Source organism: Scleropages formosus, chromosome 18 (assembly GCF_900964775.1).
Source record: "Scleropages formosus chromosome 18, fSclFor1.1, whole genome shotgun sequence".
NCBI classification, from domain to species: domain Eukaryota; kingdom Metazoa; phylum Chordata; class Actinopteri; order Osteoglossiformes; family Osteoglossidae; genus Scleropages; species Scleropages formosus.
In genome coordinates this window covers 19,105,777-19,381,043 of record NC_041823.1, presented here as the reverse complement: position 1 = coordinate 19,381,043, position 275,267 = coordinate 19,105,777, and the positions used below count along the sequence as shown (strand labels likewise).

The 275,267-nt window shown below is 45.5% G+C and overlaps 24 protein-coding genes and 2 non-coding genes across 56 annotated transcripts in view; 7 read left to right on the top strand and 19 right to left on the bottom strand.

The window, feature by feature from the left end:
* The window catches only part of LOC108925668 (tumor necrosis factor receptor superfamily member 5), a 5,584-nt gene extending 1,669 nt beyond the window's left edge, over positions 1 to 3,915 (bottom strand). The window contains exons 1-7 of one of the 6 annotated variants that reach the window (XM_018737828.2): positions 3,351 to 3,915; positions 2,911 to 3,024; positions 2,731 to 2,794; positions 2,050 to 2,160; positions 1,659 to 1,793; positions 1,061 to 1,130; positions 850 to 929 (exon numbers count right to left, since the gene is read on the bottom strand). In XM_018737828.2, the coding sequence (XP_018593344.2) occupies positions 850 to 929; positions 1,061 to 1,130; positions 1,659 to 1,793; positions 2,050 to 2,160; positions 2,731 to 2,794; positions 2,911 to 2,979 (529 nt within the window). In that variant the 5' untranslated portion in view covers positions 2,980 to 3,024; positions 3,351 to 3,915. The remainder of the gene's footprint in view (positions 1 to 849; positions 930 to 1,060; positions 1,131 to 1,658; positions 1,794 to 2,049; positions 2,161 to 2,730; positions 2,795 to 2,910; positions 3,025 to 3,350) is intronic. The other 5 variants (XM_018737853.2, XM_018737837.2, XM_018737820.2 and 2 more) reach the window with 5 other exon arrangements.
* A 1,468-nt stretch (positions 3,916 to 5,383) lies between these two features.
* On the bottom strand, positions 5,384 to 16,907 carry iffo1b (intermediate filament family orphan 1b). Its single transcript, XM_018735501.2, has 9 exons — positions 15,791 to 16,907; positions 13,543 to 13,603; positions 12,108 to 12,203; positions 10,654 to 10,794; positions 10,384 to 10,568; positions 8,788 to 8,905; positions 8,471 to 8,563; positions 7,663 to 7,793; positions 5,384 to 7,522 (listed from the first exon to the last, which is right to left on the bottom strand). Exons 1-9 carry the CDS (start codon positions 16,819 to 16,821, stop codon positions 7,426 to 7,428), a joined length of 1,953 nt encoding a protein of 650 aa, XP_018591017.2. The 5' UTR covers positions 16,822 to 16,907; the 3' UTR covers positions 5,384 to 7,425.
* Positions 16,908 to 18,251: 1,344 nt separating this feature from the next.
* opn9 (opsin 9) lies at positions 18,252 to 29,310 on the bottom strand. 3 transcript variants are annotated; one of them, XM_018737341.2, is made up of 9 exons: positions 27,945 to 29,310; positions 27,637 to 27,860; positions 26,595 to 26,745; positions 25,757 to 25,896; positions 20,939 to 21,077; positions 20,694 to 20,808; positions 19,311 to 19,391; positions 18,723 to 19,179; positions 18,252 to 18,524 (listed from the first exon to the last, which is right to left on the bottom strand). In XM_018737341.2, exons 2-9 carry the CDS (start codon positions 27,761 to 27,763, stop codon positions 18,274 to 18,276), a joined length of 1,461 nt encoding a protein of 486 aa, XP_018592857.2. In that variant the 5' UTR covers positions 27,764 to 27,860; positions 27,945 to 29,310; the 3' UTR covers positions 18,252 to 18,273. The 3 variants fall into 3 exon arrangements, with proteins under 3 accessions (XP_018592857.2, XP_018592867.2, XP_018592877.2); XM_018737351.2 differs by lacking the exon at positions 27,945 to 29,310 and having other exon boundaries at positions 27,637 to 27,937; XM_018737361.2 differs by lacking the exons at positions 25,757 to 25,896; positions 26,595 to 26,745.
* Positions 29,311 to 29,384: 74 nt separating this feature from the next.
* gapdh (glyceraldehyde-3-phosphate dehydrogenase) lies at positions 29,385 to 33,752 on the bottom strand. The gene is made up of 12 exons (XM_018737374.2): positions 33,700 to 33,752; positions 32,732 to 32,777; positions 31,328 to 31,427; positions 31,137 to 31,243; positions 30,970 to 31,060; positions 30,784 to 30,899; positions 30,595 to 30,676; positions 30,348 to 30,499; positions 30,081 to 30,159; positions 29,915 to 29,998; positions 29,732 to 29,829; positions 29,385 to 29,630 (listed from the first exon to the last, which is right to left on the bottom strand). The coding sequence occupies exons 2-12, from the start codon at positions 32,752 to 32,754 to the stop codon at positions 29,561 to 29,563; spliced, it is 1,002 nt and encodes a 333-aa protein (XP_018592890.2). The 5' UTR covers positions 32,755 to 32,777; positions 33,700 to 33,752; the 3' UTR covers positions 29,385 to 29,560.
* A 3,089-nt stretch (positions 33,753 to 36,841) lies between these two features.
* nppcl (natriuretic peptide C-like) lies at positions 36,842 to 38,852 on the bottom strand. Of its 2 annotated transcripts, none has more exons than XM_029260200.1 (3): positions 38,743 to 38,852; positions 38,216 to 38,353; positions 36,842 to 37,934 (listed from the first exon to the last, which is right to left on the bottom strand). In XM_029260200.1, exons 2-3 carry the CDS (start codon positions 38,309 to 38,311, stop codon positions 37,638 to 37,640), a joined length of 393 nt encoding a protein of 130 aa, XP_029116033.1. In that variant the 5' UTR covers positions 38,312 to 38,353; positions 38,743 to 38,852; the 3' UTR covers positions 36,842 to 37,637. The 2 variants fall into 2 exon arrangements, with proteins under 2 accessions (XP_029116033.1, XP_018592172.1); XM_018736656.2 differs by lacking the exon at positions 38,743 to 38,852 and adding an exon at positions 38,668 to 38,733.
* A 2,284-nt stretch (positions 38,853 to 41,136) lies between these two features.
* Positions 41,137 to 58,813, bottom strand: ncapd2 (non-SMC condensin I complex, subunit D2). The gene is made up of 32 exons (XM_018737577.1): positions 58,735 to 58,813; positions 58,078 to 58,197; positions 57,740 to 57,815; positions 56,389 to 56,447; positions 56,074 to 56,249; positions 55,245 to 55,390; positions 54,809 to 54,936; positions 54,603 to 54,726; positions 54,245 to 54,392; positions 52,344 to 52,541; positions 52,001 to 52,135; positions 51,624 to 51,711; positions 50,859 to 51,051; positions 50,530 to 50,648; positions 50,132 to 50,338; positions 49,828 to 50,002; positions 48,315 to 48,399; positions 48,070 to 48,206; positions 47,323 to 47,455; positions 47,111 to 47,189; positions 46,758 to 46,979; positions 46,427 to 46,572; positions 45,997 to 46,108; positions 45,766 to 45,889; positions 45,427 to 45,582; positions 43,956 to 44,133; positions 43,221 to 43,315; positions 42,921 to 43,001; positions 42,381 to 42,564; positions 41,906 to 42,074; positions 41,511 to 41,627; positions 41,137 to 41,418 (listed from the first exon to the last, which is right to left on the bottom strand). Exons 2-32 carry the CDS (start codon positions 58,190 to 58,192, stop codon positions 41,336 to 41,338), a joined length of 4,188 nt encoding a protein of 1,395 aa, XP_018593093.1. The 5' UTR covers positions 58,193 to 58,197; positions 58,735 to 58,813; the 3' UTR covers positions 41,137 to 41,335.
* On the bottom strand, positions 51,140 to 51,452 carry LOC114909135 (small nucleolar RNA U85). The gene has a single exon (XR_003797129.1). It is a non-coding gene; the product is annotated as a small nucleolar RNA U85 (small nucleolar RNA).
* Positions 55,511 to 55,812, bottom strand: LOC114909134 (small nucleolar RNA U85). Its single transcript, XR_003797128.1, has one exon. It is a non-coding gene; the product is annotated as a small nucleolar RNA U85 (small nucleolar RNA).
* Positions 58,814 to 59,814: 1,001 nt separating the features above from the next.
* On the bottom strand, positions 59,815 to 67,360 carry ing4 (inhibitor of growth family, member 4). The gene is made up of 8 exons (XM_018737589.1): positions 67,314 to 67,360; positions 66,784 to 66,855; positions 65,021 to 65,187; positions 64,507 to 64,621; positions 63,151 to 63,265; positions 62,851 to 62,995; positions 61,053 to 61,114; positions 59,815 to 59,890 (listed from the first exon to the last, which is right to left on the bottom strand). The coding sequence occupies exons 1-8, from the start codon at positions 67,348 to 67,350 to the stop codon at positions 59,851 to 59,853; spliced, it is 753 nt and encodes a 250-aa protein (XP_018593105.1). The 5' UTR covers positions 67,351 to 67,360; the 3' UTR covers positions 59,815 to 59,850.
* Positions 67,361 to 68,055: 695 nt separating this feature from the next.
* Positions 68,056 to 74,342, bottom strand: nop2 (NOP2 nucleolar protein homolog (yeast)). The gene is made up of 16 exons (XM_029260160.1): positions 74,186 to 74,342; positions 73,461 to 73,583; positions 73,218 to 73,260; positions 72,955 to 73,019; positions 72,568 to 72,827; positions 72,281 to 72,464; positions 71,869 to 72,068; positions 71,098 to 71,187; positions 70,732 to 70,819; positions 70,412 to 70,552; positions 70,125 to 70,264; positions 69,889 to 69,978; positions 69,649 to 69,771; positions 69,222 to 69,319; positions 68,945 to 69,087; positions 68,056 to 68,794 (listed from the first exon to the last, which is right to left on the bottom strand). Exons 2-16 carry the CDS (start codon positions 73,561 to 73,563, stop codon positions 68,388 to 68,390), a joined length of 2,175 nt encoding a protein of 724 aa, XP_029115993.1. The 5' UTR covers positions 73,564 to 73,583; positions 74,186 to 74,342; the 3' UTR covers positions 68,056 to 68,387.
* Positions 74,343 to 78,214: 3,872 nt separating this feature from the next.
* Positions 78,215 to 80,393, bottom strand: emg1 (EMG1 N1-specific pseudouridine methyltransferase). The gene is made up of 5 exons (XM_018736727.2): positions 80,210 to 80,393; positions 79,886 to 79,987; positions 79,623 to 79,764; positions 79,217 to 79,428; positions 78,215 to 79,117 (listed from the first exon to the last, which is right to left on the bottom strand). The coding sequence occupies exons 1-5, from the start codon at positions 80,357 to 80,359 to the stop codon at positions 79,004 to 79,006; spliced, it is 720 nt and encodes a 239-aa protein (XP_018592243.1). The 5' UTR covers positions 80,360 to 80,393; the 3' UTR covers positions 78,215 to 79,003.
* A 1,680-nt stretch (positions 80,394 to 82,073) lies between these two features.
* kel (Kell metallo-endopeptidase (Kell blood group)) lies at positions 82,074 to 91,256 on the bottom strand. Its single transcript, XM_018737911.2, has 18 exons — positions 90,775 to 91,256; positions 90,184 to 90,322; positions 89,501 to 89,752; positions 87,758 to 87,885; positions 87,477 to 87,626; positions 86,861 to 86,932; positions 86,518 to 86,712; positions 86,173 to 86,333; positions 85,921 to 86,038; positions 85,709 to 85,804; positions 85,522 to 85,614; positions 84,953 to 85,030; positions 84,709 to 84,812; positions 84,409 to 84,498; positions 83,987 to 84,054; positions 82,902 to 83,062; positions 82,678 to 82,767; positions 82,074 to 82,450 (listed from the first exon to the last, which is right to left on the bottom strand). Exons 1-18 carry the CDS (start codon positions 90,799 to 90,801, stop codon positions 82,304 to 82,306), a joined length of 2,169 nt encoding a protein of 722 aa, XP_018593427.2. The 5' UTR covers positions 90,802 to 91,256; the 3' UTR covers positions 82,074 to 82,303.
* An 840-nt stretch (positions 91,257 to 92,096) lies between these two features.
* zyx (zyxin) lies at positions 92,097 to 105,293 on the bottom strand. 6 transcript variants are annotated; one of them, XM_029260161.1, is made up of 10 exons: positions 104,970 to 105,200; positions 100,092 to 100,332; positions 98,832 to 99,097; positions 97,730 to 97,825; positions 96,999 to 97,544; positions 96,760 to 96,892; positions 95,372 to 95,541; positions 94,987 to 95,165; positions 93,748 to 93,868; positions 92,097 to 93,555 (listed from the first exon to the last, which is right to left on the bottom strand). In XM_029260161.1, the coding sequence occupies exons 1-10, from the start codon at positions 105,156 to 105,158 to the stop codon at positions 93,442 to 93,444; spliced, it is 2,055 nt and encodes a 684-aa protein (XP_029115994.1). In that variant the 5' UTR covers positions 105,159 to 105,200; the 3' UTR covers positions 92,097 to 93,441. The 6 variants fall into 6 exon arrangements, with proteins under 6 accessions (XP_029115994.1, XP_029115995.1, XP_029115999.1 ...); XM_029260162.1 differs by lacking the exon at positions 104,970 to 105,200 and adding an exon at positions 101,627 to 101,670; XM_029260166.1 differs by lacking the exon at positions 104,970 to 105,200 and adding an exon at positions 105,220 to 105,293 and having other exon boundaries at positions 92,098 to 93,555.
* A 4,178-nt stretch (positions 105,294 to 109,471) lies between these two features.
* fam131bb (family with sequence similarity 131 member Bb) lies at positions 109,472 to 123,304 on the top strand. 5 transcript variants are annotated; one of them, XM_029260179.1, is made up of 10 exons: positions 109,472 to 109,609; positions 114,734 to 114,771; positions 116,179 to 116,214; positions 116,855 to 116,948; positions 117,937 to 118,155; positions 118,345 to 118,485; positions 119,230 to 119,546; positions 119,676 to 119,933; positions 122,676 to 122,903; positions 123,013 to 123,304. In XM_029260179.1, exons 1-9 carry the CDS (start codon positions 109,582 to 109,584, stop codon positions 122,898 to 122,900), a joined length of 1,356 nt encoding a protein of 451 aa, XP_029116012.1. In that variant the 5' UTR covers positions 109,472 to 109,581; the 3' UTR covers positions 122,901 to 122,903; positions 123,013 to 123,304. The 5 variants fall into 5 exon arrangements, with proteins under 5 accessions (XP_029116012.1, XP_029116011.1, XP_029116013.1 ...); XM_029260178.1 differs by having other exon boundaries at positions 116,855 to 116,957; XM_029260180.1 differs by lacking the exon at positions 116,179 to 116,214 and having other exon boundaries at positions 116,855 to 116,957.
* Positions 123,305 to 126,871: 3,567 nt separating this feature from the next.
* Positions 126,872 to 148,021, bottom strand: clcn1b (chloride channel, voltage-sensitive 1b). Of its 2 annotated transcripts, XM_029260150.1 has the most exons (24): positions 147,775 to 147,852; positions 140,883 to 140,959; positions 139,188 to 139,407; positions 138,905 to 139,036; positions 137,899 to 138,027; positions 137,414 to 137,547; positions 136,967 to 137,044; positions 134,917 to 134,995; positions 134,516 to 134,641; positions 134,178 to 134,262; positions 133,828 to 133,929; positions 133,511 to 133,595; positions 133,124 to 133,279; positions 132,652 to 132,721; positions 132,335 to 132,445; positions 131,951 to 132,164; positions 131,706 to 131,839; positions 131,145 to 131,317; positions 130,860 to 130,941; positions 129,764 to 129,843; positions 128,680 to 128,724; positions 128,447 to 128,551; positions 128,089 to 128,175; positions 126,872 to 127,863 (listed from the first exon to the last, which is right to left on the bottom strand). In XM_029260150.1, the coding sequence occupies exons 2-24, from the start codon at positions 140,907 to 140,909 to the stop codon at positions 127,501 to 127,503; spliced, it is 2,817 nt and encodes a 938-aa protein (XP_029115983.1). In that variant the 5' UTR covers positions 140,910 to 140,959; positions 147,775 to 147,852; the 3' UTR covers positions 126,872 to 127,500. The 2 variants fall into 2 exon arrangements, with proteins under 2 accessions (XP_029115983.1, XP_018590978.2); XM_018735462.2 differs by lacking the exon at positions 140,883 to 140,959 and having other exon boundaries at positions 147,775 to 148,021.
* Positions 148,022 to 148,935: 914 nt separating this feature from the next.
* Positions 148,936 to 156,181, bottom strand: casp2 (caspase 2, apoptosis-related cysteine peptidase). Of its 2 annotated transcripts, none has more exons than XM_018735141.2 (10): positions 155,297 to 156,181; positions 154,642 to 154,797; positions 154,440 to 154,512; positions 154,221 to 154,312; positions 153,892 to 154,071; positions 152,103 to 152,231; positions 151,916 to 152,006; positions 150,958 to 151,146; positions 150,757 to 150,866; positions 148,936 to 150,658 (listed from the first exon to the last, which is right to left on the bottom strand). In XM_018735141.2, exons 1-10 carry the CDS (start codon positions 155,483 to 155,485, stop codon positions 150,524 to 150,526), a joined length of 1,344 nt encoding a protein of 447 aa, XP_018590657.2. In that variant the 5' UTR covers positions 155,486 to 156,181; the 3' UTR covers positions 148,936 to 150,523. The 2 variants fall into 2 exon arrangements, with proteins under 2 accessions (XP_018590657.2, XP_018590674.2); XM_018735158.2 differs by having other exon boundaries at positions 151,916 to 151,955.
* Positions 156,182 to 159,780: 3,599 nt separating this feature from the next.
* On the top strand, positions 159,781 to 165,212 carry rap1gapl (RAP1 GTPase activating protein-like). The gene is made up of 19 exons (XM_018736902.2): positions 159,781 to 159,851; positions 160,070 to 160,102; positions 160,251 to 160,341; positions 160,427 to 160,462; positions 160,577 to 160,624; positions 160,794 to 160,985; positions 161,081 to 161,178; positions 161,551 to 161,629; positions 161,908 to 161,961; positions 162,418 to 162,501; positions 162,645 to 162,745; positions 163,187 to 163,316; positions 163,409 to 163,579; positions 163,737 to 163,808; positions 164,006 to 164,092; positions 164,216 to 164,371; positions 164,488 to 164,586; positions 164,772 to 164,803; positions 165,057 to 165,212. The coding sequence occupies exons 1-19, from the start codon at positions 159,781 to 159,783 to the stop codon at positions 165,154 to 165,156; spliced, it is 1,734 nt and encodes a 577-aa protein (XP_018592418.2). The 3' UTR covers positions 165,157 to 165,212.
* A 3,845-nt stretch (positions 165,213 to 169,057) lies between these two features.
* LOC108924726 (glutathione S-transferase kappa 1-like) lies at positions 169,058 to 175,464 on the top strand. 3 transcript variants are annotated; one of them, XM_018736283.2, is made up of 9 exons: positions 169,058 to 169,149; positions 169,300 to 169,482; positions 169,693 to 169,764; positions 172,031 to 172,112; positions 172,240 to 172,368; positions 173,728 to 173,873; positions 173,962 to 174,078; positions 174,783 to 174,876; positions 175,376 to 175,464. In XM_018736283.2, the coding sequence occupies exons 3-9, from the start codon at positions 169,693 to 169,695 to the stop codon at positions 175,423 to 175,425; spliced, it is 690 nt and encodes a 229-aa protein (XP_018591799.1). In that variant the 5' UTR covers positions 169,058 to 169,149; positions 169,300 to 169,482; the 3' UTR covers positions 175,426 to 175,464. The 3 variants fall into 3 exon arrangements, with proteins under 3 accessions (XP_018591799.1, XP_018591791.1, XP_018591806.1); XM_018736275.2 differs by having other exon boundaries at positions 169,058 to 169,166; XM_018736290.2 differs by lacking the exon at positions 169,300 to 169,482 and having other exon boundaries at positions 169,058 to 169,166.
* A 76-nt stretch (positions 175,465 to 175,540) lies between these two features.
* Positions 175,541 to 182,541, top strand: styk1b (serine/threonine/tyrosine kinase 1b). Of its 2 annotated transcripts, XM_018735960.2 has the most exons (11): positions 175,541 to 176,146; positions 177,203 to 177,317; positions 178,280 to 178,341; positions 178,447 to 178,623; positions 178,757 to 179,011; positions 179,391 to 179,572; positions 179,696 to 179,776; positions 179,862 to 180,067; positions 180,185 to 180,225; positions 181,474 to 181,570; positions 181,695 to 182,541. In XM_018735960.2, exons 3-11 carry the CDS (start codon positions 178,287 to 178,289, stop codon positions 181,888 to 181,890), a joined length of 1,290 nt encoding a protein of 429 aa, XP_018591476.1. In that variant the 5' UTR covers positions 175,541 to 176,146; positions 177,203 to 177,317; positions 178,280 to 178,286; the 3' UTR covers positions 181,891 to 182,541. The 2 variants fall into 2 exon arrangements, with proteins under 2 accessions (XP_018591476.1, XP_018591467.1); XM_018735951.2 differs by lacking the exon at positions 177,203 to 177,317.
* A 341-nt stretch (positions 182,542 to 182,882) lies between these two features.
* On the bottom strand, positions 182,883 to 192,965 carry phc1 (polyhomeotic homolog 1). 3 transcript variants are annotated; one of them, XM_018735680.2, is made up of 15 exons: positions 192,888 to 192,959; positions 191,416 to 191,533; positions 190,993 to 191,103; positions 190,189 to 190,266; positions 189,763 to 189,903; positions 189,412 to 189,582; positions 189,048 to 189,129; positions 187,793 to 188,832; positions 187,541 to 187,676; positions 187,147 to 187,307; positions 186,941 to 187,028; positions 186,121 to 186,208; positions 185,582 to 185,750; positions 183,926 to 184,157; positions 182,883 to 183,682 (listed from the first exon to the last, which is right to left on the bottom strand). In XM_018735680.2, the coding sequence occupies exons 2-15, from the start codon at positions 191,530 to 191,532 to the stop codon at positions 183,531 to 183,533; spliced, it is 2,766 nt and encodes a 921-aa protein (XP_018591196.2). In that variant the 5' UTR covers position 191,533; positions 192,888 to 192,959; the 3' UTR covers positions 182,883 to 183,530. The 3 variants fall into 3 exon arrangements, with proteins under 3 accessions (XP_018591196.2, XP_018591203.2, XP_018591189.2); XM_018735687.2 differs by lacking the exon at positions 192,888 to 192,959 and adding an exon at positions 192,252 to 192,379; XM_018735673.2 differs by having other exon boundaries at positions 182,884 to 183,682; positions 192,840 to 192,965.
* Positions 192,966 to 195,721: 2,756 nt separating this feature from the next.
* Positions 195,722 to 198,911, bottom strand: m6pr (mannose-6-phosphate receptor (cation dependent)). The gene is made up of 7 exons (XM_018736174.1): positions 198,583 to 198,911; positions 198,154 to 198,344; positions 197,845 to 198,008; positions 196,601 to 196,710; positions 196,320 to 196,450; positions 196,049 to 196,175; positions 195,722 to 195,940 (listed from the first exon to the last, which is right to left on the bottom strand). Exons 2-7 carry the CDS (start codon positions 198,318 to 198,320, stop codon positions 195,815 to 195,817), a joined length of 825 nt encoding a protein of 274 aa, XP_018591690.1. The 5' UTR covers positions 198,321 to 198,344; positions 198,583 to 198,911; the 3' UTR covers positions 195,722 to 195,814.
* A 2,335-nt stretch (positions 198,912 to 201,246) lies between these two features.
* Positions 201,247 to 214,034, top strand: arhgef5 (Rho guanine nucleotide exchange factor (GEF) 5). Of its 3 annotated transcripts, XM_018735523.1 has the most exons (15): positions 201,247 to 201,731; positions 202,509 to 206,351; positions 206,855 to 206,900; positions 208,063 to 208,115; positions 208,614 to 208,960; positions 209,443 to 209,603; positions 209,841 to 209,993; positions 210,377 to 210,506; positions 210,618 to 210,692; positions 210,840 to 210,929; positions 211,112 to 211,254; positions 211,445 to 211,591; positions 211,808 to 211,878; positions 211,980 to 212,084; positions 212,279 to 214,034. In XM_018735523.1, the coding sequence occupies exons 2-15, from the start codon at positions 202,529 to 202,531 to the stop codon at positions 212,419 to 212,421; spliced, it is 5,487 nt and encodes a 1,828-aa protein (XP_018591039.1). In that variant the 5' UTR covers positions 201,247 to 201,731; positions 202,509 to 202,528; the 3' UTR covers positions 212,422 to 214,034. The 3 variants fall into 3 exon arrangements, with proteins under 3 accessions (XP_018591039.1, XP_018591057.1, XP_018591049.1); XM_018735541.1 differs by lacking the exons at positions 211,112 to 211,254; positions 211,980 to 212,084; positions 212,279 to 214,034; XM_018735533.1 differs by lacking the exons at positions 211,112 to 211,254; positions 211,980 to 212,084; positions 212,279 to 214,034 and having other exon boundaries at positions 211,445 to 211,870.
* Positions 214,035 to 214,479: 445 nt separating this feature from the next.
* LOC108924838 (gamma-aminobutyric acid receptor-associated protein-like 1) lies at positions 214,480 to 216,727 on the top strand. Its single transcript, XM_018736449.1, has 5 exons — positions 214,480 to 214,668; positions 215,403 to 215,492; positions 215,698 to 215,776; positions 216,033 to 216,151; positions 216,251 to 216,727. Exons 2-5 carry the CDS (start codon positions 215,403 to 215,405, stop codon positions 216,314 to 216,316), a joined length of 354 nt encoding a protein of 117 aa, XP_018591965.1. The 5' UTR covers positions 214,480 to 214,668; the 3' UTR covers positions 216,317 to 216,727.
* A 1,874-nt stretch (positions 216,728 to 218,601) lies between these two features.
* si:dkey-26c10.5 (C-type lectin domain family 2 member B) lies at positions 218,602 to 226,133 on the top strand. 2 transcript variants are annotated; one of them, XM_018736187.2, is made up of 7 exons: positions 218,602 to 218,732; positions 218,849 to 218,944; positions 223,495 to 223,593; positions 224,269 to 224,400; positions 224,829 to 224,983; positions 225,106 to 225,206; positions 225,483 to 226,133. In XM_018736187.2, exons 1-7 carry the CDS (start codon positions 218,636 to 218,638, stop codon positions 225,607 to 225,609), a joined length of 807 nt encoding a protein of 268 aa, XP_018591703.1. In that variant the 5' UTR covers positions 218,602 to 218,635; the 3' UTR covers positions 225,610 to 226,133. The 2 variants fall into 2 exon arrangements, with proteins under 2 accessions (XP_018591703.1, XP_018591710.1); XM_018736194.2 differs by lacking the exons at positions 218,602 to 218,732; positions 218,849 to 218,944 and adding an exon at positions 223,061 to 223,331.
* trpv6 (transient receptor potential cation channel, subfamily V, member 6) lies at positions 225,975 to 239,447 on the bottom strand. 2 transcript variants are annotated; one of them, XM_018735747.2, is made up of 17 exons: positions 239,356 to 239,447; positions 235,820 to 235,980; positions 235,485 to 235,582; positions 234,853 to 234,975; positions 234,395 to 234,535; positions 233,507 to 233,605; positions 231,931 to 232,106; positions 231,649 to 231,795; positions 231,446 to 231,525; positions 229,245 to 229,380; positions 229,033 to 229,119; positions 228,871 to 228,947; positions 228,246 to 228,411; positions 227,981 to 228,047; positions 227,314 to 227,582; positions 227,041 to 227,147; positions 225,975 to 226,767 (listed from the first exon to the last, which is right to left on the bottom strand). In XM_018735747.2, exons 2-17 carry the CDS (start codon positions 235,948 to 235,950, stop codon positions 226,470 to 226,472), a joined length of 2,202 nt encoding a protein of 733 aa, XP_018591263.1. In that variant the 5' UTR covers positions 235,951 to 235,980; positions 239,356 to 239,447; the 3' UTR covers positions 225,975 to 226,469. The 2 variants fall into 2 exon arrangements, with proteins under 2 accessions (XP_018591263.1, XP_018591254.1); XM_018735738.2 differs by lacking the exon at positions 239,356 to 239,447 and having other exon boundaries at positions 235,820 to 237,392.
* A 5,676-nt stretch (positions 239,448 to 245,123) lies between these two features.
* On the bottom strand, positions 245,124 to 273,362 carry ephb6 (eph receptor B6). 3 transcript variants are annotated; one of them, XM_029260147.1, is made up of 19 exons: positions 273,282 to 273,362; positions 265,823 to 265,887; positions 262,659 to 262,931; positions 262,065 to 262,234; positions 261,685 to 261,980; positions 255,256 to 255,411; positions 254,433 to 254,704; positions 254,161 to 254,242; positions 252,299 to 252,423; positions 251,844 to 252,006; positions 251,405 to 251,519; positions 251,247 to 251,302; positions 250,762 to 250,878; positions 250,014 to 250,261; positions 249,557 to 249,775; positions 249,283 to 249,432; positions 248,882 to 249,066; positions 248,616 to 248,771; positions 245,124 to 246,148 (listed from the first exon to the last, which is right to left on the bottom strand). In XM_029260147.1, the coding sequence occupies exons 1-19, from the start codon at positions 273,337 to 273,339 to the stop codon at positions 246,043 to 246,045; spliced, it is 3,012 nt and encodes a 1,003-aa protein (XP_029115980.1). In that variant the 5' UTR covers positions 273,340 to 273,362; the 3' UTR covers positions 245,124 to 246,042. The 3 variants fall into 3 exon arrangements, with proteins under 3 accessions (XP_029115980.1, XP_029115981.1, XP_029115982.1); XM_029260148.1 differs by lacking the exon at positions 262,659 to 262,931; XM_029260149.1 differs by lacking the exons at positions 261,685 to 261,980; positions 262,065 to 262,234; positions 262,659 to 262,931; positions 265,823 to 265,887; positions 273,282 to 273,362 and adding an exon at positions 259,843 to 260,579.
* Positions 273,363 to 275,267: the final 1,905 nt, after the last annotated feature.

The following is a 275,267-nucleotide window of genomic DNA, read 5'->3' as shown; positions in this document are numbered from 1 at the left end:
AAATACAATATCACCGAAATACATTATACAAGTAGCTACAGAATTATAGAGTACAATCTTTCAAACATGATATACCGCCAGTTTATGGAGCACATAGGAGAGAAGTGGGTCTGAAAGTGGTGTTTTCAGACCCACTTAAATGTGGAGAGGGATTCAGCAGTTCTGAGAGGAACTGTTCTGAATGATTATTTTTTTGATTGATTGATTGAGAGGGGGCGTGGTGGGGCAGCGACTTTGGCCGGGGCCTGCTCTGCGGTGGGTCTGGGGTTCGAGTCCCGCTTGGGGCACCTTGTGGAGGACTGGCATCCCGTCCTGGGTGTTTCCCCTCCCCATCCAGCCCTACGCCCTGTGTTGCCGGGTTAGGCTCCGGCTCGCTGCGACCCCACTTGGGACAAGCGGCTGTAGACATTGCGTGCGTTATCGATTATGATTATTATGATTATTTCTAAATGATTGCAAAAAACTAAATGGTTTGATCAACCTGTGCTGTGTCTTTAATGCTTTTCGCCCTTGAAAATACATGTCGTCGTCCCCCTTAATGAATTTTCGATTTTGTTTTTCCACATTGTTGTTTTCTACTTTGGTCTGTGATATTGTTATTGTGAACAAGCATCCAGTTTGTTTCCAGCATTTCCCTTATTGTCTCATGATTTTTTGTTTTTCGCTTTTATATGATTTCTGGCTTTTCTGTGTTCGTATAAGATTTGATGTTTGGGTTTATATAAATTTTTGTATTTTTACATTTGATTCACTCAGCTTTTTTTTTTTTTCTGTTTGACACCTCTGGACACAAGGAATACTTTACCCAAGTCAGAAATACACAGATAGGCGCAGAGAAACAAAGCTCACCTGTTCGGCTCCTTTGGACACAAATAGTGTTGTGCGTAGAGTTCCCTGCAGTCAGTACCGTGAGACCCAGAGACGTACAGCTGAACAGAAGAGACAAAAAAGCGATAAGATCTGTTATTAGGTGTCCAACATCCAATACCAGTGCGCACATACACATACAGCGCGCACCCCACACATACAGTAAAATATGATGGAAGAAGTGATGACTTACTTGGTGTGTTGCTTGCATCCTCCTGAAGACGCACTGAAGAAAGTACCAGCCTTACAGGGAACTTCTGTCACTTTCAAAACAAAAACAACAAAGAGCCTGAGAGTGAACTTCCTACGTGTATATCAATGCATGCAGGCTCGCCGTTTAGAAAAGAGACAGGGATAAACAGACATTGGCATAGATTCGGCTGGACACGGTGCCCTCAGCTAACTAAAGTGAAATATGACAGATGCATGAAATAAGCTAAATTGTGGGCAATCTTATTCGACTTACACTACGCATGCAATTCTGGGAAATAAGTCAAAACATAACTGAGAAAGAATGCAGACAATTTAAGATCCAAGTATTGCTTATGGTTTTGAGCATTGACAGCACAAGAAATGAGGTGGTATTAATACATCCAGTCGATGCATTAATAACACTTATGCAGGGGATCAGAGACATCCACAGGTAGCTGCGAGACCTTCGGGGTATAGAACAAACCATGGGCTATAATCATTTAATCAATCAGTTATTCAATGGATTAAAGTGCTTATTATTTCATCACTGACGTATTCTGAATATGTTCCACAGAGGTACACAGCACAAGTACACACACCTGCTCGCACCACGGGTTTACACAAGTTGCAGCTTTGCGTCTCATAGTCGTAGTCGCTGCATTCAAACCCTTCCTTGCATTTGCATCTTGTATTAGATGTGGCATTGCAGCTCCTGTAGGCTTCTAGGTGCATAACTAGAACAACCGCCACAACGGGGGGGGTGAAAGAAAAACATAAAATATTCAGTATCCTTTATTAGCTTTAACAAAATATTTTTTTTTTCCCCCCTGGTAAATTAAATTTTTTATCTGGAAAAAGAAAAATCAGAGGAAGAATGGCATTTCCAGCCGTTCAGGCACTGTGCGTACGGTGCTCCACACTGCCTCGAGTGGCCATTGGGAGAACGGCAGGTAGCACGCTGGCTGGCGGCAGACCTGCTACTCGCCCTACCTTCTCTGCAGTCCTGCGAGCAGCGGCGGCACGACCTTTCTTTGCTGTGGTGGGCCGAGAAGTAGCCGAGGGGGCAGGGAACGCACCGTCTGTCTTGAGTAACATACTCCCCTGCAAGAGCGCAACGCGTTTGAAAACGTAAAACCTCACGGGCCGAAAAAGGGGCACCTTTAGCTGAGGTGTTGTCTTACTTATAGTACCTATTTACCCATTTATACAGCTGGGGAATTTTTATTGGAGCAAATCAGGATTAGGAACCTGGGTACTACAACATGAGGTGGGATTCAAACCCGGCTCCTTCGTGCGACGGTCGCAGTCATTACATACGATATTAACCGACTTCATAAACCGGGCTGCGCGGCACAGCGCACGTAGAAAGCCAATTTTCTGGAGAAAGCGACAATAACAGGAAGTGAGCGGCATTCTGATCGAACGGCGTGCATAGCAATTAAGGATGTGGTTGTGAAGGAACCTAAGGTACCCTCATTCTCGTCATCGACAAGCGAGGCACCTTAAGTTTCCTGCACACGTTTCCACAGAACTTCACAGCGAGAGAGAAGAAAGAAAAAAAAAAAAAACCTCACAGGTAGAGCAGAAGTAAATGCCGCAAAGGAGAGCGTTCAAGCTGCAAAAGAGGAGGAGGACGGGACAAGTGGGAGACGAGGGCCAAGCGCTTGTCACCTGGAGGGCACAGCAAGTCCGCCCTGCGCCAGCGTCCCTGGTGAGAATTTCTGGAGTCTTGCTGCTTGGGAGAGGAGCACAGAGAGCCGTCGGGTCATAATCAAACAGCAGCGGCAGCAACGCTGCCGTGGAGGCGCTGGGCTCGAGGAAAAAAAGCGCAAGGCTCTCTCGCGCCCTTACCGTGGGAAGCGCGGTAATCGCATAACCCAGCACCGCGAGTGCGGCCACGCAGGGGAACATCGCTGCCATCCTGTAAGCAGTAAATCAGGCACCTTTCATCCAGTAAAAATCCTACTGCGGAAAAGTAATCAACATAAAAAGGAAGGGCAGCTTGTATTAAAAAAAATAAGCAGAGGTCAATCATGCCTAAAATCAGCACCATTAATGAGAATAGAGATTTTCACTTCTGTTTTTTTTTTTAAATAGACAAAGTTTACGAGAAGTTCATTTATGCCAAAAGAACGGCGATCGCTCCGTAGCCTGTCTGGGTGCGAAATGTTTTCCAGTAAAGACTGCACGAGGGGAAAAAAAATGCACACACACACACTCACTCACTCATTCACACATAGACAACCCTTTAAACGTGTGTGTGTGTGTGTGAGAGAGGAGAGGAGCCTTACCCTGGGCTCAAGTCCACGATGCTCTGTTGCTCTTGCTGCTACCCGTCCGACCGTTCCCCTCGTTGCTCGAGCGCTTCTCTTTTCGTCGGTGTCATCGTTTCCTAACCTGCCCTCTGTCTTCCTGTGTCGCTCTCCCACCCACACATAACCCAGCAAGAAGGCAGGTGTGCAGCCGACATAACCGCAACAGGCACGTAATCTCCGCACCGTGCGCTATTTACGGTCAGGAACTGGCTTTCTCGCTTATTCCATCACTTTATTTTTAAAAGATGGCAACAGACGCACGCCGTTTACTGCTACGGACTGCTCGGGCACGTAGGGATGGTCGCAAGGGGTCTAGGGCAGGGATTCAAGAACAAGGCCCGAAACGAAGGACGAACGATGGCACAGCACAGAACGCCGTAGGAGTGTAGGTGGGAAAAGCCTTAATAACTTACACTGGTAACGAATAGCGGTCACACGCTGCGCCACTCATTGTCGCTGCCGTTATACGAATACTACGATGTGGGAAACCGGCCCACAGCAGGTGCCGCGAATCCTCCTCGGCCCACGGTGCGAAAGGAGTTTGGCTCCCCCGGTCTAGCGGAATGGCGATGCGGAGCCGTACCGCAGCACGCTGCTCGATGGACCCTTCCTCAGCAGCTCATCCCTTGTCTTTTTTTTTTTTTTTTTTTTTTTTTTTTAAATCCAGTACTTTTTACTTTTCACAGCTGTTTACAATGACTGTTCAGCAGGGGAATGTATACTGGAGCAGTTTTAGGGTAGTACCTTACAGCAGGAGGTGGGACTCAAGCCGAGATTCTTGGGAGTGCAAGGAGGGAACTTACCGCTACGTGATCCGCCGCGCCTGCAGTCAGCAAGCGTTACGGGAAAAAGGACGGTCCTGAGCTTTAGTAAACGAGTAGAGTGAGGAAGCCTTGGATAAATAGTTGAAAACACACACGCACACACAAGCCGCCGGTCCCGAGCGGGGTCACGGGGGGCCGGAGCCTAACCCAGCAACACAGGGCACAAGGCTGTAGAGGGAGGGGACACACCCAGGACCGGGCGCCAGTCCATCAGAAGGCACCCCAAGCAGGACTTGAACCCCAGACCCACCAGAGAGCCGGCACAGCCCAAACTCACTGCACCCCCCAGTTAGTTGAAAACTGTTTTTTTTAAAAAAAAAAAAAAAAAAAAAAAAAAAAAAAAAAAAAAAAAAAATGTGTGAGCTGAGATGGCAGTTAAGGCGCTTGACATGTGACCAGAAGTTTCAATAGGAGCTTCCGAAGGGGCACAATTTCATAAGCAAGCAGGACAGCCTCCGCTGGTTATACGAAGTCTCATGCATGTCTGTGAACCGCGGTAATTTTGAACGGATGTCTATCCAGAAACGGTTTATTAATAACCGATTCACAGCACAACTAAAACCCAACTGAGAAGTGTCATCGCAGCGGAGGTAAGGGGAAGAACCTTAAGAAACACAATATACCAGTTCCAGCGTAAAACGTGCAGCGAGATATCGAAGATAAGGACGGTGGTGTCAATGAGTCATCTTTATAAGGGTGAAGCAGTGGCCTCACAGCACCAGACAGGAAACGTCACGAGCGCATTTTACCGGAAGGGCCACGTCAGACCTCCTCCTGTCCGCATCCCACTGTTGGCATCGCATTACGAATGGCCCGAATCCAAAAAAAGTGTGCATCTCTCAAATAAACCATGCAGCAGTCAGTATTATTCAGCTGTAACATTTATTCTTCTGCTTGCTTCCAGAAACTGAGCGCTGCTTACAAGCTACCAGAAACCGGCTCGTATATTCATACATATCCATGCAGTCTTATGCAAAATATACTTTGAGTTCCGCAATTGTGATTCATTAATTCCAGCCGTTTAAGTTTCTTTCAATTATAGTACTTGAAATGACTCATTCTAAAGGAAATACATTGAGTCAATAGATTAACACCAGACAGAAGTCTACTTCATCGGTTCATCTGATGAATGACTTGTGATGACCAAGGCCTTTGCCTCAGTTTCCTTGCGTGTTCAGCGTTTATAAACACCTTCTTCTGCCTGCAATTTCCAGAAGACATGAAATAACATAGCACATTTATCATTACATATATACATTCATATACATTTTTCTTTCCATTTCTGCTTATTTCTTTTACTTATTGCTCAAGCTATTACATGAAGACCTACGGAAACAGGAATCGATTTTTTTCCCCTCAAAAAATATCTTAAGGCTGGTTTTCTCCAACTTCTTCATGCACACACATACATTTTCTTTGGAATCCTGACTGGATCCGTGAGCCGCTCGCAATCCTTTATGCTGCAACTCCGATGTTGCAAAGTGAACTCAGATTTGGTTAGTGACTCTTAAGTTTGACTTTTCTGAAGTCTTTGCACTGAACGTGAGCAAGTAGTCTTATAGTACCTACATTGTAAAACCATAACTTGTATACACACTCAAAACAAACGTACTGACATGCATACATAAACACTTCAAAATTGTCTGCAACTTAACGAAGAAAAATCTGGTCACCCTTAGACTTTCTCAACATGTAACATTTTCCCTCTACGTTCTCCAACTCAGGCAATAACCCATTTTTTTTCCCAAAATTACATAAAAATTCATTGTGACCAAGTGAAATTGAATATACTTCTGTGTAATGATTTCTGAAGCAGTATTATACTAACACTTAGCTTTTGCCATTTTTCATTCCGTCCTGTGTTGACGCTTGGTAAAAAGCGCCGTGTATTGTTATGCAAATTAGTCACACATGCCTTCAGCCGTGTGAATTTACTGTGGCTCAGAAAGTGACATCACTGTGTCCAAACGGTGCACCGACAAACTCTGCAAGACAGCTGTAGATTTAACTATAGTCACGATTCAGCGAGTGGGTTTCTGCCATCGTCTCTACCTTCACTGTCCGTCTGTCCTTATTGCATTTATAAATATCCATACCCATCTGCTCTGCACTTCATTAATGCCTGACACTTCAGCACGTTTTACCCATACGGTAGGAAAAAGTTGTGGCAATGAAAGGAAAGCTGAAACGCTCCCTCTAATGTATTACGCACGAGAGCCCTGTACCAGTTTCAATGGCGAATTTATGTAGAACTGTAGCTACGCACTGATCTTTGTATCGGCGCAACCACAGATTGACATAAATATCAGCATATCTTGCACATGGTGTGCAATTGTTTAAACTATGCATGCAGAGTTTCGGTCCAAAGTGGTATATATTTGTAGTATTGACAGCATTGGCCCTTTGGCTCAGTAAAAAAAGCCAACCAGAAATATCACCCATTTCCAGTTAGAAACAAATGACTGCATCAACATCAAGAACGTATAAGGTGGATTGCTTTCCGGATTTCGCACACTTGGCGCCCTGTACATTTCCGATGGTTTTCTTTTTGCCAGCCAAGTCTGGAAAGCAAGAGCCGTACTGCGTAAGAATTTAGACTGATACCCATAAGTCGAAAGCTCCTGCTGATGTTTCAGTTGAAGTATAATGTATGTGCTATGGAAGTTGATCGAGATGATGTCAGCTAGGCCAGAAGATCGGGGGCACTTAGCGCATAGCCTAATATATCAGTTACGTTTCATTAACATTTTCGCTTGAAACTGCACGTTGCGGCGGGTTCACGACGCGTCATTATGAAACGGCGACTTAATCGGGAAGAGACGCTACTGGACAAATACGCTCGTATAAAAATAAAGTCATCGTTGGACATGTATTAACACTGTACAAGGTGCTACGGCACAACACGGCGCAGCAGCACCTGCACGAAAACAAACTAGCGTGGAGACGAGATAAGAGTCCAAATGCAGTAATGCACATCTCCACAAGAGGACGGTAAAGGAGTTGGGGAAATTCAGCGCTCCCTGCGCAAGCTCCTCCACACCAACGTGGATGCCACACTCCCCCTTAAGCGCATACAAATCTTTGACAAAAATATAGAACAAGGTCCTTTTCTACCAGACAATGACGATGACAGCGATGAAGGCAAACAGGGTGGTGTCAATGGTACAGGCTGCCAGGATGCACCAGGTTTCCACCAGAGTAGCGCCCAAGTGCACAGAGCAAATCTATTATCTTCCTGAATGTGCGGGTGGAGGCGCCTGGTTCTTTTCTTTGTCTGCGTCATCGCTCTCTTCACCCCCTGCAGGTACGAGGGGAGTGGATTTACTGGAGAGGGAGAGAGACAGACAGACAGAGAGAGAGAGAGAGAGAGAGAGGCAGTAGGTACCAACGGAACGACTCAAAGACAAAAAGGGCAAGATGTCAGAGAGTGAGAGAGGAGACGACGGAAGCGTGGGTTGGCAGACCTGTCCCCGGTCTGAGTGATGAGCCTGCGGCAGGTCTCCATCTGCACGTCGAGACCCCGCTTCATGGAGCACATCTCCATGTACTCGTGTAGGTGCCGGTTCATGTCCGACTTGGCTGTGGCCAGCTCGAGCTGCAGAGGAGACACGGAGACCTGCGCAGTCACACCACGTGACACCTGGTTCTTATAAAATGAGGTCAAGGGAGGCAGCGTACCAGCTCTGAACCTGGTTAACCGTCACTTTTCACACATCCAACCTGCCAGTCCCACGTTTGGAGATCACTGATTAAAAATTATGCCACAAACTACAATATTAACTGTAAATTGACTTAAGTCTTTTTTTTTTTTTTTTTAATCTAGAATGCCCTGGAGGGGTGGGCAACCACTGGCACCTGGACCCCCAGAGGTCCGTTCCCCCCCACCTTTACCCTTGACTTTCAGTTGGGAGGTTTTTTGCTCCTTTCCTCTGTAGCCAGTAGGCTCACTTACAGCTTTAATAACTACATGGATAATGTATTACTCTAGTGTACAGTGAACTGTCTTGTTTTTGTCTTATGCCTTTATTAGGCGCTCTATGTCACTGTGTGAGAAGAACACTAATTCAGTTGAATATTTTAAAACTACTTTAAACAGCGGTAAAAACAAACAAAAAAAAAGTCCCACTGAAATAAGGAATGAAGGGCTCGGGCGCTCGGAAGCCCATCGTACGCAAGATTTTGAGCACATTTAAAGTATTTCTCATTAAAAACTACGTAAATGTTAAATCGCATCTTAGACTGTAAACCGTCGCAGAACGCTGCAAGCGTTACCTCAATTTGATCGATGGTTTCCTGGTACTCCTTCTCTCGGGATTTGAAGAGACACTCCGTGTCCTTTATCACTTTCTCCAGGGATTCCTCCTGCTGGGAGATCAAAACAGCCTTGAGCAAGGACACGTTAGAGCGCATCTCCTTCGGGTACGTTATGAAATCAGGGACATGCCCGAGTCACAGTGCACGTGCACATACAGAGGACTGCAGTCCACACCCGGCCCCTCAAGGGCCCCGTAAACCCGGAGCCCCGATGTCATCACCGGTGCGCATTCGAACCCTTCCTCGTAGGACTTGGGGAGAAAAGCTGCAAGTACCTCCCCCTGTGTCTCCGCTCCCAGGCCACATCCAGGGAAATCTTCCCACAGCAACAGCGTCTCCTCCGTCTCCTCCCAGGCCAGGCTGTCGCAGTCATCGTCAAACTCGCAGTCCCTCCTTCCGCAGGCACGGCAGAGAAGCAACGCAACACATACAAGAGGGAGCGTGAAGGACCGAAGCAACATGGCGCAAAGGTTACGCCTCCTGTCCGCAACTCAGTTTGTCTCCGGTGAGAAATCGTTGTCTCCTCATGCCAGGCAGACACTGGCAGCCTACAGGAGTTCATTACACTAAAGGCCTGCGCATTAGTTATAGCTGTGGCCAAAAATATTGGCACCCTTGAACATTTTTGCAAAAGGAAGTTTAACTCGGAACTACGCAGCTGCACAAGCGAGTCGTACGCATTAGTTTGACAGTCGATAAGCAGTACATATGAGCTGTAAAATAGTAAGTCTGACTGTTTGTACTCTGATGAGTGACACTGCAGAGCAACGCGGGTTCAAGTTGAGGCCCGAATTGCAGGAGCATCGGTCACAAAAACTGCAGTTATTTAATACGTCAGGGGGAACCGTCTCAAAAACGACGACGGTGTAGACTAAATATGAACAACTATCGCCAAGAAGAACGAATGGTCGCGAGTGAAAGCTCACCTACAGGAGCAGAATGACACTCGACTGGATCGTTGCTAAATACGGCTCCGAAAAAGGCCACGAAATTGAATCAACACCTCTGTGACTAAATTCCAAGCTTCTCAAAGCTGGAAGTTATGGTTCGGCTGCCATTTGGAAAGCAATCGTATTCAAGTCACAGACGACCAAGAAACGCAAGACAATTTTACGAGACCGGGTGCACCCTACGGCGCAAACGCTATTCCCTCATGATGGTCCCATATTTCGGGATGGGAATGTCCCCCATACACATTGCTAAACCAATTCAACACCTCCATTGGCCTTCCTAGCCAGTAGAGCTAAACATCGATGAACCTTTACGGGAAGTTCAAGCGGAGAGCAAAAGTAGATTTCCACCACCATCCCTCAAAGAGAACTGGAGGCTTTTCTTAGAAAAATTATACACTCACTATACACCGTTTAGAACTTGTATAGTAAGCATTGCATGAAGCTGTAGAGCTGCTCTGGAGGCAAAGGATGGTTCTACTGCTTCGTAGGTCCATGACATTAATATATTGTTAGGCGTTTTATTTTGTCCACCCCATAAGTTGAAATTCAAGTATTTGGTCTCCACATCATAGAACTTTATTTTTTAATCCAGAACTCCTCTTTAAATCGGAAAACTAAAAAGAACTGACAAAATTGACACACCAGACCCAATGCGCAGCATTTGGTCAAAATAAGTGGAGTCAAGAGCTTCCTATGACGATTGAGTTTCCAGAAGTTGGCCCATTCTTCTTGTGCAAACTGCTCCAGTTCTTCCATCTATTATTTCCAGAACATTCTACAGGTTTACAATGGGATTTAGATCTGGACTCCTTGCTGCCTGTATTTAACTACAAGAAGTACAAGGGTATCAATATTTTCAGCCACGACTGTACACGGTTTCTGGCGGGGGGGGGGGGGGGGGGGGAGACGTTCACTCACAGCTGGTTTAACATTCGTTGCATTTCCTCATTGATGTGGTTGGCCGAGGAGCCGCAGAGCTCATCTTTGGTCCCTCCACCCTCACTTTCCGAGATGCTCGTTGGCTCATCTGGCTCACTGCCGTTCCCCGGCTGAGCAGTCTGCTTGCGAGGACGGCGACTGATGGTAGATGGAGGGGTGGCAACCTAGGAAATGTGACAGGAATTGGAAATGTGGAATGCAGCTGTAGCAGCATGGAGGACTGAGACACTAATGTGACAGAAAAGGTACCTGGAAGATCTTGATCATGTCCTCGCAGTTCCTCTGCTGGGCGACGTCACACAGGCGTGCCGTGATGTCGATGCGGCGGCAGATGTCCATGTCCACCTTCATGGCTTTTTCCTGGATTTTACTGTCAAGCTCGGATAAATTCTAACAGAAAGAGAAGAGGGCGGATTAATCCCAACCGACTCGAAATATCGCAGGCCGCGACACGACTCGCAATTTGTTTTCGACGTGACATCTGCTTTTAATATAGAGTTATAATGTACAGCATGGAAGTCGTCACCACGAGCTGCACGTTCAAAGGACGTTACAGACTAAATCCCACCGCAGAAGACACACGACTGTTGAGAAACCCTGCAGTGCTCATGGAGTCATTTAAACATGTTCATTTCATGTAATGTAAAACATAAGTTAAAAGGCTGCATGTGTGCCCGTTGGTACAGCACCCACAGGAAGTGTAGATAACTGCTGCTGCAGTGCCTAGGCTTGAACCCAGGGCCCACAGGCCTTCCAGCTGTTTCCCGCCCTCCTTAGACACCAGCCCTTAGCAACATGACTAATGTCACATCGGCAAGCCTACAATGAGTGCAACAAGGTAAAAACACAGCAAACTGATGCATGTTGATACAAGCTGCGTATAGACTCAAATCTCTATTTACTTTAACTTGACAAAGAAGCAGAGATGCTTTAAAAAAAAAAAAAAAAAAAAAAAAAAAAGAAAAAAAGCAGGATTTACTTATTGGATAAGTCAGGGAAACGGTAACAGTAAGTAAGCATACCTCATATTTGACCAGAAAATACTATGCTACCTGGGGGTTGCACGTGGTATAGCGGTTAGAGTCGATGCCTTGTCGATGCCCAGGTTCTAACCCTCAGTCCTATGTTTGGAAATTCTACCGCTGAAGTAGTTTGCTCAAGGGTTACAAGACTGTCAATCTCTATATTATATCCTACCCTTAGATAACTAAAAATAAATAAAAAAAAAAATCGAAATTCCTCAAGCTTAAATGGTAAAACAAGATAGTGAAAAGGGGAAGGAGAAATCACCTGCATGTAATAAGAAGAAAAAGTGAGTGTTTGAGCCCTAAGCCATGAGGATAAACTGGATCGTTTCCACATGTCGTGTTTAAAGAAACAGACAGGCAACAAGTTCAGACATTGTCAGGGCAATCCTCACTCTCGGGAAAGCGAGGGAAACATGGTACGTGAGGGGGGGGAAGGGAAACGAAAGAGAGCAACAGAGAGAAAGAGGATTAGGAGCATGTTCTCGAGGAGCGCACCGGACAGCGGGTTCTGGCCCGGCTCGCGGGGGGGGGGGGGATGAGGTTTAGTACAATGCCGTAAACATGGCGACTCGGGACTGGACGGGGGATTAGCCCCGCACCGCACCGGGTCTGCCGGGACTCCACGCTCGAAGGCGCCCGTGTGCAGGCGGACCTCGGGGAGGGGCTGCCACTCACATTGCTCATGAGGCCCTTGAAGAGCACCAGCTCAGCCTTCAGCTGCTGCACGCGCAGGGCCAGCTCGTCCTGACACGCCTCGCTCTCCTGGAGGTCCTGCAGCGGAGGAGGAAACAGAGCGGCGCCACGTCAACCTCGGGGCACGGCTACAGCCGCACCGCAACGCACAAAACACACACGCCGCAGAGCGAGCAGACAGGCAGCTCCCTGGCCAGCGGCGAGCTTCCGCCGCAGCCCTCGGCAAGACGGCTCGCGCATCTTGACAAGTTCAACAAAGAGCACAAAGCAAGGAATTTGAAAACAAATCATGAAACAAGGAAACCAAAGTACATTAACGTTACCGCTCTACAAAGTGACGCCACTGACCACTCGCACCCAACAAACAAAAACAGCTTCAAAGCTTTGCCTTACAATTCGGGATCCTGTTTGGTTATTTTTAAACTCCCTGCCAACTGACCTTGACTAAGCTTACGCTTTCAAATCTGTCTCATTACCGTAAAGCGTGACGATTTGGAGGCCCCGCGACACTTACGAGCAGCAAAACGTCTGGGCTGCACCTTCATCACCTAAAAACGCTCATCAATGGTCACTGCTTTCATTTCACTACTCAATACTAAACCTGGCCCAAACATTTCTGAAACAATATAGTTTCAGAGACGAAGCGCTATTCTCTTTCCCGAGATGCACGCCTCGGTGTTTTTACATACTTCAGTTAATGCAGTGTGATGTTTGGAACTCGAACTCGTTCCCAGCGGTGTCGTGGAGACAAGTCCTTACAGCGCCTCGCATAAATAACATGGTAAACGACACGCAAATTCGCTGGTTAATCCTGGGCTGGGACCGCAGTGTAGCAGTTGAGAAAATTCAAATGGGGGGGGGAACTAAGGCACTGGTGCTTGCAATAATTCTACGAGGGACAACGTTTTCTGTAGGTGTATGAACGCTGTATGCAGGCGATCGTGAAGAAACGGTAATTCACTTACAATACCAATGAGCGACGGCTGATCCTTCCACTGTGGGGTGGGATCAGGAGTGCAAACCTAATTCATGCTATTTAACAACATTTCTCAAAAAAAATTTTTATTTCTTGTCCTGCTTAGAAAAAACAGAAGGTCCAGATTTGTTTCTAAACAACACACAAAATCCAGGAAACGTGGACAGCAGCACAGCAACGTCCCAAGGGAAAGGACGCGCCCCACCGTGGGAGGTCTGAGCACGGAAGACGTGCCCTTCCCGCACCTCCCGGAGAAGCCTTGCGTTCGGGGCCCTTAGCGATCAATAACTGACTGCAGGGCTTCAGCCTAAACAGCACTTCCCCCACGCAGCTGTTCTGCCACACCGTCGCAAAGCTGCAGGCACAGCAAGCAAACAAACAAGGCCTCGAAACAAAAACACTGAGGTGTGGGAAACAGGAGACGGCAGCGGTGCGCTTTACCTCCTGCAGGTCTGTCACTTTCTCCTGGAGGTCCACTCGCATCGTGTACTCTTCTTCCCATCTAGGAACAAAAGAGTTATACTATAGTATAACATTGGAAATGGAATCAGTCTTGAGAGCTGATTTTAAACTACTGTGTCTAAAGTGTTGCGTTTTCTTTCATTTGTTATTCCATCCCTCGTTTTTCCATACTGCGCCGTCTGTAAGTTCGAGACACGGACACTGATCTACTCAGCGTCAGAAGATTTACCATATTCCAATCATAATTACACCTATCTTTCAAATTCTTAGCTGTTGCTTAAATTTTGCGATGAAGCGCTAAAAGCCAAAGAAAATCCTTAGAATAAAAAAGTCAAATGCAATCATTAAATTTACACTTATTTAGTGTAAATAAATTGTTCCCGTCTCCGAGAACAATACAAAAAGCGCGTTGCACCGACAGAAGGAATTTACACAGATTTCTTATTGGTTCATTATTATACCCTTAACACAAAATCCACATCCAGAATGTATTAATGGAAAATTTGTCAATATAGTTAGATTAGCAATAATTTAACAGCAGGTCTGTACTGCAGTTTGAGGGGCACAAATGACATGGAAAAAAATAAACTGCAGATTTTACTCTTTAACCAGATGACTGACACGGCACTCGGAAGGTGTGTACCGTGCAAGCGTTCGCAGACGCATCGTGTGCGAGCTATGTAGCGTGGGACACATCGCGCACACGAGTGAGGATGTTGTGCCACTGGTACAGCTGCTTCGCTCCCATGTGCCACTGCGAGCAGAATGTACTGCATTGCAGATGCTGAGAGAACGCAGACGCAAGGGCAGGGTGGGAAGAGGGGGGGGGGCTGCGCACATGGACTGAAAGAAGAGTGCAGGAAAGGACGCGAGGTTAACTTGAGCTGTACAGCCAACTTGCTCTTTCCTATCAGCTGATCATCTCCCCACACACACACACACACACACACACACACACACACACACACACACACACACACACACACTGGCTGAAGCCACTTGTCCCAAGCGGGGGTCGCAGCAAGCCGGAGCCTAACCCGGCAACACAGGGCATAAGGCTGGAGGGGGAGGCGGCACACCCAGGATGGGCAGCAGTACACACTCCTCCCTCATCTCAGTTAAAAGCAGTGATTTTTTTATTATTTAAAAAAAAAAAAAACTATGTTGCTAAGGCAAATTTTACACTAGTGCCTATAAAGTACAAGTGTCTTTCCTCTCAAACCCGATGCCGAGTGCTGCATGGGCTTATTGTTAACATGACAGCGCCGTGTGTGTGTATACAGTACACGGCCCATCAGTCTTCACTGCCGACACCGTCCCAGCACCGATGAGGAGCAGCAGTGCATTCACCTGCACGTAGACTCACGCCGCACAACATGTGACAAAAGCTGACGTGTCGCTCATCTGCGAAGGGCGCGTGACGCACAGCGCACCCTGCCACCGTGTCCTCCGACACAGAATGGTCTTTAGCGAGACACACACTTCCAGAAATGAGAGAGCGCACGAAGGTTCACTTGCTAAGGGGGGAGAAAACAGTCAGCGAGCTGCAGGAAACCCACCCCACACACACTTCGTGTTCTTGAGTGGCACCAGCGTTTCCACACCACGGCAGTACTGTGTTTACTCACCGAACAAACTCATCTCTCCCTTTTCACCATAACCAATAATAATAATAATAATAATAATAATAATAATAATAATAATAATAATAATAATGGAAGGACAAGTATTCTGGCACTGATTTACCGCATCAGTCACTGCCATGTAGCAGAATGAGAAAAAGAAAGCCATGGACAAGAAACCCCTCTCGAGTCCTGACAGTGACTGGCGAGTACTTGTAGCTGAGCTGCAGCAGGGACAGTACTGAACAGAAGCAGTACTTGCTGTGAGAGTGAGAGAGAGAGAGAGACTGCTGTGCTGCGCAAGGGGTGACTGACTTGGCTGTAGGTCACCCAGCAGTGTAAGTCACCTTGAAGAAAGGCACGAGCTGAGTACCAGCTCATAATAACCGCTCCAGGAGAAAAGCTTTGCTAAATTCATTCATTCATTCATTAACATCCATGTGGGCGGGGGGGGGGGGGGTTCGCATTCACCGCTCTACAGACCCCAGCTACAGGGATCACCGACAGCGGCACACGATTCACCGATCACTTCAGCTTCGATGAGGATGACCATCGTGATGCTGATGGTGCTGATGCTGATGATGCTGACCGTGTGCGGGCTCTACCTGCGCTTGTACTCGTCCCTCTCCCGCTTCACTTTGGCCAGCACGTTGTACAGAGCCCGGATCTCGGGCGTGATGGTGTCGATCTGCACGCCCACGCCGTCCGGGTGCACCCACGACACGCCCGGGCTCGTGATGCGCGTCTCCACGCCGGGCGCGAGCTTCCGGGTGTGGTTGTAGGACCAGATGGTACCGGGCAGGAAGCGGGGCGGCGGGTTGGCCGAGGGTCCGCCGGCGAACGCAGCCGGGCTGCCGCTGCTCTTCGCGTTCACGTTCGCGTTCGCAAGGCTGTCCGTGGGGGTCACGGGCCCCACCACGATGCTCGGGTTCGAGTTGGGGTCCGCCGCCGTGCACGCGCCCGCCGCGTTCTCCGCGCCGAAAAGGAGGGGCGGCATAAAGAGGCTCGCGGGCCTCTGCACCGCGTTGTTGGCGTTGTGGAACGGGAGCGAGCCGGGCCGGAGCGGGATGGGGATGATGGGCCCCACGAAGCCCGTCTGCACGCCCATCTCCTTGGTGGGCGGCTTCCGGGACTCGGCGGCGACCACCACGCGGTTGATCTCGAGCGCCTGCTGCAGCTGCTTCTCGAGGATCTTGTTGCGGCGCTCGAGCTCGTGCACCTTGGCGAGGAAGCAGCGGAAGCGCAGGTTCAGGGTCTTCAGCACGCTGATGTTGGAGCCCAGGTCGTTGCGCAGCGCCGTGGCGGCGGGGGGCGCCGCGGCGGGGGGCAGGTGCACTGAGTTGTTGATGTGGAAGTAGGCGACGCCGGCGCTGTGCGGAGCCGCTACGAAGTCGAGTCCCGGCACGCCGGTGGCGGCGCACAGGCCGGCGGGCTGCTCGCCCAGGAAGGCGGCCGGCTCGGGGGCGCCATAGGCCGGCTCGCCCAGCAGCGGCGGCCCAGTCGGAGACTGGAGGCCGGGCCCCTGACTCGGGTGCTGCTGCTGCGGCTGCTGCTGCTGCTGCTGAAGAAAAACGCTCGCCCCCAGCAAAGGATTCATGCTATTGTAGGAAAATCTAAAATGCTCCAAATCTGGCATGAAAACGGACTTGCAGGCGACGGACTATCAATCCGACTCTTCCGTCCTACACACAGTTTCGAGGTTTAAAATCGAGGTTATGCAACAACTGTGAAGCAGCTGCACTCCAATTAATGGCTATATAATAACGTTTAAGAACGAGCGAGATATCCGACGACCGAAATTTAAGAAGAAGTCGGCAGCGAGTTAGGCTTTAAGCGAAGAAACCCCGCCAACTGCGTAAGACTGCAACTGCAGGATCCGCAGAGATTGAATGAGCTCCCGGTAAATGGAGTCTGCCGTAGCCTGCGCCCGTCAGCTGGCAGCACCATACACAAACATGAGCTAATGCGGGATTTGCTGTGGCGCTACCGTAACTACACGAATATATACTTCCGAGAAAAGGGCGGGCTCATCGGTTTGCCCGTTGTGGCACGAATTTTTCTTTGTTCTCCACAGCCTTCAGTCTGTAATTACGGTAATACGCCATTTACGTCACAAAACATAAATAGAGACATGTCATGGAAGGAGACAACTTTTAATCGCCTAGCCGTTCTGTTTTTGTGTTCGCTACTGCACGTTGCATTGGTGTCGCAGCTTCTCTGTCATTTTTTAAAAAGCCGCGAACACCACCTGGAGTATATTATTTTTCAAACGAGATATTTAAAATGTTCTTTATTACCGGCTAAATTCCTCCCGCACAAGACATTATCACAACATAATTGTCTAAAAGCAACCACATTACACATGAAAATATGCAAGAATCCCTTGAGATTCGCCTTAAATTGAACTAATTAACATTTCAAAATATGAATTTCGACACTAATGTTAGGTGTAGATGTAAACCACTACATCAATGGAATACAATACATCTCATGAGGGAAAAGTAAAAGCAAAGAAAACTATAAAACACAATAAAATTGTATCGCAGTGAATACCAACATAGGCCATGTGTTAGAGCTTATAAATTCTCGTTTTCTGGGAGTACGGTGCCCTGTTTTAGCTCCGCAACGTCTCAATTCGAGTGACTGTAATGGTCAATGTTCCCTAATTAGTTGTTTTTTTTCCCATTTCGCCATTAATTCTATGCTCTGTTGTGCCTGTCAGTGTTTACTTACTGACATTTACCTTTCCCTGCTTAAAACAGGGTATTAATGACCACAGGGTTCTCCTCCTCATCTTCAGCTATGAGACTGATGCCGCTTTGAGCAGTAAGTCACCTCACCTACCGTTTCAGGAATAAATCAGCATTAACTCGTGCCGGGTTTTTAATTTACTTAAAAGTGCGTTTCATTCATCGGTGAATTCATTAATTGAATCAGGGCAAGGTACTTCCAGACGACGACTCTGCTATGGTAATACCGCTGTCATTGCTACATTTTTGTAAATTAAAGAGGAAGAAAAGAGAGTCCATGCAAAGGTCACATTGAACAGATAGATTTCTTGGGGTCGACTGGTCTCTTCTTCTACTCATCACAGTTGAGCAAACTGCTGGACTCCATCGCCGTCTTGCTCTTGATGCAGATTAACTTGGGTGTTGATGCTGGTGTTATTCAGTGAAGGCCACCCCGCAGACACACTGTCCTGCCAGAATCCTTCTGGTGCTTTTCCCTCCTCTGCGTCCTTCTCCATAGCGCTCACCTGTTCGACCACTGACGACACCGTTTTCGTGCTCCTCCCCCTCCAGCTGTGACAATAGGAGAGACTGATGCTGCCACGGTTGCCTGGAAGAAAGAAGGGGACGGTTTACATATGCTAGTGAGGCACACAGAGACCTTGAGGATAACAGGTCTGTAGCAGGACATTCCCCAGTCACAGCTGTCATGGTTTACTGGAGCACACTCACTGAGACAGGCCAGTGGACAGTCACCTGTTGAACGATCAAGCAACAGGAAGACCTCGTCCACACTTCCATTCCTTACCGTATAAACAGCTGTCATCCCTTCCTCTTCCTCTTCTTTTGCCCTCGTTTCTTCCTCCGCCACAGAACATGTAGTACACATCCTCCCGGAACTCCTTATTCATGACCTGGTATATGACTGGGTTGATCATACAGTGAGACTTGGCAAAAATGGCAGGTATTACTGTAACCTCAGGGGGTAAACCAGACACATAGTGATGACCATGGCTCCCTGATCCTGAACTGTGAGCAGTCTTGCTGCTATCTGCAGAGCTCCAGTTGAAGAAAGCAGGGAGGTTGAGGAAGTCTGTAATTCCTGTCGATGTTTCTGCCAGTGCTCCCAATCCTGCCTGAGCTTTGGCCTCCTGTATCCCTTCATCCACTCCATGCTCATCCCGCAAGACAAGCGCAGAGTAGAGAGACACAATGGCATATGGCGTCCAGGCTAAGAGGAAGGTAGAGCAAACGACAGCTGCAATCTAAGGGAGGACAGAGATGGAGAAGGACACAGGAGACATGCAGAGTGATGAGAAACCATGGGATGTGCTGTGCACTGAGTGTAATGCAGGACGTGCTTTTCAGGGATTGATATGGAGAGTGGATTTGGTACCTTTGTGAGTCGCAGATCTTTGTTGGACTGAGTGACAGCAGAGGATGGAATTGCTGCCAGAGAGCGACCAGAGCGATGCACCTGAGACCATGGCGACAATCAAGACACAGGGTCAGCGATTCAACATGATTTTCTCAGAGACCATTCATATCAACAGGCATTGACACAAGAATTACTTTAATCGTGCTGCTATGATATTTTAGTTAGAATTTATAAATGTATATTATAAAATGTAATTGTACACTACAATTTTAGTTGATGTATTTAAAAAGGCTTTCAAATTTTATTTTCTGAACATGTACACACACACATTGTCCGAAGCCACTTGACACACCCAGGACGGGATGCCAGTCCGTCGCAAGGCACCCCAAGCGGGACTCAAACCCCAGACCCACTGGAGAGCAGGACCTTGTCAAACCCGCCGTGCTGCTGTGCCCCTTTCTGACCATATAGTTTAAAACAATTTTTAAAGAAACTAATTTTTTTCCCTAATCTGAAATAATCTGGAAAAAAATTAAGTGTAACTACATTTTAGTGTACACTACAGTAGTTGCTGAGTAATACATTTTTGAAAATGTTCAGTTCTTTTTGAATCACCCTTTATATTGCAGGTGTGGTCCATCCCTTGGGGGTTTGCATTATAGTTATATTTGTAGAATTGTGTAATACAGTGAGACACACCTGAGGATGTTCAGATTAAAAATGTATAAATGCATGAATAGATGTATTGTACCACATTAAACACGTTCAGCCACAACTACATTGGACAAGTGGTTGTTGATAATGGATGGATGGATTATACATATTTAACTCCAATTAGCAACTTTCTAGTTTTGAAATGGGAATTACCGTACGAGTTCAGATTAATTTCAGTCCTACTTAAATTTGAGTTCTAATGCTGATGTAATTTGTATACTGTACAATAACTAAGGACGGGGCGGCACAGTGGTGCAGCAGGTAGTGTTTGTATGTTACGATGCCTGTGCTGGTTGGGTGTAAGAGACTGCACCATGTTCTCCCTTTGTTTGTGTGTGTTTCTTCTGGGTGATCTAGTGTCGTCCCACAGTCCGAAGACATGCTTTTCAGGTTGATTACTGATTCTAAATTGTCTGTAGTGTGTGTGATAGACCTGTGTCCAGAGGTAGGCTTATCCATGATGTGACCTGGCCAGCCTAGCACCCTGTGCTTCTGGAATAGACTCCAGAATGCCGAGACCCCAGCTTGGACAAGCAGATAATGACAGTGACAGTGACTGTGAGAAGTAAGAACTAGGTGACAGTGAGTATTTTTCTTACTTATACAACCTCTCTATGTAACCTTTGTCTCCTTCCTCGTTTTAATCTGCATAAATATCTCACTGTTGATTCCCCCAGCCTCTCTTACCGTCAGCAGGATGGCCACATACGAAGCTATAATAATGAGAGTGGGAAGTGCAAAGCACAGGGCCAGTATCAGGCTGATGTACAATCTGTCACTGACAGAGGACTTCAGTCCCCACCTTGGAAGGAAACAGGAGAAGGTTCGTGAGACATTGTGTAGTGCACTTACACGCTGAAACAGGGAGAAAGACACAGGGCAAGAAACAGAAAAACGGCCAGTCAGGAGGTACCAGTGAAAGAAGCCAGTACCAGTTTATCGTACAGCTGGTCCCAAAAGGCTCTGGTCCATAACTTCCAAATCCTAACACGGGAAGAGTCGCCCAGACTATGGTGTAGAGCCAAACCAAGCCAACAGCCATTGCCATGTGCCTTCTCTCTATCCACTGACCTGAAGGAGAGAAAAAAAATCCCTTATATAACATAGCAGGCAAAATACATTAATGAACAAGGGCAAGAGAGGTGGCTGATCACACAGGGACAGGTGAGGCCTGGCCAAGGAATTTTGCACAGTCACCAGGCGCTGCTGGTACGGACAAGCAGGACAGGAAGTGCTTTCATCTAAACGAGGGCTTGTGCCCCGACGTTTTACTTCCATTCCTAAAAAAAATACTTTTACATCGATTCATGTTCCGCAATCATCAGAATGTATGAATCATTGAAATCTGATCAGCCTAGGCTAGTATAATAATTATGAGGGTGAACTGCTCTCTTTTGATGCCAGGGATGTTGGCGTCACACCTTAATGCAGATACATTTTTGACCTGTGGACACATGACAGTACCTTTTGGAGTTGACCAGCAATGCAGTATGTGGAAAAAAAGATTATTAGAGGAATTTTATAAAATGAGGCAGATTATTCTGTTATTCTTGCACAGCTGAAGAGATATACCTTGCACGATCAAACTAGAGCAAGCAGACTATCAAGTGCTACTACATACCATCCAAATCCACCTACATTTACTCATTTGGCTGATGCTTTTCTGAAAGGAACTTACAATAATTTACCCATTTATAAATAACTGATGCATTGGAGTTGTGCTGCTGGCGAAGATTATTGAAAATACCATGGATTACCAGAAGAATAAATAAATCAGTGTTAGAAGAGATACAACCAAAATGTTCCTTAGAGGTGATGATGAGACTCAGACTCTCATTCATTGTCAGAAAAGACCAATGAGTTGAAAAGGACATCATGTTTGGTAAAGTCGAGGATCAACGATAAAGAGGTAGACCTTCGGTGCAATGGGTTGATACAACTGCCCCCGCAATGAATGCAAATGCTGGAAGGATCAGGCATCCGGTGCAAGATCAGGCAACATTTCGCTCTGTTACACATAGGGTCACCATGAGTCATAAACAACTTGATAGTAACTAACCCATTTATACAGCATGGTAATTTCATTTAGCATAAGTAACTCATTAAACAGTACTACAGGATTTGAACCAAGAACATGTGGAGCCAAATGCAGCACTTTTAACCACTATGCTACCAGTTACTTGTGAAGGACAAGGGGGAAAGAAGATGGATGGATGGATGGATGGATGGATGGATGGATGGATGGATGGATGGATGGATGGATGGATGGATGGATGGATGGATGGATGGATGGATGGATGGATGGATGGATGGATGGATGGATGGATGGATGGACGGACGGACGGACGGACGGACGGACGGACGGACGGACGGACGGACGGACGGACGGACGGACGGACGGACGGACGGACGGACGGACGGACGGACGGACGGACGGACGGACGGACCGTTACCACCTAGCCACAGACAACCCAAAAGGTATTTCTAATGTGTCCTGACATACAGACCCACAGGTATCACTGAGGCTTTGCACAGTGAATAAAACAGAGCCAAACCACCCAATCTAATAAGGTCACTTCACTGCCCGAGAGGAAAAGCAATCAAAAGGTTTGCAACGCACCGGGGGGTGCGAAGATTAACACACCTTATGAGGAAGGAAGAAGAAGAAACCTCAGGAGACACCTCCAAGTTAAAGCAGGTGGAGAGTCGTGGTAAATAAAAGGACCAGAGGATGTCAACAAAGCTGACACGAAGGAGTTCAGCCCTGACTGTGGATTTTTAAACGACTAATAAAAAGTGATGGATGGGAGATCATGAAAGCGCTGTTTAAACCGCACTTGCACCACACAGCCGAAATGCACGCGCTGAGCAGACGGTGAATAAGAGGAACTTTTTCAAGAAGCAGTGAAACGGCATCACAGTGGTGAGGGGAAGAGCTAAATGGTGCAATGTTCTTTCGACCTGCAACAGCTCCGTCTGCTGGCAGTTTCCAGTGACAGTGTTGAAAAATGCTCGGCGTATTAAAACGCTCATCCGTTTTTGTCGCACTCTAGTAAAATCGTGACCCCCAATGTACCAGACAAGTCTAATGCGCCCACCTAAGAGGGATACATATGGGATAGCTGGTAGTGTAGTGGTTAGTGTTACTGCCTCTGGATCCAAAGGTTGGAGGTGTGATTCTGCCCCGCCCCCCCCCATCCAGCTACAGTACCCTTCTACAACATATTTACAATGAATTGTTATAGTAAAATTATCCAGCTGTATAAACAAGTAAGGGGGTGTGGTTGACACAGTGAGCTTGGCCAGATCCTGCTTTCTGGTGGGTCTGGGGTTCTAGTCCCACTTGGGGTGCTTTGCAATGGACTGGTGTCCTGTCTTGGGGGGTGTGTCCCCTCCAGCCTTGTGCCCTGTGTTTCTGGGTTAGGCTCTGGTTTGCCGCAACCCCACTTGAGACAAGCGGTTTCAGTCAATGTGTGTGTGTATAAACAAGTAAATAACTTGCTTTGGAGAAAAGCATCAGCCGAGTGAGTAAATGTATGTGTGTAAATCTCTCCACTGAGACCTACTGTAAATTTTTTTCTTTGTTACCCAATAGCTGAGAAGGGCATTGTAGGGACGCAACAGGTAGCATTTGAATATGTGTGTGTGTGTGTGTGTGTGGGGTTACCTAGCGATGCACTGGCGTCCTATCCAGGGTGTGCCCTGGCAGTGTGTGTTCCCTGCCCCTTCGAGATGGGTTCTGGAGAACTGTGACCCCAATCTAGTCCAGCGATTAACGAAACGGAGTGAGGGAGAAAATCTGACAAGCTGTTACACTGCCAGCTTTTTCCTGTATCTCATTTAAACAGACACTGTTGATTATGGGGAAAAATACCGACACTAAATGTTAGGTATACCAGCATCTCAGAAAAAGGTCGCATCGCCCAGTGCTGGGAGGTGGATCACAGCACGCACTAAGGAGGGGGTCTTCACTGCTCCCATGACAGTGTGGGTGTTTCGTTTCAAAGGGGAGACAAAAGGAACTGGGTAATTAGCCATGACTACACTGAGAGAACGAATGGAAAAATCATATTTTCAATGTTCTGCTTCTCATTGATCCGGGGAACATGTAGCCCATCAATTAATACTTTAATACAAGACAAAAATAAACACGTCGAAACTTCAAAAAACGGTCATCCTTTGTGGAAAAAAAATTACCAGTTGTCAAATAGAATGAGATTTGCAGTCAGTTGAACACAGGGAATAATAATAATAATAATAATAATAATAATAATAAGTAATGCAAAGCTTGTCAAGTGTGACACACTGACAAAGTATCCCAAAATGTGTGGGCTATTGAGTAGGGTATTTTAGATTCCGAAACCAGTAAAATAGAAGCAGAGCCACCTTGGAGCAGCAGGACAAGAAAAGCAGCTTGAAGGCCTGAAAATATCAGTAGAAATCTGGCAAGAAAAAAAAGGCTCCTTAAATAGCAGGTAAAACTACGGTAAGAGGGCTGTGCATGCAAGTGATGCACGTGACCCACCTGCACTGTTGTGTGCGCCGATTCGAAAACTGCTTCGAAAAGCTTGAGTCCGTCCCCTCGATTTGTTCACAGTCAGATGGTGCTAAAAATATTGCTCCTCAAAAATACACTTTTTCGTACTTTTTAGCTGGAAGATCAAAGATCGCCGACGCCGTTGTCATGTCTGTGAACATCTGTCTTACTGTAGAAAACATGAATATCATTTAAGGTGGCACGCTGGCGAGTGCCGCCTCTTCACGGTGCCCCAGCTGTTTGGGCGTAGATCGTGCCTGTGTGGGATTCTGCTGGGTACTCTGGTTTCCTCCCACAGTCCAAGGACATGCAGTTCAGGTGGACTGGTGATGCTAAATTGCCCGAAGTGTGTGAATAGGTGAATGTGTGGCTGCTCTGTGAAAGACTGGTGTCCTGTCCCCCCTCCCCAGCCCTCAACCCAGTGATTCCAGGATAGGCTCCAGACCCCAGTGACCATGATCAGGACAGGCGGTAATTGAAAATGGATGGATGGATAATATTAATACTGGATGCCCCTTTCCCTTTGAACTTTTCAAACTGAGACAATAATGGCAAACAGTTAATAGATGAAATAAAAATCTCGCTGGTTCCCCGACTGTAATGTGCAGTTTACATATGGCCTGTTCGCCGCTTTCAGGTTACTGCGCAAAACATAAACGGCAGAGCTGTCACATTTGGTGTAACAGGTCTCATATTCTCATTTCATTTTTTGTGATAAACTTCACTTTGAGCTGAAACTGAACAAATGCCTGGCTGAAAACACACACACCTTTGACTGTGTCCATCTGAGTACAGATTTCTACACACACACACACAGCGGCTGAAGCCGCTTGTCCCAAGTGGGGTCAGGGCAAACCGGAGCCTAACCCAGCAGCGCAGGGCGCAAGGCTGGCGGGGGAGGGGACACACCCAGGACGGGACGCCAGTCCATCGAAAGGCACCCCAAGCGGGACTCGAACCCCAGACCCCCCCAGAGAGCAGGACCCGGCCAAACCCGCTGCACCACCATGCCCCCTACAGACTTCTAGTCTGTTGTAAATAAAAAGACAATATACATAAAATGCATTTGAGAAAGAAAAATCACAAACACATAGAAACGGAATTTAGATTCAGAAAGGGTGAATGTGTAGCAATTGTGAGTGGAAGATGATGCCTGGGCTGAGCTGTATTCCTCCCAACCCACGCGCACATAGACATGCACAGGAGGTCTCACCGTATCTCAAACTGCAAATCTTCAGACACCGATCGAGGGAGATGAGACTCGTGGTGATAAGGGAGCCGATCCCGAACACAAAGCCTTGCACCCCGTACCATATGCAGCCGGACTCCCCAAACTGCCAGGCGTGGGACACGCTGAGGGAGGGAAAACACCACGATTTTTGCTATAAAAACGCAGAATAAACACACTGCCCTCTAGCTCTACCAGGTGCCACCAGTCCAGGTGTGGAGCCCATGAAACAGTTTAAGAGAAAAGCTTCAGAAAGATCTTACTGCACTATAGGACAGTGCTGCCTCTAATTCATTAGGCACTCTGAGTGTAACACACACACAAACACACACTGTCCGAAGCCGCTTGTCCCATACGGGGTCGCGGTGAACCGGAGCCTAACCCGGCAACTCAGGGCGTAAGGCCGGAGGGGGAGGGGACACACCCAGGGCGGGATGCCAGTCCATCGCAAGGCACCCCAAGCTGGGCTTGAAACCCAGACCTGCCAGAGAGCAGGACCCGGTCAAACCTGCTGCGCCACCTCGCCCCCCCCGTGCGTAATAAATTATTGTAATTTGGCACAAGACTGATGCGCCATGACAATGAAGTCAAACTATCCGACGCGGTATGAATGGTAGGTGTGTAAAAACACAGCGAAACATACGCCGGCCTGGTAGGCGCAGGCATCGGCCGGGCAATTTACACCGAGTGTCTGTTAGGTACAGCTTTAGATGATCGGGTGCGGAAGGCTTCCTGCGCGCTCAGCGTTTTGCCACGGGCGCGCAGATTACACCGAGACACGGGTCCAGCTGGTGCTTTGGCACGACTTCCAGAGAACGTCCACCTGGAGTAAATGAGGAACGGAGCACCCAGCAGGCTGTATCCAAAGTCGCAGATCGCCAGGTTAACAGTCATCAGCTCGGGGGGCCTCATCTTGCTCCTCTTGCGGCTGAAGACCAGGAGAACGATCCCGTTGCCCGCCACCGACAGAGAACCTGCGGGCGACATAGGCGTCTGCTCTACGTGCAAAACACAAAGTCCACACGCAGCGCTTTCATGGGCACCGGGACTGACGGGGACGTCGAATGTCCCTCGGATCATATTGACGCTCCATGTGCCGGTTCATCTCGCTCTCCCAGTCGATATCCATGCGCATTCATCTCATTTCTCGTCCCCTTTTTCCACGTGACCCCTAACCGCGTCGTGCCAAGTTAAGATCTTGGCGGTCGAAGCAGATTCAATCAGAGCGAGAGCAAATAGTGGAATTTTGTTAAGATTACATGATAGAAATTAGGCGGCTTTATAAACATTCGCACGCTGAGAGCAGGTCGACGGGACGTTTTTACACGTTTTTGGCGTCGTGTGTTAGCGTGGGCATATTTCGCAGCTGCTTTGCATGACAGAGAACAGCAAACGTGTTCCAGTAGGTGTAACTACACGACATGCGCATGCAAAAAAAAAATCGGGCGGCAAAGCAGGTGTGCAAAAGCACAGCTGGAAAGAGAAGAGCGATTTGGCGAACCTGCAAATTCCCAAGATAATTTATCAAACCTGCAATATTCCAGACAATCGGATATAAGGCAAACCAAATACCACGGTATAACAGATGGCACGAGGGCACATGATTAAGGGAAAAATTTAAAAAAAAGCAAATATTGTTCTGGACCGAACATTCCAAGGTCTTGACCTTTTAAAAAAAAAAATATATATATATATATATTTTGTGGATTGCTCTTGGTGTACAGGGACAGTTGATCCAGAGGAACGTTGCATTTGGCAGCAATCATGTCAATACAAGAACTATTACTGATTTCATACGATGTTAAATCAGTTATACGTATGTTTTCGGAAGTTAATTAAAAATAAAAAATGCTGACTCGACTCACCGGAGATGATGAGGAAGACGGCCACGGCCACGTCGGCAGCGGGGGGGAGGTGGGACAGGAAGGCAGGAGGGATGGCGGACGGGGCCGCCGGAGAGCCCCCGTGCGAAACGTTCGCTCCTGCAGACATGGACTCGCGGAACGTGACGGCGGCCAACGGGATCTCGCTTCTCGTTCCCCGATCGCACTCCTCTCTAGGTTTTCTGCGCCGGCATCACGACAGCGGCCTAAGCCAAAGCACACTTGTGTCTTAATCCACGATTGAAAGGAATCCACCAAGGAAAGAAGAAGAGGGCAGGGATGCGACTTACCGTCCACACGTCCACACGACGCTCCTACTTCTATCTAGGAGCCAGTCCCTGCACAACTGCTCTCTTTCTGTCCCCCCGCTCGTTTTTTCGGTCTTTTTCCAAGAAGAGCGCATCAACTTTACTGCTGCCAATCTGACTGTGAAATGATCACCAAATGCATTAAGCTTCGAGTCTTTTTGACCTCTTCATCACTCCGCTTCTCCCCACCCCGCTCCTCCCTGCCCCCCATGCTGGTGTGTTACTAAAAGTGCCTGCTGGGATTTGTAACCGTCTGAACGCAGGTCTATTATGTCACATAAGCAAGAAACAAAGCAGATCGAGAGGCAACATGTGAAGTAACGGTAGACTCGAATGTCCGTAACAGTCAGAACTATGGTTTCCTGTGGATTATTTTCTTGTTGTCCAGCAAGATTATTTGCCCAGTCTCTTCTGCAGGGATTAATCTTTTATTCTGACTGCATATTTGGACTAATGCTGCTGCCATGCGGTGCACGTTAATGAAACATTCACTGACCAAAAGGACCAATAGTCAGAACACAAGAGAAGCTCAAGGGGTGTGTGCGCTGACACACCATAGTAGAAATTAGGTATTTATTCCTGCTTTTCAGATGTCAAATTTGATCACTAGTGTTTGCCAACACCCATGTTTACGTTCCTTCAGTCATGAAACCAATGGATCTCCTAATGCAAGGAATGTAGTCATGCTCAGTTGTCAAAAAACCTTCCGTGAATCTATTCTAACCTGAAACATATGAATTTGCATGTAACAATGTCATGTACATTAATCTGCAACCCAGCTATTCCGGAGCCCATCCCAGGTGATAGAAAGTGGATGTTTGGTAAGGTTCTGACCTACATTTGCACATTATCTTATTGTACTGAAAACACCTCCCTACATCAGTGTTAATATGTTCACTACCATCAAGACAGACACTGGATTATGCACCTAACCACTTTCCTGCTCAAAGTCAATAATGTCAATAGGTATTTAACACATTACAGAATATAATGGCTCACTTGTCAAATTGTGTTACTCATGCAGCTTTGCCCATGCAATGGGGGGGGGGGGGAACTGTAGGATTAATTCAGAGATGCCAGTTAAAAGAGCACTGAAGACAGTCAGATAAGTGACAAAAGCAGCCTGAGGCTTATGCTACACCACCAGCTTGGATTTAGTTGAATGTGATACTTGACAGCACACTTGTGAAGAGTGATTCTCACTTCCACTTCCCATTTAACCTCTGAGCCCTTGACGCAGCCCAGGAAACCTCAAGTCCAGTCAACTTATTGACAAGCTTTATACTTGAAAACTGCTGTTCAGACTAGTGCTGTAAGTCACATCTGCACAAGCAAGAAATGAGCAAAACTAAATTTGAACAGGACAAGGGCCCCCAGTAAGACCTACAACCACCCAAAGTCAAGGACAAACTGGAACTTAAATCTCACGAACAAGAACTTTATTCTTGAAGTTACAGCAAGTGAACATATTCATGGACTGCATTTCAAATTGGGCTCACACTGAAGAGCAGACACTTCTGTACAAAAATTGGTCTTCATTTTGATGGTTTTATAGGCCACTAGGTGAGTTGTCTAGTTGGAGGGGAAAGCTGTCAGCTTCACTCCTTTGATGCCATATGAGCCATGAGGTCAACAACACGGTTGCTGTAACCAAACTCGTTGTCATACCTACAAAGACAGGAATTGGTAAAAAAAGGGTAGTATCAGATTCATAACTGCTTTCAAAGTAACTCAGACATCACTGCAACCATTTTTTGTGAGAGCATTACCATGTGACCAGTTTGACAAAGTGGTCATTGAGTGCAATTCCAGCACTAGCATCAAAGATGGAGGAATGGCTGTCACCATTGAAGTCTGTAGACACCACCTGTAATGAAAAGTCCAGGTCAGACAAGTGCTGCTACTTTCAGCTATTCTTACTGTGTGCTCCTTGTCATTGTCATCTCACACACCTGGTCCTCTGTGTATCCCAGAATGCCCTTCAAGGGTCCCTCAGCTGCTGTTTTGACAACCTTCTTGATGTCATCATACTTAGCCTTGGAGAGAGAAGGAGGAGGATCTTTAGGACACCAAAATAGGAAGCTTGAAACAGGCATTGCTAACACGGTGAAAACTTACTGGCTTCTCCAGTCGGACTGTCAGGTCAACCACAGACACATTGGGGGTAGGGACACGGAAGGCCATACCTGTCAGCTTTCTGAGAGATATTTTACATGCATGAACACTGCATTTCAAGCACTTGTCATAATCATATTTCTTCCACAATATTTAATTCAAAAGCAACTCAAACACTACTTGCTAAGCCTTATGACAAAGGCAGCAGCTGCCTTGACTTCTAAGTCTCAGCATTACCAGCACTGCCTTTAGCACAGCAGTGGGACTGACCCGTTCAGCTCAGGAATAACCTTTCCCACAGCCTTAGCTGCCCCAGTTGAGGCAGGGATGATGTTCTGGCCGGCGCCACGGCCATCTCTCCACAGCTTGCCAGAGGGGCCATCTACAGTCTTCTGGGTGGCCGTGATGGCATGCACTGTGCTCTACATGACAATGGTACAGTAAGAACATAAGCTTAATTTCACCCCACATGTCAACTGCTAGTACTACAAAGAGCTCAGTTTGGTATGACCCTTACCATAAGTCCCTCAATTATGGTAAAGTTGTCATTAATGACCTTTGCCAATGGGGCCAGGCAGTTGGTTGTGCAGGAGGCATTGCTGTTAAGAAAAAGATGTTGCAACTTCATAAGATTAAAGGAAACACTCATGCTCAACTGACATTTAAAATACTGTTGAACACAGTTCAACTATGCATCTACACCCACCTGACCACCTTGAGGGATTTGTCATATTTGTCATGATTGACACCCATCACAAACATGGGGGCATCAGCACTAGGAGCTGAAATGATGACCCTCTTTGCACCTCCCTTAAGGTGGGTCTACAGGAGACAAATAGTCAGTACTTGTGTGGGCAGGCTTTCTCATTCAAACAACTGTAATGGCACTTACAGAGGCCTTCTCTGTGGTCGTGAAGACACCCGTGGACTCAACAACATATTCAGCACCCGCTTCACCCCACTTGATGTTAGCAGGGTCCCTCCTAAAATGGAAATAAAAAGGCTTAAGCATCACTTTGAGGCATCAGCAAAACTAACAAGAGCTGGAGATGAACTCACTCATGGAACACTGTGATAGTATGGCCAGCAACGTGAAGCTTGCCGCCTTCAGCCTTCACGTCACCATGGAAACGTCCGTGAGTGGAGTCATACTTAAACATGTAAACCTATGGGTGGGGGGGGTGATAGAAGCATTTAAACACTGACAAGTCATCAACACTAGTAAGACATATCAAACCATCAATGCTCACCATGTAGTCCAAGTCAATGAAGGGGTCATTAATAGCCACAATCTGGACCTTTCCAGAGTGGAAAGCAGCACGAGTGACAAGACGACCAATGCGGCCAAACCTGAAAACAAGTCATCACTGTTAAAAATGATGAATGACTGATTACTATGCATTATGACTTTGATATTTTATTCCAGAAGTTGTCCATACATTCCTGTTAGGAGCACTTTAAAGCTATACTGAAGTGCTTATGCACAGAATCACAACCCTTTCCAAACGGACACCGAAGCACAAATGCCCATTCCAAGGCCCAGCCACCAGGGGGCACAAGTTAGCACTGTAGGTGACACCTGATAGGGCTGAACTCTCAACATGAAGGTAAAACGTCCACTAAGAGAAACTTCCTTGTGGCAAGGTCTTTCAGCATACTGCAGATTGTCAGGATCAGCAGGTGAATTCCTGTTTCAAACATTTGCAGTCACGCATTTTAATGCAGCTCACCAATTTCAAGGGAAGCCAACACAAATTGTCAAAAGCATGTGAACAGCTAGACACAAACACCAGTAAATTCTACGAGAAGCACAGCAACGAGTGTAAAGTTCAGCTGCACCAGTCTGAAGCGATGCCGTCAGCAAAGCAGGCAAACTGTTTTTGAAAGTTACTGTTTAACAAAAGCCGCCATCCTGATACGTGAATGAGGGGTGGGGGCTGAACTTCAGACTAGACTAGATAAACTGCACTAGTACCACGATGGACAACTCAGCAGCTGAACAGTATGTGCATAACATGACTGTTGTCCCAAGCCAACAGGAATGCAAAGAACTGGAAACATAACACACCCAAAATTTCTTCATTAAGCAAGAGTGAAAATACAGGCCATTGTGCAGCTTTATTCATTTAGTCAAAGTTCAACAGCTAAAAAAAAATTAAAGCAAGCAGTGAAGGGGCACAAGAACACCTATTAGACACAGCTGCTGGTCTTATATAGACCCATATAGTTCAACAAATGAGTTGTAATACAGCAAAAGCTTAAGTTCTTCTGTGGCCTTTTTTTTTTTTTTTTTTTTTTTTAAAAGCTGCACCTTTGCCAGTGAGATTCTTTAGGGGTTGCCTACTGTAAATGCCAGCAGAAGGTCAACTTGAAAGGTTGTTTGTTAAAATTAGCAAGAGGAAAAGAAATGTGATCGCACTGGAGTGATGACAAGCAGTCTAATTAAAGACATGGAGAGAAGAACCCAGACGCACAAGTCAGCGCAGCAACCCTCCTGGTGGAACTGCTGGAGCACTCGAGCATTCGGCTCTTTTTTCGGAACTCACCTGTAACTTTTGGTAAGGTCGCGGCTAGCCAGTTGGAAACCCTTCATAAAGGGTAAGTCTCAAAGTTTATATTCGGCAACAGCAACACCGCGGTTACAAACTACTTACCCGTTAACTCCAACTTTCACCATTTTGCCTGATTTGGTCTAGTTCTCTGAAAAGAAAAGGGTAGGTTTTCTTAGTTAACTAGTCACCTCACAGCAGTTTATTTCTCACAAAGCAACATGCACACCTCGCCAGTGAAGAGATGCCAAGGACCCACTGTATCTGAGAAGAGGTTCTGTGTTACTTATGGAATTTGACACGGCATCTATTCCAGGCAGCAGCTCGCAGCAGAGTCACAGCGTTTGGTTTGCGAAGTTAAAAAAAAAATGAGTTTAGCCAAGAGCACAAATGGGAGCCAAATTGGGCCAATCAATGCTCCCGAAAGGGCACCGCGACTGAACCCTGCCAGAACTTACTCAGATCGCTCACGACTAACAGGGTAAAACGGGCAACTGCTCGGTTACAGAGCAGCAAATGCAAACTTTGAAAGCTGGCCAAAGCAGGGTCACGACGAAGTGATAGAGCACGCAAGCGCGGACACGCGCCTCAGCAGGCTACAGTACACGCGCCCGGCACGAGCAGGTGTGACACGACAACAGGGCGAAGAAGCTCGTCGCCTCCTCCTCCCTCCCGCGCCACTACACCGAGTTCTCACGACACATTTTCTGCCATTAAATTAAATACAGCCCATGTTTGACGGAGCAATACAGTTTGCCAGAATATTAAAGTGCAAAGCTTATACGTGAAAATGAGGAAGGAAAAAAAAAAAAAAAAAAAAAAAAAAAAAAAAAAAAAAAAAAGGAAAACCCGTTAAGTAAATTCTGCACCGTACAGTACTCAACACAAAAGTTTATGTAACTGCACCGACCAAGTTATGACACGGCAGGCATTATTGGTAAAACATGCAAATAATAAAAATAAAAATAAAAAAAAAAGCCTTAACAGGAAGGAAAAAAAAAATACAGGATTAAAAGTAGTTAAATGTCTGACGTCAACGAAGCTGCTCAGCAACTCCTATGCCACCGCTTTACCGTTCGCAAGGCGTCCGTGCTCCGATGGCGCGAGTCGGGACGAACGACGGCGCGCGTGTTATTTATGAGCGCGGCGGCTCTAGGCCACGCCCCCGCGCACAAGCAGACGCGTTGCCACGCCTCCCTCAGAATGTCAAGGTCGTAAAAGTCTCGACGGCGACGCTCGAGATGGACGTGCGCGGGATGTTTTGCCAGCATGGTTAGAAGTGTTAGCCAAATTACTGCAGAATGATTTTAGTTTTGACTGAACCGAAACGTAATTAATAATTCCACTTTATCAACTCTGAACACTGACCTTATTATTTGGTCCAGTATAACAAGTTTTTCCGCGAACGCCTTGTCTTTATAATTATAGTAATAAAAAAAGACAGCTTCAGAGCTTGAACACTTCTAATATATTTTAAGTGTTTTCCTTGTTTTAATATCAACTGAACACTGTACACGGGGCACATTGTAATTCAAAGTGGTTAAACAACATTTATGTTTATTCTCAGTGGATTTTTGAGTGTGTCTGCAGTGCTGAGCTCCCCAGAGGTGTTGTTGAATGGAGCTTTGATTTGTTCTCATTAGATCCCATCTTCTCCTGGGCATTATTTATTGTTATTATTTCACCTCTGAAGACAGTGTCCAGGCCAGCCTGATGGATTTCTGGTTCAACTCCAGCTAGGTGCCATGTAATACCCTTGCACAAGTCAGTTGTTGCAGTTCTGTTTACCTTTAAACAAGAGTTCTTCTCAACAGGTTGCCTTGCAGCAATTAATAAAGCCAAAAGTATAGACAGACCAGAAACATTTACCTGACACTTCTCCTCCAAAGCAACTTAGAATTATTTACTTATTTATACAGCTGAGTAATTTTTTACTTCCGCAATTTTAGGCTGAGTACCTTTCTCAAGAGTACTACAGCTGGGGGGTGAGATTCAAACCCGCAACCTTTGAGTCCAAAGGTAGTAACACCAACCACTACATTACCAACAGCTCGGTGTCATTTCTCTAGTGACAACAATACAGAGGAGTGTTAGAAGGCAGCAATCAGCAGAAGAAAAAACTTGTAATGGCAGTACAGTAGGAAAGAAACTCTCTAGGTTTAATCCCTCAGCTAATAAAATCCAAAGTTCTAGAGGGGCTGTGCAATATTACCTTTCATTAAGACGGTTCTCCTAAATAGCTTCAACAGAAAACATTCAGCTGTGGAAATGGGTAAAATCATGAGCCACCTCAAATAAACAAGTCATCAAACAATGGAAGGATAATCTTCAAAATGACTTATTGATCAGGAACTTAGGATGTGAGGCCCCTCCGCTCACTGACTGCTATTAAAAGAGAAAGTGTTTGTAAAATACATTCTCCTTCGGCTTCGTAATGATAAAACTGGTGGCATGTTAAAAATCCCAAGCGAATACATACATTCTACAGCAGGAGGCCTGAATGATATGGAACAACTTTATAACCTGAGGCAAACTGTATATAACAGAGAAAGCTATGGGTTATGTGTTGGGTTAAAAAAGAGATACAGCCTGACCTTCTCATAAGGGGTGGGCCCAGATGGCAAGAGGGATCAGATCTCCTTCTTTCTGGGAGTGACATTTAATGGAAAGACCACGACCCTTCCCCTTTCACCTTCTCTCCTTCCCGAGCTCCCTCTCACCGCGGTCACACATGTACGTACGCTGCTGTTCAACCAACGGCCAAGACATCGACTCCGCTGTAGCACATCCGTACAACAGGTTCCGTAGTAAAAACGGTCTATTTGCACATGGATCCAGTTTAACTATCTTGCAATATGCATTATACACTGTAGTTCATTCATGTTTTAGCTGTATTTATTGTACAAGGGGAAACGATAAAAGCACTGCATGCGTATTAGTGTATCTGAGATGCTCATTGTTGTACCTGTCTCTCTTACACCTCAATATTTCCCAAACCATCTCCCTCTACTCATTCTCTAGATCTAATTCCTAAACGGAGAGAGGTCAAGTAAAGGTCAAACTAAAAGTAACTTGGGCGACCTTTCAAGTAATATGCAGTGACTGGCTACTGCTGCTGCCTATATTTCTTGAATCTATCCTTAGGACATGTAACAGAGCTACAGAGCTGCCGAATCAGGTTCGACTCCTGAATCTGCTGCATTATTCCTCGTTCTGTGTGATAATGCTGCTAAGGGTGCGGTGCTTTCTCGTGCAACTTTCTGCCTCCTGGTCTCTGAGCACTGACTTATATTTGGTTTAAAGTTTCTGTAATTGAATAATAATATGATAACAACCCTGATGGCACAGTGAATAGCACCGCCACCTCACAGTGTCTGAGATGTTCGGAGGAGCTTGCGTCTTCTCCCTGCGCTTGCACAGATTTCCTCCAGGTGCTCTGCTTCCCTCCCACAATCTAAAGACATGCTGTTCAAGTAGATGGGTGATGCTAAATTGCCCGTAGTGTGTGAATGGGTGTGTGTGCGTGTGTGGCTACCCTGCAACGGACTGGTGTCCTGTCCAGGATGTACCTGCAGCCTTGTGTCCAGTGATTGCGGGATAGGCACCGGACCCCTGTGACCCCGAAAAGGACAATGAAAATTGTCCATCACAACCTGATGGTGACTTGAGAATGGCTGACACTTTGCAGTAAATGATAGAAGAATATATAAACCACCATAACTTATATTTTCAACATCAAACAACAGAAGCATTTTTTTTTTTTACATCTGTAGAATCAGTAACATGAGTATAAACTTCTTCATTGTCTGCTTGCATTAAATGGATCAGACACGTCTTTATTTGACATCCTTATGTAGACAGGGTAGTAAAATCCAGATCAGAAATCATAGAAGTAATAAGTAAACATTGGGTGTTTTCAGAAAAAGGAAAATAAAAAGTGGAATTTTTCCACCTGACTAAATATAGATATTCAACTTTGATAATGATATAACAGGAAATGGAACTTAATGATGCAACAGTGTTATACATTTATTTCTCAAATAGAAACGTTTATAAATATTGATTTAACTGCTTCTCATATCTGAACAAATACTGCTAAATTGTATGAAGATACTTTGCTGGTAACAGTCCCGTATAAACCTAATGGTTCAAGAAGTAATTTCAAAAGCAACGGAAATGGCTTCGCATAAAATGTTTTCAAAGTAATAAGGCAGGTTTTTGCAATTTCAGACAAATTTTAATTCAAAGGAATTGAACTGATGACAAATATTCAAGCTTAAAAAGAAATGACCTTTTAGAAAACGCCTAAAAGACCAAATGAGTTATTGAATTGAGCAGAATCACACACCATTACATTTCCTTCTTGTACTATAGTTATTCTTGAGTCCATAAACAATGGCTACAAATACATTTATGGTCCAAACAAGTTCAATGACTTTTGTATTAACATTTATTCAGTGTAACTAAAACAAAAACAAAACTAAAAAGGAAATTAAATCACATGGAAGTCTTCTTCAGCCTCCCCTTCGAAAAGGGCAGTTTTATGGAATGTATCTTTGTTTAAAACCATAAAGAGAAAACAGCAATACAAAAATCTGTCATTTTTTTGTGAAGTCAAGGTGACAGAAAAAAAATAAATTCTCTTGGACGGAACAATAATTTAGGAAAGATTAAATAAAGGAAAATCAGTTAAGCAAAAAATAAAAATACAGGCAAAAACATTACAACTTCACAGCTAGCAATAACCACTGGGTTACATAATACAGGTACTTCAGCAATTATTAGTGGTACTTTTACATGAGCTCATGACACAAACATTGACTTTTTTTTTCTTGTAACCTTGATTTATGGAAACTGCACCAGCAGGACACCTAGCCAGAATGCTTTCCTTATTGTTTCAGAACAGACCACATATAATGATGGCACAGACTACGGGCTGCCAACATGTTTGGCCATGTAGAATATAGTCTTATTGATACTCCCAAAGACAGACACTCACCTCGGGCAATTACTAGCAGCCAAGGCCACTCAGGGACCCAATGCGGTCCAGTTTCAGGCCAAAGCAGCCGCGGTTCCAACCCCTCTTTGCCCTATCGGTCAAACCCCTTTTCTGACTTGCCACAGCTCCTCTAAGGAGACGAAGCCAAGCGTTACCATTTTCAGCAGGAATATCGATCCATTTGGGGTACTCGGCAACCTTTAGCCCTGAGCTGAAGGGTTGTGGCTCCTCCAGCGGACTGCCCACTAGATTTTCAAGGTCGTCAAGGGTCAGGAGGTCATTGTAGTGTTCCAAAAGCTGTTCAACAAACTGGTGGTTGGTAAGGAGATTTGAAGAAGGAGAAACAAAACAAAAAACAAAAAACAAACAACCAGTAATGACATTCTTACCGTTACATTACATTTGCAGAAAATTTACACTAATACTGCACTAACACAAGCGTTTTTACTTCTACGGGCAACACAGATAATGCTTTGGGAATAAATGTGGATTACATGTGCAGGCATTCATACGTTCTATATCAGATCAATATGCTTATGCCATAGAAGTCCTCATGTGCTTCATTAGTTTCGATGGGTTTCTCTACATGCCTGCATTGCTTCGCTGGGGGTCCGAAGTGCACGGGTCTCTGCGAGCTGCACGGGAAGCACCAGGAGCATAGCGGCAAATACGAGTGCCGAGTACATGGTGGGGCAGAGATCGTGGAGCAGACAGGAACTGGAGCTGTCCTGGAAATCGACAACAAAAAACAACATAGCATAGACATACATGCCACATCAATCTTTATCAACCAATTTAAACAACTGTAGTAACGTACATAATTTCTTCTTATGTTCCCATTAAAAATAAAAAATATTCCTAGAATTTGTTGACCCCTGCACTGCACTGATCTGAAATCGCTGTAAGTGACAGTCAAAATTAAATGGAAAAAGTGCTGCAAAAAGTGCCTTATTCTCCAGCGCACATCGCGGGCGTCGCAATTTTCTTCTCAAGTGCATCAGTTACTCAAAGTCTGTCTATAAGCATCAGTGCGACGAGTCACCTTTCCCTCCTTAAACTTCAGTGTCTTCAGTGGCCAGATACCTGTAAACCTGGAGGCAGCGATGGAAGTACTCACCTTTCCTCGTCTTTCTTCCCCTGAGAATCTTCTTTCTGGCAGCTGTTGTCTCTGTGTCTCACAGGCTCTGTTCCATCCCTCCCTCCCCTCCTCTCCTCTCTTTCTCTCTCTCTCTCTCTCTCTCTCTCTCTCTCTCCCCCTCTCTCACTTTTTGGCACCCACTGAAAGCCTCGCTCTACTTGGGTGATGGTGTAAATGTAGCGTGGTCTCTCGTTCAGCTTACGTGTGGTTAGCTCTGTGTCGGCGTATATAGTGCCCAGCCCTCCCCGCACACCCTCCGCTCCCTTTGTGCGAAGGGCCGATGCCACGGCTGCAGGGGACATGTTTGACATTGCCATGGAGGCCAGCAGTCGCAGGTGGCCGTTTGGCTTTCCAGAACAGCATGATGTCATAGAACGACACACACGCACACAAACACACACTCAATAGGGTCGGGGGGTCACCATCATCGCCATCACAAATGATGGGGGGGGGGGGGGGGGGTTCTCCCATCTTCGCCGATCCTCTGTACGTGCCACATCCCTTCCTTCAAGTCCATCTCGTTCATGTTTTACAGGAAGCCTGGGTGTGTGTGGGGGGGTGTTGGATTTATGTAACTGTGACTTCCAGGGTACCAATCAAAATTGGAGGCAGTGTGTCAACAAGACTGTCCTAGTCCAACCTCATCTTACCTTGTGTCTTGATCTCGCCAGCAGCCCGTTTCCAACGGGCCCATCCATGCACCACCCGGTTTGTATCTTTGCCACTGCTCGTACAGCTTGTCCCCTCCTCCTGCCGTGAGTTACAGTCTGTCAGAGCCATCTGCTTTCTCAGCCCCCCGTGGCCTCCCGGCTGGAGCACGCCTGCTGGACTACACACGCCATCCAACACAAACACCTACAATCAGGGGAGATGATGTGCACGCCGTGATGACATATTGTTGGACTCGTAAAACAACAAAAAAAAAACGGGGGAAAAAGCTGTGCAAATGTAACGCACAAAGAAATTTGTAATTTTTACAATCACACGTTTGGCTCAAGATTTACTCACGCAGCTGCTGATCACCCAATAGGTGCCGTTGCTCACTCTCAGTGCTTTTACTGCAGGTTTTCTCAAGAACTTACACAACGGAGACAATATGTCATGAGCGCGTTCACCCATCAGATACACAGCATCCACAGAGCACACAATACGAGCCGATTGTTTCACACACAGATAACCACCACCGTCACCCTCCGTTGGCTCCAAGATTCAATCATCGGCCAAACTTTGCCACGTTGAACAAGTCAAAGTTGTCATTTTACATAACTTACAAAGACAGGAGAGCAAATAATTGGCCTTCATGGCGCTTGCTCTGTCATTTATGAGATGGAGAGCGAGCGAGGGAGTGGGAGGGAGAGTGGGCGAGAGGAGATTAACAAAAGACGAGGGGGGGTGTAAGTACACTGCAATAAAATGTCGAAGCAGAGTGACTGTGGGGGAGGAGGATGCAAGCAATGGAATTTGAAGGTACAGGGGAGTGTGATGTGTGCGGTGGTAGGTGGAAAGGTAGAAAGCTGGATGAACATGAAAAGATGTACGTGAGAAAGACAATGGACTGCCAATACTGTCAGAAGAGGTCTTAAATGTACAAACTAATTACCTGCCATGTTGGATTAACATAAACATTTGAATAGAAACATTGAGTTGAAAAACCAAAAATAAAGAATTGCCTTGCCCAGTACATCTGTCCTCTTTGGTTTGAGGGGGGCTGCTCTCCCTGCCTTGCCAAGCTGTGGCAGTCTTAGAAGTTAGTCTTAGCCAAGACTCGCCTCACTGTCCAAACACGAACACAGAGCTAACGAGTGAGAATTAACGAGTTATATACAGAGAAGAAATAAATCTGCCTCTATGAGGTCATTCTTGTCTAAATACACACACAGATGCTCCGGGGAAATCTTTATATTCATCAGGCTCGGCCTGTACCGTTGTCCAAGGAGGCACCGAGTTGCCCAGAGAATTAACAAGCCCACTGAAATGTTGTTGGATATCGGACTGTTTTCCACAGGTCAAGACCATCTTTACATCTTCACTGTGAACTTCAGAGGTAAGCAGAGGTACATGTCAAAATATTGTCTGAGGTCACTCAAAGGATATTTCCCAGTTCAAATTTGAGTAATTCTTCTGAACTTAACCGATATCACACTTTAGTGTGGCAGTATGGAGACCAACAGATGCAAACACCAGCAGACTGGAGAAGTGGCACTGACTGCAGGCCTGATACTGTCCCCAGAAGAACAAGGGCAATTACAGCTTTAAAAAAAGTACCAAACTTTTTTTTTTATTTTTTTTTTTTATTTTGGAAAGTTACAGCCATATTGAAACATGTTACACCAATATTAGAAGAAAATGCCCATATCACTACAGTGGGTCTGATCTAAAACATTTGGGAAAGTGAAAATCAATTCATGAAAATCAGCACAAGAGTTCATAAAAGCCTGCAATTTTATTACAGAAACTAACAATTAAGATAATGATATAGGAAGAACAAGATGACAGACTGAGCCACATTTAAAAAACTAAAAGAAAAAAAAAAGTTTTTTTTTTTTTTTAAAAAAAGTGCTCAAACAAAGGCTCAGTGTCTGAGCCGTGTTCGTCGAGAACAACGGGAAATGGGTGTGGTGACCTTAGGCGTCTCGTTCTCTGCCAGTAGAACCTCTGAAACAGAGTAATGCCGAGTGTTACAAAACAAAGTAGCATCAAGATGCAAATTGATAGGATGGATGACATGACCAAATGCTTAGGCTCACCATCATCTTCCTCATCACTGCTGAATGTGATAAGTGTTTTCTTGTGTGGTTTGCGTCGCAGCTTGGGAGTCACAAAGTCACTGGTGTCGTGGTTGGAAGTGGAGGCCTTCCCCTTACCTGAAAGAATCATTTAAATATTGACAGCAGCACTGAACAGACTGCATTCTAAGAATGAATTCACATACACATTTATTCATTCAGCTTTCCTCCAAAGTGACATCCATTTGTACAACCAAGTCATTTTTTTTTCTTTTTGATAAGTACCTTGCTTAAGGGTAGTACAGCTGGAGGCGAGAGTTGAACCTGTGACATTTGGGTCAAAAGGCAGCAGCTCTAACCACTGCGCTACCAGATGCCCTAGAATTACTGTTGGGGTCAACCAGAAAAGTGCGCACCTCGAGTTGGCCTGCGGGCACGTCTACCCACAGCTGCTGGTGTGCATGGCCCTTGCTCTGCTTCACCTACGCCAGCCTCCAACCGTTCTTCCATCTCCCGGCTCTCCACGTTTTCCAAGCCTTTTGTGTGTACTGCAGTCAATTTCTTCTCAAACTCCTCCACCTGGGTCTGGGGGAACATGTACAACACATATAGACCGAACAAAAACAACAGTGCTGTGGTGGACTGAAGGGAGTGTGCCCAATTTCTAGAACAGCCTGGAAAATCACGACACCCACAGTTTTACAATACGCCATGAGGGACTAACACATCCCACCTGTGTAAAACAGGCCTGTGAGGTAAACTAATTGCATTTCTCATAAAGCCCTACTGTGCTCACTAGGGAAACCTGTAGATGGGTTTGAAAGTGAGAGTTACTACTCCCTGATCACAGGATCATTTTAGACTTAACAGAAAAAACCAAGTTGCTGTTACCTTGAACTGAGGCTTGGCCCCACGTCGCAGACGAGTCACTATGGATAGCAGGGGCTGGTAGACGTCAGGGTCAGACAACTTGTCACTGTAACACTCCCAGCACTCTTGAAGGCGCTTGAAGCCCCTCTCACACATAGAGAGTAAGGAGAGGGACACAGCCAGATCGCACCACTGCCTCTCTGTCCTAATGCAAAGTCATGGTGGTGGGGGGAGATGAGATAGTGAGACCACAGAGCTTTTCAAGCACAGGAAACTTAGGTCTGCAAGTTCTACAAACCTCTCTAATCTCCTCCATAGCTGACATGGATTGGATGCACCACAGCACTCATAATGACCTTTTAAGTTTTTTTTTTTTTTTATAAAAAAAGGAAGAAAAAAAAAGTCCTTTGCACTGATATGGTACAAGGGTGGTGACAGTGGTGGGGCATTAGTCACTAAACAGTTTTATTTTTACAAAGTGTGCTTTAAGGCAGAACCTGACAGTCAACACATCAGCACAGTTTGGTAAAAGCTCATAGTAGAACTACAGTTACAACTCACTTTGCTGTCCTGAAGCGCTGGCACAGTTTCTCCACCAGGCTCTCCGTCTGCTTCTCCTTGGTGATGTAGGAGAACAGTTGCCTGGCAGATGGAGACAGAGTGCAGAAGACTACTCATTTTGCTGACATATTTCTATTGGCCACACCAGCAGCAAGCGTTACCATGACATTCATTCTTTCACAGAGATTAAGCCACTCCACTATTAAAAAAAGGGACAGTAGGACAAGTACCAAATGAATGACATGGCTTTAGAGGATGACCTCACAGTCACACATACATACGTCTGCACTGGCCACTCACTTCATGATAGTGTGGAAGTCCTCCTTGTTCATTCCTCGCTCGGGGTCTGACAGACGACTAATGATGTCAGGGAGTAGGTTGTAGATGGCATTGTCCTGAGCAAGTCAAGAGTTGTAGTGAGGACACAAAAGGCTAAAGTTACACATGACTATGTGGTAAGTGGGATGTAAAGTAAGACTTGATACATAGAGCATAAGCATTTCTGAAGTACTTTGCGATTCCAAAGCATCTGACTCATCTGTTGTCTCTGGTATAAAAAGTTACCTATATACTTTAAGCATTATGAGAAAGTATTCAGCAGAATAATCTTCTGCATGGCAAGCTAAATGGTAGTCCATGGACTCTCAGTTGTCATTTATCAACCCCACTGATAACATGTGACCCTTTAATCTCAATTTTTAGTACATAAATGCTGTCACGCTGAAACAAGAGCAAGGTAGAGAGCTGCGAACTTTGAACACAAGCACTGAAGAGTAAAATCAATGACAAAATCATTGGTTTCCTAGCTTTGAGATACTGAGTTGCTGCATAGCAAAACAGACATATTCTGATGGTAAAGATAACGAGACTAAAGAAAGCATGCGCGCGCGCGCACGCACGCACACACACACACACACACACACACACACACACACCAAATGCTGTTCCTGAGTGCTAAGTTTTCCTACCAGAGAGCTGAAATGTCATCCTTGAACACAAAAAGTGACATTTTGTGGTGCAACGCACTGTTCGTACCTTGGAGGCAAGCTCATTGAAAAAGTTGAGGGCCAGGTTGGCAATGTCAGGCTGGGCATCGATGAGTAAAACAGCCACCTCACTCACATGACCCTTCACCTTAAGTACATCTTTCAGGACCAGCTGAGTTAGAACGGTCACTGCTGTTTGCCGAACTGAGGGGCTGTCGTCATTCAGCCTGTACACAGGACAATGGTGTATGGACAAAAAAACAGCACTCAGAACAGCTACACTATAAACCAGACTTGAGTGAGGCTAATAATATTTCTCTGAAGGACTCAGTGAATTTTAAAGGCAAATTCAGAATGTAAAGCATTTTTACATCAGAACCTACGGAAAGGACACTAAGGAATCCTACAGGATTCTTTCCACTTAGAGGTACACAAGTATAGATACTGGGCTTAAAATTACTGATGTGCATTTGTAAAACAACAGAAGTACATTCCATCAATATCAACCAAGAAACATTTGCGGCATGTGGAAAAACACCCATTTCACTGCCAGTCAGGGAATATTCAAACCTGAGAAGTGTTCTGCATTGTAATTTACTGGTTTCGCATTTAGTTGTTTCATGGGAGGTTTTACTCCAGGGACTGGCTTTGGTTGAAGTAAATTGAAATACAGAAGTGCACAATGCAGAGCATGTTGCCATGGTAACTTCAGCACAGGCCAGAGGTCTGAGAAGGGGACCGAGCTGCCATCCATGCACTAAGAGCTTACTCTGGACCAGATTCCTCCTATTTTTTCCAAAAAACAAATGACTCATGAGACGTTTGCTCAGTAATGCACAATAGACTGTGCAAAGGCAAAGAAAATGTGCTTTCCAGAGGTGCTGAATGGCATTTCTTCTAGTAAAAAGTAGTTAGATGGCTATCGTGTGCACAGCTGGTTGGAGAAGGATGTTAGAATAATCTAACCATCTAGGGATTTCAAATAATGATTTCAGGCAACATGTTTCCAGGATGATTCCACGTGTTTTTAGATAGCTGATTCATCCAAACTAATGCAGTTAAGAATACATACAAACCAAGAGACCAAACAATCAGCTAACAAATGTAGATTTTGGAAGGGGGGAGGTACGCAAGCAAAAAGGCTACTAGTAAGTGCCTACAATTTGTAGGTGTTTTACTTGATATTTAGATAATGCAATGCAATTGTTGACAATGGATGAATGGATGGATATTTTATTTACTCATTACATTTCATACAGTATATCTCCAGAACAGTGTTGACTTGTACCTCTTTTTTCTGCTCCATTATACTTTTGTGACTACCAACATGGCTTTGGGATGCACACTTCTGTGAGTTAAAACAGCATGTACATTATTCCATGGCAACCAAACCTAAAGGACTGCAAATAGAGGGTCATCACTATACCTAGTTCATAATTTTTATTTAGCTTTCAAAACAAAACTGCTAGTTATGTTCCACAAGCACCCATGCGGCTGACTGCGCTGGTCAAGCACATTACCTGGCATACAAGTTCTGAGTCCAGGGCTCCAAAATATTGGGGAAGCGGACAGTGAGGTCACCCAGGGCGATTAGGGTGTTGGATCTGACGACAGGCAGCGAGGCCTTCTCCAGAACAGTGAAGAGAAGCCGAATATTCTCCTCACAAATGGTAGGACTGCAAAACAGGCAACAAAGGACACCACTGCACTTAGCTCGAGACACAGTACAAACGGAGTAGGACATTTCACATCTAAGTCATGGATACTTGAAACATTCATGAGTGAAACAATGACATGCAGGTCAGACTTATTGAAAGTAAAGTTGTCAAGAAGTGAAGCGTGTCAAGACGGCTGATCACCTTATCATCATGAACTGTGCCAATGCAAGGCAGGCAGCTGTGGTGAGCTGCGGGTGAGAGTACCGCCCTGGGGAACTGCACACTTTTATCAGCAGAGGCAGGAAGGCAGACAACAGATTCTCCTCTGGACAAAGCATAATGGGAAGGAATCAAGACAGTATCAACAGTGGAATGAAAATGAAAACCAAAAAACTTACAGAAAAATGTTGGAGCAATGCAACAGCCTCTCACCAGCCAAAAGTTCAGTTTCACAGATCTTGCGGATGAGCTCTGCCTCTGTGTCTTCAGCTGAAGCACCCACTAATCCCAGTTCCTCCTCCATACAACTGTCACTGGAAGCTTGCTAGAATACATCAGTTACAGGTGAAAGCCAAAGTGAGCAGGTGGAGGGGGGGTGTGTGTGAAGGATTCCTCTGCCACATTTTAGTAAAGCCCAGATTAGTTGCATGGCCTCACACAACATACTCCCCAGATCAAATTAATCAATTAAATTTCTCTTCAGATTTAATATTCCTTCTCCAAAATATTTCAATAAAAAGAAATTTAAGAAAAAGTTGACTACAGAGGGTTCTACAAGACTGTTAAAACATGGTTAATGAGCACATCCTCAGCTAAAGATAACAGTTCTAGGACGGACAGAGACAAAGAAGGCTTTGCTCACTTTGGCCTTAAGAGCAGGGTCGTTCTCCTCCTTCGCGCCTCTTCTCCTGCGCAGCTCAGCACTAACACTGCGCTCCAGGTAGGAAACTTGCCAGAAGGCCACACAGCCACAAAGGGCAAACAGCTGGGCCAGTGACACACAACTAACTGTGAAAGAGGGAGAAGAGGCTTATATCCATCTGAACTCACGCAGTTCTTCATGGAATACTACAGATACTTGTTTAATAATGGTGTACTACTACTTTTATTATATAGTTATTTCTATACTTTTTCCACACAGTTCCTGTTCAGACTTTTCAAGGATTGTTGAAATGCATCACAACTTTGCTTACTTTGTTCCTCCTGCTCCTCATCGCTCTGGGATGCACTCTGAGATGCTCCCTGGAAAGAGTCCCTATTTCCCTGCTCTCGCTCAGTAATTTGGTCCAAAAGGAGGCGTGAGCAGCGCTGAAGGAGGCGGGAGCAGAGCTGGTCAGGCGACTCAGCTAAATTGTAGATAAGACGCACAGCTTGTTCCATGAAAGTGTGCCAGTAGGGGTCGGTCATTACTATACCTAGTATACATAAGATATAGACAAGACAACCTGACAAGACTGCAGCACATAGTCAAATGGCTTCAGAATGAACTTTCCTCATGAAAAGAAACAGCAAAGGGAGTAGAGAGGGATAAATTAACTCCATATACCTTCAGCTATCGCCTGGGTGAGACAGGAAAACAGCTGGTGGTCCTGCGGCAGTCTGAAAGGCGGTGCACCTTTACTCGACTGATACAGAAATGGAGGGGGTAATGTTGTAATGGGGCACTTTCAGAGGGAAAGATGAACTATACAGACAAACTGATTATATACATTAACTACAGAAGAACACAACTGTCCACAATGGCATATTACTCCTCACCCTGTTTTGATCTGTAATGCTAGAGATTGTGACGACTGCATCTCTGGCCAGAAGGAAGTCTTCAGTTACTTTCTCACCGAGAGCCACACAACACAATGTGTCCAGGTTACTGAGTACCACCTCCCTCTCAGCTCTGAAACATACACACAGATCAGTACTACAATATAAACCTGTTGCACAATTCAGTGTTAAAGTATTACAGGAACCTCATTAAGAACCCCAAAATATGCAGTCAAATTGATATTAAATGTTTAAACTCTGACAGCTTTAAAAAGAAGTGGCACTATATGAACATTCAAGTGATCCAGGGCACAGCATGTAATTAATGCATGGCTGTCAACAAGACATATTTTCTCTCTCCCATTTAATATCCTTGTAAATTGTAATTGGTGAGGCAAATCAGGGTATAACATGTAAAGGAAAAAAAAAAAAAAGTCTAAAGAGCTTACCCAAAATGGCAAAATATTTAGAACTATTTTGCTTTATTTTTGACAAATTTGGGCCCTTTCTAGCAAGAAAATTTGAGGGAAAAAAATGCAAATAAAATTGACTTCACATAGCTTTAGTATTGTAACTGGTTGTCACTATGTGCCCGATTTCTGATATTTCACCTTAATTTAATGTCCACCTAGTCATCAAAAAAATTGTACATGTCAAAATACAATTGTTTATGCAAATGACCAATCCCCTAAAAACAGTCACGCATTAGCCCTGTGATATGTGCTCACCCATGCAACAATTTCTCACCGTGCAGCCATTCCCAACAGAAGTACCGCAGCACGGCGATGCAGGGCTGAGCTCTCCTGTTTGCCAGTGAAACGCTCCCACAGCACCTGGACCACACTGCATTGCAGGGCACTTCCACCGCTGAAGAACTCCTGCACCTGCAGACAGAAAGCAAAGCCAACAGTGGCAAGGACTTAGAATGTACCCAAACAGAAACATAGAAAGAAGTGGGGGGAAAAAAAAGAAAGAATCAGGGAGCAACTCACTATCTCTTCTAGACACTGGATAGTCCCCAGTGAGGCATCCACCATCAGCTCAGACAGGCTGTTCACCAGAGTAAGACTCTTTACCCTGGAGACGATTATTTTATTTAAAATAAAAAAATAAGAAAAAAAATTTTATAAGGGGTGAAATAAAGTGACTGGTAGAGAAAAGTTACAATACATAATTCCACTTTAGAGAAAAAGCCCCCAAAACTAATAACCACCCTAAGCATAAAACTGACCTAAAAGCGGGAAAAAAAAAAACAAATAGTCCTAATTCTGGTACTTAAAATTATTTTGCTTTCTTTCAGAGTGGTTTACAAACAAAAATTAAACAACTGAATATTCGAAATATGTTCCTGGTAATGTTTTCCTTCAAGAGATGTCTCACATGATTCAATAACCTTAGGGCTATACTTAGGTTACTGAATCATGAGAGGCACCTCTTGAAGGAAATAATGTGTCCTGGAATCCACAGTTTTGATTTCCAGTTCAAATTTTGACTTTTTGAAATAACAGCCAAGTTTTTCCCAAACTGGAGGTAACACAGCATTACGAAACAGAATACAAGGACAGTCAACCAGCAAAGTTAAGTATATTTCAACTCCACTCCAAAAAAAAAAAATTTTTTTTTACCAACCATTTATTCATTTAGCAGATGCTTTTCTCCAAAATGACTTACACTGTTAAGCTATCTACAACCAATTTTACAACTGGCTAATTTTACTAGAGCAATTTAGGGTAGGTACCTTGCTCAAAGGTACTAAAGTACTAGTGAGAGTCAACCTGTGACCTTTGGGTTGAAAGGCAGCAGCCCTAACCACTGTACTACTAGATGGAGTCAAGCAGGATTAAAACTTGTATTGTGTAAATATTATGAAAGCTGAGGTAAAATTATGACCCTGAATTTCCAGCAATGTATGACCAAGATTTCAATGTTTCCTTCTAATCAATTTAAAGGTTCATATAAGTATAATATTTGGTTAAAAGTTCAATAAAAATATAGCTGGCTTCTGAAATGTTTTTGGTAGCCGCATATTGCAACGCTAATTTCTAAGAAATTAGAAAATATTAAAACCTTTAAAAGCGGCCCTTTACGGATCATTTATGAATAGCAGTCAAAATGCCACTCAAAACGTAAGATGCTTGCGGCATGTATTTGTTTTAGAGGGAACTGTCTCCAAGTTTTGTTACTTACTTTGAATGAAAGCATTATGCCACAATGACAATATTGTGCATAAGTTGAAACAGGGTTAAGGGATTCATTTAATGATTTCTAAAAGAAATCTGGGAGAAGTCTATGGATTCAAAAGTTGAAGCTAAACCTTCCTTTACTGTTAGGCTAATACATTTTTTTCAGTATTTTTCATGCACTGTATAGTTTAGAGCTGAACAAATACTTACTGTCAAATCAAGCAATTAGTAAAATCCTTTACACAAACTCAAAGCAAATACAGCCATTCAAAATATAACTGATCAAACTCAGGTAACGAAACATAAGGCCACACGAACTAACCTGGCTGTATCGCCCTGTGGATTGAGGTACAGCCTCTTGTAGGCCTGCACGACAGCATCCTTTACTGCTACATCTGTAGACCACACCAATGGCAGCATCTTCCGCACCCCCGAAAGGGAGTGAGCCACACTGAACTCACACACAGTCACGCAGAACTGTATCGCCTCCTGCACCACTGATAACAGCACAAATACATAGTAGTTTCATTCCGCATGTCTCCAATGACTGGAAAAACTTCTAAAACAGTACCAACAACTGCAAAGCTACAGTACACAACGCACAGCCATTAAAAGGTTGAATTTACCAGTGGTGGTCTTCCAGTACAACATAGTGTTGATGACTGCAATGGCCTTCTCAACCTGCAGGACAAAGCTCTCTGTGTCTCTCAGGTACTGGACAAGCATCTCCTGTTTCTTCAGCTCATTTTCTTCTACCTCTGACTGCCCACCCTCGTTATCCTCCTCAGCAAGGGGCTGCTGATCCTGAGGTTCCAGGGAAGACTCTTCTGGCCCTTATGGACAAAGCAAGCAACCATGAAAACATCTCACAGCATAGTAATGTTTCAAGTCAGAAGTTTGGCTAAAAGCACAGATGAAATAAAGGAATATTCCTTACTAGGCTGAATTGTTAACGTCATTTGTGGTAATAGCCTTTTGAATTTAGACATTAAATTTGGACCCACTGTCATAATCCATTTGTTACCTTTGAAGAGTAAAGCCAGCATGTCCATAACAGACTCTGTGGTGAGTGGGGAGAGGCCAGAGAAGAGATGAGACTTGGGAAACACACTGTGGGCTCGGACACAGAGCTTTATGGCTTGCCTACAAACAAATATGGGACATAAGAGCTCTGGAAAAGTAATAGAAATGCTCTTAAGCCTGACATAAGGGCACTGCAAGATGATGTAATGGTATTAATATGTGGTACACAACTCAACTGATCCACAAAATGAACACTGACTTGCCCCATTTTGGAAACCTCTACACCGTTTAATGCTTTTGGATAATGGCTAAGTTTTCCTGACACACTACCTGTATTTGTTGACTCTGAGGAACTGTACAATTTTTAAAGCAGTGGCTTTGTCACTTTCATCAGCATTAATTTCTTGATCTCCATCCTTGTCACATTCCCCATCTTCACTGGCCAGCACCATTTCTGCTCTGGTGGTCTGCAGCAGCTCAGGCTCCATGGCTGCCCAAAGCTCCCCAGCTTCTATCACAGGCACTGAAAGAAGATTGATCAGAAAGATTACAGTATTTCATATACACTCGAGGAAACAATAACAGAGGGTGACTCCAATGAATGTCTTAGCTGCCCTCAGATTACCAAAGAAAGCACTCAAAGCCCATTGACTCACATAGAGCATGGTGTCTTCCTGCCTCCTGACACACACACACACACACACACACACACACACACACACACACTGAATACCCTTCTCCAACCTCCAACTCAACCTCTTTAAAGAGGAGGCGTCAGAGCTGGGTCTCGCTCACTGTAGGCAGGCCCTTACAGCAGAACAGCCAGTCTTCACTGCTCTGCCAAGATTACCTGCCAGTTAAGAGGCCGGAGCACTCAAACTCTTAGCCAATCAGCTCATATTTGCCTTGGTCTCATCACTGGGCACAAAGTTAATTAAGAAGAGAAAGGGGAGGAGGGGGAGAAAAAAGGAGAGGTGCACAAATAGACAAACTACTGCTGTAATGACTGCTTTAATGGAAGACAGTGTTACCATCATGATAGTGATGGTAACAGAGAGTGTGGTAATGGTACCATAACATGACATATGCACTTACCAGGATTTTTTGCTTTTCTCTTTTCCCTCAGTTCCCTGAGTTTAGCAGTCTCCTTCTCTAATGGCTTCTTAAGGTCAGCACTGCTCAACTGAACAAAAGGCAGGGGTTAAACTAAACTCACCACAAATGCATAGGCTATCTGCACAAAGTAGCTATTCTTTAAGATTATATGTGCAATATCCTGTAACAAAAAGTGAATATCCAAATAATTTCTATTGAACAAATTTTGAACTGTGGTATTAACTCATGCACAGCTGATTATGCTAATGTTTATTATAAACATTAGCATATACACAGGATCACAGGGCAGGGAGCTACTGGTCTAAACAGTCTCGGAGCTGCCTAAGATGGAAGAAAAGGCCTAAGGCTGGGAGTACCTTGCAGCTATAAGGATTGTGAGCAATGAACGCAGCCAGAAGCTGGATGGCACTCTTACAGACGTTAACAGACTTGTCCATTAGCCGCCCAACAGCGAGGGTCATGACTTGATTGTATTTGCACAGAGGCAGAGCCTGAAGTAGAAAGTGCAACATATATAACACCAACATTCAACCATTTTAGACCCTTCTGTTTTAACAAAAACTCTCCCCTAAGTCTTTGTAATCACTTGGTTTCAAAACAACTCAGTTAACCATTACATCAAGATGCCCCCCCCCCAACATACACAAGGCATCAGTGATTGTACCTAAAGCAGCAGTATAATGAGAAACGCAGGCCCACCTTGCTATTAACAATCCGTGCGTAGACCTGTAGCACGCGGGACCTCACATGGGAATGTGTGTCATGCAGGTGCTCCTGCAGAGTGTCCAGGAAACGGTCCCTGTCGGTTCGGCCCGATTCATTCAAACCATCCCCACTTAGCACACGCACCAGCACCTCTCCAAGCACCTCGCACACAGCCACACGCAGGCTGGGACTCTGGAAAGAAGATGTTTGTCACTGGAAATCCACTTTTAGTGCTCCTTTAGCCATCATAAATGGTTGTATGAGAAACAAGACATCTGAAAAAGGCTTACATAAGGCCAAAATAGCAATAATACAACAGCGATCTCAACTTTACACAACCGCAAGGCTAGGAATGGAAAATTTCGAAAAAAAAAAAAAAAAAAAAAATAATAATAATAATAAAAAAAAACCACCACCAAAAAAACCACAACTTTAGCTGGTTCACACAACATGGCCAGCATCACGAACACTGCTGGTAGGCCTGAACTGGACCAGCACTCTGTCTCAAGACCCCACATGGGAAAGAAGGAAAAAAGAAAGGGGAGAATAACCCAGTGAATCTCCAGCAGACAGAACAATGTCAGTTGCAGAAGATAATCCGCTCAGCAAAACAAAAAAGGTACAGTGCAATCAACTGAGAATAAATAAGTAAATACAGCAAACAAAAGCATTTGGCAGAAATGTGGAAAGTTGGAATAATGAGAAGTATTCCACCCATCTGTAGCCCCAAAGTGACTATAGAGAAGTGGTAATTAGTTTTAAACTTTTAAACAAAGCAGAAGTAAATAACAAAATTGCTTATTTTTCTCATTCACTTACCTGTTTTAAAAAAAAAAAAAAAAAAAGTTACTTCAACAATGCAGATTAATAACCACTCAATAATACAACAGCTGCGTTTATAAACGGGAAAAAAAATCTGCAATTTACCAATCTATAGATAAAATCTTTGACTCAAAATAGATTACCTGCAGTACATTAACATTTATTCATTTACCTGACACTTTTCTCCAAAACAACTTAGTGTTAAGCTACTTACAATTATTTATCCATATATACAAATGGGTAATTTTTACTAGAACAATTAAGGCAAGTTTCTCACTCAAGGATGTTACAGCTGGAGGTAGGATTGAATCCTGCAACCTTTCGGTCCAAAGGCAACGGTCCTAATCACTACACTACAAGCTGCCCTTGCTGTACATTACACATAAGAGTTAGTATTACAGTTCCCCCCACCCCCCACCTTCTCAAGGTAACACATTCCTGAAAAAGCTTTTGTAAAAGGAATGGAGTATCTAATACTAAGTCATCTTGGATAGAGGCAACAGCTAAATTCTAGTTAATCATAGCAATTGGCTTTGGAGAAATGTGCCTCCAAAATGAACACATGTACACATCTCACAAGGCTTAGCTGTTGGGAGGTTCGTGAAATTAAGATCTCATAAATGCAAAAAAATACCTTGTAAATCGAAGTAGTGTAATTTAATGAAATTCCTCAAAATCAAATTCTTGCAATTTCAATAACCTTACCTCAAGGGATGACTATACTTGTTTGCTTTAACAAAAACACAAAGTGATTCACAGCATTTGACCCATTTATAAAGTAGGATAAACTGTACTGTATCATTTTAGAATAACTACTTCGCACAAGAGCATAATTGCAGTTGCAGGAAGTGGGGCTTCATCCTGTAACCATGTATTCATCTGCTACACTACCCACTGCTCCACATGCTACTCATGTGGAAGGAACCCAAAAAAAACAGGCCACACCAAACAGGCAGTAAAAAAATATACTATTTGTAATTGTGGCACAGCTTACATTTTTCAAAATGAAGGAAAAAAGAAAAAAGCAACACCCACACCAACGCAATTAACATAAGCAACATTCACCCCATTACCTCCCCTTCCAGGTGTGTAAGCAGCACACTGATGTTGGGGATCATGGTTTCTGGCACCAGAGTGCTGAGCTCTGACAGGAAGCAAGAGAACGCCTTGACACCTGAGCCCTCCCTATTCAGCTCCTCGCTTGGCTTCTGCCCAATCTCTCTGTAAATGGCAATGAGATCAAAGTAACCCACATCAGCATGAGCACAATGCAAGGCAGGGGACAGAGCATATCTTTTGACAAAAGTCATAGTACTGACGGGGGGGTGGTGGTAAATTTACTTCACACTGCAGCAAAGATTCAGGACAACGTGCTGGTATGTTTCAGAAATAGCAGCGATTAAAATTCACCCCACTGTTACATGCACGTACCTCATGACCTCCCCGACGATGGCTTTGACACCATACTCAGTGCACCAGACGGAGACTGCTTGAGCACACACGGAGGAGAGCTGCTCAAAGTGCTGTAGCAGCTGGATCACCTTCACACTGGCACCTGAGGGTAGGGGACAAACAGTCAGTGGTGCCTCTGACCCATCACGACAGGATAAGGCTGAGTGGTAGCAGCAGGCTCTGACCCAGCAAGTGGTTGTACTTCTTGATCAGCACCCCAAGCAGGTGGATGATGGCATCCCTGGTGGGCTTGCTCTTTACATGGCTGATGGTGGGGTTCTCCAGGAGCTTATAACAGCAACACGTCACACAGCTGACATCAGAACAACACAGAACAAAAGTTTAAAATATAACTCGACCTCACACCTTGCTGCTCTGCAATATTCTTGCCTTTGTACTTTAAAACTCCACATAAAACTGACTATGCTTTCACACAAGCATATCTATAATTTTTTTTACTCTAAGCTGCGCATCACTTTGAACAATTTTAATAAAGGAAAACACACACACACACACACACACACACACACACACACACACACACACACAAATACATACATTCAACTGAAAAAGGGTCTGCAAACAAAATCTACCACATAGCAATGTCCCTGAAAGACTGACCTGACAAACTCCTCCTCAACCAGGGAGAGACTCCACAAAGATCTGATATCCAACTGAAGCAACTGAGCAAGGGCTTGGAGCACAGTCTCCCTTTCAGTGTCCCACTGCATCTGGGTGTCATTACTAGCTCTGCCCTTCTTAGTGCCCTGAAGGAAGAGAAACATCCAACGCAGAGTGTTGAGTGAATCTGTTGAACACTGAGTGTAAAGTGAAAATGAAAATTTCATGCACAGTGTAACAAAAGATTAAATGTTCGAGCCCTTTGTTGCCCTCAGATTACCAAAGAAGCCGCTCACAGCTAACAGGCATGGATAAAGTAAGGCGCCCCGTTTCCTGGCACGCGCACGCGCACGCACACACACACACAAACTGAACACCCTTCTCCAACCTCCAACTCAACCTCTTTAAAGAGGAGGTATATGAGCCAGGTGTCATTCACTGTAGGCAGGCCCTTACAGCAGAGCAGCCAGTCTCCACTGCTCTGCCAAGATTACCTGCCAGTCAGGAGATGGGAGCAGCCAAACTTATAACCAGTTAGCTCGCATTCGCCTTGGTTTCATCACAGGACAACAAATTGCAGAAATGAGTTACAGAAAATACATATGAAAAAAAGTGAAGATCCTTGGGGAAATGAGTTTCATTATGAGATAACTGAGATTGGCATCATCTAACAATCCACCTGCTGAGCTAGTAATCTCTTTCATTCAATGTGTTTCATTTTAAGCAATTAAAAATGAACACAAAAAGATTAGTTTTTTCATCTGCTAATGGATTCTAGCAGGCCACAAGACTTACATACACTGAACAGAGGCTATAGTGAGGGTACTACCTTGCTGGGTGCAGTGATGATACTCTGCCTGTAGGAGTCACTCTCTAGACTCTCTGCAAGTTTGCAGAGAAGGAAAACACTCATCTTCACAGCATTTAGCTGCTGCTTCTTGTCCACAGCTGACAGCGAGGTAGACAGCAAAAGAGATGGCAGGGACACGGACAAACTGCTCACCACTAAATGAGAACAGCATAAGAATTTGACAAACGTTAAAAGATAATTAACTGCACCTTCATAAGTAAAAGCATCCTCATCAAAAGCATCTACCAAAAGAAATAGAAATATGAAGCACAGATACCACAATTAGGTGCTAACCTTGTACAAGTAATTCCAGAGTGTCTTCTTTAACAGCCAAATCTAAAGACTGGAAATGCCTGGGAGAAAACACAATCTTAGGGTAGAATTTCTATACATTGGGTCTTACAGTGAATAATAAAAAAAAAAACATTAAAAGAACAAATGCCATCTTGGTGTACCTTAAATTTTCTTTTTAATGAATCCAAAAAAAGTTTTTAAATTTTTAAGTTTGAAGATTTTTGTGCATTTGTATTTCATAAAATTAAGTGATGTCTTAACCAGCATGGATAATTCTCTGCTATGTAAAATATAAAGGTTGCATAGAAGCTCAGCATGACTGACTTTAAAAGCTGACAAGATAGATAGATAGAAACATCTTGCCATCACAGAAATTCAGAACACTACTGGAAATTGAACTTGTAAACTTTCTACTGCAGGACCTAAACTGTTTGAAGCAGCAGTGGACAAGCTGGAACGCAGATGTGTGGCTGCAGGTTTTAGCTTCGAAGAGTCCTCTTAAAGACAGTATTAGCACCAGTATTACTCCCTCTCCAAAAAAAAAGTCACCTTAAACTCTGCAGTACTTAGTAGGAGACCCCTTCTGTATACAGGGACAAATGCTGCCCCCAAATAACAAATTGAAAAATGTACCCCCACCACAACTGAAACAGTATCCCTCAGATTACTACACAAACTACTCTCACCCATCTGACCAGAGTAAACAGGTTTCTCTCATCCTTTTAACAGTCTCTCACAAAGAAACATGCTGAACCTAAGTATTCCTTTCCCTTCAGCCTTTACAATTTATTTACTTAGCAGACACTTTTCTCCAAAGTGACTTACAATGGATACTATGTAGTGTTACTAGTCCACACACCTTATTCACCAAGGTGACTTACACTGCTAGACACACTACTCACAATAGGTCACTCATCCATACATCAGTGGAACACACACATTCTCTCTGTCACTCACATTGTGGGTGAACCTGAACAGCATGTCTTTGCACTGTGGGAGGAAACCGGAGCACCCGGAGTAAACCCACGCAGACACAGGGAGAACATGCAAACACCACACAGACTGAGTGGGGATTGAACCCACGTTCTCTCGCACCACCCAGGCGCTGCGAGACTGCAGCTGCGCAACTGGCTGTGCCACCCTCCTTTGAAGGAAAGGGAGAATTTAAGTGCTTTTCCACCTCTGTGTAACCCATCTCAACTACTCTCCCAAGAGTATCCAGTAAAGCAAAACCTCAGTCAGTTTGCAAGCACTTGATATGTTCTCATCACTGAACAACCATAAAAATGACATGTATAAGTCCACCGTGAACTTCTGTCAGTGTTTTTGCATATACTGTTGCAATACTTACCGTAAGACACTGAATGGAGTGTCAAAGTGCTCCAGGATACAAAGTGGGCCCTGACTCCTAAGTGCTGCCTTGAAGTCTGAGAACAGAAGTAAAGCAAGACACAGGTTACACAATCTCACATTTTCTTTGATAAACCACCAGAGTGTAACTATGCTGTGCTCATGACATGAAATAATATGGGAGCATAAATGTGAGAGCTAGATTGATGACCAATTTTCTATGATGAAAAAAACTCAGCAGTAGAAAGAAATGCAGCAGGAGTAAAGCAAACCAGCAAGGCGTGCAGTGGTGGATCGTCCAGCCAGGACAATCAATGATTGAATCATGTGTTTACTCACTGTGGAGGAAGACAGGGATCTGTTTGGACGACAGCACGTCCTGAACCACATACTGGTTAACACCTCCAGTCTTCAGCAGGTCATCAACACACACGGGTACGCTGAAGTCCCACATTGCCACTACAACGCAGTTAGGAAATGCTGAGATGCTGACTGCAACACGTGACGTGTCTGATGATGATGGACAGTAAAACGCTGTCTGAGCTTCAGTACCGCGCAGTATGTCGTACGCCGGTTGTCCTGCCCTCAGCACAACACTGGCTGTTGTTGTGTTGATCAGCAACCGTGCAGTTAGCAGACCTAGTTAAAGTTCCACTACTAGGTCATCGTACTGCGATTCACACACGGCGCCGTACCGCCGGGCCTCAGCACGGACCACAGCAGTGAGTGGGGTCTCGAGGTGGATGATTCGGCCGACCGGCGCAGAGAGCGCGACAAGCCAGGGTCAAGTCACTTGTTGCTGTAGTCCTTTCGCTACATACATCGTCGCCAACACCAACAATCGCTTAGATAACCACTCGAGCCAAGGCGCCTACAACACAGAGTCAACCGCGATAGCAACTAGCTGGACAACAACGACGTCACAAAAAACTCATAGTGACAGTATTCAGCGAGATTCCAAAGCAATACATTTTGTAAATTAATTAGAGCGCTTACCTTTATTTGCGTTAAACACCCCAGACTGAAACGCGTTCGACCACTTTTTGTTCACTTAGGACCGCTTAAGACGAGCGGACCAAAAAAAAAAAGCGCCTCAGACGGTTTATGGTTTTGAATTCTCCCTCGTGCGCGCCACAGGAAATACGTCACCATGCTCGAGTCGCTCACTTCTTGAGCAGCGGCCATTTACCATAGAAATGTGAGGCGAATAAATTAAACCAAAATGGCGTCGTCTTTTTAATATTATATTCACAAATTTGAAACTTTCTCCAAAAATGTCAAAATCCAAGGAGAGTGGATTGGAACTTTGTTTAATTGTTTTATTAGTACCGTTGTATGTACCAGATGGTGTTCAGTGTGTGTTTATCAAAGACAAAAAAAAAAAAAAAAAATGGAGTTAGTAGTTCTATTTAACTGTTCAAAACAAATTGTACATGTCTGAATTTAAGTTTTCACTTATTTACATTAGGTTCAGCCACTACAGCACTTCAGTCTACCCAAACAGAGTAGCAAAGTCCAGTAACATAGGGATACAGTTTTAAGTCCAGGTTATTATAAAGTCCAAACTCTTACTACTGCACAACCCGAAATGGTTAACTTGGGTACATAGAAAATAGCTTACGAGATAGTTCAGCCCTGTATAACATTACTATATGAGGGTATACCTCAAACACTGCGCTTCAGATACTGCGGGGTAGGGGGCACACAGATACAGTATTGAATAACAAAATACAGTATGTGAAACACAGTATAACAACTCAGTCCAGGGCAGAGGGGAAGTGCTAAAGTTCATTAATGCTGCTAGTATTTTTCTTTTTAATAAATTCAGTAAAAAAGTGTTGCAAATTAAAACCAAAAAAAAAAAAAAAAAAAAATCACAACCATTAATTTAGCGTTAACTGAAAACAATTGTTTAACTGAAACTACACCTGTAACAAGACCTCTGTCACACTTCATTTCCCTGTGTCAAAGAGGCAGTACAAATTTAAGCACCAAATACTGCAGAGAGGAAAAGAGAAATACTATCATTACTAGCACAGACTGAGGGGGAAGAAACACTTGTATCCCTTCCTCCTTCCTCTCCAAAGCATCTTCGCCATCCTTCTACCTCAGTCACTTCTTTTTTCGTTCTTGTGAGCACCGTGGACAGTACCTGTGGGGTACAACAAGTGTGGTAAAGAATTCTTACATTCTTTTACATGCAACATAATGGTTGTGCTCACTGTGGTATTATCGCAATATTTACCAAATTTTAATCTTTACTCTGTTACCATTTACAGATTTTAAACTTGGTCCTTGGGAATCCCCCGTACAAGCTCCTTTTTCTTACATTTCAGGTGTTAATTTTTCTTGAGTTGTTTGTATGTGCTGCACAATTCAGGCTTGCACAATTAAATTTCCACACATTAGATGCAAGATTCATCTTAAATGTAGTATTTTACACGGTGCTGAATTGAATTTTATATTTGATGAACATAATAGAAAAAAATGTAAAAAGCTGTTTCTGTGATACCAGATACTTAAAATAAAATGCTGTTAATTATACTTCAAATAAACAGCTGTTAATTATTTACTGTTAAAAAGCAAAATAATATGAATCGCTGACTAGGTTATTCATCATCTTCCCTCAGAATTTTCTTTAACAAACTGATTATGTTTTGGATGATTTATGAAAAACAGCAAACATTTACATATGAATTTTTTTTTTTTTTTAAATCTCATTCTTTTCTTTCAAACACAGACAACTACATTTACATTTATTCATTTAGCTGACACTTTTCCCTAAAGCAATTTACAATGTTAACCTTCTTATCCTACCAATAACTATTCACCCATTCAGCTGGGTAATTCTTATTGGAGAAATTTAAGGTAAGTACCTTGCTCATAGGTACTATAGCAGGAGATGAGACTCGAAAATGCAACCTTTAGATCCAAAAGCAGAAGCTCTAATCAGTATGCTACCAGCTGTCCATAGACACATATATGTGTGTATATAGATATATGTATGTACAATAGTATTTTGCTACAGTAATTTGAATTATAATTTGTAATGTTTAATAGGGAAAGCTTAGGAGGGAATTTTGATAACTGTATTCTCTGATGAGTTGGGAATAATGTTTATTGTATTTCATTTTTTAGGTGATTTGTACCTGGGTCCTGCCTGTAATGAGTTAAAATCTTCCCCTAAGGAATTATTGTATGTCATTTTGATTTATGAATTTTCAACTAAGAGTTCCAGGAACAAATTAGGTTTATAAACTGAAGAAATATTTCTGTTACTCTTTAACAAGAACATTAATGAACATGTGTCTCACCATTTTCCTCTAGGCTTAGTTGTGAGCCCCACACAGGCAAAATGGAACCACTCAATAGAGCACTACAAATCAGACAAAAAAGGCAGCAGCATTAAGTCAAGTTGCTGTACAATAACAAAATAAGCTCTAATTAACAATATAATGTATGGGAAAATGCAAAACCTGTCCCAGTATTCATGACTGTACATACAAAAAGGGTCACACAAGAGTTAATTACAGACAGTGGGATCTGGAGTTGGCACAGTTAATATTAGATAAATGCTTTCACACCCACAGACAAATTTCAAGACAATCCCCAAAAGGGAAGATTACCTTTTTAATTCAAATTCCAGATAACAGTTCTATAAAGCCTTGCATTGTTGGGGAGGGCCTTACAGTGTACATTTACATGTATTCATCTATCTGATGCTTTTCTCCAAAGAAACCTACAGTGTTAAGCTACTTACAATTTATATATGCAGCTGGGTAATTTTACTGGAACAATTTAGGGTATGTATATATGTGTTCAAGGCTACTGCAGTTGGAGGTGGGATTCAAACCTGTGACCTTTCACTACTAAAGACAGCAGCTCTAACCACTACACTACCAGTTGCCCTTTTGTATTTGGCACTGCCACTTTATATTTGTGTGTGTTTGTATAGGTGTGTTGAGGTGAATCTGTTGTCTGTTAGTAATGTAGATAGTACAGTTGGTTTTGTTTCAGATAGAAAAAGTAATGTAGAGCAAGAGTAGACATGTCTTGATAGATGGAGTACGGCACATGACTAGAAGTTGCTGACTGATGTGGGCAAACCGCTCCATTTGCTGAAGGCTACTGTGGTTACTATATTGCGACCCGATAAGGTGTTATATAGACTGTGTACTTTATAGTTAGCAGTGCCGTTTCAGGATGCTATAGGAGAGGCATTTCAACGGAAAAGGTTAAAGTATGCAGATTTGGTGGCAGATGCAGTTAACCGTGGGTGGCAGGCTCACGTGAGACCAGCAGAAGCAGGAATTTGGGGATCTGTGGCTAAATCAGTTACATTACTCTTGGTGCAATTTGGTATCACAGAACACTCACTAAGCTTGGCAGGAAAGGAGCTGCTTGAGGCAGCTGAAAAGGTAGTCAGTGGTTATGGATGAGAAGAGAGCTGGTTAGTTGGGGGTACAGGTCAGAGGGTAGTCAGTCATGTTTTGGTAAGGTAGGCAGGAGGTAGCTTGCAGTGGAGGGCAGCTTGTTGGTAGTACATATGGAGGTGTGGTGGTGCTGTTGATTGGGATGGTCTGTGTTTCGGTAATTGTTTTCTACCACTGGTGCATCTGTCGTTGATGGAGGGCATCTGACCTGTGTTAAGGGGGTGGGTCTGGGACACCAGACTTAACTGTTGAGTCTTCCTGAGGTTTTGTTTGCCTAACTTAACAAAACACCAATGAAGTGAGGTGCTCACTTGATGACCTCAATAAAATACTCATATTGGCATCCTGTGAGCTGGTTTGGTGGTTCAGGTGGAGGTTAAGCTGCTTAGTGTTGAGTCGTGGAGATGTATGATGGCATTGCCTGATGTTTTCTCTGGGGCTTCATGTGCAAGGCAATAAGGTCAGTGGAACTGGGCCCAGTATACCTTTGGTATGAGTGCATGAAATGTAACGTCTTATCCTATGTATGTTGAATGTGGTATATCCCTACCCTGCATAATGTATTATTTTGTTTATAAAGTGAATTTGCTTTGCTAAACAACAGTAAGACTTGAAGGAGTAATTCTTACACTTACAACAACTCATAGTGATTAAACACAACTGACACAGGGGAACTCACATCTGTGTTGTCGCAGCCAATCATTTCCCCATATGAAACCTGGTGACAGAGGCAGTATGTGGGCTCATTTGGGTCCACTGGCATATCGAGCACATCTGAAGGGTGTACGTTTCCAAAATTCACTGACGGTGCGCTGAATTCCACCCTAGGAAAAAGAGAGACTGTTAAAATGCTATCATCATACATTTGTGCAAGGAGAAATATTTTATAGCAAAATGAAAATCAATATAGAAAAAAAAGCTGTAAAGGCATAACCACGACAACAAATCTTAAAAAAATATTTATGTGTAAAAAACACACGTGTTATTAAGTTTGACTTTCTTCTGTCCATTCTTTGGGCTTCCATCCTCGTCTGAATTTTTCACCTTCGACCGAGTTCTAGCCACTTTCTTTTCTTTAGGTCCCCTTGACTCACCTAAAGAAAGACACAATTGCAAAGTAAAACAAATGCATGCTGGTAAACCAAAAAATAACATCCACACCCCCTGTCTGAACTCCTAGAAAAGCAGTTTACAAGATAACCTGTTAATTTCAAAAGATTCTCCTGCACTTCTCTGTTGATTCATTATCATGTACCTGCTGGCATCTGGCATCCATCTCTCCAAAACCCTGTTAGAGAGTGGTTACGAGCGACTAAAGTAAACATATAACGAGAATTGCTTTGTTTAGTAGTTTTATAATAATTTTATATAGTGCATCTAAAATCAGCTTCTCAGAGCATTATACAATAAAAAAGAAATATTTGGATTACAACTCTAAAGCCAAGAAATTTACCATAAATATCAGCATTTAAAAAAATATAAAAATAGATAAAAATACACCTTTCTGCACCATGCAAATAAAGCAACAAAATAAAAAGAGGAAATAATAGTATGATATGTGAGGAATAGGTAATGAAAACAGGGAGCACACAAATTTGGTACATAAAAGTTTTCTTGGGCCTTATGCTTGGATTTAAGTGTCCAGAGCAGTTCTGATATTCTGGACTTAATCAGATTCTTCCTGTCTAGATAAGGCAGGAATGTTGAATGTTTGGTGAAATAAAAATAGGGTGAACCTTCTGTGGCTCAGGAATGCTTTATTTTTTCCCATTTAATTAAATATAACTAATATTATAACTGATATTTCAATATTCATATTTTGTTTTGAGAAACTTCATTTCGCAAGCACATTCTCAGGCTTCCAAATCAATGTAGAAAGGAAGCCTGTACTTCTTTCTAGCAGTCTTTATTATATTAATAGTTGCTGCTCACTAGCCTTGATCTAGAAAATCACAAAAAATGTCATTTACAGCAATTTCAGATGCTTATGTGCCAAAATTGGATTGATAAATATAAGCGATTTGCTAAATAATCTGGAAAAAGGCTCTAATGGTCAGGCTACAAACAATGACAGAACTCTACAATCCAATGTCCAAGGTATGTCTACAGATGAACAGTACCGCTTTGTTTTATTTGTAACCTTGTAAACATACTGTGTGTGTCTGCAGGATAGAGCGCCATGCAAGAATGAATCGTATGGTCTTCTGCATTTTGTTGTAAAAGTTAACTGATCAATTGGCTTCATTCATACAAACCAAACACTCTGGTTAATGCATCATAAACACAACGGGAACATGAGTACACAGCATATACGACACACATAAAGGTAACTCACTCTTCTTTCCCTTGCTAGATGTGGAGTCGTAATCAGTGCTCTCAATCTGCTTCTCCTTCAAGTCAGCCTCAAAGCGAGCTAGGTCTGTGTCGAGCCGTCGGATGTGTTTGTCCACCTTTGCATTAACACACAAAAACTGCATGACACGTTTTTCTGGAACAGCACGAAACGTATCAAGTGTACATTGAGAGCTTTGAGTTCTGTTCAAACAATATCACTTGCTCCACCTTTCTTATGTTGACAAACATTCCATGTTTTAAATTTTCTGCAGAAAGCCTGTAGAAAAACACCATTACATATTTGGAGACAGGTGGCAATCATATTCAATTTACAAGATCGTGACTGCCACCTTGAAAGTCGCTTTGGAGAAAAGCATCTGCTAAACAAATAAATGTAAGATATTTCAAAACCAGAAATAACACTTGGATGCATAATGAATGTTTTGCATTAGAAATTAATAAAGCAAATTAGCAAACATAGCCACAAATTAAAATAAAAGTTGTCACATACTTACCATCTCATAGGTCTGCATTGCTAGCTGTACTTTGTCATCGCCAAACTCCTTACACTTGCTGTAGGACTGCTGGATTTGCCGCAACAGGGACACCTTCTGATCAGAGGACAGAGTACGTGCATTGGCAGTATACTCACATGCCATAGAGTCAATCTGCTTCTTCAGGTCTGAGGGAGAAAGACACCAGTATGAATTCAGTATACTGACTCCACCAGTTAAACAAATATAGACATAAATATATTTTTGAAATTTCACAAACCAGGGCATTTATCAGTACACAGAAGCTTGACATTTTATGTTACTACTTAAATCTAGGAACAGGAATGGCCTTGGAACAGTAATGAAATTAACAGGGACACCACGAATGTATTGCTATTTAAAAGGGGCAGAGTAGTTAAGGAGATGTTTCTCAGTTCAACTCACTCTCCAGCTACTGCTGTAGTAACTTTCAGTAAGATACTTTTTTCTCCTGTTACAGAGACATGCATTTTTACAAAACTGTTCCACTGCGGTATTAAGACTCTATGTTCCGTTGGGGGAAAGTCCATAACACACAGTCACGTCAAATAACACAGACAGCAGTACCTTATGAAACCTGATAATGACATATTGAGTTAGATTATGTAATGCTTAATATTGTTACTGAAGTTTGTCAAGATTTTGGGTGATTTTTGAGTGAACTTAAATATACACAGATTCCTCATGCAACAAATATTCAAATTATTGTTTTTCAATAAAACAAATATTTTTCATTTAAAAATAATATTTTCTTCACCATCCATTTTGCAGCTCAAAGGTTATAAAAATGTTCAAAAGAAAAGTCTTACAAAGAATTTTTATTCACGACTGCTATATCCAGGGGGCGCAGTGGCGCAGTGGGTTGGACCGGGTCCTGCTCTCCGGTGGGTCTGGGGTTCGAGTCCCGCTTGGGGTGCCTTGTGACAGACTGGCGTCCTGTCCTGGGTGTGTCCCCTCCCCCTCCAGCCTTACACCCTGTGTTGCCAGGTTAGGCTCTGGCTCCCCGTGACCCCGAATGGGACAAGCGGTTCAGAAAATGTGTGTGTATTGCTATATCCAACACTTGTACATAACATGACCTATAAATACACTTCAGGAAATCTGTTTCATTAAACTTATGATTTTGTTTAATAATAAAGAAAGTGGAAAGTGTCTAGAAACTTACAAGAGCTTTTTTTTAATATATTTAAATAACTGTTTTATATAACTTGAGGTAAGTTAAAAATTTTTAGTTTTAATGTAATCTCCAGGTGAGAAAACATTACCCTCCAACATACTGGCAATCCAGGGGTTGTATCATGCATCACACTTTATGCCTCCCAGATACAGAGCAATACAAACCTACACTGGATGAGTAGTTATTTGTAATGGATGGATGGAAGTGTTACAGCATTTTTCATTTTCTGTATCTTTGTCTGAGGTCTTTACAAAAGCCAACAAATAAAAAAAGTGAATGATTTGGAAAAGTGCCTTAACATCATGGCCAAAGTGAGTTAAACAGACTTCCAGTACCAAGTGTGTTTTTGAGAACCCAGTGTATTAAGACCACCCATAGGCAGAGAGCCCAATATAATATTGTAAGTCACTTTGGAAAAGTGTCATTCATTGGATTGTGACATTCACTGTGTGGACAGATATTCAGAAAATAATTCAGTTTGGACACCAGAGGGAAGGCTGTACTTGCATTTCTGATGGGTTAAAAATGGTGTTAAATGATCCTCTGCACACAATCAATCAATGCCTACCCTCTGTCCGTTGGTCCAGGTCTCTCATCAGCTGGAAATTCCTCTGCAGCTCAAACGGCAAATTTTCTATGCCTAAAAAAGCAGAGGCATTGCGGAGAAAAGCATGACAGTGATTTTAAAACGTGTAAGGCAACTTACCGATGCCCACCATCATCATCACACCCTGATCCTATCATCGTGCAGCATTGTTGTTAGACACACGACACGACACGTCTCTCTCTGTGACAATCAACATTTCCCCAGTCAGGTACAAAAAAAACACACGGTAACACGTCAACCGTTAACCCCACAGAGTCCAAAACGAAAGAAAACAAAAAGTTATGTTTTTGTAATAAGCATGCACAAACTAGCTAGTAAATGTTCATGATCAGCACTGCTGTGTGTGTGGCAGCTAACGTGGACCAGTTTAATAATGTCTCTAGGAAAGTAGCAGCTGAGCTGAGAGACTTATAAAATCTTTTCAAGTTACATAATATTGTATTTATTATAGATCGCGCATCAAATGTCAATAAAAACAGTCATAAACTTACTGTCTAAATAGTGTTCTAAATACATCCCCGCCGCCATCTTGGAAAACAAAAACAACGGCACTTCCGGTCAGACGGAGGGCCGGGGTGTGTGTCACGTGACAGGTACACGCAGGGGTTCCCATTTTAAACTGCCGTTTGCGCGCTCTTGTGCCAAATTGCTTTTCAGTTTACTTTGAGTACATAAGCCAGTTTGTAAAAATCAGTTTTTTTGATGTAGACATGTTACATCTTTACAAATATGAAATAACACGTCAGAAATCTTCAGTTTTTTTGTCCCATTTCTATCAAATACCCATCCAGCATAGGGTTGTGGTGATCTGAGGCCTATTCTAGAATACAGTGATTCAGGCTGAATAATATGCTGCTGGGTCAATGTTTTAGAAATTGCAATATTATTTTACATTGAGTAAAGGTGTTAAAGGTTAATTTGTGCACCTTTTCTGTAGGAAACTCTCAATGCACAGGTGTACATGGTGGATATCACAGCTCAGTGTGAGAATGTGAAATTACACGCTGCAGCAGGAATCAGTTTGTATGTTTTCCTTGTCTGATGCAGCACACTGGCAACCCCAGGGACGTTCCCCCTTGGGATTAATAAAGTATGACTGGTATAATACAAACCAAGCCTTTATTTCACCTCTTTATGCTCACAGTACACTTCCGCACTGTTCTTGTAATATTAAACCACTGAATAACACAAGTTACAGAGCTCTGATGGTATGTCTTCATATAGAAATATATAAGTAGGACGTACAAATGTAAACTTTCTGCACAGGAGGATTTTATTCAATCTTCCCACAAGAAATTTACTATAAAATACATGAAAAAAATTGACAAACACATAAAACTTTTCCATGAAAATGTCACAGAAGTCTGAAGTTCTTAAATGGAACTTTTGATACCAGAATCTGAGATGCCACCACGCTGACATACTGTACAGTGCTTGGAATGCCTGTGGTCTCCTGAGAATCACCTTGATGACTCCAGCACCAACGCACCCCACAGCTGTGTTCTGTCCTCCTGCCGCACCAACGCCAGGTACAACAGTGCATCCATTCCAGGAATTTGCTGAACTTACGCTCTCGCTGCCTTCTGCCCCATCTTTTTAAATTTCTTGAATTTATTATTCCCCATTCTTTTTTCTTTCATTGGTTTTTTCCATTTCTTTTTGCCCTCTTTCTTCTCAAACCTGTTCCCTTCCTTTTTCTCTCCTGTTTTCTCTGCCTGTTGTGCTGCCGCTCCCTCTTTCTTGACAAATTTTTGTGGTTTCTTTCCATCCATTTTCATTTTCTTATTTAAGGGTCCTGGTGATTTTTTTGTGATGCTTTTTGCAGGGTTCCCATTAGTTTCTGTCTTCTTATTGTCAGTGTCTGACTTGCTTGGTGTCTGTTTTTTGGCCTTCAGTTTTGTCTTTTCAACTGTTGAGGGAGCATCGCCTGAAGGAGCAGGTGTTTCACTACTAGCAGGATTATTTTCTTGTTCTGAAAAGGATCAGAACACAACAAGTGAGTATACATGGCACATCTGCATAGCAATGAAACACAAACATCTCTGCAGAGGAGAGGAAGAAGAAAGAAAGAAAGAAAAGAAAAAAAAAAAAAACAACAACAACTGTAGAGGTAATTTCTTACCTGGGTTTTCATCAACAGTTGTGGTTGGAACAGTGTTGGAGAATTTTTTCAGTTTTGCCACAAAGAAACCATCCACATTATGTGAATGTGGGTAGAACCGACGAGAAAGACGAAGGGATGGGTGAAACCTATGGTGTTTGAACCTGTGTTTACCAAAAAAAAAAAAAGAAAAAAAAAAAAAATTTGCATACAAGTTGTGTTTACTCAACTTACAAGCCAACCCATTGAAGTTCCCTACAACACTGGTATAAATATAGGATGTAAGTAAGATCTTTACCTGGTAAAGCCTTCTTTACCAAAGTCCAAGCCAGTGGGCACCAATTTCACATTTCTTTTCTTCAGAGCATAGTCGAGCACCCACTCATTTTCCTCCACCTACAGAGACAATTGGTAAATTATGCTACAGTCAGTACTTTTCTGGAAAATCTCAGAAAATAAATGTTAATATCTTTCAGAGAACATTTAAAATTAAAAATGTGTAAATATCATAATTATGTAAACTTATGTACTTAGATCAACATTGCACTACTAGTTACTTCTAATGTTTCAAGCAAAACTTTGCATTTCTGCATTTCCCAATAAATAACTAGTTACACAGCATAAACCTAAGCATTTCGAGCAAGGAATTATTTATTATTAATTATGAGGATTGCCTATACTGTGATGTACAGTGTCAGAAAAGAATACACTTGAATAAAGCTAACCATAATGGAGCAGGTACAGTAGACCAGGTAGCCCCCTGTTGGAGACTCCGCATTGAGGGAATCAATGGCAGACAGTATGAGTTCCTTCTGAAGGTGAGCACAGCGCTTGATATCAATTTCTTCCTAACATGGAGATGGACAAAGCATCAGCGAACAGACATCCCATCTGAAGGACTGCAGCAAAACACACACGCAGTACTGAAAGGGGGGGAAACCCCCCCTCACAAAAGAAGATATTACCTTACTGGTTTTCACAGCTGGATCTTTTGAAATTACTCCAGTGCCTGAACATGGGGCATCCAGTAGAACCCGATCAAACCCGCCCATCACCTGTCACATGCACAGTGCATCAGAAAATGAGGCAGGTACTGAAAAGGTACACAGCCACAAAATACCTTGACTGCGCACACACACACACACAGCCAATAGTCAGTGCATGAAAGAAATATCATGCACAATAACCAGAGAAAATGAACCTTGGGGAACTGCCTGCCATCATAGTTGCAGATGATGGTGTTGGTAACGCCCAGACGATGGATATTTCCCACAACGCTCTTCAGCCTTTCTGCACTGGCATCATTTGCAACAATCAAACCCGTGTTCTTCATCAGCTGGGCTATTAGAGACAGAAAAGATGTTGCTGGGTATGTTTACACACATTCGGCCTTCACTAGTAAAGCCCAAGACAAGAAGCCAGCGCAATGGTATTCTGAAACATCAGCGGCACAGAGATGCAGAACATTTATTTAAGGGTGACACATACCCATATACGTTGTCTTGCCCCCAGGTGCAGCACTCATGTCCAGGATGGATTCCCCCTCCTGTGGAGAAAGTGCCATGACAGGCAGGAGACTGGAAGCACCCTGCAACATGTAGTGACCAGCAAGGTACTCTGGGGTAGCACCTAAGACCAGAAACACACAGCGGTTAGTAGAGGCGAGGGAAAGCAGGGATAAAATGACTTCTGTGCACCCAGAAAAGGAAGAAACATTGCTGAGAACTGGCTGCTACATTATCAGGTGCATTTCTGTACAGAATCAAAGCACACCTTCCAGAAAAGAACATCAATGAAGTAGCACTAACCTATAGGTACAGGGGAGTCAAAAATGACCAGCCCAACTTTGGACCATTTCCCCAAAGGATCCAAATTGACACCTCTGTTGATCAGAGCCTGTAAAAGAAGTTTGCACACAAACACTAGTTCTTGAAAACTCACATATTCAAGTATTAGACTAGGAACTGCTGCACAAGTTTTGAAAAAGCATCCTAAACATTTGTCTTTATGAATAAGAATAAAAGAAAGACGTGCAAGGTGCTTTGTATAATAGCAAAAGCTAATAGAGTTTTATACAATTAATTGAGGAAACTGCAGGCAAATTAACCTGTTTGTACATTCAATTCTTCCTGCAATGTAAATTCCAAATTAATATTGATTCAAATTAAGTTTACCTGAGCCAAGTCTCGTCTTCTTGTCTTAAGGGTGTTAGTCCTAATGGTGATGGGCCGCTGGATCTCGTTGGCCTCCAGGAAATCTATGAGCTAGACAAAAGAAGCAACATAACTGATGATACTTTGCCCAGATTCTGCCCATTTCTAATTCCATCCCATCTTATTTCTGCTTGGGCGCCTTAAAAGCTGGACAATGTCCTCTTCTGGTTCCTGTCAACTGCCTTCTTGGTATTCCATAGGCCACAAGGGCAGTGCAGGAGAAACATGTGCTACATCTGGCTACCAGTTAACAACAGGTGCAAGGGAGAACTGAGACAAGGACTACTACAGCTGTGGAAAGAGATGCTAAGTCCCTGCACTACAGGCCTATTTCACGCCAACGAAACTCGGATTTCTTTCATCCCCCTATCCATCGAATATATGGGGGCACGGTGGTGCAGCGGGTCTGGCCTGTGCCTGTTCTCTGGTGGGTCTGGGGTTCGAGTCCCGCTTCGGGTGCCCTGCAACAGATTAGCATCCCATCCTGGGTGTGTCCCCCTCCCCCTCCGGCCTTCCACCGTGTTGCGGGGTTAGGCCCCGGCTTGCCGCGACCCCGGTTGGGAGAAGCGACTTCAGACAATGTGTGCGTGGGTTCAGAAAAGAATCACATCTTCAACGCAACAAAATCAAAGTCGCGCAGTTACAACATTACCTTATAAACACAAGAAAATGTTATAAAGTCAAACTGTTCAGAAATGTAAGCTATGAATGCCCAACATGTGTTCTTTTTACCTCTGATAGTGGGAAGATCTCCAGCAGCTTTTCAATGAGGAATGTGTTATAGCTATAATAAGTGCACAGGTCTTCTTTCAACAGGGAGAGGTAATCAGCCCTGTCTTTCCCCTCCTCTCTTCTGTTGTTAAAGTCCGAGAGAACTTCCACATTGCCCTTTATTCTCTGATAAATGGACTTCAGATCCAATGGAAGAATCCCTGATCAAACAACATGGAATACAGGAAAAATGGAGACAAATGTTAAATAATGATTATTCAACCAGATGCCAAAAATCAGGAACTAAAAACAAAAAGTCAGTATCATTACAATGCAAACTATGAAGAGATTAACTTTGCCAACAATAATATTACAAGGTATTCAAGTAAATAATTCCTGCAAAGGAAATTGCTCAATCAGTAAATGTGCTCACCCTCCTTCTCATGTTTCTCATCTTTGGGAAACGTAAATGTACCGACTTCATCAATATTGGCCTGTACAGTGTCCTCCTCATCCACATGGTCACTGCCGCCCTCTTCTTGTTCTTCATCTCTCTCGTCCTGCATGGCATCCTGAAGCTTCTTCTGTTTCCGGGCAGCCCGCTCAATGGGGAGGAGCTGGGTTTGGGAGAAGACAAGAGGTTGTTGACAAACCGATGCAAAAACAACCAGATGTTCATTCTTGCGTTCAAGCATACGGTGTTGTGGACATTTTACACACATCCTCCCCGTCACTATGTTCGTCCCCATCATCTTCATCTCCATCGCTGCTTTCCTCCATGACTCCATAGTCATCGACCATTTCATCTTCATCATCATCTTCCTCCTCCATCTCGGGGTCTCCGATTTCCTGTCCCAGTCCTCCATCCTCTTCCTCCTCTTCATCCTGCTCCCATTGACTGTCACTGTCTTCACCAATATCTTCAACAGGGCGCTTCCGCTTGACTGGCTTCAGCCACTCGCTATTCTCATCAGTGAATCCTAATAATTAAAGAATGTTGTTAAATTTCACTCCTCTCATTATGACATGCTTTGTCAGCATTACAGGAAACATGAAATTATTTCATAAAAAGAAATTCATAACAAAAATACACTAATCAATGACTACCTTTTGTTGGCTTTTCCTCTTCAGTCTCTTCTTTTTTCTTAGGGACTTGAGTTCTCTTTACAGCACTGTACAAAAGAACAAATAACTAAACATAATTAGCACATTAGAACATATAAACACTATACTCACATTTTTCTGTATTACTTCCTCCCCACTCAGAAAACACAAGCTCTTATGTGTTAAGATAATGTTTGAAAATTCAAGCTTTGGTATTCCATCAAAAACTCAGGACAGCATTTTAAAACCCCTATTTAAATCCTTACCGTTTCCTGGCTCGGCTAGACAGTCTTTTAGGTTCTTTCTTCTCTGTAGAAAAAAATTAAAAGAAAAAAAAAAAAAAAAAAAAAAAAAAAACACACAAGTGTTCAGTGTCATTCAAAACCGGCTCCACATATCAGCTAACTTTAAGCCTCTCTTTGCAACTCGTAAAGCACACATTACCAGGTACTTTGTATTCTTAGGTAACAGAAATATATGTCGAATAACTGATGTTGTGCCTATCCTACCATCTAAGAATTTTGCGAGCTCTGCTTCTGCTCCCTTCTGCTTCCTGGCCTTCCGTCCTGGGCCTCGTTTCACCTTATTTGCGGGATCTAATTTTCTTCCCATGATGAATACCAAAGGTACTCCTTTGGGAGAGGAAAAAAACAGTATGAAAAATCAGTCAGGGTCTGTTCACTTAGACATAAATACAGAAACTTATTTTGCAATGCTGCATGACGAGTGAAGCACTGACAGAAAGATGCAACCATTATTTTTTTTCTTTCCCCCCACTGGGCATCTACATTACTTTATTCTTCATTTTTACCATCCTCACATGGTCAGAACTGTGGTTTAAGTGTTTAACAGGAATCAGCTGACTGAGCTGGGTTTTTGATTCAGAAAACCCAACTTATGTGGAGTTCAAAGAGTCAAGTACCACATTCAATCTGATTCACTCATACACATACATACATACATACATACATACATACATACATACATACATGAACACCACTGAATTATTGACACACACAGCCTCAATAGCAGTGTAATACACTGTATTACACAGTGTCAATAATTCCACTGTATTAGAGTAGAAGGAATTTATTTGTTGTCAGATTATGATGATGATGATGATGATGATGATCATGAATGATGAGACACACAGCAGCTGGCAGAGAGTTGCAACCAACGAAAACCAGACAGACCAGAAGAAACCGGTAAACGTCGCTATCGATGCCCCACTCACCTGGTTACCACAACGTCTTTGTTTCTCACCTCCTTAACTCTCCTTCCACTTTTTAACCCTAACTTTCCGTATGCTCCGTTTAAAGGCTCACTAACCTCCAGCAGATCACACGCACATGTTCACTGCGGATCACACTTTTACCCCGGAACGACTAGAAAAACACGTGTTTCCGGCGCGTGCCGCACGTACTGCGACGTCATCAGCTTCAAATCGTCGTGCAGTCCAGCGCTTCTGTGTTTATGTTTTTAGCTTTTTGTCAATAAAGTTTGTTTAAAATATATAGCTATATTTGTACTAACGCAAAACAATAATGAAAACGTTAGCAACAAAGAGAAAAGTGTGAAGATATTACCGAAAATACAGATTACAGTTTTAGATGAAAATGTTGCGAGAGTGTAATAGTTTTAATTTTTCAAAAAAATTTATTATTACTTGTCTTTAATGTGAATCATGGTTGCAATGTGACGTCGCTTGTTTGATTTCATTTAGGGATTAAAGTCAGGTTTTTTATTACAAAGTTAACATGATTTGTATATGAAATCTGGTTAACAGTAAAATTTGATTGATTAAATAAAACGGTTTATTGTCCTCCTTAGCAAACAAACCAAACAGCACATTTTCCCACAGTGACAAATAGTTTGCGATGGTGAATAATATTTTCCTTATGAAATTTATCTCTCCTTGCCAAACAGCTCTGCCAGAATAAGTGTGGAATACTTTCGTAATGTGTCCGTTTCGTTTTTGAATTTCTCACTGTCTTACTGGGTAAATTCTGTGGATCAGTTTAAAAAATAAACCTCTTATTTATAAGCAGATCCTCCAGTGGCAACAACCATATTTTGCTGATAGTGTGTTGATGACTGAACAGCACAAATAACAATGACAACGTGAAAAAGAAAAATACTGTCACAGATTCAGCACTTTTCTTATTTTAATTAATTTTTATAAAATTGTTTCGTACTCTTTAATTCCTTTCAAGAAAGAACAACGTGACCTTTAAAGAATGAACATTTACACATCCGGATTTAAAATTTCCTATAATTTTGTTTGTCTCCCTTAAACACCTGAATTGATTTAAAGCCTTTCGGGCATCAAAGAAAAGCACATTCTTTGTTTTAAATGGTGGAATTGCATTTAGCTTCATCATCTTTAAAAACATGTGTTCTCAATGGATGTAAATATGTACACTTTCTCCAGCATTGAAAGGATCCCAACTGTTTAAATATCAACAGTTTCTTAGTTCAGGTGATCGTACCTTTCTGTAATTAGAAGCAATTTACTGCATCCCAAAACATTCCAGACCAGCTCTTCATGCAGTTATTTGCTTCACTGTTCATAAAAAAATACATCAACATGAAACAGATGCCAAATGATCATCCCTAAATGGGTCATCACCTTGCAAACACAATTGCGACTACAAGTCTGTTCGTATCTTGATCTGTTCATAAATCAAAAAGTCACCTTTACCACTGAGCCAGAATCAGTATAGCTTATGCATATAATGCACTGGCTCCTTGCGTTACAAACATTAGAGCTATTATTCTTTTGAAAATTTGTTTTAAATTCCATTTTCCTCACATTTCTGTTCTCTAAAGCGACTGTTGCAGAGGCTAAATGAGCTGCATTTCTATGTTCAGATGCTAGTTGGCAGCAAAATGCACTCAAGTCAGAAACACAGCAGGGGTCATTCCGGTGCATACAGCTGGAGTCTGGTGCTCCTCAGTGTTTGAGATGAGCATGAGGAATGCTGTTTATGAAATACCACTGCCCAGTTGTCCTCCTGTCAAAGTAACCTTGGTCTCAGAGAGGGACCCTGATCCTTCAGAACCTTCTGACGATGTCACCTGGAACGAAGGCATGCGTACCGGGCTCAGGAGTTCTTCAAAGTGCTCCTTCCACCTCTCAGTGATATCCCACTCTTCCTGAGAACAACCTGGGCAATGTTTTGTTTTCCCACACACCTTCGCAAGGCATTTTTTCTGAACTTTTCAAGGATGTCCAGCAGTAGTCACTTTTCATGGCTGCTACTGCTTTCATAACTTGTTGCTACCTCTCCGTGAAATACGGAGTTTGCTTTGCTAGTAATACCCTATGGACTGCTTTCTTTAACCCAATGTCTTGATCCTTTCTCGTGACATCCACTGACCACTTTCCAACCGCAGCTCCTTGCAGCAGTCTCCAAAGCAGCAGCCTTGAAAATGATTTATTAGGATTCAATGTCAACCTCCCCCTAGGAGTGCAGCTCTTTTGGAAGTGGGAGTTATACTCATCCTGAACTGAGTCATCCTCAATGTGTGAATATGACAACCTTACAACATACATTAACCCCCTGGTCTGTCTGGTGTGCTCATTAAGCACCAGATCTCTCTATCAGCTGGTTGGCCGTCTTCCAACAAGTGTCCAGAACATATAGCCACAGGTCAAGCGACAGTAACAAAGAAGCTCATGGAAGTTGCTCTGGAGAAAAGCAACTGCAAAATGAGAAAATGTAAATATAATGTAACTGGATCTTATACCTGAGGTGCTCTAGTATTAAGCACACTTGTGAGATCTCCTGTGCTCAAACATGGTGCTAGTTATGGCCATCCGCTGACTAGCTCACCACTTGGATTCAGATCAGAAATGCACGTGTTCCACATCGTGCTCTTCCAACCTTTGCTGCTGTTAGTCGCGTGGGCGCTGAAATCTCGCAGCAGCAGTGCTGTGTCTGCAGTGTCCGCTGTCTCTGCAGAGGCATGATAGTTTGCACAACTCTGATGCAAAAGCACACACAATGGTCTTCTTCCTCCGATGCAACTTGTAGCCACATTTGAGGTTGAGGTCAACCACTTGAACAAATTCTAGGTGTGTAGTGGGTATCCGTACTCCTGCCCAGGGTCTCTAATGTGAGGTAGCTCCAGAAAAGGAGAAAAAAACAAGTGCCCAACCAAAAAAGCCAGGATCCAAAGCCTATACTGTGTGTCAACCTAAGATCTACTATATCTAGTCTGTGATTTTCACCAGTTTTATATTCAAAAGTAACTAGCATTACCTTAAATGATCTATTAAACTCTAGTGAAAGTATAGTTTACAAATTACTTTTTGTGCGTACAGATACCAAAAAATCCAATAACACAACACAGTTGGAAATTCATGAAAATTATTCCTTTGACTGACTGCTCACTTATCATTCCTGTTCATACACTCTGTTAATGAAATGTGTCTTATTAAGGTTTAGCATTTCTCCTGAAAAACAGACCCCAGCTTGTTTCAGAATACCAAGTGGTGTTAAGATCTGTGTATTGGGGAAGACAGCTGGTGTCCTTACTCAGCCTATACTGCATCTCAGCTTATACAGTGCCTGGTAGCTGAGTGCCAGTTGATATGACACATCTATGGCTCAGCTGCAGCAGAGATGTACAATACAAATATGAATAATCCCATTGTGAATTTTTGGTGGTCAAAGAGTTAGAATGGAAGAACTGGTCCAGACTGCACCGAGTTACGCTTTTAGAACATTTTAAAATTCAATAAAAAGGTAGATCGCAGGAGTACTTTAAGACAATATTTTGTTATACTTTTAATTTTTTTGTTTTCAGTAGCTGTTATAAGCAGAATTGCTATAGAGATGTCCTAAAAGAATTACCCTGTGGTATTAAGACACTGGTAACTTGATGAATGACCATCAATGAATGATGAATGACCCTACAGTGAGGAACTGATAGTCAGGTATTGGAATGTAGATCCAGGAGTGAAACGCCCTTACTTCAGCAAGTACTTCAATCAACCATTGCAGCATTCTTTTTAAAGTAATGCCCCCTTGTGGGTACAGGTTTTCACTTGATCTGGAAAGCACTTGTTAAACACAATTTTGACATAAGAATGGTGAAAGCATACATGCAAAATCCTGATTCTATGGTATAAAGAATCAAAATCTCAAAATAAACAATAGTCTAAGAGGAATACTTGAAAATATGGCCATGTTTGCATCACAATTTTTTTTTGTGCAGTGATATGACCCTTGTTTAGTCTCTGTGGAGTTTACATGTTCTCCCATTGTCTGTGTGGGTTTCCTCTGGGTGCTCCGGTTTCCTTGCACAGTCAAAAGGAATGTGGTTCAGGTAAATTGCTCACAGCTGCGTGCAAATGTGTGACATTACCCTAGGGTATACATAAGTAAATGAGTTTAGTGTGGCGTATCCAGCACTGTAAGTCACCATATATGAAGGTACGACATCAGAATAGATTAAGACAGTTCACGGCATTCTCACAACCCTTGCAACTTACTCAGATTACTTATATTGTGCTTTAATCTTGATTTACTTGTATACATGTGAACTGAACCAACATGTACATGCAGGCTCCGTATTTCATATTTCCCATCATGCCACATTTGTCCTGCGTTAATAGCAGAAACGCAGCTATTATTCATCCCCTCCAGAAGACCCTGGTTTTACCCCAAAACTAATTCAATGTTTACAATAATTTTTTAATGTACTGTGCAGTTAAAAAATCAACAATTTGAAAACATTGTTTATAGCTTGTTCTGTAAAGATATTTTGTAAACAGTACTACACACTATAAAAGGAACCAAGAGTAGAAAAGATGAAAACTGCATTTTGTGGAAAGCTTAATGGTCTTTTACAAAACAATTTGAAGTAGATTATACAAACATTACAACTGAGCAAGAAAGCCTGTTCCCACCCTGATAAGGGTCAGACTTCAGTATGCTCAAAATGTATTTGTGATAACTGAGAATGCATTTTCCCAAAAACCACACATATAGAATGAATGCTTGATCCACTCTCAGTGACACAACGAACACTCCAGCTTGCTTCATCATAAAATACCCCAAACTTCTTCAAAAGCGGAACATAATTTGGAACATGTCAAGGCTGCAGACAGAGGATAATTACTGATGGACACAGTTTTCTCAGTATAATCCACATTTACCTGGAGTAAAAACAAGGAGAAACTTTAGTTATTCACTGGAAACAAAAAAACGGTGCAATAAAGTGGCGTAGTTCAAAATATATAACGAATGATACTTACTGCTCCATGTGCAAATGCCCCAACCACCACAGTGGCAGGACCGTCCTCAGGGACTAGAGACCTGGGACACACAGCTCCTCCAGGTGCAGAGAAGGAAGTGGCAATGCGTGCACAGCCAGGAGGCAGATAATCTGAGACCGGGTTTTTAATGAGCCGAAGCAAACGCTGCGACCCGTCGGCCGCCCTCACGCTCAGCTTGTGCAGAAGCTGGACTAAGAGAAGGGCCAAGTGGAAAAGGAAGGAAGGGGTTATCAGGGTTGTGGATTGAAGATAACAGACAAGAGAGGGGGTACAAAGAAAGATATAGTTAGGTGGTGCAGTAACCAACTTTTCAACTACGCACAAATCTCCACACCCCCGAGCAAAACATTTTTACTCCGCAGAGTGTGGCGGTTCGAGTTCTCACCAATTAATCCACAGAAGCGGGCAAAGGTACGAGGAATGCGCGTTTGAGGGTTGATCTCAATCAGGGCGTTCTTCTCCGTGTGAATGTAGACTTGCAGTAGTCCGGCACGATTCAACGGACTGTCCATCAACATGAGCAGGCACTGCCAGTGAACAAGTACACACAGCACAGGCTGAAGTTATGCACCTCAGCTTTGTTGTTCCCTGACAAGGCACAACCCAAAAAACGTAGCAAAACGGTCGAGTCGCAAACGGTGGATCCACCTGGTGTGTGATATCGGGTCGGATGGACCCGGGATCTCTTCCATCTTTAATGATCATGTTCTTATGCTGGTCGCAGTTCAGCAATTCAAACGACTTCCCCACCTTCGAGAAACAATAAAAACAACTGGATGATTTGGGACCAATTCCAGATCACCCTAGTTTGAATACCACTCATTTAACGGCATATGAAACGCAAGGAGAAATCAATCTTTTAATTTATCTTTCTTGACATCATCGTTCTGGCAGTTTACTTTACCGTGATGTCATGATCGTGCTGAGATTTACTGAGAAAACAGGAGGTAACGTTAAAGAAAACCGCCACACCTTCACGGTTTCTAGCGTCGCCCCCTCAAGGACAACAATAAGCCTCTTCTCGGTTATTCGTTCGTGAAGTCTTTGAAACCGCTTGGCTGGTTTGGGTTCATATTCGTCTAAGTGTTCCAGACCACGCTTGTCGCCACTGTGCGCCGCCATCTTGTTTGGGACGAGACTCGACTGTCGCGGAAATTTTGCGTCACGATTAAGACCGGAAAGAGGCCCCTTCTTCTGCCTATTTGCATATGTTTTTTATACTGTTACCTTGCTGCTTGTTTATGTCCTTGATCCTGTTGTATTGGTGGCCTTAATGGACTCGATTTCTGTACTTCAAATATTATATTCTAAAACAATTGGATTAATATTTACTTTAATTAGAAAGATAACATTTGTAATAATTATGCCCAAAATCTTAAACGAGTAGGTGGTGGCATTAGATTTCTTTTAAAAATGCAAAATGTGATGTGCACAAAATCCAAGTTACATTATCTGATTTCTATAAACAGGTCTTGAACTTGTGGAAATTTTAGATAAACATGATGTCTCATGACACAAATAATTTGTAATAATAGCTATATGAAGTGTAAACACTTTTTAAAGCGTGTTATGATGATAAAATTACATCTGTGAGACAGTTATACTGAATTCCAGAAGTATGGAATCTCTACCGCAACTTAAGTGTCTGCACTTGAGCTGGACACTATTCCTAAAAGGCTCTCCCACTTTACATTAGAAAGTCTGGGTAATATACATAACTACTTAAATACAGATGATTCGTCATTAACCGTTGTAAATAATTCTGACAAGAAATTTAATAAGTGGTCCCCGACTTATAATGGGGTTACGTTCCGCAAAACCCATCGTAAGTCGAAAATGCATTTAATACACTTAACCTACCGAACATCATAGCCTAGCATTCGTGCGATGGCTACAGATTTTTCATTTTGTTTGCTTCTTTTCTACCTACTTTATTCTCCCGACAATCTTATCAAGTGAATAGTGTTTGAATAGCTGGGCTATTCTTATATCCAAAGTTTATTTGCCCAAGGCAGTGCTTAGTGTTTGCGATCGCCTAATGTCGGCACATTGGGCGAAGAACTGGTGAGGGCTTTGAGCTGACACTCTAGTCCTCATTTTCTGAAAAAATAAACACTTAAAACTTCTCAAAAATATGTATCTCAAAGGTGGTTCCACACTGTCTGTTTTTTGAGGTTACACTCTAATACCAGATACCCTCTTCTGTCTCCAGGACAGCAGGAATGCTGGTCACATACCTCGCGATTTTGGTCTATGTTGGCTTTACGGCTTCGCACAGTTTCTGCAGACTTTTTGGTGACACAATGATTCTGCTTGTTATATTTATTATAAGTAAAAATTACATATGCATCTCAGCAACAACCTTTGAGCCTTGAGGAAAAAATTAAGTGAGACAGCGGCCTCTTCACTATGTTCATAGTGAAGACATATTGGATTAAATCAAAGTAAGATACAAGCACATTTTGGAAGGCAGTTGCAGGGATTACAAGTAAAAACTTTTATTTTGGACAAAAATTAGACAGCTGGTAACGTAATTCTTTGAGCTGCTCCCTTTAGACTAAAGGGGTTCCAGGTTTGAAACCCACTTCCAGCTGTAGTACCTTTGAACAAAATACTTACCCTGAGTTGCTCCAATAAAATTACCCAGCTGTATAAAAGGGGAAATAATTGTAGATAACTTAAAATTGTAAATTGCTTTGGAGAAAAGCATTAGCAAAGCGAATAGATGTGAGACTTTACGAATCATTTTCACATTTATTTATTTAATTTTAAAACAAAAAGACATTAACATTTTTCAGTACTATTGTAAGAAAAATATATCATTTTGCAGGAAAGGCCTAACTACCCATTTACATGTATTCATTCATTTACCCAAAACATTCTTTGTACAAGGACATATATTATGTAAACAATATGTATAAATACACACAAAATGTATTTTACACCACAGTTCTTCACATAGTATTATATCTCTCCAAATGTACATTTCATCTCAGCCATTTGAATACAAAATCCTCTCCCTATGCCCAACAGTAATACATTTTTCAAAGATATGATAATAAACCATTAGCACTTTTGCCTGAAGTGTTGATGTGTATTTAAAGTGCAGTTTATGCCCTTGGGACAAAGGTTAGAGTTCATACAGATGGCAGCCACAAGGAAGGATGCTTCAAAAGGCAAGTGTTCATGGTATGGGTCAAAGTGGCAGTTGATCTATGAAATGAAATATTCAGCATCATAAGCATCAAATATTCTAAACAAACTTTCATCAGAAATGTTTAACAGTATGCATGTTAAGTGTAAAATTGTTGTAATCACAGGACAAGAGTACAGTAATGTACAGTATATACGTACAATATAGTAATCATCTAAGACAACTAGGAACAATCCCATTTTTATTTGATTTTGGTTTCCAACTGGCAAATCTGTTTTGTCTTTACCTGAACAAAGGAGGTGAGGAACAGGTGAGTATGGTGGATACCAGATAGAGAGGTGTCTTTGGGCTCTTTCAGTAAACTCTTCTGATATGCCTGGGAGGGAGACAAGAGGTCAGAGCGGAAGTGAGCAAAATGGTGAAAGACAAAGGGATATGAAGAAAGACAAGAATTAGGAAGAAACATATCTGTTGGGTAAAGACAAAAGGGGCCAAGAAGGACCTTCTAACCTGCAGCGCAATCTCAAGGGCTGTGTATTGAAGCCAGATCTCTCGCTGTTGTTCCAAGGTGAGAGTGAGCAGGTGAGATCCATGTGGAATTTTGGTTATGTTACTGTACAGTGCCCAGACACACTCACTCACTGCCTGCAGAGTCTTACTCTGAGTTTGGACTGAAGAACAAGAAACATCAGTGCATTTTACAGCGCAACAGGAATAACCAGGAGGGAGTTATATGCTGAGAAGAGGTTATGCAAATATGAGGTGACGATGAAGAGTTACAGAACAGCAAAGATGCTTTACTTGAAGAGCTTGGAATGTGATTTACCTCTGTACAGTATGCTGCTTTTGAGACTGGCATTAGTAAAATAAAATAACATCTGAACAGGTCAATGGAGTAAGGTAGCAGCATCACTCAGATGCATTTTGGGGCAGCTGGTAGCATAGTGGATAGAGTTGTTGCCTTCAGAGCCGAAGGTCACAGGTTCGAATCTCAGCTGCAGCTGTAGTACCCTTGAGCAAGATACTTACTCTAAATTGCTCCAGTAAAATAACCCAGCTGTATAAATTGGTCGATAACTATAGGTATCTTAACATGGCAACTGGAGAAAAGAATCAGCTACATAGTTAAATGGATGTGGTTCAAGCAAAAGTTGAAGAAGAAAGAAACACAGAGCAGAACTGAACTTAAAGGGATTGACAGTAGGTGGCATGGTGGTGCAGTGGGTGGCACTGCCTCCTCACAGTGCCTTGTCTGTTTGGACGTGGGTTTGGATTCATCTAAGTTTGTGTGGGTTTCCTCTGGGTGCTCTGATTTCCTACCACAATCCCAAGGTGTGTATTTCAGATTAACTGGTCACTTATCAGTAATGTGTGAGAGTGTATTTGTGTGACTACCCTGCAATGGACCGGTGTTCCATTCAGTGTGTGACCCTAGAGAGGTTCTGGACCGCCACTATCCTTATAAGGACAAGCGGTTAAGGAAAGTGAGGGAGTAAGATTGATGCCAAGATCACACAGACAGAAAAAGAAAAGTGAAAAGAGAAAAAGAGTGGGAAACAGATCCACAGATGTTTAGATGGATGTGTTTGCCTTACTCTCTGGCAGAAGGAGATGTAAAATATTTTTAGCCATCAGCATCCCAAGTGCTCCATAGTTGACAGCTCTGCCAAACACAATTACAGCATGGATTTAGTCTCATACTCAAGCAATAAGGAGGAAGCAAAATGTTTCAGGCACCAATGACCCAAACCCTAGAGCTGACAACCCTGCCAAACATAATTACTGTACCATGTAGGCATATTCAGTACCTTCTAATGACTGCCCTGAACAATGGAATCTGCAACTGCCCTATGCAATATACCACTAGTGATCAACTGGTCATTTCAGATGCAGGTATCTGCAGCCATGACGGCATAGTGCCAGTTAGTGAACTCTGCCTGGTACCTGGCTGTTCTTCGTGCAGTGACAGCACTCATAATGAGATCTGTATGTAATAGAACTGGAAAAATCTTGTTACCTGGGGTATGACGGATGAAAGAATGGTGGAACAAACATTCCCAGAGGGAAACTGATCTCATTTCCAATAAGAAATGGAGTTATTGACAATCTTGAGGAGACAAAGAGGGGGAAAAAAAAGTTGTCACGTTAAGAGATCCTCAGTTAAAAATGCACATAAAATAGTTTTTTTCCCCCCTTAAATGTCAACGATATGTATGACTCCTCATTTCTGGGTTTGGATTTGATGTGAATACTTCTAGCTGCACAGGCAAGATCCATCGCACACTCCCACATATACACACACAAATAGTCTACTCACATATCAGGGTCTGACATTTCTGTAAAAAGTTTTTTTGTCCTCTTATGTTGAAGAGAAAGAGACTGCAGGTAGTTGGAGAAATACTCATCTTCAGTGATTTTCACCTGGGAGATAAAGAGTATATCACCTGTAATGGAATCACATGCTGCAATAATTTTACTGCCAAATAACATTACTATTAAAACTATTACAATAGCATGAGCTTTAAAAAAAAAAAAAAAAACACTTAATAATGTATAATTACCTCTGAAAATTGTTGATCGAGATTTTTTTTACTCATTATATCAGCATTTGGTGAAAGTCGTGGGGTTAGAGACGTAACCTGTAAAAACAAAAGTCATTACTTTGTAAACATATTATTATTGTGTTATATTAATGTTCTATTAACAAATTTCACTGCAGACATATTTCATTGTAAATTTTTAAATGTTAGATTGTTACAACCTGAGTTTTTATATCCAGGTTTTCCTCTGCCTACACACATTCTTGCGGACAGCTTGATATACTGACAGGTAAGTTTTCTGCCACCCAGATTTATCAGCTTTGCTACACTCAGATGTTTGGCCATTGCACATTGTGTGCATGTCAGGATGGTGTATTTCATGGTTAACTCTTCCATGCGCTATGATTTAGCAACTCCATAGAAACCTTTCAGCGAACGTTTTTTTTCCGCTGCATTTGCATTACTTAGTATAAATGAAATTATATCTTATATAATTTAATTGCTGAATGCGCTCTAATTCCCACAGTTGTTTTACTGCTTCTCTGATCTGTCCGCTCTTGCTCAATGAGATCAGAATAATTGTGTGTTACCTTGTTCCAAACGGTGAGATGATCGTCTTTCAATCTGAGTTCTGCTAATTTGGATTTAAGAGATGAGTATATCGACTGGATCAACACTTCTGCCTGGAAATCAGGAAATTTAAACGCAGTAAGAGAGGTTTCTTTTTTGACTGTCAGCTTCTGCTTTTTGTGTTCCTCAATATGTGGCGCTGCTCACCTCTGGCTCCCCAACCCTCTCTCTCATTGCATTGCTGAGCACTCTGCCGAACGCCTTCTCTGTCTGCAAAACACAGTGAGCCCAGCGGGGGACAACCTGAGGAGGACAGGACCACGTGAAGGCATGTGATGTGTTAGAGACACCTCATTTGGACACTCAAAATCTGGTCTGTAGAAAGAGCACAGTCGGCAGAGCTGTCCTTCAATACTCACATCTTCATCGTCTCCCAGGGCAACTGAGAAATTTCTCTGTATAGCGGTGAATCTGGAGTCTAATGCAGGTATGACTGTGTGTAGGAGACTGAGGATCATGAACGTATGAAGAGTACCACTAGGAGCAATGGAACGATAACAAAAAACAATGATGTTTTCCATAGAGACAATGGAAGGTGCAGCAGAACACTTGCTGGTCTAATTGTGAAAACGCTGTACGCAAAGACACAGCGATGTCTTCCGCTGCGGTACCTGTTACGGAACTCGTGATTGTCTTGCCACTTGCTGATGGTCTTGGACATGTGCGTGATGTATGGTAGGTTGTGCAGGAGAACAGTGTCGGATTCACTGACAGCGAGGGGCTGAAATACGGCCTGGAGACATCCCAGCCAGTCAATACCAGGGGCTTGAGCCTGTGGAGACAAACCAGTGGCAAGGAGATAAGTGACATTTAAAAGCACGCAGGGGTCCATGGAAGTGCAAACAAGCCCTGGAGACACTGATGAAGATGTGGCACGTGGGCAGCGCGTCACAGAAAGAGAGATTTTTCTGACTCGGAGACGGTGGTACCTGCAGGAGAATAGGAGGGCACCTCACCTGCAGCTCCTTCACAGTCATCCGGTGAAAGAGCAGCTTCCTCTGCATACGGTTCGACAACGACTGGGTGAAGAGGGCCAGCTCAGATGACAGCTGGATAAAGAAGCCCATGTGGCTGCTGGTGCTGCTGGAGGGAACCCCAAGAAGACCAAGGAGTCGCACTCGAGACATCAGGAAGTGACGCAGGTCCTGAGACTGAGATGGAGAAGAGAAAGAGAGGTGACGGAGTCTGCCTAGTCAACAGCATTGGCCATTTATCCATGGATGATGTATCAGCTGTGGGAACTATCACTGTCTTCATCTTTCTTACAGAAACACAGCTGCTGCGGAGGAAAATTCCTACCAGAGTTTTCTCTTTCGATGTTTTGTCCTTGCTTTTCCATTCAACTGGAATCTGAAAGTCGGGCTGATCGATCTGTCAAAGAGAAATTTCGAGCAAAGTCACTGCAGCAAAGGCTGAACCACTGAGGTTTCCCGTGTTCTTTGCGACCTTCGTCTCCAGCTGCTCCGTCCGCTAAGCCTGCTGCGTCGCTGGATTGAATTCTCGCAAACCTCAGCAGATCATCTCTAACTCGGTTTTTTTTCATTAACAAATAAATGAATGGAAATCTGTTTTACCTCATTTAAAAAAATAACACGCAACAAAATTCTTGTCATGTATATTAGCTCTGCAGAAATTGATCCATTTTGTAATATGCCACTCTATAAAGAGCGCATGTTCTTGAGCAAAACGTTTCCGTGGTGCTTTTTATTTTTTGTTTTCTGGGTTCAGTTTATTCTGAATATGGGAAAAAAAAATCCCACTCCAGCTAATTAATCTTTATTTCTGTCCAGGCCCAAATCTGTCATATTTTTTAGAGGTGCAGACACAGTCAGTTCAGTTAAGAATAGAGTATCAGGGTGTCTAGGGTCCGATGTTAGCTTGCCCCCAGACTAACCTTATTATCGATCGCACTAACCTGTATGTACTTCTTGTGGTCGCTCGAGTTGACATCCCTTCCCACATATATGTTGAAAAATGGGAAAGTGAAATACTCTGTCATGAGGACAGACAAGGTTGCATTAAAGTCGGTGTGATTCCACTTTCCGGAGAGTGCCCAGCCCCCCAGCTGCACAGAGAGAGAGACAGAGGGCTTATAATGCAGCTTCCTTCCCTGACACTCACGTAGCCCTTTACAGGGAATGAGAAAAAAAAAAAAATCTCAGCTCCCACGGTGACAACATCGGTCCCGTCAATCACCTTTTCTACAAGCTTCAGAATTGGCTTCGGACCGAGCTTTTCAATGGTCTCCGTGTCCATGCAGGAGCGGTAGAACCTTTGCGCTTTCTGTTCTGCCGAGTCCTCGGACGCCGGCCTGTCCGTGGATTCTGATGCGGTGAGGGGGTTCAGAGGTCACACACAGGTTTAATGGTAAATTATTTCACGACAGTTAATGGAGAAGAATACACAGATACACTGAGAAGATGTGTATATGTGTGTGTGTGTGTATATATATATATATATATATATATATATATATATTATAGTATTCAAGCCCCTTGCAAGTTAGCACCATTTCCTGGATTTCGAAAGATACATACACATATTCTTCCAATAAGTACTTTTATTGTATACCTAAATGTTCTAACAGTTTATTTACAAAGTCAAAGAAAACAATTGTAAAAAGATTTTAAAAAAAAAATAAAATTGAAGAAACACTGCTTGAATAAGTATTCAACCCCCATACATTAATATTTTGTAGAGCCTCCTATTGTAGCAACAGCAGCGTAAAGTCGGAGTCAGCTTTGCACAGTGCTCAGGAGTGATTTTGTTCCATTCTTCCTGGCAGATTTTTTGCATGTCACTCAGGATGGATGGATGGTGCTACCGGATTGCAGTTTTCAAGAATTGCCACGGATTCTCAATGGGGTTGAGATCAGGACTTTGACTAGACGACTGCAGGACATTCACTTCTTTTTGTTTTTGAGCCATTCCGGTGTTGCCTCGGCCTTGTGCTTGGGATCATTGTCTTGCTAGGTGAACCTTCTCCCAGGCCTCAGTTTCTGAGCCACCTGGAATAGGTTCTCTTCTAGTATTTCAGTGTATTTAGCTCTAGCCATCATTCCATCAGCCTTAAGAAGATTTCCAGTCACTGTAAATGAAAAGCAACCCCACAGTATTATGCTACCACCACCACATTATGGTGTAGGGATGGTGTTTTTTGTGGCACGGGCAGTGTTAGGTTTGCACCATACATAACGCTTTGAATTATAGTCAAAAAGTTTTTGGTTTCATCTCATCGCAACACCTTTTCCCACATCCTAAAGGGTCCCTCCCATGCGCTGTGGCAAAGCTCAAACACACCTTTTTATGGATATTCTTGAGTAATGCTTTCTTTCTTGCCACCCTCCCAAATAGTCAAGTGTTATGGAAAGCTCTTGATATTGTGGACTCATGCACACATACCCCAGTTTTAACAACTGACTTCTGTAGTTTCTTTAGAGTGATGGCCGGCATCTTTATCACTTCTTATACCAGTTCACATCTTGGTTGGGTGCTACGATTTAACAGATGGCCTTCTTTAGACAGCTACTAAGTAGTGCGATTTACTTCCTGATGATGGATCCACTAATGCTCACTGGACATCTAAACACTTAGATTGTTTTGTACCCTTTCGCTTACTTATACATCTGGATCACTTTATCTCTTACTTCTATGGCATTTTCGCAGAAGGTTCACAGTCTAGTTTCAGTTTCACATTTCAGTTATTTTTAATATCTGAGGACAAAACTTATTTTGGCTTTTGAAATGGACTGTTAGTGTGAAGTAGATCTCAGTAAAAATAGTGATTGTAAGAACATTTGTATTTATCTTTTGAAATCTAGAAAATGCTGCCAGTTTTCAAGGGGCTGGATTACTTTTGCAAAGCATCGTATATCTATCTCAGAGAGACAAGAGAGACAACAGCAATTACATAAAGGAGGCGATTCAACAAAAACTCACCCAAAATTTCTCTTAGCAGCTCCAGCAGAACTGTCCGTCTGACCAACTGGTTAGGCTCAACCTCTGCATACAAGTATCTGTCCACCTCTCTTTTAACAATTTGTTTGTCTCTTTGTCTCCCCTGGGAGACAGTGAGCCCCTTGGCCTTGCAGGCGACCAGGAGGTTGTCGCAGGTCTGGGCCAAAGGATTGGAGGTGATGGACAGTTTTGCTGCAGCCTCAAGGCAGGCCGAAGAGAGGCATGGAAGCGGGGCTGTCACACATCGGAAGAAAGCGATGGTTATGCAAGTACCTGCATTTACACAGTGACCAGCACGGCCTGACCTCTCAGTGACCCTCAAAAGAACTGAATACCCCTGGTTTACAGATCCAGAAACCTCATTATGATCAACTATGCAGAAGTCCCCTCCCAAAAAAGTGGTCCTAGTAAGATGAAATATGCATTTTAAAACCCAGGTCAGTGGGAACAAAAATGATAAATTAATACGTATAGACATACATATATGAACAATGGATTGAATGAAGCTGGGACAGAAAGAGGTGCAGTAGTTTGAGGCATAATCAGGAGATCCTGGTTCATACCACTCACTCCTGCTGTGGTATCCAATGCATTTACCCTGCTAGGTCTGTCTCTGTCACTCTCACACACACACAGTAGCCAAGATTCCAGATTCTCAAAGATACCTTCTTGCAACGAGTTGTCAGAACCAGTGCGGTGCAAATAGATTCCCAGGCACAGCAGTATGATGAGAACAGAGGAGCTGAGGACCAGAAAGAGTCGGCGCTGTCCAGAGAAAGGCCAGGGCTTCTGGACAGACTGCGACTACGAGAGTCCAACAAACTTCCAGTGACAATTGTGAAAGATAATATAGAGAAACGTTGGCGACTTTTTTTTTTTTTTTTTAACCAGCAAAAGTGTTTTGGTTCAGACCCAAGTAGCAGCCTAGCTGTGATTCTAAAAGAACTGCGTCAATAGTACAGTACAGTACCCAAATTTCAAATTATCCAGTACAACAAAAAGTAACATGGTTAAAAAACGGCAGGGAATACCACAGAAATAATGTCATATTGTGCCTAGTATGAAAATCCTTGTCATTCTGCTTATAATAAAAAAAAACATGGACAAAACAGACTGCAGTTTCACTATGAAGAACTGAAGTGACATTTCTGAAAATCGCTTACCGCCGTTAGACCTCTATAACAATTCCCCCGGCATGTAGCCAAAGACACAAATGTTTGTATTAGGGGAGTAAACAGCCATATGGATGACCTTACCTGGGATTCTGGAGGATTGTTAATCATTACCAAGCTTGTGGTTCCGTCTCCTGCTCTTTCTGGTAGTCTCTGGAAGCCTCAAGGTGCGAGTCTCGCTTCATGTGTTTGGGTTCCCTCGCTGGCAGCCCCCTTTCCTCAATACCTCCTTCGTCAGCCGTCATCCCTGCCCCCTATCTCCCCTCATCACTTGTCCGTCTCCCTCTCCCCCCGCTGATAAAGAGCGACCCGGTCGGCTGCTCAACATCACCCTGTCCCACCGTGTCAGCATGCCGGGCCGCTGCAAACGAAGTCGGCGGGAGCCACGGCGAGGTCAAACACCGCCGTCGGGGCAGAAGGTACCGCACAACCGAAACGCGGTCGGCCGGGGTCACATTGCCGTGGAGGGAACCTGAAGGGCGTAAGGAACGGCACCGTTGAAGATTACAGGCTGCTTTACACTTATGTGACGGAGCGCCGCTTTCGCTGCTTGCGCTTATCGGCCACAAACAGCCCTGGGGCGAACTGATAGAAAGGGAGACGCGTGCGTCAGTTTATTTTGCGGCGATGCACACGCACGAAGATTCAAGCTTTCACACGAAGAGCCTTTTAAGGAGGCGTCACCCCGGGGACACAGGAACGTAACAACGTGAGGTCAAGAAGCTGAGATCAAACATCATTTTGGGAATTAGTTTTCAGTTTATTAAAGAGTAGCCTATGAATAAAAAAAAAAAAAAAAGAAAAATTTAATGACAAAAGGTTGACAAAGTTGAGATAGCATACAAACCGTACACAATATATGCAGCTACACGTAATGTAAAAGAGTATATAGTATATGCGGAAAAAAAATCACTACAGATAATGGGGAAAAAAAAAACAACCAACTCCTGTAATACCTGATAATACTGACAGAACAACGGTATTACTGCATCTCAGAATTAACCTGAAATTATTCACTTGAAGAAAAGGCTTGATGACAGATTAATTTAAAAAAATAGCTCTTACTATTATTACCGCTATGATAAAAATAACCAGTAACAAGCAAGTATCCTTTCATACAAGTATGGATGAAGTGTTATTTAAGTTTCACTCAGGAACCTGTGTATACATGTAATGCATCAAATATGTGAAATCAGAAGGAAAAAAAAAATGGAATGATAAACGTTATGGTGGCGAAGGGTCCACTCCATATTATTGTAAATAAAAATGTAGTACAAAACAAGTTTCCAACAGATTAAATGAAAACAATCCAATTAAAAAAATGCAATAAAACAGTGGTAATGTGTTACAATATCAGTGAAAACAGCTAGAGTGAAACGACATTCAAAAAAAAAAAAAAATCATTTATTAGTAAACAGAACTGAATACAGCTGTGTGGGAAAATAACTGCAACTGTATCTTTAGTCACTGGAAACTGAAATCCCAAATCTGTAGTTCAGTTCCCAGGTGTGAGCAGCTATATTACTGAAGCTGTAAATCTAAGTGCAGTCAGTCAAGTGTCATTGTGCTTATATGATAGAAATGTAACTTATGTGTAGAGAATACTTAAATTCCTTAATACTAATTAAATTAATGAATTCCACCAATAGGAATTCAAATACTACCAGTATGTCTAACTGCAGCCAATTCTACCTTGTGTGTCCTAAATCCACATTTTAACTTTTTCAGTATTCACCAAACAGTAAATATCACTATTTCTTCCACAAACTCGCTGAAAAGAGAACTGCTATTTATAAGAATTTTTGCTCGTTTCTTATTGTTCCTCGACTCGAAATGCCAACACCCGTCCACCTGAAAACTGACTGCGCCACCCTTAGGAGTCTTAAAATTCTTAACTATTAGTTAAACCCTAAAATTTGTGCCTAGACAAGTGAATTAAATGCATTTTTAAATTCATACTGTTCACACGGCTAAACACGTCAAGTACGTAAACCTTCTTGAGAACTGGGAGCTCTGCGCTCTCACAACACCAAACCTGGAAAGTGTGACTTGTTCATATTAGACTCACTACTGTAAAGCTTTTTTTTTTTTGCATCATTAAGTTTATAGCCCTAGGAGGGAGAGAGAGAGAGGGGGGAAAAAAAAAAGAAAACATATATACTACTGTTCCCATGCAGCAAAGACAAAGTAAAGAAGAAACTGAACACACCACTGCTTGGAGATGCAGTTTGTAGAATGCACATCTGTCAAAAGCATCCTGTAAATATGCTGTGTAACTGATCCTAGTAAACACTACCCAAAGTGCACTGGTTGAGAGAATCCACCAAAAAAAAAAAAAAATTAAAAAATAAAAAAAAAAAAAACCAAAACACACACACATATTCTTAGCCCTACAGAGTGTTTTACCTTACTGTTGTTCACACAGTTTATATTTAAATCGAAGAGGCTGCTGTGCAGTGAAAGTCCCAAAGCACACTGGTGTTTCAGAGACCACTTCAAGCTAAAGCTATACCTGTGCAAATCATGCCGGGAGCTAGTAAATGCACCGAACGCACCGTAGAAGGCCAACCGGGAGGACGCGTAGATCATTCTCACGGTACAGTACATTACCTCTGTACCGAGAGCGGGAGCGTGACGGCAAGCAAGAAGAGCAGAATGTATATAATGGAAGAAACAAAGGGTCATCAGCTCCCGAAATCCTATGAAGTCTAAACGAGCTGACGGGTCTGACTTGGCAGGGCTTCCCTCAAATCACTGAGAAGCCTGCTTCGCTCGGGCGGTGTGGCACTTGAGGCACAGGATTCTGCCGTCCAGGGGGTAACAGCCATCGGCGTTCGCCTCTATCGAGAGAGGGCGCGCGCAGTCCTGCGGGGAAGAGGCGCACGAAAAGGCCGTTGCAGGTTAGTCGCGATCGAGGAAATGCTAAACACAAGCAAGAACTGCATGCAAACAGCGAGGCTCCCGTGCCGTATACGGGACAGGATAAGAGCGGCAAACCAGGACTAGATCCCCTGGATAGCACCAGCCGCACCACGTCCGAGCAGAGGGCTTCATTACCTCACATTTATAGCACTTCAGGTGGAAGTTCTTGTCGAGGGCGACAACCCGGATCGTCTCCTCGCTACCCGGATCGGGCACTATGGGCTCCTTGCAGCTCACGCAGACAGGGGAGAAGCGGCTGAGGGGGAGAGAAGGGCTCCTGATATTGCCGTCGCTGCTGACATCTCAAACGGCGAACCCAGAGCACAGATTTTTTTCACCCAACAAATTATACACTAGAGGGGGTGCGGTGGCACAGCGGGTTTGACCGGGTCCGACCGGGTCCTGCTCTCCCGTGGGCCTGCGGTTCGAGTCCCGCTCGGGGTGCCTTGCGATGGACTGGCGTCCCGTCCTGGGTGTGTCCCCAGCCCTTTAGACCCTGGGACCTCCTTTATCAAATAGGGCCTCGGCAGTAAAGGCCTACAGCTGTGTATACCTGAAAATTATTTAATTAAAGTGCGCCGTGGTACATTTTTCATTAAAAGGATTCCGCTAAACTACGAACCTCTTATTCTCATATCTTTCCGTAAACAAAATGTATTACCAAGCAAGTCGCATTTACCCTCATTTTCCAGGTCAGCGAAAGGAATTATTTAAAAATCACTTCTGGTGTATTCACAACATAACACTTTTTAAACTACTTGATGAGGAAATATTTTTAAAAAGAAGAGAAAACAACAGAATTACCTTGTTCGAGTGCTTTGCCGACTGGGAGCGAAGCGCAACGTTATAGTTCTTCCAAAAACGGCGAAGCGAAAGCCGGTGATTTTCCCACAAAATCAAGTTTCACCTTCACGCGCCTCTAAGCTCCGCAAAGCCGGTGAGAAAACCGCTGAGCGGCACTCTGATGTCGAGCCAAACATCCGAAGCAATTTTGAAATTACACCCTTCCGAGTTCACGTGACGGGCTTCCGCAGGCAGAAGCGTTCGCGCTGATCCCCCCCAACAACTTTCTTTACCCATTTAAGCAACACCTCTATCCAAGAGGCCTAAAAACCTAGGGCTGCTATAACGCGTTACTCATTTATTCGCCCGGGGAATTTTTACCGGAGCAATTCGGGGCAAGTACCACGGTCAGAGATACTCCAGCAGGAGGTGGGCTCCGAACCCGCGTCTCTCGAACGTAAAGCGACGGTTCTAAGCGCCGCTATATTCCGACCCGACTTTCACATTCCCCAAGCTTAACGTTTTGAGCTTTTCGCTCGAAGCGCGAGCGGGAACGCCGCAACATCGCAGCTTCTGCGGAAAAAGCCTCACCGGTGGTAGTCGGCCACGCAGTACGGGTGGTTGTCATCGTCGGTGATGAAAGGAGTCCCCTCCAGGCTGCAGCTGCAGGTGGTGCAGCGGAAGCAGTGAGGGTGGAAGCTCTGCCCCACGGCCTTCAGCACGCGGTCGGTGACGCGCTCCCCGCAGCCAGCGCACACAGCCAGGGAGTTCTGCCACGCAACAGGGTAAAAAGGAGGTAAAGCGCACGTGAAGTCGTCGCAACCGAGAGGACCGAGAACCGCGGCTAGCGCGTCGTTCCACAGGCGAGGTCTTGCCTCTATCGGAAAAATGGATCGGAGGAACCGAGCCGCTTCGAGAGAGGCAAGAGCACGGGAAAGACGGCGCGCGCATGCGCCCGGGTGCGAGAATCGCTTACCACATAGCATTCTTCGCACTGCGGCTGCCCGTCCCTGTCGTAGAACTGCATCCCCTGCAGGGGGCGGTGGCAGCTCATGCAGCAGAAGCAGTCGGAGTGGAAGAGTTTGTCCATGGCTCGTACGGCAGGCTGGGAACGCGAGAGAGCCTGGCCGCATTTCCCGCAAACCTCTGCGAGACAAAGACGCAGAGAGGTGTAAACGCGCGCCGCTCTAGGACACGTTACACTCTCGTCTTCGCTTCTCATTTGGCGTCGTCATAATGTAGTAGAGCATCTTTAGCGCTTCGCAAGGCAGAAGTGGCCTACGGGAAGCCGCTTTGTTTGTTTGGACTAAACGACGAAGCACAGAACAGGAAAAGACAGTTAAACTGGACAAAAAATTAAACATCACTATTCTTAGTTTTAGGGGGCGCGGTGGGTTTGGCCAGTGCCTGCTGTATGGTGGGTCTGGGGTTCGAGTCCCACTTGGGGTGCCTTGCAATGGACTGGCGTCCCATCCTGGGTGTGTCCCCTCCCCCTCCAGCCTTGCACCCTGGGTTAGGCTCCGGTTTGCCGCAACCCCGACCGGGACAAGCGGGTGTAGACATTGGTTGGCTGGTATTCTGAGTTTTCCCGTCATTTTCAAACTCTCTCTTCGAACAGCCTGAGCGCTTCAGCCACGCGGCTCTTTAAAATGAACTCAGATTCAGCCTCATTACCATTTTCGCAGAAGTTTGACGCTCGTTCAACGCGCGTTTATCCGCCTCTGCCAACGGGCTGCCGATCGAAAACTTGCTCCTGCGATCGATGAATTTAAGCGATCGCGTTTTTGTAGTCGCGCGTCAAAGCTCAGGTACCGTATAATGAAAAAGACTGAGAACTGCAGACATGCGCTTAGGCTCTGCTAACAGGCGCTGTGATTTAATTCTTCTATGGCATGCTTCAGTCTCGTGTGGAATGCAACAGCTGACTGCTGCGCCCGTCTGACCTTAAGTGGTAAATCCTCACGAGCGGCTCCAGATGGCGATGGCATCCTACAGTCCTTATTGATCAGCGAAACAACGCCAAGGAACAGCCGTGCGAATCTTATTATACTATTCTGGGAATTTAAGGAAGGTCCAAACCTCTCCTTTTGTCCCCTCTTTCTGTCTTTTTCGGCGCGCCCGAGGGAGCAGATCTCAGACAATCGGTAAACTTGGGTTACTGTGTCGACTAACAAAAAAAAAAAAAAAAAAAAAAAAAAAAACTGGATTTTCAATTTCATAAACTGGACAAGTAGGTGACTAAACATTCTGATTAGTGCGAGTATCAGGACAAGCCCTGGATTTATACACAAGGCAGGCGCACGCGGCTCCGAGCTTCGGAACCGAATAGCGCCAACGTGCGCTCTGCCGGAGGGCTCCGACTACCTGTGGGAGGCGAGGTGATGACCGGTGCGTGCGAGTCCATGTTTCGGATGAAGTCCTGCGTCATCTTCTCCAACTCCTCGACCTCCCTCATAGACAAGGGCACTCCAGAACCAGAGTTTGAGGTTGGTGAGGGCTATGGGATGGTGTATTGGGAAGAGAGACGGAGAGAGATCATAAATTGCCATGCTCGAAGCGGTCGCTCTTAGAACGTTTTTGAGGACCTGCTCAGCAAAACCCACCTTGACGGCCGGAGGTCCCCCAGACGGGCCACGCGGAGAAGACCCTGAGCTCACAGACTTGGGCTGCGAAGCCGGGGGAGCAGTGCTCACGTTTTCCTGGCTACCAGCTGGAGAGGATTTGGAGTGACTAAAAGGTGGCGAAACAGCTGGCTGGGGTGAGGTCTGGTTAACGGGAGGGGGTGGGGGCGGAAAGGAGCTGGATGGAACCGGTTTTGAAGCAGCGGGAGGGGCGCTGGAAACCGGAGGCTTCGGACCAGCTGACGGAAAAGACGGGCCCTTATTGCCGGCTGCGTTTTGATTGACGGGAAAGCTGGTCTTGGGCGCCACTGCCGGACCCTTAACGGCTGGCTGGGCTTGGCTGGGGGCAGGAGCCGGGCTTTGGGCAGCTTGTCTATTCGTCCGTCTTTTGAGCTCTTCGGCCCACGGAGCGGGAGGTGGGCGATCCTGCAGCTCGGGGGGAGGTAAAAACGACAGGGGCTTTGGGGCAGTGACAGGTGGTGGGCCACCTGGTTTGGGCGCAGGCACAACTGGGACTTGACTAGGCAACTGCGAAAACAAAAAAAAAAAAACAAAAAAAAAAAAAGCAAACATTGCACAAGTTTTGTTCATATTTGCTTAAAACAAAGTATCACCCGTCACTTCCCTTCCCTTCCTCCGCTCGAGACTACGTGCCCTGTACCTAACCCTCCAAGAATGTTCGCCCATCCCTCTCGGCACACCGCGACCGTCACCTTCGGGTTGAAAGGTCGTCTGGTCTCCATTTCCGACAACATGCCCGTTAGGGAATCCAGCTGGCGGTCAAAGCTGGTCTGTTTCTCTAGGAGCCTCTGAAGAAGCAAAATAAAAGCCAAGAAAGGGAAGGAAAAACACAGCAAGATCATTGTAAATAGGAAGAGGTGTGGTAGTTTACAGAGACGAGGGGAGTGAGGAGAGCAACAAGTGACGAGTTATCAGTCAGAACAAGGTCCAGCTTTGCTAAAATTAATACATGTAAATATTGAAAAGGGTATTTCGTTTCAGTTTGCCAACTTGGACTTTTTCTAATAAAGAGAGAGGGGCAGAGATGACCAAGGACTCCTAATCCCACTGATGCACGTTTTAAGATACAGTAATACCTCGCCCTGCGTCGTTTCGTGTTGCGTCCATTTCGACTTTACGTCGGTTTTTTGTTAAATGTATATGGAAAAATGCAATTTGTCTTCATTCAGATGACGCGACTTTACGTCAGTCAGCTGAAAACATAAAAAGTTGTTAAAATCTTTATTAAAAAAAAAAAAAATCACTGAAAAACAACTTAAAAAAAGTGTAAAATCAAATAAAAAGAAACGTTAAAATATAAAAAAATATTTTGTAATCTATAAAATCAATTAAAGGCTTAAAAATAAAAAAAAATTTAAAAAAAAATTTATTTACCTGCCGTTCGGCGCCGATAACGTCGAGTTCCGCCGCGTGGCGTCGTCGTTTGCCGCCAGTCGATTCAAACTTGCGTTTGCGCTATTCACAGTGTCTCGTTTGCGTTGCGTTTGTGAATTTAATATTTGCCCCCATGGCTACGAAGAAAGTTTTTTTTTGTTTTTTTTCTTTACTTTAGCGTTAATTGAAATTTATACACTTAAGGGGAATGCTTATTCGGGATTTATAGGGGGTCTAAATCGTTTTTTTTTTAGGGGTTATTTCGTTTTCCGAACGTTTTTCGACTTAAGTGGCGCCCTTTGGAACCAATTAATGACGCAGGGCGAGGTATTACTGCAGCGGTAATGAACACAAAAATTGTAACTGGTATATATGCATTTAAACGGGTCAAAACGGCTACAAAATTCTGTCCTAACTTACCTGAGCATTATTACTGTTATTTGTAGATGGGGCAGAGGGTGGAGGTGGTGGCGGGGGAGGCGGGGGAGGAGGAGGAGGCGGAGGGGTGTAGGTCTGGGAGGTGCTCTCCTTAGGCGCTGATGGGAAAGACAAGTCTTCCGCAGGTGGAGGGGGAGGGTCTGGGAAGGCAGGGGGCGGGGCCTCGTAAGCAGGGGGTGTGGTCTGGCATTCTGGGGGCGGGACTGGCAGCTCAGCATCATCCAAAGGAGGAGGAGGGGGTGGGAAGTCTGAGAGAAGAGGGAGGGAGCCAGCGTCAACAAATCAATCGTTTTCCTCTTTCAATACCCATATTCATAGTTCCCACACTTCCTGCCCCAAGCAGCTCCACATGTAGCGGTAATTATGTCTCAACGTCAATGAGGGCACATGAATAAAACGAGAAGAAGACGTGAAAGATGTTTGACAACCTAGGTCAGGGGCGTCCAACGCGCAGCCAACGTGTAGAGCTGCATGCAGCCGTCAGTTTCTCGTAACACAGCCCTCGAGAACGTTTGTGGGACTATTATATATTAGACAGATCACAGGAACTAGAATATCTAAATCGCATTATACATAAAGTTATAGTTAGACACTATGCTGTTAATTTTATTTAATTATTTTTCCAGTAGAGGGGGCACGGTGGCGCGGTGGGGTTGGCCGGGTCCCGCTCTCTGGTGGGCCTGGGGTTCGAGACCTTGCGCCTTGTGTTGCCAGGTTAGGCTCCGGTTCGCCGCGACGACCCCACTTGGAACAAACGGTTTCAGACGGTGTGTGTGTTTTTCCAATTTAGGCATACTAGATCGAGTGTTTGCTCTGGTTTCCTCCCACAGTCCAAAGACATGCAGTTCAAGTAGATTGGTGGTGCTAAACTGCTCGTGGTATGCGAGTGAGCGAGCATGTCTGTGGCGACCTCGCGATGGACTGGTGCCACATTCAGGGTGTACCCCCAGCTTCACGTCCAGCGATTCCAGGACAGACTCTGGACCCTGCCACCCTGACCAGGACAAGCAGATAGCGAGAGAGGGAGCAAAGATTCGAAATGTCGCTACGATTTCTACATCCGCGGCCCTCCGATCGGTTCGCAATAATGATCGCGGCCCTCGGTCCCCGAACGTCGGACACCCCTGGTCTAGATCTCGGCAGAAGTGTTACCCGTTGACTCGATTTCCGTGATGACTCCCTAAAGCGTCACCACACCCTCAAACGGAGACGCGTCCGACAACGTCAGAGCGAGTGTCTTACCCTCGCAGAAAGCGGGAGGCGGAGGAGGAAGCTCTCCCACGCGACCGATGACCGCCGTACTTGCCGGGGACACGTGGGAAGCTGCTGGCTGCGACTGGTCTGTCTGGCCCCGTGGGCGAGGTGGGGCTACAGAAGCAAACTTCTTTGGCTGATTGTAGAAGGAAGGGGTGGTGACTTTGAGGGAGAGGGAAGAAGTCGCCACGAAAGGTTTGCTGCCGTTGGAGTCGGCCATTATCTCGTCCTGGATGAAGAAAGAAAGGAGGTGAGTCAGTCGAAAAAGATCAGGAGGAGAACTTCTTTCCACCACATGGAGTCGAGCCATACACGCCTGCGTCGTGACGAGCTGGCAGCGGTCCTGGTGGAGAAACAGCTGCGTTCCTTTATACCCACCTATAAATAATGCCCCAACAAAGACTACAATGAGGCAGCAGGAGGCCTGGCGGTCAGGGCTGCCATCCTGCACTCAAAGGATCCAGGCTTAAGTCCTACCGCTCGCCTGCCGTGGGACCCGCGATCAGGGTACTAACCCTGAACCCAGCTGGTTACATGAGTAAAAAGTTGTTCAGATCTTCAGGGGTCCCTCAGTGTTTAAAACAAAAAAATAAATAATAATAAAGTCTTCATACTATTCTTAATGGTCACATCTAACGGCTACCCAGTACGAGATGATATGCTGGCGCTGACCCTGCACCAAAACAGGCCAACGCAGCAGGCGGGAGGGCCCTTTGCAATCCAGCAATAAAGATCTTTAGAGATATTTTCAGGAAGTTATCTAAGGCATGGTGGCACAGCGAGTAGTGCTGCTGTCTCACAGCGCCTGGGTGGTGCGAGAGAACATGGGTTCGATCTCTGCTCAGTCTGTGTGGACTATGTATGTTCTCCCCATATCTGTGTGAGTTCCCTCTGGGTGCTCTGGTTTCCTCCCACACTCCAAAGACATGCTATTGAGGTTCCCCCATAGTGTGCAAGTGCCAGAGCGTGTGTTCCACTGATGTATGGATGAGTGACGCAGTGTATCTAGAACTGTAAGTCTTTGGGTGCTCTGGTTTCCTCCCCCACTCCAAAGACATGCTGTTCAGGTTCACCCACAGTGTGTGAGTGAGTGAGAGAGAGAGAGAGAATGTTCCACTGATGTATGGATGAGTGACCCACTGTAAGTCACCATGGTGAATAAAGTGTGTGGGCTGATATCACTACACAGAGTTCATTGGAAGTCACTTTGGGGGGGAGGGAAAGTGTCTGCTAAATAAATAAATGTAAGGCTCACCCCAAAGTGGCTCTATTGTTAAATAGCACAGGATGCCCTCTAAAGGGTGCAGCTCGGAGCTGCGCTTAAAAACGGATCCTATAGAGCGGACAGAAATTAACGGCTGGGTCTCAGGAGGAAGGAGGACAGGTGTACAGCAAAGAGACGGAAGAGAAGCAATTTCTGAACAGCTACACCACTAGCAGCGCTTCTCCTTCCACTCGTTCGAGTTGCATCCGCCCGCACTAAACCCGTTCCCTCCTGAGAACGTTCAGCACCCGCAGCTCACCATGTCACCGACCTCCTCCTGCTTCTCGAGCTCAGGTGTCCCCGGCGCGCGGGACGTCGGCAAAAGCTGACAGCAAGGCAGATGCTGCAGACACACACGTGGTTCTCACGGTGCGCTAATGCCTCTGTGGGGCGGGGGGGGGGGGGGTCAGTGCCGCTTGGCCTGCCCAAGAGTGCTGACGAGCCAGCGGTTTTTGTAAAGCCCTCTGGCTCGACTCTAAATAACTCGTCTCGGGAGCGAAGCATTCCTCGCAAACACGAGCGGGTGTCCAAGCATCTGATCTCAAAGACACAAACTATTTAATCGCACCTGGTGAAGCACTTTAAAAATCACTGCCATTTTTCTCAAAAAAAAGAAAAAAAAAGAAAACCTTGAACTTTCTGCTACTTCTGCTTTGCGCTACATGCCAGCAGCGCTCTGGTATTGTGAGGCTGCACCATGAAGGTCACTGTGTCCAGACATCAGCTGTAATATCAAAACAAATGGGTTTCTGCATTTTTTTTTTTTAAATATCTAAAAAAAAACCCCCACACACAAAAAGATTGTGTAATATCTACGAATGACTTTTGAACTTACGTGACCCAAATGAGACGGAAAGCAAGTGTAACTTTTTTCGAGACCAAAACAGGAGCCCATATTTTAGGACAACACTCCACTGTCCCTAAGCCTTGGACTTATTCTGGCCAAAATTAAAATATAAACAAACCATAAAAATATAGCGTGTGTGAAAACAAGCCCTTACTTGTGTCTGTCTTGGTATCTAGAGATGAACAATGTGTTGATTCCAAGGGAATCTGCAGGAGCAGCACACATACAGCAAAGCAGCGTGGCCCTGAAGGGTGCTGCAGCGGGAGGTTGCAGGTTTGAATCCCACCTCCTGCTGCAGCACCCTTCAGCAAAGTACATACGCCAAAATCGCATAGAGATTGGGGGGGAGGGGGAGAAACACCCAGCTGTTTAAATAATTAAAATAGGCAAATCACTGAAAGGAGCTCAACATTTTAAATCGCTTTGGAGAAAAGCATCACATAAATGAATAAATGTAGTGAGAGACACTAAAGTAAATTTACAGTGCAGAAATGGAAAGTGGATGTGAAGAAGTGGAAATGGTGTAAAGACAGCTCAGGGCCCTGTAGGTAGGGTTACATACTCCATTTCTACGCCCTTATCATTTAGCCATATAAACCACTATTTAAATTTACATTTATTCATTTAGCCGAAGCCTTTCTCCAGAGCGATTACAACGTTTCACCCATTGATACGGGGTGTCATTTTTGCCGAGCACCTTGCTCAAGGATCTTAGAGCGGGAGGTGGGAATCGAACCTCCTGATTCCAATGCCAGCGCCTCTAACCACAACGCCACCTGCTGGCCGTCTACATGCTATACATGTGTTGTACGTAATAAAAAGTAAAGCATGAGCATACGTATTAGCTAAGAACGAACCAGAGTACCTGAGACCCCAGTGTGAGTGCAGTTACAGTGAAACCTAGCGGAAAGAGCAAACTACGGCTTAAACTCACTGCTGGCGTTGGCAGCGCGCGCACACACACGCGCAGCACTGGAATAGTTCTTTATACAATAGACACACGTTTCACTTTGCTCGAGCAGCTCGCTACACGACTCCCCCCCCCCGACACACACACACACACACACACACACACACACACACACACACACAGCATGACTCGTTCTGCTCAGAAATCGGTGTCCGAATCGCCCCGTAAGCGCGTCTAACGGTATGATCTGCCGGTAAATCACGGTGCTGTACTCATCTCTTACCAGACCGGCGAGCGATGGAAAGAAGAAGAAGAAAAAAAAAAGAAAAAAAAGGCTGCACTAGTTGGGCTTAACCGAAAAGCGGCAGTGTGATAAAAACTGTGTGTCTGTGTGTGTCGCCGCCTGGTCGGAGACGCCCTTCCTCCACCGAGTGAAAATCGCACCCGTTAAAAGCCGTCAAATCCGCAGCCTCCGATCCCACGCCGCTCGAGCCACACACACTTAGTTCCTGCGGCGAAGCGGCTGAACGGTGGCGGAGACGCGCAGTGCACGGTGAGCGCGCGCGGCACCGCCCTCCTCCCTCGCCTGAACCCGCGAGCCGCTTTCCACGGACCGCACGGAGCCCCACGCGCCTTCACCTTTTCCTGTTAAAGTGACCGACTTCCTGTTAAAGATACCACACTTCCGCGTCTGCCTCTGGAGGACGGGGGGGCGAAATGTCCAAATACAGCTGATCTCCCATTGTCTGCTGCTGGTCTCACTGGACCTACTGATCTTCCCATATCTATATAGGTATGGGGAGATTTGTGGGTACAGTGAGACCAGCAGTAGATGATGGGAAAATCAATAGATAGGGGGAGATCTGTAGGTACAGTGAAACCAGCAGTAGACAATAGATCAGTAGGTATGGGGAGGTCTATAGGTACAGTGAGAGCAGCTGTAGACAATGGGAGATCAGTAGGTCCAGTGAGACAAGCAGCAGAGAATGGGAGATCAATAGATATGGGGAGATCGGTAGGTACAGTGAGACCAGCAGTACACAATGGGAGATGATCTCCCATTGCTTGCTGCTAGTCTCACTAGACAGTCATCTCCCCATACCTATTGATCTCCTATTGTCTACTGCTGATCTCACTGTACCTACTTGATCTGCCCATACCTATTGATATCCTATTGTCTGCAGCTAGTCTCACTAGACCTACTGATCTCCCATTGTCTACTGCTGGTCTCACTGCACCTACTTCATCTCCCCATACGTATTGATATCCCATTGTTTGCAGCTAGTCTCACTAGACCTACCGTCTCCCATTGTCTACTGCTGGTCTCACTGTACCTACAGATCTCTCAATACCTACTGAGCTCCCATTGTCTAATGATCTCAGTGTCTGCTGCTACTCTCACAGTGCGTACTCCTCACCGTGTCTACTGATCGCACAGTTAAAATACTGCTCTCGCGGCGTCTAGTAGCAGTGGTCTCCGCTGTCGGTGCGCGCGCGCGCCGGTCCCCCGCGCGCTGCCCACAGCGCAGGCGCTCAGTTGGCCCCGCGAGCCCAGCGCTAGAAGTGCCCTTCGGAGCAGCGCGGTGTTTCAGCTCGGAGTGAAAGGAGCTCCGTTCCTCGCAGTGCTGCAAAATTCGTGCTAAAAGTAGTTAAGAGATCATGACCCATTCTTACCTGGTCCTATTTCTCCCTCAGGAAAAGGAAGAAAACGGTGCGCTGACACACAAACACACACATACACATACACCCTCTCTCTCTCTCTCTCTCTCTCTCTCTCTGGCACTTGTGTGGCTAAGCGACCGCTGTGTTCAGCGCGGCCATTCGCTGTGTATATATGGTACTAACTTTTCTCTCGAACCTTTTCAGTTCCTCCACAGCTGCTGGACCCGCCTCCCCCCCGGTCCCCCCGCGCCGAAAGGAATGACACAACCCTCCGAAACAAGTTCCCTCTCGTCTCTGACTTTCGCCAGCGCGGCTACGTTGCTCTGTAAACACACCCCCCTCCCCCTTTTCTATCCTGCCGTCCCTCAGCATGGTACGGCGATAGGTAGTGCGTGCGTGCGTGCGTGCGTCTGTGTGTGTCCTCCACCCCCACCTCTACATTTTCGCCCCGTCTCTCTCTCTCTCTCTGGATTCTTGCAACATTCTTCACCCGATGACATCAACGCTGGGCCTCCGTTTCCTTGTAAGGTCAGGAGGAGGGAGAGCGGCGCGCTAATAAAGGTAGCGGAGCGCTTGCGCTCACGCGCCGAGGCTGCGCGAGGAGCCGCTGCGCGCGTCGCGGACCCGCGGCGACAGCGCGCTGTATATCTCCGCGTCTGTTTCGTGTGTTATTGACACGGACACTTCCAGTGCAATGGCGCATCCTCACGGTTCACTTTGTGGGTTTTTTTTTAGGGAAACACACCGAGTGCCAGCTCTTTCGAGCGAGTTTGGCGATACCGCTCTGCGTGTGTGTGTGTGTGTGTGTGTGCGCGCGCGCGCGCGTCCTCTGCAGGGTGGTGGGACGTGTCCCAGCAGGTCACCGCCTGGGAGACGAGGTCACCGTGCCCCTCCTGCACATCTGTTCACTTGGAACACACCTTGTATGAGCGCGCTGCGGGAGGGGAGCCACGCGGAGGCGCTTTCACTCTGATCACTCGGGTCGCTAAGAGCGCGCGCTCAAGTTCTCATTTTTCAGCTCGTGGGCTCCGGTTTGCAGCTGCATGACGTCATGGCCGCACCATAAATAGTGCCGCCCTTCGCTCCGATGGAGCCTTTCCGCCAGCGCAGGGGCCATCGTGCGGAGCCCCCGAGGCCGGGAGTGTCCCCGGTGTCCAGCGGCTGTGGGGGGAGGGGGTGTGGCTGGAAATGGACGCTGGGATCTCTGGCCACGTGTTCGCCCCGTGCGTGGGTGTATTGAGTTCAGAGCCAGCTTCCCGGCAGGGTGGGGTACGGTGGCTGTGGGGGGTACCCCTGAGTCGGCCTTAGGCTGGAACTGAGCAGCTCTGGAGCAGAACCCGGCAGAGCTGGCGGGCATCCAGACGTGCTATGAGCAAGCCCTCTTCCCCACTCCCACGGCGCGTGACTCACTATTAGCTCATGACATGGCGCAAAGTTAGCGCAGGCACACTGAACTCTGTCCCTTCTGATTCACGCGCTGGGTTACCCACGCTGCGGAGCCCGCCTCGCGCCATACGTGTGCATGTTGAAAGGCAGACCTTCGCACGCACAGCCGTGGAGGTGAAGGATACGACGCTTTTCTGGCGTCCAACTCTCAGACCGGGCTGTTGCCTGCAGAGCAACGGGCTTGAGCTCCAAGCGCTGCGGGGGTTTTGCGGCTCATGACTGACTGACTGACCTCTGCTGTCATTCGCTGATGGTCCAGCAGGTGTCAGTGCAGCACACGGTGCGACGCCAGTGAGGGCTCATGGGGAAATGGTTCAACGGACAGAAATGAAGTTACGCGGATAGACGGAGAGGAGGGACCTTGGGTGCAAAGTATTGATGCTGATCAAGATGCGGAGATGAAGAAGACGGACGCAGACGCGTGTGGAAGCAGACAGGCCGAGAGACAGCTGACAGAGAGCGGCGGATGGAAATGGGGAAAGTATCAACAAAGTCATACGGGGGTGGGGAGATGAGACTGGGTAGCAGGAGGAGGATTGTGAATAATACAAGAAGGCAGGGAGCCCCCCCCCCTCGCTCCTCACGCTACAGTGGAAATGTGCCGCGGTGGCCTGTCCAGTCAGCTCTTGTAAACCATATGAGCCCTTCATCTCCCTCTTTCTCCTCCTCGGTTTCGATGTGGTCCAGCTGGTCAGAGAGCCCATGTACCGCTGTAAAGCCCACTAGCACAATGGTAACAGCATGGCCGATCGCCCGAGCAGAAGCGCCCAGGGCTAGAGCACAGGGTGGCGTGTAATACAAGCCATGTGTTATGTAAGTATAACAGAGCAATACTGGGGTAAACCTCAGGAACGCCTCCCTTTCCAGTAATGGTAAAGCCTGTTGGAGGAGGAGCAACATCCAAGGTTGGAAAACAACCCGACCCCCCCGGGATAGCGCTCCCTCAGGGGCTGCTGGAAATGTGGACGCCCAGGAGGGTAAGAGAGTCCAAATGTTCTCATCATAGCCCCATTAGTTCACTGAGGTTGATGGAAGGGCCCGGGCAGCTCTGGCAGATTTGCAACAACACGGTAGTTAAACAGAGTGAATATATGCAGTGGGTGCTTCAGAGGAGGACCTCAGTGGCAGCAATGATCGCTGTATGAGAAGAAGTGACTGCAGAAACACACAAGCAGGGAAACGTGGCACACAGAGAAAGTGCGGTCCCGATAACGACCATATTTCCTATGAAAACTTCTTAAGCGAAGCCAGCTGATGTCCTGCATCTCGGTGTGTCTCAGATGACGGGACCGAGGTGGTACGGCCCCCGCGCCTCTTACCCCCGAAGACACGCGGCACCCTTCACTGCAGTGTGTTCCGAGCTACGGTTGTTGTTGATCGCCGCTCTTGGCTCGCGAACGTGATTAATGAATGGCGAACGTGTGCGGTTCCCCCCCGGCGCGCAGCCCCGTGCCCAGGGCTCCGTACTCCTGCAGCACCAACCGGCTGGAGAGACTGGAGATGGAGCAGGGCTGGATTCTGTAACCTAAGAGCAGCTGGGTGAGGGACTTTGGCTCCACCACGGAGCACGTTACCCTGCACCGGGAGTGAGAAGGAAGCGACCAGGATGTCACATTGACCGCTTGCGTGCCGGCTGTGGTTGCGGGGTGCGAGGATGCATGTGGACTTCACCACCTCCTGTGTTATTGTGCTGCAGCGTCCAGCCCAGCCCGCCGGTGTGTAAACAGCGTGGTAACTGCAGCCCTTCCCAGTGTAAACGTGATGCAGTGCCCCATTTTCGGTGGTGGTGAAGGACCACCGGCGCGACTCCGTGGAGATTCCTGATATTCAAACTCCGCAGTAATGGACCGTGTACAGCCGTAGCCCCCGCTGCCCATTCTCTCCCTTCCTATCGACATGTCTCTCTCCCTCCATCTCCTTCTCACCCCTCCCCCACATTTTTTCTCTCCTGGAATACTAATTCGCGTATCTCGGCTTCACCTCTGCTTAACGCGACTCAAAGCATCCCTCCCTCTTTTACCTCTCTGCCCATCTGCCTCCCCCCCTCCTTCCCTCCATCTGTCCCTTGTTCTCTCCATCTCAGTGTGTGTGAACTCAAGGAAAAATGATTGACTCCCCCCCCTACCCACCCCACCCCTCCCCTCCCCGCTGCCCTCTTTCCCCCCCTGCGTCATTTGGCAGGGGAAACACATATAGGAACGGCTCACATAAATATATAATTAACCATGGAGAGCAGCGGAAGGACATCAGGGTGGGTAACAACAGACAGCACGTTTTCACATCACGGACCTAATGAAACGTGTGCACAGATCAAACAAGATGAGGGCAGCAGATAGATGGAGGGATAAGGATGCCGTTTCTTTCACTGTGTGTGTGTGTGTGTCACCAGTGGGGGTGAGTGAAGGAGCTGAGTATGGAGGGAAGAAGGGAGACGCACAGACGGGGAGAGGGCAATGGGGATCTGAGCGCAGGACGAGCATTTGCGAAAGAGCTGAAGGAAAACACTCGTGCCATCTCATGATTTTTCAATATTGTATCAATGTCTCCCTCCTGCATGCGCTCGGCGTGTGCGAGCGGGAGAAACGGAGCGAGAGAGGGTGGGCGAGCGAGCGAGCGACTTGGGGGGAGAGGGTGGGAAACAGCTGTACTGCATTGTGGAGCAGACAGAGAGGCAGTGAGGGAGGGAGAGCGCAGAGAATACCCCATTTTATATTGCATTTACCGTGGCACAGCAGCGCAGAGATATCTGCAGCGCCAGCAGCGGTACGAACCTCGCAACACTGCACTTGCGCTGCATCCCGTCACATGTTACACTGATGACCACGATGTTCATTTTTAACACATTGCCACAAATAATGAACGCTAACAAGTCAGTTATGATTTCAATATAATGTATCATAAATATATATATAAGGTATGTAGAAATACATATAGATATATCAGTCTTATAAAGTGGCCTTCCCTCTTCGGCGCTACAAAGAATAGAGCAATGCCAACTGATAATAATGAAAATTGTAGGACAAGGAGCAATAATTGTCACAATTTCTATTATGTATTATGTCTATGTGGATGTATAAGTTTAAACATTTTTTTCTTCTTCTCTCATTCTTAGACACACTGACTCACTGACTGGATGCTACAATTCACCAGCACTGCACTGGGAGAGAGAGAGAGAGAGAGAGAGAGAGAGAGAGATAGAGAGAGAGGAGGAGGGGGAGAGTGGGAGAGGGAGAGAGAGAGAGAGGCACATACAACGCGAGAGAGCAAAAGAAAGGGCGAAAAGAGAGAGAATGTATGGTGAAAGGGTAGCGCTTCCTTGCTTGTTTTCAGGGCCTCTCTAGAAAAAAACATGGGATGTATCGGCTCCAGGACACTCAGTAAGATTTTCCGTTTGCTATTTGTCCGGGGAGGATGGGTGACAGGGGACGGCGACCACCGGGCTCTCCTGATGATGGAGGGGGTTGCGGGGTGGGCGGCTGGCTAGCGATGCTGACACTTCCCACATGGGGAACAGGCTCCGGGGCGTTTCGCGTGGCACGGTGATGCCAGGCTGCGGTGCCTGCAAGGGCACCGCGCGCACAATGGGCCTGGGTGTCGTGTGCGTGGAGCTCGCCGCACGCCGTGGGCTTTGCCTTTTACAGATTGATGTGAACGGCGGAGCGTGTGTGTGTGTGTGTGTGTGTGTGTGTGTGTGTGTGTGTGTGTGGGAGGGAGGGAGGGAGGAGAGAGCGGCACACTGCAACGCTCTGACAGACGCTGTTTTGCAGCAACTGCGGGCAGCGATAGATGGAGGGAGATGAAGCAGAGGGTGAAACCTATTGTTGGCCGTATCTGTGGCGTGGTGTAGTGTTGCACGTATAAATAGAGATGAAGGCGGACGGACCCGGGCGAGCCGAGCGGGGAGACGTGCCGAATCTTCTTGCGGGAAGAGGAGGGCGCGAGAGAGGGGGAGCGGGAGGGAGGCTACGTGAGGAAATGACTGTGTGTTATTGCCTGTAGTATTTAGGTTAAAACTGCCCTCCGTTCCCACCACGCCTGCAGCACTGGGGCTCACCGACGCCGATCCTGTAGAAAAGCCCGTGGATGTAAACAACATTACACCAGGCACTTCCCTGCATGACAAATTCGAGATGGACGCTCAACGTCTTTTATGATGCTAATTGTGAGACTCCAACTGCAGAAACTATTCCAATGAACTGTAACGGTCAATATTCATGCCATATGCAAAGTTGTGTGTGTGTGTGTGTGTGTGTGTGTGTAGTACACGTTCTGGAAACCTATGCCAGAAACGGACATGTGTTACCGCGAGGAATGTGACATGGGTTCGGAGATGCATGTAGAGTGTGTTACATACGGCACGACTGCCGGTTATTCCAAGATGATGACACTGATAATGTCACTACTCGAGATTATCGAAGCGACGCTGCAAGTCCGTAGCGGAACCGTACGTGCCGCAAATCGCGATGCAGTATAGTCAACGGGGATTCGTGTTTAAAAAGCTACCCCGGCACACGAAATGTCGACGACGCATGAAATCAACGAAAGTGAGAAAAGGAGATGCTGAATTTACCATACGAACGCCCATGCGCGTACAGAGCCACGGTTATAGGGAGATGTCACATATTCAGCGTCGCTACAACAAGTAGGATAACAAGTGCCGGAAACGGAGCGGTGCGGTTGAGTTGCAGAAACATTTAGGCGTGCAGAACGCATCCCGGCGTAGGCGACAAGCGAGTGGAAGATTGTGGGTATCGTTGATGAATGAACATCGCATTGCAAAAAAATGCATAGAAAACTAAAAGAAAAAGTCATAGCTGAACTGTGGCAGTTTATAGGCATTTAACTTTACCTGCACGAGGGCTGCTTGGAAGTGTATATGTGGAAAAAGTGAGGAAGAAACCCGAATCCTTATACCGTTTCCAGCCGTGACCTTACAATGACAAAACAAGGGAAGATGTGGTAAATTCCTCTACATGGACTCGAGGGAAGCGTGCGGGGAGAGCAAGACAGGCCCACATCGATGTTAAAATGCTGGTGATACCCCTCCCGCAAGAAGACGGGATCCAGCAAACTGCTCTCCCTGCTCTGGGATCTGTTGCACGGCAGGGCAGGGCAGGGCAGGGCTGCGCCGGCGTGGGGCACTTTGTTTACCGCGGCTCTGATCGGCTTTGCGTCCACTATTGATCGTTGACCCGTAAGGCAGCCTTGCCCTCGCTGGGGTTTCGCGTCTCGCTGCCGACACGCATCTGGCCGTGGACCGTATTGGGTTTTGCTGCTGTAGCTCAGCTTTTTCCCATCGGGTCTCCATGCACGGCGCGGATGGCACCCCCCGCGAGAGCTGTCAGAACGGCCAAATCGCATTCCTCCGGCATCTCGGCCAAGACCTGCCGGAAACACATCCTAATGCCATTCGTCCGTGTGCATCGCTATGGGAAAATCTGATCGCGCTATTTTTCCCATCAGAGTAGGAAAGTGGTTCAAAACTGTAGGGAATATGAGTGGAAACACCAATGGTATTTTATGGTATATTACAGTGATTAGCAACTCTCATATATGCTGTGGTTCAGGAATATGACAGCATTGCTGGATTACTTTCTCTAGGCAGGCTGTGATTCTGCTCTGAATGTGAAATGCACCAGCATTGTGCGGTATCATATACTATGGCCCGTGGCTCATATGCACTCATAGCTCACAAATATTGCAAAAATGATTGTAGCTGCAAATTTCTTAGTCTCAGCATTTACGTTTGTGTTCAAACTCCACCGTGTTCCGCCGAGTGTGTTTATGAGATTACGTTACCGAGGAACTCCCTGATATTGATTTTATTAAAACTGCTGACTGACTGACTGACTGACTGACTGACTGACACACACACACACACACACACACACACACACACACACACACACACACTAGTAAGCAGGTTCCCAGGTGTAACTGGAAATTGCTTGTCGACTGATTCACCGATTGAACTTGTCATCACGTATTGAGTGAAACTCTATCTTCTGCAAATTGCGACATCGTAAACAGAAATTAGTTAATGTGTGATTTTTTTTTTTTTTAAAGTTACCCTGAAAAATAAAATGTTAATTGAAGATAAAATGTGAATGGAAAATAAAAGTAATGAAAGTGGGGAAAAAAAAAAAAGGGGATCATTAGTTCGGGGATGCCCTAAGAGCGCACCGGTGCGGCAGCTGACCGATAAATTGATTTGCCGACACCTCGAGCGACACGCTCAAGCACGCAACGGCACGTGAGGGGTCGTTGATGGACATGCAGCTGGACCAGAGAAAAGAGGGGAGGAGAGAGCACTGGGGGAATGTTTATCAGTGACACAAACAGTGACTCAGACGCAGAGAACAAATGTGTGGGTGGAAGAATTATAATAATATGCAGTGCAATGGAACAGGGTAGAATTTCGTTTGTGTCATTACTGCTGATAACACTGAGATCATTGTGTTGTTAACCAGTATCATAATAACAATTACCATCATTGACAAATTGTTATCAGGAGGAATGCGAGCGGCATCTGCGCACGAGCCAAGCCCGTTCTTTCACGTTCCGTTCTATAGACTGGAGCGTTTCGGCAGATGTCGCGCCTGGTGACGCGGTCCGAACCGGCCCGCACGCAGGCCTCTGGAGAAGTAGTTCAGTGGGTGTTACGGTCCGACACATTTTAGTTCTGGAGGGTAAGTGATCTGTGGCATTTACTGTAGATGTTCCCTCCCGTCGGCGTGCTGGGGTCAGAGAGCACGGGATCCGCGTTCGCACCTGCACCCGCAGCCTTTGTGTCGACTGACCGGTCCTAGCGGCTCCCTTCCACACGTTCTGAGCCTCTTCCCGGTACGAGAGGCCGGGCCGAGATGAGTCAGGCCGCAGACTTCCCTCCGAGTTAGCGTTAAAGAGAATAGCAGGACACGGCAGGGAGGGGCCCTGCAGCCGCTGCCGGACCCTGAGGGGGTGGGGAGCAGCAGGAGATGCGTGGCCCCCCTTCAAATGTGTGGATACTGTCAGGACCCTCCTGGTGGCAGGTGCCAACGTGCAGTGGCATCCAGCGGAATGCTTGCGTGTGCATGAGAAGTGCTCCGGAAAGAAGACCGGTCTTCCTGCTTCTCGTCACGAGGAAGGGCGCCGGTGAAGAGCAACCTTCCTCGAACCTCGGGGCACCCGTCTCGGGGAGCGTTCCGGCGTCCTTCTGGGGCATCATCTCAGGGAGCGTTCCAACGTCCCTCCAAAAACCATGCCGGCTTGCGTTCCAACATCTCTCAAGCGTACCATCTCGGGGAGCGTTCGCCACCGCTTTTCGGTGTTCCAACGGACCTCTTCAACGCGCCGTTCCGAGGAGCGTTCCGACATCCCTCCAGCGCGGTCGTCGTTGGAAGTTGTCCAACATCCCTCCGGTGCGCTGCTTCAGGGACCGTTCTGCCATCTTTCCGGAGAACTCGTGTCAGGGAGCTGCGGTTGCTCAGACGTGACTTCATATGTAAGGTTCAGCAGATGCAGTCAAACCGTATTTCCGCCTGTATTACCGATGCAGTAAGATGACTTTATTTCGGGCCTTGGACCTTCACCTCAGGATTCTGCTTGTCATCTCTTGGAGGCATGGACAGAATTTTTGCAGACGAAACATGTTGTGATGTTTGTGCGCGTGCTGTTGCGCGCATTCATATTTTAAGCTGATTCCCTAATCGCCTGTTTTCTGTAACCCCGGTATTACAGATCAAATCTGTAGTTGTGACTACGCATAACTGTCACTCATGGGGAGGCCAGCAGGCAGGAGAGCCAGCGTTGAGACAAGACGGGCAAGCGGAGGTGGCATCGTGCATGATTAGGCCTTTCTCATACTTTCTAATCCTATTGCTCTTTTTTATTAATGGGGACTGGAAGTTGTCGTCATGGCAATGAGTCTTTTCTCCTTGTTCTTATTGTCTTCATTGTGTTATTAAAACGTAAGTAGAAGCGATGGATTTATCAGCGGGTCAGCGTTTCAGAATATCAGAGACAAGCAAGCTCTCAAGGTATCGCTTTACCCGCTTCTTCGGACTGAATGTCGCCCTAAATTTAAACCAACGTAATTTAGCAATCCTCGATTTTTTTTTTTTTTTTTCTCCCATCTGAAATTACTAGCTGTCGTCTTCAGAGACAGAACGCTGATTGAAAAAAAAATTGCCCAGAGACCATACTGTATTTAAACTAAATTACCAGAAGGACCTTTGTAATTAAGTTATGTTTTAATTAGGACTGGACCGTAAGGGGAAAAAAATGGACACCGCTCATTAATTCATTCGCCAGGCGGTACTTTTGGTGCCCCTTATTTTCCCTTACTTTCTCGAGCGACCGTACTTGACATTCACTCCCTTTCTAAATGCGTGCAGGATTAGCCTAAACGCTGTATAAGTCTTGCTTTCCCGCACGTTTCGCTACGATCGCTGTGAAGTGAAACGCGGCTGATCTTAATCGCTCTCCTTTCCTTCCCTCTCTCGCCCTTCCTGCTGCTCTAGCGGCGGATGGAGTTCCAGTGCAGAAGGATGGGGAACAGGTAGGTCTGCCATTTATATGCAAATCTTGCTAATTGCCGCTCTTAATGGAGCCGATCGGACTCGGCCGCGGCGCTCCGCCGTCGAGAAGCCGGTCCGTGCGACACGCTGGCTCCGGGGACGAGCCCTTCCCCCCCCACTCACCCACCGTTACCGTTTTGTGAGAATCTTGAGCCAAGATGGCCGCCAGAAAGGCTCCGGCTTCCCTCCAGGACAACGGGAACGTCTATTTATGGAAGGGCCCGGCTACTGCTCTAGCTACTAGCGCTGTCGCTGCTGCAAGCAGAGGAGTCGGATCACATGTCTGTGTTGCGTCCGGCTGCAAGCGCCACAGCCGCCGGGGTGGCCTGGCCGTGCGCTAACCGCGGTCGCTGCAGCCGCCCCACCTCACCCCACCCCGCTCCACCCCACCGCTTTGGTGATTTTGCTGCCTTTTGAGCTTCCTTTTTCGTTCGCTGCGTTTGTTCGGTGGCGCTCCGCTTTTCCCGCGGGCTCGAGATGGGGCGCCGCGCCACCGCCGACCCGACCTTCTTTTGACCTTTCGAATGGGCGCGTGCAACACGCGTCTTTCCGCAGAGCTTTGAGGGAGTTAACCCCGTCTGGGGGGCGGTGGTGCCGAGGCACGGAGCCGCCCTAACCTGTCAGATGCTGTCGGAGCGACGGCCGCTGGAAAACGGAGCGCCTGGCCGCAACAAAGCAAAGAAAAAAGGCACAAAATGGGTTTAATGGCAAGGGCGCGGGGTGACACCGTTAGCCTTCAGACCGCCCGGTGCGCGCCATCTGCACCCCGGCGTTTCGCTGTTTCGTTCCAGTGGCCGCCGGCGCTCTAAAAACAAGGCGAGAGCGTCGGTCGGCGGCCACAGCGCGAATGCCGAGGCCCACCGGAGGCGCTCGCGCGTCCGGCCCCTCGTGCCCACGCGGTGCCCGCGAGCTGTAGCGCGGCGAAAGGCACCGCCGCTTCCCCAACCGTCCCCCGGTGCTCCCGTTAGACCGGCTCGCCGTGGCGGCGGCGGCGGAGGGAGGGGATCGCGAGAGAGAAGCTCACATCACGCACAGCTTATTCGCACTGCTGGATACTGTGGACTGATCTGTCTCTCAATCTGTCCCTCTTTCCTGCCACTCTATTTTTAACTCTCCTCTTCCTTTCTCCCTCACCTTCTCTGTTTCTCTTCCTGACCTGCCTCTGTCCCTCTTGCTCTCGGCCTTTCCTCTCCTCTTTGGCGCATGCCTTCGAATCTGTCTCCTTCTCTGGCCGCCCCCTGTCTCCCCTTCTTTCCCCTCTCCTCCCCCTAACCCTACCTTGCCCGTCGCTGTCTTTCTGCTCCTCTTCTTTACCTTCCCCTTCCCCACCCCTCTCTCTCTCTCTCTCTCTCTCTCTCTCTCTCTCTCTCTCTCTCTCTCTCTCTCAGCATGGGCGTACAGACTTTTCATGGGAAGGAATCAATGTAAGTCTTTGTGATTATCATTCCTCCACCTGTTTTATTTTTTCCACCCTCACCTTAAGTAACCTACATCTTATCCCTCACGCTCCCCTTTCCTCATCTATATCTGTCGTTTGCTCTCTCTCTTCCTCTCTCGGTGCTGTATTGGTGTACTGTAGTGTTCAGTACAGTCAGTCAGTGTGTGCACTTACCCCGTGCCTTTACTTCTCGCCCAGTGCTGTAGCCACACTTATCATAGAGCCACTTCGAAAGCTCGGAAGAGGCGGACTGTTCACGATGCCGATGGACATGTCGCACTTTCTAGGCGCCTCTGTCTTGGAGCTCTGTTCTCGTGTCCTCCTGTCCATTCAGGGTTTTCTATGTGAATGTGCTGTATTAAATCATCCTCTTTCTCTCTCCCCCACTCACCTTTTCACTGTTGTTTTGTTTATTCTCCTCATCACATGGAAAACACCTCATTTTTCCCGACACCTCACCCCCCGCCCCCACCCCCCGACCCCCCACCTTGTCTTCCTCACAAATGAAACCCTTCTCGTCTCATGCGGGGTATGGTGCATCCCCACCCACCACCCAAACCCCTGTTTTTCTCTCTCTCTCTGCATTTGTATCCTTTATCCATCTATATAATCCTCACTCCTTTCAGCTTTCTATGGAAGACACCACCTCCATCCTTCCTCGCCTGAAGAGAAACTCCAACGCATATGGGATCGGAGCTCTGGCTAAGTCCTCTCTGACAGGTGTGTCAGGTGTGTGTCTGTCCTGTGACTGGTAAATTTACCCCATGTTGGCTCCAGTCCGTGGAGCTTGGAAAGGGAGGATGGAGCCAACATGGCCCCTTGTGGGTACCCTGTATCACTTCCTGCCTCCATGGAAAGTACATGTCAATGACTGGCACAGTCATTGATGGAGTCAAGTCAATATCCAAAGTAAGAAGTACACTACCCACAATGCATCCTCATGTGGCTTGTTGTTAAAAGAAAAGAAAAAAAAAAAAAAAAAAGGATGAAGAGTGCAGTGAGTGCTTTGTCTGTAAATGTGGTGCTTGTGTATGGTCATGGTAAACCAGTCAGTGTTTTTGTACCGTTTCGGTGTTTATCTTCCTAACTGTAGTGTTAGTGTTATTGTATTGTGCCACCGTAGTTGCCAAAATCCAAAGCTACATTACTCATATTTACCCATGATCATCAGTGCCATAAGCCATTCCTTCAAAAGGAACATTTCTAAAGCTGCACGCTGACAGCTGGCAAAATAAAAAGTCCCATTACTTGCATCAGATAGGCTCAGGGTGAAAAAAGAGTTTGGGAAAATGGCCCGGAAGGACATGTAGCTGTCTGTGTCAGTGTAGCGTGATAGATGTTGTGTCAACAAGCCGAGCCTTCCATTGATCACGCCGCATTTCCATCTACCATGATTTAACCTCCAACACCGCTTCCTGGTACGCTGCTGGGAAGCACAGTCATTTTTCCTGACCTCACGGACTCAAAATAAATCTGTAAACTTCAGCTAACCTCATTACCCATAAAGCATTGCCACGCTCATTGTTTGCCGAACAGCATCGGCTGAAAAAAAGCCGCCCAGGAACGAACTATCTTTAGCAGACGCTAACTTTTCCCCCCTCTTTCCTTCCATCTTTTTCTTCCATCGTCTCCCCTGCTTCCATTGTCCCGCGTGTCCCTCCTGGGTGTCTCGTCCATCATCGTCTCCGTTCCCTACTGTAACTCTCAGGTGTGACACGCTCCATGAAGGACAAAGTGACGAAGCCCACTGCGATGGCCCAGGGCCGCGTGGCCCACATGATCGAGTGGCAGAGCTGGGGAATGCAGACCGTGGGTGCAGGAGGCAGCGCTGGCCGCAACAACCTGCACCGCGAGAGGGAGCGCAAGCTGGAAAACGACGCCTACAGCGACCTGAGCGATGGCGAGAAGGAGGCTCGCTTCGCGGCCGGTGAGGGACGGCCGCTCCGGGGAGCCGGGGGTTCTCGGCAGGGCATCGGATGCATCGGAGATCAGTCGGCTCGAGACCTTTGCTGCGACTCCCGCTTGTCCGGGCTCCAGCTCACGCTCTGTAAATGTGCCATCCGCTCGCAGGCAGAGCGAGACCGTGCCGACTCACCCTCTCACCTCTCTTCTGCAGGAGTGATGCAGCAGTTTGCAATCTCAGAAGCGACGTTGTTAGCCTGGTCCTCCATGGATGGGGAGAGCTTAAGTGCTGGATCCAACCAGGGCAGCGTGGCCCACCTCAGCGAGGTCAACCAGGAGAGTATCACCAGCCGAGGTATTTAGATGCGGTCTCTTTGGCTCGTGCCGCCCTCGCTACTCTTGCAATTAATACGAGCTCTTTTATACGGGCGAAAAATAGCATAACGACTATTTCATCGTGCGTTTTTAGACATCGACCATTAACGAGAGTAAAACAAGCAGCAAGAGAGAGTAAATGGAAAAGGATGATAGAAAAGGATGTAACACCATTACTTAATAATTGATCGATGTTTCATTTCGTCCGATCGGTTTTTTTCGTATGCCGAAATAGCTAAGCGAGTCGCACGGTCCAAGGTTTTGTCTTCAGCCTTATCAGTCTGAAACGTTTCCACGCTGAAATGATCACGTAATCTTTCGCAGATGCTTGCACGAGCAAAGGATGTTCTTTGAGTGGCGCACGATCTAGTAACCGCGGTTTCGGACCTCTTCGTCAGATCGTTCGGCCGCGGCAATGCCGGGAGCTCAGGGGGCCGAAAAGCATATTTCGCGTTATTCCTTTTTGCTCTCAATATCCAATGGTCGCTTGGGCACACCTATACATGCCCTTGCATTTTTACACCTGTCCCTTCTTGCAATGCATCGGAACAGCGAATCCAGGATGGGTCCGGCCTCGTCGGGCGCTAGAAAGTCGTGTCTGAAATACGGACGTGGGGCGACGCGTGGAACTCCGGCTGACCGAAAGGAGCCGCGACGAGACCGCGCCGTCCACGTAGCAACGTGCTCTTCCAAACCTGACCCGTCTTTTTCTGACTTTGCCCAGACCAGATATTGCACCACTCCTCCGCCGAAGTCTGGCCGCACACGTACGTCTCCCAAGGCCTCTACTGTCTCTCCTCCTCTGATGCCTGGGAGCCAATCAGCAACGAGCCCTCGGGCGTGGCCTCTCCGGCCGCCGGTTCCTACGTCATGGCGAGCGGACCCGAAGGGTACGAGGGCAGCGCGGCGCATTACCTGACGCAGCAACAGCAGCAGCAGCAGCAGTTCAACTTGCAACAGAGTCAATTACAGCAAATACAGCAGCTGCAACAAATACAGCACTACCAGCAACAGCAGCTACTACAGTATCAGCAGCAACAGGTGAAAAAGTGTTACATTTCCTAGTTTGTTCCTTTATTAAAATTAGACACCTATATATATATATATATACATATTTCTCGCCTGGAGTGTCAGTGCTATGTGGACTTACGTATTTCACCTTCTTTCTAGTCCCTGGAACACAGGCTACACAGTGCTACTCACTCCCTGCAAGCCACTCCCAACAGCACCATCCACAGCCTGGCGCCCCCCTCCCACACACCACTCGTAGACTTGTGGGGGGCCGGACACGTGGAATCGTACCAGGCGGAAGTGGGCGGCTACGTGGGGGTGTCGGCGGCGGAAGGGGCCGTGGCTACGGCTGGCGCGGACGAGGCGGGGACGGAGAACGCGCCCCTCCTGGAGCAGCAAGAGGAGGAGGAGGTCAAGGTGAGCCTTTTATAGGTGAATGTTTTGCTAACCCTCTCGCCTTGTACTCGCTGTAAGTTTGTTATTCGATATTTATTTTGTCAATTTGTTCCTCTTCTTTATTTACTCATTTGGTGCTATAACCGTGCAGTGTATTTTGTTGAGCTGCTGTGCGTGAGAGTCCCTGCAAGGATTAATAAAGTTTAAAAAGTGAAATGATCGCAATTATTATGAAATTAATAAAGTTAAATTATCCTATTCCATTCTAATTATAGTACTTGTTACAGGCAATAAGATTTATTTATCTTCTGATTATGTAATTAGGCATAAATGCCAGTAACGTGTGTTAACGGCATGACGGAATAACTCATTTTGGCTTAACAATCAGCAAATCAAAGTGCCGTCTAAATACGACACAAAACTTGCTCGATAAAAGGCATTTGTCATACAAATGTTGGTTTCCGCAAAATTGAAGAATATGATCAAACATCAAGATTCAGCAGGGATGACCTTTTCTGCAAGGCGGATCAATTATCTGAAACAACATTTAGGGTCGAAACAAAGGATTTCAAACGGCGAATTGTTTCCGCTGAGGAACTGTGACATTCTATATTCTAATATTGCAATTTGTAAATGAGATGAAAATATTTTAATGTTTCTTCCTGAAGTGCTGGGCACAGCCTTTGCTTCCTTTTGTGTCATTGCCGGGGTGCTTATGCCCTGTGCCACATGCCTTCATTTAGGAATCGCAAGTGGATCAGCAGCATACATCTCATTATGTTAAATACGATGACCACTGCAAAATTTCACCCTGTATAAATATCTGCTGCAATGAGGAACCTTTCAATGTATAAATGTGCTTAAATCTATAGTGACCTAACTTTAACATAGCTTGAAAGCTGTGGAAAAAAAATGCAAAAGCTAAATCCACAGCTCTTGATTTCTGGTTTGGACGCGGGTTCGAATTTGACTCGGTTTGTGTCGAATTTGTGTGTTCTCCCCTAATGTTTTCGTGGGATCTCTTCGGTTGCTCTGGTGACTCAAAAATTAGCCCTTTGTGTGTGTGTCTGTGTGTGTGTGTGGATGTTCAAACTATGTAAGTGAAAAGTAGTAATGTTTAAAGTCCTGTAAGGGGACAGGAGGTGGTGTAGCGGTTAGAACTGATACCTCGAACTCGAGGGACTCGGGTTTGAATCCTGCTCCTGCTGTAGAACCATGGAGCAAAGTACTTACTCTCAGTTGCTCTGGTGAAAATTACTCAGGTGTATATACATACACACACACGTTATCTGAAAAACCGCTTGTCCCATGTGGGGTCGCGGGAAGCCGGAGCCTAACCCGGCAACACAGGGCGCAAGGCCGGAGGGGGAGGGGACACACCCAGGACGGGACGCCAGTCCATCGCAGGGCACCCCAAGCGGGACTCGAACCCCAGACCCACCGGAGAGCAGGACCCGGTCAAACTCACTGCGCCATCGCACCCCCCTCAGGTGTATATATTGGTAAATAATTTTAAACTGATTTGAAGAAGAGCGTCAAATAAATGAATGTAAATGTGTGTGGCTGGTTTCCAGTCCAGGGTGTACCCTACCTCATGTACCATGTTTCCAAGATGGGCGCTGGACCATGGAAACCACACTGAAATTGGACAAGCAGTTATTGATAGCGGATGGCTGCATGGAACTATTAAGTTTTATATGACAGTATATGGGATTTCCTTTATTTAATACTGTATAAAGAAACATCAGTCATGGCTCTATTTAAATTTCTGGAATTATTTATATTTCACCAAACTGAATGTAAGGCCATAAGCAAAACTCACGACTGACATATACTATATGATGTCCTCTTAATTATTTACTACGTGAAGTTACCAACTCAAAACAATTTAATCAAATCAGTTTACTGCATTCTCTGATCTATATATATATACTGTGTAGTCATGATTACTGGTGAATAAAAATCCTATGTGTGCAATATTTAATCTTCTGTGATTCTCGTAATAAGAATTATATTACTATATATAATAAAACTAATGAGAAGGTATCACTTTGCATAAATATTCATGAATTCTGTACTTGCAAGAAGGTTAAGGAACATTTATAAATTATGCCAGTACTGCATCATGGTATTATACCTTATGCATATTACCAAGTACAATAGTTCTGCTAATTAAAATTTGATTATAATTAAGTGAAGAATTCTTAGAAGTACTGTAAGAGGCTCTGTTAATTATCTCACATTACCTCCGGGTATTCTTAGGGATAACTGTCAAAGAACTGTATGAATGGAAGGGGCACGTACGACCTCTGACCCCGCGGGCTGCCTCGGTAACCCAGGTCACGTTATCGTCTTACCGGAAAACTTGCTCGCCGCTCCGCCAGCGACCCGTGTGTGCGCAAACCTCCTTTCCAGTGCTCAGTTCATAATTCCAGCCACTGAACACATCAAAAAGCGTTAGGATACATTTTTTTATCGCTCAGATTTTTAATCCACCCATTCATCAGTAGGTTATTGCATCTGCTCGTCCTCGCGCTTATTCTTCTTTGTCCGCGCATTCATTTTTAACGGGGCGGCCTTGGATTTGTAATTACTATTCGAGAGATGAATCGCTTGCTGCTCACACCTCTCTGTTTCGAGTCTATTTTTTTTCTAATCCTTTCATGCCTCCCTAGGCCACATCTTGTAGGGTTGCCTTGCAGAAAAAATTACATTCTTTTGCTGGGATATGACTGACGCTTCGCTCACGCCTGACTTTCACAGGAAGAAGAAGTGACGTTACGTATGGAGCCCGAAGGCGTGACCTTGACCCCGGCCGCACCGAGAGAAGAGGTCTCCAGCGGTGGGGGAAGCAGTCCGGGACAAGCGCCCGGGGAGCCAGTCGTCGAGCGGAAGCCTTCTGATGTCACTTCTTGTGTCGGTCAGCCCCTGGAGGAATTGGATGAAGAGGCAGCGGAGGGATCAGCTGTTACCGCGGCAACAAATTGAGCGGTGGGTGTGGCAGACTCACACTCTGTAGCTGCTGACATTATCCAAGTGTTATGCCAAAAAACGGCGACACGTATTAATTTCACGTCTCCGCGCCTCTCTTCGTCTCCAGGTAACGGCGAGCGTCTGTGACAGAATTATTTTAGCGACTATTTTAAATGGGGAATTGAAAAAGGACAAGGGATGCAAAGGAGCAAATGAACGAAGGACAAGATTTTCTCGGAAGTCCAAATTTCACCGGAGAGAGAGAGATCGCAGGTGGGATATGCGACAAGAAAAGGAAGTTGTGAGAAGAGCGGAGAGAGCGACGGGGAGCCACTGAATCAGGGAAAAGATAGCAATAGAGAAAGAATCCAGAAACCAAAAGACACGGAGAGACACGTGCATGCTTTTAACGTGATGAAACCGACTGAACTCCATCGTTAGTATATAATTATGGAAATTATAAAAGCTATAATAATAATAATAATTATAATTATTATAATGATACTTTTTTAAATAAAACAAAAATCCAGAAAAATGATAAATGTATATGTGTATAAAAAAATATATACCTAAGGACACTAACACAAAGTTTTGAATATTCCAACAACTCTGAATTAAATAGCGACCATGTTTGTAGTTTAATATTCCGAAACATGAAGACAACCGCTACCAAACTAACTTTGCACATACCTGAAGAACTACAATCCTTACGCCTGCTTCTCTGTGAAGTGGTTCTTGTACGTGCAATTCCTCTTTTACCGAGATACGGACACAACCACACCGGTCTGCGCGCACGCACGGGTCAGGCAAGTTCCAGTCAAAGACGCGAATTCCCGAAGTGTCACGCTGCGTTTAAAGCGTAAGTAACGAAATTAAAATGTTCCGTTTTTGGGCCCGGTCAATGCCGCGTTAGGAGGTAAAGCGTCGCCCGGTCTGAAAACCTAGAGGCGAGTACAACAAAGCACCGTACGGTTACCGTGAGGTCCGCGGCCCCCTGCCGGGCCGGGCTGTCCTGTCCTCCGCTGTACCGTGTGCCGCACGGCACTGGAAACGTGAGCAGGTCTGCCTTCCGCTCTCTTCTGTAGCATGCATGCTCGCCGGACAGTGTACGACGGAGTACCGGACAACACCGTCCAGACCTGCACTGAATCGAAGAGTAACGAACAATAGACGTTCCGGTCGTTTATTTCCCGTCATCTGGTACCAGTACGTCTGTAGCGAGAAACGGGTACAGAAGGCAGGGGAAAGTGCTGCTCCCACATCGGACTAAAGAGCCAAGAAGCAACTGGGAACAGGGATTAGAAACCAACGCTCCTGGCACTGCCCATGTTTTCTTTTTTCATCCAAAGTTCTGGGGTCGGTGAGAACCCAAAGCTGCGAGACGCCGAACGCCGGAGAAAACGCGGACGCTCCCGAATTGCTCTCCGCAGAGGCTGGAGAAGAAGCGTGGCCCTCGCGTGCGCTGGGCTCCCTCGCATTTGAGGGAGGTAGCCCGAAGATTCGCCTCGGACGAAGGAGGATTATTTTGTTCTGGAAGTGACGGAAGCGAGACGGAAAGTGAGATCAGAATTCATTTTAGGGCTGGGAAGGAAAAAAAAACAATATTCTAAAAGGTGTGGAGAAGGGGCTTGCGGCCACTCTGTCACATAGATGTAAATACTGCACATGCTACACAAAGACTCAATCACTGCTCTTTCACTTGTTTGAATTCTGTTCCTGAGCTACGACAATGATTTCTTTATTTTTGTATCTCACAGTCTGGACTTCTGTTCGGACGGATTCCCTCTCTAAATGATGTTGGCAACCTTCGACGCCCACGAAGTCGGTGGGAGGAAAAAAAGAGTAGGGATGAGCTTGACCATGTAAATGGGAATTTTACTCTTATGCACCACACAGTAAAACTTAAAAAAACGGCACCGAACTGCCCTCGCTCCTTCGACGGGAATCGGAACGGCTGAACTCTTGAACGAGCCGAGCGAGAGCCGGAGTCGCTTCTCTTTGTCCGCTCTGTGTACGTGACCCTGTGTACCCAACGAGAAAGGGTGGCAGTCGAAGCAAAACTAGAGAAGTTTCTGGAAGGTATGTGCATGATTCAGTGATAAAATGGTAGCGAATATGATCATCGTTTTGTCGGAAAACCACCTTTATCACTCGTAACGATTGTGTGCAAACACAAGACCATTCTTACTTGAACCGATTAATTTATTGATTGATTATTTATGCAATGTTGGGGGCAATGTTTATTTTTTTACAGAATTGTTGACGCTCCCACCCAAATGTGACAGAATATGTGTCATTTTGACAGTTTCCCTGTTTGTTGCAGAGAGCAATCGAGCGTAGAGTACAGCAGACAGTCGCTCGTTCGCTGCCTTCAGTACTTGTATCTCGCGTCGAAATTGTACTCGGGCGCATCACACCGGACCCACGTTGGACGGCAATTCAAACAGGAAGACTGTCGACAATGATAGATATTCGTTTATTTATTTAGCAGTGATTTGGGTAGGAATACTTTACACCCTGTACAACCTCGTTTTTGTCTTACGAAAGAGGTTTTGCTTCTTGCGCCTACAGAAGCGGACGAAAAGCAAAAGTTGCCCTTAGACTGAAGCCATGTCCTTTGCTTGGTTTATTTGCGTTTAAAGAACATCCCGCAGAGGTTCCCATAGAGACGAGGCAGAAAGGACCGTGAAAACGTTCCCCCTTTTCCCGGTGGGCCGACACGGATACGGAAACGGTGCTCTCTCCCCTTCGCTTTCACGTCCGCGAATACCCGGAGCAATCAAACGACGGCGTCGCCGTTAAATTTTCCGTAGAAATTCGCTCGCATTCAGAGGGACGAAGGCAGCTCACAAATTTACGCTAATGTAATTTCCCGGAGCAATCTGAGTACTGAAGCAGTTCAAGTGCCTTGCTCATGAGTACAACTGCAGCTCCGCTTTGGTTACGGGACACAGGCCAAAGGTCGCAAGACCCCACAAGACCTCGGACAGCACACCAACTGCTTCCACAGCGCGTGCTTGTGTAATGTATTATGAATCGACCAACAAAATCCAACGCGCGATAAGGAAATGCTTTTAATACGCGAACAAATAAATCGGTAAAAAACATCGCTTCCTCCGAGGCCGACTTTCGCTTTTATCTGCGACAGAGCAGTACCAAGACACTGAAACACTGCAAGAAGCCAGATCTCTTTCCCTGGGGATGTACTAAAGGTTTATTAATGTCTTTAATGATCTATTGATTGATTGATTGATTTCTGATTTTTGTATGATACTACTGCCATCTTTCAATACGAACCGTCTGCGAGCATGATAAATATCTGCTTCCTGTTTGCCTCTGTGGCCGTTCGGTCTGTGTCTGTGCAACATTTTCCCTCCTCCGTCTCCGTCTCTCCGCCATCCCGCTCCATACGGAAGAATCATACGCTCAGCTGCAAAGCTGGAAATTCTGCAAAAATTCTTCACAAATTGGCCAGAGGTTTGTGGGGCTTGTATACTTTAAAACTGTGCGATATACTGAGGATCGAATATGTAACGAAATGTGATCAAATGAGTTTATTTATTTATTTAATTTTTTTTTTTTTTTTTTGAAAAACACAAAAAAAAAAGATGCCCTTACATATGCATTCATACCCATGCTGTAAATAAATGGTTCTTCCACATGGATACCACTCTTCTTCTCTCTACCTGTGCCTCCCCCAGCAACCCCCTCCCCTTTCCTGCACGAGATTACAGTTCCATCCCCAAACAGCCACCCCCCCCCCCGACCCTCCCCAACGAAACAACGGAGAGTAAATAAACGAACGTGCGAAAACAAACGTGTGCCTATACATGTCTGAGAAACATCTGTGCTGCCTCTTCGGAGAACCTGTACCGTCACCCACGCTACCGTACGTCAGGCGGTAGACAGATACGGCCCATGTCTGGGAACACCGCGGTACAGCATTATCTTTTTCAACAACACAGGGAACGAGAAGCAAACAGATCTAGATAAATTCAGCATTTATTATACATAATAGCAATATCAATATTAACCATCGGAATAATAATTTTGTAATCGTGTCAAATAATCAAAATACATTCAAAAGTAAAGATACATTAAATCTCTGCGGTGAAGATTTAATCAAGTAACCGAATCACGGTGAACCAGTTGATTCCTTTTCATACATCTCTTATAGTTGCTGCGACACGGATGAAGAAGAACGATGGACCAGATGAATACCGATTTTAGGCTGTACGCCGATCGCCAGAAACGACCGCCAAAAAAAACGTTAAATAGACACAGGCACAGGAACCGGAGACGGACAGAACAATTCTGTAACGGGACAGACGGAGAAATCCATTCTTTCTTCTGCAGGTTAAAGACATAGGAGGGAACCTGAGCAACTGAAAATGAGAATAAGGCGATAAGGGTTTGTGTCAGAAAAGAAAATGCAACAAACTACATTTCCCATAAATCTATCTGTACTGCAGGTGCGTTAAGGGTCTCGTGCGGGTCCGCCGAGACACTCGCCGCAACGAACGCATTCGCGGACGAGTGCGCAGCCCCTAATGGGATAATGGGAAATACAGTCTTTTTGCTTTAATTCCGTTTAAGCACTCGAGTCGTACTTTGTCTAAATGGGTTCCTCTTCGCTCTCTCTCTCAGCATCTTTGTCTTGCTCCAGCACGCGGCGGAGGGGCGAAAGCGCGATGGACGAGGGATCGGCGGGGGGCGGCTGAAGGCCTGCCGCTCCCCTGCTCTGAGCGCCGGAAGTGCCGCCGTCTCCGGCGCCGTCCGCCCCGTCCGCCGCCGCGCTGCACTGACTCGCGTCCCTCTTCACCCCCTCTCTCCACAGCTCCTTTTCCCGCGTTGGGGACGAAGGGGCGGTGGACGGCTGGGCCGATTTCTTCGACTTCCGGCTGGCGTCCCGGAAGCTGGCCAGCGGCGGTCGCAATCGCACCCCGCTGCGAGTGGAGCCCTCGATGGCTTTTTGAAGCTGAGAGGGAGCGAGGGAGGACGAGAGAGGCCAGAGAGTTCAGATGAGCGCACGACACCATTAACAGCGATGGAGAAGCACAGAGCGGCGCAAGAGAAATGAAGGCAGAGGGAGAGTGATGGAGAGACAGAGGGCACGGGGGACCGCGGCGCACGCGTGGGAGGGGACCGCGGAACACGGCGACCGAGGCCGCAGCAGCGCCACATGCGGGATCGCACGTCTCACCTCTTTCAGCGCCACGACTCCCACCAGTTTGCCGATACTGGTGACATAGGCGTGACTCAGGCCCAGGAGAGAAAAGAGTGTGTGTGTCTGAGGGAGGCAGGGACAAACACTGTCAGAACGCGCAGAGAACAACTGACATTTGCGCTCGATCATCACGCCCGTTCCCGCACCGTGCATTTCGCTTAGCGTCGACTTCGCTGAGCTACGCTACTCTGGCGTCGGGATTCGGCGAGACCCCGTTTCCAGATCAGCGAATCCAAAATGTCACGGGCAAGGGGCCGCATCAAAGCAGGTGTGACCGCACGCTCGATGCGCCCCGAGCGGTCCCAGTGTGTGACCCCGTGCAGGAAGCGCTGACCTTGTGAAGCGAGGTTCTCTCCACCAGCTGGAAGGGGGAGGGGTCTATGCGTATCTGATCGATGTCGATTTGTTTATCCAGCTCCGCCTCCTCCCAGGCTTTGATCTGCATCCATCAACGACAGGATATCAACTGGTGCGCGCGGATAATAGAAACGCATCTACAGTTAATTATTTAGGTGAGCTAAAACTGGGACAGCTCCCACACACGCATTCTTTTTTTTTTTAACCTACCTCTTCTGGCGTCATTGTATCTACGAAAGGGGGAGGCGTGGGCACCTGAGCGGCAGCAGAGAGAGAGAGAAAGCACAAAAAAAGGGGTATCACTTACAAGTAGTGGGAGCTGCGAGCTACGTTTTGTCACTTACGGTTGTGGACACCTAAATATTTGATGCTGTTCTGTGATGGGGGGGGTGCGGTGGCGCAGTGGCGCAGTGGGTTGGACTGGGTCCTGCTCTCCGGTGGGTCTGGGGTTCAAGTCCCGCTTAGGGTACCTTGTGATGGACTGGCGTCCCGCCCTGGGTGTGTCCCCTCCAGCCTTAGGCCCTGCGATGCCGGGTTAGGCTCCAGCTCCCCGCAACCCCGTATGGGACAAGCGGTTCAGACAGTGTGTGTGTGTGTGTGTGTGTGTGTGTGTGTGTGTGTGTGTGTGTGTGTGTGTTCGTTCTGTAATTCCACATATTCAATGTCAAATGGCCGGAGCAGCAGGAGCCAGTAATGCCACCTGGTGATGCGAAAGGGATAATGCAGGATGCCGGGGGTCGCTTTCCCGGGCCTCCGGTGCCGTTTAAATTGCTTTGAGAAATGAGCAACATGTGAGCTGGAACTGAACTAGAAGGCTAATCTGTGTTTGCAGTTTGATACTTGGCAGAGTCACCCATAGTTTCATAACAGAATGCAAATACGTAGTCTGTGCAAGTGCGTAACTGGAACTGGAATGATGCTCGAGGGTCACTTTGGTACATTTGCTGCGGTTTCGGCAGCAAGTTGTCACAGTCCATCTGACGGACCTTGATACAGGCTGTACTGGCAGTACAAGCGGCAGCATGCAGTATATACACACACACACACACACACACACTGTCTGAACCGCTTGTCCCAGTCAGGGTTGCAGGGAGCCAGAGCCTAACCCGGCAACACAGGGTGTAAGGCCGGATGGGGAGGGGACGCACCCAGGACGGGATGCCAGTCCGTCGCAAGGCACCCAAAGCGGGACTCGAACCCCAGATCCACTGGAGAGCAGGACCCGGTCCAACCCACTGCGCCCCCGCTGCATGCAGTATAATTGTGGGAAAAAAACACCATTTCTGGACGATACCTGTGCCTCGGTCTGCCTGTCCGGAGGGGAGGAGAAGAGGCGCATTAATGCAGTCCTCAGAGCTCGAAGGGTGCCTTGGTCTCGGGGAAGATGTGAAGGTGTAAAGAAAGATGAGTCCAGCTGGACTTGTTTACCATGAGACAAGCAAGTTTTACCGCAGCCATGTTAGTAACACAGCGATCAACAGGTTAGCACAAGGTCGCCTGAATTCAAGGTGCTGGTGGGCATTTATGGACGTATATAGCGCCTTTGATGGTACTCGCCTCCTTCGCCCACTTCTCCTCTTTTACACCTCAGACCTCTCATCCATATACAGTCATTCTCGTTCAGCTCTATGCCTTTATGTATCAGGACATGAGAAAAAAATAATCGTCTCGTCCTTACCAGGTGCTAAAATTTGATTAATCTAACCTCGGGGGACAAACAGCACGTAACAGAGTCCACGGTGTCATTATTTATTTAACAAAAAAAAAAAGCCGGCATGCAGAAGCCGTGCGTGGAAAACGGAGCGCACCCTTACTGCCTCCATACGAACGAAGGATTACGAGTATTTTCCTTCCGTTTTTTTTCCAACAATGCAATACTCACATAATTCAAAGGAGCTAAATGCTTACGTGTGAAGGAACTTTTTGGACTTTTATTTCTGTATGTCTAAAATGTGTGAATACTTAGTTTTGACGTTAGAGTCAAAAGTGGAGTCGAAAACAATCCCCTTTGCTTTTATTTTAACGCGGCCTTGCAAAAAAGAACGAAACGAGAACAAATCGGCAGGGATGACCAGTTTCGAAAAGCTTTGCCGTGGGGGGGCTGCGGTCTTGTCGGCGTTAAGGCCGAAACAAAACTCTTCTGTATTTTGCCTGAAATACGTTCAGCAGAACATGTGCTTCCCCAATCCTTGCAGACTCAATATAATAAAATTTTATCCTCAATTTTATCCTCACCGAACCTCCACCCGTTCCGCACGTTTCCGACCACGCGCGAAACAACGTTCCCTAAGCGTTCCCTAGAAGCGAAGGTACGAAAGGTACGAGGTACGTCGTTACATTCGCTCAAGATGTCGTGAACAGAAAGTGCACAGAAAAGGAAAGGAACTCACCAGACTCGGCGCGATCGCTCGGCGGCTCCTGGGGTTTCGGGGATGGCAGGGGCCCGTTGCGCTTGTCTTGCACCGGTACACACTAGTAAATCAACATTTTTATACTCGATGTGAGCAGCAATCACAGAAGCAAACTCTTAATTAGCCTCGGATGACACGACGGATCTATTTACACGTGGAAACATCCTTGCGGGCGGTGATTGACAAAGTGATAGAACTTGAACTTCTCTCGAAAGACGCTGCCTACCTAAGGATTTCGGCACCGTTCCCTAACGCATCACACACCTTTTCTTCGCTCTCCTCCGCGCCCTCTTCATCCACATAGGCAAAAGATTCCCAGCTCTCCCTGGAAGCCGGTCCCTGCCGCTGGCTGAGGATCCGCCTTTCTGCCGACAGCCACCAGTCACAGAAGGCCAGAAGTTCGGATCGCTCGATAGAGCCCAAAAGGATCATTGACTCTATGAAAAGCAGAGTGTTTAAAGGTCATTGATGAGGAAGGTGAGAAACACACAGCGCTATCAATGATGTCTCTTTCTCACGATGAAGCCTGCAAGAGGTTACGTAGTCAATGCCCGTGTCATGTTCGTCTTTCTGACGAAAAGGGGGCTTTTTTACAAATTTTATGTGGTTATCCCTCAGGAGCATGTGAGTCACTCCAGGAACTTTCCTTCACAGCCTCACAACAGCGGAAATGTTACTGCTCGGTGGGTCTTTTTCTTATCTATAAACAGCCACCGAAGGAACGGCGAGATAGAGGAACCCACACGCTGCGAAAGTGCTTCTTAGAAAGTTGTTCTTGCAAAGAGCACTTTGCTCCAAAGAGGTCTGGAGGTGTGCTGCTCCTACCCTTTGAGTCTACCAGCGGGATAGTTTTGAGCGAGGTGGACTTCAGCAAGTTATTCAGCTCCCTGTATGTTGACTGTGACGACAGGAACTTCACTTTCCTCACCATAATGTCCTCCACAAAGATGTTGTATTTACTGCGAGGGAAGGCAGAACAGGGAATCGGTGCAATGCTTACACATACCTGTCCTCCTGACTCAACTCATTGCGGCAGATCGAGAGAGGTGTCGCGTGGCACGCCGCCATACCTGAAGTGTCCGAATCCCAACTCGGGAAGGTAGGGCAGCTTCTTCACCTGGATGATGGAGTCATAGAGTGAGGGCTGCAGGCCCTGGGCTACCATGTTCGCCAGGATGACTGCTACCATCATGGGCAGAATGTGCGAGATCTGACCTGTCAGCTCAAAACAAATCACTGCTGTGGACACCGTATGTGTCACTGCCCCTGTCATGGCCGCCGCACCTAAAAGAATGCGAGTCGCAGAAAGGAGAGGGAAAGTGAAACGCACAGATTCATCCTAGGGTAAATGGGGGAAGGGGAGAAGAGCGGATGCAGAGCTACGGCTCATCGGTGGGCTCGAGCGGGATGGCATTCATATACAGGCAGACACAAATTTCAATCGATAGACTGACCGATGACAGCGTACCCTCCCGGTAAGATGCGATAGACAATCCCATCAAACAGGATGCCGTTGGGAAACAGGGTGGCCATGATCTCCCCCACCAACCTGCCAAACGCCGCTCCTGGGGTGGACAGACGGCAAACAAAAGCACTTCGCATTACCGGACCTCGTTGGCTTCGTCACAAAGGACATCGAAAACAGGCGCGTGCTTGCAAGGCCAGCGAACGCGTATCCACACTCGTGTCGGACCAAAGGCCGAACTCAGAATCACACTCATCCGGTCAAATATTTTCTGAAAAGTAATTTTATGGAACTGCGGGTATTTACCTAAAATGAACACGGGCATAAAGGCACCTGAAGGAATAGGCATTGTTGTGGAAACAGCAGACATCCAAAACTGAAACATTTGGTGGGATAAAATATTAGAAACACACAGATGATGATATTTTAGCACAGTCTAATACATGCTGCCATCTGTAAAATACCGGCTTATCAAAAACAGTCAGTAGCTTACAGCATATGCCAGTCCCATTTATGCTCTGTTTTATTAATAATCTCCAATTTTGCCACAGTTATCTTGGCTAAATTCATTTTAAATATGCAGAAATGTCAAATGCAGATTAAAATTGCATTTGGAATTGGAATATAGTGTTTAAAATTATTTTAATGACACCGATTTGGAGGGTAAATAATGTATTATAATTATCTCAGACGCATTCTACGTTTAATGTCTGGTTTTTTTTTTTTTTTAAATGACAAGGGGTACAAACGTATATAGAGAGAGAGATGCAGGAAGTACCTTCATGACGAAAAAGAGGAGGAGAATGATGAAGACATTGACTTGCGGGTGCAGCCACACAGCGGAGCGGCCGAGACCAGGAGGAGGAGGAGAACCCCAGATTTTGGTCCAGGTGAAATTGTCGAACAGGGAAGTTATGCATTCCCTTGGCATCAGCTGTGACATTGGAGTGTGGGAACATAGTGACTTCATAAGAACTGTCATTCTCAGTACAGTACGCTCACACCGCTCACATTACATGAGGGTTATAAAAAAACCAGGACAAGCAGTTGTAGAATTTTTAACTGGAAGGAAAAGTGAACACGTACGGTAAATATAACAGCTGTAATGGTATTTCTCTTAGGCTTAAAAGTGCAAGAAAACAAGAGAAGAAGCTTGACCTCTGACCTCTCCAGCCATGAACTGTCCAAATCCAGGGGGAAAGGTCAGTGTTGCAATAACTAGAGTCACGACAGCAGGATAAATTAATCGGCTGAAAAACAAACCATAGAAATAGTGGCGTTAAAAGCGTAACGTCAGTAGCCTCGGCAATACGAGAAGACCTCGAAAAATGATCCGTCGCTGGCAAGGGTTGTGTTAATGAGGGCGGCTCTGTTTAGCTCAGCCGGTGCGACTATTACTGGCACCGTCGGCGAAGCCGTGTGACCGGCGCATGCAGCGGGTCGGTCGGTTCTCCGCGGCAGGGCTCCCGGCCCTTCTCTCACTGTTTGGTCAAGAAGCGAGTCAGGGCGGTTTGTCTCCTCATCACCAGCACCACTTGGCGATTCAGGAAGACGAAAAAGGCGCCGAGGAATCCGCACGAAATCCTGGAGGAAGAGCACGACCGTCACCGACCGTCACCGACCGTCGCTCCCCGCACTTCCATAGCGACAAGGACAAAAACGTGCAGTCCAAGCTCGAACGAAAGGCTAGTGATGTGATGTCCTACGGGGGGGTTAGTAGGGCGTAACTGCACGTCTGCGCTCAGGAGGGTCGTAGCACGAGATTACGAGTCAGTTAGAGAGTGTGGCCGCTGTGCTCTCACGTTTTCTCTCTTTCTCTCGATCTCTCTCACCCAATAATGGCAAACGCTGGCAGCTCCTGGAGGTCGAAGGGAAACTCCATCCGGAAATTGGTGCGGAAGAGAGCGGTGATGGTAACTGAGAGATAACATTTTCATTACAGAACACTAAACACGGGCCTTTGCACGTACAGCTCTCGTCCGCCTCGCTCGTCGTTCCCTGCTTTTCTCCGTGAAACACGATACAAAAAAAATTTCATTGCTCTGCGATTCTTCATCACTTTTACAAGGCTGAACTATGCATTCATAAGCGCAGGCGTAGCACCCGCACCTCTGCTTTGCGGCGGAGGCTCAAGGACGAGAGCGAAGGCCTAACGCGAAGGTAGCCTTACCGGCGTCTTTGTTCCACACCGACAGGACTCTGAATATGAAGGCGCTGAACGTCGCCGCGAAGTAACCTCTCCAGTAATTCCTTACAGCGAAGTAGGTGGATGTTACTTCGATACTGAACAGCACTCCTGGTGGAGACACGGGAAGGAGGGGGAGGAGAGCACAGAAATGGGTTCAAGTGCAGAAGGTAGATACCTCATCAACACCGGTAGGGAACGGACAACCGAGCGAGGGGGAAGCAAGAACGTCCGCATTAAGTGCGGGGGAGCTGGGAAAACATCGGGAAGGAATCGAGGAAAACGAAAAGCAAAGTCTCTCGGTGCTGCGGAAATAAGGCCCGTCGAGGTGCCGATACCCCTATCCGACATGAAGACGGTTTGATATGGAAGGGGGCAGGTTTTACCTCCAAGGGGTGTGCCAAAGCAGCAGCCCACACCCACAGCACAGCCCACCGTGAGGATGTCCGCGTAGCCGTATGGGTTCTACTGACGCGGCGGGAGAAGGATGGCCGAAGACAGGTAGGGCAACGTAGGTATGGCAGCAGAGGAAGCCACGGGATGGTCAAAAGAGAGATGCGGGGAGAAAGAGGGGGAAAAAAGAATGGAAAAAGATGAGCAGAAAAGGAAAAGAGGAATTCGGTGCAGCAAGCAAAAGTGCGGAGTTCTGAAAATAATCACAGAATGCCCCGGATCGCCCCGGAACCGATAAGCGGAGCTCGGCTCCGCCGACGGCGGCGGGAAAAATGAGAACGGCGAATGAGTAGAGGGAACCTCGGGGACAGCGGAAATGGCTGCGGTTACAGTCGCTCGGCGGAGATGGCAGTCTCGAGCAAGGGAAGAAAAGAACGGGCCGAAGCGCACGCGCTTCTAGAGCGAGGCAACGGCGGACAAACCGCAGAGTCCGACTTGGGCTCTACGGCACCTCTAACGAGTGGAAATAGCGAGAGAATTCCACAGAGGCCCCATTCGGAGAGGTGTCATATGGTGCGTTAACCGCTCATTTACAACTAGGAAATGTAGATCCTCGCGAATGTGGTTCGGGCGGTGCAGTTGTGGCCCGTTCATTTCTGCCACGTGCTCCGTCTTTTCGTTCAACGAGACGATAAACCGCATCCCGACGCCGTACGAACTGATCATCCGCATCCCCGTGATGCGACGGCTTTTCCCTACTGGAAAAGGTCTCTTTGAGGAGAGCGCTGGTCCACTCCGCACGGCCCGAATTCCCTTTCCGCTCACAGGAGCTCAGTGCTGTTCATTTTTGCGGGACTGCCAGAAATAGAGGTGTTTATTGAAAGACTGGAGCCGAACCCCCGTTGCCCTCATTATCTCGTATTGTCTCCTTGCCCTGGCCACACGTAGCGGACCCATCGCTTTGGAATTTTGTCTGTGTTTCCGCTCTGGTTGCACTACATCCTCCTGAGACACGGCTGTTCATTTTTGTCCATTCTAGAGGACATATATTTTGAAGTATATCTCTATAAATGTACATATTACAGTGCTGAGTCCTAAAGCACTTTATAGGGGGCGTTCTATGCTTTTGGTGATAAAAACATTCGGGGATGAGGCTTGGTAAACATCTTGTAAATGCTAGACAATATCTATATTTTTTATGTTGGGTCTTATAAGTGGGGGGGCAGCGGGTTTGGCCGGGGCCCGCTCTCCGGTGGGTCTGGGGTTCGAGTCCCGCTTGGGGTGCCTTGCGACGGACTGGCGTCCCACCCTGGGTGTGTCCCCTCCCACTCCAGCCTTGCGCCCTGTGTTGTCGGGTTAGGCTGCAGCTCACCGCAACCCCGCTCGAGACAAGCAGCTGTGGACAGTGTGTGTGTGTCTGTGTGTGTGTGGGGGGAGTCTTATAAGCATATGCAGCTCTGCACCGTAGCACAGAGCAAACAGCCAAGCATAATAAATCGTTGCAACAGAGTAACAGTGAGCGAGACAAGGGAGGGCAACAGACGAGAAAGGAGGGAATGACATGAAACAACACACTTCATCTCCCATGATGCACAATAATTTTGGCTAAGTGCATTCTGGGAAGTGTAGTTCTCAGACTTGCCTCCCACAGGGGCGGCGAAACAGGTGGCCACTCCCACTGCACACGCACAAACCAACAGGTCCTGATTGTGGGCACTATTCTGGTGCGGGTATCAAAAACAGACAGGAGAAACAGGGACAGGGACAGACAAGTGGACATTGTTAATATTCATGCCAGCCACTGTCGCGCACTATTAATACAAAGAAGAAAACAAGCCAAGTCAATGGGTGCCAAATCAAAGCCACATGTTGGGAAGACAGAAAATAGCATTAATTAAGAAACATCCATAGAAATAATAATAATAACAGTCCTCCGAAGGGACACCACCAATGGCGGACAGAGACGGACAGGCAGACGCTGTGGTGTCGGCGCTGTCTCATAGGAGCTTTTGTCGTGGGGGTTTTTGTCAAGCCCCTGCTTACCTCGTAAACGCCAGAGAAGATGGACATGATTTTGCTGAGCACGGCTGCACAGATACTGGCGATGTGGACAAAGGGGCCCTGCGGGGAAGGAGGAGGGAGATACGGGAGAAAGGGATCGAGTGGGGTGGGAGAAGGGAAATCCTGGTAAGCTTATCTGTTACAAGTGTAAGCTAGGAGGAGAGCAGGACTAAAGTCCCTTAAACCTTTGATGCATGAAAGGGATACAATCTGCTGGGAAGGCCCGACACCTCCTTAAAGCAGAATCCTGTAATTAAAACCTCTCGTTAAACACGATGATTCAGAGCGTAATGAGCGGATTAAAGAAACGTTCAAGTTCAGCGCTCCGGCACCGATGTCGCATTCCCCTCTGTAAAGGGATGAAACGCAGCCAGGGCTGGACGGCGTGAGACGGAGAGAAGGAGAAAAGGAGAGAGGGGAACGGCGCACCTCTTTTCCCACCGGCATCCCGCTGCCTAGGCCGGCGGTCAGGCCGATCACTTTGGCCACGAAGGCCTTCAGCGTCAGATACTCCTTCAGCACGACGCCTCTGAGGATGGTCTTCAGTTCAGGAATTCCGGAGCCTGGGTGAGCGGAGGAGACGAAAAAGGGTTTCGAGACGCGTTTAACGTCGTAACGCTCCAATGAACTAGTTCGCGAAGGACTGAAAGCAACCAATTTAAGGAATAATGCCAAGATACGCAAAGGGCGATTTAAAACCAAAGCGGCACCCGACATCTCGCTGGACCACGCTTGACACTTCGTCATCAGCTCTGACCAAAGGAGACGGAACTGACTCATGAGCGGCACACAGACTGACACAGAGGGATGGGGGAGGGGGGGGGGGTTGCGGGGAGCCCAACGGAGAATGGAGGGACAGCAGAGGACCGTGAAGCGCAGGGGTCGACATGACAGCTGTCATGGTTACCGCTCACCAATGGACTGGGGGGCAACCAGGTGGCAGAAAAGGGAGGCAAACATGATGAGCACCATAGGGTAGGTAACCCAGGCCAGGTACTGCAGCAGCACGTTGCCCTGAAGCTCCCCATGCATCCACTTATACACTGGGAGACAGGGAAAGAGAGGGCCAGTTACACACAGGGGTCATGAACTTGCCTTCTTATCCCCATACGCTTAACTTCCTTTAGCAGTCTAGCTGTTCCGGCAGCTCTTCTTCCGTAATATGAAACGAATACCCCCCCTTATCTGCTGTGATGATGATGATGATGAGCAACGCAATAGTCACTGCAAACAGGCAGAATGAGCTGAAGCTTCAGCGACAGACCAAAGACCCATCACTGTTACATCTTCTCACGTTCATTACGCACAAAGGGACCCAGTTGTGTCATGTTCGTTCTATAAGCACCAAGGCGGTCAGCTTTGTATCATTTCTGTTCCGACTTGTAGGCATCAAAACCCTATGCAAGATCTGGCTAAGTCCAGAGTATGTTGTGTTGAAGATGGTCTGAAGGCAAATGCGCATGATGTGCGGGAGGCACGGCGGCACAGCGAATAGTGCTGCCGCCTCACAGCACCTGGGTGGTGCGAGAGGACGTGGGTTTGATCCTCACTCGGCCTGTGTGGGGTTTGTGTGTTCTCCCTGCGTCTGCGTGGATTTCCCCCCGGGTGCTCTGGTTTCCTCCCACACTCCAAACACATGCTGTTCAGGTTCCACCGTAGTGTGTGAGTGACAGAGAGTGTGTTCCATTGACGTATGGATGAGTGACCCAGTGTAAGTAGTGTATCTAGCAGTGTAAATCACCGCGGTGAATAAGGTGTGTGGGCTGATAACACTACATAGAGTTCATTGGAAGTCCCTTTGGACAAAAGTGTCTGCTAAATAAATAAATGTAAGTTATAAGAACAAGAACTTTGTTTCCCATCGCGCCCTGTGCATAAATGCAATCCACCCGATGCAGAGAATCTCAGACAGCGAGGTACCTTGCAGACTCTTGGCACTGGCATAGTCCATGCACCAGCTGACCAGGGCCATGGTGAGGCCCAGCAGCACCAGGAAGATCCAGTCTTCTCCCAACTTTGTGACAATGTACTTCTGCACACGTGCCGCACAATCTGCACGAACAAGTCATGCATTACGAGCTGTGTAACAGGAGAAGGGCCGTCTCTGCAGACGCTGGATGAGAGAAATTCCCAGCGCGCAAGCACTCACCCCGCACCCTTCCACGCCTCCGATCCCCGCTCTCCAGCTCGAGTCCCCCCTCACCTTGACATTTGGAGTAAGGCTGCGGTTTCTTCGTTGAAGCGGTGTGGCTGAAGCTCAAAGGTGCGCCTCCCGTCTCCACGGCAACCGGGCGGGGTCGGCTGTGAGCCGGTCTCGTCGTCGGTGCTTCCCCCGCATGCTTCCTCCGTTGGTTCTCAGCGAGGAGACGGGTAGCCTCCCTCCGCGCGAAACTGCCCAACTGCTCCCTGTACTCCCCATATAACTGCGGGCGGCAGGGAGGACAGGCACCCCCAGTGATCAGTCATCCGCTGTCATAGAGTGATAATATCTACATCCTCGCACTGCCCTGCGGTGGCAGGGCCTCCATCTATTCGCTGTCATGCGGTAATTGAACACACGCTCGTTTGCGGTCATAGGCGATAAGACAATCCGTATGAATTCATGAGTGAAGCGTGTGTCTTACCCCCATGACAGAACCTTAGTCCGGAACAAATCGAAGTCCATTTTTATTTTAACTGGACGATAAGGCTCTTACCGGCCGGATACTGTTTCACGTCTGCTCCGTGGGCCGAAGGCGGGGGGCCGTGAGAAGAGTGTGAGAGGGCGAGAGAAACACACGAGAACGCATGCGGACGTAAATAGCCGAAACGCTACAACAGGATCCCCGGAGAGGAAACCTGGTCTGGGTGCAGAACTCCTGTCTGGGCAGGAGCCAGGCGGCGCCGGAGGCCGGGGCTCCGGAGGGAGCATTCCACGGCGCCCCCCCCCCCCCCGGCCATCAGACCCTTTTCCACTGCACCGCGCCACCGATACACTCACCGCTGTCGCTGGCAAGACACGGCTGGGGCAGCGTGAGGAAAGGGCAACGGATGGTCCCGGCGTGACGTACAAGACAACGTAAACATCAAAAAATGCTCGGTGTTGTAATTGCGCAGCCTCTGTAGGATCGGGTAGCTTTATGCTCAGAGAGTTCATCAGCTATTGGTGGTTTGAGAAAATAGAGCTTGCATTGCACAGGGCAGGACAGATGCTGCGTGAAGAAGATGACAAGAACACATCTTGGCTCGAGGAACCATCAGCAAGTCATAGACACCAAACACCTCCCTTGGAAGAAGCTAAGAATGCAACACGAGCGCTCGAGAACCTCCCTGCCGGTGCCAGTTACGCTGCAGCGGCGGGGTCCCGCTCGCAGAGGGCTAACGCGAGGGCCGAGGCTCGCGCCACTTCGAGAGCCACGGGACCCTGGCGTGCTTTGGAAGCACAAACACCGGATCAAACCTTGGGAAAAAAGCCCATCTTTAGCCGAACCACTCGGCAAGTCCCCAAAATACATTATGCTGTATATAAATATGCATGTTATAAATAAGCATAGATAAGTGACTTGGTCTCATATTTAACACGGGAACATTGCTGCAATTGCCTCTGCTCTTCGCCACGGCTGCGCGGTGACAACAGTGCAACTCGGCACGTCACGCATGGATTGCACCACCGCATTTCGAATTGTTACACTCAGGGACACCACCGTCATCGTTTGCTCCACAGCCAAACAAGTGATCTATTCTGCTTTAGTCTGGCCAAATATACAGATCCAAGTTTCTGGAGCAACATCCTTTTCCTTAAAGCAGCACGATATTAATAGGGCGAATGGGGGGAAAAAAAAAAAAAGCAATGGAAGTTATTTAATTTTTATATCTATCCACACAAACACACACACATGCAATCATTCGATATACGGACCTGCTGCGTTGCGGTTCCCTTGGGCATGTTGTGTGTCAGTACGACTCTCTCCCCGTCACTGTTCCCTCCTGCTCCGACTTTAATATAAGGTCAACATTAAACATTAACTGCGGGAACTATCAATCAGAGACGGCGAGAGAGGAATTGCCATTTACTAAACATTTCAATAAGATAAGAAAGAGGAAGCTGAAGACACAACGTTGAAGGAAGAGCACATGTGAACCTTGACTCTCCAGGGTCTGGACGAGACATCAAGGCGGAAGGACCGTGGAGGGACATCAGCAGAATTAGTTAGATTCTTGCATGAAGAGCAAAACTGAGATTTTTCTTATTAATTTAGAATTAGAAACAACTATACCACCATCTGCTATGCATCATCTGTAACGTACATGCATGGATGGTACCATCAGCTGCTCAAATGATTCAGACAGGGGCAAACAAAACGAGAACCATTTACATTTACAGTAATACCTCACCCTACGTCGTTAATTGGTTCCAAAGGGCGCGATTTAAGTCGAAAAACGACAGAAAACGAAATACCCCTAAAAAACCGATTTAGACCCCCTATAAACCCCTAATAAGCATTCCCCTTAAGTATATACACTTCAATTAATGCTAAAGAAAAAACAAAAACCAAAAAAAAAACTCAACGTTATTGGCGCCGAACGGCAGGTAAAGAAGACAATTGTTTTTCTATTTTTAAGCTTTTAATTGATTTTATAGATTACAATATATCATATACATTTTAAGGTGTTTTTTTATTAGATTTTACACTTTAAGTGATTTTTAAGTTTTTAACAATTTTTTATATTCTCGGCTGACCGACGTAAAGCCGCGTCAGCCGACTGAAGACAAATTGCATTTTTACATATATTTTTAACAAAAAACCGACGTAAAGTCGAAATCGACGCAACACGAAACGACGTAGGGCGAGGCATTACTGTATTCATTCAGCAGATGCTTTTCTCCAAAGGGACGTACAAGAACTGGTAGCAGATGTTGAAACTTTTACAAATGTTCAACAGTGGTTACTAATAATAGACTAATCATCTAGGCGCTTTCTTTGAATAAAAATACAATGAAAAGAATTGTAAAGTTCTGAACATTAATTCTTAAATTTAACCTTTCTACAGACAGTCCCCAAGTTACGAACGTCCAACTTACATACAACCCGTAGTTACGAACCACCCACAATAAAGCCTACTATATCAAAAATTCGAGTTACATACAGTGGTTTGTAATGACAAACAGGCGCTACTTTGCGATGTGCATCAAACCATTGCGCTTCTACAGCGGTTCGTTGTCTCATGGGTGCATGAGCCCGAGGTAGGACAAAGACTTTCTTCTTTTCAGTCGGACCACGTTGCTGTTAACAGCGTCTTTTGTGTTTTACTGTATATGGCTTTAAGTTTTTTTTTTTGCGTTTACCCCTGTAACCAATGCACCGAAGCATAAATGTGATGCAAGTGACGGTGATGCATCGAAGAAAAGGAAAACAATCACGACTGAAACTAAAGCGGAAATAATAAAGCGATCGGAAAAAGGTGAAACGCCAGCGAACACTGGAAAAGCGTTAGGCTACAGTCGTCAACGATCGGGAAATAATGGAGCACGTAAAGGCTGTCTCGATCTCTCGCTCTCTGTTTATATATTATAAATACTACAGTAACATTAATAAATTATATCTCTCTGTGTCTCTTGTTATTAGAAATACTTTAGTTACATTTATTATTATTATTATTATTATTATTATTAGTGTATTATTATGTTTGAGTGTATCTGGAAGTGTTTCTTTAGTGTTTTTTATGCATAGAAAGGTACATGATATACTAAGACAAACATTTGACTGACTGACATTAGACATAAACCGCGCTGTTGTATACAACCGTTCCCACTTAAGTACAAATTCGACTTAAAGACAGACTTAGGAACAGAACCTGTTCGTAATCCGGGGACTGCCTGTGTTGCGTTCGGTGGCGATTTGCTCAAGGGGCGAAAACTTTTAAGCGTGAGAACGTTAATTTGCCGAATTCAGCCAAACTTCGGAACAGCGGAACTTCGCCGAAACGAATTGCAGGCAGCCTTGACGCGTTGTTTGCTCGCGTGACGGAAGCGCCGCGTCAACCCTCCGTCACGCCGATGAGCGAGGAAGGAAGACAGCGTGAGAAACCCTTCTCTCGTGAAACGGAGTAATTTATTGTGCCATGAAATCAGTGTTTGGTTACCTTCACTTGTTCGCACTCCCCATAGTTATTCAGATTTGTCATGGCCTTTGGCAATGCCCTTTGCCCCCCCAGCTACTGCGCCCAGGACGCAGTATCAGATTGACTGTTAAATGATCTGCAAGTTATCTGCTGCAACATTTTTCTTGATACTCTGTGTACAAACAGAATGAAAAATAGCCGGGCGGGGAGAGGGCGGAAAGAGATGTGACAGGTCCGGACCAGGCAGAAAGGTGTCCGAGTGGTTGTACAGCGTTGCTTGAAAGTACGTGAACCCTTTGCGTCCCTTAGTTTTACCACAAAACCGTTATTCCGCGAGAAGCGGAGTTTCTCATCTGACAAAATAGGTGCAAAGTGACCAGTTCCATATGTTGCTTTAGAGGAAATAATGTGTGTAGTAGAAACATGGAAGATAAGCAGGTATAAAAAATAAGTGAACCCTAAGTTGCATTGAAAAACCAAGTAGGTAAGTAGAATCAGGTGTGCAAATCAAACTCGCATTCACTTTATATGCTTAAGATCTACATTTTACAAGTTTTTTAAAAAATTAATACAATAATAATGACCATTCCTATAGGGTTCACATACTTTGAAGCTGCACCGTATTTACGATGAAGCGGATCGTTCTCGGCACACATCAGGGATGCGTTTTCCACGCGACGTTCATCGTGAGCCGCTCCACACTTGGACACGCGAAATTTTTCTTTTAAAAGGCATTTAAAAGGACAACGTGTTAATGACGAAGCATGCGTCGCGATACTGCGTCGAAAGAGAGCTTCAAAAACACAATTAATAATTAAGCATGCTTTAGTAGTTGCTTTATCCCAGATTTGCATTTTTTCAGTTTTGCTCCCCAAGTCTAGAATATACATCGGTTTTCTAAGGTGAAGAGAAGAGAGAAGAGGAGAAAGCCAAAGAGCGCGTGCACTGAAGGGCGAAGTGACTTTGAAAATTAATTAAAAACAAAAAAAAAAAAAAAAAAACAATGAGAAATTGTTGGGTCGCCGTGTCCGTGCGCGTGCATGCGATTGCGTGTGTCTGTCAGTGCTCACAATATAGCCCCGCCGTGGGCTCGGGGATAATGATAAAACCTGACCTACGCACTGATGGACGGGCCAGGAGATCGGACACTCGGCACCAGGAACGTGCACGGTGTGTGCACACGTACAGAAAGGCTAGTTACACTTCCAGGGAATGCACCCACTTGACAATACCTAGTCCTTCCTCTATCGTCCGACGCGTAAATCCTGTACCGAGAGCAGAACGAGACGGGAACACGGATCGGCCCGAAAGGCAGCACACGGACACCGAGGTGTCCTTACCGCTGCTACAAGCGATACATTTCCATCCACGTTCATCCATTTAGCGGACGCCTTCCTCCATGGCGACGCGCGACTCCGAGAACAACGCGAAAAGCGCATCTCGCCGTCACGAGGAGAGATGCGCATGCAGACCCGTGATGTCGCGACCTCCCTTAGACCATCCAGAAAACTGAACCCTTACCAGAATTTGGTCTAAATTCAGAACAGTTTCGAACGTGTTGATTTGCCTCTTCATCTTCGCCTTCGTCCGCCGATATTCCTGCTCGCGTGACGGACCGGACCGCTCCTTCCGTCCTTCTCTGTTGCTCTCCCTCTTTCTGCGGCTGTCATCCTAAATCTCTGCTTCGGTCGCTCAGATTCTAATTAGCCCACGTGTACTGGCCTTCTCTAGGCGGAGGGCAGGGCAACTGGGTACGTTCGAGGGCCGGACAGGACCGTACGAAGGGCGAATGCTGCGCTGGGGCGACCGAGGAGGGGGAGGCATTAATTCAAACACCCCGGGTTGACAATTCCTTGTCATCAGCTCTTAATTCACCAAATTTATCCCTCGGCCCGTCGGCGTAAGCCCCCCGTCCGACGAGAGCGCCCGCTCGCAGAGCGCTCACATCCCGTAAGGAGCGTGCGAACCGGCACGGTCCGCATGCGAGCGTCGCTCAGGACAAGGGTGGCGCAGCGCTGCGGTTCACTTCCTCCAGAAAGGAGAGGAAACCCACATAAGAGAGAGACGTTTGCAAGGCCGACGGTGGATGTTGCGAAACCTCCCGTGATTCCCCTCCACCGCAGAGGGCATTCCCGCTGCTCACCTCTCATCCTCGAACCTTCCCCTCTCCCCCGCTGCTTCCCCCTGTACTCCCCTCTCGGTGAAACTCTACTCTGGGTTAAATTTAGCTCCAGTGTGACCCAATGTTCACTGACACACTTCTCCGCACACCTCTCTCACTTTCTGTTTATCGCCATATCCCTTCTTGCCCGATTCTTCGCTCGTCCACCTTCACGAATATTCATTTAAAAAGCCGTTACGTCCGATGGGCGCACACCTGGAACACGGAGGATTTATCAGACTATTTTCTCACGGAAAAAAACTCAAATCATATCAAACAGCACGTTAAAATTATGTGTAACTTTACATTTAAAGTGTTTTTTTTCCCTTTTAAAGTGGTGACACCAGCGCAGTTACATTTATCCATTTAACTGATGCTTTTCTCCAAAGCGACTTACGCCGTTAATCTACCAACGATTATTTACCCATCTATACAGCTGGTTAATTTTACTGGAGCAATTTGAAGTACCTGCTCACAGGTACTACAGCAAGAGGCGGGATCCGAACCTGCAACCTTTTGGGTCCCAACGCAGAAGCTCTAACCACTACACTACCAGGTGCCCCTCCAACAACAAAATGCCATCGCCTGATTTGACCAAATTCATGTACATCCATCAGCAGATCCTGCCTCATCTTTGATTACGAAGTCTCTTGGTCGCAGGGATATTAAAATTAAATCGGCACGAATGTTTCGCGTTCGGCAGACGACACGTTCTTCTAAGGACTGGGAAAATACAAAAATCTCTAAGCATCTTCAGCAAGTCAGACACATTTACTATTCTGCCTCTGCTTCTAGTTAAATGTATTATTCGAGTGCGTTAGGTCACACGTTTGCTTTTAAGCACTTAGTCCGTAGATTTCGCTCAATGGCCAGAATAAGTCGCGCGCTATTCATCACGCCGGGTTCGCTTTGCTCCGCCGAAGCATCAGTGGTCCAAAAGGCCTCCGCTTCCTGTCTCTGACCAGGGGCCACTCACAGCTGCGTGATCTATAATGTATATAGCTCATTACCCACAGCCAATTAAAGTACACCGAATTTCGCACAGGCCGTTAGCTACGATGGGACCCTACAAGTGAACTTAATTAATTCAATTAATTAAGTCAATAACCCCACTACGCGCCATTGTCTGCCTCATGCCGAGCCTGAAATCGGCTCTATTTTTTAACAGCGTCGGTATGTTTGCGACCGACGCCGAAAGCGGGACCTATAATTGCGAACTTCTAAATATAAATGACCTAAGACACGGTCTGTGACCTCCTCATTGTCTCTTGCTGCCTGTTATTGCATCATCTGAAGCGTTTGAGTCGCTCGCCTCCCGCCACCAGCTCCTTGACTCCTGGTCTCCGCTCCAGTGCCGTGCGAACGCTCTCCGTAAGAGAGTGACAGTGTGGCGTGCGAGCGGGCGGAACCGAGACCCCCGCCCGAGCCACGTCCAGGGCCCCCCGAGCCAGCTGCCGGCGACACTGCGCCTCTGCGCTCCTATCAATCTTTCATCAGTTTTTCTCTTTCATCATCCACATCCTGCTTTGGCTCCTGAACATGTGCTCTTTAAAAACCATCAGAGAACATCAGGGTTTATATCACCGGATCACCTATTTGTTGGTTCTGCCTTTACTCCCAGCATCTGTCTCATTAGAAGGCGAGCTTCAGTCTGTAGCAGTGCAATTAGTTAGTTCGTTTTACAGTGCGCGCACAGTTTAAATGATCTTAAATGCGACATCAGGACAGCGACAGTTGTCTGGGAAGGGGTCAGCAGTCCTTAATCGAGCCCCGTGTCAAAACCCTGTGAAATTGTGGAGGAAAGAAAAAAACACTAATAAAAAGGGTTAGAAACAGTTTGCCATAACTGCATACACTGCAATGCACTAGAACTGGAAAAAACATTACTACCGAATTTGTTTAAATGCATGCAATAAAACGCGTGGCAAATTGGTGTCTGCGCTATACTCAACTAGTGAGTCGAGACATCAGATCTCAGCATAATTAATATGCATCAAGCAGCACAGTGATATACAGTCACTGCGTTATACGGTAAAGAAGACAGGTGTGCAGGTTACACAGGAACGCACCGCTCGGCTTGAACGATGAGTCACGTAACTAGAGCAGCGACGGCACGACCAAGACCGGGCAGCGCGTCCACAAGAATCGACATACGGGGGGGGGGGGAGTCGGGAACCATTTTCCTGCAGCAGCACGCTCACAGGTAAGAAAGTTTCCAGGACACGGGTGAAAAGACAAGAGGAAAGTTGACTGACGAATTAGTGGCCGGAACCAAGAGTGCAGGAGCACGTCGCCATCATTGGCTGCTAGACATTTGCATAGGCAGAGCGTTTAAAAGGCTGAGCTGTGTGCGTGCGAGCAGATCCAGAGCGCGAGGCGTGCGCGGCGATCACCTCGCGACCCCCTCGTGCGAGCGGTGGCGGCACACAGCGCGACACGGAGGCTTAAACACGGACAGAGAGCGGCAGGACAACACACATGGGGAGACGGCGAGAGCGGGACGGGACGCGGCAGAGACGGCACCCACCAGGGTCTGCTGGTATCTCAGAGCCTTCCTTTCCGACGCATCTGCAGCCATTGACACGCTGTCACTGACCCAAAAATAAACCGGTTGCCCGCCTCAGCATTTCCACCCGGGCGGCACAGAGCGCGCGCTCACTCGGCACGGCGCGGCAGAGCGGCTGGTGCTGCAGCCCCGCGACCCCGCTCTGTGCCCACCGCGAGAGCCGGGACCCCTGCACATGTAATTGATGAGACAGCCTGAACGCAGTACTTTCCTTTATTAGAACAGCAGCTCATCACACTCGCTGGCTCACATGAACAACACTGGCACACACTCTCGTTGCCCCTGACAACACACTAAGACCTTGATCGCCCATTTATCCATTTATTTTTTCGTTCGGGCCTGGGAACCCACATCGAGGGCTACCCCTAAACGATGAAGGGTCAGCGCAGGTGACGTACAAGATGCACGGGGCAAAACAGCCTCCCTCTTTTTCACAGATCTGGTTTCATAACCTGTTAATTCGGGAACTCTGGCTTACTTGGTGTAATCCACCTATATTGAATGACACATTTCTTCGGTGTTGATATTTCTAATACCAATTTGCTTTATATAAGCTAAAAGTGCATAACGCACTCATCTTCACAGCAGTATGTTTTTTCTCTTTCTTTTTTTTTTTTAAAAATTAGATCAGGGATTGGGCCCGGTCAACAGTAGTAATATTTAAAGCCGTATTACTCAGCAGGACTGCATGAAATGAGCGCTTGGGGGTGTTCTAATGAGAGGCAAAAGCAAAAAAGCCCATGGCAGCAGTAATGAGCACGCAGGACAGCCATTCTTTCGCTCTGCCAGCTGCACAATGCGACGAACGCTGTCATGTCCTATAGCGTGTCACTTCAGAAGCGGAGCGGAAGAAAAAGGTGGATTGAGCACAGCACAAAGTGATAAATGGTGAACACTGTTCAGTCATGTATATCCAGCACATACAGCTCGCTGCAAGACTTCTTCCTTTTTCTGAGACTAATCCGCAGAACTGCCGCAGAATCAAACCCTTGCGATGCATACGTTTTACACCATGCAGCCACAATTCCACACGAGACGCAAAGTATTGCTTTTTCACATTTAATTAAAGAAAATATTATACACTGGGAGGAAAAAAAAAAAAAAAAAAAAAAGTGTCTCAAAATTTGGCAGTCATTGTCACAGAATTAAGACAAAAGAGAAATCACATTTCCCAGCACCTCATTTGAGCTCAATGAAAATCATATAACGGCAGTACATTTGACACCTCTCCCCTGAGTATTTCAGCGGTGTAAAACCAAACTGCCTACTGAAGTCCTCTGTCCCAAGACACCTGTGTGCTCTGCTCATTCCTCCACCCCTGCCCAAGAGAGGCTACGAGGAGGCACAAAGTGCTTCGTCTGATTCGCTGTTCAATCAGCACCGCTCTTTCGGGGTACAGCTCTGCTGTACGACGCTACCAACGAAACTCTCCGCTCCGACCGGAATGAATCAATACTGCTCCCGTAGCACAGCCACAGTACACTACACTACACAGCCACTTTGAGAAATGCAGAAGATCTCTACAGTGTGCGGAAACATTTTGGCATTTAAAAATATCGAACGCCGGGAAGAACATTGTTGCGTTTTATCATCACATAACATTTTTTTAAAGTGTTACAGAAGTGTGGAACTATTAAAAGTGCAAATACCCTTAAAAATTCATTAAAAGTGAGAATATGCTTCAAGGTGTAAATATCCTTAAAAAAATCCATTCAAAGTGTGACTATTCAGAAATTTTGCCTGAAAATATCATTTTAGGTTAAACTGCTTGAGCACTGCTTGGATTCCTCCCTCAACCAATGTTCTTTCATATACAACAAGCTATATAAGATTTTAGCACAGTACAGCTCCTGCAGCTCATCATGAACATATACAAGAGCTCCTCAACACTGATAGACATTTCTCCCACTGCTATTTAAAAGGCGAAAAGCAATTTTGCTGTGCCGTCTCTGTGGATCATTCCAGAGTCATAAGGGCAGTGTCTCAATTTCCATGGAACCTTGGGTATGCATGTGAAATTCGATGAATTCGGACCACATTCACGTCCTAATGTATGGCTATGTGAAATGCATACACAGAAACACAGGCATAACCTTCACCAGTGTCCATGCGATATGAAGTCGTCCATAAGAATCTGGCCAATCCCACTGGCCATTAAATGCTGGCTTGTAATTTACAGCAATGGAAAGCATATACTTACGTAGCAGTATTACAGCAGGAAGTGGGTTTCAAACCCGAATCCTTGGATTGCAGTGCTCTAAATTCTACTAACTGGCCCCTCTAAGTAACATGCGGTTTTTAGTATTAATATTCTTAAAAAAAAATTGACTTTGAAAATGAAAACAAATCTTAAATTTATCAGAAAATGTTATATCTTAAACAAAACTAGTGAAAATTAAATTATTAGTTAAAACAGCTTTAAAAACTTGTATAAAATGCTTCTTAAAAATATACTTTGAATTTTTCCCCGGCATGAACTGTGGCCAGAAGTGCTTAGTTTAAAAAAGTAATTTGAACACATGAACATACGCTGTGTTGGATATGTCATGAGGAACAATATTGCAGCACAAAAACAGTACAAAGGTAACACACTTCAAATAGATAACTTGCATTTTTACACCCAAGTCCCATTTTGTTTCATGTGCATGTCCACAAGATGCAAGCTAGAGTGTGTATGATCTCTGGCAAAGGAACAGAGCCTGCGATGGAATTAATGCTTGGGGTAGTACTTGGGGAACAGGTAGAGGTCTTTGCACAAGGAACTGGTGAACTCGGACATCTCCTTACAGCGGTGATACTGAGTTCCTGGAGCATATCCTTCTCTCTCCTTGATGTGCGCATTCACCTGCAAGGGATGGTGAGGTGCTCGGTTAACGCTTACATGCATTTTGTGAAAAAGTAAATTTGGAGATGTTAACATCACATGGTGAGAGGTCAAGTTACCTGGACCAGGATGTCTGACAGGTGGGTGTCCATGGCTCTCTGTCTCAAGGTCATGGTCAATTCCTGAATGTACCAGGAGCCCTTCTTTGTGTTCCTCATTGCTGCAGTACCTGGAAGTGTATTAAAGACACTTTGTTATTCAGTCTCTCTGCAAAGTTCGTACCCCACCACACGGCCTGCGCAGTTCATACAGACCCTCACCTTTCAGAGTGGCAAACCCACAGATCATGTCAGAGCGCTGAGGCAGCTTCACTTGTAGTCGCTCTTGCACTCTCTCACCCTTTACTCCGTTCCCTTGCCCCTCTTCTCTGCCCGCTTCCATCTCATCACAGCCAGGGGACTGCATTCGGTCAGTACCGTCTGACTGATCTACACCATTGTCCATCTCCTCTGATAGGGAAGAAGAGATCAAGCATTACATAGAACTATCCCTAAAGGAATTGTTCAGAATAGACAAACATAAAAGATCAACAACAAAACAATTGTGCAGCTGAGCTGTGGGTCTCCCTCTTGCTCAGTCTGATGACAGTTTGCAACGTTCGCCACATGTTCTCTGCATCGGGTTCCTCCAGGTGCTCCGGTAGCCTCTCAGTTTAAAGGAATGATTTACGTAAATAGGTGCCTCTAAATTACCATTAGTGTGTGTGTGACAGTGTCAATGAATAAGACTGTGTGGGTTGGGCAGCTGACAGCATTGTGATTAGAGCTGCTGCCTTTGGTACCAGATTCGAACCTCATCTACTGCTGTAGTACCCTTGAGCAAGGTACTTACCCCAAATTGCTCCAGTAAAAATTACACAGCTGTATAAAAAGGTAAATAATTTAAGTAGCTTAACATTGTAAGTTGCTTTGGAGAAAAGCATCAGCTAAATGAAATAAACATGTGATTGCCCTATGATGAGCAGGGCGTAACCTGCATCATACCCTATGCTTTTGGAAAAGGCTCCGCACCACCTTGATCCTGCATATGATGAGCAGATAATGAGTAGAAGGAAGTTATACAAATGAAAGTGTACCTCTGCCACCAGGATTAAAAAAGCCAATTTTAATGAAACTACTTTCAATCAGCTCTCAGCAAAATCACTGTTCAATCATTTGAGAGAAAGTTCGGTGCTGTCTGTGTTAAATGTATTTTTCCCCTGGTGTGTGACAAGCCTACCTCCCCTGCAGGCCTGGATGAAGAACATTTTGGGCTTGTTCTGAAGCAGAGGACAGTGAGCATTATCAAAAGCCTGAAACACCCAGTCCAGCTGATGAATGGAACAGGAGAGAGAGACAAAGTGAGAATGCAGCTTACCGGACACTCGCAGGTAAAACATGGGGAAATTCTCATTAGTCTTCCTCACCTCCAATAGCTGACCATCTGCACCATAGACTGCCCCTTCCACGCCATGAGACAGAAGACACACAACGCAGCTGTTTGCTGCCTGGTGATCTGGCCTGTCGCGGAACTGCTCGATACAGTTCCTCATGCCCTAGTAGAAGAGGAATAACAACCGATCAATACAACACAAAACCATCACTGCAGCACAGACACTACAGAAAAAACACCAAGGAGAGCTGTACATCCAAGCAATATTATTACTGGAGCAACAGAACATAACTGTCAGACTTGAAAGCAATGTCTTGTTTGGAAATTACAGTCACACCAGCTAGCCAGACAAATTATATATTTTTAAAAAATTAGAACTAAAACACACAATTCTTAAAGGGCAACAGTTACAGGCAGTCCCCGGATTACGAACGAGTTGCGTTCCTAAATCTGTCTTTAAGTCGGATTTCTACATAAGTCGGAACAGTTAGGTACAGTCTGTTTCTAACGTTGGTTAGTCAAAATGTTTGTCTTAGTATACCATGTACCTTTCTAAGCATTAAAAAAAAAAAAAAAACATTAAAGAAACAATTCCAAATACACTATAACTTTAATATAACAATAGAGTAGTACAATGTAATTATGTAGTGATAATCATAATAAAACTGTACTGTTACTACAGAAATTAAAATGGAGAGAGAGATAAATGTTACTACAATATTAAAGAGAAAGGAGGAGAGAGAGAATGTGTGTGTAGGTATAAAAAAACATTCAGGAAACTAATGTTTGCTGGCATTTCACCTTTTTCTGATCGCTTTATTATTATTTCCACTTTAGTTTAAATTGTAATTGTTTTCCTTTTCTTTGATGCATCACCATCACTTGCATCACATTTACACTTTGACGCCATGGTTAAATGGTGAAAAAGAAAAAAAAAGCCAAATACAGTCACACATACAAGACCGTTACCAGCAACATGATCCGTGTCATACTGAGCGGGTAGGAGACTGAGGGGTGTGTGTGTGTGTGTGTGTGTGTGTGTGTGTGTGTGTGTGTGTGTGTGTGTGTGGGGACCCAATCGCAGGATCTTTGTCGGTACACAAGGGAGCAGGCGAGATCCATGGTCGGGACAGGCGTGGGTCGGTCAATTGACAAGCGTAGGTTTGGGGAGAACACAATGTTGCATTTGAGGAGGCAATGCAAGCGTCGGGAGCCGTGGACGTCAGGAGCGGGAATGAGAGATAGAACAAGGGACTTGGAAGGACGGGTAGGGTGTTGTAGGTTCACCTGAGAGTGCTGGGATTCTCAAATGAGATTCTGCAACCAGGGTGTGAAGGTGTAGCTTCTTTACACCCCGCTGCTCTAATTCCGGGCAGGTGCGGACATTTGGGGCGAGGTCGCGGGCATGACAGCCAACTGAAAAAAACAAAGTCTTTGTCCTACCTCGGGCTCAAGCGCCCATGAGCCGACGAACCGCTGTAGATGAGCAATGTTTTGATGCGCATCGCAAAGTAGTGCCCGTTTGTTATTATGAACCATTGTATGTAGTTTTAAAATATATATAATACATTTTTTAATATAATAGGCTCTATGGGGTTGTTCGTAACTATGGGTTGTACGTAAATCGGACGTTCGTAACCCGGGGGACTGTCTGTATTAAACAATGGAAGTTAACCCACAGTAGTCATAGAGTTTAATCCATCCGAGCTATAAATTATTTATCTTTCAACAAAGATTCAGTGAAACACTGCACAGTTCCAAGTAATATTAAATTATTGTTTGTTAATTAATTGAACTTGTGTTACAGAGGTTTGCGAATGTACCTGTGCTGTGAGATTTCGGGCCACAGTGACTCTGAAGTCCAGTTCAGCAAAAACTCTCCTCAGTTCATCTTCATCCACATCTCCGCCAACTCGATCAACTAGTTCAGGTAGTGTGGGGTCAAAGGTCACATTGCTGATGACAAGGGCGAGGCCCCGGGGACTGGAGATCATTGTGTATGCCTGGACAAGGAGAAGAGGATTAAAGTGATAATATACGAACATGAAAGAATCTTGCAGAAACAAAGGCATTCCTAGCACACAAACAACAGGCTGTGGTAAATTCCAGCCGGTCCACAAACGCAGAAGTCTTTAACAGAGTCAGGCGTTACCCGTTTGCAGTGAGAGATGTAGAAATCTGGTGCACAGGGGAGGACCGCTTTGGTGACTGGACTGTCTGCATCAAGGCACATTGCCAGTGACTCTAGAAGAGGAATTGTGACATTCTGTTCAGACAACTGCAAAATCCAGTTAAGCAGTTGTTCAAGAGTTTGGTAACAAACACAGATAGCACTGGTTGACAGGAGAAGTCCTGGATAGCAGACACTGACCATTGGTCCTCGGTATCTTGGCTCTTACAGCATCTTCTTGGATGCCTAATGGCAGAGAGGATTCCACAGAGTTCTGCAACGCACAACACCCTGTCAGCTGTCGTCCCCGTTACACCCCTGAGCCACCCTGGTGCCGTAAGAGCACGAGCGCAGCAAGCGGCTGGACAGCGGTGCTGACGTGGAAACGTAATGTGCTACTCACCTCCGCATTTCTCTGAATGTGGTCCATCAGCAGGTTGCAAAGATGCTGCTGCTCAGTGGTCCTGAGGGCCGCGCAGAAACTGCTGAAGGCTCTTGGTCCTCGCTTGGGCAGCAGAGACAGGAGGCGCCAACATTTCTTTCGAGATGTCGGCTCCACCTTAGAGAAAGTTGGTTCCAAACAGGATTTCTACCATTAGTTTCTTGTGATACTAACAGAAATGCAGCTATTCCTGTTTGGAGGATTAAGGAAGAACAGATCACACAAATAATTGTGTGTGAACCCCCCCCCCCAATCTGTAAGCACAGACAGTCGTGCAACACCACTATCACTGGCTACAAGAGAACTATATTTATTTAGCAGACATTTCTCCAAAGCAATGTACAATGACGATTGGCAATTTCATAATTCACCTGAAGCACATGATTTTGAACAGTGGGAGGAAACCACCCAAAAACAGGGACAACATGTGAAAGGCAGAGGCAGATTTTAACCCATGTCCAAATCCACAGCCCAGGAACTGTGAGGCACTGGCGCTAACCAGCGTTAACACAGATTTGAGACGTTCCGCAAATATTTTCAGAGAACACAGCATGCAGTCTCCCCCCATAGCCATTTCCCGTATGTGGAAGGATCATTCCGAGAAGCATGACATTACCAGTATTGCTTCAGCCATGCTCTCAGTGATGATGCCATCTGCAAGCAGGATCTGCACGAGGTGCTCATCCACCACGAGCTGGTCGCCAAGGGCCGCGGTGCAGGTGCGCAGGGCCCACCGCTCGCCGTCCTGCATTCGGCACTGGCCCAGCATGCTGCACCTGGGGACAGCGGGCGGCAGCCTTGTCATACAGTTGGCCCCGCGTGTAGAGCGTGCGGAACGCGTGGAGCGCGAGCCGACACGGCGGACACGGGAGGTTCCGAAGTAGGCGGAGCTTAGGACCTGGGGGCGAACTGCATGAAAACGGACTCGGGCTCAAAAACCAGTGTTGTCCTTTACCGCCCACATCCAAAAGTTCTTGAACTTAAGCGAACATACAGGTAAAGGGAACACACAAATGGGTACCTTGTTAATACATGGCTATAATTATTATTTAAGCATCTGCAGTCATAAACCCCAGAAACGTGAGCTTTTTTTTCTGCAGCCAGCTGAGCTGTACGACGACGTCGTTGACAGGAAATTTCTTATTTACTCCAAATAAACTTAAAAAAAAATAGTATTTAGTTAGAGAACGCATTAGAAAACAAATCCGAAATATGAACATGAAGCGGTGATTCGACGACAAGACAGAGCAAAAAAAGGTGAGAATTAGGCACACAGAGAGAGACATCGTTACCTTCATGGGGGAAAAAAAAAAAAAAAAAAACAAAGGAGACGAGGGCAACTGTGAACTGAGCTTAGCAGGAAAGAACGGTTCAAATTACTCTTCAGCATAAAAAGTGGAGAGCAGTCCTCTATGTGTCTATTTTGTCAGCGCAGAAACAGCTTTTTGTCTTCTAAGTTATTGCAAATAGAATCAGAACAGCAGCCTCGAGGCCACTTCCGCGCGACTGCAAAAAAAAAAAAAAAAAACAGACAGGGGCTGGAATGTAGCATGTAAGCCATTGAGAGCGAAGCCAGTTTGAGTGGCGTTGATCTGGACCAATTAGAATCGCTAATCAGGATGGCGGGATTATAATTGGCAGGTCATGTCTGTACGCTGCCGAAGGTGAGAGGATGTGGTATTATCGGAGTGATATTTTCTCCCGACGTTATATTACATTCAAAACACAGTTCCAAATAAACAAACGACCAATGAACACGAGCATTAAGCCAGCATCTCATCGTTTTTGAAAACGGGCGATTTTTTCCAGTTTTTGGAAATGTATTCCAAAAAGTAGGCGGTGTTAAATGGAGTGTCAGTTAAGCGAAAAGGCGCGAAACACTAAAAGTGAAAGTACTCAGATTAAAAAAAGTTAGTTAATTTCTTCGTATTCGTTTCATTTATAACATTTGCAATGTCCTTAAATGAGAGCTATAGAATTATGTTGTGTGGCTCGCATGATAAGAACAAACACCCAGGTTCTCCCTTACCATGAAAACCGTGGTGAGGCCACACTTACCCTTGACTCCCTATGTAAAGTCTATTGAAGAGTCCATGTCTACTCTTGGGCCAAAGGAGCTCGACCACCACCTGCAAGATTTGAACTTGCGTTGTCTACAAAGTAAGTTGCCGGTCAAGTAGTCCTGTACAAACTCAAAATAACCAGCCACCACTCCGCCTGCGACTCCGGTGCGGCGAGAGCGAAACTCTCGCTCGTACCTGTTGGGACTGCGGACAGGTGCGGGATGCCTGGTGTTTGGTGACTCGCCTGTTCAGGAGGATCGATCTGCAGATGGTTTTGACGTACGACAAAGTCTTGAGGGGATGGAACCCTGGTGCTCGGAAGGCGGCAGCTGCCCGGATGTGGCTGGTGATCAGCATAGCCAAGCAAATGCTTTGGAACGCAAGAACCCAGCTGGTCCAGACAGGGGTAAACTTGGGTGTCCGGGGTGTGTATCATAAAATCCGGGCCGACCTAACGTTTAGGATGGAGAAAGATGTCACGCAATGGGGTTACTTTGAAGGCAAAGACAGGTGGAAAGGGCCTCTTTTGGCTGTAACCCCACAGATCTGTGGCAGAACCTCCATCCTTGGGTAAATCAGTAATTCTGTAAGTCCTTTCACACTTACAGAATACCGCAACCCCTATTTTTGGGGAATGTAAGTGTTGTGTTTTGTGTTTTATGTTAAGTGTAGGGTTTTTGATCCTTTATGGCACATTTTATTTAATTGCACATTTTTATAATTTATCGCACTTATTGCGCTTTTAAGTAGTCACTTGTAAATGACTACGCATGTGATGTGTTTGTATTAATTAATTAATTTGTCATTTATTTACTTTATTTTATGTTTAGTATAGTGTAAGTTACTTTGCTGTGTGAGTGCTTGTTGATTTCTTTAATTTTGTATATGTATTTGTACCATTCACTTATTCCACTAAAATGTTAATGAAATGGGAAACAAACACCCAAGAACGGTAGGTAAGGTGTATGGTAACACCCTGGGAACAGGCCAGGGGACTCTCTTGAGCGGTGGAGTTACGTTGTAAGTTCTTTTTAATTATTTATGGTTTTAGGCCTTGGGGTATGTTTTCTAGTGTTTTAAAGGTTCTGTCATGCAGTCTTTATATTAGTTGGTCTTATTGATTTTTATTGTTTTATTTTACATTTTATTATTGGAATGACAGTTTTTAGGTTTTATTTATTGAATAAAGATTTTAATCATTGGAAATGATGCATGGAGAAATTTTTATCTTTCAAATTGGACACTTTTAGTGGGCTGGTAATCCATTCTGATCCATGAGAAAAAAAGTCTACTGTTGGGTACCGCATCAACAGAGCATCCTCAGAAACTGCTGGCTGCTACTTGTGTCCTTTCTGCTCAAAGTGCTGTGTCCATATGGCTGTGATATAATATACCTAAACATACATGTATTTTTACTGAAATAAATATTAAAATAAGTACAACAAATAAATAATTCAACAAATAAATATGATAATTAGATGGGGCCTATGCTGCCATAACCAAAAGGTCAGAGGTTCACAGGTTTGAATACCAGCTGCAGTATGCTTCAACAAGGTACTTACCTTAAATAGCTCCAGTAAAATTACCCAGCTGTATAAATGGGTAAATCACTGTAAGTGCCTTAACATTGTAAGTCACTTTGGAGAAAAATGTCAGCTAAATGAATAAATATAAATGTGTAAATAATTAGAAGTTGCTTTGGAAAAAAGGAAATTAATAAATGTATTAAGTTCTGTCAGGCTTTCCACATAAACCTAGTCCTTCTCCCCTGTTCAAAGCCAAATCACAGCCAGAGGAACAGAACAACTTTGTTACCGCTTTTTAGAAGGATTTAATTCATAAAAATAAACGAATACTACGTAAATAAATGTACATTAATATACACACTATAATCACACTGTGCAGTTTCTGTTCCAGGCCATGGAAATATCCCACGGACTATACCACTAATCCCTCCTGTCTAGTTTTCCAGCCTTCGGAATCAAGACTCTCCAGCTGGTACAGAATGCTGCACCACAAGTTGTGGTCAGCTTGCCAAAGTGTTCCCGTGTATCTCCCTACCATGTCTCTCAAAATCAAAATCTTGAAGGTTCTTAATTTTGGCTGAGATACGGTTGTTCCCTCTCTCTCAAAACTGCTGGATCCCTCTCAACAATCAAGAAGGGTCTCAAAACACATCTCTTGTGGAATTGCTCCTCTCATCTCCCACATGCTCCGTAAACTTGCACCATATTATTTGGAGAAAAAAGAACTTTTTGTTCCCTACCAGTTCTATATGCAGCTATGCTCATGTTATGTATGCTGGCTGAAATGGTGGCATTGAAATAACTGATTGTACATCAAGAGCTGTGTCTGCGTCTGCATCTCTCCATCTGCTGGTGAAAAATACTAAATACTTTTGTTTACTTTCTGATGTATGTTGCTTTGGAAAAGTGTCTGCAAAGTGCGAAAATCTAAATGTAAATATAGGAACTTCTTATGCTCCATGTTATTGTGTTAGTGTCATAATTACCCCACACACAAATTTTTCCCTCCCCAGTCCTTTTCTCCCCCCCCATTCCCTCTCTCCCTTTCTCCCTACCTCTCTTTTTTTCTGAGTCTCCTGCTGCCTTGGTCTCCTCTCTCAGTGTGTGTTGTCAATAATTGATGAATTTTGCTGACTCAAAGGGTAACAGCTCTAAGGGCTGATATTCCATTCATCCTTTTTCTTTTTTCTCCATATTAATATTTGCTCAGACTGTTACTGTAACTCTGTGTACGTGCACCATGCATTGTGCCTGCGTATATGCAAGAAATCGTATGTATAACACACACATATATGTATTTTTTTCACATCTGCCTGTATCCACTTGTGGAAGGGAAAAGGTTAACTACGTCAGTCTTTCTAACAGCAGGGGATATGGAAGGAAGTAGAGAGAGATTAAATGAGAAAGAAGCAGGGGGCAGAGAGGAGAGAGATTGAAAGGGAAGGAGGATTTTATTCACTGTATCCGCTGACTGACTAGTCATCACAACACATCAACTCTGATACAGACAGATGGACAGCTACGGAAGAAATGAGAAGTTGTTCTCCAGAAAGAGAAGTTTCACTTTTGGGGCTTATGGAGGGTAAGTTTATAACTTACATGAAACAAATAAAAGAACCTTTAATTTGTTACTGGTTGCACTATAAAGAAACTATGTATTTGTGTATGAGTATAGCTTTATACGAATACCTCTGCAGTTCTTGTGTGGCAAAAATTTGGCACTGGAAATATAAGATTCTGGTGAAAAGAATTAATTCTTGGGCACAGTTGGCTCAACAGTTGTTGCTACTTTGCCTACAGGGTGGACAAGTTCATTTGTACAGATGAGACACGGTAATACGCAATCTTTCTCTACCTGCTTGTCGATTACGCATTGAGCAGTCTTCTGTTTGTCAGTGCATCTTTGAGGCTTCTTCTTGTTGTTTTTATATACATCATTAATAAGCTTAATTTTCTCAATGGCGAATGTGGTTAAAAACAGACCGGAGTCCATAGAGCGCAGCATTTTAGATATTCTGGACTCTCCCACAAGTGAGACGAAGCCCGTCCTCCCCGCAGCCTCCAGCCAGAGGGTAAGTCATTGTAGGTTCACATAAGATCTGTGAGAACCCGTTCCTGTGTCAGCTGACAATGTTTTCTTCCTCTTTTTTCTTTAAGGACACTGAACTTTTTGAAATAATTGAAAAACTTCAGGTAACTTTGGAACTTTTTTTATGATTGTTTACGTCAAGTTCAGCCACAATTTGTGCCGCGGTTCTCTTTCAGGCGGTCACTCTCACGTTTCGGATTTTGCGCGTTTTTCTACAGGGCAGCCGACTAGACGAGCAACGCTGTGCGTTCCCCCCTCCTTTGAAGGTTGTACTGATTTTGTTGAACTTCAGTTTTAGGAAATCTTCAGTAAGAGAATGAATCAAAGGCAGCTGGTAAACTACAGTTGCTATTGTTTTTACAGATGCTGTAAAACAAGCTTTGTGGCACATGCATGATGAGAACAATATGGCTCTTCGCTTTTTTCAAATGACAGGTTTTAAAGATAAGAGGCACTTTCCCTTTGATTCTTCCACCTAAATGTGGAGGCTACTGGATAGACCCACCCATGGAGAAGTTTGATAAAACCAGCCCCACCGTGTCTGAATCAAGAAGTGGCACAGAGAGCTATGAAATTATGGAGAGGGACCTTGAAGCAAAGATCTACAGGGAATTCTTCAGATCCAAAGTCAGTCTAACCCATTTGTTTGTAGGCTTTGACAGCGAGACAGTTTCAGTTAGCCAGTGTCTTATGAGCTAACCATTTCTTTTTCTCCTTGTCAGTATCATCACTCGTTCACAGCAGTAGACCCTTGCCTTGGATCCCTCGTCCTCTCCGCTTGCTTGGAGGAGGATGAGAAAAGACTGAGGGTCATACTGAGGTTCATATTTATTAGCATTTATTTATTCGGCTGACACTTTTCTCCAAAGCAATTTACAGTGATTCACCCCTTTAGTAAGCTGGGTGATTTTTTTTTTTTTCCTTTTGCAATTTAATGTTGGTACGTTGCTCAAGGGTACTAGAGCAGGAGACGGGATTCAGCCTGGGTCCTTCCAGTGCAGGGGAGCAGCTCTAATCACTACACCTGCTGTTCCCTACTTATACTGATCATATTCATCATATTTGGTTGTTCGTAATCTTAAGTGTAGGCATTGTATAGAGGTATGGAGGGTAATTTAAGACTAATTTTCGACACTGTAACATGCATTTCTATAAAGGCTGTAGCTAAATCCAGCACTCCTCTGTCTTCCAGAATGAAAGAAAGCACTGTGCATGGAGTGTTCTCTCTCTGTCTCTTCCACCATTTCCCTACTGCTGCAGAGCTGGCTAAGGTACTCGAAACTTCAGTTTCACTCCAAGCATTGTTTCTACTGCTACGAGAGATATTCGCAGGCACATTAAAAATCAAAATTAGGATTATGTATATAAGATCTTTTTTAACAGTGACTTTGTAGATTTCATTCTCTGAAGTAAAATGGACCAGGTTTCAATGCTTTGGCTGATTTCCTTATTCGAAGCTTTATTAACAGTAACAGTAAATTTTATGGAATACTATGAACTGAAGAGAGGAAAAGCTAATGAAGGGTAAATATGCAACTATATCCTGTAGATGCTGTGTGACAATGTAACTGTGACCATATTTGAGCCAGTCTCCTACCTTAAGGTATGGCCCCTCTTTTTATAATCACTCACACTCACTCTCACAAACACACACACACACACACACACACACACACACACACACACACACGTACGTTTTCTGAAACCGCTTGTCCTAAGTGGGGTCGCGGCGAGCCGGAGCCTAACTCGGCAACACAGGGCGCAAGGCTGGAGGGGGCGGGGACACACCCAGGATGGGACGCCAGTCCATCTCTTTTTATAATCCTCCTTTTTAATTAAAATTTAAACAGCCCGAGACTGTATTTCAATGTGCTAATGCATCACTTTCACAAATTTATTGATTTATCTTTTAATGTGTGTTACTGACACACTAATGTGTGTTCAATATACACAAACTGACTTAAATGGGAATAATTCCTCTGAGCTGAAGAAATATATAACAATGTTTCCACTATAATACGTAAACATTTTAGCTTCCTTTCCTCTCACTGTTTTCCAGGCTCCAGAACTTATCACAGCATTTGATGAGCACAGAATGTCACAAAACTTCAAGTTTGGTGTTTTATATCAGAAGGAAGGGCAGGTAAAGAACTACAGTAAAACACACACACACACACACACACACAAATACATCTGTAGTTATTATCAAATAGCTTTTCCATTTTTCCTTTCCTCTCTGATATGTCACACCACCCTATCCTATGTCTCTCTTTTCCAACTTTTCAGCTAACTGAAGAAGAGATACTGAGTAACAATGATGAAAGTAAAGATTTTCAAGAATTTCTTTCTATTCTAGGAGAGACTGTGAAACTACAGGGCTTTACAGGGTAATGTGTCACATACAGGCCAACACCTTGAGGGCATTCGTGCATCTATTTTGCTTTTCAGAGTACTGAGTGAACATTCAATAGGCACAACACTTGCTAATATCACTTTTTTGTTCATGTCTTACAATCTTTGCACTATAACAGTGCAAATCTATTTTATGGCCAATGGACTATGTGATTATTATTTAGCACGTACAAAAACAAACAGGCCTCTCCATGAAGTTCACGTAGTTTACATTTTGCATTCAGTTTGTATTGTTTGTATTCAGCTGCTTTTTTGGAAAGACAGTGAAATAAAAACACATAACATCATTGAGGAAATTTATTTTTAAAATTATACAATGGTTTATCAGAGAAATAGCCTGTTATGTGTTGTGGATAGTAAGAGGTCACTAAAAGTATATGGGGGAAGCTTGTTTAACGTGTGCTTGTCTTGTTCAGCTTTAGAGGAGGTTTGGATGTGTGTCATGGTCAGACAGGAAAAGATGCTGTCTATACATCATTTTCTGGGAGGGAAATAATATTTCATGTGTCAACGAAATTACCATTCACAGAAGGTGATACACAGCAGGTAAGTTACAGTTCTGCTCTTTTGCCTACAGTGGACCTTCTCAGTTTTAAATTAAAGATTAAACCCTGTATAATTCTCTTCTTTCTTTTCAGCTGCAGAGGAAGAGACACATTGGCAATGATATTGTTGCACTGGTTTACCAGGAAGGCCAAGTCCCGTTCATTTCTGACATCATTAGCTCTCACTTTCTTCACTGTTTTATTGCTGTTAGACAAGTGGAGAGAGCCAGTGGGAATAAAGAAGGAGGGTGCAAAGCATTTCAGGTACAGCGCAGAAGGAAAGTGTAGCAGGTTGATGAGATGTTATAATTAATTTATTTAAAATGTGCAGGAAACTCACGCACCCTCTGAGCATACATTGACAGGCTTTGCGTTGGTCTAAGAACAGCAGGAGCATTACTGCCCTTTTTTTAATCAACAGGTATCAGTCACAGCAAGAGAGGATGTGCCCCCCTTTGGACCGGCCCTACCAGATCCACCCATTTTCACAGAGGTTAAAAATCACAATTTCACATTATAATTCACATGGCAGTCTGAATTTGCAGGATTTGGCTGTATTACATATTTTAATTCTTGAGTTAATTAATGTAGTTGTTTGTTTTTTCTCAGATAACTCTTGGTAGATGAATGGTCAACAACCTGTAGTGCTGCATTAACCTTCAGTTTTCCCTATGGCTGTTTTTATCCTAGCCTTCCCGTCTGAGGGAATTTCTCCTGACCAAACTTATCAATGCGGAGATTTCCTGTTATAAGGCTGAGCGGTTCAGCAGATTGGAGGTAGCAAAAAGCGCTCATTCTTACGTTTTTAGTTCTTACATCTACGATCTTAAGTGTATGATGTGTTAAATGGCCAGTCTCATCAGCAGCTGTGTGTTTAACACCTATTTCCTTTTGTCTTAGCTTCGTACTCGTTCTTCGCTTCTGGAGGCACTGCGATCAGAATTAAGTGCTCAGTCCCAGTGTATGCAGGGGTCATCAACCCCTTCCACTCTACCGCATTACGAAGGAAACCGAGGAGGGCTGGAAGGAGGTGGAGGGTTCATTGAAAATTTCAAGGTGAAGTGCTCTATCTTTATCTTTTTCTTGCCACGTCTTCTTCCATAGTAGTGCAATTTTGTGTGTTACTCGATTACATACTGAGTTTATGCTACTTGCGCACATCATGGCCTCAGAGAGCAATACGGGTGCGCAGCCACTCCTTTGACAACCTGGGTGTGCCTAGGAAGACGGTTGGAACGGGGATCTCACTGAAACCCAGAGCAACACAAAATGTACGTACATTATGTATATTAGTGCAGACTTATCACATTATTAAAAGCACAGTTCAGTAAACCAATACTCTGCAAATTTAATTGCACAATTAAGTGTAAACTTTCGATCCACATACATAAGAGTCTTGGTATTATTGATTTTGTTTTGTAAAATGATAGTAACCACTGCTACATTCTCATTCTAGAACACATGTTCAACAGAGAAAGAAGGAGAAAGGTGAGACATCTATGTTGTTTCAGGGTCATAATGAAGTTTTTCTTCAACTGATACAAAACAAAAACACACACCCTATTTTAATGGAAAGGTTTAACCAAGTAAATAAGGGAATGTGATTTTTCCAGCAGCCATCAAATGTAGAAATCCTGCTACAGGATTTGGTTTCATTAGTATGCAACTGAATGGAACAAGTCTCATTCAGAACTTTATTATTTCTCAACAGACATATTATGCTGTATCCTATGTGTTTCAGCGAAATGACCAGCAAGCAACCTGGAACCAATGTTCAACAGAACGACAACCTTGGGGCTAGAGAAATAAACAGTCTGAACTGTTCACATGAAGATGTGTAGACAAGAATGCATGTAGTGGCTTGTTTTCTTCCCACTTTATTCTCACCTGAAAGCATGTCTCTCAAATCCTAAATATATTTTATAAAAGCACATTAAAACTAATAGAAATAACCTGTAGAAATAATATGATTAAAAGCTATATTAAAATTCAGTTTTTGAAGTGTTATTAAAAGTGTCATTAAAACAGGTAGTTATTAATACTATATAAAGTTGTAATGTGTGAAGTGAATTTATGATTTCTTATTTAAACTGAATTTTTGTTAGTTACCACATTTTGGTGAGGAACTCAGCACACACTTGATTATTTGCAGTTTAAAGAAAAACAGAAATCTTCTTTAGAATTAGTATTCACTCACCTGCATATGTACAAAGCCTGGCATACACTGCAATACACAAAACTTCTTCTACATTTAAAAACAGTAAATATTACTTTGACTTTAAAGTTTTTCCAGAGGCACTACACCTAATGCTGAATAGTCTACATGGTATTTTGTAGATTACAGTGAGACAAGTTTTCACACTTTGATATACATATAATTTCACGTAGAAGTGTGGCACACAAAATATTTTCTTAATCTAATAAATTAGCTATGCGGTGAATTGCAAAAATGTCTAGGAAAAATTCTGCAAAATATGTATTCTGAATAAACACCATGCCTGAAAGTGACAATGTTGATTTAGAAATTTTTTGTCAAATGGCGCAGCAGGTTTGACCGGGTCCCTGTCTGTGGCGGGTCTGGGGTTCACGTCCTGCTTGGGGTGCCTTGTGATAGACTGGCGTCCCCTCCTGGGTGTGTCTTCTCCCCCTCCACCCTGCGCCCTGTGTTGCCGGGTTAGGGTCCGGTTCATCGCGACCTCACTTGGGACAAGCGGTTTCAGTCAATGTGTGTGTATTTCATCCCATATTATGAGAGTTAAACTAAAGTTTTAAGCAAGTAGTTGTTTCTGAGCTGCAGTATTAGGTGAGTCACTCCTGTTTTATTCATTTTTCATGAATTAACTATCCTAAAATGTTAGTAATATGCCAATAGTAAGTCTATGAAGAACTATCAAAAATGTAGGTTATATAGGTTAAAACAATGACCCCTTTTTATATATACATTCAGAGTATTATAGCTCTGAAGTATCTGGCTTTCTTTATAACTGCTGCTGGATAGTTTAATGTGGAATTATAGAAGTAACTTGAAGAATGACTGGAAATGTATCACTCTCACTCATATTCATCAATAGCATACCCTCATTTAGGTCGCGGCAGTCCAGAGCCTATCCTATAATCATTAGGTTCTGGCCTAGGAGGGCTACACCAGTCCACTGTAGAACAGCCATAGCCACACACACACACACACACACACACACACACACACACACACACACACACACACACACACACACACCAGGCAATTTAGTGTCACCAGTTCACCTGAAAGGCATGTATTTGGGCTGTGGGAGGAAAACCACAAAAACACAGGGAGAATATCCAACCTTAACACAGAATGACCTGGATTTGAACCTACACCCAAACAGTTAATGTGTTGTGCAGTAGCTGCACTACCCACTGTGCCATCATGCATTTTATTATACATTTCAAAGTATATGTTAATGTTAATTGATATGTGGATAACACATAAACAGCATGCTTTGTGAACAAGTGAGTGTGAAGGTTGGGAATGGCAGTACACAGATATATTTTTAGGGGAGGCTATTTCATTTTGGTGAATTATCTATTTCAATTTACTAAAGAAAAGCTGCACTCATAATGTTATAACAAATGTTCACCAATGAAAACGTTACACTTTCAGAACTATTTCTTTAGACTTACTTGTCACATTGTAATTTAATGCTCAATTTCATTTTTGAACAAAGCGAACGCATTTTCACAATGTTCCACATCAGTCTGCTTTGGCACACTAGTTCATCCCACCAGAACCGACAGTCATAGTTATGTGTGGGTATTCCTACGCAAAAAGTATACTGCCTACACATCCACCCTAACCCTAAAGAGTACACTTTTCACCCATTCAGATACACTCCACACAAGCATTGTCATATTTGCCTAAGGATGTCAATGTCAGTATGCATGAAGTCTAGATCTCATTTAAAAACACAGAGCAGTAAGTTGCTACTCTTCATAGTTCATATTACACAGCTAGGTTACCAACTATTTACTAATCAGGTAACAAGCTCTGCTTTTTAGCCAGAAATCTGATGTCAACATTAGCATTGTACTATCACTTAAAATGTTAACATACACAACATTGAATTGGCTACGAGAAACAAGCCATGTAACTTGTTTTCAAGCAAATGTTTGCTACCATCTAATTTTGATTTTCTAATTTCAATTTTGAAGATCTGAATTGATTGGCCATTTTTTATTCATTAGTTATTGGGATAGCGTTACATTGTATCTTGGTTTTTGAACTGTGTGAAGGTAGGTATGGTGTATCAATTAGGGACAACGGCTTATAATCTAGAGGTTGTTTTTTTGAATACTATACCTGCAAGTTAAAAATTGCTTTAGATATAGGTGTTAACTAAATGACAGTGAATTACAGAACTGCATTTGGGCAGCAGATAGTATAATGGTTAGAACTGTTGCTGTTCAAATTTCAAATCACCACTTTTGCTGTTGTACCTGTGATCAAGGTACCTTGCTCCAGTAAGAGATACCCATCTGTAGATGTGAATTGTTAATATAAAAATTTCTAAGCACCTTAGTGTACAAACCTGAAAGTGTGAGGTGTTTTGAACAAAGGTAGAAGATAAATATGGTTAACAATAGCTAGCAGACTACAACCTTTTATTATTGTACTTGATTAGTCAAATCCATAGTATCAAATTTTACTAGCACAGCCGATTTTTTGAAAATACTTAGATTGTTTTTTTATGAGTTAAAACTGTATATTGAAGTTGTTAGGCTTTTTAATATTTGGAAGCAATGCTAATTTCTTTCAAAGAATGTGATAATTCAATAGTTTTTTGGCTGGACACTTTTACTGAAGTAAATTTCCTGAGGAGTATTTTTACTTGAGTATTATTTCGGACTACTCTACCCACCTCCGAATAGTACTCAGGGAACGTATGCACAAATAACGTGACTGAAATTGCATGAAAATTGGGAACACATCCCCACTCTATGTTACATCTTTGATTTGCTCCATTTAAATGACTTCATTCAGCTGATACTTTTCCCTAGAGTGACTAACATTAGAAATATTTACCCATTTATACAGCTGGGTACTTTTTAACTAGAGCAATTTTTATGGTAAGTACCTTGTTCAAGGGTACTACAGCAGGTGAGGCTCACACCTACAATCTTTGGGCCTAAAAGCAGCAGCTCCAGCCACTATGCTACCAGTTGGCCCCGTAACCCAATATTGTACATGTGAATGTGAAGATATCTTCATTGCAGTATTAAATACTTATTCTGCGCAGCAGCAGCTGTACTGAAAGACATATTGCTGCATACGATGTCTTCACTGTAATGCATTTGCAGGCAGCATTGAAGCTGCACTGCAAACAAGCATCAAAATAGGAGAATAAAAGTATCGGGTAAAGACTCTTCTTGTGTACAATGTATAATGTACACAGCAGCCAAACCTGTAGAGCACACCACCTAGGTTACAGCAGAAACTGTAGAAAACACGGCTACCCATAATGCTCCTTGTTAGAGCCAAGATGGCGTCCACAGCTATCGCGCTCTAATCTAATGGGGACAAGCAGTAAGAAAGAAAAGTAACAGGTCACACCAACCACACACACACACACATTTTCAGAGCCGCTTGTCCCATACGGGGTCGCGGGGAACCGGAGCCTACCCGGCAACACAGGGCGTAAGGCCGGAGGGGGAAGGGACGCACCCAGGACGGGACGCCAGTCCGTCGCAAGGCACCCCAAGCGGGACTCGAACCCCAGACCCACCGGAGAGCAGGACCGGGTCCAACCCACTGCGCCACCGCACCCCCTCCTCACATCAACTAATCCCCTGAAATACAGGTTCGACTTTAACACAGGTAGCGAACTACTTACAAAGTGCGAAACGTTTAAGATCAGATGCCTGTATTTTAAACGTGCGTTAGCTATTATGCTAGCAATTTCGATTAATAGGTGACAATGTAATACATTGATTTTTTTTTTTTTTTTTAGCAACCTGGAAGTGTATGTAAAAGAGGGGGGAGATAAATGTTTGCAGGGACAGGACAGGACAAGGACGGAGAGTGAGGACTACGACCTAATAATCACTGTCAGCCTTTGACACACATTTTCCTTCTCCCCGGCGGAGACACAACTAACTACCAGAAAAAGAAGAGAGAGAACGGCGAGGAAAAAGTAGGAGTCGCTTAGTCAGGGCATGTTTTTTGTGTTGTAACTCTGTACTGCTTCAAAAAAAAAAGAAAAAAAACTTTGAAAAGGTTTATAACGCCGTTGTCCTCGTCCTTGGGGAAGAGTGCAGACAGGACGGCTGCGTCACCGCTGTGCTGTTTACGAGGTGTCGTAATGTGTCTTTAGTTTGTTTGTTTGCGGTGCTGCTTTTTTCAGATGGCCGCTCCCAGGAAGGTGGTGGAGCTCTTCTACGACGTCGTGTCTCCGTACTCGTGGCTCGGCTTCGAGGTGCGTGTCCACCGCGCTGTCGCCCAGCCGCCTTTCGTTCCGCGTAAAAGGAGAAACGCGCGCAAAATAGCAGCATTGTGCTAACCGAGTACAACAGTGTGAAGTAAGGAGCCTAACAGCACACTTTTTTTTTTTGTTTTCTTTAAAATGTCCGTTTAGTGCTCGGTTACGAATTGTTGCAGACTCCTGAAGTCGGACTCCACGGAATGCCTCGTTTTCCCTTTTAAAAACCTTCCTTCCCCCTGACAGACAGAGGACATTGACCGGGACCGGACTGAGCAGCATTCACTCCCCCCGTGCCGAGAGCCCAGACTTCCCAGCAGGCACCGCGAACTCTGGCTTCACGCGCTGCGGGCGCGGGAGCAGGGACTGTTAGTCATCCGTTATCTATGAGTTATTTCAAACTTCTACGTTTGTGTCATTTCACCAGCCTAAGGAGAAGTGGGATGACTCCAAACGAGATTTCCGTCTTCTAACAAGAGATTAAATTAAAAGGGGGGGAACAAAGAAAGTCTAAATTGTTAGATTTTCACGTCAGCTGCTGGGTGACACATTTTCTCACTGAAGTCACTGTTAGCGCAGAAGTACAGTAATGGCACTTGTCACGGGTGAAGGGAGTCTGGGAAAAGAAGCTGAACTGATCATGGAGATGTTTTACATTTATCTGGTGCTTTCCTCCAAAATGATCTACAATGTTTCACGCGTTTATACAGCTGGGTAATGTCACTGGAGGGCTTTAGGCTGAGTACCTTGCTCAAGGGTACTAGAGTCAGGCGAGAGATTCAAACCTGTGACCTTTGGGTCTAAAGGCAGCAGCTGTAGGCACTAGACTACCATCTGTCCCCTCTGTGGGATGGTGCTGGTGGGAGGACATTCCATGCAAGGAAAAATATCCTTTTCACATTTACGTTTATTCATTTAGCAGACGCTTTTCTCCAAAGCGACGTACATCTCCTAGAAAATACAATGTGTGCATTGCCGTAGGAGAAAGAGACATAGATGTAGAAACATGATTCTGAAGTACGGTTAGTTTATCTTGATCATGTGCACCAATGTAACTGCATAAAACTTTACCAGAATATCAACAATTCGTAATCACCTTCCTCATATTTTTTTTTTTTTTCTTTTTTCCCCTTGGTGAGTTGCATATAAACATTGACGTTACATTGCAGGAGTAGATGTGTAAAGGATTGATCTGGGCATGATCTGAAAGTTGTAGTGCAAGAACATTTACAACTTATATGAATTTAAGAGATCATGAGTGAAGTGAGTCTGGAAGGGATGGGTTTTAAGACCCTTTTTAAATGTGGACAGAGATTCGGCAGTTCTGAGTGAGAGGGGGACGTCATTCCACCACAACGGAGCCAGAACCGAGAACCTCCGTGCTTTACCTTTCATGCGTGGGACCCCCAGGCGGGCAGATGTGGAAGAGCGAAGCAGTCCGGTTGGGGTGTAACAGTTGATCAAGTCTCGATAGCTGGGAGCAGTTCCATCGATGCTTTTGTAGGCCATAACCAGGGTCTTAAATTTGATCAGGGTAGCTATGGGAAGCCAGTGCAGAGAAACTAGTAGAGGAGATGCATGGGAACGCTTCGGCAAGTCAAACGCAACTCGACCCACAGCATTCTGTATCAGCTGTAGAGGTTTGATGGCAGTAGCAGGAAGGCCACACAAGAGAGAGTTGCGGTAGTTCAGACGGGATGTCACCATGGTCTGGACAAGTAGTTGGGCAGAGTCTGTTGTGAGGCAAGGGCAGATGCTGCTGATGTTATGCAGGATGTATCTACAGGTCCGGGTTGTGGCTTCACTGTGCTGAGAGAAAGATAGCCTTTTTTTCTGTGGATCTCTCCCGAGTTACGTTGTGTACAAAGATGGATAGGGTTATACTGAAGTATGAGCCCCTACACTATGTCCGCTACGTCCAGAACTCCACGTCTTTCATAAAGTGCCGGAACCCTTGCTGGTATGCAGTATATTCATTCTGATGGTTCAACTGTGCCTAATACAGTAAGCGGGTCTGTATTTGAGATACGCATGTGCTGGAATTTCTTCTAAATTATTGTTGCTGGGCTGAATTCTTCCTATATACGTATTTTTTTAAATGTAGTTTTTTCCTTGCAGGTTATAGTTGTTGGGTGTTGAGTGTGTTCTTTTGTTCCACGGAATAAATAATAATATTTTACAAAAAGATGTCCAACATACATTTACTATCTGTACACATGCTTAAACTTTATTCAGCAACTTCTTTTTATTTTTTGGCTGTTAGGTCCTCTGTCGGTACAAACATGTGTGGAACATGGAGCTTCGTCTTCGCCCCGCTCTTCTGGGAGGAGTCATGCAGGGCTCAGGTGCTCAGCCCAGCCGGACACATTAAAGTGCAGCCGCGTGAACAGGACAGAAATAACACAGCAACTTCTCATTTTACTTTCCCGCGGAGTCCCTTTTGCTGTATAAATGCATTTTCTCTTTCCAAAGGCAACAAACCCCCTGCCTTGGTCCCCAACAAGTTCGCTTACATGTCCAAAGACCTGAGTCGCCTGAGGGAGTATTTTGCGGTTCCTCTCAGCTTTCCTGCAGACCCTTTCGAAGTCATGTTCAAGAAAGGTTAGTCTCCTTTTTATGTCTTAATTGTGCTGCTGATTTTTTTTTTTTTTTCCCCTCCCCTCTCTCTTCTTTCACACATAATCCATAAGTCATCGACTGTATCTTTATTGACATTCATGTGTTGTCATGCACTTCTTCCAGTGGTACATTTTGATACGCTTACAACTGTGCTCTTGTAAGCAAACCATAAATATATATTTACACATACACACACAGGAGTGTTTGCAACAAGTGCAAATAGTACAACCTGTCAATTACTTGTAAAACAAGAGAGGAGACACATTTGAGTCAAATATGAGCAGCACGGTGGTATAAGGAGTAGCGCTGCTGTCTCACAGCACCTGCGTGGTATGAGAGGACGTGGGTTTCATCCCTGTTCAGTCTGTGTGGAGTTTGCATATTCTCCCCATGTCTGTATGGGTTTCCTCCCACAGTTCAAAGACATAGTGTGTGAGTGAGAGAGCGAGTGTGTTCCACTGATGTATGGAGGAGTGACCCAGTGTAAGTAGTGTATCTAGCAGTGTATGTCACCTTGGTGAATAAGGTGTGTGGGTTGACACTACATAGAGTTCATTGGTATCGCTTTGGAGAAAAACATCTGCTAAATACACACACACACACACACACACACACACACACACACACACACACACACACACACTGTCTGAAACCGCTTGTCCCAAGTGGGGTCACGGCAAACCATAGCCTAACTCGGCAACAGGCTGCAAGGCTGGAGGGGGAGGGGACACACCCAGGACGGAACGCCAGTCCGTCGCAAGACATCCAAGCAGGACTCGAACCCCAGACCCGCCAGAGAGTGGGACCTGGCCAAAATCGCTGCGCCACCACGCCCCCCTATCTGCTAAATAAATAAATGTAATGTAAATATGAAAACCCAGTAACTGTGTATAATGCCTCTGAGTACTATTGGTAATGGTGTTTGTGCTCCCAATTCACAAGTTATTCTGCCCCTGAAAAATATATTTTTGCACAAATATAATCTTTTGAGTGTCACCCAGTATGTACATGTGAAAGCAGTGCTCTAGTATGTCTTGGTCAGGGGTTCGTAAGTTGGGGTCTGTGAAGTGTGGCCTTGCTTTGAAAATAACACTTTCACTAAATAATATTTTAAAATAAAATAAATATACTACTGTTATTTCCACACAGCATAGTTCTATGTGAAGGTAATGAAGTTTCAGTCCAATTATTTTTTCTGAATTTCTTGATGTACCTTTTTCTAAGGGGAGTCGTTAGTGTTCATCAGCTTCTTAAAGGGCTTTGTGGTATAGAAAATGTTCAGAACCTGTGCTCTAAGTGAACATCGCCAGCTGATTGTACCGCAACCCCTGTGTGTCCCAGGTTCCCTTGCAGCGATGCGCTACGTAACGGCAGTGGCTGAGAGTGGGGGGGCCTCTGAAGCTGATGTAGAGAAAGTCTCCAGGGAACTCTGGATGAGAATCTGGAGTCGAAACGAAGACATCACTCTGGCTACGTCGCTTTCTGAGGTAACAGGGTGTGTCTGTCTGTGGTCCTAAATAAATGTTTTCTTTGACTGCAGTTTTTTTTTTTTTTTAACGGTCATTTGAACCTCAGGCAGGTCTGAAGGCAGGTCTTCCTGCTAGTGAAGTAGAGGAGTGTCTACAACTTGCCAGCTCCCAGAAGATAAAGGACAAGTTGAAGAGCGCAACCCAGGAAGCTCTTGATCTTGGGGTTCGTTTGCTCAGCTGTAGCTTCTTACAGTTTGTTCTCATGTGTGATTTGATGTTCCTGTCGGGGGTCATACACCGTCCAAATCCTAACTACTAAACTTTCTACTAAATTTGTAATTCCTACTGTCTAACTACTACATCTATCATGCAAGCTTGTTTTATTTATATTGTCCAAAGCCAGGACATACACTTGTTTCCTTGGTGAACATCGCAATGCATGTGATATAGCGTCATTCCTAAGAGTAGTGGAAGTGTGCAGGTGTTGGGCATCACTTTGCGACGGAGGTTGGAAGAAGCTTTCCGTAGAAAAAGTTGTCCAACCTGAGCATCAGTTTCACACAATGTCATCCCTGTAGCATGTGTATGTGCTTTGAATACATTTCATATGAAATAATCCCCTTCACATGACAGTAAGGTGCAAGCAAAGACAAACACATAGTTTCATTTGAGGTTTTCACTATATAATACAGTTTGCTTCAGAATAACTGCAGGTATTATGCTATCATTTTGTCCAAACAATTTTTGCATTACATACAGTATATTTTAGATGAATATTGTGCTGAATTATTCTGTATATGGATTACTCATGGAGAAAGCCTTCTGTGTTGATCATCAGTCATTCATTGTTATGTTTTTGTTTCAGCGTTAAAAATCATTCAGCCTCTCAAAAGAACTTCACTACATATCATTTCATGTGCTTCGCAGGCCTTCGGATTCCCTCTGTCTGTGTGTCACATAGATGGAAAAAAGGAGGTGTTCTTTGGGGCTGATCGATTTGAGCTCATGGCACACTGCCTAGGTGACTATATGGGCATCTCTTGATGAATGTAGGGTTCAGTGTACTTTTATTTTAAATTATTTCTCAGGATGGAGAAGTTATTTTATCTCCAGAACATCAGGATATACATTAATACATATTGTATAGTTTAAAGCTTTCTTGTCTGTCTGGCTTTATCATAACAATCAGTCATAAAGTAGTAAACAAGATTGCTTTTCATTTATCCATATCATTGATAGTCCTGTGTATTACAGTTGGTAATTTACAGCATCATCTATATATATATGATATATATATATATATATATACATGTTTGCATATATGTGTATAAAGACAAATAGTGATAGTTTATAAAAGTAATTTAAAAATGACATCATGCAAGTTTTCAAAATTGATATTACAAACTACTTTATTGTATAGAAGTTTTATTACTTTGTGTGTGTGTGAGTGAGCGAGCATCTGAAGTGTGAGCTAATGCTTACACAGTTAATGTTCAGTCACGTGTCTTTTTATTTTACAGGAGAAAAGTGGTTGGGACCTCAGCCCACCAAGCCCACTGCCAAAATGTGAAGCTGCACATGTAAACGTGGTTAAATAAATATCTGAAATAATCACGGTTGTAGAGTTTTATGTCTAATCAGGAAACACACTCGTCAGTAAATGCTGACAGACCATGACTCGGACGTGGTAGCGGTGACGTAAAGGCAAATACTTTAAGAGCCGGAATGTCAAGTCTGGGAGGAAGCTGGTCAGGATGTAAGACAGGTGGATATAGCAAGAATATGTGAGTTATTTTCACTAGAGGGAGAGAATGGAAACAAAAGTGGAAGGACCTGTTTTACAGAAGCAGGAGGAAGGGAGGCTTTGTCCTTTTTCCACACTGGCAGCGCTGAGTAGAAAGGGACATCAGCCTGCTACTGCTCTTTTCCGTCAGATGGGGACGTTGAACTCTAGGCACAGCCACTAGACTGGAGCTACAATACTTTAAATGAAATAAAAAAAAAAAAACCTGTAAAACCGCACTTGCGGAGGGAGAAAGAGGGAGAGCAGATGAAAAGGGTGGGACTAAGTGGAGTCGCTAGTGAAGGTGTGACCAAGACAAACAGAAAGAACGAGTCACGTTATTTAGTGCACAGAAGACCGACAAACTGCGCCAGTTCGAGACTGAAGAGAGCAGTGGAAATCAAGGTCTTTGCTGTCTCTGGGACTGGAAGGAATGGAAAAAACATGAATGTGATTAAAAAGTTCTAAATGTTGGGTCTTTCCTACAGCATCAAAGACAGTGTTTGAGGTAAGGTGGCTAGTCTTCTTGAACCCTCTACTGGTACATGAGACTTTGTGTAACATGGACTCTGGGTGTTAATTTCCCTGGCAAAGTGAAGAGTAACAGCGCGTGTTCCTGTGTTGTCAGTGTTAAGGAGCAAAAAAATGTTGCACAGCAGGTTATGTGGCTGCAACACTGATGTCAACTTTACCACCATTTTCAAAACAAGTTTCATTCGAAACAATGCCTGGTACATTTTATCCTGCAATGCTGATGTAGACGTGTCGTGGGCTTATCACGTAGGTCTGTGAAGCAGGTTGGGTCACCTGTCTGCCGTGGGGGTATCTTGTTATCTGCATCTACAATAGACCGGCATCTGTTCAATATCTTTAGGAACCAGTCCATTCTCTAGGAAACTGGCACAAACATAGTCGTTTCGGGTCCATCGTGTGCCTTTGATGTGACGTGGAGTCTGATTCTCTTGTATTTGGTTTTTACTGTACTTTTCCCATGTATTTGGAGATGGATGATCGGTGTCGTGCTGGTAGAGATTGTACTTCTGATTTTCCATCAACTTGTGTTCATCGCAATTTGCCTTTGAGTTGCACTCATGGCTGGGGGTGTGGTGGTGCAGCGGGTTTGACCGGGTCCTGCTTTCCGCGGGGTCTGGGGTTCGAGTCCCTCTTGGGGTGTCCTGCGATGGACTGGCGTCCCATCCTGGGTATGTCCCTTCCCCATTCCAGCCTTACGACCTGTGCGGCCGGGTTAGGCTCTGGTTCGCTGCAACCCCGATTGAGACGAGCGGTTTCAGACAACGTGTGTGTGTTACGCTCATGGATTTTTTGTTACTTTAGAACCTGGGCTGTGTGTTCTGCTGTGGGTTCGAGCCTGGCTCAAGTTTGCGTGTCATCCCTGCGTTTGTGTGTTTATTCTGGGTGCTCCAGTTTCCAAGCACACTCCTAAGACATGCACTTTAGGTGAACTGGTGACTCTAAATTACCTGTAGCGTGTGTATCTGTGACCGAATGTGTACATGTGATTGCCCTGTGATGGACTGGCCTTGTGCCCGTACCTTCATTCTAGGCTGTGGATCACCAAGACCCTGCATTTGACAAGTGATTGATGAAAACTGAAAAAGCAGGAAAAAAATACAGGTGGTCCCCTATTTATGATGGAGTTGCGTTCCGCAAAACCCATCGTAAGTTGAAAATACCGTAAGTCGAAAATGCGTTTAATACACCTAACCTACCGAACATCATATCCTACCATACGTTCGATGGCCATTACGGGCTTGCCGTCTTCATGCTGGGCAATTATCTTGAGTTTCTTCTCAAGAGTCATTGCCCTCCTCTTCTTCTTCCCACCAGTAGCAGGAGACACAGATGAGCGTTTCCATGACATTATGGATGCACAAAACACAACGTAGAAACAGTCTCTGTACAGCGACCGTGTGACAGACTGGGAGGTGCGGATCGCTGCCGCTGCCCAGCCTCGCGAGAGAGTATCACACCGCAGATCGCTTGCCCGGGAAAAAAATCAAAATTCAAAGTACATCGTAAAGTCGAAAAATCATAAGTTGAACCATCGTAAGTTGAGGAGCGCCTGTAATAGAGAAATGAGAATCTCTCCGAATCCCTTCCACTGGTTCATTGCTTGAACAAGGTGCTGTCTTGCGTGACAGTAGACAGCCCAAGAAGGAGTGAATTACCCCTGCAGTCTAGGAAATTCTAGGCTTTCTCGATAATATTTTACTATATGCTAATTGTCACCTGCTGCCTGTCGAAAGAAAAGGCTCACAGTTCTCAACACACAGCAAGTGTAGTCTTTCTCTTGTAGTGTGAAAAGTGAACAAACTGATTTACATTTATTTTTTTAGCAGATGCTTTTCTCCAAAGCAACTTCCAATGAACTCTACGTAGTGTTACCAGCCCACACACCTTATTCACCAAGGTGACTTACACTGCTAGATACACGACTTACAATGGGTCACTCATCCATATATCCATACATCCAACTCCTACATTGCACTCCTTTGTATTCAGGGCAGTTCTGGTTTCTTTGCCAGTCTCCTACTGTGTTGGGACTCAAACAGCAACTTGTGCAAGTTGTGGTTGGATGCTGGTATCCCTTGTATGTACCGTACCTGTATCTGTGTTTCAGCTCCAGGATGGCAACTGTCAATTCCACAGGTTATCGGTGTAAAACTGGCGATACTTTATGCGGTGAGTGAATCTCTCCATAGGTCGAGCTCTTTAGTCTGTCTCGTCCACATTTTGTACTGTATTTCTGTGGGTCATCCGAGTCAGCCATCTCTCCTTTGTCCTCAGAGATTGCCGTCTATGAGCAGGAAGTGATCGTGGTGCCCGTGGTCCTACTCGCAATCTTCTTTGTAATACTGGTCGCCCTGCTCCTGCTGCACTTCTGCCCAGAGAAAGTAAAGCCCCATACCGCAACTAATGGGCTCCAATCTCAGAGGTCCAAGAGAACTCTGCATGGCATTGAAGGTAATGCTGCTAATGGTTGTCAACTTGGAGCTTCTTCATATTTGCACAGATGTATCGGATTGTTGGAAAGCCCATGTTATACATATGCATTCATGAATGTATGTACCTAACCTCGCTCTGTTCTGTTTCACAGCTCCCAGAGGGTTGGACCCATTAGAGCATGAGACCATTGCCTTGGATGGCCCCTCATACTCCACTTTTACCACACCTAATCACGTGAGCCCTGCCCCCATACCTGCTCTCCCGGAATTGCCCAGACAGAGACTGCCAGAGTCCTTCAACCGAGTCTCCGCACTCCCGCTGACCTTCTCGATGAAAGCTGATGATTCTGTCTCTCTGTATCGGGCAAAGATGGACAACAGAAATGTGGTTCTGAGAGTTCTCAAAGGTGATGAGCACCGGCATAGGAACACAGTCCACGCTAACTATACTGCTTGTCCTTGCGTCACTTGGTCCTCTGCCTCTGCCAGATGTAGCTTTGGAAGAGCACTTTGAAACCACAATGGACCCATTGCTGAGATTTTTGATAGCAGAAGAACCAAACTTGTTTTTCAGGCTTTCTTTCCGCTGTGAAATGTGTTGTGCTAAAACACACAAGTTGAGTACACTATTGACCCAAGAGTACCCAAGTTAAATAGGACAAGGTAGTCGAGCTTGTTTCAACTGGTACTATCACTGCTGGATGTAAATACAAAGTAATGTCATGCTGCACAGAGTACGTTCCTTTAGCCTTCGGGCAAAAATGTCTTTCGATCTTTCGACCTCAGACTCCGCAAACGCCAGAGAACGCCAGTCCTTCCTTGCCTTCGCCTCCTTCCTGTCCCAGCTGGGGCCGCACCCATTCTTGCTGTCCGTGCTGGGTATCGTCTCGCTGAACGCTCCGCTCGTCACGGTTGTGGAAGAGATGGGAAACAGAGACCTGCTGGGCTTCCTCTGGAGGTGCCGAGAGGTGTGGACTGGGCCGTTTCGAGCCCGGAGACTTAACCTCCTTTGCTCTGCTTTTGGTCAAACACTGCTACTTGACTCATGGAGGCTGTCAGCTATAAACTATGTCCATTTATCTTTTTGGCAGGACCACGTGGGTCAGGAGGTCCCATGTGACATGACGGAGAAGCGCATTTTCACCATGGCAGCGCAAGTGGCTTCTGCGCTGGTGAGTGCGACTCTCCCCTTCCTCAGCAGACCCATCCGACCCTCTGCCCCTGTCATGTTCCGCCACCGTGTTCTTCCCAATCCAGGATTACCTCCACAAAAAGAACGTTCTGCATGGCAACATCTGTGCTCGTAGCGTACTGGTCAGCGAGCAGCTGACAGCCAAGCTGTGGGGACTGGGCAGTGCCTTCCGCAAGTCTCAGGGACTGACTCCCCATGAGGATTCTGGGATGAAGAAATGGCAGGCCCCCGAGGTGCTGGCCCGGAAGAGTCCCACGGCGGGCAGTGACGTGTATGTGACTCCGACGCTGCCGCGAAGTCGTGTGTTTAAGAGCGTCGCGGCGAATCTCCGAGAGCTCCAGTTTTAACAAGCTCCTTAAATCTCTTTTTTTTTTTTTCTTCTTCACAGTTGGTCTTTTGGCGCCTTGCTCTATGAAATGGTGACCCTTGGTAAGCAAAGGTCTCCTTGTCGCTATCATTTTAGCGTGTGCTTTCCAGCCGTGCTTTGAATCACACATTCAGCAAGACTTGGAAAAGCTGACTGGTTTTCGATGAAGTCGGCATGTGTAAAATGTCGAGCACGTGTAGTGATCTCTGCTGAAAAATCAGTGAATGTTTGGAACCTGCACAAAAATGTGAGGATCACATGAAGAATGATGCTGATCAGATTTGCCCTTGGATACAACATTCCATTTAGTTTTACTTTGTTTTGCAACATTTCCAGTTTGCGTTACTTTGCTTATACTGGATATAAAAAAATCAGTACAATTTTATGAAGATTTTTAAATATTTCCCAAAAGTCATATTACATCAATTAATCATACAGAAACTTAATATTTAACAGCTGCTGAATGTATTTTTTTCTCTTTCATCATAAGGCTGTGCCAGTGTGGGGAATGGCCATAAGCATGCATGAAAAAAAAAACACAAATATCCATAGAAATTCAAGAAGTGGAAAAGAAAAGGTTTACAAAAGTCATATATGCAGTGCTGCTCAAAAGCATGTGAACTCTACTGCATTTACATCTACATTCGTTCACTTAGTAGATGCTTTTCTCCAAAGCAACATGCATTGCACGACAATACAGAAAGTGCATTACATCAACAGAAGGAGAAATTTGTATGTCGATTGGTCGTTTTATACTCTTGCATAAAATTTTAAATTTTTTTCCATTTAGCAGACGCTTTTCTCCAAAGCGACGTACATCTCCTGGAAAATACAATTTGTGCATTACATTAGGAGAAAGAGACATAGCTGCAGATATGACTCTTAGGTACAGTTTTTCACCATATGCACCAACGTTCATATTAAAATAAACTCATAAAATCTCAGCATTAAACTATGAAATGAATAGATGATTATGATTTACATTCCTGATTCTATGTACCTAGTTGGTTTTTCCAGTGCAACTTGAGGTTCGGTTATTTTTGCACCTACACCACTTCCATGTTTCTCCTACATGCACGATTTCCTCTAAAGCGACATGTGGAATTGGCCATTACACACCTATTGTGTCGGATGAGAAAGTCTGCCTCTCATCAAATACCCATTTCGCGGCAAAACCAAGGGACACAAGGGGTTCACATACTTTCAAGCAGCACTGTGTCAGCTCTTCTAGGGCAGGTTCACAACGTCGTATGTTTTCGAGAAATTTCGGGCATTTTATGGGAGGTCTGTTTTCCCCTCATCTTTCACAGGGGATGTCCCTTTCGCAAATGTCTCTGTGACTGAGCTGCTGCAGTTCCTTCAGAGGGGAAAAACCCTGAAGAGGCCAGCCAACTGCTCCAACTCACTGTAAATACACGTGATCACAGAAACCACTTCAAAAAAAAATAAATTCAAATTACACATTGATATACTGCATAACAATCACAAACGTGACTCATAACGAGGAGACCGTTTCCTTGCTTCTTCTCAGTTACTCCATCATCAAAAACTGTTGCCAGTGGAAAGAACACGACCGTGCCACGCTGCCCGAGGTGATTCGGAAGCTGCAGTCGGGACAGAACACCGCCAACGACAGCGTAGTCCTGCGGGTTTCTGAACCCATCAACGTCGAACGCTACCTGCATGAGGCAGGTTATGGTGAAAGCATCCATTACAGTATTCTCTGAGAGCTGGACTTAGCATTATTGCTAAATGTATAAGGCTGATGGAAACCAGAGAATTTAGACTGACCATATCCATAAACAAGCAGGTACATGGATGTGTGTGTATAGTGTGTCTATATATGTATGTGGATCAATATCTTCATTACAAATGTGTATTGCAGGAGTAATAATACTTGCTAAATTATGAAAAAGGGAATATGTATCATAGCTTATATGCAACTGGTGACATTTTTCTGCTTAGAAGACTTTTGTGGCTGTACTGTCCGTTAATTGCGGTAACGTTCTTTAAATGAAAGCCTAAGCGAAAGTGCCATGCAACCAGTCCGCTGTGGACGAGTTCAGTGGCCTTCGCTGCACGGTCCAGTGCCGGGGGTGCGATAATGGTTTCTTCGGGTGTTGTAAGACACACACATGGCTTTGTTCTGTTGAATGTCACTATTGAGGCAAACCTGTTTCTGGAGGCTGTTGCTTGATGGGACCGTTGGTCTCTTCCGCTCGAGCCAGTCGAAGCCATTTCCATAATGCTGTCTTTAAAACACTTGTTAAAACCAAGTAATTTGCACTACAACTGGAAAGGGGCACTGAATTTGACAGCAGGGAAGAGCGCTGCTCCATGCTTTACAAATTATCTCAAATAAAAAGATCTGGTGATGATCCCAGTAGTGTATTTTGCATTTTGTGAGCATGCAGTGATGTTTTAATTAAATATATCACAAATGATAAAATGAATGAATATTTAACACAATTTGGATGTATTCTAATATTATTTGGTGTTAGGATTAATGCTATAAGACATAATTCTAAATGCTTAAAGTTCAGTAACTGGTATTTTAATAAAATAGAAAAATCTAAAATACGAAGAATCATAGACCTGACTATGTAGAAAAGTCTCAGGCAGTTGATCTGCATAAGAAATTACTCTTCACACATGTCCATTAATAGTTTTTATTTCTAGAACTATAAGCATAGACTGATCAACAAGCAGATAACTTTTGCAGAAGACTAATGATAGAATAATCTTCATAAATCAGAACTGCAAAAATAACAAAAATACTGTTTTAGTAATAGTTGTAGATTAAAATAACTATAAACCAGACCTCAAAAATGCATTCTGGCAGTAAATTCGTACTTCTGTATAATTAGTTTGATCTGCTTGGAGTCAAAATTGGTCTGAACTCCATTTTAAGACAAAAACTACCCAGCGACATATGGAATGATGGGCAACACTGTTTTATTGTTTACTTTGGAAAAGAGGACTCTGGTATTGCTATTTTCAAGTCTAACACTATGTTACTTCACTAAAGCACCACTGAAACAGTGAAAAGGCAACTTTGACTTCCTTGACGTAGATATACTGTCATTTTAGTCAGCTAACTAATAATGATAATTACGCTCTTTCATTGCATATGCACAGAGACAGTGAAGCATGTGATTATATTTTGTTCTCATTCACAGTTTTCTCCTGACTCCCCCTCTCGCAAATACAAACTGAGAACCCTGCTATTCTGCCATCATACACAGCAGATCCACCTTCACGAAACATGTAGAAAGCACTTTCAATGGCTGCTGAAGTGAGCCTGCCCCCGCCCTGTGTCACTCTCACGTCCCTTTTCCCATGAGCCCTACCCCGCTGTCTCAGCCCCTCAGTCCCTCAGGTTGTTGATGGAGGCGCAGATCTTGAGAGCTGGCCCCAGTTTGATGTTCATGGTGGACATGAGGTGTTCCTCCCTCAGCAGCAGCAAGGCTTGGCCATCAATCTCCTGGGAGAGGAACTGACCTGCCAGGTCCTCACAGCCTGGCAAGAAAACGCAACACATTCAGACCCAGGTCCTGGCCCACCAAAACCCCTAATTTCTTACAGAGGCTTTTAAAAGTGATAAATATACACCCCACACCATCCTCAGTTTCCATTTCTAACAGGGAAAAAAGTGTTACGTTATTACAGTAGCTACTACATTTAATATAACTGCAGAAGGAATAAAGATCACTATTAAATGAAAACCTGAGGATTTCATATGAGGGAGCAAAGCATGCCGACCTTGCAGGGAGGAGATAAACTGACACACTTCTTCTACGGTCCAGTGGGACGGTTTGCCAGACAGGAACTGGGCACCTTCCAATGGAAGACCACCAGGGGCCGGGCCATCTAGAGAGGGCCCGCAGTGTGCTTGGCGAGGACAGGAGAAGGAGGATCCAGGAGATAAGGACAGGGAGTCTTCCTCCTCCTCGCAGCTGGATACATCTTCAGACCGACTGGACTCTGAACGACACTGAGAACCCAGGAAGGGGTTTGTGATGTGACAAAAGGAGTTCGCAAGCAATGAACAATCCTAGGATTAGTGCAAATACCACATCTGTGTAAAAGAGCAAGGTGGCCTTAAAGCTCACAGCTGAAAGCAAGGGTGGGGGCCAGACCTATGTTATCTGCAGACTGAGACAGATCTGCAGACTGTGACCCAAAACCAGCACTAGGCGAGGTGAAGTCTGTCAAGGTAATCTTGCTAGTTTCTGTAGAAACACCTCCTGCAGAGCTGTCAGACATCTGCAGGTTTGTCACTTCCAGCAGTGAGAAAGACACCACTGCTCCTAACAGCACAAGCTCTACTACACAGCAGTGTGAACTGTGGTATGAAAAACACTCTGCCAAGCCAACTGGTATCAGCAGGCCAAACACAATGCCTTTAAGGCACAGGACTGTGGGGGGGGGGGGACACTGCAGAAGGAACTTTGTCGTCATCTGTAAATGTTAACAAAAATGTGTACAGACATTGGCTACAAGAATTTTGAAGATTCATACTTCCCAGTTTGTTTATATTTAATTGCATTTTCTTCCCATTTCTAATTTTTTTCTGTTGCAGAATATAAAAATTACCTGGATTTTTGCAGAACGCACTCAGATAGGACAGAAACACAAATGGCACTGTGTATGCGTTGGGAGGGGATGGTGGTGAGCGACTTCTCAAGCCAATTTCCAGCCAACATATTAATTTATTATAGTTATATCTGAGACTTTTACAAAAACTACCCAGTAAATAATAGAGACATGTGCCTATTATTGCAGTTTTTTGACTGCACACTGAAAGTAACCAGATGTTGCAAACATGTTAAAACGTTATGTATTGATCCGGTCCCATCCACAAACGTTTAAACGTTGTTCTGAGTCACAAACGAGACACACGACACATCTGGTATTTATGGTGAAACACTTTTAAATACTTCCTCATCCATCACACTGCAGCATACACTATTTTCTCTACTTGACTGTTTCATCCTCCTGTGGCACCTGATGTGCACAAGCAATAAAACACTGTCTTACATGAATAATGCAGAACACAATACACTAAATAGGTGGTTGTGAAGAATATTTAGTCATTTTAATGTAAACTTAATTTTAATTGTCAAAAATGTCAATAAAAGATAAACAGGAAGAATTGCACTGTATCCTGCTTCTTGCTCAAAGTTTCCGCTACAGAGGAACACTGACAACCTGTGCTGTTTGAGCAGCTGAAATTCTTTGAAATTGATAAATAAGTATTACAGCAAATGTTCATTTCATTTTAACTTTTTGTTTGATGTTCTTAACGGAATCTAACCTTAGTCAAGGCATTAAGTTGTACTCTTTAGATTTTATAAACTGTGATGCAGTGATTTGTAACACATCTCTAAGTTGGGATTCAAGTATACTCTCCCTTACCTTGACAGGCAAGTGTCTCCCGGTTATTTTGGCACAGGCAATTTCTGAACTGCTCCTGCGAGGACCTCGGCGTCTTAGGATGCCTTCTTGGCCTCCAGGACCACCAGCAGCTCCTCGGGGAGCCCGGCCACGGCGTGAACGAAATTGATGGCTGCAGCTCACGTTGTATCTGCCATGGAAGGGAAACTGACAACACTTAGCATTTTGGTAACACAGAGGAAAACGAGTGGCATTTCGCACCATTTAGGTCATTGGCTGACATCTTCCACTTAGAATACGCACCAGGCATGAACTCCACTGAAAGAAAAAAAGTGACTTTTAACTTTCCAATAAGCTCAGTCACTTTCCCTGATTAGGTTTCACTATGCTAGACTCTGTACAATTCTGTTAGGCATAACCTATAGTGTAACAAAAGTTCAGCCTATATTTGATCATTTGCCGAAGTGCAACAATGGCAACTGACTCTAGAAATAATCACTCTGAAAATGACTTCATCTCAAAAACAGCATTAATAATGAAATACCAAGTTTTGGCTGTACCTCTTGGCGCAAGTCATAGAGCAGAATCGCTTGGAGCCCCTGAACTGAGAGGCTGGAGCAAAATTCTCACAGTATTCACACTTCATTACTGGCAGATCGAGAGAGGGAGAGAAAGTTATAGCTCATGTACATTAAAAGAACAACACAAGCCAAGGAACTTGGGGATCCCCAAACCCAGCTTCGTAATAAAAGAAAATTAAGAATTAGCACCCACATAAGAACATACCCAGTTCCCAGGCTTATGAAAATTTGCTTTTCTGAGTACGTGAAACTTGTACCTTGAATTTGATTTGCTAACTACATACCCAAAGATCAGGAAAAATGACTACAGTTTTAAAAAAAAAAAAAAACCTCAGAACTGCATCAATGCTATAACACAGAGGAATATCATTATCATTAGGAGCAACCACACCAAGCTCTTTCAGAATGTGAGGAAAACACTATGAACACAAGTGACCTCAGAGCCACCCTACACTCCTCACTTTCGAGGCTAGTGTGGTGGCTCTAATGTCGCTTGCGCTCCGTGCCTTCGTTTGCATCACAAAGAAGCCCAGAATGGTTTCCTTAATGCTTGAACGATGAACCTTGGTGCAGCAAGTAGTAGGCAACAAACTAGGTTTACTTGAGTCACATGTCTGCAGCTATGTCTCTTTCTCTTAATGTAATGCATAAATTGGACTTTTGCTGATATGTACGTCGCTTTGGACAAAAGCGTCTGCTAAATGAATAAATGTATTATACTTGTAAAACGGGATAAGAGTATGTGTGAAATCAAGCATTTTCACTGATATGTCTCCTATGATACTGAAACTTAACACACCTGCCGGAGCCTCAGATTCTGACTGACCAGCAGGAGGGACTGCCACAGAGATCGGCCCACTAGAGCGTTCTTTCACTGGACCCGTCACCTGTTGATCAGCATTTGGTTGGGAGAGATTAAAGTTTTCTTTTTTTAAACCTCTAGGTACACAGCAGCCACAATACAGGTTAATGCCAGGTGTTATCTTGCCCTGAAGAAGTACTTACAGGAAAGGGTTCTGCTCCTTCCTGGATGACAAAGCCCTCTATCAGGTGAGTGAGGACCTGAGGTTTGACAACTGCCTGTGGTGGGGGGGCCCTTTCCCCATGCCCACCTCCTGCTCGAGACAAAGAGAGTGCCTGGGTGGAGGCCGAGGCAGTGTCAGGGGCTGAAGGGTAAAAGAGAAAAAAAGAATCATATTAATCTCCTAAATTCTAACATTGAGCCACACATGATTTTAGAATTAACAAAATTTATTTACATTTAGTCATTCAGCTCTTATTCAAAAGATAACAATATTAAAATACATGAAAGAAATTATTATAAATGGAATGGAAAGAGATCATTAGCGCAGGCATGAACAATGATGAACAGGCATAGCCATGGTACTGAATCTCTTGCCTTCATCAACAGCTGCGGCAGGGTCCGGTGCCGATATCTCTCTCAGAGGGGGTGAGCAAAGAGGGGCAGGGCCTGTGGCTGGCACACTGGAATCAGACTCAGATTTCCTCTTCAGAGAGCCAACAACAGGCTTCCCCTTGAGAATAAAGCAAAAAAAAAAATGGGAGCGACATATGCACAGGCTGGACACATGGGTACACAAGCAATTATTCAACTATCACACACGGAAACTACATTTTGTATTCTACTCACCTGTGTCTGTACAGACTGTACATACTCTGGATCACCACTGGGAGGCACTACAGTTGAGGCAGAACTCTGTATATCCGATGGATGAGGAAGTGAGAGGCCAGGATTGGAAGAATTAGGGGATGGTGAAGAGGAGGTAGAAGTCGAGGAACGATTTGCATTTAGTACTGGACCCTGATTAGCAGGAAGGTGGATCTGAGATACCTGGGTCAATGGCAAGGCAGTTTGGGGTGCCTTTACACCTGTACATCCACCCATCCCCGCTCCACTTCCTGCTGCCATGGAAGTTACCATTGTAACGACATTGGAATTATTAGAGTTATTCACAGTCCCATTTTCCTGTGCACAGCAGCTCCGGGCCTGAGCCAGACCAATACCCTGAGAGCCTCCCAGCGAACCCTGCCTGGCACCCACCAGCTGAACTGGGACATGAGGAGGCAGGGGAGAGGCACTAGACTGGGTACTGTTTGACGGGGCAGGAAGAATGGGTGGTGGGTGTTTCGGAGGGAGCTGTAGGGGCAAACGTAGACCTTGGACAGTTTTCGGCTGTATGGGAACCGGGCCAGAACTGTGACCTATTTTTTCAGAGCTGATATTAGTGTTGGACTGCTGCAGTGGCTGAACCACCAACGTCTGAGCATTAATGCTAGGTTTAGGGCCTGCAGATGCAACGGCATAGCCTTGGGAGGGAGTAGGGCTGTTTGAAGTAGATACAAGGATGTGTGTTGCTGTGGTGGCTGAAGTCACCGTTGTGACGGCTCGTGCCTGACAGAAACCGGATGGAGAGAGAAGCAGTTGAGAGAGGGGGAGGGAGGGAGAAGGGGAGGATGAAGGTGGGAGGGAAGGTGCTGCAGGAGGGGCCATGTTAGACTGGTTGCCAGTTTTAAGGTTTAAACTAGGAAGAGTGGGAGTGGTTGGCTGGGTGTAAGAGGGCAATTTGTTGTGGATTTGCTGTGGCTGCATCTGCTGTGCTGTGGTCTGCTGCGTGGACTGGGGGAACTGCTGCTGTTGCTGCTGTGGTTGCTGAACAATAGAGTAGGCGGCTGAGAACAAAAGAAAAGATAAAGGTTAATAATGGGGGGGACCATTAACACTTCCAACGGAAATACATCCAAATTTCACCTTCTCCTAAAATAAACACTTGGAAATGCTTGGAATACATTTTATTATTACAAATAGTGTTTAGTTAATAGTTTTAATGGGATATCAAGCTTTTCTAAGCTTAGGTTATTATTAGCACTTTTCCCTCACTCTCTACCTGTGTCTTTTCGGTCAGGACATTCTGTCTTCACTCCCGCTACTCGAGGACTGGAGGCACACCGTACGGCCAGATTCTGCACCTGGGGGGGGAAAAGAAAAAAAAAAAAAAAAGGCTTAAAGAACACTGATTGAGGAAAATAAATTCTCTTTTAACAGGATATCACCTCACTTCCTACAAATAAGCTAAATTAAATCCTTAATCTGAAACCTCCTCCCTCTGCCAGAGATGTATCTTCACATTAGAGCATGCTTGATAAAATTAAAATAGCTATAATGGAATAAAACCTATTGTTAAACATACATTTTGAAATTCAAGTTTTACAAAGAATGGTCATTCTTGACAATAAAAGTGATGTACATACCTGGTCACTATCTGTTTGGTTACTGGAAGAGGTGGGAGTAACTTCCTGTTGCTGATGGTGTTGTTGCTGCTGAGGCTGTTGCTGGGCAACAGCGGCCACAGTAGCAGTTGCTGTACCCCCCGGCATAAAGATGAGTTGCGAAGACAGAGGTGCCCTAAGGGAACGATTCACCTGACAAAAAAGGGTAATCAGGAAGTAAATGTTTCAAATATTCAAATAAAAAAAAAGCTTCAAGCTTTTTCAAACTACAATAGCACAGTTTGTGATTTGCCAAATCAGATTAATATAAAATTTCTGTAAAACCCTTAGAACCTCCAAGAAAAAGAAAGTGCAACTGTGAGAAAGACTCACTCTCAGGTACATCTGTCCTTGGCCAGCTGTGTTTCCACCCAACAGTACTGACTGGCTAATGGCCGATGATGTTGCGGAGGAGGCAGGACCAAGAGGTCGGGGATTATTCATAGTCCCTCCTCCTGAAGAACTTGAATTCACCTGCAATAGAAATGCAATATTTAAACCAATTACATATAACTTTTAAGCTTTCACATCATCGCCAAGACTATTCAAAAGGGTTGTATTTTCTTTTTTTACTTTTAAATTAGTATTTTAGAATCAAACAAATCTAAACCTTAAATCGTTCACATAATTTTTCCATTTGAAACATCAAAAATATGATGTATAACAGTTGCAACATTGTGACACCCCTTAACATGATTAAGCAACCGCCTTCCTAATAAGGGGTGCGCTAACTACCTAACAACAGAAACACTGACATACAGTGCAGTGAGCGGCGCTGGTGGCTTGAGAAACACTGTTGCTGGGAGAACTGGACTGTCGACTGGCAGCCAGAGTAGCCTGGGAGGGAGTGAGAAGCATGGGGGGGGAAAAAAAGAAAAAAAAAAAAGAATAATAAATCAAAAAAGTACATCACAGCTAGCAAATTAGGTACGCAGGAAGTTCAGGCCAACCAGTACAGGTGGTCCCCAAGTTACGATGGGGTTACGTTCTGCGAAACCCATCGTAAGTCGAAAATGGATTTAATACATCTAATAGACCTCTGCATCACAGACTGGGCGATGCGGATCGCTGCCGCTGCCCAGAATTGCGAGAGAGTACCGCACCGCATATCACTTGTCCGGGAAACAAAATCTAAATCCGAAGTACGGTTTCTACTGGATGTCTACGCCAGCTCACCAACGTAAAACGAAACGAAAAATCGTAAGTCGAACCATCGTAAATCGGGGACCGCCTGTACTGTGCACTTGAAGTGGATTAGTAATCCGAAGCGGATGTGTAGCCTGAAGATTGCTGTATCAAGTCCCAAGATGTCTACACAATAAAAGAATTAAGTGCTCCATTAAATTTGTCTGCTGAACCGGCAGACAATACAGTAAGTCGCTGCGAATAACTTCTTTAGTCGAGTGAGAAACAGTCCTAACATAATGTACCTAATAATGTAAAAGTTCTATAATGGTACACACAATGTGAAGCCTCGAAATGTAAACAGTTACACAACAATCTGCTGGAGGCCAGCAGCGAAGGCTCAGGTGTTCATGTATCGCCGTGCGACAGTTCTGGTACCTGTTGGACAGCAGCCAGGTTCTGGAGCTGGGCATTGTTAATCTGCTGCTGCAGCATCAACTGCTGAAAGTACTGGGCTGCATTAGGTTGCCTCTGGAGCGCCTGGAGAGCCTATGGGTGGAGAACACCAATGTTACAAAGAGAAGATCATCTCCGCCATTTTGAAATTTGGGTCAAGTAGTCATCTTCTTTATATGTTGTTTTATAACACTAGTAAAATATTTTTTAAAAAGAATCACGCTACGGGTATCACGGCACTACTCTACAATAACTTGCAGGGTTCAATAAAAAAAAATCACAGCCATTTATGCAGTATTAGAAGTTATTTAACACTACTAAAACTGTGTGTGGAGGAATCCTAAGCAGCACAGGGGGTAGCGGGGACGAGGAATCCGTGGACACAAGAGAGCAGCTCAAACTGACCTGAACGGCCTGTCTTTCATACAAAGACATTTGAGATATTTGAGGGGGGCGAGAATTCCCCCCTGATGGAGCATTCCCATTGGCAGACCCCGAGTTCTGGTCGCCATCCGTCTCCATCCTAATTGGACAACAAAGCTGTCAATCAAATTTGCACAACACAACAGGACATGAACAAGTTACATTCGCTCATTTAGCTGACGCGTTTCTCCAAAGCGACTTACAATGTTAAGGTTACAATTATTTACCCATTTATACAGCTGTGTAGTTTTACTGGAGCAATTTAGGGTAAGTACCTTGCTCAAGGGTACTACAGCCAGAGGTGGGGAATCGAACCTGTGGATCCAAAAGTAGCAGCGCTAACCACTACTCTACCAGCTGTCTCCAATTATTTGTTTAGCTGACACTTTGCCCCAAAGCAACATACAACATTGCGCTGCCTACAGCTATTCACCGGCGCAATTTTGGCGCAAACGCCTTGCTCAAGGGTACTGCAGCCCTAGGTGAAATTTGAACCGACAACCTTCCGATCCAAAGACAGCAGCTGCAACCAGTACAGTATCAGACAGCCCCGAACCAAAAAAACCCCCAAGCTTACCATGAGAAAAACCTTTAAATATTATCTTTAATAATTCTTTTTCATTGCTATATATTGTACACACATATTATATGTTAACTATATAATGTATAATAATGTGCCCCACCCCTAAAATAAATCAGGGCGGCTCAGTAGGCACTACCATGGACTTGAGGTAAAATTCTACTAAACTAAGAGAAGGTCTACAGTAAAAACAAGCATTTGCAGTAAAACTGTTAGGTGTGCAAAACCGCACACTCACTGAAAGAGTCGAGGTATTTTGTTCGATGCAGTGAAGAGAGTTAAAATAAAGTGTAGCAGAGCAACTCCACTTCACATGATCCTTGTAGCCAGACTGTAACAAAGCCCAACTGGTAACAACTTACTACTTTCCACTTTTGCTCTATTTCCCTACATTCATTCCATTCCCCACAGACAGAGCTGATAGTCCGAGAAGAGGCAAATATTAAATAAGGCCCTCTTCTTTTTCCCCCCCAGTCAGTAACCGCGACTGCCATGCTGCATACGGAGCGTTGCTTCAAGGAAAACTGTAATTATCACAACAACGTTCAGTCTGCAATTTTGAATGCTAACAGAATGAGCCCTGACAGGGTGCACACCCGCAAACTAAGACTGGGTGCTGCACACGTTGTGTAAAAATCATGGAAGAACACGTCTGATCTGTAGTAGTGACCACCTGGTGGTCAAACGCTGCGGCGCTTTTTTTCACGCAAAAAAAAAAAAAAAAACGGTCCGAATTCTTGTCTAGCGTGATGCACAATCTGTCGCTCTCTTTGACTAATAAAATGCAATATGTCCCCATAAAGCCTCGAGCTCTGCGCATACATACGTCTATTTTCCTTTCGTTGCACTAAGTTGCCTGCAGCCGTTTATTTACGTTTGCAAGTGTTCCGCCACAGCAGCCCCAATAACATAAAGATCGGCGACTGCTGACGGACGAGCGCAGCTCAGCCCCGCCTCCATCTGTGCGCGCTTTTCCTTTTCCGGCGCTGAAAGATGACGTCACATAGCGCCATACCTTCCTGGGCGCTTAATGGAAGAAGCCGGTTCTCGACGTTTCTTCTTAAACCCTAAAGAAGGTTATATTCATAATATGAGGCCTTTGTGAACGCTTCACATGATTAAATAACGCTGTACACTTCAAGGATTTGCTTTAATAGGATACGTAGACTTGGCTGTACATTTTATACGGGTTTTTATGCCCTGTGCCAACAACATTACAGTGTTATTTTTATATATAACACTTTTGACAAAATGATTTTTTTCTAAATGTTACTGTGAGGTTTACAGGAACATTTCTATTTACATGATTTCTCTTTACACTTGCTACCCTTCGTTCAGTTGTCAACAGGACTCATTTTATCTTGCTATGGAATTTAAAAACAAAAACCTATTCACTAAATGGAATTTTTAAATTTGAACTTCTTTAGAGTTTTAAGAAGTTTGTGCTTTGAATAGTTACCGCTTCTAAAAACAGTTTACATGTGTCAAATGAATAGTTACCATATATACACACACACAAACACACACACACACACAGAGCCCACAACTGTTTGTCCCAAGTGGGGTCGCGGTGATCCAGAGCCTAACCCAGCAACACAGGTCGCAAGGCAGGAAGGGAAGGGAACACCAGTCTACCGCAAGGCACCCCAGGCAGGACTTGAACCTCAGACCCACCACAGAGCAGGCCCGCACCCCCTTCTCACCCTACTTACCTTATAGTTTAACAACAGCTAATACTTTTAAAACCTGAATTTTCAATTTGTGTATGAACCTGTATTTGAAATGTACCAAAGGGACAGAGAGATATGTTGAGTAAACATGATATAGAAATGCTAGAAGTATTTTCTAATTGCTCATTTAAACCAGTTCAGCACGTGAGACGGGTTCATGGGCAAACTTTGAAACAATACACACGAGTGCCATCCTAAAAACAGGTCAGGAACAAAAGAATACCTTTTTCTTCCTTCAAAACATGGTACTGTTGGGAAAGTCATAGCTGAAATACATTTCTCAATTTAATTTGATGAGTTTTCTAAACCCTTGGAAAGAAAAAAAATCAAATTTATCTTCATACTCCATGAAATAGTTAAAATGTCATAGTAGAATGCAAAGATCATAAATTTAGCAATTAGCAGATATACTTATTGCGCATTACACATCCTATTAAAAGTTACAGACATGGAGACTGCAGAATGTAAATCTCTGAAAACAGGAGACTACTGCTATGACTGCTTTGGGAACTGAACTACCGGTAATAACATTACTGAAAGAAAAAATAGGAAAGAATGGCAATGGACTTGTCTACTGTGCTGAAGTCTCACTTGAGCTAAATGATAGTCACTTTTATTTTTTTAATTTACTTTCTGGTATATCGTTATTTTTATGAGAAGGAGCTCTGAGCCCTGTACACATTTAACTGGCTGGGAGGGGGCTGCGAGGAGAAAAAAAAAACAAGTACTTTATACAGCACAGAAGCAGTAACAAAGCAAAGCGAGGACAAGATGAGAATGGACAAAGACAATGTAAAACCTATAAATGTAGCAATTAGCAGATATACTAATGTGCATTGCACATAGGCTGCTGTTAATACAATTAAAGACATGGAAGCAGTGCAGAATGTAGACCTCAGTTAAAACGGGAAACTGTTACTGTTTTTTAGTTTTGCTCATCTTTTTTTCTTTCAGAAAGATGGGAGGCTTATGTGGACCAGGGCCTTTAAGTAGGTCACACTGACTCACTTTACAGAAGACATAATTACTCATTGGACACAGTCCAAAGACATGTTGTTCTGGTTGATTAGTGATTCTAAAATCACCCATAGTGTGTGATAAACAGAAAGTGTGTTTCACTGATGTATGGATGTGACTCACTGCAAGTGGTGCGTCCAGCATTGTAAGTCACCTTGGGTCAGTAAGGTGTGGACTGATACAACTAGACTGTCCATTAACGTCGCTTTGGAGAAAAGCATCTGCTAAATCAACGACGGTAAACATTGTAGAGAAAGTTGTCTTTGTGGCTTTCCCACAGTGCATCAACACAAATCTTTAATCAAATGAATACTTTATTCATGTTTTCTAATATCAGCTGAAAACAAAACATTCATCTTTCATTTCTCCAAAGCAAACAGCAAAACTAAAAACTAATTTCACAAATCTCACCAAGCTGAAGCACAACACCGGGTTTTTGCCGACTACTGTGTATCAGTGTTGTACTGTGGTTTCTCATAAGTATTCATATGAATCTGAGTGCTGAATCAAACTAGACTGGAGGCCTGGCTTTAAAACATGTACAATCCAAAATGTAAGGATAGAGCAAAATGTATCAATACGTACATCAAGCATAAGAAATAAAGGAATTAAACAGTTCTATACAGCAGTTTTCCTGCAAACCTTTAGTGCTCTCCCTTTTCTGTTGAAAACACAATACAGTACTACAATTACTATTGTTCTCAACATATTATGCTGCAGTAACTTTCAAAAACATTTGTGGAAGTTTGTAAAATTATATTTGGTCAGAGCAGTACTAAATTCAATGTAAGAGCATAGAATAGAACTTATTTTTCCCCTATTCCTGTCTATATTGTGCATCTTTTGTAAATTACATCAGGCATGTCAACTGTATCAAAAATGCACAATGTTGCACTGTAACCTAAAAATAAGTTTGAAAGGAGGTTCTACAGTTACAATTTTTTTTTTTTTTCCCAGTGAATTTTGACTGTTTGGATTCTCACTTTCATCTCTGAATTTCTTAAAAAAAACATATGGACGATATAACAAACACTGCAAAATTAATACAGCAAGTTCACATGGGAAGTAAATGATCATCTCTCTCTTCAGGCTCCTCCCCCAGGGGCTCAGATGCCACACCTCTGTACGTAGGTGGCTCCTCACGACTCCCACGAGAACGACAGACAAAGTCACACCCATCCTGAAGGATGCATGGAGGAAGAAGTTAAACAAATGACCCTGCACAAACACACATCACTGGGACAAGTGCAGTGAAGGACTGCATATGGACATACGGCCGCAAACTCACAGCAGTCAAGTTGCCTATTTCCTGCCAGAAAGCATAGTTGGGAAATTGTTCCATTCCTTTGGCTCCAACAACTAGCCGCTGATACAAAAATCCACTAATTAAGTACACTGCCAAGCAGGAGAAACCACTGGGGGAAGAAAAGAAAAACATTACGCCACGCTTACCACAAATCATCAATACTGACAGAATAAACTTCCTGTGCACTTGTAATCATTTAAAGAAAATGTAGCTGTAAAGCACAAACTATTTAGGCAAATAATTTTACACTTACACAATCAGCAATATCGAGCCCAAGCTCAATTTAGATTCAACAGGCGGACAGACAGCACTTGAGTCCAGCTCAAAAAGGTAAAAGCAGTCATTTTCCCTCTGCCTCTCCTCCACAACAATTGAAAATTCCCCCTGAGATGAGCAGGGAGGGGGAAGAGGGGAGGAGAAAAAAAAAAAAAAAAAAACTTTAGTGATTAGAATTGTTCAATCTCAGTGGAAATCACTGCATTACTGAGTTTCTTCTAGCAGAGTGATGCTTCCCTCCAGGACCCCTTTTCTTACCATAAGCACTCCTGGACTGCAGGAGATCATGATGATGGCCTTCCTGTGCTCGCTGCCACAGTGTGTTGAATATGCTGATCCATTCATGTATATGAGCATCACCCAGTCACCTATGACACAGGAACTATACAGTTACAGTGGACTTATCCATATTACATGTAAATCTTTTTTTTAAGGTGTGTGGTAGGAGATACAGGACTTCCAGTCTCCTGTCACCCAGTACACATAGTTGTATAGAAATGCGTAAATAAATCCATACAGACAAGTGGAAGTCACATCTCTGGCACCTCTGTTTGTAACTTGTTTATAAATCCAAAACTTCTAGTTATTTATTCAATTGATGCCTCAAGTGGCTAACAATGTAAGCCATTTACCAGTTTATACAGGTGGTTCATTGTTACCGCAGCAATTCACGGTAAGTACCTTGCCAAAAGGTACTGAAACTCGGTCTTTTGAGTGCAAGGTGGTGGATCTACTCATTACGTTACCAGCTGCCCCACCACTAAATCACAATCAAGAAAAGCTACATAATGCAGTTGTCTCATTTAAGTGTTAACCTTTGTACAAATGTCAGATGAAGCCATTATAAATTAAAAAAAAAAAATACCATTATGCTTTATTAACATTAGGCAACATTAAATTAAAATGTCTCCACAAGCTCCTATTCTATGCCAAATGCTAACCAGTTCATCTGATAAGCACATGCAATGTTAATCTTACATTTACATTTACTCATTTAACTGATGCTTTTCGCCAACATTAATCTACCTACAATTATTTACCCATTTATACAGCTGGGTAATTTTTACTGGAGCAATTTAGCAGAAGTACCTTGCTCAAGGGTACTACAGCAGGAGGTGAGATTCAAACCTGCGATGTTTGGGTCCAAAGGCAGCAGCAGCTCCAACCACTATGCTATCAACTGTCCATCTTGTTATTGATTTCCAATATCACACTAAACGTTAAACGCTGTGGAAGTGAGCCGAATTAAGCTTCGAGTGCATTTAAAAGCTGCTTGAGGAAACGCAAACTGATTTTACGCAGTGACAAACAAAAATGTTAGAAAACAGACGAGTGATGAAAAATGTAATGAAAACAAAAATCAGGGAAACGTCTACATCTTCAAAAATCCCTAAATCCTTAGAGAAGTGCCAGTGTATAAGCTCATTGAGCCATCATAAATCCCGCGTTGCGGTACACGTGACATTCTCAGATGGGGGAACGAAGGGAAGTGCCGTACTCACTGCCACCAACTGCCTGCGTGACCGTGTATTTCCCAATTAGAGTCTCCTTATCGGGAAGCTTGGCATCTATCTGGATCAGACCCCCCTCTGGCGTTTTCCCAGCATTCCCACACACCCTGAAGGAGTAGGTGTACTGTTCCGGGCCGGCGGTCGTCACATTGAAACTGTTAGAGAACAGAACACGAAGGTGGTTAGAAACGCTAAGAAAGAGGACGCCGGATCATCATCATGGGGTTTGCCAGCGAGCTGCGGTCACCACGACGAGAGCGAGCACGTGGCTTTAAGCACAGGACGAGCGGATCTACTCGCGTTTTGTTGGCGAGAGGCTCCAGTCGACTCAGCGCGTCCCTCTCGGCCTGAGAGTTTTTCGACGTCGAAATCAGCTTGCAGTGACTCGTGTCATTGCTGGCGTGTCCCACTTCCGCCAAGAGGACCAGGAGGACGGCTGAGCTCAGAGCCAGGGGCACAGCGGGCATAGCGGACAATGTGGACACAGCTACCTGAAAAACACAGGGATGGACTCATCGGTCTACTGCAGACAACTCAATGAATGACACGCAACCATACTGGACCATGATGACTAGGCTTTGCTGAAAGACCCTGAGGCTGCTGTTAGTTCATAAAATTCAAGTACTAACTGGACATCACTGTCAGTGTTTGTGAGCAGGAAGGAAGGAAGGAGGAACATGGAGTATTGAGTAGCGGTGTAAACACACACAGTTTAAGTGGCACACCTACCCGCGTCAGACTGCTTTACCGTCAAGGACGACGAACACGCCTCACGTCACGGCGCCAAAAAACCCGATGTCCGATTTTTATTATTTACCACCACCACCACGGCTGTTGTTGTGTTGTAACTAAGTCTTAGTTAGTTCCTCCGGTTAGCCAGCCTGCTAATCACTCGCGACGGAATCCCCAACAACAGCTCTTTTACACACAGAGCGGTTTATAAAAGTACAGCCGAACAGAAACCCGAAGGAGATGCTAACAGCGCTCCCCCGCTGCCCGTCGCATGGTGTTTTATTGAGGAGGCAAACGTTACCGCGAGACACCCGGTCGGAAACGCGGAAGTGAAACTAAACAGCGCGCACGTGACCAAGCGCGAGGGTCCACTTGGGCCACGTGACCCGGCTGTTGGCGCGTCCTGAGGTTTACGCTGGCGATGGGAAGTGCGGCGGCTTTTAATGACGGAGCGTTTCGGTGTCGTGGAGGTTTTTTCGGGCGTTTGAAACGCGGGGCTAGTAGTGGCCTCATTTACTTAGCAGAGATATAAACCCTAGGATTGGCGTGTAGCCTTACTGTTCTCTTGGAAATTCCCTCCTGCTGTGGTACTCTTGAGAAAGGCGCTTACCATGAATTTACCACAGTATATAGCAACCAACCAACGTCAAGAACCGCTTGTCCCGAGCGGGGCGCAAGGAGGATGGGGGACACTACTTTCATCGCCAGGCACCCAAGGCCAAGCAAGGCTTGAACCCCAGACCCACCACACAGCAGGCAACAGCCAAACCCACTGCACCACCATGCCCCTAATAATAAAAGTATTATTATTATTATTATTATTATATAATAAGAAAAATAACAACAACGATTGGACAGTTGGTAACATAGTAGTTACAGCTGCTGCTTTGGGACCTAAAGGTCAGAGGTTCAGTTCTTACCCTCAGCTGTAGTACCCTTGAGCAAGGCACTTACCCTAAAATTGCTCCAGTAAAAATGACCCGGCTGTACAAATGAGTAAAAAACTGTAAGCAGCTTAACATTGTAAGTCACTTTGAAGAAAAGCATCAGCTAAATGAAAAAAATGTAATAATAATGAACTCATGGATAACTGCTTATCGTAATAAAGAGTTGCAATGATCAGGAGCCTATTATGGAATCATAGAGGATAAGGCAGAGTACTGCCAGTCTTTATATACTCATTCACTCGTACGGAGATTCTAAGGGCTACTCGATATCAGCTGAAACACGGGTTTAGATTGTGGGAGGAAACCAGAGCACCCAGAGGAAACCCATAGGGAGAACATGCAAACTCTGCACAATCCGAACTGGATTCAAATTCACTTTTGAGTCCACAGTTCAGGCACTGTAGGGCACCTGAAGTGTCCACTGTCGTAGTTGTGCCACCCTCATGATAACAAGAAAAGTTTATATCACACTATAGAAATTATGGCATCTTGTTATTATTAAATCTTTCCATTTCCACAATCAGTTCTGCAGATGAGTGTTATAGCAAATACCAAAATAGTATTTAGGAAACATGCAGGGTATCCTGCTGTGTTTAGACCTTTTGCAATGTAAGTGAGCTAATAATACAGTTCTGTTTTGTAAATACAATAATACATATAATGAATATGTGTTAAAAACTTTGCAGAGGGCAGTTGCTGAAAGACCAATGCGAATGGCTGTCCTGTATGTACTTTTGAATCTAGCCCTGCTACATTCAGAATGTACCTGTTGCTGTGCAAAAATATTACAAACAAAGAAAGGCGGTAGTAAACAGTTATTTTTAGACATGAACGATCATCTCGTTCATCTCTTATCAGAATCAGAACGAGCTTTATTGCCAAGTATGTTCACACATACAAGGAATTTGTCTTGGTGACAGAAACTTCCACAGCACAGACAGAATGAGAGTGACAAGACAGATGAGAAGATAGAATATGTGAATGAAGGATAAAAAAATATATAAAAAAATATAAAGTACACAATATACAAAAATAGTCACTAGGTATTGTATGTATGTACAGGTATGTTCTATACAAATGCAAGGGAATGTGAATAAGACATATGATGTGATAAACAGATATAAATATGAATAGCGTTGTGTATTGCACTGATTTACTCTCTAGGGGGGATTTAGCTGTTCATGAGGTAGATGGCCTAAGGAAAGAAACTTTTCTTGTGCCTGGCTGTCCTGGTGCTCAGTGCTCTGTAGCGCCGGCCAGATGGCAATGGTTCGAAGAGGAAGTGGCCTGGATGTGAGGGGTCTAGAATGATTTTGCTAGCCCTTTTACTGACCCTGGACGAGTGCAGTTCTTGGAGAGCTCGGGGGGTGTGCCGATGATTCTTCCAGCAGTCCGAACTATACTTATTATGACCCTTGGTGGTGTAGTGCTGGAGGGATGAAGAATAAGAATGTCTGTGCTGGGCAGTGTTATGTACAGAAATGTAACTGTACAATTAAAAATGTCCCAGGTCTTGATTAGATCATTCAGGTTTCCTTGAAGACTCGGTTAAGCTTTGCTTTCCCAGCACTCCTTCCAGAAGGCTAAAAACTTTCCCTTCCCCCACCGCATGACAGACTTTACCTGCCTTGGTGTCGACACACCTGGCTCCCTGGATCCACCAATCACAAAGAGAAACACCCAGGAGACACACTTCCTGTCTTCGCAATGGAGCTTCAAGGAGAGGAGGAATGAAAGATTGCAAATCGCCACTTGGCCCTAAATATTTATGACGTTTAACGAAAACTGAGCGAGAGGCCTCACATTTCGCGTCGAAATTTTGTGAACCGTGGTAGATTTCGCTGTGTTTTTTTGCACAGTCTCTGGAAGGCAGGACGAGAGGTAAAGAAAGGTGAAGATAAGTGTCAATCTGTTCAGACTTGTTTGGGAATTTGAGAAAGGAGGGAGGAGGGGAGAAGGAATAAGTACGTGAGGAAAGGTGGAGAGTTCTGGCGTAAGCATTTATTTTCAGAAGACAGTGCAAATGATAAGGAAAGGCAGATTTAGTTAAACTTTAAAAAAAAATGATCTCACAGAAAACAGAATGATTTCAGTGTCGGAACGGAGAAAAATGGGATCCTGCCGTATTGCGCAATTTTAAGCAGTCTGTCTATGCGGCATTTGGAATAAGGAAAGCGACATCTAACATATCTAGCTGTGGTAAGTCTTGAGAGTTTTTTCATTATGTTTGTTAAGATGTCCTCAGTTTTTCACTGTTTAGTAAGTGTTTATATACTACAATATTTATATGACCCTCCATTATTGCTAAGTCTTCCTACAGTTTGCGTTCTCAAGTGTGTAACGTGTTGGTGTGCATACACTAAAGTCAGCAGCAAAACAGAATCCGTGCTTTCCAACTTAAAAGCTGAATGTGTCTCCTCCTTATAAACTGGTCTTTGAAATTTATAACTTTTACACTACTGAATTATTTCACAATACACTGATCAGTGCATAAATTATGGTGAAATATAGATTTTCATAATGTAGCTTATGCAGTAGTGACACTGGTTACTGTCAGTCTTCAACAATATTTGCTTTTATAGTTATCCAGATTATTTGGCCCAGTAATATGACCTATTGTATGTTGCTTTGAAAAAAAAAATCAGCAAACGCAATAATTATTCCTTATAATAGAAATAGAGCAGAAAGGAGCCTATTAGTGCTTAAGGAGATTGACTTGTAAGAACTAGGTTTCTGGTTCAAATCCCAGAACTGGCCTTATTCTTTACTTCTGAGCAAGATATTGAACTCGATTTCCTTCAATAAAAATTTCACTATATGAATGGATACATAACGTTATTATAATTATTAACAGTACACTTTGCAATACCCAGAGAATTTTGCAAAAATATGACAAGAATTCACTATACAAAGAAACTATTAATGCAGTTTCCTTTGTGAGTGTGGTTTTATAAATCTTTTTTTTTTTCCTCATAGAGTCTAAAAAGAATGTTGCCATGGCAACCAAACGCTTCAGCTGGATGTTCTTCAGTTCCTTACAACCCTCCAGTCAGAATCCACCTGAGAGCCACCGTCAATGCAGGGATCGTAGTGGGCGAGAACCCAGCCCTCGAAGTGAGACTGAAGTGCGAGAGGACAGAGAGAGGGAGAGAGACAGAGAGGGGGACTGGAGCAGACAGCGAGAGATGCAAAGAATGAAGGATAGAAAGAGGGAGAAAGAAAGAGAAATTGGGCAAAGCTATAGAGAGGAGAGGGATTGCTTGAAAATACCGCAACAAAGGGAGAAAAGGTATGCGAAGTCAGAAAAAGAGCCATTGAGGGAAGGGGCCTTATCAGTATGGAAAGAGAGGTGGCGTGAAGTGGGTACAACAAGCAGGGAAAGAGAAGACGGAAAAAGGACGAGAAAAGTTACTGCCAGAGAAGCAGAAGTAGGAAGGAGATACGTTGAGCGACCAAGGGGAGCAGAAAGGGAAGACTTTGAAAGAGTCAATGAAAGGGATACTCTAAGATACCAGAAAAGAGATGAATTAAAAGATGCACATAGATACAGAGAGAATGACAGACAGAGGGACTGGGAGAGAGATGGGTTGAGGGAAGAATATAGAAGCAATGGAAGGAGACTTAGAGAACGAGAGAGAGATTGCGACCAACGGAGGGAAAGAGGGAGTGAATTCAGCCCTAGGTACAGAAAAAGGGATGAACGGGTGGAAAACGAGCAAAGGAGTGAAAGAGAGAGGGTCAGAGACAGGGAGAGAGAAAGAGTAAGACAGCTGGAAAGAGAGTCTGCGTATAATACAAACGAGGGAAAGAGACTCGTTGAAAGGGAAAGGGAACATGTTTCAGACAGGGAAGGATGGGAAAGGAAGCAAGAAGGGCAGAGGGACACGAAAAGTGAGGGGGATAGTGAAGGAGAGACACAGAGAGAGAGGGTCTTTGAAAAGCAGAGTCTGAAAAAAAAACACAGCAGAAGCGAGGGGGACAATGAGGTTGAGATGATAAGAGAGAGACTCAGAGAGAGTGACCGACTGAGAGAGAATAAAGAGGAAAGAAAGGGGGACAGGTATACGGATAGGTACAGGCCAAAAGTTACTGAGGACAGAGCGAGGGAGAGATACAGAGAGCGAGAGGAGGTAAGAGACAGTGAGAGATACAGAGACAGACATGAAATGAGAGAAAGGGACCAGGAGACATACAAAGAAAAACATAGACGTAGGAAGGAGTGGAGAGAGCCAGAGACGGGGAGAGAAGGACCAAATTCACAGGCAACAAGTGAGAGACTGAAACACAGAGAGGAAGCTGATGTCAGGGAGCGAAAAAAACATAAAGAGGAAAGAGAGAGATGCCAACTTCGGGAAAGATGCAGAGAAGAACGTCCAAAAAGTCCGAGGGGCATAGAAACAGAAAACAAAGAGGAGATAGGCACTGACATCAGAGGTGGAGTCCAGAGTTACAATCATGTATACAGTGAGCCAGAAGAAAGAGGAGGGAAACACAGGACTGGGGAGAATGCCGAGGAGACAGAGAGCTCAGTACGGAGTGACGTAGAGAGGAAGAAGGGGAGGAGGGTAGAGAGCAGCAGGGGAAGGAAAGCAGAGGGGGAGAGGAAACAGCGGAGGGAGTGGACAGAAGATATAGAGAGTGAGAGGGTAGAGAGACTAAGACACAAGAGGATGTGGATAGAACCTTGGAAGACAGAGAGAAGGGAGGAAGCCTCAGAGGGGCAAGAGGAGACATGCCCCGAAAGAGAAGGAGCTATAGACCAACTGAGCGATAGGTATGCAGAAAAGGACTTAAATGAAGGTCGTGCAACAGGGCTGAGACGAGAGGACATATTTATGGAACGGGGGGAGAATCGAGAAACAGGTCAAGGAGAAGGAGACACAGCAAGAGACAAAGACGATGAGGATGAAGATGACAAATGGCTGAACAGAGAATTTTATGAAGACCGAGACATGGAGTCTGAGAACAGCGAGGAAAGCGAAAGAAGCTGGCAAGAAGATGAAGACGGTTCTGTGGAGAGGGATGATGAGATGGATAGCACAGATGAGAATGAGAGTGAGGAGAAGGCAGGTGATAAACTCAGGCCCTCCGAGAGTGATACAGAAAGCACTATGCAGGAAGAGGAAGAGGAAAGAAAGTTGTCCATTGAGGACGGCTTTGTAACAGTCTCCAGCGGAGGTGAGGAAGAACAGGAAGAAAAGTTTGATGACTGCAAAGAATTTTGGGAGAGCGAGGGTCCCAATGAAGATGTGCAACCTGCTGAAGGCAAGAGTATGGGACAGATGGAGGCTGGTGGAGAGGAGGTGGGATATGAACATCATGAAGAGAAGGACTTATGTGAGACATACAGTGAGCAAGAGAGGAACAGGGAGAATGACAGCCCCTCTGAGGGAGAACAAGAATGCATTGAAAGAAGAAATTTGGAAGAGGGTGTAGATGTGAAGACAGATATAGTGGAAGAAGAGACAGAGAGGGAAGTTGTGCTGGATACAGAGGGAGATGAGAACGAGAGACAAGATCCAAAAGTCACTCTCTTCTGTGTGATTGGACAGACACTGCCTAGGTCACGTACTCAGGGAGGTCCTCCGGATCAAAAAGAGATGGAAGAAAGCAGTGAGAAAGAAGAAGAAAGCGGCACCGAAATAAAGGAATCAAATACAGAGCAAGAAGAGAAGGAGAAAGACATGGGTGACTCACCTGTCTATAACATGGAGCACAGTGATGATAGCTCTGGAATTCATATTTGCGATATTGCACCTAAAGAGACTGATCAGTATTCAGAAAAGGATGGAAGTAATACATATTCTGAAAACGCAGACACGGAAGCCAGAGGGAATATTACGACTGGAAAAAGTGAAACAGAAACTGAAAGTTTATGTAAAAACCAACATGAAGCAATCAGGGAGACTGAGCCTTATTTGGAAACAGCATCCGAAGCTGGCAAAGAGATTGAGCATGAAGTCACGCTTACGGGAGACAGGAAGACACGCACAGAGTCGTATTCAACAGAAGATCGGAGTCATGCAGGGCTGGATGCGTTGACCAGAGTGGAAGAACAATGTAAGGAAGAACCTTGCCCTGAACTAAAGCCTGCAGGGGATGTTGGGACTGAAATTGCAGGCTCCTCTGAGGATCACGCTTTGGAGCAAATGGAATTACAGAAAAGCGGGGAACTGTATTTGGAGGTGCAGCAACAGATGGATGCATGGCCTACCCAAGACTCCTTTAACAGTAATGCGAAAGAGTTGTCTCCCGCCGTAACGAACCAGGAAGTTCCAGAACCTGGGATGCACACAGACGTGCTGACTGACACCAACAACGGTGACCAGGAGTCTCCAGAAGCCCAAGGAAATACAGGGAGAGATACCGACACAGTGGAAAGTGAAAGAGAGGAAAAGACGCAAGGGCTATGTGAGAGACCAGCACACGTGGAGTCATACCCAAACCCTTGCATAATTATAGAGACAGAGGGGCAGACGGGTGCAGGTAGAGACCCGGAGACAACGGCAAGAGAAAGCGATACAGGCGCGCAGGCTTACCAGGATGATTACCCTTTGACAAAAACACAGCTCTCCAAATCTAACAGTTGCCCTAGCCCTGTCCACAGCCCCAGCAAGGACCATGTTAATGTCAGCCTTGAAGACAAGGAAGGGGGAAGGACGGTGACAGAGAGAGGAGCGACAGAATGCACCAGCAGTTTTCGAGACCTGGGAAAGGAGGTACGGAGCAGGAGGAGGGGGTTCCGTAAGACGGAGAAGAGTGGAGATGTGGAGGAAGGTGTAGGACGAGATCGGAGGACTAGAATTTTCAGCATATCAGGTAAGAAAGAGTACAATGAACAAATAGTAAGATATGTTATTCTACAGAGCAATGCTGGTTGGCTAGTGTAGTCTGAGGAGGCCTGTTTAGTAATTTAAAAAAAAAAAAATCCTGTATGCAGCTACTCTTGTAATGTGCGCTGGTTTATACTGTGGTATGTGACAAATTGTTCTCAAGACTCACGTCTGCATCCGGATCTCTCCTGTTGGCCTAATACACCTTTCGCATTGTTCTCGGAGACGTACGTCGCTTCGGAGAAAAGTGTCCGCTAATGAATTAATGTAAATGTTAAATGTAAGTGATTCAAAACTTAATGTATTTCACATGTTAGGTTTGGGTTTCAAATTACTTTCATGGTAAACTCTGATCTTTCCACAGCTTATTTTAGATGGTATCAGGTCAGGTTTTGTTAATCCAAAAACGGAGCGAAAACAGAGGTCGTGAAAATAGTCTAATCCGGGGTATGGACACACTGTGGTGTCACGCTGTGTCCTGTTTTCCAGATGACGATGACGAACTCAGTTACAGCTGGAGCGAATCGGAGCTCAGGTAAGACCATGTTTACTGAACAGATGGTCCTCTGATTAGATAGCAGGGAAACTGCTGTTCTGAGCTTTCAAAGGCTCCCAGGCTGCACTTGAAAAATTCAATGTAAAGATCATTTAAACTCACAAGGGACTTCAATAACAACAGCCTAAAGAGTTCAAAAATAAGTCCCTCGCTTGCATTTCTGTATTCAAATGTGAGGCCTTTTGCATTTATAAATAGATTGCTAATCACTATGGCATATATAAATAGAAACAGTATAGCAGTTCAGGATGATTGCCAGATTATTTGCATCATAAGGTCATTTGAATGCTACCAACAATATAATAAAGTACACTGATACATCCATCGCCAACAACCCCTTGTCCCAAGTGGGGTTACGGCAAACTGGAGCCTAACCCGGCAACACAAGGTGCAAGGCTGGAGGGGGAGGGGACACACCCCAGATGGGACGCCAGTCCATTGCAAGGCACCCCAAGCGGGGCTTGGACCCCAGACCCACCACACAGCGGGCATCAGTTGAATCCACCACTACACCACGCTCTCCGTCCCTGAGACGTTAAATATTGAAAACTGTTTAAACTAGTGGCAAAGTGATTAAGAACATAGACTTTTCATTTGGGGGTGTGTGGTGGTGCAGTGGGTTTGGCCGGGTCCTGATCTCTGGTGGGCCTGGAGTTCGAGTCCTGCCTGGGGTGCCTTGCGATGGACTGACGTCCCGTCCTGGGTGCGTCCCCTCCCCCTCCAGCCTTGCATCCTGTGTTGCTGGGTTGGGCTCCGGCTCGCCGCAACCCCTCTTGGGACAAGGGGGTGTGGATGATGGATGGGTGGATGGACTTTTCATTTGAAGTCTGCCAGTTTTCAGGAACGGTGATGTTGCTGCACCTTTGAGATGGCACTTTTATTGCTCCAGTGAAATATTCAGTTTTACAAATGGATAAAATGAAACTTGTGGACGTTAAGTATTGTTCTGATTGTTTTGGTTTCACGACTCCCACAGTCAACACAATAACAAATATTGGTAGAGTATTGGGAAATGCTACCTTGTTTTTAATGCTGTTATACATCTGTCAGAGGTCTACATTGTGAAATACAGTGGAAAACTAGTTTACTTACTGGAATTAAATGTCCCTTTTTTCCCTGTGCCGCCATATCTCCCATCAAGAAAACTAACAGAGACCATTCAAAGATCGAAGAAGAGGAACTCAAAGTTTTACAGTGAGGAACCCAACTTCACATTTTTGCACTAATCCTTTGCACTATGTGGTTTGAATCAACACATTTTTTTTTGAACATTAAACATTACATACCTTGCTATTCCCCACTATATTTTTAGTAGCTTACAGATAAACACCGCAGTTTAAAGAAGCATTCAAAAGCAACGAGGCCAAATAGTGGCAGTTGTATTAGTCTTTGCTCAGTATGCTGTTACAAAAAACATGTCAAAGTGGCAGTTAGTCTCTAACCACACAATTATAAAATATTGAGACTTGTGAAAACTTGAGAATGTAGCCCAGTTGTGCTCCAAATAACAAAAAAAAAAACAGCAACCTTTGTATTAGTTTCAAGCCTCAGGGGTTTGCGACAGGCTTCTACAGGCCTCTGCATTTCCTAACCTGTAGAAAAAGCCCTGGGTCAACTGATGATTCACATAAATACAATATAAATAGGTAAGAGCTGAAGAATGAAGTCCTGATTTCCCCCTTTTCTTCCCAGACTCGCAGCTCTACCAACAGTACAGCGAGGTGGTTCAGAACCAGGAGATTCTGCGCCAGTGTCGCTCCGACACGCTGTCCTCCGGCTCGCCACTCCCTTCGCCCCCACCAGCTCGTCGTCCTCTGCCACCCCTTCCTGCCATCCCCCACCCTAACTCCTTGATCCATTCCAACTCCTTAAGCAACATCAGCACCCTCTCAGCACCTGTCGGCTCCTCTTTGCGACCCCCTTCTCCGCGACTCTCAATCTCCCTTTCCCAGTCCCCCACTCTCTGGCAGGATCTTCCAGGGGTCAGGAACAGCAGAGAACTGAGTGAGCTGAATGAAGACCAGAGACGTTTACAGGAGGTAGTCTTCATCTACCATGTTGCGATCCAAGGATACATGTCAGTGGCGTGTAGCATGTGGCATGTGGTCCCTAACATTTCCTGGGCAGTAGGTTCAGATGTGGATTTCATCTCATTGGATGGGTTTCTTCCTACCACAATCCAAAGACATGTATTTTAGGTGAATTGGTGACTTTAAAATGCCCACAGTGTGCTTATGTGAGCGAACGATTGGCATGCGATGGGATGGTATCCTGTCCATGGCATACACTGCCCCCTGCCCTGCCTTTTTGAATAGGCTCAGGACCACTGTATCCCTGCATTGAACAAGCGGTTAGTGACAATGAATGGCTAAAATGTCCAAATTTAATATGGAAAAAAAATGATCTGAAGTTAAATTCTTTTGTTAGAGCGAATTGGATTAATTTATAGTCTTGAAATTAGATTACATTTAAATTTATTATATATTAAATATGTGTTTTATCCACATTCTTTGTATTCAAGGTGAGGTTTGAAGTTGTGACTTCAGAAGCATCCTACTGTAAAAGTTTAGACATTGTGGTTGGCCACTTTCTCAAGTCAAAGCAGTTAGGAGCACTGCTGACAGCACAGGACAAGACGTGGCTCTTTTCCAGGCTTGTAGATGTCCGAGCTGTTAGTCACAGGTGAGAATACTGCAATTCCCATGACTTTTTGCTGTTTTTCTATTCCGTATCTGCATCTTAATGTGGAAAAATTGCCAGATGAATTCTTACTTCTGCTATTTTTAAAGACACTTAAAACATTTTTCGGTCAACTTATTGTGACATGGAAAGGAAATGTAACTCTGGTGTCAGATACGGAAGCAGTAAGAATATAGGCAGATGATCTTATTGAAATGTCTTCTTTTTGTTGTTTCTCAGTTTCCTGTTGAAGCTGGAGGAGCAGGTGGAGAAAGACATAATGCACTTCACCGTATGTGACATCATCATGCATTACTGCCCTCGATTCCGTTCGGTCTACGTGCCTTACTTGACCAATCAATCATACCAGGACAAGACGTACCAAAGACTTATGTAAGATTGCTGACACATTTCAGCTGAGAGAACTTCTTGTATTTGACTTCTGCGTTTAATACGGTCTCATCTGCAGTTTATTTTAAGTCTTGTTTGTATGTCACACCAACCTGCTCTTCCTTTCAAAAGATTGTTATTGGATTCAGCTGTAGCATCATTTCAGCCAATCGCTTTAATAATTACTTTGTCCAGTGTTGATTTATTAAAGCGTAACACCAGCAGAGTTATATCTGCGCTGAGAGCAATTTATGTTGTTACTATGTGTGCAAATTTAAATCGACCTCAGAGTTCATTTAACTTTAGCAGAGGTCATTAACACTGCTTGCATACGGTGTACAGTATACAGCCAGTCAGCGTGCGTGTGTCCTCTCCTTGTGTCTCAGGGCAGAGTGTCCAGGGTTCCGGCGTGTGGTGGAGAACCTGGAGCGCAATCCAGTGTGCCAACGTCTACCTCTCCGCTCTTTCCTTGTCCTCCCTTTTCAGAGGATCACACGGCTCAAACTTCTTGTGCAGGTCCTTATCACTCCTGTCCTTGTCCTAAGGTCATGTCTCATTGCACCTCTGCGTCTTGTTAGCGAGAAAACTGTGGCTCGTTGATTCTGAGAACTTCTGCTTTGCTTTCAGAACATTGTGAAGAGAACAGCCCCAAACACAATGGAGGATGCCCAGGCCATCAAGGCCCTCAAATTGCTGGAGAAGGTCTGCCGTCAGTCTTTCTTTGTCCTCTCAGTCCGTGTTCAAATACAGGAGACAGAATTTGCATTAAAAATGTGGATAAAATACCCAACAATGTTACTGCCGACTTCCTCTGGTCTCGCCTTTAATGAAGCATATCATCTCTTTTAGATCATTCAAGAAAGCAATGACAGCATCACCCAGATGAAAAGCATCGAGTCTTTGGTCTCACTGAGTTCCAAAGTGGACTTTGAGTGCAGGGTAAAAATCATCTTCATGTCCAGTCATTTCGTTGCTATGTGTGTCACACGTATTGGGCAGCTGTTGAAGGTCGGCTGAGCAAACCTTCATAAAACGATCACAAGCGCAAACATGTGTGAGTCTTGTTCTACAAGGTGTCGCTGTCGCTGAGCAGAGCATATCTGGTGTCTCATTCTTTTCAGACGCTTCCTCTCATCAGCCAGTCCCGCAGGCTCGTGCGAGAAGGCGCCGTGGCAGAAATGCGTGACTTTGCTCTAAAGGAGACAGAGAGGAACATCTATATGCACCTTTTTAATGACTACCTGCTGCTTTCTCTCCAGAAAGAGTGGGTACATCAAGATGCCATTATATGTTCCGCAGTGCTCTCATCCTAGGATTGGATACGGCTCCAGTTACTTCATGCCTTGCATCAACGCTGAGCATGCTACTGCTGTACATGTTTATTCCTGTTCACCTCTGTTTCGTTGTGCTGGTCCTCCTAAGCTCTCTCTTCTCCTCTACTTCCCCACCATTAGAGGCGGCAGGTTCACCGTGATCAACTACGCCCCAACGACAGACATCCGGGTCGAGAACTGCCGCGTCAAACTGCACTCGCTGCAGAAGAACCTGTTCCGCCTCCACCTGTCACCACAGCGGGCCCTGCTGCTCTGCACAGAGTCACAGTATGGAGCTCCATTTCGCACCTGACCTTCATGCTCACTGGATAGCTCTCTTCTTAAAACAGCCTAAACAGCAGGCGTCTGTGTCAATATGAATGATAACATTGCCTGATCATTGTTCCGATGAAACGAGATGAAAAAATAATGTGATAACTCAGGTCTTTCGTAGAAGTTTCCAGTTGGTTTAATCACGTTCCCCGTGTTCACATTACCTGTCAGGAGTGATAAACTGCGGTGGATATCAGGTCTGTCCCGTCCTCATCCTGAGGTAGACTACTCAGCGGCTCAGGGTTTGTGTTTTTCTTCATTATTACACAAGAGATATTGTGGCGCTCAGAGAAGATGCACTGCACCGCTGATAGTACACGTAACCTCTGTCTTTTACCCTTAGATGTTGCTCAGGTTCAGTGCATCAAAGCATTTGTTGCCCAGCAACCAGATGAAATAACGCTGGAGAAAGCTGATGTCCTACTGGTGCACCAGCAGAGTAGTGATGGTAAGGCAGCAGGGCAGGCTAAAGTCCAGCAGATATGGAATACAGGTGAAAAGTGCCTTTGCGAAGGAGGCGTTCCACAAAATGATGTGGTGGAATTTCATGTTTCCTGCAGTAAAACCAATTCAGTGTTTGTGCTCAGCACCTGTTTGTATGAATTGGAAGTAATACCAGGATGTTTCTTTTCTGGCTCTCAGGCTGGGTTGAGGGAACAAGATTGTCGGACAGGCTAAGAGGCTGGGCCCCGGATTCACATTTGGAGACTATTGTCAGCGAAAGAGCAAGAAAGCGCAACCTGCTGGACACCCAGAAAATTACAAATGCTGCTGCAACTTATTAAGAAAGGTTTACCGCTGCAGTGTTTTGCGTCCGAAGGCAAGGCCGCCATCAGGCCATTGGAACCTGTTCGAACCAGTGGGACCCTCTTCCCGTTGGGGGTTCCGCACAGTGCTGGTCGAGGACATGGACGCACCAAAGGCAATTTTTTGTTCTCTATGCTTTCGAAAGCATTTGAACAATCTGGAATTCCTTGCTTTGAATGACAGAGCTATTTTTTTTTGCTCTATAAATACTTTTAACAATACCAGTCTCAGTGGCATCAGGGGATCGGAGCTTTTCCAAGTTAAAATTGATCAAATCCTACCTAAGGTTAAACGTGATCTGAGATAGACTCAATAGCCTTGCAATATTATCCATAGAATGGGTTCCGGATGAAACAAAAAACTTAGACTTTGGCAAAATTTTAAAAAAAGTTTGCAGGACAGAAAGCAAGGATTTCTCTACAGCTATAATTTTGTTGATTAACATGTTTGTGTCAAATATAAGCTAATAATATTATATTGTTTTGTTTTTAAAACAGCGTAATAGCATATATTCCTGGTACCTAATTTGATTTAATCTTATGTCCAAGAGACCCAACCAAGATAGTCTAAACTGGGCCCTGTAATTACAAACGCCAGGCTAAATACTAAAAAAAAAATACATCCAGTTAAATAATTCCGTTTAAGACAAACTGGATGAAAAAAATCACTACATGTTATATTTTGACTTTCTGGAGTGTACTATTTAAAACAGACACTCTAGTATCATTAGACATTAAAATATACTGACAGGTAGAGGGAAAATGTGCTATTTTGAAATTAAATGTGTTTGCAGACTGAGATACATAACATCGTGATTAAATAATACAGATATTGCCAAAACTAAAGGTTTTATGGTTCAGCAGGAATTTATTATTGGTGGATTTTCTTAGTTATCATTTTTAAGAATGATATAAACAGAGTAGTTGATGGGATATTGAGAGAAACGTGTAACTGACAAAGAAAGGCTCTGTGGAAACACAAAGCATGCGACTGTCAAAAGGATTAGTTTTAGTCCTTTTCCTTGTGGACCTTGCTCTCCAATTCCCCATCTGCAGTTATCATATGTAGTCCTGTTTGGATGTCAAATCATGTATGTATGTACATATCATTGCTGGGCAAGTAATGAAATTATTATGTTAATATACCAGTTGAGGTCGTGGTGGCGGTGGTTTGGGAAATGAAGAGGCTTGGGTTTGGCTTCTTTCGTGTCTGAACAAAGTGTCAAACCTGGGGACTCTTATTAGATGTACATAGGGGTCAACAGTGACAGTTCTTTGTCTTTAAACATTCATTTCAGCCAGTTTGAATACATTCTTCATGTGAAATAAAACATGGTTTTAGTCTTTGTTTTGTTTCCATCAATCTCAATAAAGTGCATTCGAATTAAGTGCAAACTTCAAGGAAAGGCTACTGGCATCATTTTCACTGTACATCCATCCATCCCTCAGAAAACGGGGTCCAACACACGTAATTCACATTTTTCCCATAATGCAACTAGTATTACAATAAACGAGTTTCCCGCTGAAACTTGCGGTAACGCGGCTCGATACATTATTTACCGTGAGAAATAACATTACTTTTTGTCAAAATTTTGCCAGGAGGCTCCTTTATTGCTGTTTAAGAGTTTTATTTCGCATGCAAGAATGCCCAAAATAAACGCGAAAAAGAGCGATTAGGAGCGACAGGAAATTCCTGCGCGGGTGTCATTCAACAGGCCCGAACGTGCGGAACGCTTCGAACGCTTGGCTCTCGAAGAGCAGCACAGAAAACATGTACAGTGCGGTCTTTTCCCCGAACCCGCCCACTCTCGTGCCCTCCTTTTTCATTGGTTCAAACATAGAGATTCGCGTGCGTCTTATGCAGAATTAAGGGCAAACACTGGCTGCTAGGGCTTTACAAGAGTGAAAAAAAACCCAATGGAAGCGTTGTCAACAAAAAAACCCCGCCTTATGCGCCACGGTATTGGTTAGAGATGGTTTCAGTCTATGAGCTCGTAGGTCATTGGCTAAAACACCTAAAGGGGCGGAGACCTGTTTGTTGTTGTTTCCACGAGAGAACTTGACAGTCGACATTTTAAAATCCGATTTTCGAAAAAGAAATATTTTGTCACTGGTATTATTTATTCAGAGTCTCTAAAGTCCCAGAACACTAACTGGAAGAAAGAATCAGATTTTTTGTTGTGTGATATTTTTCTTCATTCTTTATTTTTTGCAGAAGAGCAGAAGGTGAGTTGATCATGATGATGGTGCGAGACTCAGACTGTTAGCCGCACTGCTGTGTAGCTGATCGGATAGAGTATTTTGTCTGTTATAACCCACGGAATACCTGCACTTGATCGCATTCTGTTTTCTTTGTGTTTTGGACAAATAAAATGCTGGCTGTGTCGCTTTGTTGTAGAAAGTAAAGCGCCAACTGTGTGTTATCCGTTTCATCATTGAAAAGACGCGTCTTTTGTGTACCGAAATTCTCCCATTCACGATCACGCAATTATGGGAAATCTAATTAGGTATGTTAAAATGCTCCGCTTATTTAGAGCCAGTGTGAATGCCCGTGAACTGTAAATTGACTCTGTTTGCTGCAACCCTGCACGCAACTAGTGTTCTTCCACAGTGGAAACGACACCAACGTGCTTGATCCCAGGAGTAAGGAGGTCATCTCAGTTAATCAGTGACTGAACTCGCCTTTTTACCCTTTTCTCCAAAGATCCCAGTAATCAAACTATGAATGAAGACTCATTCTAGTTGTAGGATGATTCCTCAAATGCCTAAGCACTGAAATGCATGTCATACATCATCTGCAGTGTAAGTTTGGAGTCTACAAGCTGGGGGTGGTGGGGGGGGGGGGGGGGGTCTTCGAACCGCTTGGCTAAATCTGTGTGTAGCTACAGATTTGGATCAGTTCGCTCATGTGTGCAGAGTCTGGTCAGCCAAGTGTAACGCTCACCACCATTTCTCTCCAGATGGGAAGTCCGTATCAGCGCTCCGTGCCTCTGGAAGTGAGGAGAGCGGAAGGGGAGAGGGTCCGAGCCAAGCACCCTGACAAGATCCCGGTCAGTTTCCCTCTAACCTCGAGAGGGATCCGTCCCAAACACCTCAACCGGATGACACGGACGCAGGCTTCGCGTTGCAGCGACAGCCTCCGATCGCGCATGCGTCCTGTCAACATGAACCTCGCCTTGATTTCAGGTGGATGTCGGAGCTTGCCTCGCCACGCTTTGCTTAGCATTTTAAAGTTCAGTGTGCTTCTGTCATTAGATCATTGTGGAGAGGGCTCCCAGATCAAGAGCTCCAGATCTGGATAAGAAGAAGTATCTTGTCCCATCTGATCTGACAGGTTAGTTCAGACTCCCTCTGTTCACCCACTTCTTCCATTCATTGCTTCTTCTTACTGGTGCTGAACGTGTGACCGTTCGTTGGCGAAGAAATGCAAGTCAGCAAAACGGCTTGCGACGAGACTGTGCGTGAGTACTACGATTCTCTCACTCTTAGTCACGCAGGCTTAATACAGCTCCGGAAAGACAGCGGTTGTGTTTTTTTTTTTTTTTTCCGCGGAATCCGTCGCTGTCAGCACCTCTGCTTCTGGTTCACAGTGGGTCAGCTGTGCTTCCTGATCAGGCAGCGCGTGTCGGTGCGGCCAGAGGAGGCGCTCTTCTTTTTCGTGCACAACTCGCTGCCCCCATCCAGCTCCCCGCTATCTGTCATTTACGAGGTAATTAATCCCTTCGTTTTGCTCACATTCGCCAGACGCGCCCTTCTTCTTCTCCCTTTTCGCCCCGCTTAACACTTTCTCCGCGGCCTCGCCTTTCAGGAGCACCACGAAGAGGACCTTTTCCTATACATGACGTACAGCACCGAGAGCGTTTACGGAGCCTGAGGGGGGAGAGCGGAAGTCGGACCGAGGGGGCATCAAATGAGAAACACGAAACAGTACATTTTAACATTTCAACTTTGCTATCTCATTTTTATACACACCTCAGTTTTACAAAACATATAAAAAGACAAGTAATTAACGTTCTCATTTCATCGTGCCACCTCGCAACTTAATGCCGGAGCCGCGCGTGAAGAGTTTGGAAAAAATGGGAGCGATGCGGATGCTGACGAGACCAGACCAACACTAAAGAGAAGGAAGTTTGCGACTGTTGGCTCAAAGTGTTCAAGTGAAAAAGAGCGAACGTTGCGTCTCCTCATTCATCTCCCCCTCCCCGCAGGATTGCTATTTAATATAAAGTGTTTTTGTAAAATAATTTCAAAGGATTTTGCGCGAAATAAAGTATATGAAGTGAAATGGCTCTGACTGCTTATTTCACGTGCGTCATGTTTGAGCACGAAAAAAATGATGCAATTGAAAAAGAAGCCAAAAAAAAAAAAAAGCCAACAAGAAGCCTGCAGAGTTGTGGATTCCTGATCAGCTTATCAACTGCTCTTACCTGTAATTCTAGAACAATCCTTGCTCCGTTTACTTGCTGGTTTCTGAAGTTCTTGTCACAGTGGGTGTCCGTTCCAGTCCCGAATTTCCGTCTTGCCTGCGCTTGTCCGCCGTACCCCTGTCCAGGTCCCGTGTCTCAGAGCTGTTGAAGCCACGTTTCGGTGTGCTTCTCTTAACTCCGTGCGCTCATTCTCGCTGCGCGTGTGAATTTCACACCTCTACGTCCATATGAGGATGTTACAGTAACCACCAGGCGTGACAACATAACTGTGTGGATTTCAGGCCGTCTTTTTGCACCGTATTACTGTCCGAAGCCATGTTTCTGAGACATTCACTGATGATCATATTGGTAAAGAATTTATGTCACGTACATATACTTCGAGGGCGCGCGGTGGCGCAGTGGGTTGGACCGGGTCCTGCCCTCCGGTAGGTCTGGGGTTCGAGTCCCACTTGGGGTGCCTTGCGACGGACTGGTGTCCTGTCCTGGGTGCGTCCCCTCCCCCTCCGGCCTTACGCCCCGTGTTGCCGGGTAGGCTCCGGTTCCCCGCGACCCCGTATGGGACAAGTGGTTCCGACAATGTGTGTGTGTACTTTGAATGTGGTAACAACTTTCTTGTGTATAATATAAATCATAATAGGGCCTGAACAATGGTTTCAAAACCCTCAGACTATAGCTCTATCTTTATAGACATTCTGGTTTTTATACTGGTCATATCCACATAGCTTCCCTATCACCACAACAGAATGTCCAGGAGAGGTGAGCATCCACTAGTACTTGGGCCCCCAGGGGGTTTGTTTCTCTCTCCTTTGCAGTTGGGAGTTGTTTTGTTTTCCTCTCCATTGTTGCCAGTTGCCTTTCCATACAGTAGTTATATTTGTCTGTCGCTTCAGCGCCTGGTTATCTGCGTTGTACCATTTCCTCCTCTACTGTACCACTTCTTGGAACAATGTTCAGCGATCTGTGTGACCCTGGTGAGAAGAGCGTGCCATAAGATTAGACTGAATTAAATTAATTCGAATGAAAAATACCACACACACACACACACACACACACACACACACACTTTCTGAACCGCTTATCCCATACGGGGTCACGGGGAACCGGAGCCTAACCCAGTAACACAAGGCGTAAGGGACACACCCAGGATGGGACACCAGTCTGCCACAAGGCACCCCAAGCGGGACTTGAACCCCAGACCCACCGGAGAGCAGGACCCGGTTCAACCCATTGCGCCACCGCGCCCCCCTGTGAAAAATACCACTTTGAATTTAAATTTTATTTTACTTTTGTCAAACCTGTTGCAGTATGTTAATATTGTCCATGGGTCATAGAGTGGAAGAGAGAAGGGCAAATATTTAATAAATAATCTAAAGAGGAAGTATAGCCAAACCAAGAAAAAAAAATACGCAAAACAGCATACTCTTAAGAATTGGAATAAAAAAATTAGAAATTATTTTGGATATCCAGATTTTTGCTGTATTGCATTTCATCCTATCAAGTGAATTGCTTTTTCCCATTAAGCTTTGTGACTGTGAGTTATTACTAGTAATGCCAATGGCATTGTTGTGCGGTCTCAAACTATTAAAATAATTTGCTTCGATGTAAAAGAATAAGGCCTGCTTAATTGTTGGAGTCTTCAGGACCATCGAACCTTATGTTGACCGCTTAAGTGAAAATGACAAATAGCCACGCCCCTAAAATGTGACTCCACAGCGCAGCCTGACTTTTGAGTCAAGTGAAAGTAAAAATCCAAAACCAAGGGCACGATGGAGATGAAAGGGATTGAGAAGACCGAGAATTTGCAAGTAAACGTGGAGGATCCAAAAGAGAAAGAAGAAGGAAAGGCAGAACCGAAGATGGAAGGTAAGCCACAAGCAGACACAAATATCCATCTTAAAATCTTTTTGCCTCTGTAATTATTTATCTGATCCATTTTTGCGAACCACCACTTATTGTGGTTCTAAACATTCGTCTCTTAGCCGGCAAAGGAAAAGAAGAAGAGTCAGATTACAGAACACTCTTGTCTACCCCAGAAAACATCTATGAAACAGCCATCCTCCCTGCAGAGAGAAAAGGTAACATTGAACGCTTCGCTCATGGTGTCAGGTGTTACTATGAGTCCACAGTGCATTTGTGTCTTTTCCCCAAGAAGTACTAAAAGAGCATTTTAAAACAGTTAGTGCATCATTCAAAAACTGAGACACACAAGTTTACAGGTTGATATCAACAAGACTAAAAACCAAGTTACATTACCTCATTTTAGCTGATACTTCCCTCCAAAGGAACTTACAGTTATTTACCCATTTATACAGCTGGGTAGTTTTACTGGAGTAATTTAGGGAAAGTACCTTGCTCAAGGGTACTGCTGCCAGAGGTAGGATCAAACCTGTGACTTTTGGATTCAAAGGCAGTAGCTCTAACCACTCAACCCCCCCCCCAAAAAAAATTGTCTTTCACTTATTTAGGTGATGCTTTTATCCTAAGCAATTTACAACATTAGCGTACCTACAATTATTTAGCTGGGCAAAGTTACTGGAGTAATTTAGGGTAAGTACCTTGCTTGAAGGTACTACAGCTGGCGGTGAGATTCAAAGCTTTGACTTGTGGGTCCAAAGGCAGCAGCTCTAATCACTACACCTCCAGCTGTCCCTGTATAAACTTGCAAAGTTAATGCTGGCGGAGAATTGTTGGCGCGGTTATTTTCAACCAGTCTGCTGTGATTTTTGTCCGGTTCCACTGTCTTTATACTGTACCGCCCTTTTATGCGGTTCCATTTCTCAGAAGCCTGAAACAAAGGTGCTCTGCCACAGGACTGCTGCTAAATAGACATGTTTTCTGATTTTTTGCATTATTCTCAAAGAAAAAGTATTTAATGGTTATTTTGCACGTTCGGTCTTGTACTGATGATTTGTCATCACGGCAAAAGCAAGCTCTGGCCGAAATGAAATCTAACCTATTTCAGGAAGAGTCTTTTGTAAGAAACTTCTCAAGGATTTGAAGGTATTTATTCAGCAGTTTCAAATAAAAATTTTTTCCAATTAAAATATCAGCCCGAGCTCTACGGGGACAAACGATTTGGATATTTTCTTACATTTACGTTTTACACTTATTTATTTCACACACATTTTTCTCCAAAGTAACATATAACGCAGCAGACTAATTTGTGCAAAAAATGCATATATGCAAAATTAATATGGATTATTTCATCAGTACCTGTTGCTTTATTTGTAAATTGTAAATACCCACGACTGCCTATAGATGTAACAGCTAGTGAACCCCTTTTATTTTGCTGAAGTGAATGAATGTGCATGGATGGCAGAAACTATGCCAGAAAAACTGGCAGCATGGTTTTGGAAATGTATCAGAGATGTTTTTACAAAGACCTTGGGAAAACTATACAAGGAATTAACCACTACAACTGAAAACACATTCTAGGTGTCTGTCTATTGTGGGTTTCCAAAAATCCTAGATCCCTTCAAATGAAGATGGTCTTTATGAAATTTTGTATATTATTTCCTTAGCAAAAATTATTTCCTTAGCAAAAAAGGTCATTTACAGTTATTTTGTAATGCATGTTTTTTTTTTTTTTTTTTAATTTATGTTCTTTAGTGTTTGTTAAAAATATTGATTTAATACAGGGTTTCATTTATAATAAATATGACCAGATTTTTTTTCCCATTTTTAACCAATTTACATTTTACAAGATGCCATATGTCACTGTAAGTGCATGTGGACAGTCATGAAACTGAAAAGTGGTGTGATTTCTAATTTTTCTAATTAAAGTATCTCCAAACTGTGTGACGTCAGTGTCTCCTAGAAATACATACAGTAAAATCAGTTGCAGTAAATGCACGCTATAACAGCCGTCTGTGGACAACATTGCAAGATGTTCTGTCGGGAAAGGCAAATTAAACATGGTGAAAACATGAAACGAGGAATTAGAAAGAATGACAACTTCACATTGTGAAAGAGCATATGGTCATACTGAAACTGTTGCTCAAGTTAAAGTTCCTCAGAAGCTATTTTTGTTTCTCGGAAATTATTCCACATCTATTTAGACTGTCATGCATCCTGTGCCGGCTCAGGATTTTTTTTTCAGCTTTGTAATTCGCTCGTCGCTGCTTGGCCATTAAAACGTGAGTCACAACACAAAGAAAATTCAAGTTTAGTTAACTGAACCATCTTCACAGCTGGTTTTATTCAGGGATCTTAAATGTCACCTTGACCCGTCCCGAGTGGCCGATAACAAATATTTATATTCTGTGCGTATGAGTGCTGAAGAAAAGCTTAGGATGTTCCATGCTGTGTGGTACAGAAGGCTACGCTACATGTCAGGTCTATGAGCTTCATGCAGACACCGTATCACGTGCAGACACGGTATCATTTGTTTGGGTTTTACAGAACTTCTCCAAGGTTACAGGCTACTTGTCTGCTACTTCTTGCACACTTGCAAGGAGACTCCCAGCAAAGAGAACAATACTTATTGATGCAGAATGAAGAAAATAATTTATATACAGTGTGTATATATATATATATATATATATATATATGTACACATATATATCTATCTATATTATCTATATCTATATTATCTACATCTATTTCTATATATAATATAGTTCTCCTTGCTCGTATTTGATGGCCACTTTTGTGTCTAGGGTGATTTAGAATAGAATAGAATAGAATAGAATAGAATAGAATAGAATAGACTTTATTGTCCCATTTCTGGGAAATTTGTCTTGGACAACCCTGACATGGCCAGTGCACAACACTGGACTCACATAAAACAATACATAGCATAACATAACATAACATAACATAACATACACACAACACACACACATTTTCAGAACTGCTTGTCCCAGACGGGGTCGCGGGGAACCGGAGCCTACCCGGCAACACAGGGCGTAAGGCCGGAGGGGGAGGGGACACACCCAGGACGGGACGCCAGTCCGTCGCAAGGCATCCCAAGTGGGACTCGAACCCCAGACCCACTGGAGAGCAGGACCTGGTCCAACCCACTGCGCCACCGCACCCCCCATGCATAACATACAATTAGTAAGAAATAAACAACAGTCAAAAAGTATTAAAAACCTACTATATACCTGTCTAAAATCTCAGTTTTGGAATTTTCTATTCAATAATTTAACCGCGGTTGGCACAAAAGAATTCTTATAATGATTTGATTTACACATCAAAGTTCTAAATTGTCTCCCTGAGGGTAACACGTTAAAGTTCTCATGTAGAATATGTGTGTCATCAGCAGCAATTTTTCTAGCTTGTTTTAAAACAGATATCTCGTACAACTCCTATATGGGTCGTTTCTCTTCCCACCATATAATATAATATAGTTCTCCTTGCCCGGAGTCTCCTTAAGCTATGAGCCCTTATTTGACGGCCACTTTTGTGTCTAGGGTGATTTACACTAATGGATACACAAATCTGTGAAAATGTACTCATTTTCATGGTATGATAGGCTGACTGCATCCAGTGGCACGGTGGCACAGCAAGAAGCGCTGCTGTCTCACAGGCCCCTGGAAAGTGAGAGAGGCTGTGGGTTCGATCCCTGCTCAGTCTGTGTAGTGTTTGCATATTCTCCCGTGTCTGTGTGGGTTTCCTCCCACACTCCAAAGACAAGCTGTTCAGGTTCCCCCATAGTGTGTGTGTGTGTGTTTGTTTGTTTGTTTGTTTCACTGATGTATGGATGAGTGACCCAGTGTAAGTTGTGTATCTAGCAGTGTATGTCTTTGGGTGCTCTGGTTTCCTCCCACACTCCAAAGACAAGCTGTTCAGGTTCCCCCATAGTGTGTGTGTGTGTGTGTGTGTGTGTGTGTGTGTGTGTGTGTTCCACTGATGTATGGATGAGTGACCCAGTGTAAGTTGTGTATGTAGCAGTGTAAGTCACTGTGGTGAATAAGGTGTTTGGACTAACGACACTACACAGAGTTCATTGGAAGACGCTTTGGAGAAAAGCTTCTGCTAATAAATAAATGTACATCAGTTGAGGGTATGTACCCTGATCAAGGGTAAACCAGGGACTTGGATTCCTTACTACAGTCCAGAACTTAAGGCATGAAACAATGCACTTGGGGAATCGGAGAAGAAGCGAAGGGAACGGAAGAGAAGAGTGCAGGAAAGGCGGGCACTGACCGTAACCAAATCGCCGGCGGCTGGTGCCGTTGCTAAGCAACGGCGAGAAGAATGCCGCGTCCTCCCTCTTTTCCATGAACCTTCGCCATATCAGACGCCATGTTTTGCTAAAAATATCTCCCCGGGTGGCAGAGAGAAGAGCGCAGTAGACACCGTCTCGGACACTCAGACACTCGACACTCGAACCCGACGCCCGCAGACGCGCACATTCTGCCGCGATGAATATTAAATTCTGCCAGATCTACCGAAACGGGGAGGAAAATGGTAAACAGCCGGAGAAGCCGCACCTGGCTGCTGCTGCGGAGCAGGAAGGTAAAACAGTTTCTCGCCCGGGGAAGGAAAGAAACCGGAGCTGCGCCGTATGATCGCCGACTGCGCTTGTTCTTCTTGTCCTCTGTTCATCACAATCATCATCATCCGTGTTGTTTTTTTTTTATTATGACTGTTATCACCTCTTGTTGTTGTGTTTCCACAGAGCTCTACAGGAGAGTCCGCGTGTACCGAGCGCTCTCCCTCATCCTGCTCCTGCTCACCTTGATCTTCGCCGCAGTGGTCATCGCCCTCTGCCTCCAGCGTCCGTCCCTCTTCTTCTTCCTTCTCCCACTCTCTTCAGCACCTCACAGCTTTTGGCCTGCTCACACTTCTGTTTTTTTACCCACTTATACAACTGGGTCGCTTTCACTCGAGTCGAACCCGCGACCTGGCTCTAGCCACTGCTCCACCTACTGGTGGCCGCAGCAATCTCATTGATTCGTTGCATGCATGTCAAATGGCATAAATATGTACTTATACACACGGAGACACGTTGTTTAGAGGCTCCTGTGGACGCTCCACTCGTTTCAGGGTTTGTGCCGTTTTACACGGACACGGGGGGTGTGGTGGCGCAGCGGGTTTGGCCGGGTCCTGCTCTCTGGTAGGTCTGGGGTTCGAGTCCCGCTTGGGGTGCCTTGTGGCGGACTGGCGTCCCGTCCCGGGTGTGTCCCCTCCCCCCTCTGGCCTTGTGCTCTGTGTTGCTGGGTTGAGCTCCAGCTTGCCATGACCCCGTTTAGGACAAGCGGCTTCAGCCGATGTGTGTGTGTGTGTGTGTGTGTGTACATGGACACATTCGGTCCCTTCAGTTCAGACGAGCTCATAACCGCAAGGCTCCTCCTGTTTGTATGCCTGCGCGTCCGTGTATTTGAACGGCACGCGCTCCAAGCGTTACCGCGACTGCGCTGCGATCTCACGCTCCGTCTTCCTTCCCCTCCAGTCCAGGCCAGGCCCGCTTGTCTGAAGACGGAGCATGACGACGGTGCGGCCCAGCACCTCTGCACTCTGGAGCTGTGCAACCAGTTGCACCCAAGAGTGGAAAAGGCTGTGGTGACGTCAACTGAGAAAAAAGGTGAACCTGCATGCAAGCAGATCATTTTGTGTCCTGTGTGTTGTGATGATGTATTTGGGTTATAGCTTTCCATTTAAACATGGTATTTTTGTAACACACAGACACTAAGTTACCAGATTTTATATGGTCTTTGTGTGGAATCGGTGTAAAAAAGTGAAAGCTTAAGAATGTGTGCGTTCTGCTTTGCTTTTCGATAATTTCTATTAAAAAAACATATTTAGTATGGCTTAAGAGAAAATCAGATCTTTCCAAACAAGTGATCACACACGTTCACTAAAACCATTACATATCCCTAAAAATATATATAATTTCATTCATAATCTCACTGTCTTGTTTGACTGTGGTACTCTGTGAGTCACAGGGCAGATTTACAGTGTTTTGTGCTGCGTTTTTCAGAGCGTAATGACTTTGACAAAACTGCCGTGCAGATTCTGAATGTCAGGCCCTGTGCAGCAACGGTTGGCTGAAGTTCGGGGACTCCTGTTTCTTCCTCTCCAAACTGCGGAACTCGTGGAGCGGAGGCAGGCAGCAGTGCCAGAAGTGGGGTGCGGACTTGGCGGTGATAGACAATATGCAAGTGCAGGTACGGACGCCTCCCATACGTGCTCCTGTCTCCCAGGAGGTGGCGCTCGATGCCTTTCTCTGAACCACCCCTGTAGGCGCTCAGAGACCCACCCCTTACCAGGTGTCGTCTCCTTGCTACAGGAATTTCTGACCAAGAAGGGGAACCTGATGTACTGGATTGGCTTGAACCGGTCCAGTGGTGGGCAGTGGATGTGGGTAAACCAGTCTGCGCTTGGCCAGAGGTGAGAGCGCAGGGCTCTGTACGCTTCCCACGATTTTGCTCTACGAGGCAGCATCGTGGGTCTTTTCCAGTTTTCTCCACATGATATACTTTGGGGTTTTTTTTTTTTTAACGTTCACTGGGCTAACGGGGTAAGAGAAAATCAGCGCTAGAAGGAGATGCGCAAAGCTGGGTTTAGTTAGAGTGTTATTGGATCACACTTTCAGGCCCAGGAAAGAGCAGGATTGGCTGTGCTGGTGTATCATAAGTAAACTCCTGTCCTTTGTCTCCCAAACAGTTACTGGGGTCCTCATTCAGACAAGGATAGCTGTGGATTTCTCATTGGCAAAGACATGCCTACCAAAAGCTGGGGCTCCTCAGATTGCTCCTATCTCTCTGCCTACATCTGCCAGAAGAAGATCTGAGCGGATTGTCACACGCCGCCTGTGTCTCAGTAACCCTCCATACATACCAGCAAGAGCAAGAGTAACGTAGCCTACCTAACGGAACACAATCGATCAATATTCGTTGTAGTTAAATCTGCTTAAATCAGTTTTTTGTCGTAGTTGAAGCTTGAAAATGCTGGCAGATAACACTGTATACTCACATTACCCGCATCAGCTTCCGTAACGACCGCCGCAAAGACATTTATAATCAAGAGCGACTTACATAATGACAGTCTTCACATCGCAAGATCTTTCTTTACCGCTGTGACAACTGCTGTTTTTTGGTTGACATGTTGTGTCATCTTAGCTTTAACTTGTACTGTTTTCCACTACAAAAAGAGCACTTTTTTTTTTTTTTTTCTTTTCTTTTTGGTGTGTTAGTATGAACTCTACTGTAAATGTTGCACTAAAAAAGTACCGCTCAAAATCTGTTATTTCCGGAATGACTTTGTCTAAGCACTGTAGTAGCCTTTTCACCACATTAAACATTTTTATTGATTTCATTTATTTTGCTGTTCAAAGGCGGGAAGCAGGAGGCGTGGTAAGAGCATGCGATCAGTGACGCTTGCAAGATTAATCAGCTTTAGATACACACTGTTATTTCATTATTATTGCATTTAAACCCTTCCTCACCAGTAAGTACGAATCATGTGATTTTGAAACTCCATTATTGCCCTGTGTAAGTATAGGAAGATTGCATGTGACTAAACATCAGGCTAAATACGAGCTCATATTAATATAGATATATGAATGTATGGAAAGGGTGCCGTCGTGTTCTGACGCCGTCTGGAAGGTCCTTGCAGTTCTCACACTTTCAGACTTACTAGACGTTCTCTGCATCAGAGCTGGGATTCCTTCTCTGCTTCCAAATCCTGAGCTCTGACATCAATCACGTGCCATGCTTGTTGGGACTTCCGGCTGGGGGTCGACATGCTCCTCTGCAAGGGTCTGACGAACGATGTCTCGGAAGCTTTGCCTTGACCGCGTTCGTTTTTTTCTTCTTCTAGTCCTCTATTCATGTTTGTTTCCCCTTTCCTTTTCCTCTCGTCACTCTTTTCTCGTTTCCCCTTTCCAGTCATATCGCTGTTGTCCTCTTCATCTTCTGAGGTATCGCCACTTTCATTGTAATCTTCCACTCTGGGATGTGGGGAAAATTTTTTTGTCATTCTTTAGGCGCCGTTAAATGAATCCCATAATTAGATGCAGGTGACCGCTTCTCTTGCTGGAAGGGTGCATGCAACACTCATATTACCTCCTTTGAGTTGTTCTGTGCTGCCCTTTAATTATTCTTTTCAAAGACTCAGCTTAGCGTTAGACTTAAACTGCTTCGTGTTAAGAAGGTCGGCATCCATAGGTCTGATGTCATTTAAGTCCGTCCATCCACGCGCACCGGACGCGGTGAAATCTTACCGAAGATACCAGCAGTCCCCCAGGCCGTATTGAGATCCGCACATCCCAAGACGAGGCCACAGACATCGGGGCAGTCTTCGCTCAAGCATTAAGATGGTTGCCACGACCTAGGAGGAAAACGGATCAAGTGGAAAACGGATAGAGTCAACAGTGAAAAAATTGCCTTTGTCTTCAATGAAAGCATAATGAAGAAAGGGGGTTGGGGGCGGGGTGGTGGCAAGAATAAAGTGTCCCCAAGAACATGGGGAAAACACTGGGACTAAGAGCAGGTACCTGTGTCATCCAGAGCTCTTCCCTCACCCCGTCCACAGTTGAGTGTGTTTCCGACATTATGGCAGTCAGCATGTTGAGGAGCAGGAGGTTGGAGACCAAAGAAAAGATGCAGTGCAGCACGTGGACAACGGGAGAAATGGTCAACGTGTGGTCCACGGGCAGGTCAACCTGTCCCAGCGTCAGTTCAAACTGGGTGAACAAGGTGATGGGGAAGGAGCGATAGGGAGGCAGGGAGTCGACTTCCTGGGTCATGTAAAACATCCACAGAGCTGTTGGATAGACATGGTGAGACAGGGACACGGAGAGAGACCCCATGATGGAAAGGGGAGGAAAGAGAACGAAGGGATGACGAATTAAGAAGCAGTAAAAAAGCAGGTAGGAAATATCAACCATGCCTTTATTAATTTGTAATGCTCATAGACTATTAATGCAGTTTTTTCAGGCTCAAACCTGTCTAACGTTGACATGCACGTTATTTCCACTTATTTGCTGGAGAGAAGAGATCACATTACCGTGATGCATTGATTGAGCTAGTGAAATGTACACACCGTCAAATTCACCAAGAGCTGAATGTACAAAAATAAATAGGTTCGACTAGAATTCAGTCAACACTCATGGGTAGATAGCAAACCCCGTCATTTACCTGTTCCCTTTTCATATTACTCACCCGAAGCAAATCCGAATACCACTATCACTATCAGCCATATAAACTTGAGAAGGTCCCCTAAAATGTTCTGGAAAGATTAAATAAAAACAAAACAGCTTTATTTTTAATTATGAAAGTCATCAATTATGCAGTTCATACAAATATTTAGATATGAGGTGAAAAGCACTGAAATGACGGTTTAAAGTTCACTGTCCCCAGCAGAAGAAGTAGAGTAGAAAGGGCGATAAAGGAGACTGTCTGGGCAGGCCTTTAGAGAATTGTGTACCTTCTGTATCATGATAACATAAGGTCCAAGTTTCTCAAAGCCGCGGGCAAAGTACAAGACGTTGCACCAGCCCAGCATCAGGCTGATGGCCATGAGAACCATCTCTCCGGGCAGGCTGCTCAGTCGAAGGACACACAGCATCACCACGAGACATGCATAGGTGATCCTGAAAAGTTCAGAGAAGTTCCAAAATCTGGTAGAGAGAAACTCTCATGGTACCAACATTGCTTCTTGTTGTTTTGCTGATGCTGTTCGCCAAAGCAATTCACAGTGTTAAGCTACTTGCAATTCTTTATCCATTTTACCAGTGGGTAATTTTTTTTACTGTAGCTCTTGAGGGTAAATTCTTTGCTCAAGGGTTGCTAAACAGGAGCAGAGATTTGAACCTGGATCCTTCAAGGGTGAGGTAGGAGCTCTAACTACTACACTACCTATTACCCCCATGGTAGCAGCCAAAATTTTCTCAAGAGATGCATGAGATGATTGCTACATTGCGTTCCGCTGTTTAATTTTGCACCAGAGCCATTTTGATTTTCTAGTTAATATGAACACTGACATCAATTGAAAACAAAAGCCTGACATGCAAAAGCGGCACGAGAGGTGAAATCCAAGTAAATTAACTTACAGGATAATGTGGAAGGGACCCCCGAGGGCTGACTGACCAAAATATGGCTTGGCTCCAACTCTCAGTATGTCTGGAATCTAGGCATTGGTCAACATCAAGTATCAAATAGAGCGGTCAAGGCAATAGGGTGGTCTTAACGGGCAGATACGGTGTTACAGTTACCTCAAGCAACAGGATTAAAATGGCCCCGAGGACACTTATGATTTCACCCGCTAAACGCACGTTATCCTCGTACATCAGGTAGCTTTCCTGAAAAAAAAAAAAACACGGAAGAATACATGAAAGAACGAACAGACAGAAACGCTGCTTTACTGAAACCGAAGAAAGCAAACAGACATCTGTATAAAGGCCATATTGCAGCTGTGCATTTTTACCTCCAGTGTTTTCTGGACACGGATGGTTCTGTCGGAAATGATCGCCGTGTAATTCTCCGGGGCATCCTTCACCGGGCGGTACACACAGCAGAGGGTGAAGGACACGATATACAGGAGGTACACCAGCAGCAGAAACCTGTGGCGGATGGGAGGGACATTTTTGACATCAGCTGTTATGGCTCACATTCTTCCTGAAAGCCCGCTTGTCAGGTGAATCCTCGTAAAACAAAGTCTTAATTACTGCTAATTGGGAAAAATGTTTCCCGAGCCACAAGAGGTTAAGAGTTCCACCTTTCACGGAGAAAATCAAATTCCAGTTCTAGTCCAGGACATCATGATTGCGTTGGAGACGTTGAGATCCAGGATCGAGACCCCCATGCTCAAACTCATAACATGCTCCTTTTTCTGTCTGTTTTCTTCCTTTCGTGTTTGTAATTTATTTTATTACAGGTGGTCCTCGATTTGCGATGGGGTTACGTTCCGCGAAACCGAAAACAAGTCGAAAAAGTCGTAAGTCGAGAATGCATTTAATACACCTAATAGACACCTCTGCATGACAGACTGGGAGATGCGGGTCGCTGCCCAGCATCGCGAGAGAGTATTGCTCCGCAGATCGGTTGCCCGTGAAAAAAATCTAAATGAAAAATTCGAAGTACGGTTTCTATTGAATGTCTGTTGCCAGCTCACCATCGTAAAGTCGAAAAATCGTGTCGAGCCATCCTAAATCGGGGACCACCTGTGTTTTCTCTTTTGATGTTCTTGTTTTGGTGGCACAGTGGTACTCTAGATAGCACTGGTGCCTCACGGCTCCTGGGTTGTGGGTGTGGAGTTTGAATCGGACTCAGTCTTCATCGAGTTTGCATGTTACCCCACGTTTGCGTGAGCTTCCTCTGGGTGCTCCAGTTTCCTCCCACGCTCCAAAGACACGTTCCAGGTGAATTGGTGACTCGAAATGAATCCTACTGTGACGATGAACGCGTGCATGATTGCCCTACCTTGAACTGACCCCCTGTTCACGGGGTGCTCTGCCTCAGACCCCATGCTTACATGATAGACCCTGGGCCACCATGACCATGGATGTGATTACTGGTAATAAAGGGGTGGACTCTATTGTTCTTTTATAGTTGGAATGTTTGGAATCTTTTTATTTTGTTAATTTATTCAGTTTCTTCACATCTTTTTTTCTTTTTACACGCTGATATTTTGGTAGCTGTAAATTTATTTGTTTTACAGTTGTAACCGAAATAACTTTCTTGTTTATTGCAAAATACCCTGAGAAGTTGTTCTACAGATGCAGTGCATAATAAAGACTATTATTATAACACCACCTAATGAGGCAATTCTCGGAATGTAAACTCCTTCACAATACTAGTAACCAACCCATCTTTGCTGAGATGCGTGTAAGGGATCATGTGTGATAAAAGAATGGTAAAACAAATCACACCTTCGAAGTCCTTTGTAATGAAATTTACCTTCAAGAAAATTCTATGAGCTTTATTATTTTAAGTTTTAAACTTAAAAAGTAAGCCTTTCCCTTGCCTTTTTGCCTTGTCACATCTTTGAGCACTTTTTTGCTTTGAGGTTCATTATTATGACAGATGATTGTTAAGCACTAACAGGAGATTCCTGAGAAACGCTTGCGATCTGAGACGCTGCTCAACGAGACGACCGAAATGAATGTGAGACGCCATGACCGTTCACCTTCTATAGTGCTTGACATCACTATGGCTCATACTTTGGAATTTAAAATTTTCTGTTCTTATAAGGCATTTCTCAAAATTGTGGCTTGTTATGTGAACTTTATGGTACAAACTAAAGATGCTAATAAGTTCAAGCGCTCATAAAATGAGAGTTCTTTATGTCTGTAATGCCTACGATCCCTACAAAGCATAACATGAGTGTGAATGTAACACAGCCGGTACTAATATTTTGGATAAAATTGACTAATTCAGATGAATGAAACGGAACAATTCTTTATTTACAACGAGAAAATGACCGAAACTCTAAAAGTACAACGTGCTGCACAAAATCCACTAAAATTAAGTTTTTAAATGCAAAATACAGGCTCCAAACAGTCACACTCTAGATATCCAGATCAACCACCTAACAGAGCATCACTTAGCGTAATAAAGCAAAAACGAATCTGTAGACATCAGTTTCTTATAGACTTTCTGCTTCTTTAAATTTATGAAGAAAATTACCTAAAATAATGTTTTCCATAGAGATTCCATTTGAGGCTGATAAGCTGTCTCACTGGCGTCACCTGCAGTAGGTTCCTTGCCTGGAAAGGAAGAACAGAGAAATATGGTTATCCAGTGAACTCACTGGATTAAAATGCCTCTTTTGTGACCCTTTCAATTCACATCATGCACTACAGAAAAAACAGTTTTTCATCATGATTCACCTCATTCTTCCGGCTGGTAACAATGCACTCCAACACGGACTGATCGTCGGCCCAGGAGTCAATCTCAGTCAAGTCATAAAGATTGGAGCTGAGGGGGCCCATGCTCCACTGAACTACTCGCCTTCGATTGACCAGACTCTGAAACACCTTGAATAGAGAGGTAAAGAGAGGCAAGGGGCTAAGAGGACCATCAGAGCATGTTTCATTCGTGGAATCGCCATCATTTCCTTTATATTTCATAGCATTCATGGTTTGCACAAGATGTGTTGCTGGGATCCTGACCTCTAAGTTGCCCTCCTTGGCTGCCAGTTTGAAGAGAGTGAGTCCGCGGTAGTTGGGAATTAGGTCCAGCGGAATATCTCTCTCAGCCTCTGCATCTTTGGCCAGCAGCATCTCCATGGTTTCACAGGCCATGTCTTTATCAGGCTGCAGAACGAGGATGTGCAAGATCGTGTTTCCTGAGAGAAACCAATATGAACACATTGGAAACTGGAATCAAATGCATGTGCAGCAAGTAGATTAGCAGTTCGAGACATTGCGTTACAATCAGAAGAGCTGGATTGCAGTCATCTCTCCTGCTACAGTACCCTTGAGTGAAGCGCTTGTCTTAAATTGCTCGAGTAAAAATTACCCCGCTGTATACATGGGTAAATAACACGGCTTAAAAATTTTATCATGTCATTTTTTTTTTTGCATTTTCCATTCAGTTTTGTTAGATCAAGCATACTTTTGGTGTTAGCTCATACAGTATATCGGTTTTTAGAAAGGTATTCCACATCCTTAAAATGAGCAAATTTTTGCAAATTTTCGCACTGGGTTCCAAGCACTGCATATTCCAGTACCTTTTAGTATTTGATGCTTTCCAGAATGTTTTGCTACTTTCTAGAATGTACTGGTGCCTTCTAGAATCTTCCAATGGCTGTAAAGTACCAAACTGAAACTTACACTCTAGAAGAACTAGTGGTGTTTTTGTAATCAGTAAACCTCAACTAGTCATAATCAAGGCAAAAATTCATCCTCACTAAGAACTTTGAAAAATGTTGTGTTGTGTTATTGTAGGTGATAATGCTGCAAGTTGTTTTGTAAGAAAGTGTCAAACCAATAAATAAATGTAAATGCTACAGTATCATTGAGCATCTGTACTACACTTATTCATTTAGCTGATGCTTTTCTCCAAAAACGACTTGCAAAATTAGAAAATAGAGAGAAAATAACTGAATGCTTCTAATCTTACAACTACACCGAAAGCACTTTACAGTCACCCTGTAGGGTATTTTTAAAAGAGCAATTCAGGATGCTTGAACCCATGACCTTCAGGTAACATGACTGGATTCACATTAAATCTGCTTAGCTGATGCTTTTCTCCAAAGCGATTTACAATGTTAAGGTTACAATTATTTACCCATTTAGACAGCTGGCTAATTTTACTGGAGCAATTTAGGGTAGGTACCTTGCTCAAGGGTACTGCAGCCAGAGGTGGGGATCAAACCTGCGACCTCTGGACCATTATGCTACCAGCCATTCCTCAATGTACAATACTAAGCTGCATACAATGTACCACCTTTTTAGAGAGCAAATCAGTGTAATGTGTGCACTCTCTCACCACTACACAGAAAGGTATGCACCCTGAATAGCGCCAGTAAAATATGCCCACCTCTGTAAATGGCCTAATAATTTTACATATCTCAAAATGCAGTTTTAACATTATAAGTTGCTTTGGAGAGCAGCATCTTCCAAGTTAACAAGTAACAATAAATGCAGAGCAATTGTACACATGCACATAAACACAGAACACGAGTGACCCAGAAATACTATATTCACACAACTAGAAAGGTAAAGAAAGTAAAAATATTTTTACCAAGACTGTCTTGGGCCCTGATGTTGGCTCCAGCATCTATCAACATGGAGATTATCTCTTGGTTCCCCACACAACAGGCAAACGACAGGGTATGCTCACCTGAAGGTGAAACCACCGAAAACAAGAGATGTTATGAATGGACCGAGCAGAGCAAAACCTTTTGCACTGGTAGACACAATTTAAGATGTTTATGATAAAATAATTCCATCTCCTGAATGACTGAAAAAGAGCAGCGTTTTCTTGATGTTTTTAATGATAGAATAAATCAAAATCGTTGTGTCAGTTCAGTCAGTACGTTTTGTTAATATGATTTTTATGCTTAAATGTATCCTTGTGTGACTAGATTAGAAATAATATTCCTTCTGTTTGCTTAAGCCATTGTTTGGTCATTCTGAGTTCTGCGTTCTTATTAGGATAGTGACACAGTTGGAATTGGGCTGCAACCATGAAGAGCAGAGGTTTGGAGAAGAAGGGGATGTGCTGCTGCAATGTGAAATCATCATTCATGGTGAAAACATGCAAGCGAGAGGTTTTCTGGACTACAGTACTAATAAGCAATAAACCAGCGTTGTGGCACTCAGGAGACCGGACGTTGTGCGTCAATGTTCCATCTTTGTGAGGTGTAATGTCTTGCTTGGGGTGATCTAAGTCTTTCCCACCAAATCTATATTGGAAACTTATTTTAAGTCATGTTGGCAGTTTGTGCAACAAAAATAACATGAAATACATCTCACAAAGATGTCCCAACAGGGTGGCAACTATGTGATGAAAAATGGCCTCACGCTAAGAGGCACTCCAAAAACCCAAATCAGTGTTTACTTCTGTATGCCTGAACCTGTTGTCCAAAACCCCGGAATCTGAAACATCCCAGCATGCGTCTTCCCTCACCGTAGTACAGCAGTCCTCCCCTTCTCTTCTGGAAGTATAATCCGGTCACCCTGGGAGTGTCCACATGTGCCCCTCTGTCAATTAGCTCACGGACCAGGTTCACGTTCTGGTTCATAACAGCAATGTGAAGAGGGCTCAAACCTGGGAGTGCCAAAGGAAAGAAGAGAATAAAGTGAAAATATCATTATATGTATTAGACAAATTGCAAACAAGCAACCTGAAGCAGCTGTAAATTATGACTTTGTGCAAACTTTGACTTTTCTCCTAAAATCCAACATTAACCATTCAGAAAGCATGTGACATGATTTATGACCCCAAAAAGACAAAAGTGCAATATATGTCCAAAAAAATAGTTTAATCTGTCATTAATAATTATGGTTCTGAAACTGATGATAGACTTTCTGGATGAAATACTTTGTAGCTGAACTGAATATGGCAAAAAATATCGGAATGCATACCCTGAAAGAGGTCAGAGGTCATGGTCTCATTTATGAGCTCCGGAGCCCCATCCATCAAAGCTATGGCAGCCTCTAGGCTGTCATTCTGTACTGCGACATGTAGAACAGTCTCCCCCAGGACTCCTGAGACAAACAGAGGAGAGGCACAAAGACATTTATCTACATTTACATTTATTTATTTATCAGGCACTTTTCTCTAAAGTGACTTCCAATGAACTCTATGTAGTGTTATCAGCCCACACACCTTCTTCACCGTGGTGACTTACACTGCTAGATACACTACTTACACTGGGTCACTCATCCATACATCAGTGGAATACACTCCCTCTGTCACTCACACACTGTGGGGGAACCTGAACAGCATGTTTTTGGACTGTGGGAGGAAACCAGAGCACCCAAAGACTCACACTGCTAGATGCACAATGGGTCAGTCATCCCTACATATAAATAAATAAATAAATAACTGTAAATGAAAATGTAAGACATTTAATCATGGACAAAGGCAATGACTGCCTAAGGTTACATCTGAGCTGAAGATACAGAGGTACGAGAAAGGGCTGCAACCAGTGTAAAATTTTGCTTCCATCAGTTTACAAGCAGTGTAGGAAAAATTAATTAAAGCAGAAGTACACCTCTTTGAAAGATGTCTGTGGAGGGACATTTCAGCAGTTTCCGTAAGGAACCAACATCATTCTCTTCAGCGGCGAAGAAGAAGGGAATATCATTTATCCTAAGAGTGAGGGAGAGATTTGATTAACAGCTCTTTTCTGAATACACGCGTGTGAAGACCAGGTCAACGCAAGACTGATTGGAGAACTGGAAGGGTTGTAAACATTTTTATAGCCAAGTGTACCCTAGTTAGTGTACTACATTTCATTACATTATGCTCTATAAAACATAAAAATGTGCCCATTGTGTTTCAACAAAGAGCGAAGGGTAGGAATGTGCATTCTTGGAGTTTACTCACCTCTTGTTCCGCAAGAGAAAAGTCTCATCGAGCATTTCATTCCATCCCTTCTTGTTTTCGAAGCGAAACTTAAGTTGACTCCACCAGTGACTGATCTCCCCAGGAGCAGCGCGGAAAAGAGGTGGCCCCATGGTCTCAAGTGCAAACTCCCAGCTGACACGCTGCTCAGGTGAGGAGATCGGGTCAAGTGCATGGCAACGCATTCATTTTCACAGCCGAGCAGCAAGAAGCCGTTCCATTATTGTCTCCATTTAAATTTTTTTTTTTTGGAGAAAAAAAGACATCAGTGAAAAATTGCGTGTTGAGAGAGAGCGAGTGAAATGATAAAGGGCTCTAGCACCGAGGTATTATTTAATACACGTGACCCTCATCCCGTGATACTGGCTCTTCATATATCTGGTGTGCTATTGTTAATACCACTTATCATTAATCAGTCCAGATTTTAATTTATTCAGTTTTGGTCATCTAGTGCAGGTCGACAACGTTCTGTCCGGCATGATAACCTGAGGCTGAATCTGAAAGCCGCATCAAGCAAACGCGCTGCATTGTGGGAAAAGGGTACCGACTCTCTCAGTTGTGGTTGTGTGTTCTGTAGTCTGGCTTCCATATCCATCTGTGGCACAGAGGATCGCGGCCTCAGCCATCTTCGGGAATGTCGGGGTTGACAGAGACCAGGTGTGGTGACGCTACTTAAATGGATAGTCGAAGGACAGCAGCATTGGTACCGTGGACCTGGGATTGGTGTGGATACAGACACTGCTTCACACTCCAGGTTTCTAATCCCTTATGTGTCACACCCTACCGCCTGGTGTCTGGTCACTCTCTGAACTTGGCTCGCTCGGCGTGCTACACCACCTGGCTGTGTTTGCATCCTGTTTTGCACCTCTGTTGTTTCCTCGTCACGTTATTTATTTACTTATTATAGAGCTGTATTTCTGAAAAATGGCTCCTACAGATGAAGAACAGTGTGTGCAAGAGGTTCGTAGCTTAGAAAACGATTAAAGTCTTCAAGCGCTTACAGGACAAAGATATTTCTCTCGCATTAGATTTAAATTAGGTCTAAAACCACAGTGAAAAATATGCGATGATGGTTTAACCGTTCAGTCGAGGACGACTTTCGGTCACTTTATGGATCATCGTTATCCATGCTTTACGATTTTTGACCATGTCTTTTAATTCTTTCAAGGGCGTGTTCGTGTCGGCCTTAATGATGTCCAGCCAGCGTGTTCTTGGACGTCCTCTTCTTCTCTGTCCGAGCTATTCGAAATTCGTCCTTGCTCTTCCCTGGTCACTTGTAGGGTGCTTTCCGGCCCAGGGGACTGCCTTCCAGCACCATGACTGAAGATGTTTGGTTGGGATCCGTAAAGTATTTCGGCAAAGACAGTGGAGTAGTTTGCCATTGCTTTCTCCACCCCTCCCCATTTATCCGGGCTTGGGACCGGCGTGTCACTGTTGCCAACTACACGGCTGGGTTGAAAAATATGTAGTGTGTAAGAAATCAAATAAAAGCCATAATGTGTTTTCAACCCAGACCATGCAAACTATCAGGTAAGTTCATGAAATCATTTTTTTTATTTTTTGAATAATAGTATTAATATATGTATTGTACACACACACCCACTTGTCCCATGAGGGGGTGCCGGAGCCTAACCCAGCAACACAGGGAATAAGGCTGGAGTGGGAGGGGATACACCCAGGACGGGACACCGGTCCATCGCAAGGCCATCGCAAGGCACCCCAAGCAGGACTTGAACCCCAGACCCACTGGAGAGCAAGACCCAGTTCAACCCACTGCATCCCCCTTATATGTATTGTCGTATTCTTAATTTAATGTCTTAAACAACGATTTCTTTGTAGTTTATACCAAGCGTCACATAGGGTGATTTTAGGTTTAAATTAATTATTATTAATAATAAAACAAATGATTTCATTACCCATTTTATTGATATGTGGTTGTTTTTCAGCAACGAATTATGACCGTTAACGGGGGGAAAGTGCGCTAAATAAATTACTTCGGCACAATCATCATAACCACAAACAATACCAATAGCCACCTACAGTGTTAATGCAAACTGTTTATGACAGCAGTTTCAAAAAAATTCGGGACAAAGCTTTTTAGTAATTGTTTCCCGTGACAATATTTTTACCACTCGTGTAAAAACCGAAATGCACATATTTAGATTACGCTGCACGTTTCCTAATAGGAACATCTATGGTACTCTCTTATAGTTTTACAACCAATCACTCCTTATATCTCTTGTCCTGATGAGGGTCGTGGTGGTCAGGAACCTATCCATGAATCACGGGGCACTTGGCTGAGGTGGGACATACCGGATGGGAAACCAGTCCATGTAGGATATTCACACACTCGCTCACTCACACACACACTCACTCACACACACGTACAGTCACTGAGGGCAATTTAAGAGTTCAGCGGAAACACAGATCTTTGGAGCATGAGAGGAAACCCACGCAAATACGGTAAGAACATTGAAACTCCACACAGACTGAGCCGGAATGAAAACCACACCGGAACAGGCCAGACACTGCGAGGTGGCAGCTCCACCCGCTGCGCCACCATGCTGCCCTTCTTATGTGTTTTTACAGCATCTAAAAGGGTTTCTTTTCTGTAGCATAATGACTAGACCATCAAGCAATTTTTTTCTACGCAAAATCAAAAATTTAAATTTAACAAAACTATCGATAAATATTTCGCTCACTCTAATCGCACTATTTCCAAAGTCTTTTTTGACACGTTTAACGTTCGTTCAAACATGAATTAAATAACTGAAATGTTTCACGCTGCGTGCTCGGCTGAAAACGGTCAATAGCCTGATTGGAAACCTTTTTCTTCAGTGTCGCACGGCATTACGTTACCGTCCGGAAACGAATATACTGTGTCGACGTGTTCAAAAAACAAGCGTTTCACAATGTTGGCTGTGAACACTTTCAGCATTGGATGTATGAGAGAGAACAGCAATTACATTTATTCAATTAGCTGATGCTTTTTTCTGCTCCATTAAGCTACTTATGACTGTTAATCCATTTCTACAGCTGGGTAGTTTTACTGTAGCAATTGAAGGTAAGTACCTCGCTCAAGGGTACTACAGCTGAAGGTGAGATTTGAAACGGTAACCTTTAGAAGCCTATGATGCTATGCATAAGAGCAACAATCGCACTGAGATTCTCAAAGACAACTATACATTGTCTATATTTTACGTATGTGTATAATGTAATTAAGTGAAAGGTTTATTTCCTTTAATATTATAACTTAATGGAAAAAATGCTTCGATCCCTTCTTAGAAATCATTTGCTTTAGAATGAACTATAGGCAGCTATTTAATAAGCATTTTTTAGAATGCCCAAGACCGAAATGCGCGATGAACAAAGATGACAAAGATACACTCATGCAATCTTATGTCACGCAATCTGCTCAATGTGTAATGTGTGCGCACCTTGGACAGGTGAGAATTGCTCTGGTACAAAAAAATCCCATGAAGCTGTTAAAATGAACAAACATAAAATTTTGAACTTACCTGTACAACACAAATCACTTAGTCACTTATCCTTGCAGGAAACTCACGCTATTCCATTATATAGCTAACGTTGCAATGCCACGCGCAGACGACTTGGGATTAAGATCCGGAAAGAACTTTGTGTGAACATTTATAAATAAGACTTACGAGAGAAACTGAGGGAGGAGAAAGAGCTCGAGGGGAGGGGAGGGGAGAGGAGAACAGCAGTGTGGCATTATTAGAGGACGACACAGGACCCTAAACAAACAAGTGATCACTGATGAATTTGGGCCTTATAGGTTCACCTTCCTGCAAACTTGTAAATATACAGAGATTTACAAAAAAAAAATTAGAGGCTCAAGTCCTCAGCCTACCATTGCCTGCGATAAAACACAAGGAATACCTTCCTTTTGGCTGTCTTAAATGTATACACATGCTTACTACTATTTTAATTTGTTAAAATCCAAAGAAGAACAAATGAGGCCAAAATTGTTACCTGTTTGTAACTGAATGAATTTACAGGAGATTTCACACCATATTTAATTGTGTCACATTGTCTGAAGACTAAGAGTATTTCCTTACCATGAGCACCCACCATTTCAGCATGTACTGGGTAGTTTTATTAGATGATTTTGTCTAAATAGACCTTAATGTACAAACTACAGTTAATCAGTGTGCCTTAAATATAAAATATATTTATATTTTTTTAAAGATTTCAAAATGCGGACAAATCATTCCATCAGTGAAAAGGCAGGTCATCAGGATACAGTTATAGTTATATTCTTAATCAAATGTAGATCAAGTAAGTTGCATCTTTGAAATATCAAGAGAGCTGCTCATTTAAAGGCTTTTTCTAAAGAAAAAACACCCACAGTTCTCAACGTACTTCTTAAATACTAATTCTGTCGTTGAGGAAATTCAAACTGCCTGCAGTTTAAAAGGTTAATTGCGAAGAGGCAAGGAGAGGGGCGGTTAAGGACAAGCTCAGCTTACTTTGTTATGGATGCTCATCAGAAAGGGAGTAATATGTTCGTGCAGGAAAATCACTGATGCAAAGAGGTGAACAAGATGACGGAGAAGATGAGGGCTCAGGACTAGAAGAGTGATGACCCATACCTAAGGAAACATCAGAAAACATCCAGGTTCCACATTCCAGTTGTTCTGTTCACGTCAGACACCTGCATAACCTCCATGAAAACATTAGTGAAATAATTAAAGTCAACACTTTCTACATCTATCCTAGATAAGCAATGGAAAAACCTGCTTAACGCTTGCTGACATCGTACCTTGACGATGCGGTAGTTTGTGGGCGCAAACACGGAAACATGGGCGTCTCCGTTAGCGAGCCCACCCTCGGCCCGGCTGGAGAACAGCACCAGATGTCCAGCCCGGTTGTGCCGGAGGGAAAGATCATGCTGGAGCTGTGAGGGATTTTCTGATACTGGGCCTTTCCGGTCCAGAAAGAGGGGGAGCCTGAATTTTTACGGGTTTTCTTTAGTTATGAACCCAGATGTATTCCGTCCGACCACGTTTTCGTGATCCGGCTCGAACCGTTGTTTTCTCAGCTTGTATAACAATGGAAATCGTCAGCATTTTCATTGTCTTCGAAACATAAACGTGTAACAAGGTCTAAAGTGAGAAGTGGAACTTACCCACAAGAAGGAAGAAAAAACTACCAAACACAGTGGAAGGCATTATTAACATATTAACTCAGTCACCTTCAGACTAAATTAAAATTAAATCCGTGTAAATGAATTAAGAGGGAAAGGAACATCGAAAAACGTACGATGAACATCGGCTCGTATGGCGGAGGGTAACTAACGGTACTTTTGAATCACACGTCTGCATCTAAGTGTCTCTTCCTGCTAATCGTACTGCACCCGTTGTATTTTCGATGAGATCTACGTCGCTTCGGAGAAAAAGCATCTGCTAAATGAATAAATGTAAATGTATACAGGTTCTGCAGAAAATGTATCGATTTGTACTCGAGCCCCGGCCGCACCCTGGTGTGACACACCTCTATACATCCTCCGTTCAATGTATGTCTGCTCTGTTATTGAAGGTTTTCAGCATAATCCCCACAACTGCCTTGGCTACCCGTGTCCAGGTGGAGAGCTGATGATATTTGTCATACTTTGTCACTCTGTGCAAAGGCTTCCACGCTGTCACATGCCCACAGAAGATAATTATTACATTTGTAAAGAATGTGACACTTGGAGATGTATGTTGGCCAAAGGCAGCACATCACTTGACTGCCAATGGCACCAAGTCTATTTTTAGGCGCCTTTATGAAGTATAGTGTAGTGGTTGAGACTGTTGTCTTGAGGTTGCAAGGTTACTGGTTTCAATCCTGCTATTCATGGTACTCTAGCTTTTCTATATATATATATATATATATAGCAGTCTTGAGCAAGCTGCTTAGTCTGAATGCTGCTGTAAGAATACCCTGCTGTGTAAATGACTAATTATATGTTACTGTGGACAATGGTGTCAGCTCAATAAATAAGCATTTGTATCCAAAAGCATCTGCACGCATAAGGCAACGGCAAGGTTAAAAAAAAGGTTATCAATCGTATCAGAAATGTTATCACTCACACGCTGACTGAAGCCGCTCGTCCCGAGGGGGGTCGCGGTGAGCCAGAGCCTAACCCGGCAACACGGGGCATGAGGCTGGGGAGGGGAGGGGACACACCCGTGACGGGACGCCAGTCTGTCGGAAGGCACCCCAAGCGGGACTCGAACCCCAGACCCAGCAGAAAGCAGGACCCGGCCCCTCGAAAGTGTTATAACTTTGTTAAGTATGACTTTTACGTATATCTCCATAAATTATTATCCTTTCAACAGCAGAAAAAGCTGTCAGCCTCTGATCTTCCCACCAAAACTATGAAGTGTGGAAATATATATTTAATAAAAATAAGCATGAGTTGAATTCATTTGGCAAAAAAAAAAGATGAGTAACTGGATGAAGCCCGGGTTGCTGATGGATTTTTGATGTCTTTCTGCTGCATTTATTGACAACGACTGCTATCGATGAGGCAAAGCTGAGCTTGTTCAGATTTGGGGGTTCGGGTCAAACTTCTCGGAAAAGAATGGGCCACATCCGGCGCGGTGAACGTAGACCGAAGCTGCGGACCCCTCCTGAAGCTGGAGTTCTCCGACCTGCCTGGTGGGATCACTGAAGATCTCATGCGAATGAAGGATGAACGAACGCGAAGACCGGTCCTGCGCGGCGGCTACGGCAGCAGAGCGAAGACGGGTTACCTGGTAGCTATGAAGTCGCAGCAGAACAAACAAAACCTGCATCGATCTTCTTACAAAAACTTGGGTTCGCAATGTTGAAAAAGGTGACCCGGCGCAAGGTCGGAGGGGAGGGCTGCTCTCCGTTTCGGGCCGTGTTCGGGGGCACCCGAAGGTCACCGCTTTACCAAGTCAAGCTTCGGTTTCATAATGCAGCGACGGAAGAAAACCGCAGATGACAGCCTGTTAATGCCCCAGACCCTACAACAGTGGCACATTCAGTATAATTATAGGTTTTACGGATCCGTGGTGTCATTATACCATAGCTATTTGTGAGTATTCCCGTCATTACCTATGGTGTATGCTGTTATTCCTGTAAGAGGATCAAAAGGTGTTGTGTGGTTCTGTTGCATTTAGGTCAAAGCTCCCAGGTCTCGCGCCGTCGTGCTCCATCCGGCCTTTTACTGGAGCATCTCCATTTTCAAAAACACTGATCCCATCTCTTGCCTAATTCATTCCAGTTGAAAGACTCTTGTAGCAAGGCGACGTCCATGTCCAGGCGAATCGAAAAAGGCATATTTGCCCGATAGCATAATTAACATAAATCATGTACTCTGTATTGTTATGTTTCATATATAGTTTTTCAACCCTGCAGAGTATCTTCTGCTGCTGCTGATGACCTCCGTCTTTCAATCAGGCTCGTTGTTCGGTGTGGACAAAAGAGGCTGCTAAGTGTAATAAAGCATTCTAAATGATGCTGTGCCACGTGCGCCCCAGCGCCATAGCCTGCTTCTTCCATGTCTTGTGGAATGTGAATGAATGGAAAAAGTAACGTTTAATTATTTGGAAGTTAAATAGCTATTTATTAAAATAACTGCTGGGGTAATTACCGGTGCACGTCGAAGCCACAACTCGGACCTGCAGATACATCCTGCATCACATCCGCAGGATCCGTCCCTATCTAACAACAGACTGCACAACTAATTGTCCAGGCCATGGTGACATCTCGCCCGAACTACTGCAACTCTCTCCTGTCTGGCCTTTCAGCTACTGCCATCAAACCTCTACAGCTGATACAGAACGTTGCTGTACGAGTTTGACTTGTCAAAGCTTTCCCACGTATCTCCCTTCCCTGGCTCTCTGCACTGGCTTCCTATAGCTACCCAGATCAAATGGAAGACTCAGTGTTCAAGGTTATGGCCTATATAAGCATCAATGGAACTGCTTCTAGATATCTACAAGACCTGATCATCTGCTACACCCCAACCAGACTGCTACGCTCCTCCACCTCTGCCCGGTTGGTGGTCCCATGCACAAAACGTCCAAAAGCACAAAGGTTCTCGGTTCTGGCTCTGATGTGGTGGAACGACCTCCGCCTCTCACTCAGACCTGCTGAATCTCTGTCCACATTTTAAAAGAATCTTAAACTCACCTCTTCCAGACTCGCTTCTCCCATGATCTCTTAAGTTTATGCACTCGGTGAATGTTCATGCTCTGTAGCTTCGAGATCATACCCGTTGAACAACGAATACACCTTCACGCAGCTACTCGCGTAATGTAATGTAAATGTTTCTTAAAAAATATTATTAGGATTTCGTATCTGGATAAAGTTTTACGCAGCTACTCGTGTGATGAACATTGGATCATATGGCGGAAAGAAAGAAACAAACTGTACTTTAGAATCAAACGTGTGCATCTAAGTGTCTCTTCCTGCTAATGTAATACACACATAGTATTATCTATAACGTGTACGTCGCCTTGAAAAAAAAGTGTTTTCTAAATGAATACATGTAAATATAAACGTAATTAATGTTATCACACTTGTAAACTAATTAACAATTATTTATGAAATTAACAAGCGAAGCATCTCATGACTTTCATTAGCAGTTACCCAACAATCTTAAACTGTGTTGAAAATATCGTACATTTAATTTATAGTAATAGTAATAATGACAATCCTAATAATTGGCAAAACCCGGCTGGAAATTTAAATAACTCTGATAAATATGAAGTCACGCAACCGTACTTCAGGATCAGATAGTAATAGAGACATTTTCGGCTTGTTTTGTTCCGGGAACTTTGCGCCTGAAGTTAACGTACACTACGGGCTCTTTTGAGTTGGGGGTAAAAGTGTGTAAACCTGTCGGTGATGTTTTGCCATTTAATCGGCTTAATTACTAAATCACGTAATAACTAAAACTGTAACACTGTGTAAGAACAGTCACTGGTTTCATGTGTCAAGGAAACTTAATAGTTCTAACCAAATACCAGGTCTGAGTAAGCTTGGGAGTAAGTGCCACCCACACTCTGCCCCTCATCTTTTTATCGGTTTGCATCTCTTTTGCTGACTGTACAGATTATTGTCTGGGATGTTAAGGGAGCAATGTGCTGATCTTTTCATTTTTGTGGGAAAAAATGCTTCTTGTTTTACATGTGTAATCCAAGGTTATCTAATGAAGGTTGAAATGTGCACTGAGGGACCCAAGGACCGGACCTTCCGCATCGGCCACGGTCAATGAAAAGCAGTCGACATTTTAAATAAAATTAGGACTTCTTTATTTTACAAATTTTCACAATATTTAAAAGTGAACACGCTCACGCAAACGCGCTCGCTCACACATGCACGCACAACATACTTTCCCCCTCCCGACTTCAACTGGCGTTCAAACTATATAATTTTTGCAGATTTCACATTTACACTAGTCATTTTATTTAAAGCGATTAATTAAACAATAGGGTGTGTGTTATATTGTCTTGACATTATGAAACATGACCGGAGCCATACCCTTCCCATCACTCATTACATTGTTTTTTTCTTTAATCGCATTCAGTGCATGTATTTCTTGCGTCTGAATGCCTTCTTGCCAAAATTAGTGTAGAAGATGTATGGCACCAACAAAAAAAACAAAACAATAACCCTTATGACACTCATAATAGAAATAAAAATGGACTAAAGAAACTCTTTCCTTGGGCTTCCTAATTCCCTTTGATTTGTATATTTTAACTTTCATGATCTATGCAGTAACAGCTGTGAAAAAGATGAGTGGGAGGGAGACTGTGAAAGATGAATGAGTGTAAAGAGGTACGGAGGTTTAAAGGATGGGCAAGTGAAAAAGGAGAGAAAGAACAGCTTTGTGAAAAAAGGTGCAGAATTATCGAAATTGTTATTTTTCTCTCCCCCTTTTTCAACACTCACCTCCCTCCCGTTACTTGCATATAAGGACCGCATCTCCAACAATTGCTTGCGAAGGCTGTTTTTTCCACGGCTATTTATCAGGATGTACTTTATGGACGTACCGCATGTTCATTTTGAGGTTAGGGTGCTGTTCAGTATGTACAACTTGCAGTTACCATAATTGGAGTAACTCAATTTGCTATTGGTTTTCCGCTCTGGAAGAAATACCATTCTTTGTGGGATTTTGTGCATGACATGCAAATTTCAGGATCCACGGGGTGTCTGACGGTTTTCTTCTATACCTCCACCTGGCCCTGAGTGAGATGGATTCTGAGTTGCTGAGCTGCGTTGACGATTTTTCTCTGATGACCCAACAGATTCACTCCCAGATTCTGTATATCCCTGAGTCATTGAGAGAGAGAGAGAGAGAGAGAGAGAGAGAGGGTGGGGGTTCACATATTTAAGTATTGGCATTAAATAACAGATTTTACAGTTTGGCTTCCAGCCCATGTTCAATCAAAATGGATACAGTAAACTGTATAAATTTCAGTTAAGTTGAAAACACAAGCAGAACAGAATGTGTACAAAGTAAAATACATGCATTTATTCATTTAGCTGATGCTTTTCTCCAAAGCATCTTACAATATTAAAATACTCACAACTATTTACCCCTTTATACAGCTGGGTAACTTTGCTGGAGAAATTTTAGCGTATGTACCTTGCTCAAGGGTACGACAGCCATACATGGAATTTAAACTTTTGGGTCCGCAAGCAGAAGTTCTAACCGCTATCTTACCAGATGCAAAGTACATTCTGAAATTATGTATTATTTCTTCAGCACATTTTACATTTAACCCTGCGATACACTGGCTTCCTGTCCTGGGCTAGTGCCAAGTGCCCTGTGTTTCGAGGGGAGGCTGCAGATCACTGTAACCCTGACTTGGGCGACCAATTAATGATAACAAGTGAATGACAATGTTTTACATTTATATATTGTTACATTCCCAGCGGGGGGGAGGGGAGGGGAGGGGAGGAGGGGGGGGGGGTGGCGAGTTTGGCCAGGGCCTGCTCTGTGGTGGGTCTGGGGTTAAAGTCCTGCTTGGGGTGCCTTGTGATGGACTGGCGTCCCGTCCTGGGTGTGTCCCCTCCCCCTCCAGCCTTGCGCCCTGTGCTGCCGGGTTAGGCTCCAGTTCACCATGACCTCTGGTTTGCTTGGGACAAGCGGTTGCACACAGTGTGTGTGTGTGTGTGTGTGTGTGTGTGTGGGGCTACCCTGTGATGGACTGGAGTCCAGTCCAGAGTGTGCTCCCCAGTAATTCCGGGACAGGCTCCACACTGCTGCCACCCTGACCAGGGCAAGCAGTTGCAGAAAGTGAGCGAACAATGTACTGAAGAACAGAGTGCTTATATACATAACACAGTATAATACCACCACATATTCAAGTAACTACCTATAGAAGTAATTCTTATAAATGACACAGTAGAAATCACAATTACAAAGGCAATTAAACAAGTATGTCCGGTTGAATATGATCAGAATGCGTGAGGTCTGACAATTAGCGTATCAACCTGAGGTTTTAATGCAACACAAGGATGTTAATATAGCGAGAGGCAAATGCATCAGTCATAACCGTTATCCTTAGGAAGTAATAATTGATATGAAAAAGGGAACAACACTGAATATCATAACAGCACATGCCAGAGAAGGGAAAAGGGAGTCAGAAAAGAGAAACGGTGGTGATCACTCAAAGCTTAATGGCAGTGAGCGATTCACACTTTACAGGATAGTCACTAAAACCGCAATACAACGACCGCAGGGATCGACCACACAACTGAATGGACACGTCTGTGCCTGAGTCCTAACAAAAAGCTATTCATTATGAGATTCATAAATCTGGTCCTCGCGGTGACTCAGCTCCGAGGAAACCATTCATATGCAAGGCCGCCGTGACAAAAATAACGAGCGCAAAAACGGGACCCTTGAGCAATGGAAAAAGTCACGGTCGACCGACTTGTCTTTTCCTCTTTTTCTTTCGCCGGGATGCTTCTATGCCTTCGGTGCACATTTTGCGCTGCTGTGAAATGTGTTCGATCTCTAATTGTACAGACATCCACCTTATGGGAGTCAGTGCTCTCCGTGGCTGTCCAGCAGCGAAGCAAAACGAAGACATCATAAGGGCATCGCACGGTACAAACGCTCTTTCATTGTGATGTTCCCGTTCCGCGTGAAACCCCCCCCCCCCACCACCCCCACATGCACTCTGAAGCGAGGGCTTATAATCCTTATTAATTCCTGGACGCTGGTACATTTGTTGGTGCTTCATGTTAATCAACATCTCTAAACGCTGCCATAATGTATATTGTGTCCCACAAAAGGGATTTTGTTGCATTACAGTTTGCAGTATTTACAGTATATTTGTAACGTTAGTGATATAAGAGAAGATTAGCAGCTCAGGTGGTGGAATCTGATATTCATTTTGATTGCTCGCTCACCCACAATACGAAGCTTGGAAGACATCTGAACATTTATGTGCAGTAAATTATACAAAATGTATATTTTCAGTATATTTCTGAAGTGCGTGGTCAAAATGAACATGCGAAACTGAAGTTTTTTTTCCCCTTTATTTGTTTTATTTTACCGTGTTTATCTGTAATTATCTTTTAGATGGAGGAGCACGTAATTCCACCAGGTTCCCTACTTGTTCTCACAATTACAGTGATAATGACTGTGTGGGTGAACGTGCTTTGGTTTTCATGCACATTCTGCATACTGTTGTCACATTAATAATTATTTTCGGAGCATTGAATATTCTGCGTGTGTTTTCTGAATGTGATGAGTTCATGTTGCAAACGAGGCGAGAGGCCTTACTCCATAGTGAGGGTGCTGACTTTCTCCAGGCTGTCTATCTGCGCCCTCTCAAACTCGTCCTTGTAGCGGTCCATCCGGAGGGCGGTCAGCCAATCGCTCACAGTCGTCACGGTGGACAGGTCTGTGGGGGTGGGGCTCAGCAGTGGCTGGGTGGACCTAAGAGAGAGCAGAGCAGCAGACGGAAGACTTTCGGTAGAAGAGCTCACTCCGCAGGATGCTGCCAAATGAGATCTCTTTCGCGGCGACGGTCGGAGCGGGGCCCTCACCAGCTGTTTTCGGCCTTCAGCGAAGCCGGGTGTCGAATGAGTCGGTCGAGAGAGGACACCAAGGAGTCGAACCCGGGTCTGTCCTGCCTGTCTGCCTGCCAGCACTGTAACATGAGGGCGTGGATTGCTGGGGGACAGTTATGCGGGGCTGGAAGACGATACTGGTCAGCCACAGCCTTCATCACCTGTTCCGAGGGAGGGGACAGCGTTGGGTGGAAGCAGGGTAATACTACACGCTTACTCTTGCTGCTAGGGAGATGTTTGATATAGTAAATAAAGTCCAACAGAGATATACATACTGTAGAACACCGACAGAGGAAAGGATGGCATCCCATTACCATTCAGCACACATCCTGTCAATAAGTAGTCCCTCGGTGCCTGTTGCAATGTCTCCACCTCACCTCCTGGTTGCTCATGTCCCAGTACGGCCGTTCTCCATATGACATCACCTCCCACATGAGAACCCCGAAGCTCCATACGTCACTGGCCGAGCTGAACTTGCGATGCTGGAACGCCTCTGGAGCGGTCCACCGCACTGGGATTTTACTGCCCTGGAGGTCCACAGGTGGAGTTTTTCACCAGCATAAGAGTGGCTCGCATCCGGTGTCCCCTGCTTCCCCCCCCCCCCATTCTCCTTACGCAAGCTTCGGAAAAGCAGGAAAACGGCGCACGCACCAGGGAAGCCGTGTAGGTGGGCATGTTGTGGTCGAGGCCCCGCATGAGCCGCGACAGGCCGAAGTCGGACACTTTGCACACGAGGTTCGCGTTCACCAGGACGTTCCGCGCGGCGAGGTCCCGGTGGACAAAGTTCCTCTCTGCCAGGTAGCGCATACCGGCCCCCACGCCCCGGAGCATCCCCACCAGCTGCAGCACGCTGAACTGGTCCTCGTTCTCCTGATGCAGAACGAGACGGAGACGTTGCTGTGACAGAAGTGCCACACTGTGGCTATTGTAAACAAATGTACACATGCTGAACATGATGACAGCAGTACTATACCCCTCTGACCTTCGTGTGAACGTTCTCTACAGTTCCACTCAGTGTCTGCTAGTTTAAAACACATTCGAAAGGCCCCCTGCTGTAATTTAAACTGGAACCACAGCTGCATTGTGGGAAATGTAGTCCTTGGAATACCCTGAGGAAAGCATCCAGCGGTCCGTTCTCCATGTACTCGGTGATAATCCTCTCGGGGGGAGAGCGAGTGATCACCCCCTCGAGTTTCAGAACATTGGGGTGGTCAAACTGGCCCAGAACTCCGGCTTCGCTGAGGAAGACCGCTCTCTCGCGATCGGTCACCCCCCATCGCAGGGTCTTCACCGCAACCTGCACTTCTCTCCTGCCCAGGGGACGGTACCTTCCCCGGGAGACCTCTCCGAACTGGGCTGAAGGGGTTAAAGACATAGGAGGAGGCGTAAGTGAACAAGAAATACCTGCTGCTGTGAGCGAGTAAAATGTCCCCTTCGATGAAATTGTTGGCTTACAGCAAGCAAAAAATTCGGAAGAATATTTATCAGCGTGCTGTACAGGTTGTTGAAGGGAAATGCTGTACGTGAGATTCGATGTAGTGAAGACAGTCCTTTTTAACTGCGGACTGACCCTAGAAACCCGACTAAGACGCCTTGGCTCGTTGGAGGTGCGTTTAAGAGCTCCGCCTTTGAGATTCGATTCTTGCCACGTTTCCTCGAGAGAAGGCATAAATGTATGAAGCGCAGAAGCCGAGACGCGAAACTGAGACGACACCCGTTCGCACAGTACAATTAATACGGTCCAGCTCTTCAGGTCGGCCCATTAGGTCCCACTACGCTTTCTTTCATCCCGGCAAGGGTCCTCGAAACAGCTCACAGCCAGCTCATCCGCTGCACATCCGCTTTCCTGCTCTCACCGGCTCCGATGACCTCTTCGATCTTGAGGTGGGCAGGGTCGATCTCCTTGGCGAACTCCCGCACCGCCTCGCTCGGGTCCTCGTAAGTCGAAGGGTCCACGTAGTACTTTACCCCTCCTGCGGAAACATGACGTTGCGTTACGACTTTTTCTCCTCCCCGATCTCCCGAGCGCACGATAAGCGCGTAAGCGTTTACGTTTAATAACGTTTGAACAACAATTTCGAATGACGACGGAAAAGATTGAACGCGGCGACTCAAGCGATGTATCCTGGTTTATACCGCGGCGTGTGACAAATTGACTGTACCCTAAAATCACGCGTCTGCATCCAAATCTCTCCCTTTGCTGATGTAACAATTAACTTTTTGCATTGTTCTCCGAGATGTACGTCGCTTTGGAGAAAATGAGGGGAAAAGGTAAATGCAAATTCTAGTTCGCGCGCTTTATTTACAGATGCCACGTGAGAGACGGCAGTGGTGCCCTCACCCCTGTTGCTGATGTACCTCTGCAGTCTGTCACTGTAAGGACTCGCTCTCCTTTTGCTGCCGGACACAAGAAGACAAAGCCAAAAGGGTGCAGTTATATGCAGTCATAAAGGCCCTTTCCACAGAGAACAAGGGCCGTAGCGAAAGAAGAACAGTCACCTCCGGAACACGAACACAATGACTATTGCCGCGACAACGAGCAGGACGGCGGCGCCTCCCATCACCGAGCCGACCAGCAGAGGCAGTCGATTCTGGACTTGTTTGGATCGTTCCTCTGTGGGGGGCAGAGAGCGCGTTAGTGTAGTATTTGCAGCCCTGCTGTCGCGGTCACGTGTGAAACAATTGCGTAGCGGCGCTCCTGTCGTCGAGGGAGGGGAGCGCGCGGCACGCATCGCGGAGAACGCGCCTGTTTTGGAAAGCGCGGGCAGAAGGAAAGCGTTACATTTGTCTGACGGTGGGGATCGGCGTCTCTTGCCCTGCGCTTCCCCGGCTCGGTGCCGGCTTAAACGAATAAAGTCGCACCCCAGACCCAAAAAACCTCGCCTCAGCCGCTAACCGTCAGAGCTCCGCGGGGGAATCGACAGGCCGACCCACGTACCCAAAGCCAGGGTGGTGAAGTAGGAGGTGCGGCTGTAGGGTCCGAAGCCCCTCTCGTTCCTGGCACGGATCTGGAAGGCGTAGATGGAGCCCGGGGCCAGGGCGTTCACGGTGACCGTGTTGGTCTCGGTGAACACGCTCACGGCCGTGTCCTCGTCGGTGCCCTGACGCGAGAGGGGCAGGTTTGTTCGGGATTCGTTGATCGCTTGATGCCGCAGGAGCACCGCGATAATCAACGTCAACGGACTGGCGAGTTTACGAACTGATGATTAGACGCGAAGTGGTGGTGAGCGAAGGCAACAGGAGGAGGCGCTAACCTCGTCGACCGCTGCACTCGTGAGGTGAGGCAGGAAGGCGGCAACGTTTAAGGAAATCCCTATTTCCTCGCTGGCCTCGCATGCCTCGCGTCCTTCGCTACGACACGACGGAGCGGGCGGGTGAAATCGGGACGCGTACCTTGTCGTAGTATCTCAGCTGGTACTCCAGGATGTCCCCGTTGGGCCTGTCCGGCTGCGGCCAGGACAGAGTGATGGAGTCCGGGGCCCGGCTGAGCTGGTGCATCATGGGGACCGGAGAGGGCACTAGGGGAGGGGGGACACGGGGCGCGGAGAATGAGAAGGCCGAGCTGCGGGTCAGAGCCGGGCCCTCGGGAGCCCTTAGTTCTCCATCTGGCCACAAGATGGCGGCACCACCTGGAAGTTCCCCACACGAGCGCTTCCTTTAAGGTTCTGCGAAGCGGCGCCGTAAAACCTTATTTCCCGAGGCGCGATCCGAGTCAGTCGCGGTCCTAGCGTGACCTAAAAGACGCTAAGCCGCTGGAGGAGGACTTAAGCACGACGGGAAGGAGCCGAATCCGTATTTTTCGTCCTAAATAAAGTCGCCTGGCGAAAGGGCGCTCGGCGGTCTCTCCCCTTTGTCACTTGAAAGCCAAGAGCAAACAGAGGAGAGCAAATGGTGCCGCCTGCATCGTCTGCACTCCCAGACACACACGCGCGCACACGCGCACACACACACAAAGTGCTTGGTGGATGCTTATACAGCCGTCTGCTCCAGACCTCCCAATAGGCCGGGCAGATTATTGACGCTGATGAGGTAGAAAATCCCAGCTTTGTACGTGACTGTTGGACTGTGGCGAAGCGTCATGCTTGTCTCCTCGTATCCTCTCGGGCAAACAGGAGTCCCCCCTCGGCCGCTGAATCGCTCCTCGGCGTCGCCTCGTGTCTTTGAGCGGCGTCTTTGCTCACTTTCTCCTTTGTAGCGGCGGGATCGGATCCTCCTTTCTCGTTTCCACGGCGAAAAGGAAACCGATTCTTCCAATTTACCGTTCCCGCCACGGAAGTGCAGCTCTGGCTCGCCTCGCTCTTTTATATGCGTATTTGTTTTTCGCTCGGTGCCTAGTTATGTTTGCTTTTCAAATTGAGGTCAGCTTTCCCGGTCCTCGTCCCTCGCTGCGGCGTTCCTGGCCGCGTTCCACGCTCGTTTGCGTCCACGCGGGCTCCGCGGCCCGGAGTCTCTCCGCGGGGGCGTCGAGGCCGCTCGGGACGAAGGCGCGTCCAGAACCCGCTGCCCTCTTGTGGGTTTGGAACAGTACGAGGCGGGAAGCGGTACCTCGGCCAGGCACCTCAGTTTACCATCACGAGTTACCACGGAATTGAAGGCGTTTCACTGAATTCCCGCCGCGACGTCCTTTGGGAAAAACGCTTCTCGAAAACATTTGTTCATATTAATATCAGCGATATTTTTATGGATCTAAATGCATGCCGTTGCCCCTGACGCCTCGTAGGCGACCCTCGACCGAATCATCGCTCCTCTTTGGCCGCGCTTTTAGCTATGTGTTCTAGCATCGGACCATCCCGTTTAACCGCCCGTTCCGTTTCGCATACTTTCCGGTCTTCCATCCCGGTGCCTCTATTCCAGCCACCACCCGATGTCCCTCCCCCCCGACTCTCCTTCCCGTCCGCTTGCTCTTCCCCTTTCGGTCCCTTCCCCCACCGAGCCCACCTCTGAGCTTCATGAGACCTGACAGGATGTCGTGACCCTAAGCCACCTGAGTCCAAAGAGCGAGACGGAGATGAGAAAGCCAGACGGACACGTACTAATACCAAGGGACGCTGACGGTGAGCGACGGATGCAAACCGGCAAGCGGACGTACGTTGAGCACGCGCACGGGAAATCCAGACCGAGACGGCGAGAAAGGAACCGAGCTTTGCCCATGCCGTTCCTAAGGGTCGCGTCTTCGCTTCTCGTCGCCACCTCCATGCACATGCGTCTGTGGTGCGCGCGCGCTTGTAAAAACGGACTTCGCGTCTCTCTCTCACCTGACTGGCTCGTAGTGAAGTTGATGCTGGCGAAGCGGGGCGGGAATGGGCTCAGAGCCGACACCTCGTTTATCGCCTGCACCTGTCAATCAGGAGTCGCCAGTGAGAGAAATGAGCCTTTAACAGTTCAGCGACTGAGGTATTTCACTAAAAATCTCTTTGATACATGAAATGCGTCCCATACAGTCCCTGTCCCTGGCATGCCTTTGTCTGATCCTCTACACCGGAGGCATTCGCTGAGGAAGGAACCGTGGGAAGTGCGCTGGCAGTACCTGTATGAGGTAGGTAACTCGAGTGAGGAGGTTGTTGAGCGTGACCTTGGTCTGTCGAAGGCCAGTCTGGGACGGGGTGTACGTCACCGCCTCCCCACACCATGAGCACACCCCAGGGGATGTTATGGAGGCAGAGGGGCAGATTCGGCACACTATGGAGTACCACACCTCGCCGCGGCCTCCCATGTCCTGAGGGGGGCGCCAGCGCAGAGACACGCCGCCCTCGCCGGTCTCGTACTCCCAGGACAGAGCAAGAGGTGCAGATGGGGGTTCTGTGGAGGATGGGAAAAACACAGAAAGAATGTAAAACGGAATGTCGGCGTGACCTCAGGCACCCTTGTTATGTTTTATCTTTATTGGAAAAACCACTGTGTGACTACATATCCCATGAGCCTCTCTGGGACTGCGCTCAGAACTGGGATAGCAGACTTCAAAACAAAGACCATGGTGTTGATGGGGGGGTCAGTGGGGAGTTCTCTGTCTTATGACCAAGTAATAAAAACAACAATTACGTGCAGCACAAGTGTATAAGCGGCGGTACCTTCAGCACCTTCATTAAGCGATGTAATCGGCTCATTTGTTCAATTTCTCCCAGTGTAACGAAACAAATGAATCAAAGCTTTTCGTCATTAACTTCGTAACTTTTATGAGTTGATTATTAGCAGGTTGTATTATATCATGTGTACTAAATTTTCTGGACTAGACATGTACGGGACTGGACTGGTACTGGACTGGTACTGGATTGCTAACCCATGTTCCCTGTAAGTCGGTGTTAACGGCACCGTGTTGGACTGTAACACGTGTCAATTCTGCTACCCTGTACCTGTACACGCAGTGCTGTTGTCATCGCTGGGGGCTCGGTAAAACCCGCTTCGACACTCGCACACCCCGGAGCCTTCTGTGCTGGTTCTGCTGTTGGCTGGACATGGCGAACACGCCACTGAGCCTGGTGTGGCCTTAAAATGACCCGCAGGACAAGCTGAAAGGGACAGCGGGGTATCACCACAGTGTAAAACACGCTGATGATGCTGTAATTTTTTAACTCTGTCAAACGGTCCTGAATAAAGGTGTCATAAATTCATGCGAGACTTTATTAAGTTACTCATTAAGCCCCTGTTGAACAGTCTCCCCGACGTTTCAAACCCTGAAGATACATGCCATTTATTATCTGTAATTCACCAATATAAGAGGGAGAAAAAAAAAGTATATTTTATAAAAAGGATACGTTTTACAAAATATATTCCTTCGTTTGCTTTTCGTTAATCCAGTTGATCAAGAGTCTTTTCATCTGTGCGGCTAAATCACGTTTCGCCACTCGTCTTTCTCGGCTTCTTTCACCGACGACAGAAGCCGCCTTGAGTTTCTCACAATTCTTCAAGATGGTTAAAACGCACGTACGCATCAGCCCGGATGCCTTAGCCAATTGATTAATTTTTTTCAGCTTCACACTCAGGGATGAGTTCTTTATGTTTTCACAGAAATCACATTTCTCCTGGTCATTGATGCCATTTCAACTACAGAGTTTATACTATTTAAAACCTACTATACTATACAAAACTAATTGGCAGAAATTATGGGCTGCTGCATGTTGATTGACTGGAGGGAGTCTGAGCAGCCTGGAGTAAACACTGTATGTACCCTGGGACTGTGTGGAGCCGCTGGATGCTAAAGAGGTCATAAGTCAGTGACTGAGATTTTAGCAAAATCAATTAATTACTAGTAAGGGCAAGAGGTTACTCAGTGTGGCCGTTAACCGTGGTCCGCTGTACACACATAACCCACTCAGCTGCAGCCCAAGCACACGGTGATCCATCCATCCATCCATCCATTCATCCATCCATCCACCCATCCATCCACCCATCCATCCATCCATGCATCCATCCATGTATTCATCCATCCATCCATCCATCCATCCATGCATCCATCCATGTATTCATCCATCCATCCATCCATCCATCCATTCATCCATCCATCCACCCATCCATCCACCCATCCATCCATCCATGCATCCATCCATGTATTCATCCATCCATCCATCCATCCATCCATCCATCCATTCATCCATCCATCCACCCATCCATCCACCCATCCATCCATCCATGCATCCATCCATGCATCCATCCATGCATCCATCCATCTTCAGTATTCACTTCTCCACTGCAGGGTTGCTGTGGTCCAAAGCCTGTTCTGGAAGCACAGGGTGCGAGGCAGGGAACTCCCTGGATGGAACATCAGACCACACATACATACACACACACACACACACGCAGAGGGCAATTTAGAGCTATCGATTAACCTGAAACACATGTGTTTGGGCTGTGAGAGAAAACCGAAGCACCCAGGGGAAATACACATGAAGTCGAGGGGAACACGCAAACTCCACAGAAGCTGGGTTTCGATTTGAACTCGCACGCAAACCCACAGTGGCGAGGCTGCGAGGCACCAACGCCTCCCGCTGCTCCACCGTGCCGCCCTCCCATCCGCTGTCACATTCTGAAATGAAGTAACCCACGGAGTCTAAAACCAGCAGCGAACACGAACGCCGCCGGCTCTCTGACACCTGTCAAACGCAGCCTGTTGTACGACACTTGCTGAGAAGAGTTTAACATGAGCATCCTCAAGAATTTTCCTACAGATGGAATCTTTCTCACTTAGTCCCGAACAACTGTGCCGTTTTAGACGCTGTTTTGTGCCTTGTTTGCGATAATATCTTTGGCTACATTCGGCCTCGTTAAATGTCTCGCTCTGATGTATGGTTCCGCTGGCAAGCGGCCGATGCCCGACACGGTCAGCTGTAATGCGCTCGGCCGACTGGCTAGTCCATTAGACAGGTGCATCATCGGCCATCTCTGCTGCGGGACACGACTAGCGAACAATCGGGACGCCTGCCCGTTCAAATGATCGCAAAATGACCCGCTGCTTACTAGTCTGTTTATGATGGAAACGTACCGATGGCTATTATAAGACGGTATAGTCCACAGCAACCCAAGGGTGCGAGCGCACACATGTCGGGGGGACTGATCCCGATCCTCACAGTTGTAATGCTGAAGCCACTGGAAGGAGCGTCGGGCCGTACCGAACGCACGCCGGAGCAAATCCGCTGACCCCTCCTCGGTAACCTTGTCGTACTCACGTAGCTGATGGGAAGTCTGGTTTGCTCTGTGTGTAATTGTGTCGGGGGGGGGGTATCTGCGTTCACGTGCGCATGTGTGCGTAGCGGTGGAAGCCGCAGAAGGCGAGACGGGATGGGGACGGGCGGGAGCATGGAGACATTTAAAGAGATAAAAGGCTTTCTGTGTTCTCACTCAGCCGTCAAATCTGTTTTTTGCTCTCAGACAATGGCGCGGAGGGAGAGGAGGGACCGCGAGGGCGGAACAGGGAACGTTTTCCATCATTCATGGTGTTGAATCGCATTACGGAGCGTGTTCACCTACAGCTGTGACACGGAACATGACGTGGCTACAACCGTACGCGACGGCGCCCCCTCCGCTCCGACGCGCTTCCCGCCTTGCGGCCGATCCGGCCCGTGCCATTCCTGGCCTTCTGATCTGCGCCCTCGCTTCACGCGTCCCTCCCACGGCTCTCCGTGCGCGTCCTGACTTTCGGACGGTTTACAGGCACGAACGAACCCGGCGAGCTCGTCAGCACTGTTGCGGTTTGGACGGAGCACAAAGGAGGCAAAATCCAGCCCACGCACCGACTGCCTGAAGTGGACACTGCGGGGATCGAGATGGCGAAGGGAGGAAAATGGAGAGCGACAGCAGGACAGAGGGGGATGGGGAGAGATGGTGACAGGGAGAATGAGAGTCATGGAAAGGGGGCGAGACAGAGAGAGAGAGAGAGCGAGAGAGAGAGAGAGAGAGAGAGAGAGAGATGGCAATGAAGTGTATAATTTGGCGTTGACATGGTACTTGGTATTTAGATCACTGACCCAATTTCTCTCTCCCTCTCTCTCTGCCCTGCGCACTCCCAGCATTATAATCTGACTGACACAATAAGAGACACACACGCAAGCGCGCGCGCGCACACACACACAAGCCATTTACGCTCCCCCGGTTTGGATCCGCGAGCACGGCCTCTCGGCCGCACATGTGCGCTGCACATGCTCCCGTGCGCCTCGCGGACGCCTGCTTGTGTTCGAGACGTGCGGGACGCTAGGGGGTCCCACCTTCTCCCGTGTTCTCCTGCTCCGATCCCCGCCCCGCCGAGCCCTGGCGGCACGTGCAGCACAACCCGGAGCATAAATATTTCGGTGGAACAAATACGTTGCCGAAGCTTATGATCTTTCAAATGTCTTTGTTTATGAGCCGCGACGCAGCGTACGAAGAGGCCCCGCATTCTGGCATCAGCCTCACTTTTTCGTTTAGTTTTTGCACCGGTGCAAAAATCTTTTACAGTCACACACACATTGTCTGAACTGCTTGTCCCCTTTGGAGTCACGGGGAGCCGGAGCCTAACCCAGCAACAGAGGGCGGAAGGCCGGAAGGGGAGGGGACACACCCAGGACGGGACGCCAGTCCATCACAAGGCACCCCAAGCGGGACTCGAACCCCAGACCCACCGGAGAGCAGGACCTGGCCAAACTTGCCCCGTCACCGCACCACCGTGCCCCTCCCCCATAACATATACTGATTATTACTGAGAAGTGTTGCCTATTTACACACTTGCAGTCCCACGCTTGTCAGTTATTAGTATCAAATAATTAAAATTATTCTCAAAACATTTACAGTTTGAAATATTAATATTAACGTAAAGAATCGGGGCTTAGTTTCAGACCCAACAAAATACAAAGGGGCGAGACAAAGGAGGCCAAGAGAGAGGGTGACATACAAAGAGATGCTGTAGGACTGGATAATTTATCTAACTGTATAAGGAGGTAAACAACTGGAAAGAGCCAACAATGTTAGTGTACCATGTTGAGGGAAAAAAAAAAAAAAAAAATCATACAGAAAAGTTGACGGCTGAAATTGCATGTTTTGGAAAATATTTATAACACGCACCGCAAATGGTTTGGCTAAGCCGCACTAAATGCTGGCAGTTGCCATAAAAACAAAAGTCAGCTCAGAAATATTCAGCGTTCAGTTCTTATGCACCGTACACGGCACGTGCATGCACTGCGCGTGCTGAGACCCGGTACGTTCGTCCCTTCTGCTCTTGTCTCGAGTTTATTCCAGGTGTGCATAAGCTCTCGATCGTCTCTCTGTATCCCGCTGCTGGACTCTGTCAAGGGACCTTTAGCGATCAGGTTACGAGGTCTGGAGAGAAAAGAGAAAAGCCTTTGTATAAATGTGGCAGGAGGCATGACGATCGGGGCGGGGGGGGAGTTTTACCCCGCTATACGACACGTCGGCTTTCCAGTGACAGGTCGGCCTAATTTAAAACACATCCCCTCGAAGCAGCCATGACTCACACCGCAACATTGTTGGTTCCGAGCCCCGCTGGCATCGAGCTCCCGAGTCCTCGGGCCCCGGCTCTGCCCTCGCGGCTCCGGATCGAGCGAGTCCGCGCGGAGACGTCGCAAACCCGCAGAGCCGTGAACTGCGATCAAAATGCATCCGTTCGGCGGTCGCGTCCCGATCTCCCGTCCTCGAAATGCGCGTGGAAACGTGGACCCGGCGCACTAATGACAAAGCGCTGGCGTTCCCAGCCTTGTGCTTTCTCGGGACACGGCGCCTTGCTCGGAGCACCGTTTGCGTTCGGTGCATCTTGTTCGATGGGAGTCCGCCACAGGGCGTCGTACCGTCGGGTTCGGGACCCGGCTTCCTCTCGACGGCCGTCGCGTGTAAATGCAACCTCGTGAATAATGCAAACGCGTTCGTGTGATGTTTATGACATTCGGAAGAGCTCTCGCTGCTGCTTGAATTCATTTCGCCCATTAACCCCACTCACGCGGCGCTAACGGGGAGGGGGAGCGTGGCTCGAGCCCCGAAAGAACAAACGTGCTCACGCGTCATTAAAAGTCACCGTGGAGCGCTTGTGATGTACGTTCCAAAACGCGCCAATCGCTGAGAAAACATCTCTCCCGGTGATCTAGACCTTTCGCTCTCATTATGCAACGCGGTAAACTTGGCGCTTGCACATTTACCGCTTTGCGCTGTGTTTTACGCATCTTTTCTGAGGATCCTGCACTCTCTCTTCTCTGAGTCACTAGCCTGCCTCCACTTATCCCTCTCTCCCTCCCCCCCGCGCCCTTTCTCTCTCTCTCTCCCCTGCGGTTTCTGTCACTTGTTCACAGACGAGTGGCCATTGCATCACAATGACCTAAATGTGTCACATCCTCCTTTCCTCCCCCCTCCTCTTTTTCTTAAGAAATCCCGCAATTTTGGCTACTTCACTTTTTGCTTTTTTGACAGTCTTGTCAACCGCTCTAACCCCGTCGCCCCGTCGCCCCGCTTCTGCCACCTGCCCGCGTCAGCCGGCGACTTTTTCTGACTTTTAGGTTAAAGTGGAAATTTGCCCCGGCAGCGGGACCCTGCTCATAATAAATTCCACACCAGCCTCTCCCGCCCGACACCCCCCGCCGCCCCGTGCCCGTGCCCCGGTCTCCCCTAATGGGCACCGAACAGTCCCACAAACAGCATTACCCTCCAGTAACAACCCCCCTGGAATTTCTGAATGCCATGGCATATGATGGACAGCTTCACACTGCTGTGCCATAGTGCATCCCACCAGCGTTCCTTCATGTCTAATTATTCTTACCATTTTTTTTGCGAAACAAGCATCTTTTTCCAAGGCAACCATCAAACGTCGAGATCATTGTTTGAAAAAGGCACACATGTGCCGCTTCTCCTCCTTCCGCTCTCTCTCGCCCCACCCGACCTCTGTCTCTCTGTCTGGGCCTTACTCATCCCTGGCCGCGGTGATCGGCGACGCTCGGGAGCAGCGAGGGACGGAAGGAGCTCTGCGGGGGGGGGCGAGCTCAGCATGCTGAAGTATTAATTGTGACCGTAGACCTCGGGTCGGAGCGCATGTGTGCGTCAGCGGAGCGCAGTGTGAAACGCATGCAAAAATGACGGCTGATTATTAGAACAAAAAAAAAAAACAACAACATTTAACAAATGTGGCTTTTTCTTTCCTCGCACACTGTTCCTTCCAGCATTTTTGGATCCTCTGCCCGCTCATGGCATGCCGGTCTTCAAACTGGACATTATACGATAATGAATAATTAAAACGCCGTAATTAAAATTGCAAGACGCAAAACCACGAACTGAAACCTGTAACTTCCAGCTCCTACCTGGGACCCGGGACTTACCTTGGCAGGCCGAGCCGTTGTGGTTGGGTTCGAATCCTTCGTCACATACGCACTGGCCAACCGGTACGATCCAGTCTCCCTCCGCGTTGCAGTGCAAGCGGGGTGCGGCACCGCCCTGCGGTTGGCTGTGGGGCACGCAGGTCCCGTCGACGGGTACGAGCGCGGTGGACTCCGCCCCCGAGGGAGTGGCGGCGTACAGCGCCATGTGTCGGGTGGTGGCAGGGCAGCGGCGGTAAAAGACGGACACACCCATCAGGGACACGCAGGCTCCGCTGTCCACTATGGCTACAACAAACCTGAAAGGGACGCGTGCGTTAACTGGGAGCGATGCTCCATTACCGGGGCGAAGAGACAGGTGGAGCGGAGCCAAGGGCCCGTACCCTTTACGTGCGAGGGGGCCAAAGCTGCGCGTCTTGATGTTGATGCGGCGCAACCGGTCCGGTTGGTACTGATGCGGCAGGCTGGGCTCTACGCGGCTGAAGCTCTTGTCTGCGGCGATGGTGTCGATTTTCACCCAGCCCTCCCTCGTCTCCTTCTCTCCGTTGCTTGTCTGCACAGGTGAGGCCGTGGGAGGGAACGGGAGAGCGATCGTCAGCGAGCAACAGGAGGAGGATGGGATTTCACGCACCGGAGGAACTCGGACCCCCACGGTGGGCCTTTGTTTCATTTGGATCCTTTCGCTTTTTTCATGCCATTCACTACTGGAAGGGAGCGCAGCTGTGTTTGCCCCACTTCGTCTGCAGGGGAGGCGCGCCGAGCCGGTCCTCGCTCCCTCGAAAGACAATCCACTCTAATCGCTTAGCGGGAATCAAAAATCCCGCGGGTTCGCTGTGGCCCGGGGTAATGCTCTGTATGTAATGCACCGTAACGCGGATGCAGGGCGGGAGGCAGAGCGGTGGGAGCGGATTCCTTAAAAGTGGAGGCGGGGCGGCGGGCAAGTGCAACAAACGAGGGGCCCCCCCCGGTGCTCTCACCTCTCCCCCCCAGGTCCTCTCCACCTCCCTCTGGGAGTCGGCCTGCCTGTAGTAGAGCGTCAGCGTCTCCCGGCAGGAAGGGGAGGGCGAGCGCAGGCTGGCGCAGTCTCGCACCGAAAACCGCATCGTCACAAAGATCCGTGGGGCCGAGTGTCGGTAGAGAAAGGGCGTGGCCAACCAGTTGTCTTGGAGCCGGGGATTCTGGTTGACGTTGCAGACCTCGAACGTGCGGATGAGCTTGCCCCGATCGTCCAGAACGCTGACCTCGTCCCACTGCGGAGAGGACAGGCAAGACAGAGGGACCCGAAGGAGCCGGCGTGAGCGCCTGCCGAGGGCCAGGGAGACGGCGCGGCGCGTCCGCCTCGCGCTCTCGACTCTTCGTGACGCGACGCGGCGCGCGGAGCGGTCATTTTAACGTCGACGTAGATGCGCTGCGCATCGGTGAAATTAAGTCACGATCCGCGGCTGCTCCCTCTCCTTAGACTATCCGAAATGTATGGGCCCAAATTGTGCACGAGGTGAAAACTGAATGAGGCACATTTTTGGCAGATCGCAGTCGCCAAAACAGACGGGATGCGAACAGACATGAATCTCACTTAGGGAGCACTGCAATTTTCCTGCTGTATGGCTCCTTTTCTTGTGTTTTTTTTTTTTTTTTTTTTTTTATGCACCAGCCAGATAGAAATAAATTTCCTCCCATTAAATGCCTCATTTTCCCCTCTAGGTCTTTAAATTACACTGAGTGTTTTGGAAAAATTGCTTGATGACTGCAATGTCTACCGGGGCTCTTCTGAAACACGCATTATAAAATGTGCTGATAAACGTTTACCACTAATAAGAGAAGAGCAGCTGATACATTTACACTTGTTCGCTTAGCTGAGGCCTTCATCCAGTGCCTCTTGGGTATAATAAAATAAGCTGCCTACAATTATTTAGTCATTCATACAGCTGCCTCATTTTTACTGCATAAATTCAGTACTAGAGCAGGAGCAGGGATTCAAACCCAGGTCCTTCGGTTGCAGGGTGGCGGATCTAAACCCCTGCACGAGCTGCTGGTAGTTCTGACATGATCGCGGTAATGAATGTTAATGAAAACCTCAATCGGGACCGCAGACTATATGCACTTGCGGAGGCAGACGGGTGCCGGTCTTGCCACGTGCAGCCATGTACGTCACTCACCGTAAAGGGTTAATTCGTACCATTTCATCGCCTCGATTGGTAGGGTGTCAAGTTACTATTATTCATTATGCAAAAAAAAAAAAAAAAAAAAAAGTTCCTCGGATAAAAAAAAATTGTCACCTAAAATTAAAAATTAATCAAAATAAAGGGTGTTTTGCATGCATGACAATGATAACGCCTACGTATTTTACTTTTTAGTATTTGTAACAGAAATATCACCTATTGTCCAGATTGTTAGTGCCGGTTCCATTAATTGCGCAGGACAGCGAATCATTTTTTGACCGACAGTGTTACCCGGAAGCAGGAGAAACACTGTGTTTGCAATAGCGGAAGGGTAATCATGCTATAAAATCTCATTTCGTGATTAAAATAGAGTTATTTACTTGGTTATACGGATTATTCCTAAAAGTTTGTAATGAATCAGCTATTTTTGCTGTGAGCTAGATTTACCATTATCAATATTGTTTTTGGTTCAATCATGTGATACCGCGGGCACAGTGGCGCAACGGGTTTGACCGGGCCCTGCTTTCTGGTAGGTCTGGGGTTCGAGTCCCGCTTGGGCCGCCTTGCGATGGACTGGCGTCCCGTCCTGGGTGTGTCCCCTCCAGCCTTGCGCCCTGTGTTGCCGGGTTAGGCTCTGGGTTGCAGTGACGTGTGTGTGTCGTATGACAGAAAGTAGGAGGTATAAAATAGTTGCTAGTTTCGTTATTGAAGAAGCTTAAGGGTTCTGCTCCTCATGAAGTGAAAAACAGTAAATGGTGACTAAAACGCCTGTTGTAGGGTAAAATTACTGTGTTCTTGGGAAAATTGCCATTGTACCGAATGTAGCCTGTTGCATGAGAACGTTTGTACATTTTACCCCCAGTGAAGTGGGTTTTCTGTATGGTAACACGCTGCACGAAGGACAGACTGACTCGGGGGAAAGACGAACTGAGAGACGGAGACTTCGCCCAGATGGAGGGAGACGCACAGTAGGGCTCCTGCCTCTTCTGCGAGCCTGTGTGTGTGTGTGTGTGTGTGTGTGTGTGTGTTTCACACCCTTAGATCGCACGGGTGCTGCCTCACACCTGAACACTGACACCACGCCGAGAAGACAATGTTTTATTTATCTTTCGAACGGGGCGTTAAGTGTTACCGTCGGCACGGATGTCTGAAGGGTCCGTCTGGCCGCGGTCGCACTCGCGCTTGGAAGTAGGAACGGGAAGCATGACGAAGTGTGAAGAAGCGAGAGCCGGAAGGGAACCTGGATACTGCCGAAGGCGTGCCCGCGCGCACACTCCGGAGCGTAAGTGCTTGTGTACCCGAGTGCGTGTGCAGTCATGTGCGTGCCTAAATAAATCATATAAGCCTCCCGATTTGTGTTCTCCGCCTCCGCCCGCCCTCCCCTTTTCCGGAAGGGAACAATGTAAAGGGGGCAGAGAAGGGGGTGGGTGGGGGGCACCGGGGCTGGTGGTGATGATGGGGCAGGGGCTTGTGGCTCCTAGAGGGCAGCGGCGCGGCGGATCTCGCCGGTCTGCTCGCCGCTCGGGCTCCCCGTCGGCGGAGTGAAAACGGACCGACTCCACCAACCCGGCAGATAATGACGGTGCCCAAAGGGGGCGAGTCAGTACGAGAGCGGTAGTGTGGTGAGAAAGGGAAAACGAGAGAGAGAGAGAGAGAGAGAGAGAGGAAAAAGTGGTCAGAATATAGAGAGAGAGTTGGAAGTGTATGCCAACGGCCTTGTCTCGCTCTCTCTCCCTCTCTCTCTCACCCCCCGTCTCTCCTTCTAATCCTTTCAACCTGGTGCCTAAGGTCAGAAAACCAAATCTCAGTCACATTACTCACTTACTATTTGCGTGCCCACTAACAAGCAAACCCATCGCTCGCTCGCGCTCTCATTAATATTCACGGCTGCACACCTCACTCATCGCGCACCGCAACAAGCTGTGGTCACGGGCACGAGCGAAATTATCGAAATCAGGGAGGAAATGCGACGTAGCTCTCACCCCCGTGTCTGGATAGGTGGTCCAGCCCAGCTCGGATGTCGATTCGGTGGTGTCCAGCAACATCACTAAGTCAGAGAAAAAGGAAGAGGAGAGATGGCGTTTGTCATTTTTTTATAATGATGGATGCTCAGCATGTGGGGTCGCGGTGGCGGAGTGGATTGGACCGGGTCTTGCTCTCCGGTGGGTCTGGGGCTCGAGTCCCGCTTGGGGTGCCTTGCGATGGACTGGCGTCCCGTCCTGGGTGTGTCCCCTCCCCCTCCGGCCCTGCGCCCTGTGTTGCCGGGTTAGGCTCCGGCTGCCCGCGACCCCACATGGGACAAGTGGTTTCAGATGTGTGTGTGCGCACGTGCGTGCGTGCTCAACATTATGCTTGTTAGAATTTGCACTTTTGTGGTCGGTAGCAGTGCTGCTGATGGCAATTTCAGTATCGCTCCCCCACCGCCCTTCCCAACCGTTTCTCTCTAAATAACGTCGAGTTCAGGGCCGTTCTCCCCGCACCGCTACGCCCACAAAACCAAAACTCCCCAGAGTTTTAGCGGCTACACGCAGTTTTGGGAACGTATCAACAAGGCTGATTGATTACACGTCTAAGCGTCCAAGAGGGGACAGAAATGCATGTTAGTGTCACACGGGGTGGAACTCGGTTGACGGAGACGGGAATGAGCGCTTAATTAACAATGTATGACAATTGAAATAACCTAAAGTGCATTAAGAGGGTAAGAATAGATTAAAACCCGAGGTCTGAAAGGGAGAAAAACGACAGCGTAATTAATTCCTTCAGTCTACATCTGGGGACGTATAATTAGAGGCTGATTAATAAAATTGATCGGGGCTCTAAAACATTCGTTTTTTTCTTTTTTTTTTTTTTTCCCACCATAAAGATGAAAAGTGCAGAATCACATTTATACAGTGACTGGCAGATGCTTGCGCAGTGTTTGCCTTCAGGGAATACTTAAGACAAACTCACACACGTTTATAAACACTCTTTCAGGCTGAGGAGGAACCGCCTTGAGAATTACACTTGATACAGGGAGAAAGAGTAAAATGCTGATGGATGAGACCAAACAGCGCATGAAAAATGTATATTTAATGCTCCGAGTGTCTGTTTGCTTCTGCTGCGGCATGCGGGTTTGGGGCAGGGAGGCTTCGGGCCGAATAATGTGCACGATCGCACTTATTCGGTCCGCGGACACACGGGCTTCACACTGGAAATATAACAAATTAACGTGTTTGCGTTTACTTGGTATAATGACTCGGGACTGTGCAAAGCGAACGAAGAAAACCGTGCAAATAACGGCTTTAATAAGAATTAAAATGTTCCAAGTACACAAAAGGGGCTGAAAGAAGGTGGACGACATCCAGTGTTGACATTGCTTATCTAATTATGTTCAAAAAACGTAGTCTAGTTATGCAGCTTAACATTAAATCCTTGTTCTTGCTCTCCCTCCCTCTCTCTCCCTCTCTCTCTTTCACTCTCTCTCTCTCCCTCTCCTTCTCTCTTTCTCTCTCTCTCTTCTTTTCCCCCTCCCTCTCTCCCTCTCCCTCTCTCTCTCCCTCTCTCCCCTCTTTCTCTCCCTCTCTCTCTTTCCCTCTCTTTCTCTCTCTCTCTTCTTTTCCCCCTCCCTCTCTCCCTCTCCCTCTCTCCCCTCTTTCTCTCTCTCTCTCTTCTTTTCCCCCTCCCTCTCTCCCTCTCCCTCTCTTTCTCTCCCTCTCTCTCTTTCCCTCTCTCTCTCTCTCTCTCTTCCTCTCCTTCTCTCTTTCTCTCCCTCTCTCTCTCTCCCTCTCCTTCTCTCTTTCTCTCCCTCTCTCTCTCTTTCCCTCTCTTTCTCTCTCGCTCTCTCTTCTTTCCCCCTCCCTCTCTCTCTCTCCCTCTCTCCCCTCTTTCTCTTCCTCTCTCTCTCTTTCCCTCTCCTTCTCTCTCTCTCTCCCTCTCTCTGTTCTTCTCTTTTTCTCTGCCTCCCTCTCTTGCTCCATCTCTCTCTCCCTCTCTCTCATTTTCTCTCTCTCTCTGCCTCTCCCTCTCCCTCCCCCCCTCTCTCCCTCTCCCTCTCCCTCACTCTCTCTCTCTCTCCCCCCCTTTCTTTCTATCCCTCTCTCTGTCCCGCTTTCTACTCGCACCCCCGTCTACTGAGTGTGGACAGATTTTGGGGGGATTATATTCACAGATGGAGACCGTTCCAATCTCTCTTTCAATCCGTCATTTCCCTCTTTTCTGTATCGCTTCGCCTCTCGGTTCATCTCAGCCCAAATAACCGCAAATCAGAATGAGCTTTACTGGGGCGGCAGGTTAAAACAAGCATCGCTCTGAAGTGTTTGCAAAGCGCAAAAGCGCAAGACGCACGTGATGCAGAGTAGCACCGCACCGAAGAGGCCTTCTTCGGTTTCTTAATTCCAAACGTGAAATAATGTATGGGCACGCAACAGAGACACACGCGCACGGGCATATAAATGCGCCGCACATTTTTGCAGCATGAAAAATTTAATACGTATTAAGACCTTCCAAGTCTTTTCGAGTCTTTAATTTGGTCATTCGTCTTATTCTGCCTTCATCTCTTTATCTTTTAATCCCGCACACCCTCCTCCGCCCATCACCCACACACGACAACATGAGTAATCTTTTCAGATTAATTATTGCGGCCAATTATTTCGGCGTTTTTCGAAGTTCAGTAAACCCGTGCTCACGACGCATCAGGGTGCGAGGACGTACGGGCAGTCACGTGATCCACATTACCAGTCATGTGACCTACGGTGCTGCTGGTCTTGCACCACAGTAAAAATTACACACACAGGTTGAAGCCGCTTGTCCCAAGAGGGGTCGCGGCGAGACGGAGCCTAATCCGGCAACACGGGGCGTAAGGTTGGAGGGGGAGGGGACGCACCCAGGGTGGGACGCCAGTCCACTGCAAGGCAACCCAAGCGGGATTCGAACCCCGGACTCACCGGACAGCAGGACCCGGCCAAGCCTGCTGCATCACCACACCTCCCGTGAAAATTACAGGCTCACAATATTGTAGTAATACCCCATTATTAAAGATTTCACACACACATTTTCAGAACCACTTGTCCCATACGGGGTCACGGAGCCTACCCGGTAACATAGGGCGTAAGGCCAGAGGGGGAGAGGGCACACCCAGGACGGGACGCCAGTCCGTCGCAAGGCACCCCAAGCGGGACTCAAACCCCAGACCCACCGGAAAGCAGGACCGTGGTCCAACCCACTGCACCACCGCACCCTCTAAAGATTTCATTAGAAATATATAATGCCCCACATTTCCAGACCGGCACTATGTGACAAACCATTTCGCAGTGTCTCATATGTGCAACACGTAGCAAAAACGCGACAATTGCTGGTGATGGAAACGTTGATGTACTGGGGGACTGAGGCGCCGTCCCAGCGGACACAGACAAATGGCGTGTGTGCACTTCCTCCCTGAGTGCCAAATTGAGCTGGCGAGGGGGGTCCGGGAGCCACCGAGCGTGCCTGCCGTTTTAACCCCCTCTCTGTGTCACGCTCGCTCCATCTGTCCCTCCGTCCCTCACGTCCCCTCCCTCTGTTTGTCTCCATTATTCATCTCTAAAGTGACACCGGGCTTCTGAGGAGCTTAAACAGGAAATACATTTTGTTCCATTATTGATGCGTGCCACCGTTTAGAGGAAAGGGCTTGTTCAGGGGAGGGAGTGGGCAACGTGGCAAGCCTTTGTCTCTATTCCGCCGAGACGCTCGGGCCTCTTCCTCGTCTCCGGTCCGGCCGGCTGCAACGGCGCACTCTCCCCCGGGACGCGGTACGTAGCGGTATCGAACGTGACGGAAGAGCTATCAACGCGTAGCGGTTTCCAGTTTTAAGCGTCGTAGCGCTGGAATGTAGCGAGTTGCCATTGCATATCCCGGTACCCCGTAAGGGGTAGCCCAGCCCAGGGGGGCGTCTGAAGCGATCAGTGTGTGCTGTGCAAACCGTTCCACTAACAATCGATGTCAGCATGAGAGCCAATAGCGAGCTCGCTGACGTCTATATGCCGAAGCACCCACCCCAGCCCCACCTTCCTCCCGTTTCATTGTTTACCCGCAACCGTGCCGTGTAGTCTTTGGGTCACCGTGCGCTTCAGCCCTCGATCCCTTCGGCTGCTAATGTGCTCCAGATGTCAGTATCCGTAGACAGTCGAGCCAGGACAAGCTCCTCCGTCATTACAGCACGCCGTAGTCCGGGAGACGGAGGCCGAAACGTTCGCTGACGGATCAGTCCCGAAAGGAGCACGTGCCGCGAAGGTGTCCGGCCGCCGCAGGGCAGAGCTTCCGAACGGATGTCCTTTAACCTCGACGTCTCGGCGACGCCTCGGGTTGCGTTAAGCGGAGCCGTGTCCATAATTCATAAGTGCGGTCTCCTCATTTGGCCTCTCGCCTACTGTACCGTGACACCCCCCCCCCCGCCTTTCCGCCACCGCGGGCCATCGTCCTCCTTGGCAGCTGTCGCCCCCATCGTGCTATGGCCAGTATGGGTCTGCCTCGCTGACCTGCAGGGCTGGGGAGCGTGAGTCAGCGTGCTGCAGGTTGGCCCCGCGCTCCGCGGCTAAGTGACGGGAAAACTGAGCCCCGTGTGCGAACACGCACCCCCGCAAGCGGGATCTCTGTCAGGCCAGATGGGAGGGCCCTCGGGTGCCCTTGACAGTAAGTCATCTCTCTGCACGAAGGAGTTGAGTGCCAGGCAAGGAGCCCATCAGTAGGCCTCGGGACGGCGTCCAGAAGCCGCCGTCTCGCACAGGGTCGAGGGCCCAAGGACGGGACTCGGTAGAGGTAGGGCTCAGCGCGGATCCTAGAAGCACGTTCGCAAACCGGGTTGACGGCTCACGGACAGGCCTCGGCGCAGGCTTCGGAATCCAGGCTGTGACCCACATTCTACTCTTCCGCACAGACACCAGGGGATGTCCCATCAAACCCCAGACTGCTAGCCCAACGTTAATCGAGGTCGCGCGGTCCGAGGCGGGAAAAACACGATGCGAGGTGTGGCGCGCATCTCCTCCAAGCGCGAGAGCATCCAAGAAGTCTTGGAGTCAAGCCATCATCATCAATGCTCGCTTTCAGGAAGTGCTGCGACTGTAAGAGGTAACTGTCGCCCGTGCTTAGACGTGTGCAGAGTAACTGAAAGCCACCGTATTTACTGCGTCGGCGTCTACGGCCGTCGAACTGGAGGGGGAGCGAGACACGGTAGCAGAGCAGCGAGATGTTCCGCTACCACGATAAATCAGAATGGCACCGCAGCCGGAAACAAGCAAAGCAGTCAGGTGGCGTATGTCATGTGCGTTATCCTAAATAATCTATAGGTAAGCTTCATGAGCGACTTGACAGGCACATCTATATCCGCATGTTAAAAATGTCTCGAAAACGATTCCCCGAAACAAGGAGAACCGCGCAGATGCGACACACTGATGTCCATCAGCTTGAAACCTCCTGAAGTGAACGGTGTCCCCTAAAGGCAAAATGGCTCATTTCCACTCGTGATCCAGAATGTCCGCTCTCGTTCGCAGCAGCCTCACCGAACGGGACTGTTTGGTAAAAGCATCAGCGGCAATTAGAGCCAAACCTGGAACAACTGCGCGGCCGATCTAACCTCCATGCTACGGTCAAGTGCAAGTAGGAATAAAAAAGAGGTAAAAAAATTAAAAATCACTGTGAGTGACACAAAAGCCTGGAAGTGCCTGTTGATGTTCGGTGTCCCGCTTATATTATGACCATGATCATTGTACCAGACGATGATCATTAAGAACAAAATGCTAATTACGCTTGCATATTTGACAAGGAAATGTCTTTGAGTGGTTTGGTCTTGGGGGGGAGGGCGTGATGGCGCAGGAGGTTTGGCTGGGTCCTGCTCTCTGGCGGGTCTGGGGTTCTAGTCCTGCTTGGGCTGCCTTGCGATGGACTGGCGTCCCATCCTGGGTGTGTTGGTCTACACATGAAGCTACCTATGTAAATATGTGGATCGTCAAAGTGTTTAATTTTCTTTCGCTTGAGAAACAACCATTCGCTCTGCATGACAATTTAAAGGAGTTCTGCAAAGTCTGGATGCCCTTCTGGAACTTTCTACACAGTGCTATGTGATCAGACACGTGAAATATTGTTAATGAGATGTTCTCTGCTTCCCGGGTGCATGCGGACATATCTGCGGTATCGCAGCGTACTCTCCCTGCCCCCGTGTCGCTGTAACGCAGCGTCGACCATAAAACTTAGAAAAACACAAGCTGACTGTTAAGTCACACATCACATTAAGGCAGGACCAAGGGAAAAAAAAGGCAAAGGTCACCGTCACAAAGCAATGCGAGCGGAATATCGACAGCCTCACTGTCACGCATGTGCAGCCACACGGAAGAACTGGGTAAGAACTGAAGCGGAGGAAATAATGACGTTCCAATTTTGTATGTAGGGCAAGAAATTAACAATATAGTATGAGGTCAATGCAGTTTTAGTGTAGAGATCAAAGTGAGCAAGTGCAGCCAATGAAATTTTGAGAATCCGTTTTTTCTCATTCATTGTTCTGCTCTCAGTCAATAGCTCGCGTTGTGCCCATCAGTAAAGCCGAATTATACTAAAAGAGAGCTTTTTCAGCACTTGAGTGGCGCGTTTGGCCGTTTCACCGAACACAGGCGGCCAGTTCAACACCACGCAAACGCACACTTGGCTAAAATGCGGAGACGCACCGGCCCCCAAACTCGCAGGTGTCCCTCGCGCACAGGCTCGCCTCCCCTCGCCACTCTCGCGGACGAGCTCCTTCTCGCGCTCTGCCTCGCGCACGGTGAGTCATTGCGCCTCGTACTCAACCCTTTCGCCGCAAAGCGCCGCACGCATCCGACAATCTCATGAATATGGACGTCGCTCTTCAACGCGGCGGCGGCGTCAATAAAGCGGCAGCGCTCGGCGGAGATGATATAACGCACGAGAATACATTTCCGTAGGTGGCAGCTCCAGCGCTCGACCCCGTCGCGATAAAGTTGCCATAACCTTTAATAAGTTTAACCGAGAACGGGGCACGGCGGAGCAGGAAGCGTCGAAAGCGCAGAGGCATCACGAAAGAGTTTTTGACCGAAGGCCACTTGGTGAGGACGGCGGGGTGGAGCAGGGTGCTGCGGATCATCTCTCGGAGCTGGGATTTCACGAACGGGCGATGGAGCAGCGAGAGAGAGAGGCCAAGATCGTCCAACTTATTATCCATCTATGCCCTGAATCGTTTTGCGTTCCTTTGTTTGTTTGGAAAGCTTGGCACGGCCGGTGAAGCCCGCAGCTCGCCGGCGAAGCCCGACGGAAGTGCCTGGAGACACAGAGACACGCGCGGGGCCGAAGGCCGCCAAAACCGTCAAAGACACACTCGTGCCACCGCCGCACGCGGGCGCGCGCGCGCGCGCGCGCGGGCCCTAGGGAAGCAGGGGTGCGCACGCACACTCACGGACCCTCGGTAAAAAAGTCCTTCCTTACCTTCCTCAGCTGAATTTGGCTGGAGAAACAGAGAGAGAGACAGAAAGACACTCCACATCTCCACTTGAGAATAACACTGACAGTGGGAGGGAGAGAGGGAGGGAGGGAGGGAGGGAGAGCGAGAGAGCGAGGGAAAGAGGGAGGAGGAGTCTGTCTGCTCTTTTCTACATCATAGTAAGGAAAGGAGCGAGGGAATGGGCACGGACAAAATAGCTGCGATGGGAAAAAAAAAAAAAAAAAATGCAGCGGAAGGAGGGAACAATCCATACCTGCCGTGCTTACTCTGGAAGTGGAAGTCCAAGGTGACTCGAGGAGGCACGGAACAAGTTTGGCGAGTCTGCAGCGCTGCTGCCTAGACTTGCCACAGTGTAAACTCCCTGATACGCATCTCCTAGGGCGAACGGGACAAATATGTCATTGCGGCACCTCCGCAAAGGCCGAACGCAGCCCCGGCTCGCGTATTACAGCGCGTTCCAGGACGAACGCAACTGTGCGCCGGCATCGCTTCCCTGGCTTCATCTGCTCTGTAATCATAAATATTCTCCCATTTCACCATCAGTCATACCGTCCCCTGCTGACAGTTAATCTGCAGTAATTTTATTTACAAATACCCTGTCTTGCAGACAATCTCCAGACACGCTCTCTCTGTGTGCCCATGTAATGGGTATTATGGCACCCTTCCTTGTGTGGAGATGACATCTGGTGGACACATCTGGATTCTACAAATCCTGCCTAAAGGCTGATAACCTCTCCAGAGCATCTTCGTGCTGTTGTTGGTAAAGGGCACATGGTAAACCATGGGGGATACCACACTGGTAAAAGAGGACAGCGTGGGGCAAAGTGAAGCTGCGAGACGCCGAGTCACAGGAAAAATCTGTGGGGTTACGTGTTTGATTGCTTTTTTTGCTCTCCGCTGATAGATATAACAGGTCTCTGCCGAAAATTTCACTTTCGGCTACTTTCGTGTCCGGGTCCATTCGTATATTCTGGGACCTGTCGATACTCTGATCATCGGCAAACCCTGAAGCAGAAGGGAGCATGTCTGAAATCAATTGAGTACACATCAGGTTTATGTATTAAATAGTATTAAATATCACATATACTCAGAAATGACATTTCACACACTTTATTGTATTTGATACAGACATGTAGAATAAAGTACCTAAGAACTGAGTTAAACTATCTTTTAATATACACGTTAAACCGAGGACTTAAAACGACTGTGTAAGGCAGAATAAAACAAGAAAAATACAACAACAACAAAAAAAAACTTTTGACCGCACACACAGGGGAGTACATGAACGAGGACGGGAAAATTGGACTCGTCCTGGTACACTGTAGATAATAAAGAAGTGCATGCATCGTTGCACACGAAGGCACGTTGCAGACACTAATTGCTGACGAAATTTAATCCGCTTAATATTTCATTACGAGGCACAAACAAGTTACAGACACAGAAACACGAAACAGTCAGATGTATCGACTGAAGCCGCTTGTCTCGGCGAACCGAAACATAACCCGGTAACGCAGGGTGTAAGGCTGGAAGGGGGAGGTGACGCACCCGGGACGGGACGCCAGTCCATTGCAAGGCAGCCCGAGCGGGACTCGAACCCCAGGCCCACCAGAGAGCAGGACCCAGGCAAACGTGTTGCACCCCCACACCCCCACATATAGACAACAGACAAACACAAATATTTTGCAAAATCACAGCTCGATTTAGGACGACAGTGATGTTTACCTATACGCAGACCTGCGAGATGAGAGGTTTCCAGCGAACAACATTGAAGGCACAATAAAAGATCATTATATCACTACATATTAACGTTGATCACATATACATCCCTTTTGCTGCCTGTTTTTTGTGTGTTTAAGTTCTTCTAAAACAAATATACTTTACAGAACTTGAAATAAGCGGACGGAAATATAAACGCGGAAAAGTGGCGGATCATCACTGAAGGCAAAAATATCCTTCAGTCATTTTATCGT

Bases quoted from the DNA above. Each gene is read 5' to 3' on its own strand.
- iffo1b (XM_018735501.2), bottom strand. From the start codon at position 16,821: ATGCCAGATTTGGAGCATTTTAGATTTTCCTACAATAGCATGAATCCT. The intron at 10,795-12,107 runs GTGAGTGGCAGC...TCTTTCTGTTAG, and splicing joins TCAAGGGCCTCATGAGCAAT to AATTTATCCGAGCTTGACAG. The intron at 7,523-7,662 runs GTCTGCCAACCC...CTCCCTCTCCAG, and splicing joins ATCACTCAGACCGGGGACAG to TAAATCCACTCCCCTCGTAC.
- opn9 (XM_018737341.2), bottom strand. From the start codon at position 27,763: ATGTCTGCAGGAGCGAACGTTTCGCACGGGGGCTCTCCGGCGGCCCCG. The intron at 25,897-26,594 runs GTGGACGTTCTC...TCCCTCCCTCAG, and splicing joins CCGTTCCTCATTTACTCCAG to CGTGTCCCACGCCTGGCAGT. The intron at 19,392-20,693 runs GTAAGAGAGGCT...CCATGGTCTCAG, and splicing joins ATGTGGCCATCCTGCTGACG to GTGCATCGCTCTGGTCGCTC.
- gapdh (XM_018737374.2), bottom strand. From the start codon at position 32,754: ATGGTGAAAGTTGGAGTTAACGG. The intron at 30,677-30,783 runs GTGGGTGTAGAT...TTTTCTTAACAG, and splicing joins AAATCCCTCAAGGTGGTCAG to CAATGCCTCCTGCACAACCA. The intron at 29,631-29,731 runs GTAATGCTCTCA...CTGTCTTTGTAG, and splicing joins TTTGTCAAACTGGTCACATG to GTATGACAACGAGTTTGGTT.
- nppcl (XM_029260200.1), bottom strand. From the start codon at position 38,311: ATGTACTCGGCACTCGTATTTGCCGCTATGCTCCTGGTGCTTCCCGTG. The intron at 37,935-38,215 runs GCATGTAGAGAA...ACCAACCACCAG, and splicing joins CCCCCAGCGAAGCAATGCAG to TTTGTTGAACAGCTTTTGGA.
- ncapd2 (XM_018737577.1), bottom strand. From the start codon at position 58,192: ATGTGGGACTTCAGCGTACCCGTGTGTGTTGATGACCTGCTGAAGACT. The intron at 47,190-47,322 runs GTGAGGAGTAAT...TTTCTGTATCAG, and splicing joins GCATTACAGATCAAAACAGG to TCGAGTAAAGGTGCACCGCC. The intron at 41,628-41,905 runs GTGCGCACTTTT...TGATTCTTTCAG, and splicing joins TGCCCGCAGGCCAACTCGAG to GTAAGGGGAAGGCCTCCACT.
- ing4 (XM_018737589.1), bottom strand. From the start codon at position 67,350: ATGGCGGCGGGGATGTATTTAGAACACTATTTAGACA. The intron at 66,856-67,313 runs GTAAGTTTATGA...CTGCTTTTTTAG, and splicing joins TTTAGAACACTATTTAGACA to GCATAGAAAATTTGCCGTTT. The intron at 65,188-66,783 runs GTAGGCATTGAT...TTTCTCCCTCAG, and splicing joins CCTGGACCAACGGACAGAGG to ACCTGAAGAAGCAGATTGAC.
- nop2 (XM_029260160.1), bottom strand. From the start codon at position 73,563: ATGGGAAGAAAATTAGATCCCGCAAATAAGGTGAAACGAGGCCCAGGA. The intron at 73,261-73,460 runs GTAGGATAGGCA...TTTTTTCTACAG, and splicing joins GCTCGCAAAATTCTTAGATG to AGAAGAAAGAACCTAAAAGA. The intron at 72,465-72,567 runs GTGTGTAAAATG...TCCCAAACCCAG, and splicing joins AACATAGTGACGGGGAGGAT to CTCCTCCCCATTGAGCGGGC.
- emg1 (XM_018736727.2), bottom strand. From the start codon at position 80,359: ATGGCGGCGCACAGTGGCGACAAGCGTGGTCTGGAACACTTAGACGAA. The intron at 79,988-80,209 runs GTGTGGCGGTTT...TGTTTCTCGAAG, and splicing joins CGACGCTAGAAACCGTGAAG to GTGGGGAAGTCGTTTGAATT. The intron at 79,765-79,885 runs GTGGATCCACCG...GTTCACTGGCAG, and splicing joins GACCCGATATCACACACCAG to TGCCTGCTCATGTTGATGGA.
- kel (XM_018737911.2), bottom strand. From the start codon at position 90,801: ATGATTAACAATCCTCCAGAATCCCAG. The intron at 86,933-87,476 runs GTTAGTGCGATC...TCTCTTTGACAG, and splicing joins ACCACAAGAAGTACATACAG to ATCGATCAGCCCGACTTTCA. The intron at 86,334-86,517 runs GTGAGGTGCCCT...TTGTCTCCACAG, and splicing joins TGACTGTGAAGGAGCTGCAG to GCTCAAGCCCCTGGTATTGA.
- zyx (XM_029260161.1), bottom strand. From the start codon at position 105,158: ATGCTGAGGGACGGCAGGATAGAAAAGGGGGAGGGGGGTGTGTTTACA. The intron at 99,098-100,091 runs GTAAGACACTCG...CTCTTCTCTCAG, and splicing joins GCCTCCCGCTTTCTGCGAGG to ACTTCCCACCCCCTCCTCCT. The intron at 97,545-97,729 runs GTGACGGTCGCG...TTGTTTTCGCAG, and splicing joins GACGACCTTTCAACCCGAAG to TTGCCTAGTCAAGTCCCAGT.
- fam131bb (XM_029260176.1), top strand. From the start codon at position 116,732: ATGAAACCCTTCTCGTCTCATGCGGGGTATGGTGCATCCCCACCCACC. The intron at 118,486-119,229 runs GTATTTAGATGC...GACTTTGCCCAG, and splicing joins GGAGAGTATCACCAGCCGAG to ACCAGATATTGCACCACTCC. The intron at 119,934-122,675 runs GTGAGCCTTTTA...TGACTTTCACAG, and splicing joins AAGAGGAGGAGGAGGTCAAG to GAAGAAGAAGTGACGTTACG.
- clcn1b (XM_018735462.2), bottom strand. From the start codon at position 147,825: ATGGCTGCAGATGCGTCGGAAAGGAAGGCTCTGAGATACCAGCAGACC. The intron at 134,996-136,966 runs GTAAGCAGGGGC...CCGCGTCAGTAG, and splicing joins TCTTCTCTGGCGTTTACGAG to AACCCATACGGCTACGCGGA. The intron at 128,725-129,763 runs GTATCGTCCAGA...GCTGCCGCTCAG, and splicing joins ACAGGCAGACCGAGGCACAG to GTGCCCACGCCTCCCCCTTT.
- casp2 (XM_018735141.2), bottom strand. From the start codon at position 155,485: ATGACAAGGCTGCCGCCCGCTGTCCCCAGGTGCAGCATGCTGGGCCAG. The intron at 152,232-153,891 runs GTACATTCGCAA...CTCTTCTACTAG, and splicing joins CCCGAAATCTCACAGCACAG to GGCATGAGGAACTGTATCGA. The intron at 150,867-150,957 runs GTGAGGGTCTGT...ATACACTTCCAG, and splicing joins TGGGTTTGCCACTCTGAAAG to GTACTGCAGCAATGAGGAAC.
- rap1gapl (XM_018736902.2), top strand. From the start codon at position 159,781: ATGGACAGCTACGGAAGAAATGAGAAGTTGTTCTCCAGAAAGAGAAGT. The intron at 163,317-163,408 runs GTAAGTTACAGT...CTTTCTTTTCAG, and splicing joins CAGAAGGTGATACACAGCAG to CTGCAGAGGAAGAGACACAT. The intron at 164,804-165,056 runs GTGAGACATCTA...TATGTGTTTCAG, and splicing joins ACAGAGAAAGAAGGAGAAAG to CGAAATGACCAGCAAGCAAC.
- LOC108924726 (XM_018736283.2), top strand. From the start codon at position 169,693: ATGGCCGCTCCCAGGAAGGTGGTGGAGCTCTTCTACGACGTCGTGTCT. The intron at 169,765-172,030 runs GTGCGTGTCCAC...TTTGGCTGTTAG, and splicing joins ACTCGTGGCTCGGCTTCGAG to GTCCTCTGTCGGTACAAACA. The intron at 174,877-175,375 runs GTGACTATATGG...TTTATTTTACAG, and splicing joins GCTCATGGCACACTGCCTAG to GAGAAAAGTGGTTGGGACCT.
- styk1b (XM_018735951.2), top strand. From the start codon at position 178,287: ATGGCAACTGTCAATTCCACAGGTTATCGGTGTAAAACTGGCGATACT. The intron at 179,012-179,390 runs GTGATGAGCACC...TTTCGACCTCAG, and splicing joins GGTTCTGAGAGTTCTCAAAG to ACTCCGCAAACGCCAGAGAA. The intron at 180,068-180,184 runs GTATGTGACTCC...TCTTCTTCACAG, and splicing joins CCCACGGCGGGCAGTGACGT to TTGGTCTTTTGGCGCCTTGC.
- phc1 (XM_018735673.2), bottom strand. From the start codon at position 191,532: ATGGAGACGGATGGCGACCAGAACTCGGGGTCTGCCAATGGGAATGCT. The intron at 189,130-189,411 runs GTATGTACATCA...TTCCCCCCCCAG, and splicing joins ACCAAACAGATAGTGACCAG to GTGCAGAATCTGGCCGTACG. The intron at 183,683-183,925 runs GTCGGCATGCTT...TTTTCTTGCCAG, and splicing joins GTTTATCTCCTCCCTGCAAG to GCTGTGAGGACCTGGCAGGT.
- m6pr (XM_018736174.1), bottom strand. From the start codon at position 198,320: ATGCCCGCTGTGCCCCTGGCTCTGAGCTCAGCCGTCCTCCTGGTCCTC. The intron at 198,009-198,153 runs GCGAGTAGATCC...GTTCTCTAACAG, and splicing joins GAGCCTCTCGCCAACAAAAC to TTTCAATGTGACGACCGCCG. The intron at 196,176-196,319 runs GTAAGTGTAAAA...TTCTTCCCCCAG, and splicing joins GGCTCGATATTGCTGATTGT to TGGTTTCTCCTGCTTGGCAG.
- arhgef5 (XM_018735523.1), top strand. From the start codon at position 202,529: ATGGCAACCAAACGCTTCAGCTGGATGTTCTTCAGTTCCTTACAACCC. The intron at 209,604-209,840 runs GTGAGAATACTG...GTTGTTTCTCAG, and splicing joins GTCCGAGCTGTTAGTCACAG to TTTCCTGTTGAAGCTGGAGG. The intron at 211,592-211,807 runs GTATGGAGCTCC...ATTACCTGTCAG, and splicing joins CTGCTCTGCACAGAGTCACA to GAGTGATAAACTGCGGTGGA.
- LOC108924838 (XM_018736449.1), top strand. From the start codon at position 215,403: ATGGGAAGTCCGTATCAGCGCTCCGTGCCTCTGGAAGTGAGGAGAGCG. The intron at 215,493-215,697 runs GTCAGTTTCCCT...TTCTGTCATTAG, and splicing joins AGCACCCTGACAAGATCCCG to ATCATTGTGGAGAGGGCTCC. The intron at 216,152-216,250 runs GTAATTAATCCC...CTCGCCTTTCAG, and splicing joins CGCTATCTGTCATTTACGAG to GAGCACCACGAAGAGGACCT.
- si:dkey-26c10.5 (XM_018736187.2), top strand. From the start codon at position 218,636: ATGGAGATGAAAGGGATTGAGAAGACCGAGAATTTGCAAGTAAACGTG. The intron at 218,945-223,494 runs GTAACATTGAAC...GTGTTTCCACAG, and splicing joins CCTCCCTGCAGAGAGAAAAG to AGCTCTACAGGAGAGTCCGC. The intron at 225,207-225,482 runs GTGAGAGCGCAG...TCTCCCAAACAG, and splicing joins CAGTCTGCGCTTGGCCAGAG to TTACTGGGGTCCTCATTCAG.
- trpv6 (XM_018735738.2), bottom strand. From the start codon at position 236,022: ATGCGTTGCCATGCACTTGACCCGATCTCCTCACCTGAGCAGCGTGTC. The intron at 235,583-235,819 runs GTGAGTAAACTC...CCTCACTCTTAG, and splicing joins TTTCTCTTGCGGAACAAGAG to GATAAATGATATTCCCTTCT. The intron at 228,948-229,032 runs GTAACTGTAACA...ACCAATGCCTAG, and splicing joins TTTTAATCCTGTTGCTTGAG to ATTCCAGACATACTGAGAGT.
- ephb6 (XM_029260147.1), bottom strand. From the start codon at position 273,339: ATGTGGAGTGTCTTTCTGTCTCTCTCTCTGTTTCTCCAGCCAAATTCA. The intron at 251,303-251,404 runs GTGACTGTTCTT...TGTGTCCGGCAG, and splicing joins ATTGTGTTCGTGTTCCGGAG to CAAAAGGAGAGCGAGTCCTT. The intron at 249,776-250,013 runs GTATTCCAAGGA...GTTCTGCATCAG, and splicing joins CGCTGGATGCTTTCCTCAGG to GAGAACGAGGACCAGTTCAG.